This window comes from Polypterus senegalus, chromosome 1 (genome assembly GCF_016835505.1).
Source record: "Polypterus senegalus isolate Bchr_013 chromosome 1, ASM1683550v1, whole genome shotgun sequence".
Taxonomy (NCBI): Eukaryota; Metazoa; Chordata; class Cladistia; order Polypteriformes; family Polypteridae; genus Polypterus; species Polypterus senegalus.
Genome location: NC_053154.1, coordinates 216167695 through 216456052, shown reverse-complemented (window position 1 = coordinate 216456052; position 288358 = coordinate 216167695). Strand labels below are relative to the sequence as shown.

The window sequence follows — 288358 nt, the reverse complement described above, 5'->3', positions numbered from 1 at the left end:
TTTGCAATAGTTGTGTAGTAGTAGCTTCAGCTACAGACAGAAAATTCTTTATTTTTTCCAGATTTATTTTTACTTATTTGTAATTTTGTTTTATATTACACTTGTTTGATTCATAGAACCTGTGTTTGTCTTATTACAGTGCAAGCAGTGTGTTGTGCAGGATTAAGTTCTGGTTGCTGTAATCTGTTGCTTAAGCACTCCCAGAAAATTTTGTTGTGAATTATAAATAACATGGACTGTATTTGTATTACAATAATGCATCAATCTACTGAGCAAATCCAATGGCACTTGCTAAATTGGCCCTGGTACTGATCTTGGTTTGTGGTCAGATTTTTTTTTATGTATTAGCATTTTCACAGACACCAGTAGATGAAGAGCAGATGTCAAGAATCCTGCAAGCAATTAACTTAATAATATTAATGTAATTCAAATTTGTATACTTTTCTGCACTAATTCAGATAATAAGGTTTTCAAATAACATAGTATACTGAACTCTGATTAAATGTCAGTAGGCAAACACAGTGGTGAAACTACACCTCTTAAAATTTTACTGTACTTGTATAAATAAATAATGAGGAAGTTTCCAGTAATGCACTAAGTTCATTAGATTTGATCTGAAACTTGATATGAAATCATGAAAAAAATTACAATAGGCATACTATTTCCAGTACAAATGTATTTTTAACTACATAATTATCTGTAAGTGTATATATAAACTATTAATAATTGCTATGAATATTTGAATTTGAACATGGACAATACTCACTAGTTCTTGCCATAATTTCGAAAGCTCAAAGTACACAAATTGCTTGCTTTAATTCTCTTCATACTTCAGTGCATACATCTGTTTACAATTGTGCAGATATAATTAATGTAATCAATCTGAAAGTAAACAGTAAAGAATTGTTTGAAGTATTAAAATAGGTAGTTTAATCAGACAGGATAGCTGAAAAAAAAACAAGAGTTCATTCCACTAAAACAAAATTTATTAGGACCACAACTCTTAAGCACATATGCAATTTATAACAAATTCTGAGAAAGACAAACCCAAAGACAGATATAGATACATAAATCCAGTCCTAGCGGTTTTTCGTCACAAGTCACAGGGGTGGAATCAGTACTACGTTCATGAGAACTGGGACTTATGATCTTATTCTGGTTGAACCAGTTTATTGTAAGAAATAACAGGTTTTTAAATTGCTATAACATGATCAGCCAGATCTGAGACATAACTTATTTCAAGGAAAACAAAAAGAGGAATCAGTATCTAAGGGTTAGAGACTAGTACAGGTATATCGTGAAATTGCTGCCACTGATCCGAGACCTGGAATCTTATCCTTTACAGAATCATTGGATTAACTATTACTACCCGGCAAGACAGGACTAGTATTTCAGTTAGTTAAAATTTAAATAATGAAAAAATCATTGTTCTCCTCTGGTACATGATTTTTAAATCCTAAAAAGTTACAAAAAAGTGTTTTCCAAATACAATACCCAAAGCATTGCTATTTGCATAGGTCTACTATGTTTAATCTGGTATAACTGTAGCTAGATACAAGTGAAGCTCAGCTTTAGAAAACGATTTGTGTTGGGACAGATGTGCTTCTATGCTACTGTAAATAGTGAAATCACTCATCAGGATCTATGATAATAGGTCCCCCTGTAAGGACGTGTTGATCAAGGTGGCCAGTATCTTCTTGCTCCCACAGAGACCGCCTCATGCGTCTTTTGCAGCCCTGAGAACAGCGCGAATGTTCATCAAGAGAGCCACATACAAGGACACTGCAATGTAGGAACACCTCCTAAAATGGAACGCACACAAAAAATTATGAGTATTCCAGCTAGAGTTGAGGAAAAATAGAAGAAGAGAGAGGCTAAAACTGGCAAACCAAACTTTGAAATTGACAAACGGAAACAAATGTTAATGGGGTTAGGAAATAATCACGATTACTCAGGAGCCTCAAAAGAAGTAGGATTTCTAAATCTATGAGTTAGAAAGCAAACACATTACAGCATTAATGTTTCCTATTTATTTCCTACCTTGTTGTCTTTCCCTACAAATTTAAAAACTGGAACTTGGTAGTGTTTGGCAAGGTGATCGTCGGTTGTAAATTGCTTTACAGTCTCATCAGAAATACACCTGGGGAAGAAAGCAGAAACAGGCAGTTTAGATGGAGTTGGAACTGTACACCTAGGGAATCAATTTGTCTTGATGTCTGATGGCTTAATTTCCAGCATCGAGCTAGAAGGCCTTACTACTGTGGTGTTCTCAGATTTCTTTTTTTTTTATTGATTTTATTGTAATCAATCCATACAAATAGATCAATTTTTACAAAAAAAATAGCGTTGAAAACAAATCAACCCCCACCCCTGAGAAAGAGAGCATGGCCAACAGACTAAAACTTAAAAATAGTAAAAATGAATAAATTGATGAGTTTAATAGGCGAATAAAGATACATGGAGTAGAAAAAGAAATGGGGAGAGAATCTACTTCCCTCAGTGCTTTAAGAGCTTATTATAAAATATTATTGATTAGATCCTGCCAGGTTTTGAAAAATTTCTGCACAGATCCTCTGAGAATTTGATTTTTTCCAATTTCAAATAATATAAAACATCAGCTACCCACTGACTTAAAAGAGGAGAGTTAGGATTCTTCCAGTTTAGCAAAATAAGTCTGCGTGCCAGTAGTGCAGTGAAGGCAATCACAGTTTGTTTGTCCTTCTCCACTTTAAACCCATCTGGAAGAACACCAAACACAGCTCTTAATGGGTTAGAAGGGATTGTGACACCAAGGCGGTCTGAAAGGCACTTAAAAAGTTTTGTCCAGAATAATGTTAATTTGGTGCAGGACAAAACATGTGACCCAGTGAGGCTGGAGCTTGATTGCAGCATTCACAGGTTGGATCTTGCCCTGGAAACATTTTGGACAATTTCAAGTGAGACAGATGTACTTGATATATAATTTTCAGTTGAATAATTGTATGTTTTGTGCATATGGAGCTTGAATGAATTTCTACATTGCTACCTTCCACTCCTTTTCTGATATGTTGAGTGAGAGATACTTTTCCCATTGTCCTCTTATATCATTGAAAGGGAGGGACAGTAAAATATTTTTATATATTGCAGAAATGCTGTCTGAGTCCTCGAGACAGAGCAATATTTTTTTCAGCATAGAGGAAGGTGGGAGATGGGGAAAATCGGGCAGGTTCTGTTTGACAAAGTTTCTGATTTGACGATAGTGAAATAAATGTGTTGCAGGAAAGTTAAATTTGGAGTGTAATTGTTCATAGAACGCAAAGATGTTGTCTATATAAAGATCCCTAAACAATTTAATCCCAAATGTTTTCCAGATAATAAAAACTGCATATGTTTATGAGGGTTGAAAAAGGTGGTTCTCATGCAGAGGTGCCACAGATAAAAGATTCTCCATCTTAAAATGCTTTCTACATTGGTTCCATATTCTGAGTGAGTGAAGCACAATTGGGTTGTTAGTAGACTGGCGATGACTTGCATTTATTGGGGCACAAAGCAGGGAATATAGAGAAGTGCTGCAGGATTTTATTTATATTGCGGACCAGGCCTGTGTATGTTCATCTATTTGTGTCCAGGTTTTTATAGCTTGTATGTTTTCTGTTCAGTAATAAAACTGAAAGTTTGGTAGAGCCATGCTACCTTCTATCTTAGGTCTTTGTAGAGTCACTCTTTGGATACGTGGATGTTTTATGTTCCAAATAAATGAGGTTATGGTTGAATCTAATTGCTTAAAGAGTGATTTATTGATGTATATTGGAATGTTTTGAAATAAAAAAGAAGCTTAGGAAGGATATTCATCTTAACAACGTTAATTCTTCCAGCTAGTGTGAGATGGAGGATTGAACATCTACGCAAGTCTTGCTTAATTTTTTCCATACAGATGGCAACATTTTGTTGATAAAGAGCTTTATGTTTACTTGTGATATTTACCCCTAGGTATTTAAACTGATCTGCAATAATCTCCAATCTCATATTGTATACTTGAGAATTCACTGGAAAGAGCACACTTTTATTCACATTAATCCTGAGACCAGAGATCTTTTGAAATTCTGTAAGTGCTGTTAAGACTGCAGGCACAGTATTTTGTGGGTCTGATATATACATCCTTGTCTCGTACCACGTTCTAGTTTAAAGTAGTCTGAGCAAATGTTGTTAATACAAACTGAAGCTTCTGGATTGGTATACAGTAGTTTAATCCATGCACAAATATTCGGACCAAACCCAAATTTATCTAATGTAGTGAAAAGGTAGTTCCATTCAATTATATCAAATGTTTTTTCTGCATCCAACGATAATAATAACTCCGAGGTGTTTGACTTTACAGGTGAATATATTACAGTAAACAGGCATCAGAGATTGGAAGCCAAGTGTCAGCCTTTAATAAATTCAGTTTTATCTTTGATATTACCGAAGGCAGCACTTTCTCCATCCTTCTAGCTAAGACCTTTGGAGAGTATCTGAACATCATTATTCAGAAGTGAAATTTGTCTGTAAGATGCACATTGTAATAAGTCCTTATTTTGTTTAGGAAAGACGGTGATTATTGCTTGGAGAAGAGCTTGAGGTAGGATTTGGTTGTCTCTAGCTTCTGTAAATGTTGCTAATAAGAGGGGAGCAAGTCGAGTGGGGAATGTTCTCAGATTTCTATATATTTATAAACATAGTAAGGCAACAAACACAGTCACTAAGAAGCTTTGAAAGTTCTGGTTCATATGTGAAATATTTGGGATTTAGAATACCCAACTTCCAGTTATTTATTTATTTTTTTAAATGTTTTCTTTCTTTTTAGTATACAATGCTAAAATGATCATTGTCCAAAACAACAAACAATAAACACACTACTTACAAGGTGGTTCATATTAAAAACTTTCACATAGCATGTATTTTCTTTTTTAATATATACTGCAGTTGCTATGAAAAATAATAATAGGCTCAGTTATATAAAATTCAAGAGCAGATTTTATAATCAGTATTGTGCAAAAACAAAATTTGCATAAAATGAATTTACAATAAATTCAATACATTCACTACATTTAATGACCTCTTTACTAGTAATTAGCATATTAATGCAATTAAACTACTGTACTCCAAAAATGGTTTGTATAAGCATTTAACATAGAGGCCATAAAACTACTATATATAAAACGTTTTCTTTAGTATAGTAAAACAAAACATTTGTTACTATTATTTAAACAAAAGTTAACTATTTTGTTCCTTGAAGGCTGTCTTTTATGAAATGTTATAGATGTATCCATCTTCCTAACCTTCTCATCCAGTGCAGGGTAGTGGGTTATACAACTTTATTTTAATTTAGAATTATATCTTATGTATGGTAGAGACTATACTGTTCTTATCAGTTAACTACCATTTAAAAAGTAAATAATTGCAATGTTATTCGCAGCATAACATAACAGTTTTTTTTCTGAATTTAAATTTTTTATGAACTCAAATAATTTCCATTTGTGCCAGTTTCCATTTGTTTGCTTCATCACGGCAGGATGGAAAGTTTGTTAATTTTTACTTGTAAAAACAACACTTTCTCTCACGGAGTCCAGAAACTAGAATTAAGGGCATTGTACTTTAAAATATGAAAATCTCAACAGCTGTATTAGAAAAGTGGGACAATAGGAAGTGACGTGACCAGCAGTGCTAAAAATTACACAGGCATATGTGGTGTAGATATGCAGAATGAACTCATATGTGACATTTAGCTGAAACTTCAGCAGCCAGCAGCGCATCTGACAGAAGAGAAAGAAAGAGAGTAGTGTAACAGAGGGTTCTGAGCCCAGTCAAGTATACTATATTTATACCTATAGAAGAACTCTGATAAATGTGTATTTGAAACGTCAGACTTATAAAGTGAAAAAGAGTAGCTTAACTTAGTTTGACACTGCATCTTGCTGAATGGGCACAAGACAGCATAATATAGTTAGGCAATGTCCTTGCTGCATCTCTGCTCAATTCTAAATGAAAATGTATACTAGTTTTGATAATATTGTCTTACTAGACATTAAGCCCGTTAACCAATAACGGGCACTAGAACAGTAGTGTATAAACATTAGTAGGAACAGTCTATATTAAATGGCAAGGGAACTTGACCTCATTCTGTTTCTTGTCTTAATTTTTTTTTTGTCAAAAATATTTTTGCAAGAAGCCTAAAGTAAAATAATAATAAAAATAAAATAGAAACGTATATGACAATACAGTAAATATAATTGATATTGCACAATATCTGAAGAAGATATTTAGGTAAAGATTTCTATTTTTTTACCTCATGAAATTTTTCAGTACAATTTCATTATAGACAACATTTCTTGTAAATATTCTGTCCAAGTTTGGCAAAAGTTTGCCTTGTTCAGGAATCTCTATAACCTTGACAACAACATCTGGAAAACTTCTAACTCTTGATAATGCAACATATAACTGACCATGGCTGAATACTGGTTCTGGCAAGTGAATGCCAACTTTTTCTATGGTTTGCTCTTCTGAGTCTTTCTCTTTTAGCATTTTTCTGACGCTCATTTTCATTTTCTTCAATCGATCTATTTGCTCATATTTTTCTTTGTCTTTCAGCCTTTCTTTTGTTGATGTTTACTTGTTGAGCTGACCGTTCTTCCAGGTGATGTTGCTTATATAGGATTTAATTGTTTGTGTCTTTTGTCCTACTTGAAGTGTCCTTTTTTTGGGTGGCATGTTGTTAGTAGATACGTCCGTAATATTTTCTCCTACAGTAATACTGGCTTGTATGTAGCTGTAATATGCATCACTGTATTGTGTGTCCTTAATTTTCTCTTGCAGTAATACTGGTTTGTACTTCCGTAAAATGCCTGTAATTTTCTCTGACAGTAATACTGGCTTTGATGTCCGTAATATGACTTTAATTTTCTGTCACAACAGTGGGCAATCAGCAGAGTGCCCCCAGCAACTGATGTAATGTGTAGAGTGCTGCTTATAATCGTGCCTGTGGCGTCTCCCCAGCAAGTACTGTGCAGTTCCCCAGCAAGTATTTTAATCTGTGGGGGCGTGCAGCTGATTATTGTATGTGTGCCGTCTCCCCAGCAACAGATTTTATGTGCGTGGCAGCGACTACCCAATCAGCACTCTCCCCAGCAATGGTGTCCTTTATATCTTATCATGCGTGGCAAGGCCATTCACTGTGTGCCCAGTTTCCAGTGTGTGTGTGTGTGTGCGTCCACGGTGCCGAGCGCATGGGCAGGGCACGGTACGATGTGCGGTGCGGCCCGCGCATGTACACTTCACCAGAAGACACACACACGGACACCTGGACGCACACAGGGATTTTATTAAAGAGGATACAGCAGTTTGCAGTAAAGATGGTGCCACTTATAAATGAGAAATTAAGCATTATTGTCATGGCTGAAAACAAACAGACCATATATTCTGCCCATTGATTAAACCAACAAATGTTCATGGACATTATTTCAAAATATGTCAGCAGAATAAAAATATTTTTAAATTTACTTTAACAGCTTACTATTGACTCACCAGTCTTGGTGTAAAAAAATAATTACTGGAACAAATAAGGCATCAAATTGCTGCAAGGATGCATGCATTTTTTAAATTTCATATCTCTTGGTTCATATGTATTGGATTATGCAAAAAAACACAATAATCTATCATGAACTAAGAGTTACTGATATCTGCAAAGCTCAATGTGATGTACAGTACATTAAACAGCCTTCAATAATAAAGCATTTTCATTGATTGTTTTAATGTTTGTTTAACCACTACTGCTGTTTTTACTGGAAGGAACAAAAGATGCATCAGATGTTTAACAGCTTTTGCCATAATCTAAGGCAATCTCATTACATCTGCTATCTCTAAGGATGCTTTCTTTTAACTAGCTGAAACCTTTCAGGAGAATGTGGACCAAAGGGGATTCTAGCTGTGAACATCATGCACTTTCTCAGTTAGATGAAGCTCCTGGAATGTATGGGGTAAAAATATTGAAGTGATAGAAAATGTTATCAGTTGACACTTACTAACGTGAATTTCAAATTCAGCAAGATTTTTAATGTAAATAAAAACAACAGTCTGTCAGGCATTCTCCAACCTGCTATATCCTAACACAGGGGCACGGGGGTCTGCTGGAGCCAATCCCAGCCTACACAGGGCGCAAGGCAGGAACAAACCCCGGGCAGGGTGCCAGCCCACCGCAGGGCATACACACACTCAACCACACACGGGACAATTTAGGATCGCCAGTGTACCTAACCTGCAAGTTTTTGGACTGTGGGAGGAAACCCACGCAGACACGGGGAGAACATGTAAACTCCACACAGGGAGGACCCGGGAAGCGAACCCGGGTCATCTTACTGTGAGGCAGCAGCACTACCACTGCGCCACCGTGCTGTCCAAAACAACAGTGAAAAATTTTTATAAAAACTTCTGCAATACCAACAAAATTATCTTATACCGCCTTTCCTTTGCTCATAAATATTACACTCATAAGCTGGTGAACTATATAAACACCCAGGGGGATCAACCAACTTTTGTTTCTTTGCCTTGAATGTATAAATACAGTACCAGTCTCACCATTAATCTTTGAGCTAAGTAAATACATCAAAAAATAAACATTGCAATGTAAGACATAGTTCTGGTACATTTAAACCAACAGATAATTAAAATCAGATTAAGTGAATTGAGGGTGGTAATTTGTGACACTTGCAAGCAGCTGTATCAGAGATGTCTCAGGAAACAGTGCAGAATAAAGTGACCATTCTACTGATAATGTGCAATTAATGATTTCAGTTACCAAGACTGATTCTGTAAGTTACTTAAAATGTAAAGGTAAACAGAAATAAGTACTCTATATATTTTCCCCTGCAGTAAAGATTTTTTCATCAAATTCAATATAATCTGGTCCACTGTGTATTTATTATTTATTATTATCCCCTCACTTCTGCTCACTGTTTGTCAGTACAGTTTTAATTAAAAGTCTTCAACAAGGAATTATTAACACAACAGGATTATATATGGATATTAAGAATAGGAACAACCAAACAATATATGCTACTCAGTTACTGCTATCTAACAAGGCCCTAAGAAATGCTTCAATTGATGTTATTAGTCAATTACTAAGAATTCTGTTTCAAAGAAAAGAAAAAGAGCACAGGAAACTAGAAAAAATGATGGGAGACGTTTTGATACAATTTTTGACTACACATAAAGCAGTGATGCTCACCCGTCTTTGATAAGGTAATATTTAATGGCCTCTTCTGTTTTGGAGTTTGGAGTGGCAAAACAGCTCTCAACCAATGTCTGTAGGCCATCCACATGTACCACAGGTTCAATACCAAAGAAGAGATCATCATGTAGTTTAAGAGTGGGTGGGCTGCCATGGTAGGCTTCATTGAAATCACGGTTTTTAAAGAGCTCTAGGCTGAATGGGAAAACCCCTCGACTCCGGCCTGCAATTTCCAGGAGGCTGTTCTTGAGGTTGGGAATGTACCCATCAGATACCAGGTACTGCCGTGGGAATTCACATGTAACAGGGATCAACAGCTTGCTGGTGCGTACAATTATGTCACCACTACTGCTTGGAGTCTGCCTCGGGAGGCCAGTTACCAAGTTACTGGCAATGATTTTATCATTCACAACCTAAACAACAAAAATAAAAGAACCACAAAACATTCTTTACTGCACATATTATATAGAAAGTCAGGATAATTCATACAACAAGAAATATATTTATATATTAAAACCAGCGTTTTACTTGAATTAAATAGCTCCATTAAGTAAGTAATAAATATTAAGTAATACACAGCAAAAAGTTTAAATACCTCATCAGTTACTTTTCTGCTACTTTGCCTGAAATTATTGAAGGCTTTTTACATCAAACAAAAAATATATCCCAGTAAAACATAAAGCATTGAAAATATTGGATGAAGCATATGACTGGGTAGTACTTATGCAGGGATTAGTTTCATGCACTCATGAAATTCTGTGTTCTGAATACATCTCTGTATTATAAAAAACAATCTTGGAAGGAGACGATACGTGATTTTCTCGGAGACGCTTTAACGTCCCGCGAGACAAGGCAGTGAGACAAATGGGCAGCTGCTGCACAGGCTTTTAAATGATCGACATGCAATGTGTCAAGCAGAACATGCAGTTTGGCAGTAGCAAGCCAACAGCTGATCAGACCACATCTCCTTATCGTGCATTCAGCCCCCCCTTCACAACGTGAGTGGCAGAGACGCGAAGTGGCTGATGCACATTGCGTCCCAGGGTGGGGGGCGGAAGGTGGTGGGCAAGCGATGCAAGCAGGGGGCACAGCCCCTTAGTTAAGATAAAAAAAACACATGCGTAGCAACAAGGCACATGCTAACCAGAACAAGCAACTTACAGTAAGTATACAGTAATCCCTCCTCGATCGCAGGGGTTGCGTTCCAGAACCCCCCGCGATAGATGAAAATCCGTGAAGTAGAAACCATATGTTTGTGTAGTTATTTTTACATATATTTTAAGCCCTTATAAACTCTCCCACACTGTTAACATTATTAGAGCCCTCTAGACATGAAATAACACCCTTTAGTCAAAAGTTTAAACTGTGCTCCATGACAAGACAGAGATGACAGTTCTTTCTCGCAATTAAAAGAATGCAAATAGATCTTCTCTTCAGGAGCAGAGAATTTCAGAGAGAGAGCGCTCGCAAAGAAAAGCAAACAATCAAAAAATCAATATGTGTGCTTTTGAGTTTGCCGCATTTTAGAGGAGCGTCAGTATCTTCTAAGCAAACAGCCTCTGTGCAAACAGCCCCTCTACTCACATCTCCTCTGTCAGGCGCAGAGAACGTCAGAGAGAGAGAGAGAGAGCGAGATTAAAGCAAACAATCAAAAAATCAATAAGTGTGCTTTTGGAAGAACCGCGATAAAGCGGCATTTCTTAGAGGTGCGTCCGTATCCACTAGGCAAACAGCTTCTGTGCAAACAGCACCTCTGCTCACCGCCCATCCGTCAGGCGCAGAGAATGTCAGAGAGGGGGAGATAGAGGCAGAGACAAGCAAACAATCAAGCATATCTTATAGCATTGAGGAGTTCTGTTAATATATAATACGTGCTCTGATTGGGTAGCTTCTAAGCCATCCGCCAGTAGCGTCCCTTGTATGAAATCAACTGGGCAAACAAACTGAGGAAGCATGTACCATAAATGAAAAGACCCAATGTCCGCAGAAGTCCACGAACCAGCGAAAAATCCGTGATATATATTTAGATGTGCTTACATTTAAAATCCGCGATAGAGTGAAGCCGTGAAAGTCGAAGCGCAATATATATAATATATATATTACTGTATAGAAATATAAAAATGCAATCGCATTTGTTAGCATTGCTACCTCACAACTCTAACAGCTCATATTGGATGCAGAGGCTGTGATGTATATTATTCCTGTGTCTGCACAGGTTATTGGCAATCTTAAATTTACCCAGTTTGAGTAAATGTTTTGTAAGTGTGCCCCGTAACAGACAGGCAACCAATCACTAGTTGATTTCTTTATTGTGTCCTGCACAACTTTTTGCTCCATGACCCCCTCTGAACACTTTATACTGGAACAAGAAATCTATAACAGGATTAATCTATTTTTAGGTTATGGTTATGTATTCAGTTTTAGTTTACTAAAAGACAAACCTAATTATCAAATAAAAAACACCCTACTGTCATCTCTTTGATACATTAAGGTTAATGATCACCTTTTTTATGAATAATGTTTGGAGTCTCTTATTACTTTGGTAAGATATACAGTAGTAATATATCAGATCTGTATTTTCACTTCTTAACTGTAATAAATGAATAAGCAAAACTTTTACCAGCTAGTAGCATCATAGGATTGTTACTGATATACACACATAAATACATTCTCACGTCTGCCTAATCAGTTCAGCTTCTGAGTTGCCTTAAGCCTATACCTGCAGCACTGGGTGCAAAGGTGGAAAAAAAATCCTGAAAAGAGCACTAGTCAATTGCAGGGTGCACTAATGCTCATACCCACACTCTCACAGAGTTCATATGGAACTCCCAATTAACCTAACCTTCATGTCTCAAGGGGTGTCAAAATAAAACTGTTTTACCAGGAGAAAAACCCAGGAAGATAGTGACTTGGTCTGGCTTTCAAATTTTAGATGATTGATCCATACAACAACAGTGCTAACCACTATTCTACCGTACATACCCATAATTACTATCAATTTTCTAACATTTAGATGAACCTCATATATCTGCAGAAAGCTGTGTTGTAAAATGTAATGTTGAAAAATGTACAGTAGTGGCCAAACATTTTGGCAGTGACACAAATGTTATGTTTTGCAAAATTTCAGTTTTTGTGGTGGCAATTCACATTGTTCTTATATTACTGTGCAGAGTGATCAGATGCATATTAATTCATCAGAAAGAGCTTTATTAGCATAAAAAGTGAACTTTATCACTAAAACACATTTTCACTTATTTTAACCCTAGCACAAAATGATCAGATAAAAAAGTGTCCAGCAAGCGTCAGGATCGTCTCCTGCTGAGGAGTCAGCTTCAGAATCGTGTTGCCACCAGTGCAGAGTTTGCTCACTATTGGCAGCAGGAGGGTGTGAGTGCATCTGCACGCACAGCAAGGTGAAGACTTTTGGACAACGGCCCTGTGTCAAGAAGAGCAGCAAAGAAGCCACTTATTTCCAAGAAAAACATTAAGGACAGACTGAAATTCTGCAGGAAGTACAAGGATTAGACAGCAGAAGACTGGTGCAAAGTTATTTTTTCAGATGAATCCGACTGTTTGGGATATCTGGAAAATTGATAGTTTTGAGAAGGTAAAGGTAAATGCTACCAGAAGTGCTGTGTCATACCAGCATTAAAGCATGCTGAGACAATCCAACTTGAATGGCAACTTGAACGGTTGTATAAAAACAACTCGACTCTTTGTTCACAAAACCACACACTTTATTACAAAGACTGTATTGCCCAAACTAAATCTGACTATTATACTCACACTAGACATTAAGCCCGTTACAATAACGGGCGCTAGAACAGTAGTGCATAAACATTAGTAGGAACAGTCTATATTAAATGGCAAGGGACGTTGTATGTGGCTGTAATATGCGTCACTGTATTGTGTGCCTTTAATTTTCTCTCTAGGTAATACTGGTTTGTATTTCCGTAAAATGCCTGTAATTTTGTCGGACAGTAATACAGTGGAACCTCGGTGGAACCGAAGTAATTTCCCCCATAGGATTGTATGTAAATACAATTAATCCGTTCCAGACCGTATGAACTGTATGTAAATATATATTTTTTTAAGATTTTAAGCACAAATATAGTTAATTATACCATTGAATGCACAGCGTAAACTAAATGTAAAAACATTGAATAACACTAAGAAAACCTTGAACAACAGAGAAAACTAACACTGCAAGAGTTCGCGCTATAGCCTTACGACCCGTTCGCTAAAAACACCTTTTTTAATGAGTTTTAAGCACATTTGAAAAATCTGTAATCTAATAAACAACCAAGAAAAGTAACATTGCAACAATGCACGCGTGCGCCTGTGTGTGTGCGTGTGTGCGTGCGTGTCTGTCCCCCTTGCGGGCCTGCCTGTGTGTGTGTGTGTATATATGTGTCGCGTTGCGTCCGTCCGTCCGGCGCGTGTGTGCGCGTCTGTCTCTCGTGTGTGTGTGTGTCTGTGTCTGTCTCTCGCACTGGTGGGCGAGCGGTTGTGCGTGCGTGTCTGTCTCTCGGGAGGGCCTGCGTGTCTGTCTGTCGCGCCCGCACCTGTGTGTGTGTGTGTGTCTCTCTCTCTCTCTCTGCACACACAGGGAATGCACAGGAGGAGACTGAACATGTGCCGTGTGGCCCCGCGCATGCGCACTTCACCAGAAGACAAACACACTGACACCTGGACGCACACAGGGGTTTTATTAAAGAGGATTATTTCTTCAAATGAAGGCAACACCAAGTCATTGTTTTCACTGTTTAATTAATAACATCACACAACCCCCAGATTCTTTACCTTCTCACCTTTACTCAAATGATTTTTGCAATTCCCTTAGGTCCTTTTTTAATGAAAAAAATCCAGAAGACTCATCAGTCTTACTGTACGGAATCCTCCAGTACTTCATTTGAATTTCACCCACCAACTCACTCATTTTCCTCTTTTTAGCTTCCTACTTTCTCAGAAATCTCAGATCTTATCTGTAAGTCTAAGCCATCCACCTGTCAACTGGTCCCCATCTCTACAGTTCTGGTCAAAGCCTGCCTCCCCTCTCTGGTCCCCCTTATCTATGCCATAATCCACTCTTCTCTCACTACTGGTACTGTTCCTTCATCTTTTAAAACTGCTGCAATAACCCCAATACTGAAAAAACCTGGTGCCAATTCGACTAATTTCAGTAATTTTCCTCCTATTTATAATCTACTCTTCATTTCCAAAATCCTTGAAAAAATAGCGGCTATTCAACTTCATTCTCATTTACCTCAAAATAATCTGTATGAACAGTTCCAGTCTGGTTTTCGTCCCCTCCACAGTACAGAAACAGCACTTATAAAAATTACTGATGACCTCCTTATGGCAACTGATTCTAGTTTAATTACTATTCTCATCTTCCTTGATCTGAGTGCAGCCTTTGACACTATTTGTCACACTACTCTTCTCAATAGATTATCTTCAATTGGCATTATCCACACTCCACTAGATTGGTTCAGATCCTACCTCTCAGGCCACACTCAGTTTGTTCATCTTAAAATGTTCACATCCCAACCCACCACTGTTACTTCAGGTGTGCCCCAGGGCTCTGTCCTGGGGCCCCTCCTTTTCATTATTTACCTCCTTCCCCTTGGAAATATCTTTCATAAATATAACATTAGCTTCCACTGTTATGCTGATGACACCCAGCTCTATCTCACTAGCAAACCTTCTGTTTCCTTTCCAACCTCCTCGCTTATTGATTGCATAGCAGAAATCAAATCCTGGTTTTCTTCAAATTTTCTTAAATTAAAAAAGTGACAAAACTGAGGCTCTCCTCATTGGAAAATCAACATTATCCAAAACTGATAATTTTTCATTTGTTATTGATAATTCCTCTGTCTCCCCTTCCCCACAGGTTAAGAGTCTGGGTGTCATCCTTGATAGTACTTTATCCTTTCAGTCCCACATCAATAACATCTCCCGGTCTGCATATTTCCACTTGCGTAACATTAATCGTATTCGCCCCTCCTTCACTCCCCACACCACTGCTATCCTTCTTCATAGCTTTGCCACTTCTTGTCTTATTATTCTAATTCCATTTTCTTTGGTCTTTCTTGCAAATCTCTTCATAAGCTTCAACTGGTCCAGAATTCAGCTGCCCGCATCATTACTAGAACCCCCTCTATTCACCATATCACTCCTGTTTTACAGCAGCTTCACTGGCTTGCAGTTAAGTCCTGCATTCAATTCAAAATTCATTTGTTAACTTTTAAGGATATCCACAACCTTGCCCCTCCATATCTGTCTGACCTCCTCCATGTTGCCATTCCCTCCCGTACCCTTAGATCCTCTTCCTCCATCCACTTGACTGAGCCCTTTGTCCATCCTACCACAATGGGGAACAGCAGATTTTTGCTCTGCTCCCCATCTCTGGAACTCACTACCACCTGAGCTTAGAAATATTGAATCATTTTCACTTTTCAAATCTAAACTTAAAACTCATTTGTTTAAGACTGCTCTTTCTCTTTGATTACAATTTTCTCTGTCTGATTTTAATTTTTGTATTTTAGTTTTGTTTATAATTTGTGTTTTATCTATTGTTCAGTGTCCTAGAGTGTTTAGAAAGGCGCCTACAAATAAATAATATGTATTATTATTAATCCAGGTGTGGGGTTGCTCCTCATTTAAGGGAGTGGGCCCACTCACAATTCTTTCAAGAACACTGCCACAAATAAAAAATGATATCAAAACGTCCTCCAAGAGCAACCTCTCCCAACAATCCAGGCATAATTTGGTGATGATCTATGTATTTTCCAGTATGATGGCGCACCATGTCACAAGGCAAAAGTGATAATGAAGTATCTTGGAGATCATATCATTGAAAGTTTGGACCTGGGACCAGGAAACTCCCCAGATCTTAATCCCATTGAGAACCTGTGGTCAGTTCTCAAAAAGTGGGTGGTCAAGGAGAAGCCCACAAACTGTGATCAACTCCAAGCACTAAAAAGGCAAGAATGGATCACCATTAGTCAGGATTTGGCCCAGAAGCTGATATCCAGCATGCCAAAGCGAATTGTAAAAGTTATGAAGAAGACGGGTCAACACTGTAAATATTGACTCTTTACATAAATGTGGTGTATTTTCCAATAAATGCCTTTGAAACTTCTGAAAAGTTTATAATTGTGCTTCAGTATACCAAAGAAACATGTAAAAAATAATCTGAAAATGCTGAGGCAACATGGTTTGCAAAATACATTTGTGTCTCTGCCAAAACTTGTGGCCACTACTGTATCTTAATCTTATTAAGGACAAGAAAGGTTGTGCATTACACCATAGAGTGTGTATTTATATAATCTGTTGTTATCAGGTTATTAAATATACTGCAGTTTTCATAAAAATGAAATATTCTTCATTTGAGTCTAGTATCTAATGATATTATTATTATGCAGATTTTTGCTGCGGCACTCTTTTGAATTATACTGTACAGTAATAATGTTCTGCACAAATCTGAAAGCAATTAATTTAGGACTTTTATTACTTATGTGTTATTGCCTGCTGAATCTCTTTTAAGCTATTCCCAAATGTAAGACGTTCATATGTTTGATGCTGCTGGCTGGCAGCAAGTATGTAAGAATGTCTTGTATTTCAAAACAATGCAAAAAAGGGAAACACTATTTTAGTGAAAAATATAGTAATCTTTATGAAATGATACAATAAATTTGTAATATATGAAATAAAAAATGATATATATTGTCACAGACATGCACTTGGGAGACAACTTGATGGCTCATCAAATGGTAATTGCACTATGTGCCAAGGGTTGGCGCTGTCGTCTAACACTTTTAATCTCCTCTCTTCAGCAGATCTGACAACTAGCAGCGGAACAACAACTGAAATCATTTCCAGGTTTCAGTCCCCTGAGCCTGTCCCTTCTGCCTTGGCTTCCTTTCAAGGGGTTCCTCCACCACCTTGCATCAGTCTGATTTGGGACTTGCATCTGGAAAGACATCTCAGCCAAGAAACTGCCCATGAAATTCTAGATGCACATAAAGTATATACATACAAATTTTTCAGTTCATGCATCATTTAATGAGCAAAAACAATGAACATTTTATTAGAACTTGTATCAATAATGTACACTGTCTTGTTTTGGATACTTTAAAAAAAAAAAAAAGTCCAGTGGGACTCAAAAATAGTTTTTGTAAATTAACATTTCTAGTTTTTATCAACCTTTGTGAAATTGTGGTAATAATTTTACTTTCTGCATGTCAACTTTATATTTATCTATGTAAAGCTTTCTTTTCAACATTTCTGCACATGACTGAACTTTGCCCACTTCAATGTGTAGATATTTTGCTGATTCTAGAAAATGTACCAGCTTATTTAAGGTAGTGTGTTATTTGCATCTTATAATTTTAAAATAGCTGGGTACTAAGCCGTGATCTCAGATTTAGCCGAGGTATCCAAGTGAAAAACATTTTGACATCATAACACATGATAGACCATTCTGTATCCATCTGCATATATTGTATTGCATCCATGCAGCTTGCAGTTTAATGACTATGTACCTTATTAACAATTGAGGCAGATAAGATAATGCTCAATACCACCGTCAAATGTCTTTGACAGCAGGCTATAGAAGAGTAAAGGCTCACACCCTTAGAGAGGGCAAATGTTAGGTTAAAAAAAAATAATAAACAAAGCTTTCAACTAGTCTTTTCACCAGAAAGACTTTACATTTAGCATAAAGGGGCTTACTATTTCAATGAAGCTGCAGCTAAAGAAAAAAAGGACACTTTACCTAGAGTCCTGGTTTTAGTACAGGCCACAAAAACACGGTACTGCGCCCTGAATGCCATCTTTTATACATTCTGTTTCTGATTAGGGTGCCAGTAGTCTACATTTAGTGTGCAACTGTAACTTGCTATAGACTAAAATATTCACCATGCACACAGCAAGAGAATTATCTCAAAAAGTAACACTTTATTAAATTTAGGCACCTTTTTCTCAGTATAGACTACCATTGCCTGCACCTTAAGTGCTGAATCTTAGAACATGATGCATATAATAAAAGGCTTGTAACTGTACTCTAATGATTCTCCAAGTGTACCTAGTGTAAAACTATCACCTCACCTCTACCACAGTGCCACAGGTCTTCAGACTGAAGTTGATCTTGACATGAGTGCCATTCGAGATTCCTTTACAGGAGCTGTTTGAAAGAAAGAGCTCCAGACCTCCGACAAGTGTTTTAGGAACAACCACCTCAATGCCACTTGATTTACACTGTACTGGCACTATAAAGACACAAACATAATGTGTAAAAGAAAAAATAAAGTGCAATGTTAAGATAGAGTTGAAAGAATTCAAAGTTGTTTTAAGGACCATTCACACCTGTGTGTTTGCAGAGATGTACATTAACACAAGTGCATTTTCCATGTGTTTTCTTGTTTGTAAACACACACTTTTAGCTTACATTAATATACGTAGATTTATGTCTTTTGATGTGCTAATTCTGTATGTATCTGCCTGCCACTTGATGTTTAAATAAAGTTCTCTGATGGGGAAAAAAAACAATCACAGCAGTCATTTCCTATCAGGTGCAGATCTTTTGTTGACCTATGTGGTGTGTTAGAGAATGTTCTTTTGATGCGATTCCTGCTTTGTGGGCTTGTGATATAGTGGGTCCACAGATCATGTCAAAGGGCCATTTTTAAAATTAATAATCGCCGTGTGGTTGAACCGGTTCCTAGGGTATGATTTGTGGTGCAGGCGAGTCTCACTTAAGTGCACAGGTGAGGAGTCGTCCGCATCCGTAATTGTTCCTGGGAGCCGCTGATTGCCACAGATGAATCACATCCCTGTTATAAAGAGTAGCACGAGGCAGCTGGGAGGAGAAGGTAAAAGAGAGAAAAAAAAAACGGCAGTTAAGGAAGTGAGGAATAAGGCAGGAAGCTGAAGGAGAAAGCTGGTGCAAGCGAGCGAGCACTTGCAGGTAGCTGGATTGAAGAGCCCCTCACGAGCAGCGTTTGGCCGACACTAGAGGAGGGGCAGTTGGAAGTGGTCACTCCAGCTGAAGGATTTCTAGGAGCTGGAGTGACTGGTAGTATGGATGACTCCCCGCGGAAGGCAATGGGAGTCATGGAGTCTTGGGAAGGTGAACCTCAGCGTGAGTGACCTGGCCATTGAGGAACCCAAGTCTCGGTCCGGTAAGGTAGCCGTATGGAGCCAGGGAACAGAAGGCAACCGGACAGTAGTAAGGTCAACTGCAGGAAGGGCGACTCCCCTGTTGAGGAGCCTGTATGGGGTAAGCAGGGGAGCAGTCAGATAAAGGAAGACACCGGGCTTTGGATTTTAAAGGGACTGCTTCCAGCATTGTTTTAACCTCATTTTAAAGGATTGTTTTTTTCTATTGGATTTTAACCTCCACTTCACTTCTGTTTTTATGGATTATTTATTTAAAAGATTTGAAACGCTGCACTATTTATTTGAACACTGTTTCTTTTTGTTGCACTTTTGCACCATCCCCTTGCTCCATTTGTTGTGCCTCACTGCCGTGCTCATCGGTAACATTACAGATGGTGTTGGGTTCAGGGCTCCCAGAAGCGAGATGGGAGTATGCAGCGAACCTGCATCGTCACAGAGCTATGATGGCATTTGCAGTCCAAAAGATGTATCAGAGACACTGAGTACAGTATGTTGGGTGCATTCCTCCATAGCACACATGGAGCACACATGTGGCCAAATTCATCTGTAGGATACATGAAAGGATGGTTGCTACAGAATGACTTAGGATGACCTTCCTTTGTTTCTAAGGAACAAACGCACTGATGGTGCATTTTTGTGCAGAAATATGTTACTTTTTAAATAAAAAAAAAACAAACTGCGCCCCTCTGTGCTGATGTGAACATAGGCAATTGAATATAATTAATTTTACTAGTATGCTGCAGATTACCTGCCTGCCTTAATAATCATACACAACAAACCTGGCCTCAATCTTGTGTAAAATAATTCAACAAAAATAAACTTGCAGACTATCTGTACAACAACATTGTAGTAACTCATAGCCAGCAAGACTTTAAAAGAAGTAGACATTTCAAAATGAGTGTTAGAATTTTTTCAACAGGCAAATGCACTAGATGAAGTAACCAAAAGCAAAGCACATTATATTATTTACTTACACTTTCAAAAGTAATTCGAAACATTTTCACATCTAAGACTAATCCTAAAGGCAGAAGGCAACAAACAGCATTGGAAGAAATATACAGAACTAGATTGTTTGCCAAGTAATGGACAACAGTAAGATAAAAAGAGAATGATCTACTGTACACACAAAGAGATGAGCAATACAATTCCTCTGTGAACTGCACTACTACTTTTATTTGTTTAACCTTACATCACTGAAACAGATTCAAATACAGTATGATGATATATCTTGTGAAATGTATAAATGACAACAAAGACTTGGACAATATACAAAACTGTGCAAGCACAGAAAATCATTTTAATGCAGACAAGTGCAAAATGCAACATGCAGAAATACAAAGTATAATATGCTATCTTTATACTGTACTGTATATAATACGCTACCGTGGCCGTTCATTTGTCTGTCCAGGATTTTAAATCACATGTAGCTCACAAACCGTTTCACCTATTGACCTGAAATTTGGTACACACCTACTAGGTGATGTCTACTATTTGCTTTCGGGGTGATGATTGACCTCCAAGGTTATTCCTCTTTTTATTTTTTATTTTATTGTAGAATCAACTCTCGGCAGCGGCCAGCAGAGCAGCCATGCGGCACATGTGTATGGGCACCGTTCCCATCCATACCACCATCACTGTCATTTCCCCTACCTCTTCATATCTCAAATCATTCTTGAGGCAGATTGAAGACTTAAGTGAAAAATTAAAGAAAACGTACTAAGTAATTGCAGCACAAACACTGACTTAATCACTTTTAATGTGAAAAGATGCCAATGAAAGAAGAGAAAAAATGGGCTGCTAGGGTGGAGAAGAGAAGAACTGCTCAGGAAGCAGCAAGTGCATCAACCTCTGAGCAAACGAATGCTAAACAGAGACAGAGAAAGAGTATGAAAACTAGGAATGCTCAAGTCAAGTGTATTCGCTGCACGTTATCATGCAGTGCGCTGTTAATGGTAAATATATAATAGGTTATATTGACATACAAGAAGTTTAGGGTTTATGTATACACAGTATTCAACAGGTAATATGCAGAAGTAATTAAAAAGACAAATGAAGCATTACATTGTAAAAACTGCTGAGTTAAGACATGTTATGCTCAAACTACATACTGCAGAAACCAGTTTACTAGTGTAAAGAAGAAAGCAAATGGCAGGAAGATCAATCTAATCTGTATATAGCACTCCACATTCTTCCTTTTAGAGGACAGTTTGGACACCTAAACAAGGAGTCTTGATAATGCAATTTATAAATGCCAGGTAGCTGCAGTACAGAACTTTTGTTTCTAAAAGAAGTAATTGAGTTGAGGTGCAATGGTGTACATTGGTAGAAAAGGTCAGCAAAGCAATTCCTATCCAGAGACAGAAATGCAATATTGGTCAGAATCTGACATATTTGTTTATTATGTTTTACTTTAGACATTTTGAGTGGCCCTCTGCTTCTGTGACCCACATACATAAAAAAGATATAAATACAGTAGCTGTTATCATTATCCCATAAAATAAAATAGTCTATGAAATAAAAGATATAACAGATAGAAATGAGAATTGTCATTCAGAATGTATAAAATGTGTACAATGAAGAATTAATAGTGAGATAAGCAGGTTTATTGTGTCAAGTGAAAAATATGCCTTTGAGTAATCATACCTTGGCATGTGTGCCTGTCTTCTGACAGAGTTAGTCCACGTGGGCACTGGCACTGGTAGGTATTTTCCAACATCACACAGCTATGACTACATCCTCCATTATTGTTGTGACAGCCCTCAATCTCTGTGAACAAACAGGAAGAATGATTGCCATTCAATGGCCATGCAAGAAGGTCCTAGTGAGGCCAGGAAATGTATAAATAAAATAAAATATAAATATGTAAATATGTATGTATGCTTAGACATAAAATGTCTAAGCACCTTGACTTGAGAAACACTAATAAAACACAAATAATGAATTATATTTTAAAGTGAATAATTTAAAGGCATGATTAAAGGAGTGTTATTGATAATACTGTGTGTATTACTCAGTTATGAACAATTTAAAGGCAAACAGACAAATACAATACAGCATAACATTCTCAAAGAGGCAGGAAACAGACAGGGTGCAAGTGCATTGCAGGGTCTGATTGTGATTTTGTATTCAGAATTGTCATTTAACATAATATGCACATTTTTGGGGAAATGGGATAAACACTAGAGTATCCATAGAAGAGGTGAGAACATTCAAACTATAGTAGGCAATGACTGTGCACAACATTTGAAAAGAAGATGCCAGATCTGTGAGGTAGTGGCACTAACCACTGAGTCACACTATTTGTTGTTATTTTACCAGTATAAGCTTCTGTCTTTATAGTCAAAGGCATCTTATTTGCATATGATAACAATGGTCTAACAAAGAAAATACTGTATCAAAATTTATATTGATTTTCCTTTTACAAGGCATAAAAACAATACATTTAAAAAAGTAAATTATTAAATCAACACTCTTTCCCAGACCATTTCATAGATGGTTCCATTATCAAACTTCACATCTAAGGCATGACATTCAAGATACCCATCACAAATGCTATTCTAGCCCTTAATCAGCCATTTACCATTGCAGGACTTGCCATCTGGTCCGAGAACCCGTCCAACCCCACATTCACAGCGATGAGAGCCTTTCAGGTTGACACAAATTTCTGCACATCCACCATTGTCCTTTTCACACTCATTCACATCTATAAACAGAAAGAAATAAAAGACTGGTTTATCAGAGGATTTCAGCTTTTTCTCATAGTTGCATGCATGTTTTTTTTTTAATGGGAATTGTGAAATAAGGTGCACTTTCATATCTTAATTTGAGGAACAATTTACAAAAACAGACCAGCAGCTTATTTTGCACACCTTAGTTTACCATGCAAAACTTACAGCATAAGTCATGTGCTTTGTCAAGAGAACAACTTCCCACTTCATATGGAAATGCATTGCTTAGTTCTTCTTCAGCACAGCTTTCAAAAGACACTGTGCATAGTTTTGGCTAAACTGGAACTACAAATGTAATGGTTTCTGATTTTAAGTAGCTGCTACCAAATGTGATTTCAGTCATTAGAATAGCTCTTTTTTCTGAAAACTGTTAGAAATTGTATGTTTAATTAATATTTATTAGCAATCCTTCTGGTGTACTGTAAACTCTGGTTGACTATTATTATAATATGTGGTTCTGTAAGCATTCCAGAATCCTCTTCATTCTAAAAAAAACACTGCTAGCCCAGCAGCTAAATCTTTAGCTTAAAACTGCTCATACTACATGACTGTGTAACAAGGATTACAAACTATACTCAGCCGTAGTCTGTGATTGGTGCCAATTTATGTAGGATGGCTACCTAATCATCTGTCATCATCAAGTCCTTCCATGAGAACTGATCATTTATGTTAGGTAGAATGCCTAGAGGGGGCTGGGTGGTCTCATGGCCTGGAACCCCTGCAGATTGTATTTTTTTCTCCAGCTGTCTGGAGTTTTTTTTTTGTTTTTTCTGTGCGTTACATTTATTCTTTGTTAATTAGTGTTCCCTTATTTTAATTCTTACTTTGTCTTTTTTTCTCTTTCTTCATCAAGTAAAGCACTTTGAGCTACATTATTTGTATGAAAATATGCTATATAAATAAATGTTGTTCTTATATAATTATGACATCATTGATATAATGATTGGCTATAACTTAAGAGTATTCAATTTGCATATGCAATTAATATTATGCCTATATAAAAAAGACCAGGATTGCCCAGGCTAGAACAGTATATATTAATATCCCGCTGTTCAGTGATACCCAGTGCAAGACAAAACATACAGTTAATACTTCCCATTTTCATGAACATTTAATGAAATATACTTCATCTGAGTAAAATATTTTCCTAGAGTGCATCTTTTCTTCACTCATGTTTGTAAATTGTGTTTGTAAAACACAGATTACTATACTATATGGAGAGCTGAGGGTTGTATCAATGCACTTTTCAGCTAGTATTGTCCAAATGTTTTCTGGCTATTTTAGGTCAAGTGTTGCACATTCAGATGATTTGAATATAGGTAGGAATCCATAGGGACGAATCCTGGAAGAAATGTTCTAGGAACACATCACTAAGATTAGGTCTGGTTACGCCAGGAAATCTGCAAGTAAAAATTAAAGAATGTTGCCGGAGAAAGTGTAGTCTGGTCTACATTGCTTAGTTTGTGTTACTAGCGAAAAAAGCAAGTATGGAAAATTAATGAATGAAGGACACTGTGATCATTTTGACTCGATGCAGAAAATACAGCAGCAAGATGGCAAATTAAGGTTAAATAATGAATGCAAACCAGTATACATATTCAGTTGCGACAGCCAGGACTGGAAGACCTTAATAACCTGTCAAACATTTATTATTCAAGAATTTCATAATGCTCACCCAAGCAGGTCTGCCCATCCAGTCCCAAAGTAGTTCCCGTCATACAGTGGCACTCTCCGGTCTCTAGACAGGTGCCCTTGCAATCTGACTCATCACAAATTTCATAAAAATCTAAAATAATGAAAAACAGTATTCTTATGAAAGCAGCAATTTTTGGAGAGACCTAAATATTTTGAGTATGAATGCGACTTTCATTTTAACCTTAACGTCAAAGACAAGAGTTTAAGATGGGAACCACGAACATGTCTTATATCTGGTGTATTTAATGGTAATGCTGGTGTGACAGTCTACAATCTACAAACATAAACAGAAAAAATGGGTTTAGTAAATTAATAAATAGTATACTTTGTAAATATCCATAGTTTATAAGCTGAAAAATGACCAATATGTTTTGAATTTTATCAAAATACTGTATATTGAAATATATACAGAATTTTATATACAGCACATATTACTAGTACTTTAGAAAAATATCAACAAATTATAACATAGAATCAAGAATAAAATGCAAACTTACTAAAACATAATAGTGCACTTATTGTGATGCTAAATATAATAAACAACTAAAAAAATGCATATTGCAGCATTTAATACAGATATGAAGAGTTTTATGGTAAAATGTAATGGGCAGCATATTTAAATATTCAATCAAGAGTACCATGCATTCATATTTTAGAAAAGCAGGAAATATCATACTGTCAATCATGTTTAGATGTATGCTTTCATTTCATAATGTGATAAATAGCATTTTCCGTTTACTATAAATTGCTGTATATACTATACTCCCAGCCAGTCAGTACTTTCTGAACATCCAACATGGCAGTGTGAGGTGTTCCTGTTGATAGCATAAACTGAGCGCTCAGTCACTTTTACTGCGTCACTGCATTTGTTTATTTATTGTACTCCATTAGCTCTTTCCTATTGCTCCCTGTGTTTACATTTTTGATCCCATAATGTTTGGGAGCCCAGTGAGCTACACAGCCCCTACCTTTAAAACTTGTACTTTGCAGTAAGACAGTGTGTGTCTTCCTCTGTTGTTGGACACTGGGGCAGCCGGGTCTCTGTTTAACTGGACCACTGTCAAACAGTTTTTTTCTCTCTCTACTTCTGTGCTCTTCTATGCAGTTATTGCAGTACTAAAAGGGGACTCTGACCACTGTTTGCTTCATCGTCTCTCGACTTACAGGCAGAACCTGAGATCTGCAAAGCCTGTGGTCAAAACAGTGAAGAGATGGACCAACAAGGCAAAGCTGGAACTACAAGCCTGCTTTGACTGTACTGACTGGAATGTTTTTGAGTCTGCAGAGACCTTGACGAGCTTACTGACACTGTGACATCCTACGTCAGTTTTTGTGAGGATATGTGTGTGCCCATGAAATCTTTTCGCACATACAACAAACAAACCCTGGTTTACTGCAAAACTTAGGCAGCTTCATCAGGCTAAGGAGAAGGCCTACAGAAGTGGGGACAGAATCCTGTATAATCAGGCCAGAAACACACTGACAAAGGAGATCAGAGTAGCAAAGAGGTGCTACAGTGAAAAGCTGGAAAATAGGTTTTCAGCCAACGACCCTGCATCAGTGTGGAGAGGTCTGAAAGACATCGCCAACTACAGGAAAGCATCCCTCCATACTGAAGAGAACCATCAACTGGCCAACGAGCTGAATTTGTTCTACTAGAAGTTTGATAATCCCTCTTTCACACCTCTCACTGATCACAATACACTCCCAGCACCCACTACCATGCCCCTGCCCCTCCTCCCCACTGACACTATACCTGCATTCAGGATCTGTGAAGGGGATGCGAGTCAGGTCTTCAGGAGACAGAAGATTAGGAAGGTACCAGGTCCAGATGGTGTGTCATCCCTCCTGTCTCAAAGTTTGTGCTGACCAGTTGGCTCCCATATTTACACAGATCTTCAACAGATCCCTGGAGCTATGTGAAGTTCCCTCCTGCCTTAAGCGTTCCACAATTATCCCGGTTCCCAAGAAAACTTCCATCGCAGGGTTAAATGACTACAGGCCTGTCGCCCTGACGTCTGTGGTCATGAAATCCTTTGAAAGATTGGTGTTGACCTACCTGAAGGATATTACTGGCCCCCTGCTTGACCACCTACAGTTTGCTTACTGAGCAAACAGGTCAGTGGATGATGCAATCAACATGGGACTGCACTACATCCTGCAATATCTCGACTCTCCTAGGACATATGCTAGGATCCCGTTTGTGGACTTCAGCTCGGCATTCAATATTATCATTCCAGAAGTCCTCCACACTAAACTCACTAGACTCATTGTACCAGCTCTCATCTGCCACAAACCTCCTGACAGATAAGAAGCAGCAAGCGAGACTGGGAAAAATCATATCCAGCACACAAACAGTCAGCACTGGTGTCCCCCCAGGGATGTGTCCTCTCCCCTCTGCTCTTCTGCCTCTACACAAATGACTGCACCTCAAGAGACCTGTCTGTTAAACTCCTGAAGTTTGCAGATCATATGACAATCATTGGCCTCATCAAGGACAGTGATGAGTCTGTATACAGACGAGAGGTCGAATAGCTGGCCCTCTGGTGCGGTCAAAACAACCTGGAGCTGAACAAGCCTAAAACTGTGGAGATGACAGTGGACTTCAGGAGCCCCCCCCCAGTGTTGCCCCCCTCTCACACTACTCAATATGATTGTGTCTGCTGTGGAAAACCTTAGGTTTCTGGGATCCATAATTTCCTAGGACCTGAAGTGGGTATCAAACATAGAGACAATTGTCAAAAAGGCTCAGCTCAGGAACTTCAACCTGCCTCAGGAGCTGCTCATCTAATTTTACTCTGCAGTAATCCAGCCTGTTCTCTGTTCAGCTATCATAGTCTGGTTTGGTTCAGCCACAAAACAGGACAGGAACAGATTACAACGGACAGTCAAGACTGCAGAAAAAATCATTGGTGCTGATCTGCCCTTCATTCAGGACCTATACAGATCTCGAGTCAGGAAACGGCCACAAAACATCATTGCAGATCCATCACACCCTGGTCACAATGTTTTTCAATTACTTCCCTCTGGTAGGAGCACTGTACGCCAAAACTACCAGACATATCAACAGTTTCTTTCCTTAGGCCATCACTCTCATGAACACTTAAGTCAATATCACAGCATTAGGGACATACTAGATAAAACCGGTGTCCAATTCCTTGTATGTGTATATATACTTGGCCACTAAAGCTGATTCTGATTGATTCTGAACTAGTCGGCAAACTCTTCTGCCTGTACGCTATGGCCAAAAGTACTTGCCCGACTTCACATTTCATGGCGCCCACATTGTTGTCAACTTGTTAGGCCTGGAGCTATTCACAGATCTGGAATTTACATTCTTAGAAACTGAGTGGTCTGCTGTTAACACTATCAGCTCACCATGGCTTCAGCTATGACCAGCTCTTTTCACAGGGGTGGTTTGTCTTTTTGCTTTTAATCACCCACCACTGCTCGATCTGTCCATATGCCCCGTCATCCAACCCCTCCAGGTGGGTGCAATGCCTCATCTTGGCTCTCAAACCTCGTGATAGTGAAGAAAAAAAAAACAGGTGGTTTATGCCTGTGTATTGGCCTCAGGGTCGTGAACAAAGCAGTAATACCAGGTAAATATCCACTGCCACCTACTGAGATACTCACTACCCAGTTCCATTGCTCTAAGGTATTTTCCAAATTGGACATTCACCAGGTGTACCTGAAGATTCCTCTCCACCCTGAAAGCAGAGATGTGACCGCCTTTGTCACTCACAATAGGGTGTTTCGCTACAGTAGGCCTCAGCTCTGCCCCAAGCTGTTTTCAGAAGGTGATATCTAAAGTCTTTGCTGGGATTCCTGGGTTTGTTATCCATTTGGAAGACATTGTTGTGCATGGCCCAGCTCTAGTTGCCCACGATGAATCCCTGCACAGGGTGTTCAAAATATTAGCCACTCATCACCTCACACTGTATGGCGATAAAGGTGTTTTTTCAGTACCTCACATAAAGTTTGTGGGATTTAGTCTGACTGCCGGTGGCACATCCCCACTCCAGTCTCCGGCTTTGTTTAATCAAGTCTTTACCCATTGCTGTATTTCTGGAACTACAGCAACTGTAAAGCATCTGTAAAAGCCCCCAGATATTTTTTGGTAAGTCAATTTTAAAAATTACACAATCTATTGAAAAGCTTACCATGGTATATTCATTATTTATTATACCTACAATATTCCCTGATCATGTATACATTTTAAATTAAACAAATGACTAAGATATGAAACTTACAATGACAGCTATGTAAATGCACACCAACTGAATTTTTGTTTAAATTTTTGAAGATTCGATAATTTTATGAAGGATGTCACAATGCGGTACTCCGAAACACTGGATTTGAGTCCCCAACCAGTCACCATCTCCTCAGTAGTGTTCTTCCCAGCTAATCTGCTTTTCCTTCTACATCATGAAGATGTGTGTTACGCAACTTGGTGACACTAAATTTTGCCTTTTCTGAATGACAGAAAAGAATTCTTCCCTATCTATGGCTGACTCCTACCATGTACATAATGCTGAAGAGTTATAGTGCAGAACCCTGTAACCCTATAAGTGAATTAAGTGGGTTTGAGAATGGATGAATAGATATGCGTATTTTTCCTTATGCTACTTCATTACACGTCATTGCATTCACATGGTTCTTATGTATTTCACTGATTCATTAAATCTGTTAAGAATAAGCATCTAAACATCTGGAAATGTAATTAATAATGACAATGTATACAGCAGGGGTCTCCAACCTTTCTTTTCCCCTGAGAGCTACACATGTTTTCTAATGCTTATTCTCATAGTTTATTTCAACCCAAACAAACTGAATAAGCTTGTTTTGCCTGAACATTTACACAATGTTGGTGCCCACAACTCACACTTTGCATTAAAACACAAAAAATATTTAGTTCAGCTGCAAGTGCATTTCGTATGTCTGTATGCATTTTCTAGTGTATCTCACACTATTGAATTAAAACATGAATGCTGTCAAAATAAAACAATGTAACTACAAATACACAGATATAACTTATTCATTTGTCATTTTGTTACGTCACTGTTTCACTTCACAAGAGTATTCACATGTCCAGCTGCATGTGTGATGTGATGACTGGCACTACATAGAGTCAACAAGAGAGGTGTATGGTGGTGGTGGTGGAATGTAGCAACTTAGGTTCATTCTTATGGAGTCATTTCAATGTTCATCTGTCAATCCTGTTCTGAACATTCATGTCAGAAAAGGCAGACTCACAGAGGTATGTAGACCCAAACAAAGCAGACATTTTTCAGAGCTGCTTGGTGAAGATTCTTATAGTTATCTGGCTCTACTAAGCTCCAGAAATGCTGAGAATGCTGTTGAGACTTTAACTGCCCATTATTTTAAAGGTTTACTAATATATAAAATCCAATGTCTCTCTGTCTGTATGTCTGTCCGCTTTTCACGAGAGAACTACTTAACGGATTTAAATCAGGTTTTTTTCTATACTTTTGCTTGAACATGCCGGTTGATTTTGTGACTTTTTCATTTCACTATGTTTTATAGTTCGCTTGCGGTACCAATTTATTTGTGCAAATCCAAGAAAGACGCAGCGGGGCAAGGGGAGTGGCCTTCCTCACTCACTCGCCAGCTTTGTGGTGTTTTCCTTAACTCCGCTTAGCTAGCAAACGAGAGAACAATTTACTTTAAATATCAAACAAAGTTGAATTCAAGTGTTACTTAGGTCTTGATGAGTTTGAATCCAGATATTCTCTTAAATGTATACCACATTGAAAAGATAGATTACAATTCATTTTGTGGATCGTGATTTTGTGTTAAAAGGATTGTTATATGAATTTTTGAAAAGATCACCCACCCCCCTAATTTGACTAATCAAGTTTTCAAATGTATGTATTGTCGAGCTACTTGGAAAGGGGTTGCAAGCTACCGGTAGCTCGCGAGCGACGTGTTGGACACCCCTGGTATAGAGGCTGATGTGACATTAATTTACGCTCATTAAATTCATGGATGTATAGGGGTTTGCTGTCTTACAGTCCTGTGATTTCATTTTGAGGGTATACTCACGGCCACAGTAGACATGAAAGCACACACTGGGTTTGGGAAGTCTGTACACATAATACCCTCCTTGGCATGCCTTGACTTCCACTGTCGTGTTCCAGAAACAGCAGTTTTCATTGAAGCTGGAACAAGCCTGTACTTGAATGATCCCATCTGATTCCTGTGGGTGGCTGCCATTCATCCAGATAGGTGCATGGGTGCCACAGTGGTTTTCATGAATGCAAAATGTGGGCATGGCATCCCCTGCCATGCCAGTAAACCTATACCACTCCCCATTAATATGGCTGTCACACTTTGGAGAGCCGGCAGAGTCATTTACATGATGCTCAGTGTTTCTCCATGGCTCATTGAGGCTGATATATGCAGAGCATGGGTCCAAGGCTGTAAGAGAGAAAAAGTGAAATGAAATGTTATTATTTGAAAAAGTATACAATAAAATACCTGGAAGGCTGGGGCCTTTATAGCATCTGTAGTTTTAAAGAATATGCATTTGATATTAGGCTTTTATGAATTCCTTCACATGCATATTCTTTTCACAGATAAATATTTGGAGGACAGATAGGTTAATCTGCTTATTTAGTATCACACATTGAACACATGGTGTGGGATGAACATTCTTTCTTGTGGATGCAGGCTAAAGCATTGAAATTAAACCACAGAGCATAATAAAATATAACATGAGCCTTTTTAATTTCAGTCTTAGCCACTATAGCACATGTGAACAGGCATTTATGAAAAAAGGCTTCTGTTAAAGAAAATAAAAAAAGATTCAAATTGCATTAGCATGCCAGATCAATCAATAAGGTTCATGACACAGTAAAGAACAAGCGGCTGCAACGTTAAAAAAGTGATGATGCTCTCTGTAGCATTAAGTGACAGAATGTGATCTGTTGCATAGTTTGGCTTAGAAAGACCTGCAAGTTCAAGGACTCTGAGAAAATTACTCTCTGTTGGATTTGTACTCTTTCTTTTCACAACAGTGTTGATAGGATAGTGGGTTAAGTCTTTCTTTTTTTGTCTAATTAGCTCAGTGGCACAGTGGGTAGTGCTGTTTCATCATAGCTCCAGTCTTAGCCCAGTAGCTCTCTATGTCGTTGGTTATTCCATCCACATCCCAAACACATATGCATTAATTCATGATTGTAAATGGAACTGGCATGAAGGAGAGGGACATAAACGTGTGTTTGCATGAGTGTTGCATGCTACGCACTGGCACCCCATTTGAATAGGACTTCTGTCTAGCTTCCTATTCTGCTATGATAGACTCCTGAGTTCTACAACCTTACAACTGGATTAAGAAGTTTCCTTAAACAGATGGATTCCCGTCACAAATGTATCTGTAACCATAAAAAAGCATATATTAGTAATACAATTCATCCATCTACTGTATACATTTATCCACTTTCAAACGTGCTTAATGCAGTTTAAGGTTATGAGGGGTCACAGCCTATACCATCAACATCAGGCACAATTCAAAATCTACCCCAGAACACCAGCCCACTGAACAGCATATTCATATACAGGTATGTAAATTCAATACTCATATTGAACCAATTTAAATAATTCTATCAAAATAACATGCAAGTCTTAAGACATTAGGCAAACTACTAATTCCAGGCCAGAATTCTAACCTGTAGATGCTGGGGCTGTAATCTTTAAGCATTGTGCCAAAAAGCTGCTATCTTTTCAAGTAAAAGATAAGCAAACACATTTTTAATACAGAACATTTGGAATACACTAGAACAGGTGTTAATGTAGTGCACTGGAATCCACAACCAAGATTCAAAATGCATATCTGAATCAACAATGAAAGAGCAAATAATTCAATCTGCTTGCACATTAAATTAGAAATTGTAATTATGTACTTGGTATTATTCGGTACTCTGTTCTTTTGTAATAGACCTTGGGAGATGCGATTTATAATTACACATACCAAATATATAACATCTTAAACATTACAGACACATCCCTGTTTCTCACCCACATTCCCGCGGGTGGATAAGAATGAGAGTGGGTGTGTGCATGAGTGGTATGGAGGAATGTTTCGGACAAAATTAAATAAATAAATGTGCAAATAAATAAAAGTACTGTGAAATGTGAACATAAATAAATGTGTCATGAAATGAGAGCCTAAATAAATAAATATGTCATAAAATAAGAGCATAAATAAATAAATGTGTCAGGAAATGTTTTTTTGTTGCTTATTTATTTATTTAATTTTGTAATTTCTTCCGATAAATCTTCAATTCTCTCTCTTAAATACGTAACAATTTCATCGGCAGTAGTAAGCATTTTTCTAATTGTTTCTTGTGCTATCGATTCCCCAATCAGTAACTAGAGGGTGTGTTTGAGCCCACCCTCTCAACTCTGACGAGTGAAAGTGACAGTTTTATTTCAAGCCGTATTTCATGATGGTTTGGAGGAATGTCACGGACAAAATTAAATAAGCAACAACCAACATATTTCGTGACACATTTATTTATGCTCTCATTTCATTACAAATTTATTTAGGCTCTCATTTCACAGTACTTTTATTTATTTGAGCATTTATTTATTTAATTTTGTCCGAAATATTCCTCCATAGTGGCTGCCAGATACCCGTCTTCGGGCTTGTTGCTCCTTTACCTCTCTAAACTATCAATACAGCCTCCTGCTAAAAAGTCCCAAGCAGTATTTGAAAACGGATAGATAGATTGCGGTTCTTTATTTTAAACTGTCTCCAGATTGACCCTGAAATTCAGAAAGCAATTTTGTTTTCAATAAAAGGAAGAGACCGGAGATAAATTTAACCTTAAACCAGATGAACATTACCAATAGCTACGCCACGTCTGCTTGCTTTCCCGCTCGACCAATGTACAACCCGCAAATATGAGATTCTCGCAGGCTGATTGGACAGTCTCCACACCGGGAATTCGTAAAACAATTAAATCAATCCAATTAGATGAAGGGTTTTATTTGATAGACGTATCGATCACCAAATTAGCGTCCAATGGTGTTCGGCTGGCGATTGCCACTTTGCAACTGAACATGAGCGCGATTGTAATTGCGATATTGTTATATTGAAAGGCCGAGTTGCGTTATTTGTTGAACCCTTGTTTATTCATCTGTTTTAGGTGAGTTTTTTTGTTTTTTTTTAATTGTCTGTTTGTAAATAGTTCCAAGGAAAAGGTGTCGGTCGTCATTAGCAAACTTCCACGATCTATTCCGTTATAAAGAACTGTGTATTCACGAAATGCCGACTTCAGGTTGCTGTAGCCTAAAAAGGTCTTCAAGTATTGATACTTTGAGAGAAACAAAACCGGGTATTGCGTAGCTGCTTTAATGAATAATAATCAATCCAAGAATTTTTAACATTTACTCTCCAAAACTCAGCTCGAGGTATAGCCGGTCATAATAAAACTAAAGATGCAACCTGTGAAGTGGAACAGTTTTTTTTTTTCTTGTATTGACCCATCTTTCACCAGCATTGATGTTCTTTTGTATCTGTCCCCACTGTTGCCCTCTCATTAAACAAGCTGTGCCAGAACTGGAAGAGCAATTTACTTACCAATGGCAGCTGTGAGGGAGAAGTCCTGGGCAACAAGGAAAATCATTAAGGCAAAGCAAACCATTTTGAATAGCATATGATAAGCGTACAGCTGATTCTTGACTTCTTAGTTTATGATATTTCTGGAGACAAGACTGGGTTTTAATCTCTCCAAATGAAAGTTTGACATCATGGGGGTAGGAAGGCCTTGAAGGGGATGGGGTGTGCTGCAGCAAGACCTTGACCTACCCTTCTGGTCACCTTTCAGAGGACGGCCAGCTCTCTGCATCCTTGTATTGTTCTGTCTGTACCATCCTTATCCAAAACATGTCATGATAGCCACTGACCTTGCCCGATAGGGAGGCAGGATGTTCCCTCTGTTAACATTTACCGTCACTGTCTTCCTTATGAGATTTTATTTTCAAAACAAACTAAAAATACACATTTGCATAAATCAGTGTAAAACACCTCCAAAAAATAATAGTTTCAATAAAATAATTTACTTTTAAGTGCTGATGTATTTTAAAGGCGATATCTAGTAGAGGACTTGAATGAAGAGTAATTAAATTGTTTAAATACAGTAGATTTCCATTGGAACTCATCCACTTTCTAAATAACATGGCTTATTGGAATCATTGGAATGAATTGAGGTAAAATGTAAATGTGACTTTTCCTGAGCACTATTTTCTATTTCAGAGTCAACAGTCAGCTAGAACCTATCCCATCCTGGCAACAATGGGCAAACGACAGAAACTATTGTTGGTCACTCACAAAGTTATCTTTATATGAAACCAAAAATATTGCTCCACATCGTTACAATCCAATAGGTAACCTTGCTACATAATAGTACACAGACACTGATTTGATTCTTGAATGCTGTTTTTTCTTACTAAAATTTCTGAATAAAGTTTTACCAAAAAGATGATGACATTTGACATATATATCCTAATTAAAAAAGTGAGACAAAAAAAAGGATACAAAACAGTAGGTATGTTACTGTATAAAGACATTTAGTATACTGTAGCTGTTTTCAGAACCAGGTTTTGCTTTGCATAAGTACAACTACATACCCAAGTTTACACAGCCTGCCCTTTCTAACTGCACTAGGGCCCTAAAGCTTCTATTATTTTTCCAGATGTGTGGACTATCAAGTTTGTGTAGTCACATAAGTTACAACTCCAAGACAGTTTTGTATCTGCTGCCAGCGTAATGCAAATGAGATATTCGGCCAATTGATTGCATTTTTAATTGTGCACATTGATTGGTTAATGCATAATGTCGCTTAAAAACCAAATACTCAAGTGGTCAGCAGTATTATTGATAATTATCAGCTTTTGTTTTGGATATCTTATAGTTCTTGAATGCAAGCAGGATTATCCTGAAAGTGATTTTCCAGCCTTGAAGTGGAAACGTACTCCCCCATATAACATAATAGATACAGTAGATAGATACTTTATTAACCCCAAGGGGAAATTCACATACTCCAGCAGCAGCATACTGATAAAAAAAAAAAACAATATTAAATTAAAGAGTGATAAAAATGCAGGTATAATAGACAATAACTTTGTATAATGTTAACGTTTACCAACCCGACTGGAATTGAAGAGTCGCATAGTGTGGGGGAGGAACGCTCTCTTCAATCTGTCAGTGGAGCAGGATAGTGACAGCAGTCTGTCGCTGAAGCTGCTCCTCTGTCTGGAGATGATACTGTTCAGTGGATGCAGTGGATTCTCCATGATTGACAGGAGCCTACTCAGCGCCCGATGACCAACTGTCCAGCCTACAATAGAGCCTGCCTGCCTTCCTCACCAGTTTGTCCAGGCGTGAGGCGTCATTCTTCTTTATGCTGCCTCCCCAGCACACCACTGCATAGAAGAGGGCACTCGCCACAACCGTCTGATAGAACATCTGCAGCATCTTATTGCAGATGTTGAAGGACGCCAGTCTTCTAAGGAAGTATAGTCAGCTCTGTCCTCTCTTGCATAGATGGAATATGGTTCTTACCATCTATTATCCTGGCATATTATCAGGGGATAAATGGATCTAGGAAATTGCTGTGCCATTCTAGTGCCCCGAAAGGGGCTGCTACAGCAGTGCTTAGTCTGTGGAAAGGAAGACAGGCTAGAAGCAGGTTTGGCTACCTGGATAGGGTGTTACTGTTTGCCCAGTCTATTGAATGTTGGCCATTATTATTCTTTGGATAAGCTTTACTGTAAAAGAAGGCTGTCACTCCCCAGGAGTATTTAAAGCTTGAAACTGAACAGCTGAGGAAAACAACTTTTTGGCATGGAGACAAATGTGGTTGGAATAAAAAAAATAGAAAAAAAAAAGGAAAGACTGGTCACTTTTCCATTAACATCAAGAAAGCTAAGCTCCCTGTTGGTATAGTTCTAGTTGTTTTTCCATTATAAGCAAGGATATTCAAGGGCATTTGCTTATTAATCACAATCAAATGTCAGCAATTGATAGGCATTTAGCACTTACATATATTGAAGATGTTGAGGAAAGTATTGTGATGTTAATTGTTCTTTTTGTATTGTTATTTTATTTTTCCCTGGTACTATTTTATGCCATGCATGACATATGTCTCTCCCAGCTGCTTTGATTTTCACTTGTTTGCTTTCTCATTATGGGTTAAAATTTCCCATTCACATTTAACAACCTTATTTCATAGGCAATACAATATTTAAAGAGTGTGATCCTATACTATTACATTGTCTTTGTTAAATAACACATTTGATATCATAGGATGCCTAGGTTACCTCAGAGCATATACTACCAATTTAAAGAACATACACATATCTTTATACAGCATCTTAATAAAACGCATTTATCTCACACACAGAACATTTCAAATAGTTATATTTACAGAGCATATAAAAATAATAGTTGCCTTAAAACTGTCACCAGCACAAACTGCAAAAAGTGGTTGCATTTCCTTTCCTTTATATCTCTTTCACAGTCTAGCAGACATTTTTAAACAGTAATAAGTTTAAAGATGATTTGAAGGACACTTGGTACTATGCAGCTTCAGGAGAGAATGCAACATTCTTGCTTTAATTTACGTTGTGTTATTTGCTCTTGAAAGTAAATAAGCCAAATAACATTTGGCCTACGATCTAAACTGCTTGCAACAGAGCCTAATAATCATATTCTAGCTGTATATGAAATCTTCATATTCTCCCAGTGTTTGTGTGACTTTTCATCACATACTTCAGTTTCCAAGCAAGTACTGCAGTTTCCTGTCACACTTCACATCCCAAAAACATTCATGTTATTTAGTAAACATGAGGGAGAGGAGAAAAATCGGCATGTGCTCAAAACTGCAATATTTTCTAACCCTATGCGTCCACATGCCATTCAGTGATTTGCAGAGAAATTGATTGTGTCTGCAATAAATTATTTCACATAATATATCCATGTCCAAAAACCTAAAAGCATACAGTATATGAAAAGGCAGTCTTCTGTGTTCTTGGCAGGATGCAGGAATCTTTTGAAAGACTGATCTGGACCATGAAATGTTGTGAAACCCTGTTCTGAAGTCAGTGGGGTGTGTGAAAAACTAACATCCTGTGCAGAACGGGTTCCTTCTTTGCTATTAAATCTAAATGGGAAGGCATCAGATTCAAGAAGAGATTTTAACTGTAATTTTTAAGAATTTACAAAACTGAGATTGTCAAGAGGAGTCTTGATCAATGCAATATTTGTAACATGTTTTAAAAGGTAAAAGATTTCTGCATTATCCTTGTTTCATTGACTTTGACAAATTACATTTTTTGAAAATTAATCTAGCATCTAAGTGTAACGTTCTGGTAATCAACAAAAGAATATTTGAGATTGTCAGCAGTTAATCGGGTGAAACTTGCTGCAAGATTAAAAAAAAACAAAAATCCAGTCTTTGCCTAGGAAGTGATCCCTATGTATTAATGATAATATTTTCACATCAGTAAACATGTCCCTGCCTTTCTTAATTTGGAAATCTGAGGAATAGTGACTTTTACTTTTGATTCCGGCTAAGTTCACAGCTGAAAGATAACAGACTACACTGCTGATAGGCAGCTTGTTTATGTAACAGAGAAATCACTGACCATTTACTTGAGCTGATTAGAGTCAGTCTTACTTGACAGACAATATTAATTATACTTTTCTATAGCTGTCAGATTTTCAAAAGGCTGTTTATACAATTAGTAAGCAAATCAAATTATTTGTGAACCAGGTGAAGACAAAAATTAAACCTTTGATGATGAAAATAGACACATGTACAGTAAAATGAATAGGGGCCTTATATTCTTAGATGATGACAGCACAAACATCTGATTTGTTTCAATAAAAGATGTAAAATTACACTGAAGTTTTGAAAGAAAACAGGTATATAAAAAAAAAAAAACAAGGAACACTGGGATTTGTCCTGTTAAAATGCCTCTTTGACTTACTTTACAGCCTAACAAAGGGCTTACGTGTTAGTTTTAGATTAGATTTATACCAGTAACGGTGCACTGCACGTTACACTTGCCTTGAGCATTTACAGTTGTGATCCTTTTTCTCTGTACGTTTAGCATTTGTTTGCTCAGAGGTTGATGCACTTACTGCTTCCTAAGCAGCTCTTCTTTTCTCCACCCTAACGGCCCACTTCTTCTCTTCTTTCGTCTGCATCTTTTCGCATTAAAACTGATTGGGTCAGTGTTTGTGTTGCAATTACTTAGTACGTTTTTCTTAATTTTTCACTTAAGTCTTCAATCTGCCTCAAGAATGATTTAAGATATGAAGGGGTAGGTGAAGTGATGGTGAAGGTGGTAGGGATTAGAACGGCGCCCGTACACATGCGCCACACGGCCACAGAGAGTTGATTCTACAATAAAATAAAATAAAAAGAGGAATAACCTTGAAGGCCAATCATCACCCCAAAAGCGGATAGTAGAGGTGACATAGTATATGTGTACCAAATTTCAGGTCAATGGGTCAAATGGTTTGTGAGTTACAGGTGATTTAAAATCCTAGACAGACAAATGAACAGCCATGGTAGTATATTATATATAAAGATACTTCCATCCATTATCCAACCCTCTATATCCTAACTACAGGGTCACAGGGAGTCTGCTGAAGCCAATCCCAGCCAACATAGGGTGTAAGGCAGGAAACAAATCCTGGGCAGGGCGCACACACAGACACACACACTAGGGACAATTTAGAATCGCCAATGCACCTAACCTGCACGTCTTTGGACTGTGAGGAAACCGGAAACATGCAGACATGGGGAGAACATGCCAACTCCACGCAGGGAGGACCCAGGAAGCGAACCCAGGTCTCCTTACTGCGAGGCAGCAGCCTACCACTGCGCCACCATGCAGCTCAATAAAGATACTTTTTAACCATATATGAACCTAATTGAAATCCTCTCTTTTACATATTCAATTTTCTTAATATTAATTATAAATCCAAAGGTCTGAACCAAGGTTATTATAGTTTTGCCTTTTTATATTAGTTTTTATTTCTATATTTTTTCTGACCTTACTTGGAAATTCAGTTTAGTTTTAGTTTTCCTTCATAGTGTATTTTTAGTTTAGTTTTTATTTCACAAATTTCCATTTTTTATACATATATTAGTTTCAATTTTAGTTTTAGTAATTATGGCATGGAGCGCCTACGGAGTTAGTTTTGTGTTACAATCAGGCAGAACTGTACACTTAACAGATTTGGATATGAGTTTAATGTTAGTGGAAGCTTACTATACTGCCTGGTTTACTATCTGGCTTTGTTTTTGTCTGATAAAAACAAGCATAATCAAAACTAGACACTGAATATGAACGATTTTACACAATTTTATAATTTTTAAAATATTTTTTCTTGAAAATCACAGGGACTTAGGAAGAACAGGGCTCTTAGACTTGAATCAGTGTGCAGACCCCACTTAGCTGTATTGAGGGAAACAAAGAACAACAAGCATGTACTGTCAAGGTTAGGGGTGGTGAGTCTTGAATAGCCCACCATAAGAACAGTAAACCCATAAGGAGCAGGGCAAGAGCAGGTAATAAGGGTATGGACAGGCACAAAACAGCAGAGACAGCGTCTGAGATTAACAACAACATATACATTATCTAAACCTGTTTATCCAGAGTAGGATTTCCCTGCGCAAACCAAAACCAATGTACATACTTATTTCGGTGGTATGACGCCACTGTCAGCCGCCATATTGAACTTACCAACGTCACTAATTCTCCAACTTCCCGTGTAGGTAGAAGGCTGAAAGTTGGCATGCTCATTCCTTACAGCTTACTTACAAAAGTTAAGCAGGTTTCATTTCGAAATTGTACACGTAACGGTCATAACAGTCAACAATGTCCGCCATGTTGAACTTTCTTATTTATGGCCCCATCTTCACGAAATTTGGTAGGCGGCTTCCCTGCGCTTACCGAAACCAATGTACGTACTTATTTCGGTGGTATGATGCCACTGTCTGCCGCCATATTGAACTTTCCAACGGTCTTTGTTACTTATGGGCCCATCTTCAAGAAATTTGGTATGCGGGTTCCCAACGCTAACTGAATCCTACTTACATACATATATAGCCTGCAGCTCGGTCACCGTGTGAGGCGGCGTTGGGTCCCCCATCCCAACGCCTCCCACGTTGTTGGCTGCCTGCCTATATAAGGCCAACCGTCACTCCGGTCTCTACATTCCCTTCCTTGCTTCGCCACGGGATTCACGTCTCCCTGCTGATAACTACAGCCTTTTTCTTTAATCCACGGCTTCTCCGCTGTTTTATTGTTCGTTTATTGTGATTATAGTTATTGTGTAGGTATTTTAGACTTACTTTATATTGTTCAGGTACCCATTTCCTTTATCGTTCCAACCGTACCCCCATTAACATGTCTATCGAGGTGATCACCATCGATCAAAGAACTGTCACTTACCGAGGGGTCTCAAGAAACAGGAACATTGTGTCTTATGTATTGAATGACTGGGACAGGTTCAAGGTGTGGACTGATGACGGTACAGGAGATAATTATACTACACAGGAGCACTAGAAGAGTGAAATGCTTAAGCCCTTCACCTATGGTTCTGCATGTGAGTTGATGTCGCTTTCAAGTGCACCGAAATGACCAAATATTTTACACCTTTCGACAACCGCCAATGCCTCTTAAACATCTTAGATTGACAGGTGACAATTTCAGTAGTGGACACTTTGATGTTTATGAATGTTTAAATTCTCAAAAGCTGGATGTGAAGTTATCGATGAAACCGGTTGTATGCTTTCAACGCTTGACAGATGCCGAATGTCTCTTCAACACAAGTCCTGCAAATACTGTCGTAATTGAAACAAACCATGAAACTCAAACCGATTATGACAGCAGCGATCCAAGCTGTGAAATTTGAAACAAGATTACTGTTCACATGGCCAACTGTACGTTGCATGCTCAAGAGTAAGCTCAGCGCACAGCTTGGTCATATTACAACCGGAGGGCCGAACTCACAATGTGGTATACAAAGAGATCCTTAATAATAATAAATAATTATTGTTATATTTTCCCTCAGTTTAAAAAGGTTTAATTTTGTTCTTAATAAAAACTTTTAAGGCAGTACTTCGCCGCTGCGAAGCGCGGGTATTTTGCTAGTATGGAATAAATACAAAAACCCATTAGTTTTTCATCACTTGTCAGACTCTCTACCTTTGTTTGTATCGCTTTGTTGTTAAATGATTGTTTTTAAAGCAAAAGTGATTGGTCAGCAACACCTAGTCAGTCTCTCGATCAGTGCCATTTTAGTTTCAAAAACTGGGAGTGGTCTCCCCTCGACTTTCTTGTATACTCAGATCTGGGAATGGATATTTGAGAAGTAAACTGCAAGACAATGATTATATTTTTATATTATGTAAATTAAGGAGTCATCAACAACAAATCAAAGTAATAATATATTGAACAATTATTATAAAAGTAAAGTTGAATAATTCAGACTCTGCAGCTGTATAAATAAATAAAAAAAAATCGAGTATGTGTTCAGGTAAAGTACTACTTCCGGGTGATCGATTTGGCCCAAAAGTTAATACAGATATACAATTGTGGTGTAACAACCATATGCCGAATTTCATCCATCTATCTAGTTGCATTTTTGAGTTATCGTGTTTACACACACACAGACACGCACACGCGTACACACACAATATCAAAAAACAGTATTGTTGGACACTGGTTAGTCTGTAATGTCAAGATTCATCAAAATATCAAGGCCAAATTTTTTCACGATTACTATACTTTCTCTATACACTGTACTTCGTATATGAGAAAGTAAAAACAATTTCTCCTGTGCGAAGTGGCAGGTGAATTGGTGTCAACAAAAAGCAGACACCTGAGAAAAAAACTGAAGCGTTACTCACTTGTGATTTTTCTGTCCATATGGTAAACGTTTTGTTGACCAGCACATTCTGATTTCGGCCGTTTGAATTACAAATTGATATACAACAAGCACATAGAAAAGCGGCACGTAAATCGCTTTCTATTTCTCACGCTTTACGCACCCACACTCAGCTTGCTCTGTCACCACAAATGCTGTGTGAACAATCGCCCTCCGTCACCAGCCGCCGTTCACTGGATGAATATATGCGGGCGGCTCATGGTGGATGACTTTCTGTTTTAGAGTTAAAACTTACAAGGGTTAAAGACTAACGGCAAGAATATTCATTCAAAAACAAAAACTAAAAATATTTTAGTAAATTATTATTTTATTTCAGTTGGTCTTTCCAGCTACTTTAATGGTTTCGTTTAGTTTTAGTTTTTCATACCGATTTTGTTAATTATTTTATTTCAGTTTATGAAAATGTTTTTTTTAATAATAGTTTCAGTTTTGATTTTAGTTTTCTTTAACTATAATAACCTTGGGCTTAACTCTTTAAAGTAGCCTTTCTTGCCATCTGTCTGATGACACAGGACCACTCGTCCGATTCCTTTTTCTCAGCATGTTATTCCACTTTCTTTAACATATAAACTAATATTTCCAGTCTTCTCTGGCTCTCTTGCAAAACAAACCTTGACTTGCTTTGTTTAGACTAGTGGTTCCCAAAGTATGGGTCCCAAGCCTCTGGGGGAGTTGCAATAAAGAGCTGAAGGATCGTGACAGGATTTTTAAAATAAATCAAAAAATGCCTTATTAAGGTGTTTATTGATGCCTTATTATAAAAGCAGCATTGCGTTCAAGTATGAACTGGTGGTGACATGTTTATTTACTATATGCTTACAGCTTACTAAGCCATGCCTAGGGAGCTCCATTCTCTTCCAATACATTTCTAGACAAATTAAGTGACTTTTTCTTTTCCTTGCATGCACTTTTTACCTCTGCAGTTATAAACATCATTAAACATACTTAGTACAAGTTAAGCAATAGAAGGAACTGTGGTAGTATTGCCGAGATTTGTGCTAGCTGCTGAAACAACGGTGACTTCCCGGACGCACAATCTGCTTTGCTGCCATTTCAATAGATTGCATTTCATGACTGTTTTACCATCAGAAGTGGCTATCTAGCAGTTAATATAAGAAAGCATACACAATGGAAAAACCTTTCTCAAGCTAAATTTGAAACAGTAAATTAACTGGTATGGTGAAGTCACAAATAATGTTTCTCTGTTTTAAGATAAGAGATTGAAAATTTGCCAGTGCTTTTTAAATGGGAGTTTTTCAAATTACAGAGATGGTGTACAGCATGTTCTATTCAGTAAATTTCAATGAAAACTGAAATTTCCTGAAATATTTTCTGGAAGAATAAGATTACCAAATTTCAACATACAAAATGCCGCCATCTTCCAGCACCATGATTAGTGATTTTACCATCTGTAACTTGAAAGTTCTGTTTCCCTTACCTGAAAAATCTCAAAACATACTTGTCATTAACTAACAGAATAAGGACACTTTCATTATACATATTAGGGAGTACTTGTTTTGTATCCTTGCTCATTGCAAAAATTAATTCTCCATGCACTCACCCATTTCCAAAACCAATTATTCCACAATGTGTAGTTATGGTTTAAAATGTTCTTGCATTGTTGGAAAAATTACTTCAATTATGAACAAATCACATTTTTATGCACATGAAAAGGCAATAACTTGAACCAATAAATTCAAGGTGAAATTCACTTTTTAAAAGAAAGAATAAAAAACGCTAAGTAAGTGCAGCCCCCAGAAAAATATATTTATCTATGATACACAGTAAATTTATGAGACAATATTTATAGGATGAATGCAGAATGGGAACAGTGTTTCATAAATAAAGTAGTCACACCTCCTCCCAAATATTTCTTGTGGAGAATTAATTATCAGCTTACCTTCACTGATTAAAAAGGCCAAGAGTTAAAACAAATTTAAAATGTAAGTGAGCCAGAATGGATATTTAGTTACTTTAATTAACTATTTGACTTTATTAAATAGAATGCTATAAAAATCTAGCTAATCTAGTGAAGATGGCAAAGACTTGGCTTCAGTAAGCAATTTTTGAAATGCTATGCTGACATGCCCCTAGCCGTATGGTGACTATAAAATGAAGCCATTAATCAATTAAAAATTTATATCAAAAGACAAGCTTGGAGTTCTTGATTTGAATCCCGTGCACAGCCACTGTGAGGACTTTACGTGTTCTCATAAAGTCTCTTTAGGTTTTTTTGTCCACATACTAAATACATGCATGACAGTGTTAATTTTCTTGATAAAAACTAAGAACAAAAATACTCCTCAACAACATTTTTCTGTGAAAAAAGTAACAAAAACTAAATAAAAATGTACCTTTATTGACAAAAACTAAGACGAATGTTTTTAAAATCATAGTTGACCAAAAATAAACAAAACGAAAATGTTATAGACAACGCAGGGGTATTCTCCATACTTTGCTTAAATCATCCAAGATCAGAAGCCTTATTTTGGACCAGCTAATGGCAGTTAAACTCATCTGGTTATGTCAGTTCTCCAAATGAACCTGAGTATTAGATTAGTGTAGTTGGATTCAATCATACTGCTTGAAAAGCCCATATATAAATCATAACCTAGAACATAAAAACACAACTAAGCCACGGAAAAAGGAAAAGGACATAAATATACTGTACTATACACTGTACTGTAGTAACAGAAAAAAATGACAAAAACAAGTATAAAAAAAAATCCTTACCTTTATTCCTTCTGATCTCTTTACAATGTCTAATTTCACTTCCATCGTGATGGCTTTTCCTTTTCATCGAAGCACTACCATCTGAAGACTCCGACTTTCATTTAGGAGCCATGATAAAGGCCAAAATGTCGGCAAACAAAGCAACACAAACGGAACACTTGTGCCGCACACAACCAAACTAGTTCAGCAACTCCCTCACTTAAATGCAGAGTACTTCCGCTGTGCGCAACCAAACTAGTTCACCCACGTAGTCTGTAAGTACGATGCTAATGATGTAAGCCGAAATACTCAGGTCTCAATTGAGCGTTGAGCGTTTGAGTGAGCGTTGTAAACTGAAAACATCATATGTCAAGATGTCGTAACCCGACGACCTCCTGTGTGTGTGTAAATAAATATATATATATATATATATTACAGACAGACCGACACCAGGATGTACAAAACACGCTCCTTTATTTATTTTTCTTTACTGCACCACAATGCCTTCTCTCACCAACTCTTTCCTTTCTTCTTCTTTCACCAACTCTTTCCTTTCTTCTTCTTTCTCTTCTTCTTTCCCTCTTTCTTTCTCTTTGACCTCCTCCTCCTCCTCACAAGCTTTGTCTCCTTCCTCCCAACTCTGGCTTATTGTCTGGAAGGAGGCGGCCCCTTTTATCAGGACCCGGATGAGCCCCAGGTGCTCCCCTTGACGTCACTTCCTGGTGTGGCGGAAGTGTCAGGAAAGCCCCTGGAAGCACTCCGGTCTTCTTGAACTGTTTCCGGGAGCACTTCCTGGTGTGGCGGAAATGCTGCCATCCAGGACTCCCCAACTGACCTGGCTCCCCCTGGCGGTGGCCACGTCCTCTCACGGGCATCCCAGCTCCGTCTCTGTGGCCCCCAAATAGACCCGGGCGGCTGCCCTCTCGTGGCCGAGGAGAAGTATTGTCCCGTTGGGGACTGTCCAGGCGTCCGGCCGGGCAGTGTCCCCGTACATCTGTGACACTATATATATATATATATATATATATATATATATATATATATATACACTCACCTAAAGGATTATTAGGAACACCTGTTCAATTTCTCATTAATGCAATTATCAAATCAACCAATCACATGGCAGTTGTGGGCGAAAATGCCTTGTTGATGCTAGAGGTCAGAGGAGAATGGGCCGACTGATTCAAGCTGATAGAAGAGCAACTTTGACTGAAATAACCACTCGTTACAACCGAGGTATGCAGCAAAGCATTTGTGAAGCCACAACACGCACAACCTTGAGGCGGATGGGCTACAACAGCAGAAGACCCCACCGGGTACCACTCATCTCCACTACAAATAGGAAAAAGAGGCTACAGTTTGCACAAGCTCACCAAAATTGGAAAGTTGAAGACTGGAAAAATGTTGCCTAGTCTGATGAGTCTCGATTTCTGTTGAGACATTCAAATGATAGAGTCAGAATTTGGCGTAAACAGAATGAGAACATGGCTCCATCATGCCTTGTTACCACTGTGCAGGCTGGTGGTGGTGGTGTAATGGTGTGGGGGATGTTTTCTTGGCACATTTTAGGCCCCTTAGTGCCAATTGGGCATCGTTTAAATGCCACGGGCTACCTGAGCATTGTTTCTGACCATGTCCATCCCTTCATGACCACCATGTACCCATCCTCTGATGGCTACTTCCAGCAGGATAATGCACCATGTCACAAAGCTCGAATTATTTCAAATTGGTTTCTTGAACATGACAATGAGTTCACTGGACTAAAATGGCCCCCACAGTCACCAGATCTCAACCAAATAGAGCATCTTTGGGATGTGGTGGAACGGAGCTGTGCCCTGGATGTGCATCCCACAAATCTCCATCAACTGCAAGATGCTATCCTATCAATATGGGCCAGCATTTCTAAAGAATGCTTTCAGCACCTTGTTGAATCAATGCCACGTAGAATTAAGGCAGTTCTGAAGGCGAAAAGGGGTCAAACACCGTATTAGTATGGTGTTCCTAATAATCCTTTAGGCGAGTGTATATATATAGTGGTAAGCAGCCCGGACACAGACAATCAGCCATCATAAATAACACCACCAAACATTTATTTACAGAATATTTACACTGATGAACACGCACAAACCCAGTGCCGCAGCACCAATGATGAACACGCACAAACCCAGTGCCGAAGCACCAATCACCCACAAGTCCAGGCCCTTACACAATGCCTTTCTTTGCGCGCCTCCACTCCTCTCCTCCAGGCTCCGTCCTCTTCCACCCAACTCCAGCCATCGAACGGAGGGAGGCGGTCCCTTTTATAAATACCGGGATGTGCTCCAGGTGCCTCCCGACAATCTTCCACCGGCACTCCCCAGTGTGGCGGAAGAACCAGCTCTGCACCTGGCAGCACTCCGGGTGTCCCTGATCCTCTGCCCCCCAGCACTTCTGGGTGTGGCGTTGAATAGAACACAGTGTCTGACCACTCATCTGGAGAGGAGGTAAGTATGTAAATACTTAATATTTAATAATGTATGAACTCTACATTAAAGCATTCCTGTATTGATAGATTAAACTGTTGTGCAGTAGCCTATTGCCAGCACACATGCCCCTTCTGGTACACAGTCCACATCGAAAATGGGAGATGAGGAGGTTAGTTGTGATGTTCTCATGAATCTCCATGAACAATTTGCTGTATTTTGTGAACATGTGACATGGTAAAAAAGGGTTCAAAGTGCTATACTGTGAGCCTTTCCCTGACACCACCAGAGGATTAGCACGCATTACTACAAAGACAAGAGGCATAATGCAGACAAAAATCCTACGGCATTTGTATTTCATTTTTATATACATAAAAATGTGCATGCTTTGTATAAGAATATCTTTGAAAAAAATTACATACAGAAAATTAAAAATGAGAAAAATACATATAGCAAGGACATGGATTATGATGAACTGAGTAAAATCAAAATCTAGTTGCAGATACAACTACATCAGAAACAAATGGTAAAGAATTAATCTGTCTCTTACATTGTGTATATGTTGTAATCATTCTCTCCCCCATGCAGTCTGAAAGTAAGTCAAGAATCTTGAGTATTAAAAATAATATTTGTGTTGAACAATTGTGTCATCATTATTGAAAATACTGGGCCTATTTGGCTATTTTCAGCTGTAATGTTATAGGTTACACTACCTGTACATTAACACTGTGAAAGCCTTTTCTATTCATGTAATCCCCTCCATTTGCACCTGATGGGGGCTTAATTTGGATCTGAGTACAAACCTTTGCTGCAATCACATTAGAGAATCCTGGGAAATGAGAATATTAGCCTGATTTTAAAGTTCTTTAAAGAAATGTAGGCTTTTGCCTATATACTACCTTCAATGGCAAAAAAAGCCTCTTTAATTGTTTGCACATGCAGGTGTCCAGGAAAAAAAAAACACAAAAACTCTCAGGAAGAGTTTCAGGGCCAAGCAGACTTTCCGAATTGCCTGACAAACAGCGCTCTTTGACAGATTTTCCGCATCACCTACTATACACAAAAAAAGTGCCGCTTGCAAAAAATCTCAGAGCAATGCATACAGTCTTGCGTGGTTGTGGCAACAGTACAATTTCTCCAACTCCTAATACAAGGAGATAATAAATTTCTAATATATAAAATTCCCTCTTGGCTGAAGTTATATCTCTCAAAAAGATGATCATCCTGACAGCCTAAAGGATCTTGACGATGCGCAAAACTCCCTCAACTTGACATTGTCTTCTTATTATCTGCTTACAGAATCGGTCACTTATCTATGAATGGTGAGGCCATGGCTGAATAGATTTCCATGCATGGAAACTAGCTAAGTTTCTGAACTAATCTTGTTTACATGGAACTGAGGTTTATGACTTGTTGCTATGACGATACATCGAATATGAGTTTTGAAGAACCGACAAGATCTAGGAACATGCCAAAACGTCAACAATTAAATCCTGCTAAACTGGTAATCCATCTATGGAGAACACCCCTGTGGACAATGAGACATGTGAAGCCTCACTAACCAATAACGAGCATAAATGCAGTGGTGCAATTTATATATCTCTATTTTAAAAAAAAATCTTGGAAGGAGAAGATTTTCTCAGAGACACTTTAATGTCCCGCGAGACAAGGCAGTGAGACAAAAGGACAGCTGCTGCACAGGCTTTTACATGATTGACACGCAGCTCGGCGGCAGCAGCAGAAAGACAGCAGCTGATCCGACCGCATCTCCTTAGCATGTGTTCAGCCCCCCCTTCACAAAGTGAGCGGAAGAGACGCGAAGTGGCTGGTGTGCCCCAGGGTCAGTGGGCAAGCGAAGCAAACAGGGGACTTAGCCCCCAAGTGTGTGTGTGTGTATATATACATATATATATATATATATATATATATATATATATATATATATATATAGCCAGCCTGGGAGTATACCGATATTGTCTCGCTAGCCGAGACAATAGATCACCTTAAGGCGGAAACCGGCTTGGGAGTGTCAGAACGGGACTCATGTGAACCCGGGCGTGCTTGCATCCCTAATACAACTATAATGCGAAGCATGTTCGAGTGGACCCTGGGATGCACCGGCAGGCCCTGCGAAGCAACGAAGGGGTCTGCGGGGTGATGTGGGAAGAGTTAAGGTGCGCTCTCGCTAATCCACTGGCCTGTTCGCATTGTGTGCTAGTCAATGGAATTAAAGTAATCACTTTATTTGATTCTGGCAGTAACATTTCTATTGTTGCTTTCCATCTAATGTTACCGTGACAATGGTGTAAAAATAAGACCCGCATTACCTGTATTCACGGGGATGTCCGGTATTATCAATCCGCCAACTGCTATATACTGTATGTCAGGATGGCATAATGAAAAGCTTGACAGTGGCAGTGACAAATAATCTTCCCTTTCCTGTGATACTAGGAAGAGATTGGGCCGACATAAATAGTGGTAATACAGTCACTTCTTCTCCTCAATCACTAGGTCTAGTCACGGATGCGGATTCAGCACCCTCAACTTCCTCCACGCCGTGTATACAGCCGGCTGAGGAGCGACTTCGGCCTCTTGTGATGACGAAGAAACACCCTGGACATCACAACCTGAGACATTATCAGCAAGCGCTCAGACGGCTCGAGACGAAACCCCACCCCTTGAGGTTGAATCTGATCGTCTCTCACACCTCCAGTTTCAATTCAGGCAGACGCCGGCCTCACTTAAAAGGGAGCAATGGAATGACGACTCCCTTAAATTTGCAAAGAATGCAGTCGTTCTGATAGATGGCCAGCGCGCCTCACATCTAATGCCACAGGGTCCTCACTTTGTGCTAAATAATTATCTGTTATACTGGGTGGCAGAGCATGAGTGACAGATGAGGTTGCTGTTGTTAGTACCACGAACTTACCGGTGACAGGTCTGTGAACTAGCACATACCCATCTGCTGGGAGCCCATTTGGGCCCCGAAAAAACACTTCAGAGAATTAAGCTTCGATTATTTTGGCCCGGGATTAACGAGGAGGATCGCCGCTTTTGCAAATCTTGTCCAGAATGTCAATTGAGGCAAATTCCTAGGAGGGACCGTGCTCCCCTAGTCCCCTTACCCTTAATGGATATCCCTTTTGAATGTATCGGGGTCAACCTGGTTGGACCCCTAGAGCCCTCAGCCAGAGGTCATAAATATATAATGATCCTGGTAGATTGTTACCTGGATTCCAGAGGCTGTTCTACCTCAAAAGCTATCACGTGGGAATTAGTAGGGGTATTTGCGCATGTCAGAATCCCTAAAGAAATCCTGATGGATCAAGGGATGTTCAGGGAGACTGCCGAGTTACTTCAAATAAAGCATTTGAAGACCTCGGTATATCATCCTTAAACCGACAGTCTTGTAGAGAGGTTTAATCAAACTCTCAAACAGATGGTGCGAAAGGTATTCAATGAGGAAGGAAGGAACTGGGATCAGCTCCTCCCCCTCGTCCTTTTTGCATATCGGGAAGTCTCGCAAGCCTCCACGGGGTTCTCACCTTTTGAATTGCTATATGGATGACAACCCCGGGGCATATTAGACGTTTTAAAAGAAGGATGGGAGGAAGAGGCCCTCCCGTCAACAAATATATTACAGTACATCATGCAGCTATGCGATAGATTTGAGAAAATTAGACCCATATTGAAAATGCACATGGAAAAGGCGCAAGCAGCTCAGGCCCAATGCTATAACAGTGGTACGTCTCTGCGGGAGTTCCGCCTGGGAGACCGTGTCATGGTTTTAGTTCCTACCTCTCATTCCAAATTATTGGCAAGGCCCTTATGAAATTAAGGAGAGGAAGGGGCTGGTCTATTATTTGGTGAAACAACCGAATCGTCGACCCAGCGAGCAGATTTATATCAATCTGCTGAAACCGTGGAAGGACAGGGATTCCGAACCCTCCTCCGGACAGCTCCGCTCTCTCTTCGCTCATCAATTATATCTTAATTTTGGAGACAATTTGACTCGCCAGCAACGTCAGGAGCTCGAGGCAGTTATCCTGTCTGTCCCTGAGGTAGTCAGTGAAAATCCAGGTTGGACCTCCCTGGTTGCGCATGACATTGTGACAAAACCTGGGGTTATAGTCTGAGAACGCCTGTACAGAATTCCTGAAGCAAAAGGCTGAAGTGGATTTGGAGATCAGACGATTACTGGAACTAGGTGTGATTAAGGAAAGTTATAGTCCCTGGTCCAGTCCTATTGTTAGGGTCAGTAAGCCCGATGGAAGTTGGAGATTCTGCAATGACTTCCGTCGGCTTAACCAAGTCTCCCAATTTGACCCCTATCCGATGCCGCAAATGGACGACCTCCTTGAGTGGCTAGGACATGCCAAACTTTTGACTACTTTAGATATGACTAAGGGGTACTGGCAGGTTTCCTTAACGGACTCCGCTAAGGAAAAGACAGTGTTCAGCACCCCTAGCGGTCACTGGCAGTATCGTGTCCTCCCATTTGGATTACATGGGGTACCTGCGACGTTCCAACGTCTGTTGGATAAAGTGCTACATCCCCATAATTCATATACGTTGTCATCTATTCCAGCACCTGGGAGGAACACATACAGCAGGTTGGAGCTGTATTGCAGACACTGGCACAAGCTGGGCTTCGTATCAACCCAAAAAAGTGTTATCTTGGGTTGGTTGAGGCCAAATATTTAGTGGGCCGGGGTATGGTGACACAACAGTGTTCTAAAATAGATGCCATTGTGAATTGGCCACGTCCAATAAACATGAGGCAGGTTCAGGCCTTTCTCGGCTTAGCGGGTTACTATTGCCGGTTTGTACCCCGGTTTTCCGAGAGAGCTGCATCCTTGACAAACCTCACAAAGAAGTGTCGACCTAATCAAGTGGTATGGGATGATATATCAGAGGCTGCATTCAGTGACTTGAAAATGACCCTTACGCCAGTCAGCTCCTATATTAAAGGCGCCGGACTTTTCCTTACCTTTCATTCTCTAGATTGACGCTTCGGACACAGGTCTTGGAGCCGTGCTGAGCCAAAGCGTTGATGGAGTTGAACACCCATTATGTACCTGAGCCGGAAACTGTTGGATCGGGAAACTAGGTATGCAGCAGAGGAGCAGGAGGCTTTGGCTATTAAATGGGTGATTACTTAGCTGAGATTTTACCTCTTGAGGTGTGAATTCTTGTGACAGACCATGTGCCCTTCCAGTGGATGGCCTTGCACAGGGAGTCCAATCCACGTATCACAAGGTGGTTTTTGGATCTACAGCAATATAAGTATTCTTTCGTTTATCACCGCGGTGTTCTGCAAGCCAATGCCGATGCCCTTTCTAGATACCACGACTTCTCGGATTGGTACGCCCGAACCAACGGGTCTGGGCTGGGGGGTGGGACATGTCACACACGTGTGAGTAGGGGGACGTTCTGTGGGCCAAGTAAAGGTAATTCCACGCCAGGCCAGGGGAGGGCGGGGTGCACTAAACCTTCTCCGGTTATCTCTACAGACCAGCCGCAGGAAAACCTATCTGAACCAAGAACGTCACTTCCAGTTCTGGCGCCCAGAAGGACACCACTTCCGGTTCTGGTACCCAGAAGAACGTTACTTCCTGCTCCGGCGCCCAGGCTGATGCCAGAAAAACATCACTTTCGGTCAACCAACATCACTTCCAGTGACCCTACATTACTTCCTGTCTGACCACTTAAAACCGCCATCTTTTCCAACCTTCATCAGTTCTGTCTTGGACTCTGTACTATCAACAACTCTGTTGAAATTCAAAGGAAACCTTTGCAGCTAGGAATATTATACGGGTGGCTGCCCCAATCCTTTTTTATGTGTGTCGAGTCTGTTCCTTTTTATATATATAAGCCATGTGGAATGAAGTTCACTGGAACGAACATCACAATCCTGAGAGACACACCATCCTGAAATTTATGCCAAGGTATGTAAAATTTATCTAGGTGGCGACTTACTTGAAGCCAATACCGTTACCGTTGGCTCTCATTCACCCTGATAGTACTAAGGCATCAAATGCGATTGGGGAAAACATGTTTATTAATGGGAAACAAAAACAAGCCAGCACACAGGCCACATACAGGATTTTGTTATTGCCAGTTGTATCCTTTTACTAGGTGCTTAAGAAATAGATGTGTGTTGCTTTGAAAGTGCAATCAGATGTGAGTTGTAACTATTTAGCTTGTAGTGTCACACATTTGTTACAGCAGATGAAATGATAGTGGTATTAATTGCTTTTAATACAGTGTCCTACACACTCCCAATAATGGAACAGAAGCTTTGCATTGTTCTTTGATTGTAATGAGCATATCTACATATGTTCGCCTACACATCCATCCATTTTGTATCTAGTGGATACAGTTCAGTGCTGCGGGTAACACCACCTTGTCCACATCCACATACACATACGGGCACAGAGGCAGTGACGACAACAGTTGTAGCAATTAAAAATCGAGGCAAGTTTCAAAACGAAGTGGATATTTGACTTTTCTGCATTACTGATGAATGGTACATTAGTGAATGTAATGCGTCGTCTCTCAGTTAGGATTAACGGACTACGAGTTACTTTTGTAATTGCAGATTTGCACAATGGCTAAGCAATAGCAAAGTCTGATCACTCATGTGACACACTTTTGGAAATAGCACAGCAAAGGCTCTTTTACAAGAGTTCTGAAATATTGGATTAATGTAAAAAACTGACCCATCCGTTACATGCTACACTTTAGTTTAATGAGTTAATGATATAAATATAAATCTTACAATACCAAATATTGCAAACCTAACAGAGGGATTCTCGGACAAACCAGATTTTAAAAGTATTTTGTTACAAAAACAGCTTTTAAGGGTTTGTTTAAATGTAGATTACCTACATTATTTTGGAATTCACCAATTTAACAATACAGATATAGCAATGTTTGAATTTTTATTTTAGCCGTTATTTTAAATCTGTCTCCGTAATGATCTCATTCTTTCTAAGCCCTATGCTGAAATTTAAATGTGTGCCGCTTTGTCCAGCCTTTTTTGGTGAAATCTCATAGCAACAAAACTAAAGCATGTTGAAGGCCAGAAAACTGTGATGACAGACCTGAAATGTCATTATCTGACCGAGATCTTTTGGAGTAAATTTCTACATCTACTCTGTATTTTATGTTCAATAATCATTGCATGTGGTTTGGCTAATTAGTGTAAAAGTTAGTATAACAGTTTCGAGGTCCAGTATATTCTGTGCATATTCAAAAAAAATATCCATCTGATTTTGACTGACTAATTTACTTTTACTCGACTAAAACCAATTTACTTTTCCTCAACTAAATTTATTTTTTGTTGACTAAAACACAATTTAGTTAGAAGACTAAAACTGATCTAGAACTATAAAACTGATCATTTCCATTTATTTATATGCAGTATTTGCATACTTGACTAATTATGAACCGAAATTTTTTTGGGATATTCAAATATGTATCATTTAACTGGCAAAAAGCTATAAAATTATTAATCATTTTAAAAAGGCATCCGAGTTGTACAAGTATGCTCCTTTAATAACTGCTTCATAAATGAAGTACCTATTTTGTAATGAAGCATTTTTCTGTAAACCAAGACAACAGTAATAATAATAATTGATTATGACAATGTGAAAAATTGGCTAAGAAAATACATAAATGAAAAAAGTGAAGTGTTAAAAAATCTGCTGGAAAAAATAGCTTTGTGCCAAGAGTGTAGTGGCCTGGGGAACGAGGGTGAAAAAATACACATAATTACAAAGAGGATGTGTTTACTAGATAAGGTAGCATAGTCAGGATCTGACCAGAAGAAGGTCAAGGCCATTGTGTTCAGTGGAGCTATTACAGATGTCATAAACAGCAACATTGTTTGCGTGTTTTCATTGTGCATTTCCGTTTTAACATAGGTTGTGGATATCTGTTGGGTCTCAAATGCCCCAAAAACTGAGCTTCCAGTATATATGATTAAAACAGCAAGTGGTTTAATTCAGGCTCAGTCTGAAACAATGCATCTACTGGTTCAGTTAGTGATACAATCACCATTTAATTTATGTTGTCCTTGCCAGCAACAAGAAATGCTGCACAAGAGGACTTCTTTCACGTAGACAGACCAAAAAAAAAATATAAAATAAAGCTAATGTTATGGTATTTTTGAAATTCAGGTAAACAGTTTCATTACTTTTCAAATATACAATCTATCTGTGAATAATAAACCTTTTCAGTTGATTCTCATTAAGTATCCATAGATCATTCCCACTCTTGTTGTCAAGTATCAAGAATAACACTGGAAAGCAAAGTCCAAAAACTGGATAAGCGTTTATTGATATCTGAATTACATTTCTCTTTTATACATATTTCATAAATGATACAGGATTTTACATTGGTTTTAAACTCCCATTTTTTTAAACATTTCTGCATCCGATGGCAACAAAAAAGAAAATGAAAATTTTGACATTACCATTCTTTTTAATTTTGCTTATATATATAATATATATATAATATATATAAGTTTTGTTTACTTTTGTGCACACAACCAAGTTAAAATTTTTAAAAATAATGCACACATTCAAATTTAATAAAAAAGAGAGAAAAAGATAGAAATAAAAAAAAACTCCTAACAAACGTGCATTTCTTCAATTTGCCCAGCATGCCATTATTAAAGAAAATGGCTTCCCTGTTCGCCGCTAGACTGGATGTCAGCAAGGCACCCAGTTACTCATAAGGAAACTATAGAAACATGTCAACAATCTTGTGTCTGAGGAGTACATGAGTGTGTGGAGAAAGGAGCTGAAGTGAGACTTGACACTAGCTATAATGTTTTGAGAAAATAATTTGCTCTTACTGACTGAAGTGTTGCAAACATTTCTTTCCCATCCGCGGATGCAGCACATGCTTATGATTTTTTTGGTGTCATTTGTTGCCACCCATTTGAGAAAGAGAGATTATGTTCCATCGCTTCACCAGAAAAACACCAAAACAGAGGGCAGCAAATATTGAAACAAGATCCAAGCAGAAATTTCCAAAGGACAGAGCATTTAAGTCCTCACGTAGAACAAAAAAAAGGTTGCTTTGAATGGCTTTGCTTCACAGTTACGTTTGTTGCATTTTGCCAAAATTAAGGCATTTCGACAGATTTACGAGTTTTGGCAAAGAGTTTTTCCTTCACGGTCTCCCTCCCGAGGATAACTGCTGGGGATTCAAATACATTCTTATTCCCCCCACCCTAAAAAAGACAAGGCCTTTAATCTACTTTGATACAGCAATCCTCACAATATTTTTTTTTTTTATAAAACCTATTTCAGTTTTTCTAAAATTACACAAATAATATATTTTTTTCCATTATGAGGAAACCTAACAAATAATGTTACTTGAACTAAAAGAATAGCCAGTCAGTTATATTGAGAAGACGTGAAAGAACACACTTTTAATGTCTGTTATCCTATTTTGTGTTTCTTCACTACTGCACCTTGGGGTTGTGAAGCAGCTGTTTGAAATTCAGTTATCAGTCAAGTCAGTGATATAAGAAAAGGTACTTTATATATATATATATATATATATATATATATATATATATATATATATATATATATATAGCATGTCTACTAGAATTTTGCTGACTCAATGACTCAAATGGCCTCTGTGGATAAAGAGCACATTGGCACCCCAGCAGTTGAAGTTGGCTTTTCAAAAGAAGCCGCCTCCTTATCATTTCCTTTATATTTAGAGCAAGCAGGTCTTCAGTCCAGCAGATATTAAAGATCACAACTGGGCATTAAATGTCAACATTATAGGACAGAGACACACTGATAATGATAAAAATAGCAAACATGACAAGGAATGACAGGAAGCAGGAGAGGCATTTGGGAGAAGGAGATGCAAGTCTGAAAGGCACAGTTACTGGAAGCATCTTGTATTTTATGTGTCACTACAAACACAAGTTTTTGGGACACAGTTTCTTCATGAAAAGCTTGCGTCAACTGCACTCACACATTAGAACTAAGGAAAAATATCGAATGGAAGAAAGCAAGATCATCTAGACAGAGAAACTAAGAAAATTCTCACCACCACCACAATAATATTGCAGTATTTAGAAAAATTGCCTTACAGCTCCCACAAGTATCATGGCAAAAAAGACTAAATGAATTACAATTAAAATGTAAAATCCAGGGACCCTATTAATTTGCTTAATTTACAAAACTACCTCTCTCTCTCTCTCTCTCCGCAGCATACAGTAAATAGAAACTACAGCTGAAGTTTGCATCCAAAAAAGCACAAAGCAGCAATTTTTCATAAACAGCCTCTTCAAGTAGTTACCAAATGCACACAGACGTTTCCCTTCTTGAACACAGCATGGAAAAAAAAATAGTAAGTTCACGAAAATTTTAGAACACTTAAACTGCTCTACAACACTAACTTTGAAATAGCTAAGGGAAAAAAAGATCCTGAGTATAAGGCAGTAATAATAGTTGCAAACTGCCTTTGAAAACAATGTGCCATGACTTAAAAGTGACTGAGAAATCATAGGGGGTTTGGGTGGGGAAATGACTTTTCTGTTATCAAAATCTAACCAGAAAATGCTTCATAAAGCATTCTGAGAAATGACACATCACCATCTTCTTTGGCATCTTATAGTTTTAGTACTATGAAAGTACAATAACTTTTTTCTCTATCCTACTTTAAGTTATGCATCATTCATCCTTACATCTGTACTTTAAACAAAAGATTAGACAGCAATGCAATATCAGTAATGACCTAGTTTGCCAAGATACAACATTAACGGTTGTAACTGGGCTTGTGCGCACTGCAGCACTTATTTTAGGCTCTAACCACAAATGAGAAAATGTATGTGATTCAGTATATGTCCCTGGGATATCCTTACTCTGACTCAAAGCTCTGATACTCCACTTTAGGTTGGAGCTTTATGATAGATTTTTATCCCACCTTATATTTGGCATTTTGGCTTTCCTTTATTAAGAAAAATACAGAACGAATAATGAACCCATTATGTTACTAAAAACACCAAATGATCTTAGTTATGGTCTAGTGATGTGAATTAAAAGCTTTGGGGTCCCATAGAGCACCATCTTTACTCAGAAAACACTGCTGTACAAGTGAGTAGGACTCCAGATCTTCCATGTCAACAACAATAAATAAAGATTTTAAATGACTGAACAGTAGTGTTTAAAAACACAGGGTTAATGTCCAAGCCATTCCTTAAGACATTGACAAACTGTTAAATCAAAGAGGATAATAAATTAAAAAGGATGTTTAGTTAGTCAGTCTAGAACAGGGCACAGAGAATACATTCTGTTTTGAGGCTTGCACCACAAAACCTTTATGGGAAGCAACACATACTCCCAGTAATTAAAAGGAAATGTATTAAGATTTACTTCTAATTGTAATTAAAGGCAACTATAACTCACCATAGTCCCTTTCCCTGTATTTGGCTGTGCCATGTGGTACGATTTGATATGCAGAGATCTGGTGTTTATGGATGATGCGGAACTCAACACTGTGCTTGCTACACAGAAGCAGCCTTTTAACCTGTTAAAGATCCAGATCTGCTCAGTACAGGGGCGAGTACTGAACAGCTCAACAGAGGAACGGGGAATTATGGAATCTTAATCATTTAAGTACTATAAAGATAATACTACTTGGACTGTACTAACAAAAACAAGTGAAAAACAGCTCATATCAATTGACTTGCAATTCATAAATGGATGACTTAAATATGATAGGCACTTAGCATGAATTGTGTGTCTAGGTCTCATTTTTTATGAGTTTTTTGTATCAGTAGGGTCATTTGGGGTATAAAATGAGATGAACAAAAGAAATCTGCCAGCTTTATAACAGGCTACTTATGTTGTGCCTATCAGTGATTGAACAATGGCCTTTTATTATTAACTACTTTTTAAATGGTTAATTTGGATGCTTTAAAGTTTAAATATCCTGCCTAGTTACTGTGTCAGGCTTATTTGATAGTAATGTGGAGGCTATTTGTTTTGGTCAGCTGGACAAAGTAAGTCAATCGAGGTGTGTGTAGACGTGTGGTTGAGTGTATGTGAGAACGCTTACTTTGAGTGTATTTAACATGTGATTTTAGGCAGATGTGCAGGTGTCTTTAAGGGAGTAGGCTCAAATTAATTACTGCCATCCAGCAGGCCATTTGGTAAAGATTACATCATGCTTTTTTGTGAACATACAGCCATGCACAAATATCTTCTAAAATAAAATACCCCAGCTTCTGAATACATAGATGTTAAAAAATAAAGACAGGCTATGGAAGGGACAGGCAGACAAAAAGGTAACATAGATTCTGCACAACAACATTTAATTGAATCATATGGCTTTATGAACCTATCGATCTTTTGTTTGTTTTTGCAACCGGGCAGGGGTATTTTAGCTAGTTAAAAGTATTCTGGTCAGTCTTTAATGAAACTCCTAGTTCTTCAGATATCAATTCGAAGCAGACCTCAGCTTTACCAACACTCAACATCTTAGGATGCTCTTGTGGGCCCACATCTATGACCAAAGGTCGTCAAGTCCAGGTGTTATGACTTTGGAGGTTTCATTTGTTGTCTTTTGCTAATCCTAATTTCATTTGTTGGACTTATTAAAAATGTCCTTTTCAGGTGTAACTTTTATTGCAGTTAGAAGGTAAAAATCTGCATCTCTGACCATGTTTTCATTTGAAAGGCAGGATAGAGAAAGAAAGATTCGGGAGAGGGGGTCTCTGAAAAGAGAAAAAATAACTCATCCATCAATCTTTAATTTGTTGAATAGGTAGATGTAGCTGCAGAGGATCCCGTAGTCGCTTTAGATCAAGTTCAGCCTAGAGCAAAACACAACAGAAAGAAGTAAACATTTTAAAACAATCACCAGTTAGAAAAATCTATGCATATATGTTCTTTCTTTTAGAAAAAGCTATTTAAAAAGCTTGTGATCAAAGACATTTTAAAAAATGGGAAGCAAAGAAAAACTGAAGAAAATTATCTTTAGCATATGCTCGAAATACAGTGTAAACATTTATCTTGAAAGTGAAAGAGCGTTATCTTTCTATCATTTTATGACATAAACAACTAGAAATCTGTAGTGAAGACATCAGTGAAGTTCATGATTATTTGCTTCTGTTATTTATATCTTCTGTTTTTGCTGTGAGGTGACTGTGAATGAGTGTGTTACACCAATTCAAATTTACATTGTGGTGAATTAGTGAAGAACAAAAGATGTATTAACAGGTTAAGAAGCAACACAATTCATGGCACAGTTAACTTTCATTATAATAAATATGATAAAAGGAAAAAAAATCCAACCTGTTGTTGCTGCTGCCTTGTGCCAGCAGTTTACAGGGCTGCCTTACTGCTTTGATTTTACAGTGAAAGCAGTAGCACCCCCAATATGAGCCAAGACTTTGAAAAACATTTCTGCTACATTTAATGCAAGACCATTTTTGGAAGTTTTGTTTTCTATAGTACACCTTGGTATAATCGTATTAAGTTATTTATTTCTATTCATGGCCTGTCAAGATACATTTTCCCCACCTGAGCAACTAATACACTTACTTTCAATGTAACTTGAACTGCTTTTAATTCTGTACTATCTGGAATTACAGTTTAGAATCACAAAAAAATCGATTTGTACTTTTATACTGTGCTTACACAATGTATAGATTTTATTACCTGAGCAATTGCATCCTTCAGCTGGTTGTACTTATCTACATCAAATCGGGTCTTTTTAACTCCTTTGTGAAAAAAGTGTAGAAACTGTCGGTCCCTGGCATCTGGATATATGTACTCCTTTGAGGGGTGAAAAAGGTAAAGTAAGTGGTAGAATGGACATGGCGTGACAAAGCATAAAAAACCCTTCTGCAAGTATATTTATTACCTGTCTTGTTAGGACGAAATATGCATACATCGCCATGGCGCTACCATATGTAATGAAGTACGTCACAGGCTCCATAATATCCCATGAGTATTCCCACCAAGTTAGGCGAGCCAGAATCCCAAACTGAGTGGCCATATAAGCCATTCCTCCCCAAAGGACCCAAGTGGTTCGTTTAGCTGCCTTCCGACTAAGCTCTTCCTTTACCTGTGTTAAAACATACAACAGAATTGTTATGGACAGGAATACTCTTTGTTCAGTAAAACCACTTGATTTTAAAGAGCATCTGTAACAGTTAAGGCTATTACAAATTTTACAATACAGTAAATAAGAAACATTGCAATGGTAAAGATATATACACTGAATATAAAGAATCTTTAGTCTATATTTAAAAAGTTCAAAGTGTTCTAGTGATTGTATGCCATAATTGTCTCAAATGTATCCTAGGTTTATAAGATACAAGAAATTATCTAGGCTAACTTAAGAAAATGTTTAAAAAACAATGACATTTTGAGATGAATGCAGGCCCCATAGAGTTCCCCATATTGTGGATATTTCTACTCTTTGGTGAAAGAGCAGTCACTATGAAACAAAGCATGCAATAGAATAAAATTAAGCATTACAGAAATAGCAGTGGTATTGCTGGTTCAGTCTTCACCATTGGTAAACTGTGCTACAGTTGTAGAAACATTGTTCGTTTTTAAATATAATGCCTATGTTTTATTAGTAACATTTCTGAAACATTAGTTGCATAGTTGTGTAATTCTTGATGTAAGTGAAGAAACTGCAAAGTATGTTGACATAGACATTTTTGCAAATTTAGTGAGTTTCTGTAATTTGAAATGTAACTAATTGATTTAAATTCACTGACTACACAAAAAGTGTAATGACAATTCTCTGAACAAGTTTGAAAACCAGCATGTGCTATTCTGAATAAGCAAGTCACCCTACTTATTGCGCTTTTCTACTGAGAGAAATAGGAAGGGTTCAATTTTCACTGTTTAACCTTGCCTCGTCAGAACTGAGACTTCCCATGACTTGTGTTTTGTTGGTGTGTGTATAATACATAGATTTACTTTAAAAAAAATCAGCTATTTAAATAATAAGTGTACATTTTAACATTACAAAATTGGTGTTCTTTCGTGTTCCAAAGAAAGCATTTGGTAATTTTGAAGTGAAAAGTTATCCTTTTACACTTGAGGCACACCTTTTCTTGCCTCTGAAACTAACACTGTTAAATAATACTGCATTTATAATTAAAAAGGGAAGAAAGAAAAGAAAAAAGTGTCTCTACCAACAGTGTGATACCAGAAGAAATATGAAACAGTGGCCTTAAAACTTTTCAAACATAACCTCTTCAAAGCCGAGAATGTTCCTGCATAATAATTCACATCTGAGGACTGCATGTGCATCTAACAGAAAAGTGTATATCCATATAGTCTAATCAAAACTATATTTTATTTTTGTAAGACTGCAATGTTTTTAAAGAAGTGAGGTTTAACTTTGGTTGTTTTCCTGACTGAATGTTTTTTTCTGCATGACAATCTTTCATGTCTAAGGATGCGAGTTTCTGGTAGCTAGGTCATGAATGATGCCGCTGCAACCGATTTACATGTCTATTTAAAAGTACAGGTTATAACTTTTTTTGCAAGTGAAATCATTTTTTTTTCCAAACAAACCCCTGTTTTATACCATAGATATGTCAAGAAGGTAAAGATGACAAAACTATTTTATTACTGAAATTTACCTGTATGAGCTGATAAGGAGATGAGCTTGAGGAAAAAAAAAAAAGACAGAATAATAGACTGATTTACAGACCTTAGGTATGGCGTGGCTCTAAATAAAAATGTAACATACTGCCTATTGAGGATGAATGCCTTTGCTGCAGAAAATTGAACTTACTGTACAGCTGATGGAAAACTTGGATATATTTGGACATACATTTGTGCTTAAAAGTTTGTGAACCCTTTAGAATTTTCTATATTTCTGCATAAATATGACCTAAAACATCATCAGATTTTCACTCAAGTCCTAAAAGTAGATAAAGAGAAACCAGTTAAACAAATGAGACAAAAATATTATACTTGGTCACTTATTTATTAAGGAAAATAATTGAATATTACATATTTGTGAGTGGCAAAAGTATGTGAAACTTTGCTTTCAGTATCTGGTGTGACCCCCCTTTGCAGCAATAACTGCAACTAAACGTTTCCGGTAACTTTTGATCATTCCTGCACACCGGCTTGGAGGAATTTTAGCCCATTCATCCGTACAGAACATCTTCATCTCTGGGATGTTGGTGGGTTTCCACACATTAACTGCTCGTTTCAGGTCCTTGCACAACATTTCGATTGGATTAAGGTCAGGACTTTGACTTGGCCATTCTAAAACATTAACTTTATTCTTCTTTAACCATTCTTTGGTAAAATGACTTGTGTGCTTAGGGTCGTTGTCTTGCTGCATGACCCACCTTCTCTTGAGATTCAGTTCATGGACAGATGTCCTGACATTTTCCTTTACAATTCTCTGATATAATTCAGAATTCATTGGTTCATCAATGAAGGCAGGCCGTCCTGGCCCAGACGCAGCAAAACAGGCCCAAACCATGATACTACCATCACCATGTTTCACAGATGGGATAAGGTTCTTATGCTGGAATGCAGCGTTTTCCTTTCTCCAAACATAACGCTTTTCATTTAAACCAAAAAGTTCTATTTTGGTCTCATCCGTCCACAAAACATTTTCCCCAATAGCCTTCTGGTTTGTCCACATGATCTTTAGCAAACTGCAGACGAGCAGCAATGTTTTTTTTGGAGAGCAGTGGCTTTTTCCTTGCAACCCTGCCATGCACACCATTGTTGTTCAGTGTTCTCCTGATGGTGGACTCATGAACATGAACATTAACCAATGTGAGAGAGGCCTTCAGTTGCTTAGAAGTGACCTCGCTGACTATTACATGCCTTGCTCTTGGAGTGATCTTTGTTGGTTGACCACTCGTGGAGCGGGTAACAATGATCTTGAATTTTCTCCATTTGTACACAATCTGTCTGACTGTGGATTGGTGGAGTCCAAACTTTTTAGAGATGGTTTTGTAACCTTTTCCAGCCTGATGAGCATCAACAACTCTTTTTCTGAGGTCTTCAGAAATCTCTTTTGTTCATGCCATGATACACTTCCACAAACATGTGTTGAGAAGAGCAGACTTTGATAGATCCCTGTTCTTTAAATAACACAGGGTGCCCACTCACACCTGATTGTCATCCCATTGATTGAAAACACCTGACTCTAATTTCACCTTCAAACTAACTGCTAATCCTAGAGGTTCATATACTTTTGCCACTCACAAATATGTAATATTCGATCATTTTCCTCAATAAATAAATGACCAAGTATAATATTTTTGTCTCATTTGTTTAACTGGTTTCTCTTTATCTATTTTTAGGACTTGAGTGAAAATCTGATTATTTTTTTCGGTCATATTTATACAGAAATATAGACAATTCTAAAGGGTTCACAAACTTTCAAGCACAACCGTACAGTATCTGGTAATATGCTTGCTTTGTCATGCAGTACTGCCCATTTATGTTACAGATGGGAATGATTGTTCAAGGAGCATCAACCATGACCTTCTAGACACAAATATACATGTATCCACAATTAAAAAAATAAGGAACTGAAGGCAAAGAGATGCAATTAAATGAACAAAGAAAAAACTTTCTTTAGAGTAAGTTTATTTATTGATCTTGTTAGCTTCTGTGCTGTTTAGTGCTTAAGCATCATATTTTTCACCTGAATAACACAAAAAATCATGGCTAGTGTTCTAGAAACACTGAAAGCACTGCAAAGAACCCCATAGAAATACTGTTTTTCATTTTATTTTACCATGTTAGGTATGTGTATTTCTTGCTAAACATCTACAGACATGTTTTTCTTCTGCCAGTGATATTTTCTCCACAATGCTTCTAACTGGCACCATAGAATCCTTTGCAAATTTGGAATTTACAAAAAAAAAAAAAAACAGCACCTACAGCAGTCACTCTGATGAAAGATAGAACAAGGATTTTTTTTTTTTTATTAATACAGCTTCATCCAAAAGTGCAAATTTACAGGGCAATAGGAAAAATTCCATGACTGTGTAAAAATAACTGAATTAAAAAATACCAAACATACCCTTCTTTAATGGGATTACGTTTGTTATTTACATGGTAATTTTAAAGAATATACAGTATTTGGTATCTTTAAAGCTAAGGTTATTTATTTTAGAATGGTGGCATGTTGTCACTAGCAAGAAACAATAGCTTTTTTTTATTTAATATGTATATAGAAATTTTTAAAAATCTCACAGAACTGCTTACAATTGCAGAAAATGTATCACAAGTTGGTATGTCAAATTAAAGCCCTAAACTTGCTGAATGCATCTCTACTTGAAAGTAAAGAATGTTTTTGGGTACAATTCATGTTCTAAGATTATATGTATATTAAAAAACTAAACACCTAATATGCTTTTTTGAAAATATCAGTTTTTTAGAAGCTCTATTGTCATTGAAAGTACAGTAGTCCAGATTTCGTCATCGATTGTCAGCTTCTGTACTTGTGAGACTCCCATTTTCTTCAGGTATGCAGTTACTACTCCTGTTAATTCCATTAAAACTCAATCCAAATCAGTCATTTTGAAGAAAGAAAATGAAAACAGTAAAAAATAGTTTGTGTTTTAATTATTGTATATCAGAGAGTTGTTTTATATTTTGTTAAAACAGAAGCTTTGCTGCTTCAAAGTGAATCTATTCAATACAATTTCAAGTTATGTGTTAGGTTTACACTTCTGCCCCACTGGTCACAATTATACGCCACATGGACAGACAAAAATTATAAATAAATTTCACTTTACAATGGGTCAATATATTAGTTATTGCTTAAGATTTTATGTTTTTAAATAAAAGCAAAAGAAAAATGTTATTTTGAATATTTTGTAAATATATATATATTTATATTTTTGTTTGCAAACTATCCCTGGATTTCATTTGATGGGTAAAAAATTACTCATAAATATAAAATTTCCTACTCTGTATTTTCCCTAAATAAAAAGGTGTACGCATTTGAAACAAGAAAGACAATAAAGACTTTTAAAGAGAGCTACTTGCTTTGCAAAACATACAAATGGAAGTCAGATTTGACTGGCTGTGAGACATCCTAGTTTGTTCTTTACTGCATGATGCTCCTTACCTTTTCAAGAGGAAGAAGCTGCGAATTAAGGTTCTCCAAACGGCCAATAAGTTCTCGCTCTTTTTGTAGCTGGTGTTCCTCAATATGGAGTGTTGTGTAGAGCTGTTGAACCAGCCTCTTGACATCATTCATTGTCTCAGTATCTTCATTGCTCATGAGATCTGAGAATTAAAACATAAGCCAGCCTTAACTAAATAAACAAACTTTCAGATTTAGAAATCTACACTGCCTCCAGCTTCATAAAGGACAGGGATGACTAAAGATGCAGAAATGTTGCAATTTGAGGCAAAAGCCTTTCTCTGCGTGAAGTTAAAACATTAAAGGAAAAATTATGAATATTCTTAAGGAAGAATTCTGCAATGACACTTTTGGAAATCTAGTTGATACATTAATTTGATAAATAGCTTACAAATTTAAATATATATATATTTAAATTATTAATTAATTAAATGTAAAAACAAAAGTTCAGTGGACAAATACTGCATTTACAAATGCTTTACAATAGCAATACTAATTATAAGTCACTTCTGAAGAAGAAAAATGTACAAGATGAACTTTTCTTTTATGTATAGGATGCAATTTTCCCCCATCCCTATATATTGTAAAGAAACAAGCCACCATGATCCACTACCCAAAGCTCCCCCTAAGAACAAATTTAGGTAAGAAATGGTCTGGCGACATGAAAAGCAAACGTTTAATATATGAATTTCTAACAATTCAATTAGACAATTCGGAAATCACCCAAGAGATCTCAACTGAAAAAGATTGAGGAAATTCTAATGGATCGTTAGACAAAGTCTGTGTAACTATAGTCATCAGACTCTCTTTTATGGGCTGTAATTTAAATGGCCATTTTAACTAAGCTGTGTCATTAACTGAAACTCTGTGCTCCCAAATGTTTAATCAAACCATAAAGTAATTACACAAAAAGCTTGTGACTTTTAGTTAATTATAACTAAAATTAGGATAAGAAATGAGAGAATGCAATTAAATAGGTCTGCCATATAAGGATGTACCATGCATCCAAACATTGACTCTACATAGATCTAAACCAGAAGATGGCATTACACTACCTTTCAATTCTATTACCTGGCAACAAATATAGGCACAATAAGATCTTGGAAATTGGCAGAAATTTGTGAATTTACATCGGCCTGGCTTCCAGTAGAAAATAAATCCCATTGTAAATCTTTTTTATTTGCCCTGCTCTGTACTCCAGTTGATACTATCATCAATTTAACAGCAATCCAGTTGTCAACCAATTGCTTAAAATATGCATCCAATGCAGGACACTTTTTAAGGTATAACAGCTCTTAGCTGGCGCTCCTTTACACAATAATAACCTTTTTCCTCTTTCTCACATTTACCCGGTATTTAACCTATGGAAAACAACAGGGATTAAGACACTTAAGGATATGTCCAAAACTGTTTTAAAACCTGGGAAGAATTCAAAAATATAATTTTAGAATAATGATGCTGGGCTGGTAATTAACTCTCTTATCCTATTAATTATTCTATTGTATTAAAATACTCTGGTATGTGTTACCAGTACGCATACTTTAACTGCCAGAACAGAGTAGCACAAACCAATCATCACATGATGGTGGCTGCACACCAGGTCCATGTACGAAGTGTTACTCAACCACTAGATCATGCAGCCGGTGGGTCGTGGGTTGCACTCATTCTTCCATGAGTGCAGGACGATAAAGGTTGAGAAATAATGGTGTAAGGAAGGCGGTGCGGGCCAAATACATAAGAATTAGCCACATAAAGCAGCACTGATCAACACAAATCTTAAATTGCCCTTAAAGAGTCCCTGTGAAATAGTAATAAGAGACGATTTATTACTGTGGCAGGTTTTGGCAATTTTTAGAACATCACCAGCCTATTACTTTCCTGTAGCTCTTGATCATAAGTATAAATCGCCTCAACTTGGTCGATGCATAAATCAGCACATGACTGTATTTAACAACTTACGCATGAGGTGTCCTGGTGGCAGAACACAGCCATATATTATTTTTACAAACCCAAGGGTGTCTTCTTTCAAATAAATTAAAAGTGTTGTCTGCTCACTTTCATTATAAAAATATGTGATTTGCACACGTATACCCAGAGACTAGTAGCTGACCACGACTGAATCAATCTGCTTTTATCAAAGATCTCTCCTAGTTTAAGCCATATTCAATGAAAGGCTCATTAACACTGGATAGGTGAGTTTCACCCCATTCTAATCATGTATGTTTGTCTAGGACTGGTCATTCATATTATAAATCACAGCTGTGCACAAAAGACAAGAAGTAATTTGCTTCTACAACATCTCAACTTTATTCATTTTTACGCACAAATCTTGAGTCAGATTCTGATAGTGACTCTGTTGAGAACGACACATTTGATGAAGGACTCAATGCTACGCTTGATTTGTAAGTACTGATTTTAGTATAAATTTGAAGTGTGATGACGCGCAGTTTTACAGTTCAATCGTCATGGGTTCAATTACCACACCTGGGATGTGACAGATTCAACTACTGTCTACAAAAAATATAGGCCACGTGCTGTTGTAAATTATTTCCAATTGCAATACTAACTCTAGCATTTTGTGTGATTTATCACATACTGGTGGATTTAAAAAAATATTCAGACCTCCTCACTTTTTCACATTTTGCTATGTTGCAGCCTTGTGCTAAAATCATTTAATAATGAATTTGCTAAAATTTCTAAAATGTTGTTTTCACTTTGTTATTTTTAACAACTAGGTGTTTTAACAAACTAAGAATAGCTTGATGTGGAGAAAAATCTATTTAAATGATTTTATCATAAGACTGAAAGCACTTGATTATATGTACTATCTAGTACACTTATTATAAATGAACACTTTACAATAAACAGTAGATTGATGAATTTCTATCATTGTTTTTGCTATAGATCATTTAAATATTATATAATGAAGCAATATTTGTCTTTGTTGAAAACACTGCCAGCTTGGTCTGACACCACCCCATCCCTTGCTAAACTGGGGGTTAATTCTTTTCTCAAAAGAGCCCTATAAAAATGAAGCAACACTCTGTGCATGGCTAGGGAAAAATGAACGTCAAGTTTGTGTTATTTAACAAAATATTATGCACTAATCAAAATAATAAAATCTGCACAGAGATAACATATTGAAAACAAGAGAAACTGCACAACAGGGAGCTTAAATTGTAAGGCATGGACAAAAACATGAATAAAAAGTGTCTGATAAAACAGAAATGAGGGAAAGATAAATAATGTGGAATATTAAATTGCTCAATTGCTTAGATAGCTTGAAAACAAAATTGTCAGTTAAAAGCATTAATGAATTCACTCGCCTTCTTTCTTGGATTTTGAAAGAGACCTAGTTGATATGTTGTTGCATATTTTCTTTTGATCAGTATGCTATCGGGATGTCAGTATTAGCACATTATAATTTCTCACTTCAGCGTTTGCATTACTTAAGTGTCAGTCACTAAAGTTTTACTTTTCATCCTTCCTTCAACGATACAGTAATTCATTAATCCTTTTCTTACAGTAACACCAAAAATACTTAATACATATTAAATTATTGCTGTCATTTTTATTATTTGGAGTTTGAACTGCTTCTCAGAGATCTGCTAAATGTTTCACAAGGCAACTTTCAATTATGTTTTAAATACATATCTGGGGTTTTTCCATTTGCATAACTCATTTTTTCTTTCCTCACATGAAAATCTCAGTTAGGTGACTGTTTTCAAAGTGTGTTAATATTGGCTTGTTTAAAAATTCAAATACACTATAAAGATTTATATGCATTTTCTGTAATGCTACCAACTAAAACAAAAAGGATACATTCATTTTACTACAGTGGTACAGAAGTAAAGAAGTATAAGGCACATTTTTAACATTAACAAAAATAATCATCCATCTAATTAATCCATCCATACTTTTGGTACAATTATGGTCGCTTTTATAACCTCAAATTTGTAGTTAGTAGTTTAAAAAAAATATATTTTTTACAATACATAATTAAGACATTTATGCATATAAAAATTCTAAACTTGAAAAAAGAAGAGGACACAGGCCACACTAAGCAACTCTAAGGACATAAACATCAACTGGTGGTATAGCTTTGCACAGTCTGAAAATAATCTAGATTTCTTCCATCTTTGAGAGAGCAACAAACTTTTAATAGATATGTCAGCAAATGAAGATGCATTACAAAAAACTTTCTGAGAAGCACTGGATTAAAAACATGATCAGGAATTCAATGAAAAATAAGGAAAGGACATGAACAAAGTGAAAGAAAAAGTACAAGCTACATGAAGATATATGCAGTATATGGAGTGAAGCTCAATAGAGGATTAAACTGATCCCTAAAAGAAGTTTGAGTGATTATATTTAAAAAAAGAAAAAAAAAAAAACTGAAAAATTTCATTTAAAGAACTTGTAACTAAATGACTGAAAAAAGGAGCAGTGAGAAAAATAATATGGCACCAAATAATTGCAACAGCATCAGGCTCACCTCTTTTTGGAGGCCTCACAAGATATGTTGTATCGTTGATAACCAAGTTGAAATCATCCAGGAGAAGGATGTCAATTCCTGTTGATGAGGCTACACGGGTTCCATCTGAGACAATAAGAGAAATCAGTAATTTCTTTATAATACAAGAAAAAAAAAATTGCGCTACACGTCACCACAGTGAAAGCTGTACTATAATTATGTTTTACTTTAACAATAAAAAAATGCAACTTAAATGTAACTAATTAAATTCAGAAATATAAAATTCAGTTTCTTGCAATAGGAGATTCAGCAAATTAAGTAATGGATTTTAATTTTCAAACTTTTTAACCACTTTACAAATGAATGAACATCAAAACGTAATTAGTTTCAGCTTGTTAATCCAATCATTTTCTAGGTGGTTATAAATGCCCTAGCATTTTGAAAGTTGCATGTTAGATAAAAGTACTTGTCTCACCTTTTGACTACTATAAATACTAATTCATAGACTAAACACAGCTTCAGGGTAATTAGATTCAATAATAAAAAGTGCGCGCTCAACATGTTAATTGAAAATCTAAAGCTTACAGGAATATTGTTCTTTACCTTCAAGGCAACGGGCAAGATTTACAGTTGAAGTTATAACTTAGTATATACAAAGCGGCTTCTCCTAAATCAACATACATTTGTTCTTATTATCAACAAGATGCAATAAGAGGCTGCATTCATAACTGTTAATTGTGACACTCAGGATTTGCTGAATTGCCCTGTCATGTTTTGGAACTGTTCTTACCAAACTAAATTTTAAAGGCAAGCCACAATTAACATGACTGAGTTAACAGCTTTAGCATAGTAGTAGGATTCTTATATGTAGAGAGTAAAATGAAATGTTTATTTGCATACTTAACCAACATGCAACATATTGCCTCTTCCTGACACCTGATAAATGTAATATAACCAGTTTGTGTCATGGATGTACTTGTAGTTACAGAGAAGTTATTGCAATATCACCACATTTTACCTGTTGAATAGATGGCAACTCTGTCAATTCCTCGGTCCTCAGCCTTTAGCTGCTCTAGAAAGACACCCACCGAATCAGAGATAGGCTTTAGGGTAAATTGGCATCGCTCTCGTCTGGAGGGCAAATTCACGGAAATAACTGGTAGGCCATTATGGTAAGCCACATTCACATCTGTTGAGCAAGAACAATAAATTAAAGAGTTAGACCAGTGTGTCACCATGAATACATAAGTCTTCACATGTGTGCACAAGGACATACTCTGCTCTGTCAACTCGTAATATTTGATTTCAATTGCACATACAGTGACAAACAAATGATCTGTATAAGCTCTCATCTTGATAGTTTCTCCTTCAAATATAAATATGAAATGATAGGGGCTACCCATGAAAACTCTTCTAAAGAGAGTGCCAGACAAAGAACAATTCAATAGTGACTGACCATCATGATAATCTCAAATAAACCAAAGAAAACCTTGCCTGAAACACGGTTCTGGAATCACTCCTCAAGACCGGTTTGGAAGTGTTTATTGGTGCCTGGGTGAACCATGCAGCTTGGTTGAGCTCAGTCTGAAAAAGCTTTGTGCAATGACCATTAGGGCTCACCACTGGCAAAATAAAGGATGAGCACTAGATATAGTGGCAGTTAGGCAATAGGAAAGAATGAGAAAGAGCCAGGCCTAATAGATTATCACAAATTATACTTTTAGATTAACCCAGTTAACAATGATAGCAAAATGATAGTATGATATCTGTCAATAAAAAGATTACATTTAAGATGCTTAGGAATGTCACCTTGTTGTCAAATGTGATTGCCCAGAATTTATATTGAACTGCTATGACTGATTATTCTGTCTACAGAGTTGTCATTTATGCTTTAAGAGTCATCTCAATATGCAATGAAGTGATGCACTATAGACTTATCCTTTGTGGCAAAAAACATTTTTATGTTTTGACTGATTTAAAAGAGAGAAAAACAAACCAATAATGTTGCTGAACAGATTATCTAATAACCTATTTAACCTACTTAGACACCCTTGTTTATGTAAAATCCACTACCTTATTAGACAAAATAATTGAAAAAGCAACTGGTTATATTCGTAAAAGGCACAGAAGAAGGGCAATTAAGGTACCTTCCTTGTACAGGTCAATTAACAGCATTACTGTGCTTTAGGGAATTTAAAGTTCACATGAGGAGGCATTTTGGCAAATGAAGTCAGTCAGGGATTAAATAAATAAATAACTCCCTATCATCTTAGTCACATGAGCTGCTAAGATACCCCTTGAGACCCTCTTACTAGGGCTGAAAACAGAAATGGTATGTGATAGCAAAGGGTTTAGTGCCTGACCAGTGCAGTCTGAAGATAGAAATGCAAAGATCAGCATAATTTTTGATGAGAACTGTCACTCTGACGGATCTCCTTTGCATCCTGTGCATATTGATTGTGCTTAAGGCCTTTGCATGTCGAAGCTTGTGTGATACAGGGAAGCAACAGCAAGAGTAGCAAAGCAGGCACTGGCAGTTAATTAAGAATTTTAAAAAATAAATACATAAATAAATAAGATTAAATAAATAAAAATGCATTTTAAACAAAACTTCAAGAAAGAATGGAAAAATGTCCAATAAAATGACAAATTTGTAAATGAATGTTTACACTTTTAAAAAAGAAACAAACAAACAAAAAAAAAAACAACTAAAAATGCATTTTTAGAAAATGCACAAAAAGGAATCAAAGAAGAAAACTGGACAGTGGTTGTGATAATTTGCATAATATTAACTTTCTCATTTTTATATTGTATACTGCTTTCCCATCCCACCCCTGTTCCTCCAGGCAGCAGATTTAAATTTGTTACAACTTAAACTATTACATTAGATACTGCAACTTTTTATTCAACTAACCTGTCCATTTTCAAATTTTAGGAAAAGTAGTTGAATAATTGGTACTTAACTGACAGGAACATCATAACAGAGTAAGCAGAGACTAATGTGTGATACTTTAAATCAATTTCAACAAATTAGTAATAGTCAATGATTTTTCTTACTAGGCATACTCAACACCTTTTTTTCATAATACGGATCTGAATTATAATTTATACTTAATAAGAAAATGAGAATTGAATGGAAAGTAACCTGCAGAAAATAAATGGATACCTGTATCCAATGTCTCAACTGCTTATCATGTTCAGAGTGCTGGAGCAAATCCCAGCAGCATTTGGCACGAGGCAGGGTTAGTCTCAGACAGAGTTCCTGTCAATCAGAATGTGTAATCATAGTCACACCCAGACAAGGTCAATTTAGATTTACCAGTTAAACTAGCAAAGACAACTTTGAAATGGGGAAGGACATGGTAATAAATAATTCTGTACTGCAATATATAGATTGTGGTTTTACTCTTACATGCACATGAAATTATTTCAAAAGCTTAATTTATTATTTAAAATGAATTGTAATAAACCACATAAAGCTGTGTCTTTTGTATTTGCTTCTTTGAAACAAACTTAGAAATCATACGAGCAACAGTGTTTAACTTTAGTTTAATGAGAAATCAATGTCAACCTACAACTGAGCAAATGTCACAACTTCTGAAAGCAAATAGGGTAGTTTAAGTCTGTACTTCTGCTTGTTCAGTGATACTTCAATTGGCAACAAATAGTTCAGCATTCACATAACTATAAAATTGGCTTTACAGAAATTTGCTTCTGGTTGAGCCATTCAGTCTAAATACATGCATATATCATAAATCCATAATGTATTAAAATCAGGGTACTCATGATGTTAAATGAGAAAAATGACATTCAGTGAAGATTTTCTGAATCCATTTTCTTTGATGTTTCTGTGTTCCACAACAAAGAGTGGATGAATAAAGCATGAAGCAGACATATATAAAATTAATATTGTTTTCTTTTTATTGATTAGTAACAAAAACTTAAATCATAACCCTGGTAGCATAAGAAGCCATTGTTGTCCAAGAAGTTTTAATATTATATGAAACAGTGTTGTGAACAGATGCCTTTTTATTATGAAAATATTTACAAAGGAAGACTGCATACAATTCAAAGTACTTGCTCTCTTTTGGAAAAGGTAGAAGGTCTACATAACATAAACAATAATATTTAGCCAGATTTCTAAGTAGAGATTGTTGTGAGGACAGTTGGGGGAATAACAAAAGGGGAGAACTATGATTTATTTATGGACTTTTTATTTATTTTCAACAAAATGCACTAATGGCAAAAATAATTTTAAGACATAAACACTATAAACTTACTATGGATTTGACCATGAAAAACAGCAAAGCCAAATACAAACAGCATTTTAGGTTATTACATTTCTACTGTTTAAGAAGGTTGCACAAAGCACAATTGCTACCGGATGGGTGCCGAGTGAAAACCAGATATGTTATATCTACTGAAAGATAACGCATTAGAGGCCTGTAGCCCCACATTACTTTGTTTAACTTTTCTGAGGTGCAATACATAATTTTACTGACACAGACAGGAGTACATTGTTGCGCAAGTATAAAAACATTGCTTTAAGCTACACCATGCTATTTTAGGCAGTGAGCCAACAGCGTTCATCTACAAATGAAAACTAAACATATGGCAGTTATTTTCCATTGTGTTTGACGTGAAAAGGGAGTACCTGCCATTTCTTAGCTGCGGTAACATTTTAAAAGCTCTATGGCATACAATATTTCTAGGTCAAACATTTCTTGACAAAGACATTGCTTATGTATGGTTATCAAAAGGCAGACTGCAGTGTGTGTGTGTATATATATATATATATATATATATATATATACACTAGTAAAATACCCTCGCATGAGAGAAGTAGTGTGTTAAAGAAGTAATGAAAAGAAAAGGAAACATTTTGAAAATAACGTAACATGATTGTCAATGTAATTGTTTTGTCACTGTTATGAGTGTTTCTGTCATATATATATATATATATATATATATATACATACATATATATATATATATACGCATACATATATATATATATATATATATGCATACACACACACACATATAAATATATATATACATATCTATACATATAAACATATATATATATATATATATATATACACATATACACAAACACACATATAAACATATATATACATACATATAAACATATACACACACACACACACATAAACATATATATACATATCCCTACATTTATACATACACACACACACACACACATAAACATATATATATACATACATATCTACATTTATACATACACACACACACACATTAATATATATATATATATATATAATATATATACACACACATATATACAGTCTTTGGGGTGCGAGCAACTGTTGCTGGGGGTGCCAGAATCCATGAAGGAAGAAAAATGAAAAACATTATTTGTACAAAATCTTAATTTATTCATCCATTCCTAAATAATTAAATGGGCAGGCTATTTCGTATCAGTGCAATACACTGCTTGTTAAAACGGATGACTCCCGCTCTTACGCAAGTCTGCGTGGATATTATGAACTATCGTTTCTGTTCAAGTTCTATTTAAATTTTAAATAGAAGGAATTTTTATTTAGTCGACATAATATTATTCCGGAATAAATCAACTCAAACCTTAAATAACATAATATTTTGCTCTCCATAAAAATATATCCTGTCTAAATTATACAAGTTAGAAATAAAGTAAACGTTAAAAGAACAAACATTCAAATTTCATTACTCTTATGTAATTTTATAAAAAAAACTTAAAATTTTAAATATCCCAAAAGATTTTGCTCTCCATAAATATATATCCTGTCAAAATTAAAATATGAACATGGTGCATAACAAAACCTGGAAAACCTGGAAATATAAATAAAATTTGTTCTTTTTAGCAATAACAAATCAAATCATTCAGTTGTCTTTGCTCATATGTCATTTTATCAGAGCTGGACGCCTGGCATCTTTTTTTGGCAACAAGTTCGTTTATGTTTGGTGTGAGGTTCTGTGTTGGGGAGATTCTCAGGATGGACTGCAGGTGCTCATCAGTGAGGTGACTCCTGTGTGCTGTTTTGTTAGTCTTCATGACTGAGAAGAGCTTCTCACACAGATATGTGCTACCAAACATGCACAAGGTTCGAGCCGCATGTAGACGGAGCTGGAGCATTTCTGCGGGAATGGAGTGAATAAACTATGAGGGCCGTGCAGTATCGTACTTTGCCTTCAGTGTGTTATTACACTGCAGCTCAATCACCTCCATCTGAATCTGCACAGGTGCAGTTTCCACATCGATGGCAAATTGGTTGTGAAACAACTCAAAATTCTTTTTTTGTTCACCAAAGCGCAGTGCACTCAGTTTATCAGCAAAGTGCGTATTTGGGAATACCGTTGTGCCGACTTGGTTCAACATTACTTGGCAAAAAGGAAAGTGGGCCCCATCTTCACGAAATTTGGTAGGCGGCTTCCCTGCATTAACCGAAACCAATGTACATACTTATTTTGGTGGTATGACGCCACTGTCGGCCGCCATATTGAACTTCCAACGGTCTTTGTTACCTATGGGCCCATCTTCAAGAAATTTGGTACGCGTGTTCCCAACGCTAACTGAATCCTACTTATGTACATATATATACGTCCATAGCCTGCAGCTCTGTCGCCGTATGAGGCGGCGTAGGCTCCCCCATACCCACGCCAATGTTCCCTCTAAGCTGAGTGCATGAGCAATCGCTCACACGAATTCAGAGCGTCGCTCATACTTCCCGCACGATCGCTCATTCCAACGGCATCACTCGTACTTATCGCGAAAATTGGTGCTCATAAATTTTTGGCTTAAACAAAATGTCGCTCATAAACATTGTTTTTTGCTCAATATATGCTACTTACTTAGAGGGAACCTCCGGTCTCTTCATTCCTTTCCTTGCTTCGCCACGGTATTTACGTCTCCCTGCTGATAACCACAGCCTTTTTATTTAATCCACAGCTTCTCCGCTGTTTTATTGTTCGTTTATTACGATTATAGTTATTGTATAGGTATTTTAGACTTAGTTTACATTGTTCAGGTACCCATTACCTTTATCGTTCCTATCGTATCCCAATTAACATGTCTATCGAGGCGATCACCATCGATCAAAGAACTGTCACTTTACGAGTGGTTTCCATGCCTGGAGATGGCGCCTGCCTTTTCCATTCTCTGTGTTACATATTGCACGGCCATATCAGGCTCACTCTTGATATCCGGAGGAACATTGTGTCTTATGTATTGAATGACTGGGACAGGTTCAAGGTGTGGACTGATGACGGTACAGGAGATAATTATACTACACAGGAGCAATATAAGAGTGAAATGCTTAAGCCTTTCACCTATGGTTCTGCATGTGAGTTGATGGCTGCTGCTGAATTGTTTGGTTGTCGCTTTCAATTGTACCGAAATGGACAAATATTTTACACCTTTGGACAACCGCCAATGCCTCTTAAACATCTTAGATTGACAGTTGACGATTTCAGTAGTGGACACTTTGATGTTTATGAATGTTTAAACTCTCAAAAGCTGGATGCGAAGTTATCGATGAAACCGGTTGTATGCTTACAACGCTTGACAGATGCCGATTGTCACTTCAACACAACAAGTCCAGCAAATACTAACCGATTATGACAGCAGCAATCCAAGCTGTGAGATTTGAGGCAAGATTGCTTTTCACATGGCCAACTGTACGTTGCATGGTCAAGAGTAAGCTCAGCACACAGCTTGGTCATGTTACAACCGGAGGGCCGAACTGACAACGTGGCAAACAAAGAGATCCTTAACAAATAATTATTGGTATATTTTCCATCAGTTTAAAAAGGTTTACTTTTCTTCTTAATAAAAATTTTAAGGCAGTACTTCGCCGCTGTGAGGCGCGGGTTTTTTGCCAGTGTATATTTATGTATGTGTATATATATACACTGCTGAAAAAAAATTAAAGGAGCACTTTTTAATCAGAGTATAGCATCAAGTCAATTAAACTTCTGTGCTATTGATCTGATCAGTTAAGTAGCAGACGGGGTTGTTAATCAGTTTCAGCTGCTTTGGTGTTAATGCAATTAACAACAAGTGCACCAGAGGGGCAACAATGAGACGACCCCCAAAACAGGAATGGTTTAAGAGGTGGGGGCCACGGACATTTTTTCCTCCACATCTTTTCTGACTGTTTTTTCACTAGTTTTGCATTTGGCTATGGTCAGTGTCACTACTAGTAGCATGATGTGATACCTGGACCCTACAGAGGTTGCACAGTTGCAACTTTTCCAGGATGGCACATCAATATGTGCCATTGCCAGAATGTTTGCTGTGTCTCCCAGCACAGTCTCAAGGGCACGGAGGAGATTCCAGGAGACAGGCAGTTACTCTAGGAGAGCTGGACAGGGCTATAGAAAGTCCTTAACCCATTAGCAGGACCAGTATCTACTGCTTTGGGCAAGGAGGAACAGGATGAGCACTCCCAGAGCCCTACAAAATGACTTCCAGCAGGCCACGGGTGTGAATGTCTTTAACCAAACAATCAGAAACAGACTTCATGAGGATGACCTGAGGGCCTGACGTCCACTAGTGGGCCCTGTGTTCACTGCCTGGCGCCGTGGAGCTCGATTGGTATTTGCCATAGAATACCAGAATTGGCAGGTCCACCACTGGCGCCCTGTGCTTTTCACAGATGAGAGTAGGTTCACCCTGAGCACATGTGACAGACATGAAAGGGTCTGGAGAAGCCATAGAGAATGTTATGCTGCCTGTAACATCGTTCAACATGACTGGTTTGGTGGGTGGGTCAGTGATGGTCTGGGAAGGCATATCCATGAAGGGACGCACAGACCTCTACAGGCTAGGCAATGGCACCTTGACTGCCATTAGGTATCGAGATGAAATCCTTGGACCCATTGTCAGACCCTACACTGGTGCATTGGGTCCTGGGTTCCTCCTGGTGCAAGACAATGCACAATGTGGTGAGAGTATGTAAGCAGTTCCTAGAGGATGAAGGAATTGATACCATAGATTGGCTCCCACTTGCCTGACCTAAATCCAACAGAAAACCTCTGGGACATTATGTTTGGGTCCATTCGACCCCGCCAGGTTGCACCTCAGACTGTCCAGGAGCTCAGTGATACCCTGGTCCAGATCTAGGAGGAGATTTCCCAGGACACCATTCGTTGTCTCATTAGGAGCATGCCCTGATGTTGTCAGGCAGGCATACAAGCACGTGACCTTCAGTAATACTGATGGTTTTCCTCTTTGTGATCATATAACATTATTTCTATTTATTATCTATCTTATTTTATGTTCATATATTTTATTACTATTAATGTTTTATTGTTTTTGTTTTTTTTATTTTTTTTATTTTTCTTTTATTCTATTATTGTAAAGCACTTTGGCCGCAGCATTACTATGTTGTTTTAAATGTGCTATATAAATAAATTGACATTGACACGTGGGGGCCATACAAACTACCGAGTACATTTTTGAGGTGCTGCAATGAAATTTCAGCAAAATGGACTAGCTTGCTGCATCATTTTTTCACTTTGATTTTCATGGTGTCTTTGAATTCAGCCCTCTGTAGGTTGATAATTTTTATTTCCATCAAACAATGTGGCATCCTTTCATTCCTAACACATTACCCAAAATCTAGCAGGATTTTTTTCCCATTGAGATCTGATGTGTTTTTAAAGTGTTTCTTTAATTTTTTTGAGCAATATATATATATATATATATATATATATATATATATATACACACACACACACCAATTTGCCTGTCTGGTGAAAGTTTGATGGAATTTTTGCAGCACTTGAGCACTTGATTTACTCAGCAGCCAAAACTAGGAAATCTGAGGTCAATGTAACAAAATCAAAGCATGTAAGTTAGAGAACACAGAACCTAAGAGTGGCAGTTGTGGATTTAATCACATCAACATGATAGGAAAGTACGGTGCACAATGACAACAGAGATTTTAGTCCAGAGCTATTGCAAACTTTCTTTTTATCTACAGCTATTTACTGCACTAGCGAAAAATATGATCTTGTCTTTAGAATCTGTTTTGCTACATCATTTAAATCCAATACCTCAAAAAAGGTGAAAACATTTGAACTTTGCTGTGTAAGAAAAAAAAATGTTCTCAAAAATAATATTCCACTCTTTGGCACCTAAATAATTTTCTTCGATGACCACAAATCAAATCTTGCCAGTGCCTTGCAGGGGATTCCAAGATGTTTACTGCAGTGCCCACAAATACAATTCTCTCAAGCACCTTCTCTGCAGCAGTAATGGATGTGAACAAATTCAACTGCCATTAAAGAATTTGTCATTATTTCAAAACACTTTAAGGTTAATCTACTGAGCCCAAACATCCTGTAAGAAATTTAGCATGAATATGCACAGGGGGACAAAACGTATCAAATATTTAACAGCAGGATGATACTTTTAATGTGCAGGTACAAAAAGGACAAAACCTCTGCTGCAGGCAGGAGAAGGTGGGATTCAATTTGGTTCTCTGCGAAAGCAGAACAAAACCTCTTAGAAAGTGCGCAGAAGTGGTCCTCCCATACCACCATAAAGTGCTTTTTAATCCTGGATGCTTTCACCAGTGTGACAATTCTAACAATTAGTGTTGTTTGCTCCTCACGGCTCTACAAATTGTTCTGCAAATTAGGTGAACAATGCAAAATAATGGAGTAATATTTGGACTGCTTGATCTTACTATATGCTCAATTACCTTCTTACTATATGGAATTAATTAACTCATTTTAAATTGTTTTGCCAAGGTATTTTGTGTGGGTGATGTTGCCATTCTCAGCGTGTTCCATATGCTATTTCACAAATGTTTTTCCCAATGATAATCTGATGGCGAACATGAAAATATCTATTGGCAGCTGCTAACTATTATTAATCTAGCCCCACTCTCCTAAGCATGTGTGCTTTATATTTTATCATAGTGTCTTTTCTCAGATTAGCAGCGCCCCTAGCTGTAAATCAAGTGTGAAAACCCACCTGCCAACCCATAATTAACAGATAAACTACCTAAAAAAATATCACTATATAAGAGTAGGCCAATTAAACAATGGCAACCAGACAGATAACCACTTTCATTGTTCTGCCCTCCTGTGGCACCTTGCTGCCAAAACACAAGAACGTGGCGTATGGGAGGGGAAAAAAAAGCTTTCCTTTGCCAATTAAACAGCACAGAGTCTTTTCCGATAAAATCTTATATGGTTGAGGAATACAGATCCATGGTTTCTGAGATCATTCCTCCTTACAGAATCTCTCCAGATTATCCAGGGTCTTGAGTCTTCGCTTGTGCCCTCTATGACTCTTGGGACTGGGAACTGAGATGGCCATGGCAGAAGTTTGATTTTTGTGTTTCTTGTAACGATTTGTGTGTAGTTTTAGATTATAGTCCAGTTTTAAAATTTTTCGCAGAGGCAGCAGATTTAAATTTAAAATCTGTTGGTTTTCAATGGAGTCTATTATGCCATGTATCGTAACAAGGTTCCCTGGTTCTTTGGTGGAAAATAGCCCCATAACATCACAGAACATCCACCATACTTGACAGAGGGGATCAGGTTCTTTTTTGTATGTCCATCTTTCTTTTTATGAGAAACACACCTCGAGTGTTTGTTGCCATAAAGCTCAATTTTCAGTTCATTAAACCATTAAATGGTGTTCATATGTATACCCTAGAGAAACAGGAAATCACAGATTACTTCTGTAAAGTTCCTAAACAATCTGATTTACTTAAACATGTCAAAAATGCTTCAGTTACACATTGTTCATAAGAAATTCAAGGGGTGTCAATAATCATGGTAAATGTGGTTTTATTTAAAATAATTATTTTCTTTTTCTCAGAAAAAATACTTTAGTTAAAGGTTGGATTTCTCTCTTTTTTCAGTATGAGATTAATGTTAATCATCAAAAGGTAAATTTTTTATAACTTCTGGTGATGCCACCACTACATGGAATTATCTTATGTACACTTTTACACTGTAATGCAGTCAAAACTATTTTAATAGGCAAATGAACATAAACAAGCACCTGCATCCCAATTACCTCCAAAATATTGATGAAGAATACCAATCCACCTCTCTGATCTAACTCACAATTGCAGGGAGCTAAAGTCCATGCTAGCAGCAGGGCACAAAGCAGGGATCAAACTGAGAAGTTGCTATTCTACTAATGAGCACACGTATTTGTATAACTAACACACTAACACACACACACACACAGAGGTAGGAAAACCAGAGTATTCGGAGAATCCATACTGACACTGGAAGTAAATACAATGTCTACACAATTACTGGGCAGGGATTTGAATCCAGCTTCTTGGAGTTGTAAGGTACTGTAGCAGCATTGACAACTGTGTTAACCATGGGAATCAATCCTGTGTAATTAATTATTTTCTCTTAACTTTTGTCAATCCTAGGATTTATTAGTTCTTGAGGCATATCTTAAACTAACTGATTTCCCTTTCTAAATGTCTCTGGATTTACATCACGCTCTCAAGCTCTGAAAATAGGCTACCATTGTTTGAATGACTGTTCCTTTAACCTTTCTTAGCATGAAATTACTTGAGAAGCTGATTAACAAGGAGCTGCTACACAAAACACAGGCATATTTAATCCCTTACAATTACAGCATAAAAACTGGAATGGAAGATGCTATATCCACACTTCATTATATGCTGTGTAAGCACTCGGAAGGTGACAAAACTCACACCAGATTGCTATTTATTGATTTTACCTCTACTTTGAATATATTCTAGCCACACATTTTGGTTGAGAAAGTTATTAATAATGTATGTTTGGATTCTTCATTCGTAACTATGAGAACATTCTTTATAGAGTGAAGAGCTTCTGGACTGATGCACTCCTTTTCTCAAGAGCTGTTATTCCTTCTAGTTTTCCTTTTTTTCTTACACATACAGAAAATGATTACTAGAGTCCATAAAAGATGTAGAAGAGACATGAAACTACTGAGGATGATTTGGTGAAAAATTAAAATAGAAGATTTGCTTTTTATAACTAGAGAACATTAAAACTAAGGGTATAGGTGTGGATTTTAGATCCCATCCCACCCCTCTTCTCCCACAATAAAAGAGTACACTGTGTTAATAGCTGAGCACTATGAACACTATGCATTTTCAAGGAATAGTATTGACAACAGATTGAACCTCAGTTCTTTCTAAGAGAAATTAATTATTTATTGTAAATGATAATGGGTTTATTGAATCTGTTTTTACATTAGCTTTCATACATTGGTTTGGGAATCTTGGAATTAAGAGACAAAAAAATTTTAAAAAATGACAGTAAAATTATTGACAGGCAATAGCCCTCTCTCACTGAACTTTATCACAAACAGGTTAGAAAGAAGGCCCACTCTGTCTTGTCGGACAGGATTTAAAATTTTGCCATTATGCCAAACATATATAGGTTTCTAAGACTTAATGTATTTAAGAACTGTTGTATTCCCATAAAACTGGGGCTGGACCATGACAAACTCTAAATGATACAGTGCAATGTATCAGAATTTAATATTTTTATCTGTCAGTATCCTAGGCATGTGATCAAATTATGGGAATTTATATTATTTATTTCTGTCTGTGGAGTAAAGATATTGTTTATATATGCCTGGAGCAAACTTTGTTCCACACTAGATATGATAAACTCTGCCTAAGCCAAATGAATCTGCCATACATTCATATATCTAGGTAAGAATAATATGATAAAATGAGAGTAAAAGTATTAGTGAGAGCAAAAATGTATTGTCACTGGTATCTTAAAAACAGTAAAATGGCAATAGCTACATAACAGAGAAAAGACCTACTTGTGCACAGAATGGTGTCTGTGTAGTCTATTTTGCTAACTGATGTAGTGACTAGAAGGTATATTTGTACTCTCTGTCATTGATAGTAAGAACTCATTCTAAGTCTCATTCCCAGTGCTTCTGGAACAGGCTCTGGCACCTAATAACCCTGAAATGGATTAACCAGTTTGTGTATACTGAGAGTACTTCTTAGATATTTGCTGTAATATCTCAATAAGTAATTTTTTAAAATCTGGATAATTAGCTACATATACAGATTCTGAAGAATTATGAAAGGCTGTTATTTTATATATTTTAATTGTTGAAATTTCACAGATGTTTATTTTAAAAAACACATAACTGCAATGATCTGGCAGTTGTTGTTTTCATTAAATTCCTCTTTAATGTTTAATATAATGGTTAATATAACCTTGAAGGTTAAAATTCTTCTTTTGGCAGCATTAGCTGCTGTTATTATTAAAAGAAAACAAAGAAAAAAGATGAATGGAATACCATTTACCCAAATGCTGTAAGACTGTACTGTTTAGCCAAGTGGACGAGTGCCAAACAGTTTTGTGCTTGAGGTTTAAAAAAAAATGAAATGGGCTGGTAGAGCTGATACATTACAACCTTCTGGAAACAACGTAATCTGGAATTGGAGGTTATCCAGGCATCATCAGCTCAAGGCAGCATCTAACATCTACTGGGTGCTACTCCAGCACAGGGTCAACTCACACCCCCAGTGGAACTGGGCCAATTCAGAATCAGGAAAAATTGAGATATGAAAGTAAAACGTAGATGAACATGGGAAGAATGTGTCAGATTTCACACAAACAACCATCAGGTTTGGGATATAAACCTAGGACATCAGGTTGACAAAAGTTATCAAATTATATAGAGAAGTACTAATTATTACACTGTTAAAATTGTTTCAGTACTCATTTTTAATGGTATCGCTTCTACGGCCAATATTAAAAATGCACTTCCAGTTCACTCTGGCTTTTTGACAATTAAGTCTTTTATGCTAACAATGGGCATGGATAGAGTTATAGCCCCGTTTCCACTCTACTTACTGGTGTTAATAAGATGGTAGCATCATCAGGTTGAGAGCCTTCACCATCACACTGAATGGACAAAGCGGGCAGCCAGAGTGGTGTTTGAAAATATTTTACCTTTGTGCCAAATATAGACATAAAACCACAAGATACACGCAAGCAAGCCTCTATGCAAGACTTACTAATGCAAAACACCAACTAAAGGAGCAAACACAACCAATTTAGTCACACACTTCAAGGGCTGACATGCATGTCAATGTGAAGAATTTTGAGAGGTAGCAATTTAATTTCTAGATTGTGGAAACATTAAACAGTATATCGGTCTGTAAACTGTTACATTTAATGCAAGGATGTTTGTTTTTTGTAGTCAGTTAAATGTTTAAGAGCAACACTCTTTAACATTAGGGTTCCATTGCTCCCATGATTTTTTAAAATACATATTTCAGTTTCTGGTAACCTTTTTTTTTTTTAAGCCTCTGACAAATTTTATGTTATTCACTGTATTTGAACAGCTTAAATGTCAATAAAAGAATGTGGGGTACATGTGAAGCATCAAATGCCACTAACCAACAATATACAATTGACAAACTTCGTCCCCAACGAAGCGACATGATAATATCTGCATTCAAAAGTGTTCTGCTCAAATGTTAAAATTGCAGACAACTTGAGTGTTAATGGAATGTCACGGCTTAAAGTTAACAAAAGCAGCTTCATTCTCACTAGCTGCCCTTATTGCAATATCAGTTCAGTAAATTGCTCTGATTATGTTAGGAAAACCAGACCCTGCTGCAAATTACCTACTTTTATATATGTACATTTGAACCATGTGAAAAATGAATGTAGCAACTACATTGGTTAACACTAGAATCCCTGAAGCCTACAAAAAAACTCCTAAGCCCAGGGCACCTTAAATTCCTTCGCACCTCTACTTTAGCATCTTTTGTGTTGCAAATGCATCAATCAGCACAAGCAGCAAGGAGCCTGCTATCTCAACAACCGACATATCTCAAGTTGAAAAGAAGAGCTCAAGTCTGTTTATCAGGGTGTGAGGTGCCTGAAATTGTAGATGGTAAATAATATATTGGAATACATACGTTTCATGTGTGTTCTGTGTCTACAACGATCTATGTAAATGTAGGATGACAGAAAATGCGAAGCAGGAATTGTTGAACACATAACTAAAACAGAAACGTTTTTCATGTTTTAGTAATAATTGACAAAATGTAGACATGAATGTGTGAATACTAAAGTACAAATTTCAAATAAACACTCTCACAAAAGGTACAAGTATAACAAAATAAGTGCGCTTTTATTCAAGAATATAACTGAAGAAAAAGAAGTTGGCTTAGGGTACAAAGTAGATATGTTTGCTTAGTTGGTGCATTGGTAACAACCGCTGTATTACAATCAAGAGGTTGTGGGGTTTGATCCCCAGGTTCTCCTGTATTTACCATTTTATTACTACTGTATAATAAAAACAAACATTTGATTTGAATCTGTAACAGCCGGTGTAAATTGGTACTTGTAAAAGTTAGCGGGTTTTTTTTAATTAATCAGTTTTATTCTCTCAGTCATGTTCCCCCTGATCTGACATTCCTAGTTTTCAAATAAAGACGTGCTATAACAGAGGTGAACTCAGACTCAGAGAAAAAGAACAGAAGCCCTCCCTGCAAGAAACTTTCAGTCACATATAAGAACAATGCAGCTGCACAAGGCATAAGCGAAAGATGGCATCATTTGGATGCAGCAACAGGTTGGGCGTCATCTTGCCAGTGAATCTGACATGCGCATGTCCTTCAATGAAACAGCAGGGCATACCGAGCTTGCTAAAGTATTGTGCAAAGTTCTGTTTGTGATGGTCTTTATATATAAAAAAAAATGTATATATAAAAGCCAGATCAAATGTTATTTACCTTGATTTATTTACTTATCTTCCTACGGCGTAAAGTCACAAGAGCTTCCTGTGTTTGATCGACACGGGCATGCTCACAAAGTACATGTGCAATGCTACTTCATTTCATTTCCTGGCGCGCACAAATGCAGGGGCGTGCCTGACCTTACAGGATATGCATGGCCTTGCACGGCGCTGTGCTACACAAGACTAGTATGGTTTATTGATCACACTGCTGGTCTGAAGTCCTTCGCATGGCTGGGAGAGACACGGTAGCGTGCTGGTCCTCACAAGATATGCACGGCCGCGTGCCACGGAGTTACTTCAGATATACTTGTCACAATAAGTACCACAGACTGAACACACCACCTGTCTGACACAAACACGATCCCTTAATTACATGTGTGATTCAGAGCGTCAGTGTTTTAAGCCTTTGACACGACATATATGCCCCCACACAGCACTGAGAAGCAAAACCAGTGCACACCATCCTAGATTGCTGACACATCAGTACTGTCATCATGGTTCTTAGGAACCTCAAAGTCAAAAAAGGCATTGTCAGTGGCAACAGATGTGTGGTCACACATCTCCTATAAACCAAGATTTAGGTGGAGGTCATCATGAGCTTTTTTTTGTTCTTCTTTGCATGAATCTCTGCACAGAAGACATCTCAAAATTCATTGCAGACAACTTTCTATTCCACCAACCTTTGTTAATGGCCATCAATAAAGCCCAACGACAAATCTTCAACAAACTTGACCTGTTCCAAAAATCACCAGTTTTCTCTCATTGACAACTAATCGTTGCTTTTTCATGAGTCTCTGTATATTAGGGCATAAAAATCACAATTTGACACACTTCTCTTCAGAGCAAATTGGGTGAACATTTTTCTAGTACTAATCTAGTCTACAAAGAATTCTTGTAAGCCTTTCTATCTGGTTTTCCTTACCTCCTATTTAGGTTTACTGTTGCTCTTTTCATTTTTTCTATACATTTCTTTGGTTTTAAAATTTCACATGAATGTCCTTCACTTCATGGATGGCAAAAATTATTTTGCTTAGTTCTTTAAAAAAATTAAATTCAGGATTTCAATGTGAGTAAGAGATTCTGAACCCTTCCATTGCCTTACATTATGTCATTAGCATTATAAAGCTTTACTAACCTTCCAAGTGTTCTTTTTGGTCCAAGCATATTCAGTATTTTACAAAGTGTATTTTGTACAAAGCAGTAACAGCACATATTGTTTTATATAACACATTTTTAAATGATAAAGGGCATCTATTTTCAGTACTCTGGTCGTTTTAGAATTAGATAGGATGCCGTCGCTGCACTGCAATCCTCTTTCCCCAAAAGGATTAAGACAACTCTCCGATCAATACTATAGGTCAACCTGATCATGCAGGTAATTCAGAACTTAGATTGTGAAAGAAACCAGAGTACAACAGAATACAGTTGATTACATCACCAAGGACAGATACACTACCTTTGTGAAAAATGTGCCAGAATAAACGGAATGTCTTATCTGTGATCTGTAAGTCTAAGAATTTGGGAAAAACAAGTAGTATTGAAAGTTTGACAGCAACATTATTAAAAATGTTTTCAGGATCAAGAACAGAAACCTTATCGTGTGTCATCTCTAAAATGAATACAGCAATGTTGGCCACTGTTCTTGGTTAAGCAAACATTTATTACATTATATATATATATATATATATATATATATATATATATATATATATATATATATATATATATACACACACATTTCCACACACCTAAAACAGCTGATTTATAAAGTTGCATTGTCCTTTTAACTACGCGAATACTTCATAATGTCAGGGGAATCGAGTTTGGGATCAAGAGAATCTGTGACTGACTTAAAAGATATATATGTACAGTATTTCTACAATAACTTGAGTTTCTGTATTACATCTTGCCTGAAGAAGGGGCCGGAGTTGCCTCGAAAGCTTGCATATTGTAATCTTTTTAGTTAGCCAATAAAAGGTGTCATTTTGCTTGGCTTTTCTCTACTATAACTAATAAGTGCTAGGGACAAGAGTTTTCAGACATGCTTGTATTGCTATTAAAAACTGTATATAATCAGAATAAATGTACAGTATATAACAATCTCTGGAAATGCACATATACCGATTCATGTGCAGATATCTCCAGAGAAATTAGAAAGACCAACAAATTGGTTTGTGTGTGTGAGACGTGGTTGAAATTTCAATCAAGCAGGCAGAGTGCTGCAGCAGTCTCTTATGAAACTGCACATCATTGTAGAGCTCTCGTTATAGGCAAAAAACCATAATGGGGGCTTCCTTTAATTGTCAGAGGGGATTTTAATAGAACTTAAAGTGAGCCACAGGACTATCATTGCTGTCGTGGCCCATGCAACTACTGTGACACACTGCCAGATGTGAGAACAGGAATGCTTCATGTATTTGCAACATATACGTATTCCCAAAAAAAGACAGATACATCAGAATGATCAGTGGACTTTCTTTTGATGGTAGCCCTCTGTTTATAAATAGCTGATGTAAAATCAGTCAGACTGTAATATACCTGAAGCAGTCATATTTTTTATACTCTGATGATGTCATCTTGATTCTCATCTTTAACTGCTGCATAATCAACCTTCCAGATGTTTTCCGACTTACCACTGGAGGGTGTTACTTCAGAAGAGCACAGTAGTCTCTGACTCTGAAAGATGGGTCCATTCGGCCACACCTGGGGATAAAAAGAGAAGCAGTTTGATATCAAATCCAAGCTAACAAGGAGCATTGCACCCCTGTGGGAAATACAGCTTTCATGCTCCAATGCCATCATTTTAGTTACATAATCACAAGAATGCAGACAAGGCCAGTTCTTTAAAGTCTTTTGGATCCTTGGCTTTAATAGACTGAGAAATATTTGTAACTAATGTGATTAAACATGTTTATCCTTTTTAGTCATTGGTAAGATGAACCACTAAGAGCCTATTTAACTCTGTAAAAACCTGCAGCCATTAAACTTTAAAGGAAGCAACAAAACAATGTTATTTTATTTAATAAAATATTAAAAAGTATATGTTCAGAAACACCGCACAAGACTATTTACTGTTTTTATAGTATATTTCAATGGCAACAATTATCTACAACAAATTAAAAATACCCATACATAAGAATATTAATATTCTGACATTTCAACTGAAAAGATTACCCTCAGTATTACAGTATATAGTGTACTAGCACTGCTACCTGGCTTTGCCCATTACGTTTCCTATGACAATAGGCCTCAGTTATAGTGGAGTTGGCTAATTGGACATATCAGAAGTAAAACTGCAATTGAACACTTTTCTGTATGCAATATTTGTTACTATTGCTATTTATTTATTTTTTCACCAGGGGCTATTATTAATTCACTGGAGCTCCTTACTCTGAAATATGCTAGACACAATTGGTGGTAAGTGAAACATTGCTGCAGTAGATTGATTCTTACTTTTCCTACTGACTGATCTTGGCTATTGTTGATGGTCATTGGAAAAAAAAAAATCACAAGAAACTGCATTCATTTGATTTAAAACAAGTAATTAGTAGGAATAATGGGAATTCTGAATATAAATATAATTTCACCCCTAGCATACTTTATAAAAAGGTAACTTCTATCATATTTGAATGTAATGACTTGCACATTTACATAGCTTATAAAATGTTTTAAGCATAATATAGAAATTAAATAATATTGTGAATTATGTCCACTCCCTCTATGTTCCTTCTGTGTGGGACCCATTTACTGAGCTGTGCATGTGTTGAACCTGTCCAAAGCATGCCATTTGTCCTGGCTTGTGTTGTACTGTACATTGGGCTTGAATGTGGCTGACACACTGTAATGGCATTTCATTGTTGGTGCTTTGCAAACCAGAATGTGGCCTTAAAAGACACCCTAGTTTTCCGCAATATCACATATATGCCAGGTATTCCTGCACTGGTATGAAAAACTATTTTAGTGTTATGCATAGTATTGCAGTATTATTATTATTATTTACTTATTTACTTATTTGGCAGGCACCACTATTTAAGGTGACATACTAAGTTTGAGATACAAATGGTTGCATTTCTTTTAGTTTTCCAGTTGAAGCACAGGCAAGTGAAGTGATTTGCTCATGGTCGCTGAGTGTTAGCTGCAGGTTTTGCACCCACCACCTCAGAGTTTGTTGCATTCATGGTACAATAGTAATCTTGTCACTGCAGGCACAGATTTGGACAGTGAAGCCTTGCCAATGCATCACCAACTGTCTACAGGAATCCACCAGCAGTGTAGGAGCAGAGAGCTGTCAGAAGTTGCACAGTAGGACTGAAAGCAAAATTCCAGTGTGTTCCTCTTTCCATTTAATCCTGTACCAGACCAAGAAGGGTTACTATTTCACCACTGAGCAGTCTGTATTTCTCGCTTAATTATTGATTTCTGAGGTGGTCCAGGGGGTTCAGGTCCGCCTAAGGAAACAGCATTTAGAACAGCGACTTGGTTTCTTGAATGGTGTGGTCTCAAATGGCACCTCCAGTCTGGAAGGTTGACACTGTCATTACTGTTACTGAGGGTTGATTCAACTTCCTTTAAACAATGTAACTGATTCTATAGCGAGTTTGATTGGTTATCTCATTACATACTGTACAGGTGGTTAAAGCTACAAAGAGTCCTTTTGCACTAATCAATAGTCTCTGTTATAGTTTTATAAATACAGTCATATGGAAAAGCCTGCATAATAATTTACTTTACTTTCAACAAAAAAGATAACAGTAGTATGTCTTTCATTTCCTTGGAACATCTGAGTACTGGGATGTTTTCTGAACAAAGATTTTTAGTGAAGCAGTATTTAGTTGTATGAAATTAAATCAAATGTGAAAAACTGTGTAAAAATGTGGGTCCCCTTGTAATTTTGCTGACTTGAATGCATGTAACTGCTCAATACTGATTACCTGCAACACCAAATTAGTTGGATTAGCTCGTTAAGCCTTGAACTTCATAAGACAGTTGTGTCCAATCATGAGAAAAGGTATTTAAGGTGGTCAATTGCAAGTTGTGCTTCCCTTTGACTCTCCTCTGAAGAGTAACAGCATGGGATCCTAAAACCAACACTCAAAAGATCTGAAAACAAAGATAGTTCAGTATCATGGTTTAGGGGAAGGCTACAAAAAGCTATCTCAGAGGTTTAAACTGCCAGTTTCAACTGTAAGGAATGTAATCAGGACATGGAAGGCCACAGGCACAGTTGCTGTTGAGCCCAGGTGTGGCAGGCCAAGAAAAATACAGGAGCGGCAAATACGCAGGATTGTGAGAATGCTTACTGACAACCCACAGATCACCTACGCAGGGGTTGGATATTCCAACAAGACAATGACCCAAAACACAGTTGGAAATCTACAAAGGCATTCATGCGGAGGGAGAAGTACAATGTTCTGGAATGGCCATCACAATCCCCCAACTTGAATATCATCGAAAAGCTATGGGATGATTTGAAGTAGGCAGTCTATGCTCAGCAGCCATCAAATTTAACTGAACAGGAGAGATTTTGTATGGAAGAATGGTCAAAAATACCTCCATCCAGAATCCAGACACTCATCAAAAGCTATAGGAGGTGTCTAGAGGCTGTTATATTTGCAAAAGGAGGCTCAACTACAGTAAGTATTGATGTAATATCTCTGTTGGGGTGCCCAAATGTATGCACCTGTCTAATTTTGTTATGATGCATATTGCATATTTTCTGTTACACCTATAAACTTAATGTCACTGCTGAAATACTACAGTTTCCATAAGGCATGTCATATATTAAAAGGAAGTTGCTACTTTGAAAGCTCAGCCAATGATAAACAAAAATCCATATATGACTGCATATTGCAACATCGACCTCTTGTTTTTATTAATATTATAATCGTTGTTATTATTTTTACTTTTGTTATTGCATTGTAAAAATAAGAGTGTCGGTATTTTTTGTGATTTAGTTAGGACAACCTTTGTCTCTACAGAAAAAAGTCAAATAATGAACAATGTGAAAAATAATGAGGGGGTTGCTCCACTTGTTAATTTCTAAACTAAATTAAGAACCACTTTAGTTAGGAAGGGTTTCCGGAAATATTTGCCAAGTAATGAATGATCTTAAGCATGAGATAACAAAGTGCATAGCATTATGAAGCTTTCAAAAAATGCACTCCTGAACATTGGCCTGATTAAGATTTATTTATGTTTCACATCTACTATTACATTAAAATATTCTTAAAAATTGATAGTCAATCCCATTAAGTAGTCATGTGAAATTACCTGCATGTGCAAGTATGTTTCAATCTTTAAAAAAAGATCCTAAAATGCAATAGTTTTACATCAGGCAAAAACTGAGCACGGTTTACAATACATTTTTCAAAATACAGTACATGAGAACATTCTTGCCACGTAGCAAGCACACACCTTTCCTGCCCAGGTACGCATAGAATTACCTCTCATTCTAAATTCATGTTTGTGCTTGTTTTTCTCCTGCAAGCAATCTCTGCAAATAGCACACAACTTCACAAAGATCAGGGAAGCTCATGAACTAAGACACGATTTATCAGTGCATGACAACTGCTGTTTTCAAGTGATATAACAACACGACAGGAGAAAATTAAATTACTATGGTGTACTGACCAGTCATTAAGTTTCATAATCGGAAGGCCTACTACTTTATAAGTAAAACACTCATAAATATTTCCTTAATTGTCATGTTTTTTGGATTATCTTTCATTGGTGTTTACTGGCAATAAGTTAATTAAACCTTTTTTTTGTATGCAGGTGAGGGAAACCCAACATGGATTAATTTAATTGAATCGTTGATAAGACTATTTATTATTTTAATCATTTCTGCACTTTTCTTTTAATCAATTGATTAGGCACATTCAACATGAAAAGAGAGCAAAATCAATTAATTTCACTCATTACAATTGAGAATATGGAGAATAGCAAGACAGCTTTAATAAAGTTTGGCTGAAATATATACATAAAGTAGAAAGGACAGATAGCAGAAATGCATTAAAAGTTTATTTTAAATGAGGATATGAATGTGGCATAAGAAAAGTCTTTTAATTAATCTAAGGGTGGGTTACTAAAGAAGAGATTGTTGACTGCAATGCGATACTGAAATTGCTACATTGTTATGTTATACAACAGACATATCAATCTAAGGAGCATCTACATTTTAATTGCATAGTACTTATAGTAATGTATATAGCATGTGCATTCTAGTTACCTTCATCGATAAATTCATAGGCATAATATGAAAGACAGAATATAAATAAATACAGTTAGGTCCATAAATATTTGGACAGAGACAACTTTTTTCTAATTTTGGTTCTGTACATTACCACAATGAATTTTAAATGAAACAACTCAGATGCAGTTGAAGTGCAGACTTTCAGCTTTAATTCAGTGGGGTGAACAAAACGATTGCATAAAATGTGAGGCAACTAAAGCATTTTTTAACACAATCCCTTCATTTCAGGGGCTCAAAAGTAATTGGACAATTGACTCAAAGGCTATTTCATGGGCAGGTGTGTTCAAGTCCATCGTTATGTCATTATCAATTAAGCAGATAAAAGGCCTGGAGTTGATTTGAGGTGTGGGGCTTGCATGTGGAAGATTTTGCTGTGAACAGACAACATGCGGTCAAAGGAGCTCTCCATGCAGGTGAAAGAAGCCATCCTTAAGCTGCGAAAACAGAAAAAACCCATCCGAGAAATTGCTACAATATTACGAGTGGCAAAATCTACAGTTTGGCACATCATGAGAAAGAAAGCAAGCAAGCACTGGTGATCTCAGCAACGCAAAAATACCTGGACATCCATGGAAGACAACAGTGGTGGATGATCACAGAATCATTTCCATGGTGAAGAGAAACCCCTTCACAACAGCCAACCAAGTGAACAACACTCACCAGGGGGATGCGTATCGATATCCTTGTCGAAGTCTACCATAAAGAGAAAGACTGCATGAAACTAAATACAGAGGGTGCACTGCAAAGTGCAAGCCACTCATAAGCCTCAAGAATAGAAAGGCTAGATTGGACTTTGCTAAAGAACATCTAAAAAGCCAGCACAGTTCTGGAAAAACATTCTTTGGACAGATGAAACCAAGATCAACCTCTACCAGAAGGATGGCAAGAAAAAAGTATGGAGAAGGCGTGGAACAGTTCATTATCCAAAACATACCACATCATCTGTAAAACACGGTGGAGGCAGTGTGATGGCATGGGCGTCTATGGCTGCCAGTGGCACTGGGACACTAGTGTCTATTGATGATGTGACACAGGACAGAAGCAGCCAAATGAATTCTGAGGTGTTCAGAGACATACTGTCTGCTCAAATCCAGCTAAATGCAGTCAAATTGATTGGGCGTTTCATGATACAGATGGACAATGACCCAAAACATACAGCCAAAGCAACCCAGGAGTTTATTAAAGCAAAGAAGTGGAAAATTCTTGAATGGCCAAGTCAGTCACCTGATCTTAACCCAATTGAGCATGCATTTCACTTGTTGAAGACTAAACTTCGGACAGAAAGGCCCACAAACAAACAGCAACTGAAAGCCGCTGCAGTAAAGGCCTGGCAGAGCATTAAAAAGGAGGAAACCCAGCATCTGGTGATGTCCATGAGTTCAAGACTTCAGGCTGTCATTGCCAGCAAAGGGTTTTTAACCAAGTATTAGAAATGAACATTTTATTTCCAGTTATTTAATTTTTCCAAGTACTTTTGAGCCCCTGAAATGAAGCGATTGTGTTGAAAAATGCTTTAGTTGCCTCACATTTTTAAGCAATCTTTTTGTTCAGCCCACTGAATTAAAGCTGAAAGTCTGCACTTCAACTGCATCTGAGTTGTTTTATTTAAAATTCACTGTGGTAATGTACAGAACCAAAATTAGTAAAAAGTTGTGTCTGTCCAGATATTTATGGACTTAACTGTATGTGACAGTGCAGGTTAGCTCCATGCTCCTGCACTGAACCACCATCGATAGTCATAACTGAGATGAGCTGGGCAAATGAAGACATGCGCTTACAACAAGGAGTAGTGTGAACATGTTCAGTGTTTTTATAAAAACAATTCCAAAAAACAAACAGTGTGCCAACAGTGCAGTGCATCCAAAGTCAATAAATAAACCATAAAATGGTACAATGTGGAGGTTAATAATCCATACTAAATAAATCCATAAAAATAAGTTTAAAATCCTATGACAAAAGGCAATTTTTATAACTCAGTCACAAGTGTGTCTTTTCTAAAAACATCTCCTCTGCTTATTCCGCACAGGATCTTGCTGCAAGGGAGATGCCCAACCAACCTTCTTCCACAGCCTTGGGTCCTTGTTGTCCATGTCCCCCAGCAGGGCACTGCACTGAGCCTCCACTCCTCGGCCTTACACAAGTGAGCCCTCTTCACCATCCGAGCGTCTGCCTTACGCTCCTCCTAGGGTCCCTCCTCTCCGCACCCTGGTGTATCCTGTTCCTGCTGCGTCTCTCTCTCTCTCCATCTTTTAACCTCCAACTTTCTCTGTTTTTTCCCGTCCATCCTCCCCCCATCTGTCATGCAGGCTTTTCTCATGACCTGCCTAATTCCTCCAAAGCAACAGGTACCTGACTGACGCACGCATTCACACAAGCGCAAGTGTGCGAGATCAACCAGACACCCCAGCCATCCCCGGAGCACAATGCATTCACGCACACTCGTACCTGATTGGAGTCTGCACATTACCAGGACCTGATTATTTATTTAAAATTTGCCTGATGCCATGGACCACTTAGCACAAACAAAACACAATGAATTATAAAATAACTTGTGTCAAAATTATAGAAACAAATGCAACTTAAAATCAAGGCAAATAGTTAAAAGTCGGAATAGTGATGGAGCACGTGAATAAAATTGTATACATATAGGTAATATTAATTATATAATATTGAAGAAAACCACCTACTTAACGTGTTCAGAATTAGTGAAATTAGTGGCTCCTTTTGAAGGTCTCCATTCAGTTAACATGCAGGGAATCTGTTCATTTTCAAGCAAGAACATCACTGCTTATAGTTTTTGAGAGTCCCCCATCTTCCACCACTCCAGCAAAGAAAAATAAAACAAGGAGCTTTTGAAAATAACTCTTTTCCAACTACATTCAAATGTGAAAGGATATGAAACCTATAATATTGTTCTAAATTCATCATATATTTTGCTTAACAGAAAATATTTTCTCACCTATACAGCAAAGTCACTGTCTTCATTACTGGAGAAATTTGAAACAGCATCAGTGGCCATGTCAGCATCGCATACTGACAACTTAAAAAGTTTCTTCTTTCTTGATTATTTAGATTTTACAGACATTTTCCATTTTGACAACCTTTTAACACTTCCCCAACAAAAAAATGGCATTAGATAATTCGAAGATGGTGCATTCAATGTCGGTTTAGCTGTTAAGTGTTAGGGAATACCGTGCTGTGCTTGAAATTAGGACCTACAATATGTCTTATTATTGGATCATTGTTGTCAAGTGTACACAATAAAGTGAAATTTCTATTTTAATGTAATTAACAACATGGAACATGTCCAAACTCTCTGGTACCATGATTAGTGAGTATAAATACCTTACCTTGAAACTTCTGTCTCGATTATTAAATCTCAGAACATATATGTAATTAATAGAAAAAAACAAACAAGGAAATGTATATTACATATATAAGGGTGTACTTCTCATATGATTTAAGATATTATAACTTAATTTCCGCATTTATTTGAAATAATGTTTAACACGTATTCTGTGTTAAAACTACATAGTCAAATACAGCATATTAACTGCTGAACTAAAACAAATGAAATGCCTTATTTGGTCTTGTCTTCATGTGCCTATTGCCTAAACAGGAGCTGTACCAAAAAGAGCAGAAACTCGTTAGGTTTCCACTATCACTATTGTGCAAGGTGTGGATTATGGCCAGCAACTTATCCCTACCAATACCCCCAAGCCGCCAGAGGGAGCCCTCCCTGCGACATGCCCCGAATTCCAGCAGGGCATCATGGACTTTGGAGTTTTAAGGCACAGCACTGCTGGATAACGTCAGGGCCGCCAGGGGACGCTGCAGGGAGGCCCAGAGACGTATATTTTCCAAACAGCCCGGAAGTACACCCCAGTCATGGGGACAGAAGAAAGGAGTTTTCACCTGACCCGGAAGTGTTACAAAGTCACATGGACAGAGAGAGAGAGAGAAACACTTCCAGGTCAAGAAGTATAAAAGGACTGTGGGAGATCCCAGCAGTGGGCTGAGTTGGGAGGAAGGGTGACTGAGCTGCTGGGAGGTGTGCAGGATTATTGTGTATTGGATTATTATTGGATTATTGAGAATAGTGGAGGTGCTTTGTGCACTTTATTATTATAATAAATTAATTATTGGGACTTTTTATCTGGTGTCTGGCATCTGGTCTGAGGGTTCAAGGGAACGACAGCGCCCCTTATCTGTCACAAAGGCAAATATTTTAAAACATCTCCAGTCACTATCAGCGCAAGTTTTAAAAAGTTGAAAAGCTGCTGTGCCTCTGAAATTTCATGAACACTTTATGAACAGAACAAATGAGGATGTGAAGGCGGGAAAGAGTGCACAGAGAGCACTCTCTGTCACAGACATGCAAAATACAAATTTCCATTCCCAAACTGGGTTTGCTCCCAGTAATTTTATTACAAACACTAAATGAATACAAAGGACAGTTTTACAACTGAGACAAAGAAAGAGATTCAGAGTAGAAATAATATGCATTATAACAGAAAGCCACAGCCACACTTGCCTGGCTGCTGTCAAGTTTCCTCTAGCTTAACAACAGTTCAGACAAACTGCAAATCACAAGATCATGCAGTTACTAAGAGCAAGCCAGTCATCCAGCAGAGTGCGCTGGTGCACAGAGTGTAAGCTGTAGTGTTGTCACCTTTCAGTGAGATGTTTCTGGGGTCTTCTTTTTCAATTTTCCTAGTGCTGGGTTTGGTTTTCTGCACAACACTGCACCAGGATGTTGCTTAATACAGATGTTGATTTATTTGTCTTTATGCAGAACAACCCTACCAAATGTTCTGCATTTGTAGAGACATTAAATAATTATTTTATTTTAATTGTATCTACCTGTAAACTCACTGGATCACACAAGGAGACACCAAGTTAAAAGGAAAGATATCTAAAGAAATGAACAAGGTAAATACATATTATACCATTACCACATTCTCTAGGGATGATCTAAAAAGTAGTTCATAATTGTCTTCATGATGGTCTGAGGCTAGGATGAACACAACACACAAATGCAGCAATGGCCACCTAACTTGACAACGACAGTTTTAATAAAGGAACGTTTGTCTACACAGAAAGATAAGATCAATGCAACTGACTCTCTAAAGTGCAGATTCATAGTGGACACAATGAGTGATTTAACAGTTTTATTTCTTTTCAGCCCGGACAAAGTAATAGATGGATTATGCAATTCACTTATAAGCTAGGCAAGAATTAATTCTTTTCAAAGTCACATTCAACACATCAGCAGCAGCTCTGCACACCCACGCAAAGCAGAGACATTACGATCTGCTGTCTCAGTGTAGTAAATGCTAAATGCAATGTACACACTGTCACATATTTCAGTATTTTTAGAAAGACATTCAAGTCAAGAGACTGAAGATTTTACAAGCTTCTACACAGCAAGGTTATGTCACAAAGAAATGTTTAAGAGCTGTAGGTGGAGAATTAATTCTAAAAGTGCAGTGAAGAGGATTGTAAACACAAAACAGATTTTCTGCATCAGCTGTCAGTTTTCATCATAAACAAAAAGGGAAACCTACCAGCCTAGGGAGATGAGCACAGTCTGGAGTCTTGCCAAAAATAAAATATAGACAGGTGACTGCCCCATAGCATATGTCTGGTTAATACTGGTTTAATATACTCTACTACAAACTGCAAATATAATTATTTATTTCTATATATTCAACTTGTTTCTAATCAAATAATGCCAAGCCAAAAACTACATACTAAATGTATTTCCCCTCAGAAGAGGTATTGCGTGTAAAAGCAGATTTTCCGATGACACAGGCTGCCAATAAAACAAAGCTATCCTTTATAGAAGAAAAAAAGTTCTGACGAGAAAAATGTTCCTGGTGAGAGAGACCTGTAATTTAAAGAAACGCAGAATACCATTTCTATCCTCATTGTCCCACAGCCTAAAAACCTTACATTTCCAAACATCTGTATTTATTGAAATACCTTCTTGAAGACAGCAGCCAAAATCTGCTGTGTCACACTTAAAAGTTGCCACATATTTAAATCTGGGTGTGTTTTTTTTTGTCATGGATTTCAAAATTATCTTACATTCTGATTAAAAATACTAATTTTTATTAGTAAAGAAAAATAAAAAACTGAAAATCCAATTTGGAAAGCATTTACTTCTCTTTAGGGTTTTGTTTTTCAGGTTTAACATTTGCCCATTCTTCCTACAAAAAAATGTTCCATCTGTGGCATGTTACTTGGGAACTGATAGAAGAAAGTTTCACTTTCTTTGACAGCCATTCAAACACAGTTTTGATTTGTATTTAGGATCATTGTCTTGTTGTCCTCATTTATGTTGCTGTAGAAGGTTTTGTTCCAGCATTGTCTCTGTATCTTGCGTCTTCAGTTTCTATTTTGATAAGCTTACCAGTGCTTGCTGATGAAAACCAAATACATAGCATACGTCTGCCACTGCTATGGTATTTGGAAAGTAATTAATTTTCATCTGGCCAGATAACTCAGTTTTTTTATCAGACCACAGAACTCCTATCCACATTCAGTCAGAGGCCACCATACACTTTTTACTGAGATTTTTCAAATGTGAATTGCTCTTCACCATGCAGCCCAGAAGGCTGGAGAACGTGAGCAGCTGCGGACTGACTCAATTTCTCTCATCTCTTTTTTGTCATTGTGACGCATTGAAACCCTTAAGTGGTGGTTTTTTTTTTTGGGGTTTTCTGGCTTTCTTCGACTGACTTTATTTTTAGCTGGTGAATTTTTGGACACTTGCTTGTTTTTCGAAGATTCCGGATAGTTCTGTGGCATTTCAATTTCCTGATAATTGATTTGACAGTGCTACTTTGGATTCTCAACACGTGTGAAAACCTTTTATATCCTTCAGCCAACTAGGTTCCTCAGGAACCTGCTCTGATTTCTTACTGCTTTTGCATGCAAGGTGCTCTCCCCAAGCAAAGGTATTTTTAAAACCTTACAAAGACATGTGAATGTGGTTCAAAAAGTTACACGTGCAAAGGTGAGTGCTAATCAACTGTTCAAATTCTGATAACAACTGGTTAAGTGCTTCTTAATGTTAGTAAATGCAATGGAGTGAACATTTTCCAAAATTGTACTTTACAGTTTTATATTTTTTATTTACTCCTCCTAATAAAAGAAACTATGAACCACTGAAATGTTATGTCTGTTACCCACATGGAAATGTGTTACACCAAACTGAAGCAATGGTTGTGCAGGGGGGCAAAATACTTTTAGTTCTATAGTATATGGTAATATGATAAAGCAATAGGTTACAGAGACAAAAATTCCAATAAGCATCACTGTGAAAAAGTAAACACTAGGAATGTATTTTTCTTATTTATTTTATAGTTGGTGACGAAGGTAAGTAGAATGACTAAGTAATGGGTCATCTTGTGAAGCAGAGGAAGGAAGTGAACCAGAAACCCACCGTGTGGTTGAAGTCCAATGTCCTAGCCACTATGTCACATTTACAAGAATAAATGCTGCCACAAGTAAATCATACTTTATACTAAACAGTGCAACTTCAATTACTACGCCATGCCTGAAACTAAACTCAAATAAAATAATTCTACATACATGTATTTTTGTATGTTAAATATTTGCTAAATTGGAGTATTGGGCTTCAGAGATTCAAGATAAGAGCAGATAGCTCATTATCAGGACAGATTGTACGGGCAAAGAGAAGGAAACATAACATTAAAATTGAGGGGTCTTTCAAAACAAGCACAGAAAAGATCACAGTTCACCACTCTGAGAACACCAAAATCTATGTGTGAAACATAGCGAGGCAGCTTCAGTTACCAACAAAACAACCTACTTGTCAAGAGCTGAAAGAAATGCACTTACAGGCTTTGTTTAAATTATTGATAAGAGGATAGCAACAAGCACTGCTTTCTGCTAGGGGAATAGTGCAGTAAAAATAAATCAACCACTCACTTTTACATGGTAAAAACTGTACACCTGCCCTTGAACAAAGCTGATGTAATGCATTTGCCTACTGCCTTTTTCTTTCAGAAAAAAATAAAAAATAAACCCTGTACTGAAAGAAGTGTTTTTGTAAAATTACATAATAACAAAAGCAAAGTAAACACACATATATCATTTATGTGCCCTTCAGTTACTCACAAGCTTAAACTACCTGGTAAAAGAAAGAAAAATGCTATTATACCAGACAGATAAATAAGACACCCAGCCAGTCATAAAGACAAATCAGTTGTTCAGTAAAGGATTTAACAGGACGGAATTGTGCAAGTCAGTAGAAAGAAACATGATGCTGATCAGGAAAGGAGACGCTTGGCTGGGCAAAGGCCACAGAATGACTATTACATTTCGGGGTGGGGATGAATTATCAGAATTAATAAAGATCTATAAACAAAAGTCGGCAGGCCAAAAGCCACATACACAGTGGGTTTGATCAGTTTCATATTTCCTTACACAAAAAGAAGGAATTCGCTGAAGATTAGATGGTGCACATATAAATTCCAAAAAGTTTAGGAAAATGCTTCATAGACTTAATTCAAAGGAAACACTAATCTCATTATTGAAAAAGTTTTGAACCTTTTGAAACTTAAAGAGATATTTTATGGTACTGATTTTGTAAGTGGCCACAAATGAGCTCATATATATTAAAATATGTATGTTTCACAATTCTAGCATTTATGGTTTATATGTTTCTTGGTTCAAAACCACATCAATGCAGATGCCAAAAACTTCTAAATCAAATACGCTTTCATTGAATTTGTACTGCTAGTGGACAATATTCTTTTGGATACTTATTCTTGCCTAGTGAACATGTTCACATGTTACACTAAAGAGATGGGCTACAAAATTAAATTTGTGGCAAAACATTTCTTAAAAATGACTAATGATCCAGCCGGCACTGATGACAGGATAAATTGTTGCCACCATGAAGCAAATCTCAATGAAGAATATTTAAGAGTGGTTGGTGGTGCCCAAGATAGCAGACATTGTAGGGATTAGTTTTGGTCACATGAAGTCAGATTCAAATTTGAATATATTACTATAACACAGTGCTTAAATTTAAGACTGACGGTTCTACAACACCAAAGAACTTCAGGGTTCAAGGCACTGCTGGTAGAATGATAGTTTTTATAATATTGCTTGTGTGGTCCACACTAATTACAGGCACATACAGGGTGAGCCAAAAAGAAGTACCACATTTCAAATGTTTATTCTACAAAAACTCTACATGATAAAGTACATTTCATTATGACACAAGAACGGGAATACAAATTAGATTTTTTTGACTTTATTTTAAAAATTATGTCTATCATTAGATTTCTGAATACATGCATGACTCATTCGTCCATTTCAAGGTGAAATGCAGTGATTTTGTGGTAAATGGCATTCTTGAGAGTTTCAAGGTTTTGAGGTTGGTGTGTGTATACCTTCAACTTGAGATAGCCTCACAGGAGGAATCGCATGAAGCGAAATCAAGCTAATGCAAAGGCCACCTGACAGGCCGTGTAGGGAGATCAGCTTCCCAGGAAACATCTCCTGCAAAACTTGCATGGATCTACGCATTGTATGAGCTGTTGCTCCATCCTGTTCAAACCACATTCTTTTCTTCTACTTGGGCATTTCAACGTAACATTTTGAAGTGACAGAGACCATTGCTCTCTCCTCTTCAAAAAAGTAAAGGCTTACAATGCCAAATTCTGCAACGGCACACCAAACTGTAACACGCTCACTGTACAGAGGTCTCTGATGAAGTTCACAAGGGTTGGTTTCAGCCCAATATAGAAAGTTTTGCTTATTTACACAACCATTCAAATGGAAATGTGCCTAGTCGTTGCACATGACGATGGCATCTCGATGAACGGTTTACAGAATGTTCGCGCACAACTCTCTACCGCCCTCCCAGTCTCTCTCAATGAGTTCCTGCAATACCATCATGTTGTATGGATGGAAATTAAGCTCCTCAAGCAAATTCCTCCTCAAAGACATCATGGAAATTCCTAAGGCAGAAGCATGTCTAGGAGACTACAAAATTGATGCTCTTACAGCTTCGATGTTTTCAGGCGTTCTTACAGTCCTCGGACGTCCTAGAGATTTTCTGTTCAATGTTGGACTCGTCTGTCTAAATTTAGCCACTCACTGAAGAATTGTTTTCCGATTTGGGACATCACCATTAGAAGGAATGCTAAAGTGTGTTCGGAAGGTTCGTTGTGTAGCGATGATGGATTCGTTGTTTTTGAAGAACACTTTGACAGCGAAAACACGGTGCGCCCTGGACCAAGGCATGTTGCCAACTGAAAACTACAAGGGATCTCCTATCAAAGGACCCCCAACCCACTTGACTGCCTCTACCTCGCGCAATGACATTGAGACTTCATTTTAGTTCACCCTGTATAACCAGTAAAAATTATGCTGACTTGTTTTAGAGTCTCAATCAAGGAGAAGTGGCTACAAAAGTTGTAAAGTATTCCTCTTCAGCCTCATGAAAATGTACCCTTTCCCACTGCCTGATTTGCAAAAGGTGTACTGGGAAACTCTGAATTCACCCTACTGTCCAGACCTGGCACCAAGAAATATTATGCCAATGATGAAGACATCAAATCAGCTAGAGAATAGTGGTTGCACATTTAAGATAAAAAGAAGTACAGAGAAACTTGCTGAACTTTACAACACGTGTACCAGTGTTCTCACGGATTACGTTGAAAAATGAAACTAAATGCTTGGTTTTACTCATGTTCCTTTTAAAAGGTCAGTCTCAAAACATTTTAATTAACCTTCTTCTACACAAAAGTGTCACCTGATCTTGGGTAACGGCATATGCATAAGCTTTATGTATACAAGTAATGTGGTTGAAACACTGTTGAACAGTACCTTAAATCTCTCTGGATAAATAACTACAACCTAGCATTAAAATACTGTATAAATACTTCATTAAATAAATCTCTCTATTATAAAAAAAACCCTGGGAGAGAAAGACGGGAGACGAGACGTGATCTTCACGTTAAGATCATGGAAGACACTTAAAAGACCCACGAAACGAAAGAGATTGGTCGCGGAGCGTCTCACGGCGACCTTAAACATGAGACTTTGTTCCAAGAGATTGACCTAAGACCGTCTTGCGATGACGAAGAACATGAGATTCTTGCAAGACACGCCCTACTTACAACCAATATCAAATAAGACCACGGGCAGCAAAACACTCAGTTGTGTAAAGGCGCATAGCACACACAGATCCTGTGCTCTCAGCGCATATAAAGCGTATTACAATACATTATAAATGAAACGTCGACGACTAAGCGAGGAAGAAAGCAGCATGGAGAAAAGAGACTCAAAAGCATTGGAGAGAAAAAAGAGCAAAAAATAAAAAGAATAATTTAGGTGCAAGTTCAGAAAATAAGGAAAGTAATTATCAGCCTGGAACAAGTGGAATTGAAAAAAAAGCACGTCCAATTGGGCACAGAATTAAAGGACAGAGAGTAAAAGGCAAAGTAGGACTTCACTAAAGACGTTCACAAACATTGGCGCTATACACATGCAGAGCTGGCTACAGATTATGAAAACTGGAATTCAAAAGACTCAAAAAAACGTAGGCACGAAACACATGCAGAGCAAGATACAGAATATGAAAGCAGAAAAAAATGACGGGTCAAAACAAAGAAAGTAAACATCGCATTACCGCAAAAAAAGAGAAATTATTACTTGGAGAAATAATGAAAAGGCAAATAGAGAGCATATATATGGACATACCTGTAGGTGATATGTCACAAGTATGTAAATATTGTAAGGCTTTGAAGTTTTTTAAGTCAGAGAATTTCAAAAAACGTGGTTTACCTCACATGCATTTATTGGTTACTTTGCAAAACAAATGATTAACTGCTGATGATGTGGATCGTTTTGTCTGTGCTGAAATTCCAAACAGAGAAACCTATCCTGAATTATGGTACAAAGTCATTAAACACATCTCACTGACCTCATTTAAAAGATTCAGCATATTGGGACTAGAAAGATTCCAAATATTGTTTTTACAGAAGTTCTGAAATAAAAGTGAAACTGATGAAATAGCAACAATTCAAAGACAAAAAAAAAAAAAAAATCTTAAGTGTATTTAGAAAACCAAACACGGGGGTTGTTGAGCGAAGCCCCCTAGTTATTTAAATAACATTTATTTTATACATTTTTTTTCACTAGAATAATCAGGCATGTATTGTATTTGTACATTTCATTTATTTTCTCTCAGAAAAAAACATCTTTACAACAATAACTTGTCAAAGGTACAATGAAAAACTCACATTGCAATTAAAATCAGGCTTTACATTTCATGAAAAACTAATAAGGATTTTTAAATATAAGATCATTCTAGAAGATAAGTGATAGAAAATGAATTATTTTAGATTAAAGTGGTACCTTGGTATATGTCCGCTTTACAATAAGTCCAACTTGTTTGGACGCAAAAAATTTTGCTTGGTATACGACCTTTGTTTGGAATACGACTCGCGTGCTAGAATACTGCGCGCTACCCATGTTTACCTCTCTCGAGACAAAGCCGCGACTGCCCACGAGCATCAGTATGCCAGTTGCTAGCATTCAGTGAACAACCCGTGCTATAACTCTCTGAATTTTCACGTGATTTTGTGTTTTTTTGCGTAAATATGAATTGATTGTTGAAAAGTATGAAAGCGGCATGGGTATCTATTTAATGGCTGCTGCATACCGTATGCCAAGAACAACAGTATCTACGATTGTGAAAAACAAAGACGTTATTAAAAAGTAAAGTGAGGTTAAATTTTCATTTATTTCATCTAATTGCTTTTGTATTTATGTATTTTAGTATTAAGCAGTGTTTAAATTATTTTATGCAACCCCATCAATGTATAATATGCCAATAACAATAGGATTTTTTTTCATGGGAACAGATTGATCATTTTCCCTTTATTTCTTATGGGAAAAATTTGTTTGGTATACATCCTGTTTGGTATAAGTCCAAGGATCTGGAACGGATTAATGACGTATGCTGAGATACCACTGTATACCGATTTAAAAATATTCTATAAAAGAGATAACACTCCCAATTCAATTAGTATGAAAAACAAATTCTACAGGTTTAAAGACTTAATTAATAAAAGATGGTTACCATTTTCAAGTGTGAGCTATACCACCATTGTCAACAGAACAAACATAACAATGGTTCTTCCAAGAGCAGAATAACATCTCCTGATAGCTCTCTCTCTCATATTTCTCTAGCTATATCTATATCTCTCTATCTATCTCTCTCTCTCTCTCTATATATATATATATATATATATATATATATATATATATATATATATATATATATCTCAGAATAAAGGCTTGTCAAAGCAACTTCACCATAGGGAGCAGAATTTACCCAGAGGTCACTTGAATGCGTGTACAATGTCAAAAGGTGTGGCCCTGAGGCATGTTTGCACAATTAATGAGTATTTTAGCCAGTGGAAAAAACCCAGACATGCTTTGTTCCTTGATAATACACTGTTAACAGCAGCTAGACTATGTCAGGAAAAGACAGTCACAGTGACATTGCATGACCCTAGAATTTACCCAACTAAACGATGAAAATGCTGATCAAATATGCAAAATGATGTCACATGGAAAGGACAATATTTTTTTTTATGTACACCCACCCAACAAGTTTTCACATGGAGATAATGTTTTAATTCTCTGGAATCAGAGCAGGAGCAGTATCGGCAGCCTTGATAAATATACATGAACTACTGCAGTACAGAACTCTATAAGCCTCAGAATCAGGCACAGGCTTCTTTCTGCAGCACTATATTTGAACAGCTAACAAGACACTGTGCAAGAGCTGTTGCTTGCTGAAGAGATACAAGCTCCAGACAGTTAGCAAGACACTCTTTGAGCTGACATATGAGAAATTAAAAAAGAGAGTGCTTAAATCAGACAGCTCAAGTGACGCCCTCATCAGTGATCAAATCAGAGCTACTAGAATCCAAATAAAAATGTGGAAAAATCCTGACAAGTCCTTTTTTTTCCTCGTCCTATTTATCCATGACAGAAGCTCATAGCTGTTTTAGTACAAACTGTCAAAGGAACTTGCACCCAAAGCCTGACATTAGCTCTTTTTTCATATTGATAAACAGTTGCAAAAATGTATCAAATCAAATCATATAAAAAAAAAAAATCAGTCCTGTCAAAGTAAACTGATAGACTCATATAGAATTAGACACCAGCTCATTATGAATTCTAATGGGCACCCAACTAGTGTATCGGCTATTGTAAAAGTCAAACTTTGACTGCCAACGCTTCAGAACAATAAGCAAAAGTAAACCAAAAAATTTAAAAGGGATTTTTTTTAGTTAGAAAAGATTGTATCAATAGACATCTATCAGAAAAGCAAAAACATTAGACTGTACTGCAAACTGAAATATAAAATTATGGCAAGGTATGTTCATGCGCTTGTTCTACAAAGCACCAGAATGGTTCACATTTCAAAAAAGACTAAGTTTTAAGATTAGACAAATTAGTGGAGAGTAACCTGGGTGATCTAAAACCTAAAGGCTACTGGGCAAAGTAAATCCAAGGGTGCAAGTACACAAAAACTGCACTAAATTCTGAAAATTAGGAGGTTGATCTTTATAGAGAGGAAGATTGGGTTTGTAAAGTAACATGGAGATTAGTGACTCCATGGTAATCCTCTCTAGCTGTGAAGATTTGTTTTTTTTTTTTATCAAAACAGTGCAAATCAATACAAGTCACCTATCAGTTTTATTTATTTATGCTTACTCAAACATGGCTGAGAAGAATGATAGAATCTGTAAAAATCCATGTATTTTCAGTGTCCAAATTCTTTATAAAGGTCACAAAAGTAACAGCTCTTCAAAAAGGACAAGTCACATATCACTCTACAGAATATCCATAACCACTCACATGGCAGGATTATTTGGACACCAACAATGTAAAAAAAAAAAAAATGGGACTGAATTGTATGTTTTCATTCTGATGTGAATTATTACAGGCTAGTCTGACATTACATTTAATGGAAAAAAAGGAATTTAGGCTGTAGCTAGAACTTAAGGTACAAGAAAAATAGACTTGTTTTTTTTCCTTCATAAATAAAGAAGATTTCAGTAAATTGTCTTTTGTATCATCATACTAAATTCTCAATCCAATGTTAAAAGTAAGTTCAGGACATTGCCACGGCAGTTAAGTTTTAACCAGTGAGAGTTGCCCAGGCCAAGAAAAGAACACAGTCGGATTTTAATTCTAATGCACCTTCAGATCACACTTGATAGACAATTCACAAGCGTATCTGATCATCCAGTTGAGTGTTTATGAGGAAGCTTGTGCAGAGACATGTTTAAGGATCCTCCATTTCAATGTGACTAAGAGATCTTTTTAAGGCAAACATGGTGGTTTTTCCTATTGCACTACTTTTGCTTTAAGTCTAAATTTAAAAGTGGCCTGAGCTGCCTCAAAAGCCTGCATATTGCAATCTGTTTAGTAAGCCAATAAAATGTGTCACTTTACTTCACTCCTCCACAATGGTGAACATGGTACACTACCCTATTATTGCCCAAATCAAAAAATTCTAAACAACATTAAAATTTAACTGAGGAGTACAAATAAAAAAAAAAATGGCAAAAATGGTAAGCACATCTAAAACTACACTATGTTTCATTTGCCACGACTATAAAGTGGACTGCACTAATGCGCTTATATGGCTACTGGTACAAAATGTTGCTACCAGAATAGTAAACCATAACAGACATTATAACCTTTTGTCCACTTGTTTGACAGAAAGCACAAATTTCTTTTCTGTGTAAACAACTTTTTTTGTCAGTATAGACCCACAACCATATAAACCTACAAGAAAATTTGCCATCTCAGTTCGAAAGGTCAGCTGCAAAACATTAATATTTTTTTTGTTTTGTTTTGTTTTTACACAGATTTTGCCACTGACCTTCTTCAGATAAAGATGCATGTTCTCCTTCCTGTAAATAGGGAGCTTGAAACCTGCCTTAACCACATTAAGATGGTTGTGGGAACACAGTCTATCCCACCAGGTTCATAAACAACTAAAGAATCAACCCCGGACAAAGCAACGAGACTTTGGCCCTGAGATTTTTTTTAAGTCATGCCCTCCTCTCATCCATATTCAACCACGCACACGGTACTCTCACCTCTCATTCGTGTGAATGCTTTTGACAGACACTGTTCTAGCTCTCTCACCTCTTATAATTTTTAACATTTTCCTCACTTTAAGTTCCCAAATAAAGAAGATGTATTATGTCCAAATCTTATTGAAGAATTTCATCACAAAGGGTTATCAACAGTAAAAATGAGTACACGGGCAATCCTAGCACAGAGAAACGATGAAGTCAAACAAATTGACGGCAAAAATGTTGATCGGTTACACAGCAAATTGGTTAAATGCGTATCAATAGACTATGCTGAAACATAGTGATCATGCCGAAGATGAAAACATCAACTTACAATATCCCGAAGAATATCTACTACCGTTAACACCGCACAAATTACTGTAGAAAGAAGAATGTATCCAAGAAAGGTATTGTAGTACATCTTCCACGGATAACATGAAACAACGGAGATCTTCATATGCCATTCGTATTAAAATGTTAACAGTTTCCTGTTAGAATAGCTTTGGCAAAGACAATTAACAAATCTCAGAGACAAACATTCAAAAAAGTCATTTTATTTATTAGAGAGAAAGAAACGAAATTCAATCATGGGCAGTTATATGTGGCATTGTCACGATGAAAGTCCAAACACAGAATCAAAATTCAATGCGATGTTGACGAAAATTTTATTCAAAAAATTGTTTTTACATAAGTTTTACAGTAAAAGTGTACAGTGTACAGTTTAAAAAGTATTTGTGTGCTCCATATGCGAGCGGCAGAACCGCAAAGAGGCTAGCACATAGCACAGGCCCCAGGGTTGGCGAGCAAAGCTAGTGCTGTAAGTACCGTAGTACTGTAAGATGCACATCTTAGGTTTGTGGGAAGCAAAGTGGAGAACTTAGAACCTGTGAAAACTCCAACATTAACAAATGGGGATCATGGAAACTCAGCACAAGCACAGTTAGGCATCAGTGCTAAGCAATGTGGCACTGCAGCTAAAATGTTAAATTAAGTCCATTAATGACAGCTGTGGATTTAATTCTTCAACCTTCAACTGTTTTTTCCAGCTGTGGATTTAATTCTTCAACCTTCAATTGTTTTTTCCAGTTTAACATCACAAAACAAGAACAAGATAAAACTAACTGCATGACAAATTGGGCTTATCGCCACACATGTATTGTGATTTTTCCAGGAGATTTTCAGTTGTAGCCTTTGTTTACATAATCTTAGTGTACTAGGCTGTTGTACCGTGTTAGCCATTATGAATGTAGAGAAAAGCCAAGCAAAATGACACCTTTTATTGGCTAACTAAAAAGATTACAATATGCAAGCTTTCGAGGCAACTCAGGCCCCTTCTTCAGGAGTTAGAGGCGGTTAGCAGCACACTCCCGTGAAGCCAGTCACATAATGCAACATACCCAGAGACTCATTCCAACCAGTCTGTGGCTTGCTCTGATAAAATCAAAAAGGTTTGATTTTGTCTTTAATCATAGTGGTGAGCTCAGTGTACATTAGAGAAGACATTGCAAAGACAAGGAATAGGGTATGAAGATGTTTTGAACCTCACAAACAAAGAAAACGTTTCTGTCTGAAATTGTGTGTTTTATGTAACACAACAGAATGGAAAAAGAAAAAAGGGTTAGGCCTGCAGCTGAACAGGTCGTACCTGTTTACCCTTCATAGAGCAACGGCTCCGTCAGGCAGCATGTTATTGGTTGTTTTGAAATAGGAGCAAGAATGACATGTTGGAACACAGTCAGTAAATTAACATGCCCAGCGATTTACAGTCATTTAAAGTGACACTGTCTGGCAATGAGACCAGCAACTGCCGTCAGCATATCAGACATACTCCACGACTAGATGTCACGTAATGCGATATTGTCTGAAGGTTTTTCATTTGTTGTAGCATAAAGCCCCACTGTTTGAATCAAAAGGTAATTGTACTAGGTAGAAATAATTTAACATTTTAAACATATCCCAAGTCTTGCTGTAGCTAGAGGCTGTAAATTTACCTCTCCCTGTAACTCAACTGTTTATATTTTCTGTGGTCTTACATTTTTGCACCTCCTTATTGGTGCTTTCTGACTTATACAGGTAGGGTTAAGCAACAAGGCTGCACGTTTTGTCACTTGCGGAGTAAAATTAGAATAAAAAAATCTCAAAGTATGACTGCAACTTCAGTATTTGTCGTGCCCTGCGGGAAAAAGGTTTTCATGTAAGGACAGGAGGTGTTAAATGAAGAGAGAATTAAAAAAAAAAAAAGTACTTTAGACAATTCACTTTTCTTAATATGACTCAAAATGTGTATCAATATGCAGAAACATTCATGATTTTAAAAGGGACATGCAGTTCTTAAGTTTTTTCACATTTCTTCTGGTGCTTGTTTGGCAATAACTGCAGACCTCTGAGGTAGGCTTGCTTTTGTAAATTATAAATGCAGCTTGATTTAGTAATGCTAGTTTACAGGACAAATGTAAAGGCAGTACAAAAATGTGAAAAAAAGAATCTGATCTCAAAAATACTGCACTTACCCTTTAATTTTCATATCAACACAGGCAGATCTTTAATTTCAATTTATAGTCTCTCCGTAATTTTGTCTTTTGTATTTGGCCTTGAACATTCATGCTAGCTGGCTCTAATGTGCAGCACTTATTTACCTGTTGTGAAAAATTCAATATGTATTTCTGTTTCCTTTTGAACTACTTCCTTCAAATTTCCTTAATAATGAGATTTAAAATATCTATCCATCAGTTCTCACCTATTAAAGTGCTGCACAATCTAAAAAAGCACAGAGTGATTATTAGCATATTTATTAATAATAGTTTAATAGTAAACTTGCTTTTCACACAACAGAAATAACAAGAAAACTACAGTAAGCTCCACTAAATAACAAAAGACCCAGGATCTGATTAAAGCAGAGATGGTTCCTAATGAGCAATATCTATCCATATACTCACGAGCAGAAATTGGCATGAGAACAGGCGACAACCAATACCATCTTTCTGTAACGCATGTAATAAATGGATCAAGTTTCATGCAGGCGCTTCTGTGTACAGCAGTAAAAGAAGTATTAGCAGAATCGGCATGGCACTGTCATTACTAGGTGCCCATCTGCTTTTGACACAAGGCTGCTCCTTCTAACATTATTTTAACTTGTAAACATGATTCACTAGTTCTGTTACGATAAAAGTCTTATTAATATACCACATTGCACTGTGACACTTTTGTACTCAATATGAGAAAATACTTGCCCCACAATTTGCTATGAAACACAATAAAAAGTATTCAGATACCTTATATGGTAAATCCATTCAGACAGAAAAATGTATTTTCCACCAGGGGAATTGGTGATATACATTCACTAGACAAGGTTTTCATTTAGAAAATGCTAGTGGCAACTTAACCTTGAGTATAACTTCACATAATGAGCTGACACAGACACCTGAGAGACAGAACTGCATGGCAACAGGAGCACAGCAAGTAATTATAGGGATGCATTCTCCCCAAAAGGCAGGGGTGCACAAAGGATGTTAAAACTCACACCAATTTAACACAAGAATTAATAACACCAAGAGGGACATATCACAGATGCCAACGTGAGCCAAGAATGCTAACACCCATGTGGTTAACAAGGTGCATGAAAATAATAACAGCACCATGGCCTATTGTTGTATGTGTGAATGAAGCAGGTGGTGCATACAATTATTCATTTTCAGAGCCAATCAAATATTTTGAACAAGAATCTTAGTCTCATTTGTGTTTTTAAGCACACCTTCTCAGAAACAAAAAATCATCTTTGCACACCCTTGTACATCATCATTATCAGACTTTTGACACTGCAAGAAGAAAGCTCTGCTTAAAGGATGGCCACTTGTAATCTCAGTCAGTACTTGTTAAATAGGCTATATAATACAATCTTTTTTCTTTTGCGGTTTTATGCGTGCAGCTTCTGTCTTTTTCAAATTGGATATCTTCAAATGTCTAAAATAATAAATGAAACACATCTTAAAAAAACACCTCCCCTATCCCCTAAACCCATGCTTCATTTTAGGAAAGAAGACACACACATCAAGAAACAATCTTTTCTGTCTTCACTCATACTGTTCTGCAGCATAAGTAGACTATGAGAGAGAGCAATGCAAGAACCTCAAAATAGTTCTAAGGCAGATCTTTGAATTACGTTTGAAAACACTGAGGTAAACAGTGAGGTAATGTATAATTTTAGGTGCATCTTAAAATTATGTTTTAATATATACATCTGTCACCTAGGGCGGGGGTCCTCAATCACGGTCCTGGAGGGCCGCAGTGGCTGCAGGCTTTTGCTCCAACCCAATTGGTTAATAAGAAGCACTTATTGCTCAAGTAACGCTTCTACTTCACTTTAGTTGCCTTGCTCGTTAAGATTTTGAACCTTGTTGCTTATTTTAGTCTTAAACAGCTGTATTCTTGGTTTTTAATTGCTCCTTATTAGCAATAAGATGCAAATGACAAAAGAGACCAGCATTTCTCCATTTAGCTTGTTACCATTTACACATTTGTGTATTTATCATGCACTATTGGGTTTAATTAAATACTTGGAAGGAAAATAAAGAGAAAAAAAGTGAAGGACTGAGAATTACTCTTCCAATTTAGACTTCAAATCATTTGGATGATATCCTTAGAAAGGGGAAGAAAATCTAGGATATGAGAATTACTTGACATAGCAGAGTTAAAGCACTAACAAGCCATGAAATTAAATTATTGGCAAGAATTGCTTTCTAATTAAGCAACCGGGCTAGAACAAAAACCTGCAGCCACTGCAATCTTCCAGGACTGTGACTGAGGACCTCTGACCTAGGGGGTACATTTTAAATGATGCCAATAATACAAGGCCCATAGCTTTACTTACCTATTTATGAGCTGCATAAACAACCACAGCACATAAACATCTAAAAACTAAAAAAAAAAAACCGAGAGGGAGAGGCATACAGCTGAACTTCAGATGAGAACAGCCATTACAGTGATGAAGTGTAAGATGACGAGAGGGCATTTCCAGAGTGTCCTCCAACATCATAAAACAAAATGGATTCAGTTAAAGGTTTGATTTCTTTTTCCTCCACTTAAAAAATAAGGTTTATGTTCTACAAGGAGAACCTGATTCAGTAGCATCCATCTATGCAGTCACTTCAACAGGGCACTATTTCCTCGATTATACAAAGTAAAAGCTTCAATTTTATTACACCTAAAATAAAACGAGTAAACTTAACAAAAACAAACAAACAAAAAAAAAAGCCCTTCGCTACAGATGCACTGCTGATCATCTAAGCAGTCAAACCCAGGAACACTGTCTCAATATCCAAGCGTATAGCTCAGAAAATCAGTCTAACAGAAACTGCTGTTTGAACTGCATGCATATATGTAACAGAGTAACAGTAAACACTAAAGGTAGTTAATGAAAAAACATTTTTAATAACAAAATATTAAGAAAGCTGTAACTGGAAAAATTGTATGAGCTATTACATGCACAAATGATACGGATATATCTATTGAATAGTATAATTGTACATTTATGTACATTTTCCACATGTGTGTATGGATTTTCCAGGGATACTCTGCATAAGTCTCCCTTCCTAAAGGCAAGAAATTCAGTGACAATAAATCACCAGGCATTTAGGGAGAAAAAAAACTGAAACAGAACAGTATTGCACAATCTTTCAAGGTGGTAGATCACTGATACACTGATGAGAAGTGTCAGGATTTTTTTTCAAATACATTATGCACTGTATGTATGATGATATAGTAATTGTTGTGCTGCAGCATATGTTGCAATGAGAGAAAAAAAAACACATTATTATTAGTATGTTTGTTACAGAATTCCACTCAACAAGATGGCATTCTGCAAATGTTAGCAGTGCTGCAGAGGCTCCATTACCAAGTGCTCTGTCCAGATTTAGGTTCATTTTGGTTTTCACAATGAGGAAAGGGCCTAATATGAAACATACACTTTGCAAACACTGTCAAATTAAAATGAAAGATTCCAGAAAACAAAAGACTAGGACTTGAATACTGATTTACACTGAATTTGCAAGCCACAAATTGATATAACCAAAGAGATAGTTGGGAAGAAAGACATTTCAGCTGAAATCAATCATCATAGCTGAAGTTTGTGGTGCTTTGCTTGTTTCAATCCAAATTAGCCAACGTTCACCTTGCCCTGAGCCGCAACATAGCTCCATGCACAGAAGAAAATTAAGTGGGTGCAAAGCATCACAAGATTCCTTTCCCCATGATCAGTTAACACAGAGTTTTTATCAGAATAGGAGTCCAGACCAGTGTGGAAATGGAATGCACCTAATTTTAATGTACATGTATGTAGCTCCATACATTTTAAATGAACATTTGCATATACTCTACTCAGACAATATAAATCATTCTAAGCTTTATTACTGCTTCACAGTCCTACTACAATCATAAGAGCTCATCTCAAAAGGAATCCCCTGGAGCAAAAGTCAGATTATGTACCAACGCACATGTGTGTAAAGTACTGTAACTGAATATCTCCAATCATACTGTGAAGAATGTTGACACTTAAAATTTTAAATTAAGTAAGATGATGAGGTGGCATAGTGTTAAGTGCTGCTGTCTTAAAAGCCTAACATGCTTGGTTCAAAAAGGTATTCAGTGGTTTTCCTTGCACATCCCCAACAACAGCCATATTAACTGGCAATTACAAACTGGCCCAGTATGAGTGTGAGTGTTAATTGTTAGTGTGGGCATGAGTGTACAAGTCCTGTGATGGAATGTTGCCTTCTCCAGAGCATTTTTTGTCTTGAGCCCAGCCCAGTACTGCCAAGATTGACTACAGTTCACCATCATCCTCTGACGGACTTGATGAAGGTAGGGATATATTGCATTAAAGGCTTCCCTGATTGACATCGTGTTGACATTGTTGCCTGTTTAAAGGATAAGTTTGGTATTTTTCTAGCCAAAGTTATTTGTTCATAGTCATGGTTTATATTAATTTGCCATGTGAAGTTTTTTTTTATTTTATAAATTGTAAACAACACCATGCATCTTCTTGCACTTTAAAATGGATTTCAAGGGACACAAGTCTAAATGTAAAAAGAAAGCATGAAAACTTAAAAGATTTTCAATTCAAGAGCATTATCGTATTGATCCCGTTTCATAAATTTGCCCTCATATTAAAAAACAGTGTCCTTTTACAAAGGGAAAAAATGGGGGAAACATTTTTGTGAAATTCAGTGGAGACCAGCTGTGTGCTTCATCTTACTGCTTATCGCCCTCTGCAGCAACCTTTCAGCATCAGCTTCGTTTCTTCTAACATCTCCTTTCACCTTGAAAAATCATCTCCAAGCGCTGTTATTGACATTACTGAATTTTGATTCCCAGATGAAAATTGCCGTCTCTGTTCTGTATGAAACTAGTCAATAATCAACAAAAATGTCACATTCATAATAATTCACAGTCTTTGTAACTACATGTGATAAACCATCATAGACAAATCTGAAAAATGGTTGGCGATCCACTTAGTTCAGTCATGGACTATGGAAAGCAACTATGGTATGGGAGCAAAAGTGGATACATAGATATTTATAGATGGTTCCATATTAACATGGGACAGTACCAGTTGAGGTGTTCAGTAATGTTACAATGATTACTTAAAATAATTCAAAGTTGATTTAAAAGTGCTACAAATCACACATCAGTACTACCGATCATATTATTGTAAACTAGGGGGCTCCGCCCCCTGCTCTCTTTGCTCGCCCACCCCCAGGTTTGGTTAACTGGACATACTGTACAATTTAAAGAGATTGTTATTTTCATTTCATTCATTTTCTTTCATTTTTTATTTCTTGATATTTAACAGTAATAAAGCTGTAGCTGCATATACTGCAGTTGATTTTTTGCATTTTGTAGCATATCATTCATTAATTCTTATTTTATATAGCGTACTATATTTTTAAATGTATATGAAAGAGAAAAATACAAATGAATTATAATTTGCATTATAGTAATCAACTGTTACACAAATTGGTCCAAACTGCTTATAAAGCCCAAAGTCTGATCTTGTAAAATGAGAGCTTTATAAAATATTGTGATTTTTCTGTTACAGACAATACATAGTTTGACTCAAAATATTTTAGGATAAGACTAGATGACAGACTCCCACACTGAGACCACATTACAATCCAATTATGTACCATGTGACATAATGCAGCTTCACCATCCAGGTTTTAAAGTGTCTTGTCAGTGATTTTGATGCTGGTGTAGTCTTAGGCAGATAATTATCCCTCTGCATTAAGGTCACATCATTCATACTGCACAAATATAACACACAAGAAGCAGCCTCCTCTCTGGATTAGCAGTGGGTTTTAAGTAAAAGTAGTAGAATTCACCCATGATGATTTAAGACCAATCATTAAGGTTAATGATCTAGAAATCTCCTAGTAATTTACTTACTGGCATGCTCAGGCACACATCACAAAGCACAAAAAGTATTCCTCACACCTGAAGCAGAGCAGCCAAATATTCTATTGACAAACTTTGATATTTACAATTTTTAAAATGTCAACCTTTATCATGAAATCAGTGCTGCCATTGGAAATCATTTATTTGAACTAATCTGAGATCACATTAAGAACAATAAAGACCAAGATCTGATGTAAAAAAGGAGGGCAGACCCACATGATGTTTAAGACTGTAATCAAACTAGGTACAGTTAACAGGGATATTAGAAAGCAGAAGAAGGAAAAAGGCATAAGGTGAAGACAAAGGTTGCGAAAGCTACAGGTAAGATGTATCATGACTTGTATGAGAGGTTGGGCACTAAGGAGTAAAAATGGGAAAAATGAGCAGCACGTTAAGGTGATAAAAGACAATGATGGAAACGTACTCACAAGCGAGGAGAGTGCATTGAATAGATAGATGTAAAGAGTACTTGGAGAGGCTGATGAATGAAGAGAGAGAGAGAGAAAAAGAGAGATGGATGGATGATGTGGAGATAGTGCAACAGATTAGCAAGGAGGAAGTAAGGACAGCCTGTGGAAGCATGGAGGTGTTTAAGAGAGAGGACAGTGGAGTTTTTAAACGGATTGATTAATGCAATCTTGGAAAGTGAGAGGTTGCCTAAGGAGTGGAGATGAAATGTACTGGTATTGATTTTTAAGAACAAGGGTGATGTGCAGAACTGTAGTAACTACAGAAGGATACAAGTGATCTACCATTGTATGAAGTTATGTGAAAGAGTAGTGGAAGCTAGGTTAAGGGGGGTGGGGTGATGATTGGTAGGCAGCAGTATGGTTTCATGCCAGAAAACAGCACTGCAGATGCAATGTGTGCTCTGGGGGTGTTGAGAGAGAAGTAAAGAGAAGGCCAAAAGGAGTTGCACTGTGTTTTTGTGGACCTAGAGAAAGCATATAACAGGGTGTCTAAAGAGGAGTTGTGGTATTCTATGAGGAAGTCATGAGTAGCAGAGAAGTATGCAAGAGTGGTACAGGACATGTACGAGGGAGGTGAGGCAGTGGTGAGGTCTACGGTAGGAGAGGTGGTTGTTTTAAGGTTGAGGTGGGGTTACATCAGGGATCGGCCCCGAGTCCTCGTATTTGCAAAGGTGATGGGACAGGTTGACAGAGGAGACAGGACAGGAGTCCCTGTGAACTATGATGTTTGTGGATGTAGGGAGCAGGTTCAGAAGACCCCGGAGAGGTAGAGATATTCTATAGAGAGGAGAGGAATGAAGCTTAGCTTAGTAGGACCAAGAAAGAATACACGTGGAGAGAGGTCAGAGGAATGATGAGGATACAGGGAGTTGGCAAAGGTGTATGTGTTTAAGTAGGTTGAGGAGACCCTGGAGAGGTGGAGATATGCTCTAGAGAGGTCAGGAATGAAGGTCAGTAGGAAGAAGACAGCATACATGTGTGTAAATGAGACGGAGGTCAGTGGAATGGTGAGGATGCAGGGAGTAGATTTGGTGAAGGTGGATGAGTTTAAATACTTGGGATCAAAAGTACAGAGTAATAGGGGGTGTGTAAGAGAGGTGAATTAGAGTGTGCAGGCAGGGTGGAGTGGGTGGATAAAAGTGTCAGGAGTTATTTGTGACAGGCGGGTACCAGCAAGAGTGAAAGAGAAGGTCTACAAGACAGTAGTGAGATCAGCTCTGTTACATGAGTTGGAGACAGTGGCACTGACAAAAAGACAGCAGACAGAGCTGAAGGTGGCAGAGTTAAAATGTTAAGATTTGCATTGGGTGTGATGAGGGTGGACAGGATTAGGACCAAGTACATTAGAGGGTCAGCTCAGTTTGGACAGTTTGGAGACAAAGCTAGAGAGGTAAGATTGCATTGGTTTGGGCATGTGCAGAGGAGAGATGCTGGGTATATTGGAAGCTGTCAGGCGAGAGTTAAAGGGGAAGGCCTAAGAGGAGGTTTATGCATGTGGTGAGAGAGGACACACAGGTGGTGGGTGTGAGAGAGCAAGATGATGAAGACAGGATGATATGAAAAAAGATGATCCACTGTGGAGAACCCTAACGGGAGGACCCAAAAGAAGAAGGAAAAAGGGAGAGATTAAAAACACTATTCTAAAATAAACCTAAAATTATGGGCCATTGAGCACCAAAGAAGTGAATAGCAAGATCTTATATATATATATATATATATATATATATATATATATATATATATATATATATATATATATATATATATATAAAAACACTTGTAAAACCCCAACACATTGCTTCCTCATCAAACTCATTGCTCAACCTGGCCATAACTTCTACTGTATTGCAGGGACCCCAGTGCTTATAGGGTGGCTGTAGCAAAGTTGTAGAAAACTCTTCTACTCCAAAAGGGGTAACTGGGGCTGGACTGGAAAAAACAGAATAGCATTCGTAACAAGAGTTGGAACAGAGGTGGCATTTGACCAAATTTTGCTAAGACAGCAAATGCCCAGGCAGAGGAAGACTGTATATTAGACGTCACACCTTTGTCTTGCTAACAATGCTAACTGACCGGTTACCAGCCTGAGGACACTGTGTGTATAAAAACTTTGAAGAGAAACTGCAGCACTGCCCACAATCAGAAGGTGTGACCAAAGGCGAAAAAAGAGACAAGCTCCTAAATGAAGAAAGAAAGTGCAATGAAATTCCTCTACGTGTCTCAAGAAGGTCAACCAGGAGAGGAACAAGGCTTTGCTTACACCAGAACTATAAGTACCCCTACTCTGATTCCAGAACTATTAATTGTAATTTAATAGGACAAAGTAAGCTAATGTATTATGATATGGGTGTCACTATAATTGAAAGTTGTTAACCTTGTGAAAGGTAAGTTCTGATTGTTATGAGTTTCTCACCCAAATCTAGTAAGAAAGTACAGAGCAGCATCGCTCATATGTAAGCATAGCAATTTTGTGTTGTGTAAATTGCCATGGTCTGGTGTCAAGATCAGCAAATGCAATAGGCAAGTCTGACATATCCAACGTCTAGAAATCATGTCATATAACATTGGCTTTAGTCAGTTTTCTGTGTATTCTATAATGTCTTGAACATCACCAAAAGCAAAGGAGGCAGCCATTAGCATGGCACAAGCAAGCATATTAATGCCAGTCACTATAAATTAAGTCACACCAACAAGTACAGTCTGCAGGCAAGGTATCGTAGAAGAACTGCAAGATGACTGTTAATTGTTCACACACTTTAGTTTTTTCCTGTTTCTCTTGTTGTTGTATTGTTTTGCTTTCCTATTTTTCTCATTCGTTTGTTACTATATCAACAGTAAAGGTTGAACATTTAGTCTAACAAGTGTTACACTGATGGAACAAACACATGTATGTACTGTAAGGTATGGGAAACATGCTGAAGCATACACTTAAAAGGGGAAAAAAATCACAGATACACATTTTTATATAAGAGGAATGCAGGGCAGAAAAATTGATGTTGAAAGAACCTAAAGGTAGAATGTAATGATTCAGCGTCATCTATAGAGGCACCAAGCCAATACGGTAAAAAAAAAAAAAATAGGAATTCCCGTGTCACTGTGAAATGAAAGCACACTGAACAGCAACAGAGCAAAGAAGCAATTGCATCTGAGCCATTGTTAAACAGCAGCTTTCAGGAGATTAAATGCTTTCAATTGAGAGCAGTTATGAACAGAAAAGCTCTGCACAATCACTAGACCAAAACAAACACTGCCCTCCTGGTTTTAACAAAGGGGAAAGGCCTTATTATCTACATGAAAGGACATTAAAGCTAAATAAATACTGGCTAACTGGTACTGAATTTAGGAAATCTGAACAGTTTAACCATTTAATTCACTCGTATTATCTGCTGTTCTTTCTTTAACCTGCTGTATTTAATCCGGCTTCTTTCCACTTCACAGGTCATATAGTATTTAAGGCAGAAACCTTTGACACTAGTACTAGTCATTCTACTTGAGGGGGAAAAAAAGTAGTTAATAAGACACACATTTATCTGATTGTTGTAGGGGTTCTATAGTTAAGTGAAGTTGATTTTGCTGCTTCAAATGTTGGCGGATTACCATGATAAGGCCGGTAAAGTGTAAGCATATTGCTCTTAAAAATGATTAGTAAACATTATTTCACCTGAGAGACACTTAATAAAATCCAGATGCCAAGTCACAGCCAATTCCATTTTACGCATGTATACAGAAATCTAAATGCAACATTATTCATTTTCTTTCTAGCCTTTCACCCAGTGCAGCTAAGACAGGCACCAAATTGTCTATGACACAGAGATTGGAATGTAAAGGCTATGAACTGGACAGAGGAAGCGTACATACCATTTCTCTTGTTTCTCTCCTTTCAATGGAGCACAGCCAGGCCCACATGTCTTTTGCTTCTGGCTACTGTTACAAAATGTACAGGGCACAAGAGTTCTTCTCTTGCCCAAATTATTTGCGTTTTATAACAGCATAACGTAAAACATCACCAAGTTAATCACAATGTGTAGCAAAACACTTTTTTTTTTTTATTACATAAAGCCATTCTAAAAACGGTAGGCTTGATTACTTGTCACCTTAAAGAACAGTTTAATGATATTCTACACAAAATGTTTTAAACAAAACTTTTTTTTTTTAAGTTGCTAGAAAACCTAGAGCTAAATTTGCAATCATTTACTCATTTTCTCAAACTAAGTATGTATAACTAAGTAAGTAAGTAAGTATAACTAAGTAAATACCTTCCATCTTTGTTACCTGTGTACATTTATTTCCCTTTCCTTGATTTTACCAATCATGAATAACACTCTCTGCTGTGGGCTGGTGCCCTGCCCGGGGTTTGTTTCCTGCCTTGCGCCCTGTGTTGGCTGGAATTGGCTCCAGCAGACCCAATCCCCCGCCCCGTGACCCTGTAGTTAGGATATAGCGGGTTGGATAATGGATGGATAATAATGTTCTATATTATTATTAATCACGTACTCACATACATACATATATATTTTTTTTATATATAATCTGTGTATACTATGTTTGTGTGTGATGGACCAATGTGCATCAGTCATACTTTTTTGTTTATTCATTCCACAAAAGCACACATTTTCTGGCCAGGGTACACACATCTTGCCCCTGCATGGACTATAGCAACGTTCCACAGCACTGGCCCATTCTTTGTACATTACATAGGAAATATCTCGCTGATTTGATGGTTGAGTCAGGCCTGCTTCCCAGTGTTCATTACATTTTTAATATAAAGCTTCACTAGATTTGAGAACTTGTATTAAAAATATTGTTTGGCACACTACTTTTCAATGATAGACTTTCAAGCTAGGAGACTGATGGAGGAATGCCATTTTGGCACTTTCCCACCATCTCATTCTCCACAATTGACTTCCAGAAAACAAAGAACCCATCTGACCACCACCCCAAAATTACACATTTTTTCATTAAATACCTTCAGCCAACATGAGCATGCCCTAAAAACAGGGGAGTGCACGGCAATCTTGTGGTGCCCGAGATGCCATTTAAATTAACGTTATTACTCTTTGGCTGTACAAATTATTCAGAGTAGAGGTGAGGTGCATTTTGAGCATGGCACAAACCACTTGTCATGATTGCAGGTTTGTTCTTAAGTAATAATATACTGGAAAGAGGCACAAGGATGAAGAATAGTCGTCAACCTTTAAAAGGAGCATAGCTGCAGAAGCAGCAGCATCAGCAGATCTTAACACATTCTAAAATGTTTCCATACTATTATGACAGAGTGAAAAAAGGCCTGCAGATGAGCAATTAAGATAACTGTCAACCCAGTTGCAAATACCCAGACTGAGAGTCAGGCAACATACAGTCTATTGAGGGTGATATGTTCATTGGCCAAAGTAGCAAATTCTATTGCTAATAGTGAACAAGTTGTCACAAAATCCAACTTTCTTTATAGTTTCTTTTGCTAGAGGCTTGCTCTGTCGCTGGAGAATTTCAAGGTCATTTTTCAAAGCTGTGGACTGAGTAAAAAAAAAAATAGAGCTTAACTGATGGATTCAAAGACCCTATGCTAACTGTCAGGCTGTTGTAAATGCTAGAAAAGCAGAGTGTTTACTCTAAAATAAATGGTATATTAAAATATAAAAATGTAGAAAGGAGCAACCCCAGAGAAAAGGAAAATTGTCATAGAGCAGGAGGGAGTCCTAATGCAACAGCATTTTGGCTGAGCTGGCTTTCGGGAACACTGACCAGCTGGCTCTGTATCATGGAAAACACAGTGTTGATCAGTGTGAGATTTCACACTCTACTCAAGTGCAGAATGTCGGTAGGCAGATAAAGTACTCCACCATTTCCTCAAGCACACCATCAAACACAGCCGCAAAATTTAAAAGAATATCTTTTAAGAAAACTGCTAAAACTGCTGTAGCAAGATGTTATTTCTGTAATTCAAAGAAACATGTATCCTTTATTCTTTTTTTGTGAAAATTTCTCATTAAACTAATCGATTTGTAAACATTGGGATACATGATCATAAATGATAGAATTTGTAATTACCTTTTGAGCATGAGAATAAATTAATAAGTGAAAGTCACCTAAACAACATATTTGTAAAAGGATGACTAGCTTTCTGTGCATTCTCATTAAATTATGTATAAATAGTGACAGACAGACAACCACCCAGGAGAAAAGCCAGTTGGAGGATTATACATGGATATTAAAGAAAGGCTCACTCAGCCAGCTCTGTAAATAGCCCGAGTAAAATAAGTGCGAATAAAATCTTGTATCTCAATTGGATGTGGGACAAGCCATGTACGTGGGTGCCTATGGATATAAATAACCATGAAAAAAAGTTACATTCTATACCAATTCAGAAAGAAAGTCTTTTTATAGTAAAATATATCAAAACTGCTTTCTTTACTAAAGTGCAGGTTCAACAGGAGATCTAATCAGCATTATAAATGAAATACTGTACATAGAGAATGAGCCTTCCATATCTGGTATTATTTTTTTTTTATATAAATGTTCAATTACACATCCATCCTACGGTCATTATCAGCTCATTTCATAATAAAAATGCAACATCTGACATAACAAATTTTTGAGTTTTGGCAGTTAACATTTTAGAGACTTGTGATTTAGGGCTTCAAATGTTACTGTTAGCCTGTGTACACTTTACACTGTGAACAGGGCAAGCACCATTTTTTTCATAACAAATATAAAAATGACAAGACAATCAACATCTATAACATTAACCCACATGTAGGACTTTCTTCTAAAGGATAAAAAAGTGCAGTACTATTAATGCACCCCATTATTTGAAACTTTTACAAACCAAGGATGAAGTACGAAGGGCAGCCTTTTATTCCACAGCATCAAACAACAATGTTAATAATCTATGTATAGTTGTGCACCAACACCTAAAGAGGACTAAAGCAAATCATGGATTAAAAACATCACCACCATACAGTTTTATATGCAGTGTATTCATACTTGGATGAAATGAAGCCAGGCCTTTTCTGTTGAACAGCTATTATCCTTGACTTATAATACGAGGACGGAAATGGGACAACTGACAGCAGCCGAAAATATGGGGACAACAAAAATCATGTAAAACATGGGCAAACAATTGGAAGACACATAAACGGGACATGCTTATTCTGAGTCTGCAATTTAGAATTAAACTTGGCCGAAACATCTTGGCATGATGATACCACACACATTAATATCAAACGGAACACAACACCCTAGAGATCCCTGAGGAGGTTCTAATCATTTAGCACCTAATCTGGAATACCAGATTCTAACTTTATGGATCTGAAGTGGTGATAAATGTAGGGGTGTATTTGCTTTTTCCATGTGACAAATCTGCATTTTTGGTATTTCTTTATAGGTTTAGGTTTCAAAAACCTTCATTCTCCTAAGACATCTGTAAGTGGCCCCTTTATAAAATTCTGTATGTCACTTCAGTGTATGTAAAAAAGTTCTTGTTAGGGATCTGATGGTCATGAACCTCAGTAATGGTTCTAGTAACAATTATTTCTATAACAGTCTGGTGCTCAGTAAACAGCTCAAATATGTAAAAATTGCTATCAACAGACAAAAAGTTAACATGTTCATATTGCTGTGCAATGTGCAAAGAAGGTCAGAATTGCCATTGTGGCAAATGCTAATGGTATTGCGATACCTTCTTTGCTTATGTCTTTTACAATAAATCAACCTTGTACATGTTCTTTATGTCAGCAAACCTCCAATGATTAGTTGGAGATAACAATTTTCTTGTATCCACTGTATTATTTTCTAAATTTGTTCTCAACCAGCTCCCATCCTGGTGTAGTTGGGCTCCACAAACTTTTAGCATGGATCTGATGGCCTATGATATATTGAATGAGGAACATGCCTCCAGTTCTAAATAAGGTATCTACTCTCTCACAAAACCTATATATTTTAACTTATGTTTAAAAAAAAATCTGTTTTTTTGTTGCTTTAATACAATATTTAAAAATGTGTATATTTATATTTTTATGTATGCATGAAGTATTTTTAGGGATACAGGGCTTGCTTGTATGCTAGTATTAGGACCAGTCACACTACCACTTGCCAACCAATTTCAGATGACCAAGATAAGGGTTACTATCCTAAAGTATGAAACAGGCCATAAGGTTCCATTGTTTAAATAAGTCGTTCAAATCTGTGTGTATTTAAATATCTTATGTTGCAACTCAGCATTAATAGACAGAATATCACTTTGATGGAGACAATGTATTGAACTGAAGGATTGCAATCTGCATAAAAGACCTGACAAGTGTTACTATACAAAAACAAAAAAGGCGTCAATTTTACTTACACACATAAGCTGACTAAATTGGCTTACAGGATGTACCACTCTCATATGGAAAAAAAAAAAAAATCTATGCACCTTTATTTTTTTTTTGTTATGGTAAACACATTGTTCTTTCCACTAAATCCATGTTTAAACATTATAGTTCCGCATAAATTGTATGCATTTATAATTTACTATCATTCAGACTAAAAACACCAGATGAATCTGTGATGCATCTGAAGATCCAAATGGCAAACATATAAAAGGGAAAGATGGCTGTACATTTCATCAATAATTAGACAAACAGAGCAATAGAACTGATTACATTAAGGATGCTAATCATATAATTATTTATTATACAGTAAACTAATTTCAAACATCTACAGAATAGGAAGAAAAACATTTACTATTTTCCACAAGTGTCTATAGAAACATCTTCAAAATGTTGACTCAGAACAAAAGTGGTACTCCGTAATTTCAACCTTCATTTATCTACCTACAGAATGAGTGGTTACTCATGCTTTATTTAGCAGTATATTGATTAATATCTTTATCTGTCGAGTGCTGGTTAAGAAATTGATTATAAGTTAAATAGGCTACAAACAAATCAATATAGCTTTCCATGTGCTACAAATTGAAATTTAATATTAGAAATACCTTTAAAAAAGGCCAATACAGGCCAAAAGCAATCATAAGACACAAAAATACATTCTAGAAATTACATAATAATACAGCAATACTATACTCAAGTCAAAGCCATCACTTGTTGCTACAGTATGTACAAAACTAAAGGTTCTAATAAAGGAATGAATTAATAAATGGGAAGACTGACAGGAATACAACAAAGAAATTCAGGCCAGCGTACCATGCAGTGCCTTTAAACATGTGTCTTAAAAATATTGGGACCAAAAAAAAAACCAATAAATAAAAAGGTCAGTTTTAGTTGATCACTCTTTATATCCTTATAATATTAAACATTACATCTAAAAATAAAATTAGAAAACAAAGCTTTTTTAACAGAACAAAACCAAGAGATGAATTTTGACTAAATACAGCTTTAGGCTGAAATACGTAAGTAAGAACCTAATAATTAATTTGACAGGTAATCTGGGTTCAAATTCCAAATTGCTTGTATAGCATTTTGCACAAAGCAGGAACAAATAAAGTCTGAATTAACGAACACACCCAAACTCACTCACATGGCCAGTTTAGAGTCAGTGGTCAACCTAACACAAACATCTTTGAAAGGACGCAGAAAGCTGGAGAATCTGCAGTAAAACAATGCAGATACAAGGAGAATGTTTAAATGCCACACATTGATCAACATAGAGTTTGAACACAATCCCCAGAAAGGTAATGGCAGCTTCACTCACCGTTGTTCTATCCAACAAGGTTTCATGAATGTGAAAATAAAATTATATGCAGTTTTGCTTTATGAAAATTCACAATCTTAATACAGCTTTTATCTTATGAACCACAGTGAAGCTAAATGTTTATGTAAGGGAAGACTGATAAGTCAGGACTGATTGTCAAATGCATACCTCTGGCTCTAACATCCAATCATGTTTGCAGCCTTTCCTAGTACATTCTCTGCAGCTTGTGGAGCCGAAGGTGGCTGGATGTTTAAGGCATAGATGTGCTTTCAGAAATTACCCTCACAGCAGTCTGTTGAACAGGGCAGAGCTGATCCACAGGCTGCACCAAAGTGTACCTGTGCATTCATGTGTTACAGGTCACTTTACTTCAGGTATGTTGCTCACATGTTTTCTCCCTCTGTCCTTAACACTATGGCTCCAAAAAATGACAATAGTAGGAAAAGTCCAGAAAAGAATGAAAAGGTCATTCCTTTGAAGGTTAACAGCCTTATTAAACAGTATTCAACGAAGGCAAAATATTTTATCATGGTTTCCTTTTATTATTATTATTATTATTAAACTAACCCTGACAATTTTCATGTATTTTTATGTTATTCGTACAAAAATGGGGAAACTTGTGAAAAATGGTTTCCATTTAAACTATTAGATTTGTAATTAGGTGCTTACAAAAATTCACCTTACGAAGGGATTTTCAGGAATGGATTATAGTCATAAAGCTGAAGAAGCTTGTTTGCTATTCAACAGTATACTACACATTTTTTTCCTCTACTTAAATGTTTAAGTGTAATGTTGTTTTATATTGTTATAAATAATCAACAGTGAGGTATAAAAATAATGATTGCATTAAAAATAATATTTAAATAGCTTTATAATTATGATGACCTTTTTCATCTGACAATTCTTTGCATTTTTGGTTCACAACTGATTTAGTCTACATATTCTAATGAAAAATGCTGCCTGAGATCATCAGTGCAAATCAACAGACTGTGGGATAGTTAATTATTTGTCTCAGGTTCACTCAACATTCTATTTGTATTTTGCTATAATAGCTTGGTTCTTATTTGTCCACAGAGGCAAAAATTTGAGAGAAAGAAATCACCCCACTATAAGAACTGACTAAAAATGCATAGATTGCTTTTGATTTCTGAAAGTCACAACCCAGCCTAGAGATGCAAACAGCAGTAGTCCGACTTCACATCTAGTGACAGAAGTGACCAGCATCTCTGGACTTAGTTCTGTGTCAATGCTGACCTGAGCTTATTATAAACCAGTGAATAATACACATTTGTGACTGTTATGAACTATGCTTTGTGTGTTACAACGACATATATACATTACATGTGTGCACAGCTGCGGTGGGCTGTTGCCCTGCCCAGGGTTTGTTTCCTGCCCTGCGCCCTGTGTTGGCTGGGATTAGCTCCAGCAGACCCCTGTGACCCTGTAGTTAGGATATAGCGGGTTGGATAATAGATGGATGAATGTTTGCACAGCTTATTTTCCATTCCATTTCCTTTTTATTAAGTCAATTTTTTTTAAAACAAGGAGAAAATTTCAATAAATCTACAAATGATCAGTCTTGCGATACCGAGGCTATACTAGTATGTCAAATAAAAACTTTGAAATGCATACCATGCGGCACAGCATGATAACTTGTTTTAATATATCGGATGATTAGATCCCAAAGATCATAATCAATTAATACTTTCCTTGACCACCACCTTGCAGGTGTGCTGTATACAAAAAAATGAAGTGTGAAAGCATTTGGAAGATTTGCCAATTTATAACCTACAATTTCTCCACACGGTATAAATAATTAGTCTTGCAAATAGTTATTCCGAACGTGTAATATTCTTTGAGCTATACAGAGTTGTATATAATTGATCTAAAAAATGGAAATAGTATAAGAATAAAAAAAAATAGTAAAACTACAGTGACTCAGATCTGAAACAATACTAGAATGATGTCACTTAAATTCCTCTGGCTTTTCCAGAACACGTGATCCTGTCTTATACAGGGATGTCCATTAATAATTAAAAATACCTATTCCTCAAACTATAAAAACAAGTATTTTCCACATATGGCTGCTTCATACAGACAGCAGACTTACTCATGCAAATCAACTAAGGATGATAAGGGGAGGTTTATTCATAGAATGGGAAAAAGATTCATTAATGATCCTTCTAAAAGTAACAAGCTGGTGCACTGAAGGCTGGAAGGGGTCATTTATTGAATTTGGCAGGCGTACGTATAATTGATGCTGGGGCTTTAATGAGTTTATACCACTGATTGTGCATTTCTTTAATCTGCACAGCTTTTTGTTGTTGCTGTAAAAATAATTTTGTTTCACACACACATTAACATTCATAACCATTCAACCTGTAACCAGAAAAGTCCAAGAGTGTTATGACCGAAAGGAAGACAGCAGAGGCTTCTGATCTGCAGTGCAGTACCTAATAAATTACAACATCACTATACAGTTCCAAAACGTAGCAGTCATGGAATTAAATTAGTACTCTTTTAGTACTAGGGTCACATTACACAACACATATATGCATATACTGTACATGGACACACAGTTCAGGCAAGCTACTTTATTTTTTTATGGCATGGATCATCACAGTTATCATGATAGCTCAAACTTAAAGGACACAAAATGCATACTTATGAAGTATAGTAATAAGTTTAAACACCCACTTACATATCTATCTATTATAAAAAAAAATCCTGGAGAGAAACAATAGGGCTTTGAGACGTGATCAGACACTTAAAAGAAACCGCAAGATAAAAGAGATTGGCCACAGAGTGTCTTGTGGGGACCTTAAACATGAGACTTTGTGCCAAGAGATTGACCCAGGCCCGTCTCACGATGACGTGGAACACGAAATTCTAGCAAGACAAGCCCTACTTACAATCATTATCAAATAAGCCCAGAGGCAGCAAAACACTCAGTCATGCAAAGGAGGCTTTGAGCACACACAGATCCAGGGCTCTCAGCGTATATAAAGCGTATAAGGACAATACGTCATAAATGAAAAGTGAAGAAGAAAGCAGCGCAGAGAAAAGAGACTCAAAAGCGTTGGAGAGAAAACAAAGTAAAAGAAGAATCTAGGTGCAAATTCAGACAATAAGGAAAGTAATTATCAGCCCGGAACAAGTGGAATTGGAAAAAAAAGCAAGTCCAATCCGGCTCAGAATTAAAAGACAGAGAATAAAAGACAAAGCAGAACTTCATAAAGACGTTCACAAACGTTGGCGCTATACACATGCAGAGCAGGTTAGAGGTTATGAAAGCAATGGATTTCGAAAGGCTCAAAAAAAAAAAAAATGGCACGATACACATGTGGAGAAAGTTAAAGAATATGAAAGCAGGAAAATTAGAAAGTATAAAAAAAAGAACGTAAAGATCGCAGTAGCACAAACAAACAGAAATTATTACTCGAAAAAGGGAAAATATAGGCAGGTGTGAATATAGGCAGTCAAATAAAAAAAAAAAAAGATCTCAAAAAAACAGAAGAATTTCCAGTTAGGCTAGTGAATACTACACAAATATATCCAGGGACAGCTGAAGTAGAAAGTTACTGTATTTGAACAGAGAGAAGTCAATAATGCAATCAGCCACTAAACTACTGCACTCCACCAGGCAACTTTAGAAACTGCAATACTTGAAAAGGCAGTGTTTTGTACAAGAACGTAAAAAACCTATCATAAACTTCTCATATTATACAGCATATTAATTAAAGTGTAATTCAATTCATTTTCTATTTGAAAGAATAAAACAACAATACTGTTGTTTAAGTAAGTATATAAACAGCATTTCTTTCAGGACATGACAGTATAGAAGCAGGAGTCAGAAGTACTTTAGGTAAGCCAATTTGTTTTATTAAATACATTTTAATTCATTCTTGTTCATGAGGATACAACAGTAGTGTCGTGGTGCATGTTGTTCAGACATGAAAGTATGAATGTCACTGTACTCTGTACACATGACGATACTACAACTACTACTACTAAAGGGAAACAAAGCATATTACCGTAAAAATAGAACTGTGGTGCAAGGTAGTGAGTTTAAGAAATTATAAAACAGAGACCATTAGGAAAAGGACGAATGGTCTTTTGTTCTTTTTCTTACCAAGCAATAGAGAATCAATGTGCATTAGATTGAATTCTATTTGTCCTTTAATAATAATTGGAATTGCTGCTCAAAATGTGAAAAATTTTGGTGAGCTTTACTAAGGCGAGAATCATTAGTCCTGATCTACGTCTGAGCACTTGTAAATCACAACATACTCCAGATTTAAAAAAAGAAAATTTTACACCAGCTTGTAAAGCAAAGCAGAGAACAGAATTAATTTATCTGCAACAGCCGGCACTCTGCGGATCTGCTGATCCTGTCAATAACTCTGCAGCAGTAGATGGACAGTGATACTATAGCGTTTTCTAAATATGTATGCCCAAATGGATCAGAATTACACAAACTGACTAAAGTCTGCCACAGTGTATCTCTGTAATTAAACAGAAAAATAGGGGAATGCTATTTATCCCACATTCTGTTTTACCTCCTTTGAATTGTAATATTTTTGCCTCCTCATCCTACTAAGCTATTATTCATATTACCCATAATATTACTCAATAAACTGCTTTTTTTATTAACTAGACACCTTTATTAAAGCCTTACAGAAAAAAAATCGTAACACATACTTTTTATCAATGTATTTGAGTGATTCAAAACAACATAGAAAAGCAACTGAGAACAAAATATAAAGTAGAGTACATGTAGTTTTATAATACACTTATCTCAAAGGCTCAACAAAAACTGGTGGTCAAATAAATACTTTCAAGAATATATCTGAAACACACTGGACAACTTTAATACATCTGGAAAGAGGACAACATATAGGCCTGCCAAATTCCTGTAGCCATCTCAAGCCAATCTTGCAATTTTCCATGCCAGTCAGTCATCCTTGCAGCAGTCAGGACATTTTACATTATTTTACATCAGACTTTAACCATACTGCACTTCAGGTGATGCAGACATACTTGGTTATACCTTCATTACCTCCATATGGTTTTCCTATAATTCACTGTCAGTGGTCTTCCAGCTATAAGTATCAAGAAATTGACAGCAAGTTTAAAATTGTTATGACTAAATTCTAAAATGAGCTACACACAACAATCTATGAACAAAAATCACTATATGCCATTGCTATTATCTGTTCTAGCCCTACTGATACAAAGTGGCAGAAAAGCAACAGCGTCCACTGTGCTTCTCTGATCAAAGGATTCCACGTGCTGCAATTCATTCTGATATGTCAGGCGAAATCCATACGTAGATTATTATCTCTTTGCATAGTCTCTCTCTCTCTGCAGAAATCACACACGCGTGTCAATGAATGCAGCAGACTTTTGACCAAGTGGACTATGAGCTATGAGGGGGCAATAAATTGTGCTTATTTTTTTTTATTTTTATTTTTTTTTTTTTAGAGAAGAGGGTGCGTGTGTGTATAGATAAGATAAAGGGTACAATGAGGGTGGGAGTACACTCATGGTATAAAACAAAAGCAGAAAAAAATACTTGAGCCAATCATATAACTGGGTCCCATAAAAAGATAATTGTGTTTATAAATGGCTTCTGCTTACAAATTACTTTCCAGCCCATCTGGAAGATACAATATATTAATGTGTAAAAAGTATTAACTGCAAGTCTGCAGAGACGGTTCTTAAACTATTCACAAAGGCATGTCAGAAATAATACATTCTACAACAAATTCAGTATATGTATTTTATTTGTAGTGCAAACCCTGATAAAACAAAAACTTCAGCAATAATCAAACAACAACAAAGCATTGACAACAGTAATTAAGACTGATGAAAAGATAAAGTGTATAAAGTGATGATGCAGTGTAGGTTAATAATCATCAGGACACAAGTACAGGCGACAATTGAAGGAACATCAAGTTGTAAAAGAACTCTTTTACATTGGATGGTGCTGTAATTCTTGGCTCTTTTTGGCTCCTGGATGGCTGAACACAGCATGTGTCCTCAGAACTTATTTTATATAGACCTGCATACCCTTTCAGTGGTCTACTGTTTCTGGCAATATACAGTATGTTACCCTCATTTTATTCACATTTACTTAGTAAAGAGGAATATCTTACTACCTTATTTGAATGAGATATTTGTAGGGATGTACATTAAGGTGGGGCTCATTTTCTATTTACTGAATGTATTAGGGTGTTCTTGCTGTCCCATTACATTGAGCTCAGTGTCATCTTGTCTTTAGTAACCCATTCTAAAAACTAAGAAGGTGGTATCAGGAAATTCACAGTATTGACAGTTATTTGACCTGGACTAGCTAACATACAGTCCTTATCAGGTCTGGCAGCACAAGCCTGGACAACTGCAGTTAATACACCAATAACAACATTCAGCCATAACTTTGATTCAGTTAGCCTACAGAATAAAGCAAAAAAGGAATTATTCCAGACAAAGTGAGACAAATATCAAACATTCAACATTACAAACATCCCCGCTCTTTCCAACAGCTCAACAAAATAATAATGTAAACAATTCATATTTTATTTGCAGACATTCTAAAACTCCATTATCAGATTAGTTATTTAGTTCAGTTTACTTTGATGCTGCATTATATGATATAGAGGAGCAAATGGATCGAGTTAGGCAGTGCTGGCTCACTAAAACAAAACAATAACTCAACAGAGCTCTGATCCCATTCTATTCAACCCTGGCCAAGCAGCACACATATGAAATGAAGGCACTAGTCTGAAACCCAACTTCTTCCTTGGAACAACCACCCCCAATGACAGTGTGGCACACGGCTGGGGTTGGTACCCAGCTGGGACGCCGAGGAGAACCGGAGGAGGGCTTGCACCTCCTCCAGACCGAGGGGGCAACCGCCCTGGTTGCACTGGGGACCACGGGTGCAGAGCTTGGAAGCTCAACCCTGTCGGGGTCCATGGCCATCGCCAGGGGGCGCCCCGGTGCCTGAAGCACCCTGGACCTCAGAACTTCCGCCACACCAGTAAGTGCTGGGGGGAAGAAGACTGGGGACACCCAGTGGGCTTCCAGGTGCGCAGCTGGCACTTCTGCCACACGGGGGAGTGTCCGCGGAGGAGTGCTGGGAAGCAGCTGGTATAAAAGGGGCCGTCTCCCTTCATTCGGAGTCAACAGTCGGGTGGAAGTGGACTGGAGTCCGGAGAGAGAGGAGTGGAGGTGGCCAGAAGGAAGGCACTGAAGAGTGAGGCCTAGAGACTTTGGGGGAATCGGTGCTGGAGGCACTGGGTTTGTGCATGGACTTATATAAGACTTGTAAATATTTACAAGTATATAATAAATATGTGTGTGCTGGGTGACAAACCGTTGTCCGTCTGTCTGTGTCCGGGCCACGTTCCACAACAACTTTGAACAGAACCCTAATTTTATTGATCGTTAATACACAACTTCTTAAAAGCCATAGTTTGCTGAAAGCGTTGACAACCCAACATAACCAGCCAGATAGTTTTTCTCCCCTTGACCTTTTTTATTTTTTTTTGACTCCTTCAAAGGCAATCAGTGCTACAACAGAATTCTGATTCAAACCTGCACCCACAGTTAAGGGTCAGGGGAGGGAACAAAATATGGTATACAGTTTTGTGCTTTATATGTAAGTGTGTGACACTCTTCCTCAATCCATAATTGGCTTCTCCTTTCAATATAGCAAGTAGCTGTTTCACATTGCAACCAACTTTGTAAGATCCAGAGAGGACCACTGTGTCCCAGGGTGCCTATCGTCCTTCACTGCCAAATGCATGGTCCAGAGAGGCAATTGTTAGAAAGCACAAGAAAAATTCTCACAGACACACCTTTCTCTTGGACCACGGCCATTATTGCATTCAAAAGAGTAAAATTCTGCAAGTCGGCTTTCTCCACAACCAAATCAATAAATAGCTGATCACAGAAGAGCAGAGAAAAGGGCTGATGAGATACACTTATCGTTTATTGCAGGCCATAAATCACAAAAGAAAAAACAAACAACAGCAAAACAGCAAAATGCAATCACAGATGGGTTCCATGTCTTTAAGGATAGTTTCTTGCACTTTGAAAGCCATGTGGAGATTAAATTTTTACAGCCATGGACACAAACACTTGTCCTAAAGGATGCACTTGCACACAGTCAGTGTGCTAACCAAATATCTGTTACATACAGCAAGAGTTTCTTCTATTCTGGAGCTGAGACATGCAGTGAAGAACACAAGATGCCAATAAAATCATTCACAGACACAGATGTTCAAACAAGATATAAACGGGAAAATGTAATTATTTCATACAGGCAAAGAAAATTTTGTGATTTGTTTAAATGTAACAAAAGAAAAGCTTGCTGTCAGGTTCCACATAATATTACATTTTGAGTGGTTTGGGTTGATACAAATTTTGAAAACAACAATTTTAAACAAACATGTATACTCTTATTTATACACACACACACACTCACTTTATATATAAATGAATATGGGTGTAATGATATACAGTACTTAACCCTTAACATGGTACATATCTTATAAGTCATTGAAGTATTTGTTCCAGTGTTCCAATGTTGAATAATTGGAATGACACATCTGGCTGTTTCACTATCCTCAACCCTGACTAGCCATAATTCACATCTGGCTAAACTGTTAACCTGGTCTGCGATCCATGAGCAAAAAGATGTCTCCTTTACGCAGTCAGTTAAAGTTAAGCTTTACAAGATATTTAAGAACTAAAGTATTTGAAACTTTTGCTTTCTCAAGATCATGTTTCACAACCTGACATGCTTCATAAACAGCTGACACATACCTCATCCATGTATGTAGTTCCAGAATTTTTAACCTACATTCAATTCCATATCTTAACCTGTGAAACACTATAATTTCAAACATTAGTCGCCAGCCAGAGGTAAATCTAGATAATGTACTAATGTATGTGTTATATACTCATAATTGAGTATTCTGAGTGTTACTATGGAGACTATTAAGTTACAGGAATAAAATTTCCACTGTTTTAACAAAAAGATAAAAATCAAGATGCTTCTATGGTAATGATTTCAACTTTAACTTTTATTATTAAAAAGGGGAAAAAATAGTATTTCAGAACTGAATCTTAGTACTTACTTTATTCCTAATCAATTAAATTGTACACATATAATTTTTTTTTTTTTGCTTTTGTATGTCTACCTAGATAAAAACTTCCTACTAGATGAATAAAAGTATTACAATGATTACATCAACAGATACTAAGGTGGGCACTGGGGTGCACTAGGACCTAGGCTGAGAAATCTTTAATCAGACAAAAAATGTAAATCAAGACTAAGAAGATGGGAAAACAAGACAAGCTCCAAACAAAATGGGAGACCATACAATATACATAAAGTACAAGACCAGCATGCTAACTGCTCAAAAAAATTAAAGGAACACTTTGAAAACACATCAGATCTCAATGGGAAAAAGAAATCCTCCTGGATATCTATACTGATATAGACTGGGTAATGTGTTAGGAACGAAAGGATGCCACATCGTTTGATGGAAATGAAAATGATCAACCTACAGAGCCCTGAATTCAAAGACGCCCCAAAAATCAGAGTGAAAAAATTATGTGGCAGGCTAGTCCATTTTGCCAAAATTTAATTGCAGCAACTCAAAATTGTACGCAGCACTTTGTATGGCCCCTGTGTTCTTGTACACATGCCTGACAACATCGGTGCATGCTTCTAATGAGATGACAGATGGTGTTGTGGGGGATCTCCTCCCAGATCTGGACCAGGGCATCACTGAGCTCCTGGACAGTCTGAGGTGCAACCTGGTGGCATTGGATGGACCAAAACATAATGTCCCAGAGGTGTTCTATTGGATTTAGGTCAGGAAAGTGTGGTGGCCAGTCAATGGTATCAATTCCTTCATCCTCCAGGAACTGCCTGCATACTCTCACCACATGAGGCCAGGAATTGTTGTGCACCAGGAGCCACTGTACCAGCATAGGGTCTGACAATGGGTCCAAGGATTTCATCCTGATACCTAATGGCAGCCAAGGTGCCTTTGTCAAGCCTGTAGCGGTCTGTGTGACCCTCCATGGATATGCCTTCCCAGACAATCATTAACCCACCACCAAACTGCTCATGCTGAATGATGTTACAGGCAGCATAATGTTCTCCATGGCTTCTCCAGACCCTTTCACTTCTGTCACGTGCTCAGGGTGAACCTGCTTTCATCTGTAAAAAGCACAGGGCACCAGTGGTGCATCTGCCAATTCTGGTATTCTATGGCGAATGCCAATCGAGCTGCATGCTGCTGGGCAGTGAGCTCAGGGCCCATTAGAGGACATGGGGCTCTTGGGTCACCCTCATGAAGTCTTTCTGGTTGTTTGGTCAGAGACATTCACACCAGTGGCCTGCTGGAGGTCATTTTGTAGGGCTCTGGCAGTGCTCATCCTGTTCCTCCTTGCCCAAAGGAGCAGATACTGGTCCTGCTGATGGGATATGGACCTTCTATGGCCCTCTCCAGCTCTCCTAGAGTAACTGCTTGTCTCCTAGAATCTCCTCCATGCCCTTGAGACTGTGCAGGGAGACACAGCAAACCTTCTGGCTAAGACACGTATTGATTTGCCATCCTGGAGACGTTGGGCTACCTGTGCAACCTCTGTAGGGTCCAGGTATCGCCTCATGCTACCAGTAGTGACACTGACTGTAGCCAAAAACTAGTGAAGAAACAGTCAGAAAAGATGAGGAGGGAAAAATGTCAGTGGCCTCCACCTGTTAAACCATTCCTGTTTTGGGGTCATCTCATTGTTGCCCCTCTAGTGCATCTGTTGTTAATTTCATTAACACCACAGCAGCTGAAACTGATTAACAACCCCTCTGCTACTTAACTGACCAGATTAATATCCCATAAGTTTCATTGACTTTATGCTATACTCTGATTAAAAGTGTTCCTTTAATTCTTTTGAGCAGTATATATATATATATATATATATATATATATATATATATATATATATATATATATATACACACAGTGGGTATAGAAAAGAATCAACCCCTTCAAAATATTCCCAATTTTTTTTTTTTTTGCTTTACAGCCTTAAATAAAAATACACATAAAAAATATTTCTTCCTAGCTTTACTTACTCAATGCAACCTATAACATCCAAGTGAAAGATATCACAGCTACAGTTCAGAAGAATTATAAAAAATCAAAACAAGACATTAATAAAGGATCACCCCCCAATGTCAATATTTTGTTGAACCACCCTTTGCTTTAATGACACCCTTGAGTCTGTTGGAATTCTGCTCTATTAGCTTTGCACTTCTAGATTAAGCAATATTTGCCCCCCAGTCTTATTTACAGGACTGTTCCAAGTTCAGTCAAACTGGATGGTGAGCGTTGGTTGACTGCTATTTTCAAATATTTCCACAGATTTTCAATGGGATTTAGGTCTGGGCTCTGACTGGGCCACACGAGGACATTCACCTTTTTCTCCTTCAGCCACTGTATGGTCAATTTTGCTGTGTGCCTCGGGTCGTTGTGTTGAAATGTGAACATTCTCCCCATCTTCAACTTTCTGGCAAAGGGTAACGGGTTTTCCTCAAGAATTTGACTGTATTTTGCCCCATCCATTTTTCCTTCTACCCTAATGAGAGCCCCAGGCCTTGAGGCAGAGAAACACCCCCACAACAGGATGCTGCCACCTCCATGCTTTACTGTACATATGGTGTGTTGTGGATGGTGAGCTGCATTGGATTTCTGCCAGGTGTACCATTTGGAATTGAGGCCAAATAGTTTGATTTTGGTTTCATCTGATCATAAGACCTTTTTCCACTTGGCATCAGAATCTTCAAGGTGCATTCTGGCAAAGCTCAAACGAGCCTCAATGTGGCATTTCTTGAAAAGTGGCTTTTTCCTTGTGACCCTCCCGAACAAGCCACAATTATGGAGCGCTTGTGAAATTGTTGTCACATGAACACAATGACCACTCTTTGCCATAAAATCCTGTAACTCCTTCAAAGTGGCCATTGGCCTCTTGGTAGCCTCTCTTACCAGTTTCCTCCTTGCTCTTCCATCAAGTTTGGAGGGATGGCCGGATTCAGGGAGGTTCTAGTAGTACCAAACACTTGCCACTTCTTTATTATGGACTTTACTGTGCTACTTGGGATTGATAAAGCCTTTGAGGTTTTTTTGTATCCATCTCTTGCCTTATGTCTGTCCAGAACTCTATCCCTTAGATCTTTTGAAAGTGGCTTGCCACCCATAGTCAGTTGTACTACCAAGCAAGGAAATACTTTTTATGCTTTACTAACCACACTGATTACAATTGATCACAGGCAGAAGCCAGTAACCATGGGCTGCAACGGAAATGGTGGTTACTTACACCTGATTGAGGTTACAAATATTGTTGTTTTTTTTTGGGGGTGATCCTTTATTAATCTCAGTATTTCTTGTTTTTTATTTTTTAAAATTCTTCTGAACTTTAAGCTGTGATATCTTTCACTTGGATGTTATAGATTGCATTAAGTAAGTAAAGCAGGAAAAACATTGGCTTGTGTGCTTTCATTTAAGACTATAAAGCAAAAAAATGGGAATATTTCAAAGGGGGTGATTCTTTTCTATACCCACTGTATATAAAATCCAACATCTGTCTGTCTGTCTGTCCCCTTTTCACGAGAGAACTACTTGACGGATTTAGATCATGTTTTTTTTCAATAATTTGATTAAACATTCCAGTTGATTTTGCAAAATATTATAGTTCAGTAGTAGCACCGATTTATTGGAGGGAATCTGAGAAGCAGGCTGCAAGCCGATGGGAGGGGAAGGCGGGACCTCAGGAGTAGGGAGCCAGGCAGGGCCCTTCTCACTCACACGCAAGCCTCCATTCGTGTCGCTCTACCTCTCGCCACATGTGGGAGCATACCTTGTCTCCGATTAGCTAGCAATACTTGTTTGTACAGCAGACATTATTATCTAGAGACTGTTAAAAAGTAACTTTTTGACGTTTTTGAGAGATCATAGCTACGTGTGTTTTAGAGGATACCTGCTCACGTTGGAGTGTACCTAACTTCCACTTGGCAGAGATACCTTGCCAACTTTTTATATTTTTGGCAAAGAGATCACAGCTACATTCTTGCCCCTGATATCAAAACCAAAAATACTGTATATATCAAGAGGCCCTTGGATACAAAAGCTATCAATATAAATTCTTCTCAATACAAATGATTAAATTTTTTTTATTGCTTTTTAAAGTTTGTCCTGTTCTTCTAGTATATAGGGCAGAGCCATGGGGGACAGTTAGTAGTATATAAACAACAACAGCTGTAATTCACACTCTGAACTCTATATGATGAGCATCCAAATGTCAGTCAGTCATTCTCCAACCCACTATATCCTAACACAGGGTCACAGGGGTCTGCTCGAGCCCATCTCAGCCAGCACAGGGAGCACTGCAGGAACAAACCCCAGGCAGGGTGCCAGTCCACCACAGGGAAAACACACACACACCAAACACACACTAGAGAAAATTTAGGATCGGCAATACACCTAACCTGCATGTCTTTGGACTGTGGGAGGAAACTGGAGCACCCGGGGAAAACCTATGCAGACATGGGTAGAACATGCAAACTCCACGCAGGGCTGACCCGGGAAGCGAACCCAGGTCTCTTAACTGCGAGGCAGCAGCGCCCAGCATCCATATGTTTCAAGGTAATTTCAAATTAACAATAGTTTATCAATTTAAAAAAAAAAGGTGTCCCTTGGTTTCAAGTCGTTTTATGAATGACGACTGTTGTATTCATTTACAAAGATACCAATAAAGTGTCACACGTACAGTAGCACTCTGTTCTAACCACATTAACCTCTTTTACACAGTGGTACAAGTCAGTCAAATGAAATAGTAAAAAAAAAAAAAAATCAATGATAGTTGTTTATCAGGTGGCAGCAGAGCATGAATTCTCCATGTGGCTTAGTTGTCAATAAAGAGCTATGCAGGGATTTTTTTTATTTATGAACACTGTATTACACACAGTCACAAAGGGGCTGACAGAAAATAGAACAGAATTATGAAGCCATCCCAAGTTAACCAATAGTGAGTGTGCAGTTTTATTTTTATAGGTCTCACGTTGGTCCATCTGCAACACATACAATAAATGAAACCATGCAGACAGAGTAGGACAGATCGTACTTTTTGACTCAATCTGACTTTTGCTTATCCCTGTGCTTTTTATAGTTAATATGGCCAGCCACTTTAAAAATGCTTCTCTGCAGCATAATGGAGTAAGTAGATAGAGACATGAATTATATAATGTCATATTAATTCAAGGCTGGAATTCTAATGCCCCAAGAACATCTTAAGCCATGAAGGAGGAGGCCTTGAATAACTATAGAAGGAGGCCTTGAATAACTATTGCATCTTACCCGAAAGTGAGATGCGGAGCGGGAGATTAGAGTCGATCTGCTATGAAGTCGCCTGACAGAATGATGAACAAAGGCATCAGCAGAACTGTCCTGAATGATGAGAGAAAGAAAAAAAAAAGATGTTAAAGCTAAATACGAACATAGAACGACCTACACAATACAAAAGCATTAATAGAAACACAGTCATGGTTCCTGTCTAGTGGGGAGAAACAAAACAGGATTTCTTTCCTTAGGTAAGGAGTAAACAGTTATGTCTACCTGGAAATACAGATATCCTAAAGCACTGGAAGAATCATACATACATACATACATACATAATACATACTAAATGGGTTTGTCCAACTGACAGCTGGTGGATGAAAAGGAGAAACCCGCGAAGAGAAAATACCCATCAGTCCAAGGTCTGGAGGGATCATTATTTATTTTCTAATACATGGCAATGAATACACCAAGAGGACACAGAATATACTGGATGCAGCCAGCCACAAATCCAAATATGAATTACAAAAGGCCCTTAGAAGCAGCTCCTTTTTACTCCATGAGCTAACAGTAGTTCTATTCCATGCCATTTTGGCATGGCATTGCGAACAGAAATAGAGCTTCACATACTTTCAAAGCAGTTCTGTAATAATTTACTATTTCCCCATCCCCAAACTAGACACAAATTATCTTGTGATTTTAGGTTGTGGCCTTGATTTACATAATCATAGAGAGTTTTGGACAACTGCATCACACCTGTGGCCATCAGATGTGTAGTTGAGACATTCCCAGGAACTCAGCCATAGTGCTCTGAAACTAGCTACAACAAATTCAAACAGGCTTAATTATGCCACAAATCACAGTAGCAGGCCTTAGTGCATATGTGAGCTTTTCCTACAAGAAATATAACAAGACATGGCCTGAAGAAACAACAGAAAATGGGAGATCTGGAAATTACAAACAGAAGACAGGCTCATGAAACTCTGGAGCCACCACACGTCTTTTTGACATTTCATCTTTGTGGTATCTTAAAAAAAGTGAAGACCACAAAAAGATTGATCCATTTCGATTGGCTCTTAAAATGTGACGACCTCACAGTAATTTTGCAGTGCAATAGATAATCTGAAACTGTTCTCAGGTGTGAGGCAGGAGACAAGCTGTCAGTTCCTTTGATTCTCAGTCACGTAATCAGACTTCCTCAAGGCAATGAGATCCAGTAACTGAAGTCGTCAAGTGTGACGTGCTTTTCGAAGTGAAGTCGTGTAGTGTTGACACCTACCTTATTTTGTGACACTTTTTGCACTTCATATACATTCCTTTATTTATCTCTCAAAATGTACATGTTCCAGCATGTCAAGAAAAAAAGGCAGTAAGTTTCATGAGAAGAACATTGCTTATCCAAAAGAAAAAACTTGACAGTGATGGAAATGATGCCTAATCCTATTACAAATTCACAATAAGAATAGTGAAGGTTAAAGATTCTAATTACTGCCAAGAGGAAACAATTACTTTGTTAATCACTGACAGAGAAGACAAATAGAAATGAACTGTTCTCCTTTGGGAATAAAAATCAAACTTGAAGGTAAAGGTAGATAAAGCTAAATGTATCACTTGACATTATAACTTGTTACTCGATTGAGAATGAGGCAAAATGAAATATGTAAATGATATATAAATGGGACCTATATCAAGAGTGACAAACAATTGTCCCTGTGTTAATTCTTTTAAATGGTAATGAGCTAAAGACAGCACTCAAGCAAAAAAGCAGTTTTGCTACACAACTTAAATGAAGATGAGATTCATTACTGTACATTGGCAGAAAGAACCATGTAAATCTGCACACAGCATGGAAGGACATTTACAAAACTTGACAGTGGAATTCTAATGCCGTATTAGCCTACTACAATACACAGCACTTTTAGAAATACAACCCCCTTTAACCCTCACTATTGCAACAAGTCCTTAATCCACTGTCAAACAAAGTGAGGTTCATTATTATGAAGTACTGTCCCACACCAGCTGTAACAGTCCAACTCTCTGTTCTGCCAATTTTATAGTAAAAGAAAAGACTTTAAACTGGAGAATAATAGACTGTCCAAAAGCTGAGGAAGAGCCTCTAATAAGATGCCTTCCAACAAATGCTAATGAAGTTTATCAAAGAGAAAGGAAACATAAACACATGCAGCTAGCTCAGAGTCAAAGACTAGACTGCAGAAATCGTCCAATTTACATTTTAGGCTACAGATCAGTTATCTTGCCCATACTGTAAAGCAATGTAAGCACATAATGAAAGCTACAAACAGTCTAAAAGTTTTGCCACATACTGCAACAATACTGGCCTTGTAATTCCACAAGAATACAAAAACTGGCACTGCATCTTCATGATCTTCATTCATTGAACCCCAAATAACAATTTAAATTATAAACTAAAGCAGTACAATTTCCTGATAAAATATATATTGTACAGACACAGCACAAGGTCTATATACTGTAGAATGATGGAAAACTAGTTTCCTTTACAGTGCACTCTTATGGAACATATATTTTAAAACACATCAAACCAGATTAGAAAAAAATATATACAAATACTTGACTTTACTGCTTATAGAATAAAAACCTGGGAGATGCACATGACCACTGCCTGTTGGTAAAGGTCTTTTAGTACAGATAATTAGAACCAGACTGAGAGCTTTAAATTCTATTGCCATATGCAGATCTCTTTGTCCTGATCTTCCATCCATCCATCATCCAACCTGTTATATCCTAACTACAGGGTCCTGATCTTCTGATGTATTAGTTTGCAGATTGTTTACTACACTCTAATGTAAAACACTTGCAACATATTTTTACCTAGTACGGCAATCTTATTTGCTTTGTAAAGTTTTCTGTGATTATGAATAACTAAGTAAAGCTCTTTACGTTAAAAAAAAGAGTAAATGCTGACCACAAACTAAAATAACATTAGTTTAATTCATTCACTGTTTTTAAATTCTATCTACTTGGATTGCCTACACTGCCTACATTCCTAAAAGCAATTTTGTATTGCGATGTACATTTAATGGTTAATATATCTTTATTTTTATTTTACCAAGTGATAAATTGAACATTTGTAAACATAAACAAGTACACACAGTGTTAATTTAGTAGTTAATATATTTTTTAATGCAACTCATGATTCCAAGAAAGGGCTTTTTTCCACTTTGTATTTAAGACCCAGTCTGACTCATTTGTTTCCATAAACATCAGGATAACTGACAGTGTTACAAGCCTTTTGGATCTATGAGAAAATGTGAGGGGGGAATCCATGTCTTTATTTAATTCAAGACCAAGCCTTTTAATCTGTATCCAGTTATTGTCTCAGTTAGGATTTTTTGGTCACAATCATGAGTTGACCATAATAATGCTCCTCACATAACTGCAAGACGAAAATGAAAGTAAAGGAACACGCATCACGGTGTGGCGTAAAAGAAGAGAGATGTGAAATTAATACACATTACAGTATATATATATACACACACACATATATACATATACATATATATATATACATATATATATGTACATATATATATATACATATATACATATATATATACATATATATATATATATATATACATATATACACATATATACATATATATATACATATACACTCACCTAAAGGATTATTAGGAACACCATACTAATACGGTGTTTGACCCCCTTTTGCCTTCAGAACTGCCTTAATTCTACGTGGCATTGATTCAACAAGGTGCTGAAAGCATTCTTTAGAAATGTTGGCCCATATTGATAGGATAGCATCTTGCAGTTGATGGAGATTTGTGGGATGCACATCCAGGGCACGCTCCGCTCCACCACATCCCAAAGATGCTCTATTGGGTTGAGATCTGGTGACTGTGGGGCCATTTTAGTACAGTGAACTCATTGTCATGTTCAAGAAACCAATTTGAAATGATTCGAGCTTTGTGACATGGTGCATTATCCTGCTGGAAGTAGCCATCAGAGGATGGGTACATGGTGGTCATGAAGGGATGGACATGGTCAGAAACAATGCTCAGGTAGCCCGTGGCATTTAAACGATGCCCAATTGGCACTAAGGGGCCTAAAGTGTGCCAAGAAAACATCCCCACACCATTACACCACCACCACCAGCCTGCACAGTGGTAACAAGGCATGATGGATCCATGTTCTCATTCTGTTTACGCCAAATTCTGACTCTACCATTTGAATGTCTCAACAGAAATCGAGACTCATCAGACCAGGCAACATTTTTCCAGTCTTCAACTGTCCAATTTTGGTGAGCTCGTGCAAATTGTAGCCTCTTTTTCCTATTTGTAGTGGAGATGAGTGGTACCCGGTGGGGTCTTCTGCTGTTGTAGCCCATCCGCCTCAAGGTTGTGCGTGTTGTGGCTTCACAAATACTTTGCTGCATACCTCGGTTGTAACGAGTGGTTATTTCAGTCAAAGTTGCTCTTCTATCAGCTTGAATCAGTCGCCCATTCTCCTCTGACCTCTAGCATCAACAAGGCATTTTACCCACAGGACTGCCGCATACTGGATGTTTTTCCCTTTTCACACCATTCTTTGTAAACCCTAGAAATGGTTGTGCGTGAAAATCCCAGTAACTGAGCAGATTGTGAAATACTCAGACCGCCCGTCTGGCACCAACAACCATGCCACGCTCAAAATTGCTTAAATCACCTTTCTTTCCCATTCTGACATTCAGTTTGGAGTTCAGGAGATTGTCTTGACCAGGACCACACCCTAAATGCATTGAAGCAACTGCCATGTGATTGGTTGATTAGATAATTGCATTAATGAGAAATTGAACAGGTGTTCCTAATAATCCTTTAGGTGAGTGTATATATATATATATATATATATATATACACATATATATATATATATATATATATATACACATATATATATATACACATATATATATATACATATATATATATATATATACATATACATATACATATATATATATATATATATGAAGAAAACCTAAATTATTGCCCTGTCATAAAAGGTAGGACTTTTTGTAAAGAGAACATAAAGAAATCATCACTTGATTCATTTCTTATGATCAGTCCAAAACCAAAAGTTAAAGCTGGAATGGGCCACAATATTTTTTCCACTGTAACCAGAATGTCTAAATACAACAATTATAATAAAACCTTAAAACACAGATACAAATGATTGTTAAGAGTTTCCATTCAGTTTTGCTGTTGCTTGTACTGTGATTACAAATTCCGCCAATGTACAAATATTTTCCTGCATTAGGCATAAACCTGTGTTAATGAAATTTGCGGAGTATAACTGGATTTGCATCTCTTGTCTAGTTTGTGGATAAATTATTCGGCAAACCTTTTTTGTGCAAGTGAAAAGGCAACATCATGTAGTGTTTTATATTTTATTCCCACAACACTCTCTCTTAGCTTGCTAGTTTTTAATTGGTATTTTTCTTCTATTCACTGCCTTGAGTCTGTGATCAGGACATAACTCCGGACATTAAATTTTACCACTGTTAACAACAAGTGCTCTAGAATGTTGTTTTTAGGCATTTTATCACTTACTTCTTTGCTCGTCAGCTGTCTTGATGTCATATGTTATTAATAAAGATTATAATTTCAGGAGGCTGCACCCAGTTATATCTACATTTCAGTCATTCCATATGCATAACAACTGTTATACTTTTAACTTTTACTATTCCTTAGGGTTTGTTTTTAGCAAGCACGCAATCAAGGTCATAAGCCCAGGGTAAATTCACATGGCATACCGGTCTATCTAATGCCTGCTGTATACTGTAAATTTATTTCTGTGTTACATTATTTCTGTACCTATTTTTTGATGTGCATTAGCCATTCCGATGAATAACTATTTAACAGCTAGTGCTTGATAATGGCCAAAATATTCCATAAGAGGTTTTACACTAATGAAATACAATGCCACGTGCTAGCTAAGATTCTGTACTAGTATAATAATACAGCCAAAAAACACGGTCAAAAAATGTGTGTGTTTATAAAATCTGATATAAGAAAAAGCACATTAAATATAACATTAATACAGTATATTCTAAACTGCAAGACATCAATTGTAGTCAAACACACACTGTAATTTGTCATGCTCTCTATACAAGGTTCTTCTGACAGAAGTCTACTGCAAAAGAAATACACACATTCAACAACTGCACATTGCAAACACGATTAAAAAAAAATATTCAGCAGATTTAGTCCAATTATGCCCTATAGCTCTGAGCAGTATATGTGCATTTAAGATCACAGTCACATTCTCTCTCTGGGTAGGAATGGTTCCTACCTTGTGCTCACCAAGTTAATGAGGGCACAGAAATGGATTAATGGCGTTACTTGTGCCCATCACTTATTTTTTAGACTGGGAAATTAAAGATCAGAGAAAACAAAATCAAGCTGTTTCAGCTGTGTTCACCTCAAAGAGAAATGGCGACACTGGCTTGTTATCACATTACATACACACTGCAGCTTGAAAAACCATCTAAATGAAAGCCTAAACTAGAAAGCCATTTTCCACATGCACTGTATGTGTAAGGAATTCCTCACAAGTCCACAAAATGATGACTCACAGCACTTTAGGGAAACCTTCTTTAGGATGAACGATGTTGGCAGGGTATTGCTTTACTCACTGCTCCTTTGAGAGCACAGGAGGGGAAAGGCAAAGCTAGCAGGATATCACTTTACTCACTGTTCCTTAGGAAAGCTCCACAGAGGAAGGCTCTGTTCACAGTATGGGGAACATCCTAGGGAGAAGCTTTTCTAACATATTACTTTATTTATTAAATGACTAATATCACAAATGATGAACTGATAGTAGACCCAGGTGCTTTTATCTTTCAGTTTACTTCAATTTCCTCTTTTCCTATCTAACAGACCGTAATGCTGTATTCTACCAGTGACTCATCATTGCCTAACAGTGGGGAACACTACATATGTTTAACCTTTGACCCAGGCTAGTGTTTTTCAGATATAAATAAGATCTTTATGTCAACACAGCACTCATTCAATTAAAAACAAGTAATATGTACCGGCAAATGATTAATGGATTGTCATACAGATACAGAGTCAAAGAAGTGTAACAATTTCAGCCTCTGGAACGCCACCACAGAAACATTTTTCACTATACGATAAAATCCCAAAAATCTTCATCATTTGAACCCTATATTTCCATTACTTCATTCTGCAAACTACAACATCAACAATAAGCACAAGACAGAAATCAGAGTCCACCAAATGACACCCATACCCTTGTTCACTCAATTCAGGCCATTTTAACTGGGAGGAAACCAGAGAGGCTGGTACAAATTCACGAAAAGCGGGGACATGCAAAATGAAAACTGACTGTGACAGACATAAGGATTAAATCCAAATCACCACCACAAAAGAATAAACCTTTACATTAATAGGAAAGTGAATCATTTAATGCTACAAAAAATATCAGTTGCATGGTATCAGATTTGGAGAAGTTCATGAAATAAAATATTCTCACAAATACACAGCCATGAAGACAAAAATCATCATCACAGTGCAAAAATGACAAAAACTAATCACAAACACACTAGGGCAGTAAAATCTGTAGCCTATGGGAATTTGTAGATGATCATTCTGATTGCTCCTTATATATTACATCCAGTTTAAAAGTGGCTGCACTGCTGGCAATCTACAAGCCTACAGATCTTTTCTGAAATCAATCTTTTCATTAAGACAAAACTTTCATTTAGAAAGGCATGCACTTGTGGCTTTTGTTAAATTTCATTCCCCCTCTTTTAATTGTTCATTTTGTTTTAAGGTTTCTCAGTTATGGACTTCAGACATTTCAATTAAATGTGCCCAGGAAGGCTCTTATAGCACTTTGGATGTCATTTTATTTAGTTATTTTTTTCACTGTCTACAGCAGTTGCTCCATGCCACATAAAGCTAAACTCTATCCTTATTAAAACCTAAGGATTAACTATTTTGCATATATAAATAAAAAAAAAGATGATTTTTTTTTTGTTTTAATTTAAAAAGTACTATAAGTGGGAGCATTACTCAGTGGAACATTATTTTTAATTTAAGTGCTACCCATTGGTTTTATCTTTACTGAGCAGTAAACTGCACAAAATACATTACTGCAAAATCGCTTAAAGCACGCAAAAGCCTTACCACTCCCCAGAGCTGGGATTTGTTTATATATATATATATATATATATATATATATATATATATATATATATATCTATCTATCAAGTATATCTGGTTTGTACTTATTTGATCTACAGAATACCTACAAGTTCAGACATGAAAGAAAATATGCAGTGAACAAGACTATATATAAAAACATCAGTTTAAATGTTGGGGGCATAAAAAGCATACAAGAATTGCCTTTTTTTCATTTATACAAACTATAAAATTTATCATAATCAGTCAAGGTTACCAGCAAAATATTTGTAGATTACAGTTAATAGTGTAGTGCCACATTTTTCATCCTTTTTTTCCTGTGGTGGCACACTTTCTGTAACCAAAAACATCCCAATGCACACCACCATTTTACTAACCACAAACTTGTATCTCATTCACATGCTCAACTGTCCAAAGGGACACAACTAAGGGAGAAGCTGGTGAAAAAGCAAGATTAGCATTCAGAGACACAGCACTTAGTGAGCACGGTCATGGCATTTTCCCAGGTGTTTTGTCCCTTTGCCTGCCACTCTCTGCTACAGTGGCAACTTGCACAGTATGCCCACTATCCACAGACCCTGAGAGACTTGCTGGAGATCACACACCCAGGCAGATGGATTCTAGCAGCCAAAAGACATGTCCGAAGTACTCAAAGTGCTGTGTTTGTATCATAGCGATTGAGGAGCTGCTCATATGCCAGCTTCTCCAGGTAGTCATGTCATCCTCAGACAGGTCTTGACCTCCTGTGTAGCTTATGCCTCTCAGGTTCAGACCCAAGTGTGCTATACTATTATTTCCATGGCACACCGCTGTCCAATAGCACATTGGTTGACAACAATGGTGTAGTGTAATACTGTAAAACAAAAACATTGTCTTTAAATCCCAACCAAGTTTTTCTCAATGTTAACTTATAGTTTCTTGGTGTATGAGGTGATTTTTTTTTCTACAGGTACAAGAGTTTTCTTCTAAAATCCCAAAGATGAGTGTGTTAGGTTGACTAGAGACCCCTGGCTTCTGTTATGACTTCATGTGATGATGCCCTGTGACTGACACGTACTCTAATTATGGTGGGTTGCTTGCTTGCATCTGAATTACAAGTATGGACATAGAAAATTAATGGATTGTTTTCTTTAGTAATCAAGGTGGAAAAATGATTCAATATCCAACTTCAATAATATAACTAATGGATTTGTGAAGCATCCTTATAAAGAATGAGCGATTAACCAGGTAGAAATTTTGTGTTACTAGATTTTTGATGGCATCTCTGATGAGTGGTCTCATTACTTGATCAAATATTGTGGCAGTTAACAATTTAATTTGATATTATAAGATGGTGGTGCAACACACTTCCCCCTTCTGAATGATATCCTTTAAAAGGATTCTTCTATTAGACATACTAGAACATAAATTAAATTAAATGAAAATGTCAAAAATCAATCTGATATTCTAACAAGTTTCAATATTGAAAACAAAACGTAAAGCAAAAAAAAAGTATTAAGCATTGACAGTTTCAGATTTTCCTGTTGACCTTTTTATAAAAACAAGGCTTGTACACAGAAACATCTGCACCCTCTTTTTCAGAGAATTAAATGCCTCAAACAATATTGCACTACATTATGATATTAAGTTAATCCCATTGTTGCCGTATTTTAATGTAAATACAGGTTTACTTTCATTTAAACTGCAAGGAATAAACTTATATACTCTGCCGTCCACAATTCAAGTCTGTTAACATAAATTATACCCAACTAAAAACCACAGGCATGACTTAATTTGTGGGTTTCTTTCACCAGATTATGATGCAACTGACATATTAAATAGATAAATAGATTCGTTCTACAGTACTTTCAGATAATGTCTTTAACACAAGACACTTAATTCCATTCTTACAGCAACATTCTATAAAAATAAATATACAAGTTAAAATTAAGCATAAAGAGAAGAAGGAATATTCAGGCTGGATGGAAACTGCCAATATGTATACTGGAAAAGAACAGACTACAATTATCCTATCTAAAACATTAATATTTAAAAATCTTTATATTCCTGTACTTAATGGCATGCCTACTTCAAGAAGAAGATGTCATCCATTGTACATAGAAATACATACACTATAATGGCCAAAATTATGGGGGCAATGACATCCTTCCAAGTTACTGAGTTCAGATGCACCTATTATTAACAGGTGCATAAAATCACATTGCCATGAAATCTGTATTCACAAACACCGACAGTAAAATGGGTCGTAACAAAGATCTCAATGACTTTAAATGTGGCACTGTCATAGAATACCACCTTTACTATCAAACAGTATGTTAACATTCTGCTCTGCTATGTCAGCTACAAGTGCTATTGTTGTGGGGCGGAAGCATTTAGTCATCAACGAAACTCAAGAGTGGAGCTGTTGAATGCTGAAGCCTATTTGCCTTTTCAGAATTGACTAAAATCCTACTAATGGCATATAAAGCCTTAAATGATCTTGTTCCTTCCTACATTCTGGAGTGCATCTCCCCCTACAGTCCAAGTCATAAACTTAGCTCTTGGAATAATAAGCAGACCACCATTACAAGATCTAAGTGTAAAAGTGATGAGGTGGCTTTTTGCTATTATGCACTAAACATCTGGAATGTCTTACCGACACTGATATGGCAGAGAACACCATGGATCAATTTTAAAAACTTGCAAGAACTCACTTTTTGTAGTTTAACTATAATGTAATTCTTAACAGTCTACACAGGCATGGAATTATCATATTCTTCAGGTGTATGCAGTCTTTACTAATCTCTACTGTTCTCTGCTTTCATTTCCGGTTCTTATGTGGTGTTATTTTATGCCACTTCCAACCGATCAAGGCACTGTGCAGTCGCCTGTGATGCTGGAATGAAGGTTGGTATATCAGGTGTCCATGAGACCGACTTCACCGAATCCTCATAAATGAAGCCTGGAAACAACGAGGAATGATTTCAGTGCATTTATGTTCAGTACAGTGCAAAGTGGTTACCTTCGAACCCCTGCAGATTTTGTTTTTCCTCCTCCAGCTTAACTGGAAATTCTTTTGTTTTTTTTGTCCTCCTGGCCAGAATTTATTTATTTTTCTTTGTTACTTATTCATCATTTCATTTCTTGCATCTATTGCCGCTACATTTAAAGTACGTCCGCCCATTATTTGTTATAAATATTACCTTAACCAGAAATTTCAAACATTTTAAGTGAAAATAGTTAACATGGTTGCCTCACATAATATTTAAAGTATGAGCTCCCATTTTATTTGTTATAAATAATAACATATTAACTTAACCAAAAACTTGAACCATTTTAAGTTAAATTGTTATCATGGTTGCCTCGCATTAAGGAGGTTTTTCATTTTTAATCTTCTGTCATTACAAAGTAGTCACTGTATCACTTCAAAACAGTTCAAAAATTCAGGATCACAAATAACCTTTCTGTCATCTGCTGAAGTATCAGTGGATATATGTCCGCATGAAACCTTAAAAAAGTTTTTTCAAGGAGTTTTACATTTATAGAATAACATTTCACACTTCGTTATATTTTCTTTACTAATTACAGTAGTGTGAGCTGGAAACATTGAAAAAATATTCCTTTGATTCATCTGGTTATATATCTTTGAACTAGACATGTCCTAAGAAATTCCTTTAAACAGCATAAAGCTTGCAAGATTCATCTTTGACATTATTTGATTAGGTATGTCTGGCCCATTTTGCCCAAACTTTGCACTACACTACAAATTAGAGAGATTCATCTGATATCTTTAGTAGTTTCTGAACTATTCTTACTAGGGATACATATACTTTTATTTGTAAGATTAATTCCACCTCTATACAGGGACAAAAATATCTTGTTAGGATGTGTAAATGTAACCGCATACACCAGATCGAATTTCAAAATATCTATTATTAAAGGCTGTATAAGTATACCTAAACCATTTTCAATTTTCTGTTAAAACACTTACAGATTTGCTCTTTTCATTTTATTTGCTATGCTACATTTTATAAATGCTGATCATTTAAAATATATGACCAAGTGTGTTATTTCCAAGCTGTCAGGTCAAACAATGTGTGGACTATTTCTGAAGGCTGTATATCTATTTACTTTTTATTAACACATCTAAAAAATTAGACTGCTAACTTGAAATAACATCCCCAGAAAAACTGTCATCAAAGAAGGGAGTAACTGATTTGCCGTAGCATCTAATCATTCCTGGCAAATTATCCCTACAAATTAGGTTAATTAAGACAGCAGAATCATCATTTCAGACTACAGCAAAGTTTGTAGACTGTTCATTTGAAGAATTTTAATCAGTTAAGCTTCACAACTAAATTGTGCTGTACTAAGTAGTATATGAGAGAGAGCTTGAGAGAGCAAAGGTTAACACTGGGAATGCATATACAAATGCACATGCAGGCATATACTGTAGGTATTCAGCTTCCTTCACCAAAATGCAAATTCACTAATAAGACACACACATACTGTATATACACACGCCAGTGTTGGCATTTTCATAACATGCAGCTACCAAGGGAGGCTGTATAGAAGATCACATTCCAGGCTTCAACCAAGAGGTTGTAACCTGACAGCATCAAGCTTCAGGCCTGAACCTGTCCACCAAAGAACACACCCATACACAACTCTAAACACAAATAGGCCTAACTAGGATTTGCTAAGTAACCAAACACACAAATGGGAAAAATGCTCCAGAGAAAAACTCCACACCAACAACAAATCTTTGTGACATTTCTATAAAAAAAAAAATAAACAAGGAAAGACAGAGTTAAGTCAAACTTTAAAGAAAAGCAAAAATGAAAAATTAGTTCAGAAATTACAATACCATAATCTTCTAAAACTTACTGAAACCAATCAAGAGTCTAGGAAGACATGGCATATGGCAGCAGCATTAGCCATTAATGCAGCTATGGAGAAGACACTGGTGCATTACTAACAACACCTACGCCCTCACTAGCATTGCACATTAATTTAACCAGTGTGTCTTTGGGGAAGCAGACAAAGATGCAGAGTTCCAGGAGGAAAACACATCCAGAAATCAGAGAAATCTGTTACCATATGTTCTTGGACACTGCAAAATTAAACAAGGAGAATTTCCCTGGTCCATGCACAGGATTCAAATGGATGGCCCTGGATCCGTTAGAAAGCAGAGCCAGCTGCCACAAAGCTAAATGTTCCACTACCAGTGTGTGCGTGTGTGTGTGTGTGAGTAACCTGGATTGCAGTCTCTTCCAAGGTTTGTTTCTTTATTGTAGCTGATAGGCACCAGTTTCCTATGAGCCAATAATGGAATATACGGGTTAAAAAGTGGAGACGTAGATGGACAGTTATTGGCAATGATACACATGATTACACCTCATTTTTATCTTTGAACCCAAATGTATCATTTGACTTTCTAATTTTCTGCCTTAAAAAAAAACAAAACAAGAAAACTGTTTAATTTGAGCTTAATTATATCAGATTGGAAAAAAACATCAAAACAAACCCTGCAACAATTGTGTCTGGATAGGCAAGCTTTTTATTATTTAACAGCAACAAATATTATTATGGACAGCCCTGACCACCATGGTTAGTACATTGTCTCTTTCAGGCTGTGATTATTTGGATAAAGCTGAACAGATAGCAAGATTCTTGAAATGAGGCATGTCTTTAATCAGAAAAATGTGCATGTTGTAGAAGTATTTCACAAATTTGGGGCAGTTATAAATCACACTGTAGGAATTCCAACATTCATCTGGCCAGACTGCAGGCATCATATTGCCAAGCTGTAATGGAAACTCAGAAGGCAGTTCATGCACTCATTTGAAAGCCATTGTTGTAGCACCAGTCTGACCAGGTGCTAATTAGAGAAGAGCCAGACAGAATCTTTCTGAAAAAAAAAAAAAAATGCTCTTGGCACTGATGACGTGTGCTGAAAATGAAATAAAGCAGAAGAGAGAAATCTGTTACCATATGTTCTTGGACACTGAAAAATTAAGTAAGGATAATTTCCTTAAAAAACTCTATTACAATGTTCTTTAAAATAAATAAATAAATACTGACCCGATAGCCTGAAATACCCACCAACATTAATCTGGCTTCTGTCAAATGTATTAAGGCTGGAATATTTTGCTTACAACCACACTACCATCTTTGTTTTATTCTCCCCAAGTCGCCAAGTTTTCCTTTAGTATTCTCCACAGACAGATATGCCACAAAGCACATATATTAACTGAACAATTAGGAAGTGCACACAAAATAAAAGCCTTTAACTAAATCAGATGTTCAGATTTCCTGTTTCTAAACATACTCACAAAAATTTCAAAAGACAAATAAAAAATAAAAAACACTGCAATTAGCAAAAAAGTGCCATATTTTATTCAGGCCAGCTGTTAATTATTCATCAAGATGGAATGAAGTCCTCCTTAAAGAGTGCAGCTTATTCTACACATAACTTGTAATGCAAGCTGCTAGAAAACCCCAAGTGCAAATGTGAAGCATGTGAACTCTGACATCACATCCTCGCCCATTTATTATTAGACTGCTGTACCCTCAAGCTCAAAAACCGAACCACAAGAAATTATTACTCTTCTGAGTCAGGACATTCCTCTTACTATATTTACTCATTTTCCAGAACTGTGGTGTTGCATTCAAGGACAAACTGATGCCAAAGTGTTACAATGCAGTATTATGTGCAATTTGAAAGTAATGAATATTCAACAGTAATGAATAATATAATAGCACAAATAACAAAATGTACACAAATATTCTGTTGATATCACAAACTAAGCAAATGTAAAACAAACTGAAGACATGGTGGAAAGTGTATGGGAACACCTTGGGTGGGAGACCCAACCATTGTAGGATGCAGTCACACATGTTAGCATTTCTTTGGGATGTGTGAGAAAAACCCACCCAGACACAAAAACATTGGGCCTTCTGCACAGTGACGGTAGCCAGGCTCAGGTCTCAGACTACAATCCGGGAGTTTACAACAGAAATATATTACATCACTAAGATACTAAGTGCTGATCATCACATACCCACAAAAGCAATTCTGGTAAGATCAATATAAACAACAACACAAATGCAGATGACTTTGTTGTGCAACTTGATCAGGCACCTCAAAGAATTTAGGTGTTTATCAAAGAATTTAGGTGTTTAGACTAAAAAAGAAACCGAATGTCCAATGAAAGTTCCTTTGGGTATGTAGTTATGCCAAGCCTGCAGAAACATCAATACGCCATCTAAGATGCTGTATTATGTTTAACTCATGTAGGTGTGCAATCAGGACATTTGCACTAAAATAACATAAAAGTATTTGAATAAAAAACTACCCAAGGCCACTGTTTATACAGTTAACATTATCACATGTACATGGTGCAGTGAAATAATTACTTGCATCTTACATTGAAACATCCATCTTCCTTACCTGAAATTACTACCTTACCCTTAAGAACTATCTTTTTATGTAACATGCTACCGTGGCTGTGCATTTGTTTGTCCAGGATTTTAAGTCACCTGTAGCTCGCAATCGTTTGACCTATTGACCTGAAATTCACATATACTACGTAACCTCCACTGTCCGCTTTCAGTTTAATGATTTTTATTACTCTTTTTATTTTTATTTTATTGTAGAATCAACTATCAGCAGTGGCCAGCAGTGTGGCCATGAGGCGCATGCGTATGGGCGCTGTTCTCATCCCTACCACCTTCGCCACTTCCCCTACCTTTTCATATCTTAAATCATTCTTCAGGCAGATTGAAGACTTAAGTGCCATCTTAAGTGAAAATTAAGAAAAACATACTATGTAATTGCAACTCAAACACTGACTTAATCAGTTTTAGCGCGAAAAAATGCAGACAAAAGAAGGGATGAAGCAGGCCGCTCTGAGCAAACGAATGCTAAATGTACAAAGAAAGAGGATGGAAACTATGAATGCTCAAGTCAAGTGTATTCACTGCACGTTATCATGCAGTATGCCATTACTGGTACAATTATAATTTGAGAAGTACCATTCCAATTCAAATGCTGGCTACATTTTTGTGAATAAACCCTAAGCTCTGTCTTCCAGGATGTTGAACTGAACTAAGCATACGACAAGCTAAATTAACAATAGAATTACCGAGTCTCCGAAAAAACTTCACCAGCCCACCTTAAATCGCTTCTTAAATCCGTTTGCACCTCTCCTCCAGCATCTTTTGTCTTCTAAATGTGCCAATAAAGATAAGCAGCAAGCAGCCGGCTATGCCACCGCCCCACCGACTTAGAACGTGCACGAACTTCTCCCAGCTCATGCCTTGATTGATTATCTGGGGGTTAAGTGGAGTTTTAGAGTGGAAATAATAGATCGTTATTTGGGACACACGCATTTCATGTGTGTTCTGTTTCTACAGTAATCTGTGTAAATACATTGTTAAAACAAACTTTTTCATATTTTAGTAATAAATCTTACAAAATGTAGGCACAAACTATAAAATGTCTGAAGCCTGAAGTCCAAAGATCAAATAAACACTTTCACAAAAGGTTTAAGAATGATACAACAGTTTCCGTGGCGTACTGGTAGATTTGCTGACTCAGAGTGCAGCAGGCTTGCCGTGCCTCAGAGACTCGAGTTCGATTCCCTGCTGGGGAGAAAATGTTTTTTTTTTCTTTTTAACCTTCGCCGCTCTGCCTGCCTACCTAAACTCCCTATCTATATAGTAATAACAGTAATTTTATTATTATATAGTAGCTTCCCTGTCTGCCTAGCATATAGTGCCTTTCCTTCCTATCTATCTATATATCTATCCCCTTAGCTGTTTTTTTTATATATCTATTATACAGTGCCTTCCCAGTTTATATATCTAGTGACTTCTCTGCCTGTCTGTCTGTCTGATTGCATATAGCGCTGAACTTACTGCTCTGTACTACAGTATTCTGTCCTCTGCATGTTCTGGAGTACAAAAGAAACACCACCATACAGCAACATGTGGGGACTGGCAAGATCGGGGAAGAAAGACGGGTCACCGATTACAAACCGCAAGATGAAAAAAAGAGACAAGATATGTGAAAACATCATCGCACTAATGCAATATTATTTGAAAACGAACAGCGTCAGATCGGGTTTGAATATATTGACGATGTTCGTTTTCAAATAATATTGCATGTATTTTGCCTTGAAACTGCTGCACTGAATAAGCTCACACCTTCTTTAACAGTGCCAGAGTGTATTCAAACCCGATCTGACGCTGTTTGTTTTCAAATAATATTGCATCTACTGTACTATTTTAGAATAAAAACATACATTTGATTTCAGTCAGTCTGTAACAGCCAGTGTAAATGTACGATAATTGTAAAGGTTAGCTTTTTTTTTTTTTTATTAATTCAGTTTCATTCTCTCAGTCGAGTTCAGGATTCACATGACACTGCTGTTTTCACATAAAGACGCCCTATAGCTTGAATGTTATTTATTTGGATCACATAAAGACGCGCTATAGCGATGGATACGAAGAAGGCAGATTCCCCAGCAATTGTATGTCAGATCCCTGAGTGGAGGCGGTAGTATGTATCGTGATACACTGCAGAGCTATAGCGCGTCTTTATGTAAAAACAGCAGTGTCAGATGGGGGTTGGCTGGGGGTTTTAAGGAAGGATCCTGAACACGACCGAGACAATGAAAAGTGAATAGAAAGACAAAAAAAAAAAAAAACTAAACTAACTTTTACAAGTATCATAAATTATACCGGCTTTTACAGACTGAAACCAAATGTATGTTTTTATTCTAAAATAGTAAGAATAAGAGCAGTTCACTTCTAAAAACGGAGTCGTGTGGCATCAAACTCTTAACCTTTTGATTACCAGTCAGCAGCTGATACCATTATGTCATCGAGGCAGTTGTAGTAAATGTGTGTCAATGTGGCATGCCAACGTGGCTTTTTTCCTGCAGTTATATTTTTGAATAAAAGCACACTTGTTCTGTTATATTTATACCTTTTGTCAAAGTGTTTCTTTGATATTTGGACTTCAGGCTTCATCTATACTAATAAAAGGCAAAGCCCTCACTCACTCACTGACTCATCACTAATTCTCCAACTTCCCGTGTGGGTGGAAGGCTGAAATTTGGCAGGTTCATTCCTTACAGCTTCCTTACAAAAGTTGGGCAGGTTTTATATCGAAATTCTACGCGTAATGGTCATAACTGGAAGCAGTTTTTCTCCATTTACTGTAATGGAGATGAGCTTCAACGCCGTGGGGGCGGAGTTTCGTGTGACATCATCACGCCTCCCACGTAATCACTCAGTACATAGAAAACCAGGAAGAGCTCAAAAAAGCGCTTAAGAAAACATGCATTATATAATTGAGAAGGCAGCGAAACAATAAGAAGCGAGCGAGTGACATATACAACCATATTCATGAGTTCTGCTACTTCGGAAACAAAGCACGATGTAAACCTACACTTTAAATTAAGTTCATAGACAGGCTGCGCTGGCGTTTGTAATTTAGTGCCTGCCCATATAAGGCCGTCCGTCAGCGGCAATCCAATAGCAAACTGCCACGGGTAAATATTCACGGGTGAAGGACTGTGCTTATGGAGAGGAAGATGAGATGGTCAGGGTGGTGTTTGACACAAACTCAGCGAAACTGCGAGAGAAAGTTTTAAGTGCCAGGACTAAGGTAACATTAAATACAGCCACGGACATAGCACAGCTGGGAACCTTCGATGCATGTACACCGAGCGGCTCACGTGAACTGACGCAGTGCACAGATAAAAGGCAACAGTTCCAAAGAGCTGAACAAAACCGAATTACACAATTGAAAAGGCAGCAAAAATATGAAGCGTCTGATAAGCATATTCATAAATCCAGCTACTGCGGAAACAAAGCACACGGTGGAAAAAGTCAATGTCCCGCTAAAGGAAGACAGTGTAAAAAACCCGTGCATGCAGTGTGTCAGGTCTCAGATAAAGAAGAAGACGAGCTGTTTATTGATGCAGTAAGAAACGAATCGATGAATGAAACCTGTCATCTTTACAATGATTGACAAACACGGAATGTAACTTGAACACAACACATCCTACAAATACGAACCTGATTGAAAGAAATAATGATAATCAAATCCTTGATGACAGCAACACTCAGTAACACTCACAAAACAAATACTGTATATTGACAGTCATGTTACGTTATTTTTAAAATGTTCCCTTTTCTTTTCTACCTTTTTAACACACTACTTCTCGCTGCGATCTGCGCTGGTATATATATATATGTATATATATATATCCCGCTCTACATACTCGAATAATGGATACTTTATTAGCCATCAATGATTGTTTTGGTAAAGCCATACTCAGTGTATTCATTAGATGAGCGGTAAAAAAGTAAGAGCGAGGGGAGGATGACTCATTGAGGCATGCAGGCTGTAGTCTTGCGTCAACTCTATCTGAATTGCGATCACATTTGAAAAACATATCTTTTCAAGTTCTATTTAGTCCATATGTGTCAAACTCAAGGGCGCGGCCACATCCGCCCGGCGTAATTATATCCGCCCGAGATCATTTTATATACTGTATTATTGTTATTAAAGTCCGGGTATATGAAGCGCTGGTAACACAATAAACTACAGATCCCATAATGCAGCGCTTCAGCTGCCTTGCATCAGGGTAACCTGAATGCAATTCAGAAGATACAGAAAACAGCATAATTAAATAAGAATCTGACACTTCAGCGGACGTTTTAACCCGTGCACAATCACAAAGTGATTTCAAGTGAAGCTGCTTTTATGGGAGACACAAATGCACCAGTTCACCTTGCCCCACTTTCCCTGTTGCCAAGTACTGTTAAACCAAGTCGTCACTACGGTGTTCCCAAATCGCACTTTGCTGATAAACTGGCGCACTGCGCACTGAGTTTGCACGGCGCTTTGGTGACTTTGATGAAAAAAAGTCCGTCTACATGCGGCTCGAACCTTGTGCATGTTTGGTAGCACATATCTGTGTGAGAAGCTCTTCTTAGTGATAAAGACTAACAAAACAGCACACAGGAGTCGCCTCACTGATGAGCACCTGCAATCCATCCTGAGAATCTCCACAACACAGAACCTCACACCAAACAGAAACGAACCTGTGGCCAAAAAGATGCCAGGCGTCCAGCTCTAAAATGACATATGAGCAAAGACAACTGAATGATTTGATTTGTTATTGCACGTAAGAGCGGGAGTCAACCGTTTTAACAAACAGCGTATTGCACTGATACGAAATAGCTGTGTGTGTATATGTGTAGATATGTATGTATATGTATACAGTATATATGTTTATATATGTGTATGTGTATATATGTATATATATATATGTATTTGTGTGTATATATGTGTGTGTATGTATGTATATGTGTGTATATATGTGTGTGTATATATGTAGATATATATGTATATATATATGTGTATATGTATAGATATGTATATATATATGTTTATGTGTGTGTGTGTAAATATATTTATATATATATGACAACAACACTCATCACTCACAACAGTGACAAAACAATTACATTGACAATCAGGTTACGTTATTTTCAAAATGTTTCCTTTTCTTTTCATTGCTTCTTTAACACACTACTTCTCCGATGCGAAGCGCGGGTATTTTGCTAGTACATTATATAGTTTATGCCTACATTTTGTCATTTACTACTAGAATATGAAAAACGTTTCTGTTTTAAAAATGTGTTTACACAGATTACTATAGAAACGGAACAGACATGAAATGCGTGTTCCAAATAATCTATTATTTCCACTCCAAAACTCCCCTTCACTCCCAGATAATCAATCAAGGCATGAGCTGGTAGAAGTTTGTGCACGTTCTAAGTCGGTGGGGGGATGGAATAGCCGACTGCTTGCAGCTTGTCTTTATTGGCACATTTAGAAGACAAGAGACGCTGGAGGAGAGGTGCGAACGGATTTAAGAAGCGATTTAAGGTGGGATGGATCTACGAGTTTTTTCGTAGGCTCTGGTAATTCTAGTGTTAAGGGATATCTCAAAAAAGTTTCAGGTATTTTAGAAGTGCAGTCCACTTTTTCAGAAATTTTAAACTCATTACAATATATATTGAAAATAAAGTCCTCCATACTTTAAGGTATCTGCAGTAATGTAAAAAGATGCATCAAATGCATTTCAAGATATCTTAAAAATCTTCAAACGCATCTCAAAATAACTTCCTGTGTGGTTCAAAATCCCTCACACTGCCATCCTTCGATTTCAAGATATCTTAAGACGAAGTTTAAATAGAGCTGAGCCATATATCCAATTTTTTAAGTACAATTCGATATATAATAAAAAAAAACAATATGCAAAGTCAACATTGCAGTGTTCAGCGATTTTGATTTTTCACAACTTCTTCTGAATGTTTAGTAAAATCCACAAGCATCTCCAGTATTCTTTTTCAATGTGGTTACAACTCTACCCACGTTGCCTGGGCATGATTAGTTGAGGGAGCGAGGATCAGAAGTGCAAGAGTTTAGAACAGGTAGGATTAGTGCTGCTGTTTTCAAATGGTTTGGCTTTCCAAGGATGACAGTTCAAGAAGTACAGAATCTACAGATAAAACATGTTACTGTACATGAAAAGGGCATCCTTAGTGAAACAACCCCCCAGCTGTTCTGTTGCATAGCATATGGGGGTAGGTTGGTGGTTGTGGGGATAGTGGGAGTAGTAGGGGTGGTGGGGGAATGGGGATGGTTGTGAGTAAGAGTGTCTTACTGTATTACAAAACACACAGTTTAACCTATAAAAACCTCAATTTGTCAGTGGTCAAATAACTGCACCAATAATTCACATCATAGCAGAAGAGGAATGCATGAACAGTGTGTAAGCCCTCTGCTGCTGAAAAGCTACAAGTTTTTATGGCCTAAACTGCATTACCGGCAATTTTATTGTGAGGTTGTTTAAAAGTGTATTGACCTTCCTAAAGACTGTGAGAAAGTCTGCCCTGAATGATTTAAAGTTATGATGTTGTGTTGCGTCATCCTATTTAGTGGTCTATTTTGTCCTTGTATACTTATCATAGTTTGCATCAAGAAAAAGCAGTTTTCCACCTTGCAACATTTAACTTGTAATGCTTCCCAGGTTGTGTGTGTTAGTGATGAGATGCTAAGTAAAGAGATTTGGTGTTTCATAAGTATTGCATGTCCTTACGGATTAAATATAATTATTTTACTACAGGTCCTGTTAATTGTTACATTTGGTTTGTACGTCTTTTTTAAGAACTGGCTGATAACGTTTTCAAAACTGTTTTAACTTGAGTTGCCAAAAGCATTGTATTTTTGTCATCAATTGGTGTAGTTTAACTGTTCTGCTGCATTATTTATTTTTGACTACATATACAAATAAATGTTGTCAGACTAAAAACTGGATTTCTTTATACCTGTATTTAGAAAATATACAATAAAAGGATTAGATACAGTATATTGTATCCCTCTGTGTTCTATTCTATGACTCTCTGACAGGAGAACCATTAAATTATGTAAATCATTAAAGAAAATATATATAGCATATATGCAAATACATGTATTATATATATATATATATATATATATATATATATATATATATATATATATATATAGCATATATGCAAACACATGTATTATGATCTAGGAGTTACACAGGAATGAATAAAGAGTTTCATCTTTTCTTATATAAAACAGTCAATTGAGAGACAGGGAGAGAGAGACCCATGATTACAGACTGGCAAACCCCAGTCATACAATGGAAATTCAAGAATAAGTAGAGGAGATATAAAACAAAAATGGTAGGAAAAAACATGTTATTTGAGAGCTCTCCTTGAGGCACGGCTATTCCTGAAGGTGTTAATTAAAAAAATTATTTTAAAATGCTTTGCTAATATACAGTCATATGAAAAGTTTGGGAACCACTCTTAATTCTTTGGATTTTTGTTTATCATTGGCTGAGCATTCAAAGTAGCAACTTCCTTTTAATATATGACATGCCTTATGGAAACAGTAGTATTTCAGCAGTGACATTAAGTTTATTGGATTAACAGAAAATAAGCAATATGCATCATAACAAAATTAGACAAGTGCATAAATGTAGGTCCCCCAACAGAGATATTACATCAATACTTAGTTGAGCCTCCTTTTGCAAATATAACAGCCTCTAGATGCCTCCTATAGCCTTTGATGAGTGTCTGGATTCTGGATGGAGGTATTTTTGACCATTCTTCCATACAAAAACTCTTCAGTTCAGTTAAATTTGATGGCTGCCAAGCATGGACAGCCTGCTTCAAATCATCCCATAGATTTTTGATGATATTCATATCAGGGGACTGTGACGGCCATTCCAGAACATTGTACTTCTCTCTCTGCATGAATGCCGTTGTAGATTTCGAACTGTATTTTGGGTCGTTGTCTTGTTGGAATATCCAAACCCTGAGTAACTTCAACTTTGTGACTGATGCTTGAACATTATCCTGAAGAATTTGTTGATACTGGGCTGAATTCATCCGAATTAACAAGGGCCCCAGTACCTAAACTAACAACACAACCCCAACGGCATGATGGAACCTCCACCAAATTTGACAAAAGGTAGCTGGTGTTTTTCTTGGAATGCTGTGTTCTTCTTCCGCCATGCAAAGAGCTTTTTATTATGACCAAATGACTCAATTTTTGTCTCATCAGTCCAAAGCACTTTGTTCCAAAATGAATCTGGCTTGTCTAAATGAGCATTTGCATACAACAAGCGACTTTGTTTGTGGCATGAGTGCAGAAAGGGCTTCTTTCTCATCACCCTGCCATACAGATATTCTTTGTGCAAATTGCACTGAATTGTACAACGATGTACAGATACACCATCTGCAGCAAGATGTTCTTGCAGCTCACTGGAGGTGATCTGTGGGTTGTCTGTAAGCATTCTCACAATCCTGCGCATATGCTGCTCCTGTATTTTTCTTGGCCTGCCACACCTGGGTTTAACAGCAACTGTGCCTGTGGCCTTCCATTTCCTGATTACATTCCTTACAGTTGAAACTGACAGTTTAAACCTCTGAGATAACTTTTTGTGGCCTTCCCCTGAACCATGATACTGAACAATCTTTGTTTTCAGATCTTTTAAGTGTTGTTTTGAGGATCCCATGCTGTCATTCTTTAGAGGAGAGTCAAAGGGAAGTACAACTTGCAATTGACCACCTAAAATACCTTTTCTCATGATTGGACACAACTGTTTATGAAGTTCAAGGCTTAACAAGCTAATCCAACCAATCTGGTGTTGCAAGTAATCAGTATTGAACAGTCCATGCATTCAAATCAGCAAAATTACAAGGGGACCCAAATTTTTGCACAGCCAGATTTTCACATTTGATTTAATTTCATACAACTAAATACTGCTTCACTAAAAATCTTTGTCTGGAAAACACCCCAGTACTCAGATATTCCTAGGAAATGAAAGACATACCACTTTTATCTTTTTTGTTGAAAGTAAATTATTACGCTTTTTTTTTTTTTTAATTTAACACTTTCATTAATAGCCATGCCTCAAGAAGAGCTCTCAAATAACATGTTTTTTCCTACCATTTTTGTTATTGTGGGAAAATATACCAGGTTTTGGAATATATATATATATATATATATATATATATATATATATATATATATATATATATATATATATATAAAAATGTGTATATACTTATCTATATGGTTCTGATCTCCAATCTTAAAGGCATTTTGAGAACATATTTGAGATATACTGAATATCACATTTTGGTTTAAAGTAATCGCAATATTAATTTAAGCCTGTATAAAGATTTTTCAGCTGAACCTCCTATCTATTTTATGGAGTTCCACAGTGTACTTGAGAAATCTTAAAATAACAAGACAGACATTTTGAGAGATTTTGAAATACATTTCTCAAAAACTGTTATGAGATGTACCAAAACGCAACTTAAGATATTACATTTTACTTATGTGAAAATATTATCCTAAAAGAATGTGTTTTCAATGATATCTTAAAATGTTCATAATGTTTAAACATCGTAAATCATTAAAATACAAAACTCAAAGGAGAAATCTATATTAAGGTATCAGGTTTGACATATTCAAAAATGACACTTAGATATTTAAAATAAGATATCTTGCTTAAATTTTAAGATATTGTGAAATAGAAACCATATATATCGCAAATGTACTTGGAGAAATCTGCTTTCAATATGTTTTCTTGAACATACAATGAGATTATCTAAAACTACCTCCTGTCCAATTCAAAATATCTCAAATTCTTTTTAAAACATCATAAAATAACATGACATTGTTTTGAAAATATAGGAAATTTTATAGGAAGTAATTTTAAAACGTATCAAAGTGCACAGTATAAGCTGTTTTAGGATCCTGAAATGCATTTTAGTATTTCAAGATGACAAGTATATAATTTGAAGATATATATCAATGCATTTAAGTTATGATAGAACACATTTAAGAAACATTTAAAAAACACATATAATTAAAGTTGTCCAATAATATAATGCAATATGTTAAGACATCTTTAAATGCATTTCAGGTTATGTTCCCTAAAGCTGGAATGGGTCTGCTAGCCTAATTCTAATGTGTCTACAAGAAACGCAGAGTACAGGTGCACATTTATATTCAGAAAATGAAAATGAACCTACTAGACAATGGGCAACACATTTGCCTTTGCAAGGTCAAATAACCAAATTATCAGCTGAAATCCTTAGCAGGTTACATTGACTACTATATTTTTTCATGATTTAAGGCGAAAAAAGATCAACCATTTCTCACAAATATTTATATATATTGTGGACCAGCAGGGGGCATATAGCTCCCCAAATCCTGGACACAAAAGATGCAGAGCCTAGTCTTATCACCCTGATCATCTTTATTTTAAGTGGGGAAGCATTTTCATTCACCAAAAATATAAATAAGCACAGTCCTTCCTTCTACCTTGTCTCTTCCTTTCTCTTTCTCTGCCTCCACTCCTCCTCCAGACTCTGGCTCTTCGACTGAAGTGAGGCAGCTACTTTTATAGTGCACCCGGAAGTGCTCCATGTGTTCCTTGACCTTACCTTATTCCTGCAGCACTTCTGGATGTGGGGGACGGGGTACCACAAAGGGCTCAGCTGTACCTGCAGCACCTTCTGGCGGCGCCCACAGAATCCAACAGGGCTGCTCCAAACTACAACCCCTGGCATGCCCTGTGGGGAGCCGAGGTGCTGTGGCAACCCAGTGAGGCTGCCCTCTAGTATCTCGGGGGAGATAATGTTCCAACCATTGTTTCCCCCTCGGCCTTTCCACCTGGTTGACATCCCTACCGGGTAATGGTCCTGATATATATATATATATATATATATATATAGTGACGGATGGCTGGGGGTAGTACCCAGCCGGGATGCCCAGGAAGACCGGAGGAGGGCTTGTGCCTCCTCCAGACCACGAGGGGGCGACCGCCCTGGTTGCACTGGGGACCATGGGTGCAGAACTTGGAAGCTCAATCCTGTAGGAGCCTGTGGTCACCGCCAGGGGGCGCCCCGGTGCCTGGAGAGCCCTGGACCTCAGTACTTCCACCACACCAGGAAGTGCTGAGGGGAAGAAGACTGGGGACACCCGGAGGGCTTCCAGGTGCGCAGCCGGCACTTCCGCCATACAGGGGAGTGTCCGTGGAGAAGTGTCGGGAAGCACCTGGAGCCCATCCGGGCTTGTATAAAAGGGGCCACCTCCCTTCATTCGATGACTGGAGTCGGGTGAGGAGTGGACGAAGTCTTGCTGGAGAAAAGTGGAGGGGGCCCGAAGAAGGCAGGCACTGGAGAGAGAGGCCTGGACTTTGAGGGATTGGTGCTGGAGGCACTGGGTTGTGTACGGACTTAACTTGTAAATATTGTAAATAAATATGTGTGTGTTGGGTAAGAAAACGTTGTTTGTCTGTCTGTGTCCGGGGCTCGTGCCACAATATACACACACACACACACATTATATTTATATATATATATGACTGACTGTTTTTTGATGGATGTGCTCTAATACGGTATCTATTGTAAGTAGGGTGTGTCTTGCAAGAATCTCATGTTCCACGTCCCCGCGAGATGGCCCTGGGACAGTCTCTTGGCACCAAGTCTCATGATTACGGTCCCCGCGAGACACTCCATGGCAAGTCTTTCGAGATCTTCTGAGAAGATCACATATCATCTCCTTGCTGAGCTTGTGTCCCACACACACACACACACACACACACACATAAATAAAAATACCATCACCTTAAAAGAAACAAACTCTCAAAATAAAAAAGCATTATAGGTCAGTGCTCATTACTTATTTACATAAATGAAAAACTTCAATTTGCATTTTCAAAGTTATCCAAACAACAGAAGAGGCTCTGTGTTGTTGAAAGACAAGCAGTTGTTAAGCAATTGTTAAAAATGTATTACTGTAGATCACAACTACCATGTACACAGCATTTCAAAATAATCTATATTACAAGTTCCCTATATTCAGTATCAGGACAAAAACTCATGTGTTTCTTGGGTACAAACACAACACAACCTTTAGAACATAACCTAAAAATGTTAGATCTTCTAATCACTTTTTAAAAGGCACTTTAAAAGATGTTAGAGTATAAGAATAAGCAGCAGGATAGCACAGAAATTAGTGCTCGTTCCTTACAGCTCCATAGAATTAAGTTCAAATCCCATACCATGCACTGCATTTGTACAATCTTCAAGGTCTCCCAATGTGGGTTTTTTCCTTGTACTCTGGTTTGCCACTTCATGTCCATATGTGAAGGTGAACTTCAAGTTGTCTTAAAATGTTTTTGAGGTGTCTTAAAATGTATTTTAAATTTCATAAGATGACCAGGATGTCAGTTTAAGATATAATTAAATGGATTTGCATTGTGTGAAAATAGATCTGATATAGGTATATTGCCAAAGATATCTTACAATGAGTCACCACTTAACCAAGCAACACCTGGAATCACAACTTTTCAGATCAGATTAGACCCCCTGAATCTTTCATTTTCTATTTATAATCAAAAGTTGATGAATTCACAGATATACTGCAGCATTAAGAACCAGAGCAGCAACCATGCTGTTCATATTCCAATTAGGTCAAATATGTCTAGCAAATTGTTTTTTTTATTAATTTTGAGCATGCAGGGTACGTTCCTATTCCTTGTATCAGATTTTGATCACTCACAAAGTTTATTTAAACAGTTAAAAAAACAAAAAACAAAATCAACGGAGTTCCATTAAGTTGTAGTTTGAACACAATTAGTGTGGTGTAAGGTTAGATCTGTAAGCAGAGCACCAGCAAAGCTTGGACACAGTAAGACTGTCACCAGCACACAGTGACTGGCACAACAGACAGACAGAGGCCTGTTTTATGAACAGAACTATTTCACCAAGACCTTTTCTAATAATAGTAACAAAATAACAAAATTCTTCAAATGTAAGATAAAATTTGTTTTTATTTATTACTAGCATTTTTTTTACATTGCCACTATTCTTTGCATCACTCTGTTTAAAAAAAAAATATCTGGGTAGCCCCTTGGTGCAGTTTTAGTTATGTTTCCACATACCTTACATATTTTAAGATAGATTAGCTGGTGACCCTAAATTAGTCTCGTGCAACAGTATAAGTTGTTTTAATCATACCAGCCACAAAAAAAACAGCATTTTCATTCTTCTGCTAGCTCACTGCAGTGCAGAGAGAGTATCAAAGAAATGTGACCGACTTCTTACTTTAATGCTGTCTTTCTTTATAAAATATACAAAGCCACACAAGACATAAAAATATCATTTATAAACAGAACATTTGTACAAAGCAACAGGGATGCCTTTTTTCAAAGTTGAAGCCCTATAATTACAGTCTACAGCTGAACTCAGCCTATTGCTCACTGACATCTTGTGATGTGACTTCACAAGAAAGCAAGTACCCCCACCACACTTTCCATGGTATGATGGCTATTTACACATTTTTTAAAAAAGTTTTTAAACAAAATCACTCCTTTCAACACCACTAAATGTTTTACTAGATACAAGTTTTCTTTTTACCTTTCAACCCCTTAAATGACATCTCCCCTCCACTCGGTACGAGACGTTCCTCCCCATATCCTTGCTCAAGCTTCTCTCTGCCACGCTCTTCTCTTAATATCTACAGTAACACTGATTACTGAATACTCCTCACTTACTAAAGTGCATAAATGTGTGGAGGGACTTGCACCTTGAACAAATTTAACTCCTGTCTTCTTTTCAGTGATGCACCTCCCATGACTGCATAATGAGATTAAGGCGACTTGATAATTTAGGGATGAATGGACGAACAAGCACATAAATAAGAAACACTTTTTGACATTTAAAAGCTGAATATAAATTAAATTCATTACAATTTAAACAGCTTGGAAGTTATCTGGCAATCCAATACACTACAATGACAGATGACACAAAGGTGCACAGTATGATCTGATCAACCAACTCCCTCCTTTCTTTACAACCCCATCCAAATTTAAGTGACATTTACAACAGTTAGCTGACCTGCCCACATATAAACTCTAAAAATGTATTCTAATTAATTTATGATTAACATAAAAACCAAACAGGAAAAATGCAGTAAGCAAGGTGTCAGACAACTACAAATCCTAGATATAGAAATTATTACTGGCTTAACTGCAAAAACGCTACAAATGTGTGCTGCATGTAAGGCAATAATATAATATTCTGCACAGAAATGTAGACATTTACCAATTATGAAAGAGATATAATAGAAAGTGTTATAAAATAATAATACATTTAATCAGAAAATAAGCAAGAAGTAAACACATACTTATCTCCTAAGAAGAAAAATCCACAAATATCAAAAGAATTCTGATTTGTTCTATTTCTTTCCATGAAAACAGCAAGCTTGGATGTCATACATAGAAATTCCAGCATATTTCAGAGAGGTTGCAAATGCAGAAGAAATGTGCTTATTTTTTATTGTGTATTCAAAACTGGAAGAGCTACACATACATTACTTATTCAGTAACTCCTAGAAACAAATGTAGTAGAATAAAATGAAAAACTCAAAAAGCCTCAAACACTTAACTCACAGAAAAGTATCACGCAGTTATTCCAAATCACATTTTTCAGTCACTGGAAGTGAGGGGGGTGGTGGGGGGGGGCTTTGGTTTCACTTCTTAAAAGCTGACTTCATCAGGAGATAAATGACACCAATGCCCCAGCAGAAAAGAGTTCCCTGCAGAGCATGGCCCAAAAGTTCAATATCATTGCAACAAATCTGAGCCAGGAACACCACCGAAATGAATTTCAGAAAGGGACTCTTGGGATCCCCACTGTTCATCTGTGATAACATCACTTTTTCTAAATGAGATAGCATTTTACCAGATGCAGCCATACAATCTGCTATTCTCTAGGGAGCCCAGTGCAATCTAATTTAGCCTACACAACGCATTTCAAAAAGTTAGCAAGCAAATTCAAGAGAAATATAGCCAGTTCAGTAGACACTAAATTGAATATAATCCAAACTAATTCAGTGCAGTGACTGAAGGGATACTAAATTTAATTCACCTTAAAGAGGTTTCTGAGCTGAACTGAAAAACAGCAAACACAAAACCACTACCCAGAGTTATATGCTTGACTAAAACTACACAAAAATACCAGAGAGTTGGAATAAAAATAACAAAAACAAAGCATATGTTTTAAAGATGTTACACATCAGAATAGACCCATCTGTATTTATCACAAAATCATAAAGAAAATGGGCAATAAATAAGACATACAATCATTTGAAAAAAACAAAAATTATCAAGTAGACTGAACTAGAACTTGACAGAATCGAATTTATGTCTTTAAAGACTAAATTAGCTCTACACAAGATATTACAATGCAAATTTACATACATATCACCACCCACCGAGCTATAAACGTATACTTTTAAAATCAAATAAATCACAGAACAAAAACAACAAATGCAGAACCGTGTAATTTCCAGAAAAATAAAAGGAACCCCTTTGTTCAGTAATTAAATAACTGATACTGAACCAGGAGGCCTCCAACATTTACTGGATGATTTCCAAACAGTCACTTCAACAATCTGTCCTCTCTGCTTGATTTAGAGATAGTAAAGACATATCCATCCATTTCCAAACCCACTTAATTCACTTCAGGGTTGCAGGGTCATGCAGAAACCATCTTGTAAAAATGAATAGAAGGTCTAACAGCCTTAGGCATTTATCTTTTGTAGCATAAGCCCAAAGAATGAAGATAACATTTTTTGCTTTGTGTTCATTCCAGCTCTTTTTACTTCCTACATTCCACAACTTGGTACATTTTGTATGGCAAAAGGAGCAAAATAATTAAATACAGTCTTTGAAGGTGAGAATGACAAAAGACCAAAATAGAAAACTATTCTAAAGCAGTAACAAGTAGGTAATCTTAGGGTTGGAAACACATGTCTGCAATTTTGGGCCCTGGACTGCAAAAAAAAAAAAAAAAAAACAAGGTTCAAAGCCATTAATTAAAAATAAAGGAAAACAGGTTTAGATAAGCAAATACACATCTGTAACCAAAAGCTATTGGGAAAGTAGAAAAGCTCCATATTTATGTTGATGAAGGAGCTACCATCCTGTTTTAATATATTTACCCACTGGGGAGATACTTCAGTCACTTGCAGATTATTTAAACAGATGAATAAAGCCTTAAAAAAAGCAATCTCATCTCCTTCACTTAAATATACAGCTACATAAGTTATTATAGCAAATTTTACACTGACCATGCCTATAGTAACAAAGGCAAGGTGCAGTGTCTTTCTAGACTCTAGTATAACAATGAATGCCCCATTACTGATAAAAATGCATATTTTCTTATATAATACACTACCATGGCTGTTTGTTTGTCTGTCCAGGATTTTAAATTACCTGTAGCTCACAGACCTGAAATTTGGTACACATATACTACGTGACATCTACTATCTGCTTTTGGGGTGATGATGGACCTCCAAAGTTATTCCTCTTTTTATTTTATTGTAGAATCAACTCTCGGCAGCCGTTCTCATTCCCTACCACCTTCACCGTAACTTCCCCTACCTCTTCATATCTTGAATCATTCTTGAGGCAGACTGAAGACTTAAGTGCCAGCTTAAGTGAAACATTAAAGAAAACGTACTAAGTAATTGCAACACAAACATTGACTTAATCAGTTTTAATGTGAAAAGATGCCGATGAAAGAAAAGAAGAAGCGGGACGCTAGGATGGAGAAAAGAAAAGTGCATCAACCTCCAGGCAAACGAATATTAAACATACAGAGAAAGAGTATCAAAACTATAAGCCAAGTGTATTCAGTGCACGTTATCGTGCAGTACGCTGTTACTGGTACTGCATATTTTCAATAACCATCACCAACAGATTTTCAGTGACAGATGGTAACAATGGGCAGTTCTGGAAAAACAGGGATTTCAAACCCATGACACAGTTAAACAGAGAGAGAAAAACACCTAACAGAGCATATCTTAGGGCAGAAGGGGGAATGACATCTGATAAAAAGGAAAGTCTGTTATACTACATATATAATAAAATATTAAATGATAAACCATTCTCTAACCAGTTTATTTTAGTTTAGGGTTGTGGGGTAGCCAGAACCTATCCCAACATCAAATAAATAATTTATACAAGGAATATGTGCTAGAAGCATGTCAAACTAGGAAGCAATATGCACATAAACAGGAGACACAATAACAAACAAGACAGATATGCAATATGCAAAGCATCACAAGACCTTACTGTCAAGTCTTGTAATTAAAGGGCATAGTATTATACCCCAAGATGCTCTGCACCAAAACTCAAGACAAAATCAGCCCCCAAACAATCACGTATTGCTTATTTGGCAGAGTACGTAGCATCCTATTCCAATTCGTAGTGAATGCAGCTCTCAGCTTTTATAGATCACTGTTTGTGCAATGGCTTCCCAATGCACATTGACAATATTTCTTATTCTGTGGTATACCAAGGAAAAAAAATCAATACTTTTAATTTGCCACTATCAGACTTAAGGAGATCAATGATGGATGTCAGCGAAATGTCCTAGATTGGTAAAAAGGCCTTCCCAATACATGGAGAGTACAGAATAACACCATTTTCCAGAGATGACATTCTATAAATCCTTTTACACCAGGTATCCAAATAAATGCTTTTTGAGGAAGGAGGAAGCAGCACAGGGTGGATTTCAAGATCCAATCCCAAATAAAATGACAGTCTATTGGAAGGGCACCCAAACACATAAATCCGTATCAATGTACACCTGACCATTAAAACTACAGACTGGTTGAGTCTGCAGATGATGCCAAATTAGGTGGAAAGGATAATAATGCAGAAAAAACTACACTGTTACAGAGGAAGCAGGATGGAATACAGGCTTGGGCACATTGGAAGCAGATGAAATTTAATGGAAGCAGATTTAAAGCATTACACATATGTCCAAAAACTGTTATATTTTAAAATACCATGGGAGGTTTCAAACCTGAAAGTACCCTTTATGAGACGGACGTAAGAGTCACAGTGGACTCATCACTCTATACATGAAGACATTGGACAGAGGCGATTATGTATCGCGATATGTGGAGTACAATTCAATGGAGGTTATGATTTAGCCACAAATCACTAATGAAATCTCACCCGGAGCACTTTGTACAGTTTTGGTCTCCATATTACAAAAAACAGTGCTAAAGAATGTCCAAAGAAGAACAATTAGACTGATTCCAGGACCAAGAGGTATGAGCTATGAGATAAGAGATGAACCCTTTGAGTTTAAAATGCAACAAAATAATGAAGGAAATCAATACAGTGGATCCCTGCCTGCTTTGTTGAACAAGAAAACAGATTCAAGGTTGGAAACAAAAGTGTTCCTTTACACATGGACCTTAGGGATGCTCAGATCTTTACATGATGCCATTTTATTGAATCTGGGGGAATAGGAATGACAAGCTTGTTGTACTTTTAAGGCTTAAAAAAAATAAAAAGAAGGAATACATCCATAGGTAGAGAGAGAACATGCAAGACCCAGGTCTCTGCAACTAAGATAAAACTGCAAATAGGTCAGAAACTCACTAAATGTGGCACTGAGTCAGCAAGGGCACAGTATGGCTTATAATGGCAAGAAGAAAATGTGGTCACAAAGGGCAAAAGATAACCTTACCTTATGTAATTTTAAAATACTAATAGCTTACAAGGCATTAGCCCATTATCTTGGGTTTTTGCATTAATCTGAGAACTGCAGAGACTAACATAATTCTGAGAGTATACTGTACTTGTTTTAAAAAAAGAAATTAATAATAATCTTGACTTGCTAAAAAGAGAATATCCCAAAGATGATAAATTTGTTTTCTGAGAAATAAACCTTCAAGCAAAACTAGAGGTGTGCATAATTTATATACATACTGAGGGCATCACCCTTATCTTCCAAAACAGCAACCAGCTGTGAGTTTAATGCACGAGGCAATAAATCTCTTGTGGCCAACATGCATTTCCAGAATTACTGGCAACATAAGCATAAGCAATGTGGAGTTGAGAGTGCTGCAATGCCCTCATAGTTGACTAAGAAGAGTGTGAATGCCCTGCTGGTGAAATGTAATTGCAAGAATGGAGAGCAATGGAAAGCAAACGACAGTCTGTCAATCTGCAAAAAAAATTTCCCACAAGAAAAAATTAGCATTTTTATGTTGAGCGTAGTTTGGCTTTATAATATTGTCTTATTTAACAAAAAGAAATGATGCATGCCCTATAGTCACACATTTCCCTGATTTTCTTGATTCTAGTTTGTCTGGTTATTTAGGCATCTTTTATTATCTAATTTAATTGAACAAACAACATACGAACTGGGAAGAAACTCAACAAGATCCAAATAAGGGGTTGCTTTTGAACATAAAAATGCTTAAAATATTAAATTACTCAGCAAAATACATAAATCATGCATCGCAAACTAAACAAAACCAGTTCATAAGATTACTTGTAGTTAACTTGGCATAGTAATGGCTACCAGTTACCTCTACCTTAGCACTACTCCAGGGAACTGAGCAAGTCTGGCAATTCAGTCATTATATACATGGGGGTCTTCTCCATGACTAGAATTTCATCCTACTGTACATCCCAATATTACTCATGTCAGGATTCATGATGACTCTAGTGGTGCCTAGTAACAGCTTTGCAATAGACTGGCAAAGTGTCAGTTTGGGTTAAAGATGTGCAAGGATCTGGCTCCCTATGACACTAAAGAAAAGGCAGATGTAGAAGATGGATGGAGATAGATGGTGTGGACTGGGACCCGGACACAGGCAGACGGACAACATAGTTCCAACACACACTGTTTATTTTACAACTATTATATACAAATTTGTGCACTCACACACCCCAGTGCCTTCAGCACCGATTCCCCCAATGTCCAGGCCTCACTCTTTCAGTGCCTTTCTCTTGGCCGCCTCCCATTCCCCTTACATGGGAACCCAGATGGGCTCCAGCTGCTTCCCGGCAATCAGTTGTAGCCACACCCCAGTGTGGCGGAAGTGCCGGCTGCGCACCCGGAAGCCGTCCGGGTGTCCCCTGTTCTTCCCCCCAGCACTTCCTGGTGTGGTGGAAGTGCTGGGCTCCAGGGTCCCATACAGGGTTGGGCTTCCAGGGTCCTCCTGGGCATCCCGGCCGGGCTCCAGCCCCGACTGGGTCCCACACGGGATACTCCGGCATCGGGGCGCCACCTGGCGGTGGACACAGGTCCCTACAGGGCTGGGCTTCCAAGCCCTGTACCCAAGGCCCCCAACACAACCAGGACGGACGCCCCCTCGCGGTCTGGAGGAGGCACAAGCCCTCCTCTGGTCCTCCTGGGTGTCCCGGCCGGGGACCACAATGGATGGAAGGAAGGAAGGAAGGAAGGATGGATGGATCAATGAATGGATGGAAGCAGTTCAAGTTGTGCCCATAATGATAATTCAATAGCACAGAAAAAAAAACTGCTGTTCTTTGAACTTTGAGGAACTTGGAGGTTTTTAGGTCTGTAATTGGCATGCATAAAAAACAAGGAGACATAAATGTATGCATGTATTTTTTTTGGGTGACTACCCATATTACTCCTATTTTTACACCCATGATTGAATTTAAATAAGGACACTTGCCTTCAGAAAATGTTAATGTCTCTGGCTTCCTTAGTTGCTTACATAAAAAGAAGAAAAAAGGTGAATATGTAAAATAGATGGATGAATATTAGATTGAAAGAAAACTGAAAGCTGTTGAAGTTATTGCTTTATTTCATAGGTTGTTTACATAAATTCTGCCAGAACTCACTGTTTCCAGGGAAAAATGTGCCTCTGTTTATTCTTCATTTCTATGACATATATTCAACAAGCACTTGATGGCAATGATTATTAAAACAACTGAATTTACTTTTGTATTTTACTTTTATATTTTAAGATATCTGACATTATAAATTGCTATCTATAGATATTTTAGACATAAATGTTCATATTTCAACCATGTCCGAGGTCAAGTATTGCAAAAAAATAAAATATTAAATCAGCTCCTCACTATAAGTCAAATATTGCTAGAAGTATTGCTTGATTTTATTCAGGTTTTCTTTTTGACATCTAAAGTTAAAAAAAGTGAGGGCATGCTTTGATATGATGTCTGCCGAGCAATGGACTCCCGATATTTGTAAAATGTACCCATACATCATGTGATGCTATTAGCAGGAAATGTGGTGTAGTGGCTCAGGCTTTGGACTTCAAACCCTGAGGTTGTGGGTTCAAATCCTACTATTGACACTGTGTGAACAAGAGCAAGTCACTGCATCTGCTTGTGCTCCATGTGAAAAAACAAAAGAACTGGAACCAAATGTATTTTAAACATTGTAAGTTGCTTTGGATAAAGGTCTATAAGTCAAAAACTAATAATAATTACTTGCCATAATTCTTTATTGAAAATATTTCTTTAAAACTGCCTTCATTTAAGCCAATGTGTTGCAATATATGTAAGCTAATTTCAGAACAGATAATAGAAAGAATTTAGTTTTACACAGAAACAAAAAAAATATTGATATGGAATGGTTTGTACAGTACTTCCATGTACAAAAAACGTTGATGTTACCCCAGAAAATCATGAAAATACAATAGAATTTACTGTAAAATACACAGTTAAGAACATTAACCTATATACTGTAATATGTATTATGTAAACAAATACATTTCAAGTAAAATGAACTATAAATTAAATCAAGTTAACATTAATATTTCATTCAAAACTAAACACGTTAGGTCAAATGAAGTAAACAAGCTACATAGATAGACAGATTGGTACAGGGGTGGCTAAATGCCACTGTCCAAATCATCCTTTACAGATCATGGGGTAGGTGTGTGTGTGTGTTTTGTCATTCATTTCTTTTCTCTTCATCATGCTCAGGTAGGCAAACAAGCTGTCAGCTGTGTTCACTTATAAATTACTTTCAGTGTGTTTGTGTATGCGTGTGTACATGCATGAGCTTGTGTGTGCCTCCATGTATAAATACATCTATATTTAAATAGATCATATATCTCAAACCCTACTCATGCAAATGTTTGCAAATCAATAGGCCAGTCTGCTCCATTTAGTCCTATGACTAAATAAAGCAAATTGCAAAAAAAACTTGGTTAAATGAAACAGTTTCTATGGCAGTTATCATTGGACATGCAAGAGCACACCGTGGTAAAAAGAGAAAAGCATCCCAAAGTTAACAAAAGAACACATGCTTCACATCTGAATTTTAGAGGCACAGTGCAGTCCATGTGACTCTATAGTGCTCAACAGAATATGCCAAAACTATGACAAAAATTAAATCGGCCAATTTTGAGTTGTTGTAATTTTCCATTGAGTTCACATTTCTCTGTAAAGATTTACAAGATTCTGATTATTTACATAAAACATTTACCAAATTTCATAAAATTAAACATCCCTGTCACTTATAATCTCTATAGATTTATAAGGTTATTATTGCTTTTTACATATACATTCATATATGTGACGTGCACACAGCCATGCCGCACTACACGTCAGGATTCAACAGCGCCTTCGTGGCCCCATCACACAGTAGAGCATCCGTCGGCCATAGAAAACTCATCACTACGACAACAAGTTTGCTCACAGCTCTCTGTGCAGAGCATTTGTCGGGAGGATATTTTAATTCGGCCAATGACCTGACCCAGTTTCTCTTTGTCCCCTTCTCCTCCAGGACGATCTGATCCCAATCAAGGATCTGCAGCCGCGGGTCCAACCTGAGGAGGAGGATTATCAGTGCCTGGTCTGAAGGAGAGAGCCAAGGCAGAATGACTAATAAAGTCACTAGTCACTGCTTGCTTGCTGTGTTTGTGTGTTATAGAGTGGTAGCTCCCATCTCAATATAAATGCTTGCTGCTTCTGTTTGAGGTTGTTAATAAAGCTGATCGTTCTAAAGATTGTGACTCAGCCTCATGTTTTTAGGGTGTGAGGCAGTAACTCATGCATCACAATATATATTCAGACATCCATATATAAACAAAAGACCTGTATGTGTGTTTGGAGCAGTGCACTCTGCTCATGCTCAACCACGAATTCTACAGAAGATGTAGAAGCTTTAACAAGTGTAACTTGTACTTGGTGAGATGGTGCTTGCATGCATCTAACTTCTCATACATCCCAAGCTGACAAACTCAGCTTTGTGGCACATGCACATTGTATGTTCACACAACAAGCTACCATACATTTGCCTAAGACAAGCGACAGCCTGTCCCGTTCCATCTCAGACAAGATATGACCTGTCCCAGCCCACTTAGCTGATTATGTTTTGATTTTGTTTCTTCTGAGTCACTATTGTAAAGAAAATTAAACAGCATACTTTGTATATGAGCTTAAATGATTGACTGCTGCAAAGCAAAGAGGACACATTTTCATACACCATCAATTTTCAATTTAGTCCATCTTTTATTACTCAACTCATTCCTCACCTTGCTCATAGGTTAATACAAAACACTTGCAAAGGATCACTATTACTATGTGAGAAAATGTAGAAGAAATATGCTTCATTCAACCTTCCACAATCACACAAAATACATTGTTACAGAAGCTTCCAACAGAATTTCTTTATTGCTGATCATGCATTACTAATACACAGCTTCGTTATACATAAATCAACACCTTAAATTTTTTTTACTGTTGTTTCATACTTTGTAAATATTGCTTAGTAATATAAACAAAAATAAATAAAACTGGTTAGAAAAAGTACTTTAGCAAGTTTTTATACAGCATATATATTAGCATCAAACTGTTAAGCATGAAGATATTTGAGGGTGCACTTACAAATGAAAACATTTGCCTTCTCAGCCCGAGACTGTATTCAGAAGGATATGCTTCCTGACATCCTTCACGCTGCTGTTCTCTTTCCATTTCAATTTTTCTCCCCATTACAGCATTTCTCGTCTTCAAAGCCTGCAGCACTAATTACTCCCTGCTGGCTCGCTCAGTCATCATTTCAAAACTGCAGGAAGCACTGGTCTTCCCTCTGGAGTCCCTCTGGACAGATCACAACAGAGAGAGGAAAAATCCCCTGATTCTCATCTTTCAACATATGAATCTCCTTGTACCTGACAGCTTTGGGGCTCTCCTTTGTCACTATGTCAGAAATCAAAGTGAAAATTCCAGTGTAGAGCCAAGAGATTACAACCTGTTTTATCATTCCTAATGACGGGTCACCCCAGGACATGCTTATTTATTACATGGAATCATACAGCATGCAAGCAAAGCTATCATCTTAATTGTTGTAGAAATGAAAACTACGGTGATGCACCAAAATTAATTCCTTATAATAGTGACTTCTTACCATTACTTTTCCACTAATTTTTACATAAGAAATGAATGGATATAAGTATGTAAGGAAAAAAATCTGAAAAAATTACTTTTGCAATGTATTAAGAAGATATGTCTAATAACTTGTTAATTGTATTTTGCCTGTAACCATGCTAAAGCACGGGGAGCCTCAGTGAAAAACATCAGATCACGATGAACATAATATTCAAGTAGAAAATCTTTACCAAGTAATACTGTGCAATTCATTGAGAACAAAATGATGTAATCAATGGAAACCAAAATCACCAACCCATTGATTGACTGATGGATTCAACATCACACTAAAAATCTAAGTCAGAAATTGAAATAATCTAACTTGTGTGAATGTCACTGTGGCATCTCATAGTGTGACTCAGTAGATCATATAGTCTCCACGTGTCTGTATGCACTCCTGGCAATATCTGGGCTTGCTCCTAATGAGATGGCAGATGGTGTCCTGGGGATCTCCTCCCTGACCTGAATCAGCGCATCAGTGAGCTCCTTGACAATCTGTGGTGCTACTTGGCAGCATTGGATGCACCAAGGTCCTCAATTGAATTCTGGTCTGGGGATTGACTGGCCCAGGCAATGGCACCAATGCCTTCATCATCCCAGAACTGCCTAGACACTCTGGCCAAATAAGGCCAGGCATTACCTTGAACCAGGAAGAACCCAGGGCCCACTGCACCAGTATAAGGTCTGACAATGACTCTGAGGATTGCATCCCAGTACCTAACAGCAGACAGACCTAGCACGTGGAGGTCTGTTCAACCGTCCAAGGATATGCCTCCTTAGACCATCCCTGACCCTCTACTAAACCGGTCATGCTGGATGATATTCACCATGGTGTTTCCAGACTCTTTTCACTTCTGTCACATGTGTTCAGTGTGAACCTGCTCTCAACTGTGAAGAGAACGGTGCACCAATGGTGGAGCTGCCAATTGTGGTATTCTTTGGTAAATACAGATCGAGCTGCACGGTGAAGGGTTGTGCACACAGATCCCAATAGAGAATGTTGGGCCCTCATCCAGTCTGTTGCTGATAGTCTGGTCAGAAACATGCATACCAGTAGCCAGCTGGAGGTCATTTTGTAGGGCTCTGGCAGTGTTCCTCCCGTTCCTTTTCGCAAAAAGGATCCAATACAGATCCTACTGCAGGGTTGCTGCCCTTCTATGGACCTGTTCGGCTCTCCTTGTGTAACGGCCTACTCTACTACTACTCTAAATTTGCCAGTGATGGTGTGAACCCCAAAAATATTATACTATGCTCTTTTATGACTGGCCATTTCAAAGACACACAGTGATATCTGTTTGCTAGTGCTTATTTTACAATACTATAAAATAAAAATTTGAACAGAAAATGTGTTCTACATATTGGGACAGAACAGACAGATAGATAGATAGATAGATAGATAGATAGATAGATAGATAGATAGATAGATAGATAGATAGATAGATAGATAGATAGATAGATAGATAGATAGATAGATAGATAGATAGATAGATAGATAGACAGACAGACAGACAGACAGACAGACAGACAGACAGACAGACAGACAGACAGACAGACAGACAGACAGACAGACAGATACTTTATTAATCCCAAGGGGAAATTCACACAATATATAATTTTATATATAGTATTTAATTACAGGAATTTTAAAGGTCAATTAGATTGGCCAAATTTCAAAATTGTCAACTTGCTCCATTCATCCGGGAAGCTGCTCATTTAAACTGTCTAAATATATTTAAATTGCCTATCCAGGATGAGATCTGTCAAAAGATTTCCACCTCACTTGGTCATGTGTTCTGGAAATGCTCAAAATTATTGGGATAACATCTTTTCACTGGAAAGAAAATCATAACCTTTAAAAAGCAATATCTGGAACAACAACAAATGGGATAATATACTATAAAAATATGTTTACTACATTGCTCGCAAAACGACTTTCTCAACATGGAAGAATCCTAACCCACATTCCATAACTTAATAGAAAAGTTATTATGTTTTATATCATCTTAAATAGGAAAACATCAAATTCTCTCTTTCCGTGAAACAAATCAAGAGTGGTCCAGAAATCTTGGAAAGAATTCATTAATTTCCAGGTCTTCCCCTAATCTTTGCTGATGCTTAATACATGAGAAACTACACTGGACTAACTCATCATATACCTCTCTCTGATTTAAGTAGGGGAAGGATACTTACATTGTTCATTATGACAGATTTTTTTTTTGTTTATTTTGGAACCTCTGACTGAACTGTGTTGTTGTATGTATTTTGTTCTCTTAAATGAAAGCACTACAAACATAGCATGGTATGAAAACAAATGATTTGGGACTGGGGGGAGGGGGTTGGTACATCAAAATCCAGGTCAGCTTTATAAATGGGAAGACTAAAGACAAATTGAATTTTCCATTAAAGAAGAGTCATCGATCAATTTTATAGAATGTGTCCACCACCAGGCAGCACTTTCATCATAAAATGGGAATAGAGCAAAATTAATCTTGCAAACATAAACCAGAAAAGGCAGAGGGACTGGTGAATCCCTGCATATTTCTTATAGTATTTATTCAGAGAGGAATATATACAAGAAGCAGCCAATCAGAATCAAAAGGTGGACACAATATGGTAATACATTATAAATGCCATTCTCTGACACTTTGCAGGAAATTAGCCACTAATCTGAGCTAATGCTGCATTTTACCAAAGGATTTTTCAAATTTAGTTGGCTGTTGTGATACCACAGTGTGTAGCAATGCACTGCTGCTTTATAGCTCTAGAAATCTAGATTGATCTCCCAGTCTGCCCACTGTACGCGCAAAGTTTACACATTCCCCTAAAACCGCTAAAAACATCTTAAACACTCCAAAGCTCCCCGGCATCCCACTAGAAACTCTTAATTGGACCCATATAAGTAAGTATACATATGTAAACCAATGTACTCCGCAAAAGACTGGTGTCCCATTTAGACATCGTTTCCAGCTTTTCACGCAAAATTGCCAGCGCAAACCCTGTCTTTTCACAAATCTGTATTAAAGAAAAAAGTGGGCTGAGAAAATTAATGGATGTACAGGCAATCAGTACTATGTTCTCTCAAAGGTTCAATCAGCCGGAACTACATGGGTTTACTGCACCATTGTGTACACAGGATATGGATTTAAACTTGGCACAGTCACTTATGATACTTCCTCTTCTGCCTTTAGTCAAAATGAGACCAGACCAGAAATAAGAATGGTGACCTTGCCTATATTACAGTAAGTCACTGTCTTCTAAATGAAGACAAAGACATAAGATAGTACATTGGTGTCATCTGATTCTGTAAATCTCTTTCTATTTTTTTGCCATCATCAAGCTTGAGAGACTATTAAACAGGGTTGCCACTTAGTACCCTAACTCTCAATAATTTCCTTTCCAAAGTACATAATTCAGAGAAATCAGCATACGGGTGGAGGGAAATCATAAATAACCATTTATGCTTTGTGGGCCACATTTATACAAGCTTGCACTAATAAAAAATAAGTAGGTTAATACTAAACACACTCTAAATAAAATAATCAGTGGCATTGTAAAACTAATTTATCTTACAAAATAAGCTTATTTTTGTTCAAAAAGTAAAAAAAAAAAAACTTTATACTCCTAGACCTTTCATGCCCCATGAGCCAGCATAAATTCTTATGTTTGGGCAAAGTAATGGCTAAACTTAGCTTTTAGATGAAATACGCTAGACCTGATTACACATGGATACTATGCTGGCTGTCCTCTTTCTATAATCTAATTCTTTTGGGGCTGTCTACATCACAAATCAGTGGATAATACTGCTTCAGATCTTCAGTTGTTTTTTGTTTGTCAGAAATTTTTGATGGAGTCGCCCAATTGGTTGGGTGCACAAGTATGCCGATTGGCACTGTTGTGGTTCCTGGTGGTATAGTGCAGGACATGGGAGGGTTGGTGAATGATTTAGAATTTGCATCCTTCTCATTCTGGCATGTGGATTCCCCTTTGATTTTACTTATATATATATAAAAAAAAAAAACATAATCTGTAGAAACATCTTTAATAGAACAGTTAATGAATATGATCATTAGTGCACATCTCTCTATTATAATAAAAAAAATCCTGGGACAAGACAAGACTTTTTAGCCTGGGACGAGACACGACTTTTTAAGAGAGATACTTTCAAGTCCCGTGAGAGATTTAACCACGCTTGGGGCCAGAAATTAAATATAAAGAGTAAATGACAAAGTAAAATATTGTAAATAATTCAAAAAACGTTGGTCTGATGCACATGCAGATCAGGTTAGAGATAGTGAAAGTACTAAAATTCAAATGTCTCAAAAAAATGATAGTAAAGATCTCATTAGCACAAGCAAACGGAAATTATTACTCTGTGAAATAATGGAACAGCAAAAAAGATATCAAATATATTGTTCAGATTTAAAGTTTAAGTTGGAGACTTGTAGATCGTCTTAATTCGTGTTGCCGTCAGGGAAAAGTAGTGTTTCTTCCCAATGAAGAGGCGTATCTATGAGAATTAAAAGACTTGTTGTTTGGTGAAAGTGAAATCCACATACGCGAGCGGCAGAGACGTGAAGTGGCTGGCACGTAGCACAGGCTGGATAGGTTGGCGAGCGAAGCAAGCAGCGGGCAAAGCACCCTAGCTAGGCAAAAACACAAGGATTATAATGGGTGCTGTATGTAATAATGTTAAAGAAATATATGTTTTAAATGTTCTAGAAACACTACATTGGGGAAGCAATTGTCCCCTACAAGATATCCTTTGTATTTTGACTTTAACTGGGGTAATACGATTAAATAAAATTAATTAAATCTGCAATTTTGGTATTCACATTCAGCATGAACGTGTATATACAGTACATTCATTTAGACTGGGAGGAAGGTGGGAAGTTTTTCATTGAGTAAGGCTGAAAAAGACACCACGTCCCATTTAGTAAGCATGCGTTGATAGTATATGCACTCAAAATTGTTCTTTATATGGTAACATTTAACCATTATAGCTGCAGGGAATTAAATACCCAGCAGCTGAAATAAAATATACTGTATGATTCCTAGGAATATTTGAGCTTTAAATGAACAGAAGAGAGACGTATTTTATGCTCACTGGCTAGTTCAGATGGTTTGTTTTGAATGTATAAGTGTTATGGATATGCAGGTAGTCTTCCCTTTAATAAGCTTAATACATTCCTAGTCACCGTTAATTTCAACAGACAAAAAAAAACATATGCTTTCCTAAGTCCCAAAATTGACACATTTACAGCTTTCAAGTTACTTGTATTTCCCAGCAAACCAAACGCATTATACTCATAGTTTAGATTCTGAATATTAGTTTATTAATAAAAGAAAATTAAAAAGGTCATCAATATCATATTCAACAAACCAACTGAAAATGAAGACAACAAGCAGGCGTGGTGGCAACATCAATGCTGTGGGCTGGTTTGAGTGAGAGGGCATCATGGAAGAAAATGATGACGTGTAACACACAGAATTCTTTGAATACCAGAGCTGGATCATTTATGTCTTTTTCCTGTTCTTGTATCTGTTCCATTGCAACAGAAGGCAGACAGACCAGAAGCTGAAAATGATGACGCAGACGCAGCAGCAGGAATGGCATCAACAAGTAAATTAGATGCATAAAAAACCCATAATATGCTGGTCTGCTTGGCTGCTTGTACCTTTCTTTCATATAGCTTTTAATACCACTCAGTAGAAGATGTAACATTGATTCTTATAACTAAAGAAGAAGCCTCATACCTTGCAAAACTCACAACTCATGTACTTGTATCGCGGGGGATACCTGGTTTTGTTTTTGTACTTCCCTTTGGGTCTCACTGATAAAACTGGCATTTCAAATCAAATGCATAAATGATGCAAAGCAGTGTAAGTAAATCTGAGAAGCACATATATGAATTTTAAGGAGTTCTCTTGGTTTTCTCTGAGAAGTCCAAAACAGGTTAGCTTTTACCATTTTCCCAGTGGACACAAAGGATACTTCTGACCAAAGCAAAGAGTTAAATTACATAATCTTTCTGAGATGGAGACACATAATAGAAAAATTCAAAAATAAATACTACTTTGGTCAAAATTATTAAATTATATATAATAAAGTATTAGCCGTCCAATTGAATAAACTGCCGGACATCCTCCTGCACAATGCTGGCTTTGTTTGCTCTTTCTGATTATTTCAGTTCCACCAACAGTGTGTCTCAGCAGGATGCATAGTTTCACATGAGAGGAGAATCTCAAGTTTGGAGAGCCCCAGCTGGCAAAAACCACAGGAGTATGCATGTCTACATTACGTAATTACACTTTCAGACATTCACAAACACAGAAACCCTCGCACAAGGCATTGGCACTAAATCTATCCATTGTATATTTGCCACATGCTCTTTGCAATCTTTAAATAAAAATTAGCTTTACTAATAAAAAAAATAACTTTTTTCTTCTAGTTGGTCATTAATGCTTTTATAGCCATTTTGCTACTCTGTCAGCTTCAATAACATTTGGGAAGAACAACCTACAAATAAAAAAGGTAAAACAGAAAACGTTCCATTTTCAGTGACTCGGAAAAAGTTATGAAATTAGGTTCAAACAACGTGACTTGCAGAGCTTTAATGTTTTCTTCTTTTTTGGTTTGTAATTGATCAATCGGATTGTGTATGTCTTGTTAAAAATGTACAAAATTGGGAGGTCTTTACGTAGAGTGCACCATTGGGTAGTATTGGGGCAAAGCAGATTTTATCTTCAGCAGGGATTACATCTTTTATTTTCTCTGCTGATTCAACATATCACTATCATATTATTTGAACACAGTAAATGGGTAAGGTGAAAAAAGCAAAACCATCATCACAATGAGGTACTGTTACAGTAAAACGTTTTTAAAAAAAAAACTGCACACATAAACATAAAAGAATGTCACAAATAAAGAGTCAAATAACAAACAGCAGCAATGAGAACGCTGTCTTAAAAATGATTATAAGTACAAGCCATCTGCCTGTCTTAGCCCATTTACTTAAACAATACCAAGGGAGCAGCAAACATATGAAAAAAAGAATTACTTTAGAAAATAAAAAAAACTCACACAGGAAGGGATAAATAAGGAAAACAAAAAATGTTCCAGCTGCTGTGGTCTACTTTACAAGTCACAGTAAAGTCATTTATTTCACCTCCCAATTACTACTCTAAAACACTTCCCTCTACTGCCCCATCTCTTGCTCAAACACTGTTTCTTCATCCTGCGATCAAGCCTTACAAGGCTGAATCTATTTCCTTAAAGGAACATTACAGTCCCAGCACTCACTTTCATATTATACATTGCCCACTCTTAGAATTTCATTGTAAATTCCGGACTGATTGTTCACTAGCATCCTGAGGCAACATTGCATATTTTCACCTCTATTACAACTCGGCCTCTCTAGGTCCCCTGTACATTTCATTTTCAGAACACCACACACAGCAGCGGCTACAGCTCCCTGGCAGTCCATGTTTCCCATACTGGTAGGAGTTCAATTACTTTTAACTTTCTTTCCTCTTTTAATAGATTTTCAAAGGGACTTTGCCTTGGCCATGTTGTTGATGCTCTTGTCCCTGGCAACCTTGGGCCCTTCACACACACACATAATCACCGGATTTACATCCTTCCAAATGACTTTCAGTAAGATAAACAAGCTAGTTGAGAAAAAAGGCATACTTTAATATATTGTACAGTAATTTCTATTTATTTATAAAGAAATAAAATGTGCCTGGTGTTTGCATAATAATATCCCAGTATATGAACAACTTTGTGTTCTTTCTAATGTTCTGCCCATGAATGTGCTCTAACCAGCACTGGGTTCATGCTTTGTAATATCTGCAGCTCAACCCTTACTTGGAATCAAACCCTGGCCAACATGCTTTCAGATTACATATGGAGCGTGGTAAAATTTAAAAATTAAAATAGCATCCATGTAATCTGAAAGGACAAAGACACTGGGGTAGAAAAACGTGAGGGCTTGCACACTCAATACTAAAGCAATGTTTAAAACAAGGCTAAGAATAGCAATATATTTAGGTATCTAAGAGATTATATGGTGATCACGCCAAACAATAATCCAAAATATAGCAGAATCACAGAACGGGGTAGAAATGAACACTGTAATGTAGCTGTCACAGTGCAGTGTTAGCATTGCTGCCAACAGACTTAGAGCCCGGTCACATTACACAACTGTCCAGCAATTTTGAAAAATTCAATCTTGGCAAGTCTGAGACGGTTATGGTGCTCTTGTGACTATCAGTCTTGTAGTATAATGTACCCAGTGACTGACTCAGTCCAAGCTGTCTACTACTTGTGCCGACAAAGTCATAAAGGTTTGATTTTGGTCTTAAATCCTAGGGACAGGCTCTATGAGTCTAAGAGGCGAGAAGTATACAATACATACAAGGCAGCAATGTGGTTAACATCTTTCAACATCACACTCCATTCGATCTCAGATTGTTCCCAACAATTTCAAAATTGGCAATTTCTGCACTGGACTAGTTTTTAATGTAACACATTTTAGAAAAGAAAACACTTTAATAGCTTTTTTAATAGTTTTTTTTTTTTTAATTGATTCCCTTGATTAGTTAAAGGACTCAATATCACCTTAAGTGCAATATCTTATCATTGCTTAAGATATTGACTTTTTTCTATGCACATCAAAAAAATCCATTTCAGTGAAAATAATTCAAACTTTTTTGCTTTTAAATTATGTCTGCTTAAAGCGAGTAATGAAAGAAATGAAGTTTCATCTTTACAAAATGACAGTTGCATACAAAATTAAACCTATGCATCACCATAAGCATGCATCTTCCAACTGTGTATAGGTTTGATCACAACATACTGTATATCAGCATTTCTCAGCCTTTAAGTATTTGCGACCTGAGTTTTCATAATAGTTTTAAACGCGCCCCCCTAACGTTTTTTTGAAAGGAGCCCACTAATACCAATTTGTTCTTTTTTAATTAATGATATATCATAGATGCATATTTTATTATACCTACCTACCTTTTATCGACATTTATCTAACTCTATATTTATTTTTCTAGTATCAGAATGTAGTTTAAGTTAATTTGTTTTGGTTTCAAGAGATGTACTTTCATATTTTTGATCTTCATGCCCCCCTTTTTGTTACTTCACGCCCCCCTAGGGGGGCCCGCCCCACAGATTGAGAACCAATGCTGTATATCAAGCCAAAAATAAATGACAGTATAAAAGTGTTTCTGACCTACATTAATATGTTGATATTAATATTTAAAAAAGTGTCTCCATATTTAAAGAAATCTAGGCCTAAAACCTGCAAATGGTTGCTATCATATGGTGAATCACCCAGTCCCCTCTGTTTGATCTGCAATCTTGTGGATGCTTGTTGAGCAGCAAGCTGCTGAGGTTGCATTTTCATTTCAGTAAAAGAAGCCTGTTCTTTCCTTTTCTTCATGATGATGTGACCTGAATCTTTATTAGTCTGTTCTATATTTGTCATTGTAAGTGGAGGTAAATTCTTTAACATCCACAAGTCAAATAAGGAAATTACACCTTTAATTCAAATATTATAGGAACGTTTGCTGGACTCTCAAAGGGTGCACTCTGCAGACATTATACACATATCAGATAGATGGATTTTTTTGCCTTTTGTTTCAATGGCACAAGGAGGTAATTACAACTTGTGTTCTTGCAAAATGTGTAAAATTAAAAAAAATATATATTTTCAAATCATCTGTAAACAGCAAGGTAAAAAGTGCTGCTACAGTAAGCTTTACAAACTTCTTCAAAAATCTTCCTTAAAAGAAGAGAAGTACATGTGTAATATGCATGGGTGTGGGCCATCCCATATTCGGTCTGAAGCCAAATTGTAGGCTTCACAGTAAGTGAATACAGACTGCCTGCCTTATAAGGCATCAAACATTCCCCACTCATTTTGAAACTTTATTAAAAAAAACAAGTACTGCACAATTTTTCTATGGGGGCAGCAGGCAAATACTTAAATAGCAGGAGTTAATAAAAGGGCTCTTTCAGAACCATGTCTCAAAAGAAAACAAGCATAGGCTACAGTCTGTTTTTAAACACTCGTGCGCCTGAGAAAGCAAAGGCAGTAAATGGAAACTTCTCTCTCTCCACCCTCCTATTTTCCTCTTTCCAGACTAAGCTGGCAAAGCAAACAGTACAAGTACACTGTTTAAAATAGCCCACAATACTCACAATACACATTACTAGAGCTCCAGACTTTCTCCACTTGTACAAAGAGACAAAATTGTATCATAATTCTTTGCAATATAACATTGCTTGTACACAACAAATTCAATAAACTGATCACAAGTCACAAAACATTTTGCTGTGCTTGAAAGAATAAAAGACTTTTTTTAAAACAATTTAATTTGAAATTAGTGATCCCAAGTAACCAACCAAAAACACTATGTGCTCTCCATGAATAAACATCTACCACACATTGGGACTAAATCCCAAATTAATGCATCCCAGAAGTCTCAAGGGATATCGTTAGTCACATAATTATTCATTTATTTATTTTATTAACACCTCCTATCTGTAACTTATGATTATAAGTTACAGATAGGAGACAACAGTAATAGTGCAAATGACTAAAAAATACACATTATATTAACTGGAATACATCTGAATTTGGCTTCAACCTATTTTAGTCCATGAACAAGATTTTTTTTTTTTTTTATTCACACTACTGCTACAAACGTAAATCACACTGAATCATAAGTTCAGTTTTAAGATTCTGATAAAAAGCAGTCGTACAACAATTTTAAACAGGAAGAACCCCAAACAACTTCCCACCACTGATGAATTCTTATGTATACACTATGGCAAAGGACATTTGGTGTGAGGTGACTTGCATATCAGTAGACAAATAAAAATATATAATAATTCAATAGTTTGTTCTTCAACCATGTAGTAATTATAATTACCATTTTCTACAAAGCCACCTTTAACTAATTATACACTGATGAGTGAAAACATCATAAGTACTCCCATATGAAGAATTACGTCAACTATCTCATAACTGTAGCGCATGTCCATGTCAGAGTACAGGCTGACATTACATGTCGATGTCTTGAATGCAGAAGATATGAGCAGATGTAAAGATCCAAGTGACTTTTACAAAAGCTAAACTCTTATGCCCAAATGGCTGTATATGAGCATTCCTGAAATGGCAAGGCTTGTGGGGTGCTCCAGCCAGCTGAGTACCTACTGACAGTGGTCCGACAAGGGGAAAAAATAACAAACCACAAACAGTGTGTTATGTATCTAAGACTCAATGTAAAATGTCTTGTACAAACCAACTGAAGGGCTATTGTAGCACAAATAGTAGATAATGTTAATTATGGTTATGGAAGTAATGTGTCACAATACACAGCGCATCAAACCCTGTTACACAAGAGATTGCATATCCCCAGATCAGTCAGAGTGCCCATGCAAGCAAGCATCAAAACTGAACCTTGCAACAATAGTAGGACATTGCCTGGCATGTTGAATCTTGTTTTCAGTTGTGTCATGTGCCTCATTTACACTGTGGGAAGAAAGACAGCTGGTGTGGAGAGTGTGATGCTTTGGGTGAAGTTCTGCTAGAAATCCCTGTATCTGGACAAGCACGTGGGCATTCATTTCATATACATCACTGTTGCAGACCAGTTACACCATTCCTAGCAAAGGCATTCCCCGGCTGAATGATTTGAGGAACATGATGAAAAGAAAATGTTGACCTGGCCTCCAAATTCCCCATTTTTCAATACAAAGAAGGATCTGTGGGATGTGTGGGAAGTCTGATCCATGACGACTACACCTTGCAACTTACTGGACTAAGAGAATCTGCTGCTAACATTCTGGTACCAGATACCACTAGACACCTTTAGGTGTCTTGTAGAGTCTATGCCTTGGTGGGTCAGAGCTGTTGTGGCAGCAAAGAATGAGCAAAAGCATATTAGGCAGGGGGTCATATATGTTTCAATATATATGTTTCCATAATGTGATACGTGCTTAAAAATGTTCCTCAAATAACAATGGGGTCAATTTAAAGATCCAGGGGTTGATTATGATCCAGTTTCTTGACCCAAAGATGAGTTGATGTCACTGGTGTGAATGCTGTCAATATTTCCAAATAGAACAGACAGGGACACAAGCTTTCACGTGGAGTAACATAAACATAATATTAAAAACAAAACATATTAAATAAATATTCAGTTGACTTTTACTTTCTAATATTGCATCTGTAGGCCAGAGAAAAAACAACATTATCTCACTGTCCAAATCCAAACTGTCAATGAACATATGCTTGGTGAAAGTGCAAAAAAGTCACTCATTTAGTAGTTTTGTTTTTTTTGTTAGACTAAGGGCCTTCGCCCCTTGCTCACTTTGCTCGCCAACTTTGTGTCTCTGCCGCTTGCGTATGTGGATTTCAGTTTCATCGAACAACAAATGTTTTCATTCTCGTGGCTATGACTCTTCATTGGGAAGAAACACTACTTTTCCCTGATGGCAACACAAATTAGGCGATCTACAAGTCTCCAACTTAAAGATCAAATCCACACAAAATATTCTCTCTCTTTTCACTGTTCCATTATTTCACCGAGTAATAATTTCCGTATGCTTGTGCTAATGAGATCTTTACTATCATTTTTTTGAGACATTTGAATTTTAGTACTTTCATTATCTCTAACCTGATCTGCATGTGTATCGCACCAACGTTTTTGAATTCTTTATGACGTTCTACTTTTCATTTACTCTTGGTCTTTTATCTCCGGCCCCAGGCATGATTACATTTCTTGGCACAAAGTCTCGTCTCACGGGATGTGAAAGCATCTCTCTGAAAAAGTCTTGTCTCGTCCCAGGATTTTTTTATTACAATAGACATTTTTTTGGGTTAGGAGCACAAGCAGCTTACCCATCATAAATGCAGAACAATTTTACCAGTAAAACAGCAAGATGTATGAATAAACTTGTACTCCATTTGTTATAACTGTGATGTTCACAAGTGTTTGGTGACTGAAAATCACTATACCACAACTGTCAAAGGTGGACTAAATCTCATATGAATGCATACATAATTATGCAAAGTGCAGTCTTATTTTTTCTTAGATGTGGTTAAATTGTTTACGCACATTATATATATATATATATATATATATATATATATATATATATATAGAATAAAAAAGCAAAAAGTTGTAAGCCTTACAAATGAAGATTCCTGGTTTTGAACTACATTCATCGCCCATAACATGACTTTTTTCTCTGGGTATTTTGGTTCTTCTATCCCATGCCCAAGATGTACAAATTTAATTTACTGACAACTTCAAAATGTCTCCATGCTAGAGTGAATGTGAGTGCTTAATGGGCCTTGCAATGGACGGAGCCCATTTAGGGTTGGTGCCTATCTTGCATTTGATGCTGCCAAGATAGGATTGACCATCCATAAACCTTAATTGGATTAAGCAGGTTGCATTACATTTTTAATTACAATGATAAATCCATCCATCCATTTTCTAACCCGCTGAATCCAAATACAGGGTCACGGGGGTCTGCCGGAGCCAATCCCAGCCAACACAGGGCACAAGGCAGGAACCAATCCTGGGCAGGGCGCCAACCCACTGCAGTACAATGATAAATAAAATCTTAATTAAACAAATTTAAGACTATACTGAAAAGAAACGAGTTAAAATTATATATAGCCAGGTAATCAAATGAACACATTCACATTGAATTCTACAAAGACAATCCCTTGGTCATAATGCTGAGTGATAATATGATAATGGTAACTATTGAATATTTCAAACTAAGTTTTTTAGTCTGGAAGGGGTGCATGCAACTGATTTTGTTTTTAATTTTTAACCCACTCCCACCTACACTACAATGCTTTCACCCCCCCACTCCTCCCTCGCTTAAACACTTAAGTTCTACCCGCAGTACCGAAATTGCATCTCACTCCATGAAGTATTAAGGCAGTTTGTGCAAGGCCCAAGGGATTTCAGCTGAGATGCATGCATCTAAATGTCAATCAAGTGCTGGATCGAGCAAAATGGTTTCTCAGAAAGAGTTATAGTATGATCAAATATCTTGACAAATTTATACCCATACATTTTTCATTTTTTAATTAGATGTTTAATTCACCTCTCATTTTTTTTTAATTTATTTTGAAAAATCAGCCTATAACGGTGTATTGTTTTATACATGCTAATACGTAAACAAATCATAGTTTAAATGGCAGCTGTTTTTATCATGTCACTATTTTAAATTAAAAAGTCATTAATGTACTATACAATAGAAAGATACTATATATTGCAATAATTTTCCCTATCATTCGAAATATTTTTTCTCATTATAACTATTTTTGATTATATCATCCACAAAAAATTATACATGATCTGCAAATCATCACTTACCAACCAGAGTGAATCTTCTAGCTAAACAGTGCCTGTGCATCCCTGCCTTAACTCCTCCTCAGATAGCGTTTTTTAGCACAGGCAACATTGTATCCTGGCAAAGAGAATCTTAAAGCTAGAGATAGTGGACATACACGTATTCCTAACAAAAAACTTGCAAATGAAAAATTTTACTTCATTGTTCACTATGTGATGTTAATATGCTGTACCAATTTTATTGTTTCCATTAAATTTTAATAATTTTCTTTTATTATTGTTTTAGTTGATTAAGATAAAGTGTTGTCCTAAAGTTTGATAAATATCTTGTAACATGACAGTTGTTATGGCAATGGCCAAAAGTAACTTCAAAATCTAGATTTATTTCATTTATGACAATATTTCTAATTACATATTACACCATAACCATAGAATAAAAGTAGTATTAAAGGAGCTACTCCTCTCAGGCTTTTCTTAAGAACCTATTCATACTTTCCACATAGACCCTCACTTACAGCAGGCAGCCAAACTCTTCTGGAGTGCTGTCTGTGTACCTTCATACATATGCTGCAAATAACAAAAACAGAGGATTCTGCCCAAGTTTAAGTGACTGTTAATCAACCAAAGTTTCCTTGCATGCTTTTGCTGTTTGCATTGATGTCATCTTCAATGTCAGTCATTTGCATTTGGTCATGTCCAGAAAGCACATACCAATCACTAATTCCTTACCAAATAAAATCTGCAGTCTCAGCTTAAATCCAATATTTTACAGATAGTATTTCACATCAGGGGGGTAATCACTCATAAGTCTTCTGCTATATGATGCATTTTGTGCTCACAGGGGCTAACCTACTTCAGAAAGGGCCCATTCCTGTCTTTTGAGGAGTCAGTTGACAGAAGTAAGCTCATCCATAGGGCTGTCACTTTATTTTCCTTTTGCAAGTTAGTGAGCAGAACTGAACGATTTCACACCATGAGCAGTTTTCCTGTGTCGTCATCTGTCACATTTTTGGGAACATTTGGCAGCAAGTCCTGTGATTCCAACACGTTTTTTTGTATATGCAGGCAACAGAGTGTGCACTTTATGTCTACTTAAATATGTGGGAGCCCTGGCAGCTAACAGGTTGGACATGTGACTGAATCCCAACCATACCAATATGCCTCTATTTTTAAACACAAACATATAAAACGGCTTTCAGTAACATAAAGACACAATTTAAGTGACACAGTTTCACCTATTTTTTCTCATATACATAAATGCATAAATAAAAACCCTTACATAATTTTCTCTCTCTATTTAGGCAAGGATTGGTCTTTTAATCAGCAACATTTATTAATTGATCAAGGAGAGTCTACTATCGTTTATTAAATTTGATCCAAGTTTAAATCCCATGAACATCAAAAGAGAGTGCTCTTGATGAATTGTGTGCAAAGTTCTATTTTAGGTTAGGCACAGAAGCAAACTAGCCCAATATGATAAAGATGGTATTTTCTAATCAAAGGTAGATAACATCACTGCTACTTCAAGCACAATGATAGAATTAGAGTACCTTAATGCATTCCATTTTTGTTTTATGCTAGAATGCTTTACAAATCTACTTTTTCCTAAGGACTGAAATATTCAGACAAGATTTGCAAATTAATTTTGATATTTTCAAGAAAACTGAACAATAATGACTGAAAAGAACAATGAAAACGTTTAGCAGATATAGTCAGGTATCTATGGCTGTGATGTTGCCATTAGGCCATTAAATCAACACGATTAAACAAGTGAAACTGGCAAAAATTCAGACTTAGTCTAACAAGATGAGAAGCTCTGATTCAATGCATTATCAAGGAAAAACACACCAGCATTTGCAGCTTATATGTCAAAGACAACTTTATTCAGAAGAAAAAGGCAAATGATTCAATGATCAATTATTAGAATTAAAAGCAAATGTAAAGAGAATTTTGACTTTGATAGGGTTAACATTTATGGAACAGGAGATGATGAAAAAAATGTTAAAGTGAAATAATTGGTGGTAGCACTATAAAATGAAAAAAAATTACAGCACAATGCACAAAGCTTTAAGAGCTCAACAATGAACAGGTGTATTCCCTGCCTTATTTTCTCTCAAAGGAGAGTAGCAAGCAGAACAGACAAGATTTCATTGCCCAAGAGGCTAAGCTGATGGCTGGGACTGCAAGAAGGATTCTGTGCCGCAGTGATTTCCTAGGCAATATTCAGAAATTGGCTTCTGCAACACACCATCAGTCTGTGCAGAGAGACACTCGCAGCACTTAAAATGCAAAACAGGTTGCCTACTGACAAAAAATATAGAACATTGAATGTAATACTGCAGAGACTTCTTACTCATAAAGCTGAAGAAAACATGCAGTTACATACTACGATTATATACATCAGTTACAGACATGTGAACATGCTTGGTTTTAAAAGTAAAATTGAGACTAAACAAGAAAAAGGATGGTTCAATGCTAAAATCTGAAGTGTAGCCACCACTTAAGGTCCAGTAATCAAGATGTATAATCATGAAATTGATAAACAAAAAAGAAAATATCAACACATAACAATGTAGCCACTCTAAAAATGAAATAAAATTATATATAAAGATAGCACTTTAGATGTAACATTCACCAGTGAAAATACAAGCTATTTACAGGAAAATTTAAGTTAAATGCTGCCAAGACTTAAGCTCTAAGGATATGGACATTGCCGAACTTGTATTTATTCATGTGTGTTTATTACCACTTATTTGTTTAAAATAAAAAGTAAGCAATAGTGGAACCTTAAAACTTCATTGCATTTTAATTGAAAAACATCAAAACATTTATGTACTGTATATGACACTATCATCTAATAATCATGACAATCATATTTGGCCATTTGGCATACTCTGAAAGAGACACAGCCAAACTTAAAGGACCAACAAAAAATCCATAATCAACATACCACTTGGCATAACATTCTCAAACCAGCTTAATTCAAATTAGGATCATCGGAGATTATCTGGGCATCACTGAGCAAAAGGCTAGAAACAGCCCTGGAACAGGGATCCAGTCCATCACAGCGATCACATACGCGCACGCCCACACTCACACACACTCTCACAATGGGGCGGTATGGAATCACCATTCAATCTAACCAGCAATTTTTGGGGGAGTACCTACAGGAAAACCCATACACGTGCCCCCAGGGAAAACATGCCAACACCCTTTGGACAACAACCAGGCACAGGATTCAAACCCAGCATCCTTGTTTCATAAGGTAGCAGGGCTACCCACTGTGTCGTTGTTCACCTCATTAATCATATTGGTTACAATTATTTTTAAAAAAAAATTATCAAATAGACCTTTTAGCATGCAAAAACGCTTTATAAAATCTGGATGCAAGCTGTTAGGCCCAAATAAACGCTATGAGGGAAATAATGTTGTGAGGACTTCAAGTTAATCTCTCAATTAACATAAGTGAAGGTTACATATTCTTATTCACATTTTTTTAATATGTGCTTCCCATCATCTAGAGTTAATTAATTACCAACATTCTTAAGTCATGATTAAATGTATAATAGTAAAGTATAAGGCGTTTCTGTGGCCTGCGGAAGCTGTCATTATTTCTAATTAGACTATTATTCACAACATAGTCATAATAAAAAAAAAAGAATTGCCAACACAGAGGTTGAGTTTTTACACCTCTGATTTATATTACACAGAACTTGGTGATACAGAATGCAGTACAGCTAAATTATGTTTTAGCTAATCATAATTAACTCACTATTTTCTCTGAAATAAGTTGAAACTGACAAAAATATTTGGTATTCAAACCCTATTCACTTTTGTAAATATATTTTGGGGTTGTTCCTCAGTATTTACATTCTGGTCTTCAATTTCAAATTTCAGTTAGAATTACATCTATTTCCCTATTTTCTCCTATATACTCCTACTTTTATTAGACCTCTCTTCATTATCTTGTAATCTATTCATTAGGAGATTGCTCTATTTAGGCACAATTACAGCAAAGCAACCATTCACCCGCCAAAGGAAATCCGCTTGCACAATACCCTTTAAACTTTGAAAGTCCTTTTCTTATTTGTGTCTATGTATCCAGTGCCTCAGAATTACTCTTAGGAATTGCACTAAAATACACAATAGTATTAACAATTTGTCCTAGCTCACCTCCCAGTGCCCTGATCATCTTTCACTATGCTGTGCCGTGTCTATCTGAAGAATGTAAAGTTCAGCATAGTTGTGTGACATTTTGGTGTCACTAACCCATCCAGCCCTCTCTGCCTTCAGGGTAATATGCAGGCTACTCAAGTACAGTTTGCACCCATGAACTACCTTTGTGTTGATAATGTGATGTCATTTGTGATTTACATATGTCTGCTCATCCACACTTGGGGCAATGATCTTTATGTATGTGCCAATTTGCATGAATGCAGCTTGTTTTAACATTACCTTACGTGGAGTAGTGGAGAAAATTACAAAATCTGTGTTATTATTTCGCACATTGTAAGGCTGTTTAAAGTTTGACGCAAAAATCTAAAATTCCTTGGTTTTGACATACACATATCAATAGTTGAACTTTACAACGTAACACTTTCATTTTAACTCTCAGAGCATGGCTTCTCCATGTAGATGTACGATCATGTAACTTATAAAATTTGTGATGAATATTATTTCATCTTTTCCAAATCAATCTCTTTTCATGAGATCATTGTTATCCAGCATTTCAAAACTAATCAGTCCTTCCTAAGATGTGTGTGCTGATCTCTGACTGAACACCATCTTATAAAGGCTCGTAGCAGGTCAAGAAAATTCCAATGTTTTCCTAAATTCCGGTGGAGATAGGAGTAGTTTCCTAAATTTGGAAAAGTGAAAAAAAAAAGCTATTACTTCCATTCCTAAGAGTAGAACATCCAAAACTGCCCTCACTCTAAATTTTTTGAGCCAGTTAGGATTGTTTTTGTTCTTTGAGACATCTGATAATTTCAGACATTGGTCCATGCTTGTGCAGGTTAATGTGCAGTACGTATCTCCCTCTGTCCAGGTCACCTCAAAGTCAATCCAGTGACACTTTCAGGTTTGAATAGGGTTGGTGATGTGGGAAGAAAATGAGTAGCTTATTTTTATAAATATAAAGGTCTGTATTATTTCTGCTTTCATCTGTTTAAAAAATTTGTTTGAAACCTAAGTGATTATGAATTTCTATGACTTTCTCTCTATTTTTTTTTTTAATTAACGTATTATTGATCAGTAAAGGAAATAAAAAAGCAACCATACTATATTGTGTTGAGATAACTTACCTGATTTAACTTTAAACAAAAATTCAAAGATTGAGATTTTGTTCTAACTTTAGTAAAGAAGAATGTTTAACCTGGGCATTTGTATATACAATTCAATGGCAACAAATTCAGATGAGTAAAAAGTTAGTGTATGATAATGCTCCACTGCAATACTAGCTCAAAAGACAAATATAAATCAAAGCACACTGATTTTATATTTACTGTAGAAGAAAGCCTGTTGACTGCTGTAAGCATACATGTGCCATGTCAACTCCAATGTTTGTACATAAGCGGTCTTGAAGAAACATGCCAGCATATTCTTAACACAATATAACTACCTCAAACTTATGCCTTGATTCATTTTAAAAAGTGTGCACTTTAAAAGCAGGCTCAGATATTTAAGTATCAAATCTACAGCACATTTAAGGTCAAAGAAAGCAAAGGGTTCCAGAAATGTGTATGGCCACAACTAAATTACTAAAATGTTGTTGTATCATAAACCATATAAAGGAATACTTTAATGTCACATTAACATGTTGCAATGTTATTTACATCTACTGTATAAGCAAGCTTTGCAGTCAAATGGTCCATTCCACAGTATATATAATTTGCATTACTGATGATTTAACACTATACTTGATAAGGAAGTTAAAGTTCTATCTATCTATAAATCTACATATTTGTTTGCAATGTAGGAAGAAAACTAGAGTACCTGGAGAACAACCCACTCAGACATAGGAAGAATCTCAAACTCCATTGATCTGGGTAACCTAGTGTCCCAGGGCTGTGCTAACCAGCCTAAGCTACTACATAACCCAAATCACAAATAACAATAAATAAAAAAAGATAAAAAGCAATAATACATGTGTTGTTTTTCACTGAACCACTAACAATTCACATCTTCAAACTTCCCCTTTAAAGTTAATTATACAAGTTGATCTTCAGGCCTCCACAGAAAAACAATATCCTAATACTTAGGACACAATAAATTTGGATTTTTGAATGTTTAAAATGTTTAAGTATTGTAATTCAATTTTGTAATATACTGCAATTTATTATTCATTTTTTATCTTTCGAAAGTTAAAGCTGAAATCATATCCCTATATCGTATCCCTATAGACAAATAAAATGACAATTGAATGTAACTTTACTCTGCACAAACTACAGAATGTTGCAGTATTTTAAAGATCTGTTTTTGCACACCATTTCTAGTATTTACTCTGCCTTAGACTATTTGTATTTTTGAATGGTTGTTATTAAGACAGACAGACAAGTATCTGCTTCTTAATCATACCTCTTTACTATGTATTTTGGACAAATTTTACTACCTCTGCTCCAGAGTCTAAATTTGTGCTTAAAACAAACTTATAAATACTTTTCGGTACCCTAAAAATATTGCCATGCTCCCGATCTAACTCTATTTTATTCTTCCACCTGAGATCCCTGCCATACTGTTGTTCCACTTCTAAGATAGATCATTAGTGCTTAGCATTAACCTTAGGAAGCAAAACCTGCATTTCTTTCTCATTAAAGAAAATGTAAAATAATCAACACATTTCTGATATTACTTTTGTTGCTATATTGGCTTCAAAAATTACAATTATAAGCAGTCTGTTAAAATGTCAGCAATGACCATTTTAGCTAACTATGCCAACTTATCTTTTTTATACAGTCTGCATCATAGGTTGCTGCTAACTTGACATATAATGTGCATAAATAATACAGAGTAATATTAGGTAAAGTGACCTGTATTTGGTTTTTGCTATAACTGTAAAACAGACATTTGAGTGTAATCATGTATGCTACTATTTGACTGTACGTTGCAGCCCACAGCAGTTACCTGGCACCCAAAACTGTGAAGGAACAAGTCAGACCCATCTATTACACACAAAAAAGGCTTAACCATTGTAACTGTACATTGCACCCCAAATAATTTCTATTTTTGATACAAGAATCTATATTTTTGACTAATATGACATCTCTACACTTAAGAAAAATCCTTGACTCAGTTTATCTCATTTAAATCTTTTCATTGTTAAGTAAACAGTAACACTTGGAATACTCCGCTATTTGCATAAAACAAAGTGATAGATTCTCTAAATTCAGCTCTGAGTAAGTCCATGTGAAAGGTGCACCTCATTCATTTGGCTTGCAAATCTTTGTAACAACTTCCATGAATTTTGGCCAATCAGCAAAGAAGCAAATAAAAACATCTGCAGGGGACTGAATGATGCAGGCTAATACAACTGAGGATTTTTTGTTTCCCTGTTTACTCTTCAATTTCATCAGTTTTTGCACACAGAAAATTCTAAATTCTGTATGAATTTGCTTTTTAGGGCTCACTGGAGCTGAAGAGTGCATCCTACTTTGTAGTGTGCAAAAGTTCTAATATATGAAAATGTTTGCAACATTACAATGAAGTCTGTAAATACTAAAATAAACCAACGAGATCCACATAAATATGAACAAAGTGAATACAAATACTTGTGGTACACTGTTTACTCCCAACAAGGAATACATTCTGCTATGAAAACACAAAACCTATTGCTCCACTTTGTCACTGATATGGTACAACAAATATTAACTCTGTTGTATAAATTCCTACAATAAACTGACATATTTGTTCTCATTGTATCAAAATATAAAATGTTGTAATACTGAAAAGGATGGCCAGTTTGTGCCCTGTTATTGATAGAATTCACAATGTAAATCTCAGATTAGGACACTGTCAATGGGATTTGGGCTTTCCAAGTACTTTTATACAGTAATCCCTCGCTATATCGCGCTTTGACTTTCGCAGCTTCACTCTATCGCTGATTTTAAATGTAAGCACATCTAAATATATATCACGGATTTTTCGCTGGTTCACCGCTTTCTGCGGACAATGGGTCTTTTAATTTATGGTACATACTTCCTCAGTTTGTTTGCCCAGTTGATTTCATACAAGGGACGCTATTGGCGGATGGCTTAGAAGCTACCCAATCAGAGCATGTATGACATATTAACTAAAAAGCCACCCAATCAGAGCATGTATCACATATTAACTAAAACTCCTCAATGATATAAGATATGCTTCCCACACGGTGCTTGATTGTTTGCTTCTCTATCTTTCTCACTCTCTCTGCCTGACGGAGGGGGTGTGAGCAGAGGGGCTGTTTGCACAGAGGACATGGACGCTCCTCTACAAAATGCCGCTTTATCGCGGTGCTTCTGTATACTTAAAAGCACGTATCGATTTTTTGATTGTTTGCTTTTCTTAGCGAGCACTCTCCCTGACATTCTCTGCTCCTGACGGCGCTCCTTTGAAGATAAGATAGGTTTTACATTCTTTTAATTGTGAGAAAGAACTGTCATCTTTGTCTTGTAATGGAGCACAGTTTAAACGTTTGACTAAAGGGTGTTATTTCATTTCTAGAGGGCTCTAATAATGTTAACAGGGTGGGAGAGTTTATAAGGGCTTAAAATATATAAAAATAACCATACAAACATGTGGTTTCTACTTCGCGGATTTTAACCTATCGCGGGGGGGTCTGGAACGCAACCCCCGCGATTGAGGAGGGATTACTGTATACCTATACAAGACAATAACCACCTTATTACAGAGATAGTTTAATACCAATATTTTTTCTAAATACATATTAAACAATCTTTTTTTTACGATCAAATACCTACAGACAAAGATCCCAGCATTCTCCTTCAGAATATTTTGGTATTACACTGAACTCAAAGCTCTTTAAATGATGGTGATTTGTGACTCATCCAACTCTATAGATAGAAAAAGCAGCATCAAGCCATAACATTCCCACAGCAATTCTAGGCTCTATCTGGAGAGCATTCTTTCAAAATCTACAGGATCACCAGATATTTCTTTGCAATATTAATATATGTAGAGATGTTTTTATTTCAGCAATTGTTTTCTCTTGAATGTTAACACACGGACACTGTGTTTATTTTTCTTACAACATAAGCTTAAGCAAGTACATAGTTCACCAATATGGTGTCCATTTTAAGGCATCCTCCTTCTTTCGACAAAACTCCATTCACTCTCAAATTTCAAAACGACCTCCATCCTGCGACAGTTTGTCCATACTCTCTGAAAAAAAAATCAATCCTCCTTCCGACATTTTTTCAAATGGCATTCGTCCTATAACCTCTAACAAAAAAATGCATCCACATTACACTGTTCAAAAAGTACCATCCTCCTTCCTACCCCGGACACGAAAATGAAAAAAATGCAAGCTGGGCACTCCAGAAGAGTGTGTGGCGCCTGTCAATCATTTTACACAGGTTTATAAAACAGCATAAAACACACAGGTCACAATGTAGAAGAAATTTTTAATTTGTATAAGAAAATGCTAAATAAATAAATACATCCATATCCATAAGTAAATAAGTCAATCCATCCATCTTCTAACTTGCTTGTCAATAAAATCATCAATATCCAATAAATCAATCCATCCATCTTCTAACTTGCTTGTCTAATTTATTCCCAAATCATAAACGCAATAAATCCATATATATTCAATAAGTCAATCATGCCATCTTCTAACTTGCTTGTCTAATAGATTCCCAAATCATAAATTCTACATTGTATGATTGTAAGCCGCATTCCGCTTGGCCTGTCGGTACCTATTAGCTGCCTCCAGAGTCCCACAGGATGAAAGGGTCCGGTAGGACTCCTTCTTCAGCTTGACGGCATCCCTCACCGCCGGTGTCCACCATCAGGTTTGGGGATTGTTGCCACGGCAGACACCGACCACCTTACGGCCACAGCTCCGGTCAGCTGCCTCAATAGAGGCACGGAACATGGCCCATTCGGACTCAATGTCCCCCACCTCCCTCGGGACGTGGTTGAAGTTCTGCCGGAGGTGGGAGTTGAAGCTACTTCTGACAGAGGAGTCTGCCAGACGTTCCCAGCAGACCCTCACAACACGTTTGGGTCTACCAGGCGTAACCGGCATTCTCCCCCACCATCGAAGCCAACTCACCACCAGGTGGTGATCGGTTGACAGCTCCGCCCCTCTCTTCACCCGAGTGTCCAATACATGTGGCCGCAATTTCGATGACACGACAACAAAGTCGATCATTGAACTGAGGCCTAGGGTGTCCTGGTGCCAAGTGCACATATGAACAACCCTATGCTTGAACATGGTGTTCGTTATGGACAATCAGTGACGAGCACAGAATTCCAATAACAAAACACCACTCTGGTTCAGATCGGGGGTGCCATTCCTCCCAATCACGCCCTCCCAGATCTCACTGTCATTGCCCATGTGAGCATCGAAGTCTCTCTGCAGTACGAGGGAGTTCCCAGAAGGTATACCCTCTAGCACCTCCTCCAGTGACTCCAAAAAGGGTGGGTACTCCAAACTGCCGTTCGGCACATACACACAAACAACAGTCATGACCCGTCCCCCTACCCGAAGGCAATGGGAGGCTACCCTCTCGTCCACCGGGGTAAACCCCAATGTACAGGCTCCAAGTTGGGGGGCAATAAGTATGCCCACACCCGCTCGGTGCCTCTCACCGGTGGCAACTCCAGAGTGGTAGAGAGTCCAGCCCCGCTCAAGGAGACTGGTTCCAGAGTCCAAGCTGTGCGTTGAGGTGAGCCCGACTATATCTAGCCGGAACCTCTCGACCTCACGCACTAGCTCAGGCTCCTTCCCCTTCAGAGAGGTGGCATTCCATGTCCCAAGAGCCAGCTTCTGTAGCCGAGGATTGGACCGCCAAGGTCCCCGCCTTCGGCCACCACCCAACTCACACTGCACCCGACCTCCTTGGGCCCTCCCATAGGTGGTGAGCCCATGAGAAGGGGGACCCATGTTGCCTCTTCCGAGCCCCATGGGTGCAGGCCCAGCCACCAGGCGCTCGCCATCGAGCCCCACCTCCAGGCCTGGCTCCAGAGGGGGGCCCCGGTGACCCGCGTCCGGGCAAGGGAAACCGCCGTCCACATTTTTTCTTCGTCATAAGAGGTCTATTGAACCACTCTTGGTCTCATCCCTCACCTAGGACCAGTTTGCCTTGGGTGACCCTACCAGGGGCATAAAGCCCCAGACAACAGAGCTCCTAGGATCATTGGGCATGCAAACCCCTCCACCACGATAAGGTGGTGGTTCAAGAAGAGCTTTGGTGGTTGCTGAGGCAAAAACTCTGGCATGGGGGAAGTTTGGGGAGGCCATGGAGAATGACTTTCGGACGGCTTCGAGGAGATTCTGGTCCACCGTCCGGCGACTCAGGAAGGGGATGCAGTGCAGTGTCAACACTGTATATAGTGGGGATGGTGTGCTGCTGACCTCGACTCAGGACGTTGTGGGTAGGTGGGGGGAGTACTTCGAAGACCTCCTCAATCCCACTAACATCCCTTCCAATGAGGAAGCAGAGCCTGGGGACTCGGAGGTGGGCTCCCCCATCTCTGGGGCTGAGGTCACTTAGGTGGTCAAAAAACTCCTTGGTGGCAGGGCCCCGGGGGTGAATGAGATACGCCCGGAGTTCCTCAAGGCTCTGGATGTTGTAGGACTGTCTTGGTTGACACGTCTCTGCAACACTGCATGGACATTGAGGACAGTGCCTCTGGATTGGCAGACCAGGGTGGTGGTCCCCTTCTTTAAAAAGGAGGACCAGAGGGTGTGTTCCAACTACAGAGGGATCACACTCCTCAGCCTCCCTGGAAAAGTCTATTCGGGGGTCCTGGAGAGGAGGGTCCGTCGGATAGTCGAACCTCGGATTCAGGAGGAACAGTGTGGTTTTCGTCCTGGTCGCAGAACAGTGGACCAGCTCTACACTCTTAGCAGAATCCTGGAGGGTGCATGGGAATTTGCCCAACCAGTCTACATGTGTTTTGTGGACTTGGAAAAGGCGTTCGACCGTGTCTCTCGGGGAATCCTGTGGGTGGTGCTCAGGGAGTATGGGGTACCGGACCCCCTGATAAGAGCTGTTCGGTCCCTGTACAACCAGTGTCAGAGCTTGGTCCGCATTGCCAGCAGTAAGTCGAGCCCATTTCCAGTGAGAGTTGGACTCCGCCAGGGCTGCCCTTTGTCACCGATTCTGTTCATAACTTTTATGGACAGAATTTCTAGCGCAGCCAGGGTGTTGAGGGGGTCTGGTTTGGTGGACTCAGGATTGGGTCACTGCTTTTTGCAGATGATGTTGTCCTGTTTGCTTCATCAAGCTGTGATCTTGAGCTCTCTCTGAATCGGTTCGCAACTGAGTTTGAAGCGTCTGGGATGAGAATCAGCACCTTCAAATCCGAGACCATGGTCCTCAGCTGGAAAAGAGTGGAGTGCCCTCTCAGGGTTGGGGGAGAAATCCTGCCCCAAGTGCAGGAGTTCAAGTATCTTGGGGTCTTGTTCACGAGTGAGGTAAGAATGGAGCACGAGATTGACAGGCGGATCGGTGCGGCGTCCGCAGTGATGTGGGCTCTGCATCGGTCTGTCGTGGTGAAAAGGGAGCTGAGCCGAACGGCAAAGCTCTCAATTTACCAGTCGATCTACGTTCCTACCCTCACCTATGGTCATGAGCTAGGGGGAATGACCAAAAGAATGAGATTGCAAATACAAGCGGCTGAAATGAGTTTCCTCCGCAGGGTGTCCGGGCTTTCCCTTAAAGATAGGGTGAGGAGCTCAGTCATCCGGGAGGGGCTCAGAGTAGAGCCGCTGCTCCTCCGCATCAAGAGGAGTCAGATGAGGTGGCTCGGGCATCTGATCAGCATGTCTTCTGGATGTCTCCCTGGTGAGGTGTTCCGGGCATGTCTAACCGGGAAAAGATCCCAGGGAAGACCCAGGACACGCTGGAGGAACTATATGTCCCGGCTGACCTGGGAACGCCTTGGGATTCTCTCGGAAGAGCTAAAAGAAGTGGCCGGGGAGAGGTAAGTCTAGGCCTCTTTACTCAAGCTGCTGCCCCCGCAACCTGACCTCGGATAAGCGGAAGAGGATGGATGGATGATTGTAAGCGTTTGTGCATTTGGGCTTTGTGAAGGACAGGCACCCTGTCCAAGCTTGTGCCTAAGGCTAGTACAGCTACCCCAAGATGCCATGATTTACTGATGTATTAGAATATTGTTTTTCTAAAATGATTCAAAAAGTTGAAAAAATGTATCACCACCCGAAAATGTGCAATGAGCTACTTCAATTTCAAATAATAAAGTAAAACAAAAAATGCTTTAAAAAACAAGGAAGTAAATGTCATCATTTTATATTTTAAATCATTTATGATGTGCAAAACTGAGATTATAAAAATGGATAGTACAAATAACATTATACAAGCAAACCTCCATAAGGCGTAATTAAGCTGCAAAGTGAAGGAGTTTTAAAGATGAAATCTTTAAAAGGAATGATGGCAATTGGCTTTCTAAAATGTATTCTAGCCCACATAAAAATGATTGCTGGATACCCAGCTTGTGTTTTCTCGTATTTTATGTTTGAAGTAGTAGACGGAGGAGAGTGGTTTAACCTCTACCTTATGACTCGTATACATAGCTTCAGTTCAACAAACTTTGGAACAAGTACTAGTTCTCAACCTTTGCAGCTTCCTGACCAACACTTCTGGAATTCTGACTCTTGCTTTCAGTCAGTGAATTTACATACACACATAAAAAATGGATTTGTGTAACCCAGTTCATGCAGAAACCCGGTTTCTTGAAAACCTCTGTTTACATGTACAAGTATGCTTTTGGAGTTCTCTTTTGGCAATGATAAAACATCATTAAACGTCAATATCAGCTGCTGTGAATCCAAACACCTTCATTAAGCTTGTGATGATTTTCTTGTTCTTAATACATTGTATCCTTCATGTGCATTGAAATAAATAACATTCAAGCCCCTTTTATATTTTCAACCAGAGTCATGAATGATTAGCAGTATGAAAACCAACCACTGCCTCACCCAATCACACTGTATCAACATATCTATAGCAAAAGGCTGGATTAAAACTAAACTGACACTTTATTGATATGTTTGTGTTAGTCAAATTGCACACTGCTCACTCTTTTGTTTGGCTGTGTAATTGAGCCCTGCAAAGGATGTGTGCTTTTAGACTTGCACTCCATGTTGCTGGGATAATTATAAAAAAGGTATTTTTACTTCAGTAAAGTAAGTAATCTGTTAGGTTACTTGTTTCTTTAAAAAGTAACTGTACTAGGTAATGCAAGTTACTTTTAACGTTACCCCAAATACTGCTTGAGATTTTTATGCTGAGCTTAGCGCTGTACATTCAGCTCACCAACATACATTTTGTCATTTCTAAAAAATATAGACACATTATTTCAGCCAGGAGAAAAAATGCTGCACTCACCTGAGCATCTGCCTCAAGAAATGTATCTTTGTGGAAATTTTCAATGTCTTCTACCTATGGATGCTGAAAGTGCAAGCGAAGCAGCCATATGTGTATGCTGACAGAATTTAGTAGAATTAACTTAGTTAAGAGTATACATGGCCAGATAACTGGGTTACTCGCAGGTAATTCCGTATGTTTTAACCTGGTTTCTCTAAACGGAAAAAGGGCTTACAAGGCATTTTAGAAACCAGGTTTCAGTGAATAACTGGATTATTAAAGTTGATTTAAACACACGGATTGATATAAAAGGAAAAAAACTGAATCAGGTTACTTACCAGTAAATTCTTAAGGTATCCCATATGTGTGAATCAAAAATATAGCAAGCAGTATTGAAAACTAAGGGTCCCATGAGTTAAGGTGATTGTATGCATGGTGGCACACTAGAAACTAATGAGATGGTGGTAGATTTACTGGAGGAGCAACTGTATTACAACTATTCAATCTTCCTGTAAAACTACTGTTCTCTCTAAGACAGCAGTGAACCACATGTGCAATCACAATGCCACACACTATTAGGAAGCTTATCTGTCTCAAAATCAGAGGTAGCTGGATGAACAAAATACATTTTCTCAGGAAAAGAAAGTTTTCAGTGAAGGGTATCCCAAACATTCATAGCCAGATATAATCTTAATGGTTAGAACTGCTGTCTTAATTAAGTAAAGAACAATGACGTATGTGATTTTATAAATCCTGTTACCTACATTTTTTAACTACAATTCGTACATACAGAGAGACAAACAGATACAGCTTTATTTGTTCCCAGGAGGAAAACTGGCTTTTTACAGAAGCTCTTTAAATAAATAAATATATCAATGTGTAGATAAGCAACTAAATAAATATATAATGCACATATATATATACAATTTGGTCTGAACACACACCAAAATAACTATAAAGCAAGAAAAAAGTAAGAAAAGTTCTGTTTTGGTTGTCACAGTCAAAGTGAGGCACTATGCAGACATATTGCTATTGGTATAAAGGAGCCCCAGTAGCTTTTTTTTGCAAGCATTACAATCTCCAAAACCCCTAATTGCAGTCTACACTTAATATGAAATTCAGAAACTGATAAAAGTGATACATTGATTTTTTACCATCATATAGTTCATTTAATCTCGTTAACCTGACAATGACAGCATTTTAATCTGTGATAGCGCTGGTGTTTTTCATCTTTCACAATGACTTGTCCAGGATTAAAAGTCACAAATTTTAATAAACTAAAACAAAGAAATATGTTGATTATGGAATTAAACCTTAACATAACGGAGGTTAGTTAAAACAGATTTTTTTTTTGTTAAAAATTGACAAAAAAAGCAGAAAAAATTAGGGGTCATTTAAAAGTGAGTGCAAGACACTATAAACAACAAGTGCGCCAAGAGTTTCAAAATTATTTGTATCAGTTGGACTCATCTTCAATTTATTAATGATGTTTCTTTCACAGCTCCAAAAATGTCATTGTTCAAAGCAAAAAAAACTAACATTTTAGTAGCACTACTAACAGTCCAAACATGATTTCTGAAAATGTCCTTTTATATTTCTGACTTAAAATACACCATGGTGAAGGAAAGGGCTAAGAAATTCTGATACATGTTGACACTAACACGTGTTTTATAATTTGGCAAACATTTATGTTTGTGAATAATACTGCTGAGCAAATTTACATGAGCCATACGCATTGGATTTAGCTTATTTAAAAAATACAAAAAAAGTATGTATAGGTTTCTCACAAAAAGATTGCTCCATTTATGTGAACACTTGCTCAAGACCAAACTTACCCATGTTAGATACACTATGTAATACCTATATATCGATTTTATAATGAGAACTCTTGAAGAACAGCATGGTTGTTTTTCCAGTGGTTTCCTTCTGGCAGACACATTGCAAAACTGAGAGAACTGCCTTTTTAATTCAATTATTAACTTAAATTAACTTTTTTAAAATATTCTCAAGATCTATCAAAAACTTAATGAATGCATTGTGATGGATGTACCTAACTATTTATTATCTGCTTGACCTGGTATGCAGCATAAGAGACACAATATACTTAATACTCTGGTAGGTGAGTAACATTCTGTTTACAAAATTATTAAAGAGACTCATCCATTTTGCAAATTTGCCACTTTGCCAATTAATATATTGTTACTATTCAATACAAAAGCCAACAAGAAAGAAATCAAAGCATCAAACATTTTTGCAACCCGACTCATGGAAATGTGGAAATCAGTTCAGGAGGAATGTTGCCACATATAAGGGCACCATGATCAACTAATACCAAACAGATGGTGGTCCTGCACAATGATGACTGCAGTTGACCAGGCGAAACCAATTAAATAGCCTGAATGCAGTTTAACACATTGATTTTAAAATTGCTTCTCCTTTTGGTGTCTTAAAAGGTTTTTGCTCTGTCAATTAATTTTTTTTGCAGGAAAAATTATTTAAGATGTTTATATAACAGAACTGGAGTTATGAGCAGCTGCATCTTCTGCATTAGGAAGGAATTATCTTGCCCAGTATCCCAGTACACATGCAGACTGGTATCTTTGGTCACCCTGAACAATATTCGTGATTAGAAGAAGCAATGCCATATGAGTGAGCCAAAATGAAATTACTAACATATACAATGCTTGTTTTAAAATTTTTAAACATTCAAAATAGCAAATACTTCCACTGTTCTAGCAGAAGAATTGTCTCTTTCCTTTTCCAATAGCACCACTGTTCTCCCATCACACAGTAATAGATGATAACCAAGTAACTGATAAGAACAATATATTGACTACACAAGTGAATATATCATCTTAGTGGTATTCAATTTTCAAACATCACAGTTAAAACAATGATTATATAATCAACTTTATTGACAAACAATAATACAATACTAATACTGTTGCTAAGCATCATTATGCTATAGTAACAGCACGAGGAATACTAAAAAGCCACAGTAGCGATTAGCTGACCCGGAGAGCAGGGCACCACGTAACTTATTCAACTAGATTGAGAACTGAGCTGAAAGTCAATATCAAACTGTTAGCATGCCAACACATTAAGATTTATTAGCCAGCTATGAACCAGCAGAAAAGAAATTTGACACTGCTGACAGTATGTGGACACAGAATTGGGAAACACTCCAAAGACTGAGGTAAATTAGCATATGACATGCCTGACTGATGATTGCTATGTCTTTACACATATGCAGAGTGAAGGCCACGGAAATATCACAGGTGTAAACAGCTACAGGAACCAATCAAAACTCTCTTAACACAGTTTCCCAAATGTCCCTGTTCTTAAAGCCAAGATTTCCTCAATGGGTGCACGGGGGAGGAGCCCTTTACTGCCACTGCACCAAAATAATATAAAGCCCTGCCTCTAAAACTACAGGCAATGCCACTTGTAAATCTATACCCATGACTTACATACACTGTCACTCAAGTGCATTCCTTTTTTTCCTCTGATCACTGTTATGAATGGGTTTGTTTGTTACGTGATTTTTCAGAGAGACATCTGCTTAAAAAAGAATTAGTATATTTATACTCATAAGTCCTTCTCTTAACTTGTAAAGCCACCTGCTACACTTACTTTCTCTAAAGGAGGGTAAAAGAACTAACATACTCACACAAGTACTGTCCAAGAGTATTTTTTTTTTTTGCCCCAGCACTTTTTGATCTGCTTAGCTTAACCTTTTAAGTATGCCTACAACATCGAAACAAGCCCGTATATATCCTTCAAATGTGGATGTGTGCATATTTGTAATGCCAATTTCCCAAGCACTTATGACACATTTTAATTTACCGTGAGCCTAAACAATCCGTCTCTTACACATTTCCAGTGTGCACAATTTTCCTGTGCAACTGCCAAGGGTGCACTTTAATCTCTTATAGGTCCTGCTTGCTATCTCAATTCTCGAGTCTCACTTTCTTCCCTGAACGTAATTCTCAACTCTACGTCTCGCAAGCTCATGTCATCTCTCACTTCCTTCAACGTTGTATTGATCCTTCGGTGTCTTTTACATTCACATGTCACTCATGAAATCATCAGAATTGTCAGTGTGATCCTGAAGACTCACTCCCTCCAGATCGGCCGTTCAGCATGCCGTCCGAGGATTTTTCCGTTGGCTTAATATCAGTCTCTTCTACCGCAGCATTCCTTCTTGGTGTTTTTGGGTCCCAGTTTTTCAGCACGGTTAAATGGGACCTTTAATATCCTTTACCACCACCCACTCTAACACATCCCCCCCCGCTGGGTATTCCTTGAGCAACCACCCCGTCTCCCTTCTTCCTGATACGATCTCCTCGCTCACACTCTCACACACCCACCCTTCCCCTCCCATACCGTTCTCCGCGGCAACCTTGTTGACTCCTAACCCGTCCGAAGAACTCACCGGCCTGTGATGCGAATGATGTCGATGCCTGGCGATCCCCAAGCTGCTTAAGCCAGGTGTAAGCACTCTGCTACAGGGGGCAACAAAAATGTAAGACCTGCTCGCCGCCGCCGCCATCTCTCTACTGGGGAATCCGGACAGCTGCAGGGAAACCGAATGAGTGGGCGTGGTCAAGCAAGCGAGTCTCAACGGTAGAAACCAATAGAAACGCAGAAACTGTATCCATTCCCCAATCACATTTGAAGAGACTGCCGCTAGAGTAGCTGCTTACCTCTAGCCACCATTATGGTTCTGCCTTCTCTACAAAGTCAACGCGAGAGATGACTTTAGTTTGAGCCGCAATGGCGGTTGTTTCCTGTCATTTGCGGAGTGCTTACTTGGGGTGCGGAGGGTGTCAGTCAGAGGAGGACCAAAACTTATATTTTTGTTGTTTAACCAGTTTTATGAGCAAGGAAGGAAGCTAAAAGCAACACAAATGTTGCAGAGCGTTGAAATGAGAAGATTGTCCCATAAATACAAAGGTTTAATTATTTACTTGAAAAGATGCACATGGTTATATGTATTAATTTGAACAAGATACTGATAAAGATAAAACTGAGAAGCTGCAACGTAAAAAAAGAATACATATAACATGTTTAAATATTATTTGTTATCATCAATGGTAAATTATGTTACAGTTGTGTTTCTGGAGTGAAGAGTTTAAAGAATATAGTGGATAATTTACAAATACTTTTAACCATGTTCATTATAAGGCTTGTAACTAAAGCAGTCTAGTCAACTACAGTGTGGAGTTTTTCTTTAGAATACTTCATTTTTTAATACTTAATTTTTTTAAATTTACTTTAATTTCCATTCTTACCCTAAATACATGTCTTATGTTAACTTGCAGTTCAGAATTGGCCGTATTTCTGAGTGGGCACGTTTATGTGTGTATGCTAGTGTTCACATAATGGGGTTGTCTATCATTGATATTAGAATTGTCTCAGGTTTGCTATATATCTATACTAGAAAAAACGTTTAGGGAAAATAAATGAATTAATCAAATATTGTTTACAATATAATTAAAGCAATACATCACCCAAAAAGATAAATTTAAATCTCATACTTTTTACAAAGAACAAAGACAACATAATTCCAGGCACAATAAGATGAATCTTCAATTTGAACAAATGCTGAACAAACGGCAAACTATATCAGACCATCCATAAGAAAAATTGCTTTTGTAGCATAATCCAGGTCTGCTATGTCGTATATTCACAATATCCCAAACATGTATTTTTTGGCTTACATATTGTTAAATAAACCTCTTCCAGAAAATTTTCTTGTGAATGAATGGAGAGTGTGTTCAAACAAAAATGATCTGTTCAACTGTTAATTGTTTTGTCAGAGAGGCACTGCTTCTGAACTTTGAAGGACACTTTGTAATTTTAGGTAAAAGTAGTGTGTTTTTTTCTTAAATTAGCTTTAAACTTGATTTACCATTATTGCCAGGTATTACAGCTAAGGAGATTATTGTTATGTTGGCACTTATGGCAGTTGCGTGGGTAAAAGGATAAATAAGAAGTAACTTTCTCTCTTTCTCCCCCATCCAAGAAAGGCTAGGACACACTTCACAGAGTCCTAGTCCTCTGACATGTCAAGCAGCAGGGCCTGTCCAAAACAAAACAAACCCCTGTCAGTGGCATGCTAAGGATTAAAACTGAGATATCTTATGGATAGTACAGTCCAGATACAATAAACCTAGGGTATGATGTTAAACAGTCTCCTGGAAAAAAGAACATTTTTAAGTCTAGTGATACTTTCAGTTACTACAGTTACTTGCATATATTTAATAGAATAAATTTCAATACAGTAACTAAAAAAGTGACCAAAAAGGAAATAGAATGTATGTCCTGAGATTGGCAAGTTGCATTACCAAGACAAGATATTATATGATTTATGTTTATATGTTAAAGGATGTCTTGGTCAGTCTTTTTAGCTTTTTTTCTGCCTCTTCAATAAAACTGAAGATGGAGAACTGGCCATCAACACTTACTTTCAGTTTAGCTGAAAACAAGAGGCTATATCTGATTTCAGCTTTGCATGAGCACTGTTTAATGTTGTAGAGTGCAGCTCATTTGGCAGCTGTTGGAAGAGAGAAATCTGGAAAAATACAAATACGGTTGTATTCAAATATAATCTCCTCTTTCTGTCTGAGAATCAACATCAAATTTTCTTTAACCCACAGTTGCCGAATTGGATGATCAGATTTCAAGACTTTGAGGCCTTTGATCCACATATACGATAAGCTACTGAGATCCCTGTGTCCTCTCCTGTTATTTTTTAAAGTAATTAAGCTATCAGTTTAACTGGATTTGGAGTTTCATGGTTTTCATAAGGTCCTTCAATTCTGATGTTGTTCCTTCTATATCTATCTTCAAACACTGGTAATTTATCACAACGTACTTTGCAGTGTTTGCTTTTTTGTCAGAGATAGATGTCAATTGTTCTGCTTCTTTAATACGAGTCTTAAATGATTGCTTAACTTCTTCCAGGTGTGCAAGTACTCTGATTTTATCTTCAATTTTGCAATTTTGCTTTTCCTCTGAATGTTCATCAATTTTTGTTAGATTTTTTTTATTAGGCTTACATCAAAGTTATTGCTTAAACATACCTCGTGGTCTGTTATAGCCAGCAGGTCTATTCCTGTGCATGTTCCAGCTATATACTTCTTTATATCCTTTATGATGTATGGCCGGCCGTTCATCCCAGCCAATACTCTCACAATGCCAGGTGGAGCTCTCCCTGCAGTAAGGAGATGCTGGATATCATGGGGGCCACTAGGAGACACTGAAGGGAGGAATGATGTTTATTTGCCTTACGCCCTGGAAGTACGTCCAAGTCACATGGACAAGGGGAATGACGTGTTCCGGGATGAAGAAAAGGACTTTTGATCTGACCCGGAAGTGATAGGAAATCACATGAACTGAGGATTGGAACACTTCCGGGTCAGGGATTATAAAAGGATTACGGGAGCTCCCAGACAGCGAGCTGAGCTGGGTGGAAGGGTGGCAACGTGTCTGGGAGTGGAGGATTGTATATTAATGAGTATTGTGGAGAGTAGGGTGCTTTGTGCACTGTTGTGTATAAATAAAGTCTACTTTTGGACTTTTATCTGGTGTCTGGGGTCTTGGACAAGGGTTCAAGGGAGCGATAGCGGCCCCAATCTGTCACACCTTCTTTATATCCTCCTGTATAATATTTATTTTCACCCCAAGTCCAGTATACCTTCAGCTTAGATAGCTTAGCTTGTTTCCATCTTCTCCATGCTCCAAAGGTAGAGTTTCATATCCTGTTGGAGTTGATTCTGTCGACTCAAAGAGGGCATTGGTAGTTGTTGAGAGAGGGGACAAATAGGCCATGTTTGATTCAGGTATGCCTCCTGAGATTGGCAAATTGTCATTGCCCACCTCACTTGCAGTATTGCTCCCACATTCACTGTCGGCTAGAGAAGATGCAGCATTGTGCGCTCCTGGCTGATCCATTCCTTCATCTGTCTTTTCCAGTTCCTTCTGTGGTAGGTCATATTGTGAACTTATGACCAGCTTAGACTTTGAATACACTTTAGCTACCTTTTCCTTCTCTTGCTGACTCTTTGGTCTCCGGCTCATGTTTTTAATATACTAGTAGCTGACTCCTCTAAAGCTGATTAAATTAAAATACCAAATAACACAGCTGTCAGCTGAGCACCCTCTCAGATGTCCATATCTTGCAATGGATGAGACCAAGGTGATCTATTCAATTGAAGCTCATCTCTCCCTTCTTTCATTGGTCAAGAGTCCTACCTAGTAGTAGCTCATTCATTGGCTAGTGTGGCTCTTTATGCCATATCAATATTGTAGAGCATGGTCTGAGAGAGGTGAATGTTTAGGAAAGAAAGGTGGGTGAAAACATTATCAGGTGGAAGGTTTGCCTCGTATTTTTGCATATCTTGGGTGCTTCAACAAGAAGAATGTAAATTCACTAATGTATTTTTCACAAACTGCTGTTGAAAAACCCAGAAATACAGTGATGTGACTTAATAACAGGGAGGATGCAGATTTTCAGTTCAAAAACCTGATACCGTTTCACTGTATTCCCCAGCCATTTATTAAAGAATTTTCTGGTAATGGTTTATTGAATAATATTTTAGCAAAAATACATTTGGGACCCTTGTATGCATATGATTGGATATCTGATATTTGTATTATGCAACACAATCAAATTAAAACCTTTTTTCATGCATGGTTTGATATTGTTTGCTCATTTTTAGTGTTGCTCCTTATTGAAGTCTGTTGTGCCAGGAACTTTGTTATCTTCATTCTCCATATAAACATTAGATTACATTTTTTTCTTGGATCTTAATACAAAGAGCATGGGTTAAACAGTAAAAAATATTTTTTGGTGTAGTTTCACTTTAACTGCTTTCATCATAAAGAGAATCTTCCAGGTGTTTTGCCCAGTTCAGTTATTGTCTTTAGAGCATTTAGATGATTTTTCTGTGTCCAAATGGGTTTTCTCCTGGTATGTGGTACCTAAAATGTGATTGATAGATGTAAATTAATTGTTACCTTAAAAGCTGTGTAGTATGAGTATGTGTGTGATTGTACATACAATGAGCTACCATCTCATCTTGGCTTGTTTCCTGCCTTGCATATGATGCTAACAGAATAAGTAAAATTTGCACTGTCAGATTAACAATAGAAGGTACATATGGCCCTTCTGTATTTATTAACAATATGCACTGTCAATGTGAATAATGCCTGCCTAGGGTCCAGGCCTATGCAACTCACAATTGATGTATTATCATGTACATAATATTATGCTATCTGTTCTAGTTTTCCTAATGCTAATGCAATGGATAATTTCCCAACACTTACAGCTTTATCATAAGGTGTGGAAAATGTACTGTACTGCTGGCAAGCATTAATTCAGTGACTAATCTGTATATGCTTGATATTATTTGAAAACATAAATGTTATTTAAAAGGCTGATTGGTGGGCTAGGCTCAATATGCTGGTCACTTTTGGTTTTGAACTTAGTTTTATAAATTTTTTGTTTTATATTTTTTCTTAAGTCATATTTGAAACATAAGTCTTTGATTACAGATGAAGAATTTACCAACACATTAAGTTAATTCAGCATAGCAGCAGGTCCATTAATTTCTAGTTTTTGTCTTTCTTGTATAGTTCCAGGTTTTACCCTTAGGCTCTGTATTATTAGACTGTAGACCCCTTGTCAGTAGATGTAACTACATAAATGTTGACATTATCTATTCAAATGATGGTCATTTATTTGTTATGAAATGATTCATTATTAATTTTTGTAAGTTTGTCTGTAATGTTTTTCATTGATGTTTTCTTCTCATGCAGGATTTTCATGTATAAAGAATTTAGATGTGACAACAGTTTTGAAATCCAATAAGTAATCAAAGTTATTAAAATTATTTTGCACACTTTGTGACACCATTTAGGGCCATTTTATGAGTCTCATTGTTTGGATGCACTCCCAGTTGCCAGGGGCATGGCTTCAAAGGTCACAATATGTAATGTCATTGACACAATGGGTTAAAAGGTCATCTGTAATGACCTTTCCTCATTCGAGATTGTGGCTGTTGTGGACTTTTGCAAGCAAAATTCTTGTTAAAAGTCTTTGTGGTGTATAATCTTTTTGCACTGAAATTCGGACCACCATTTTGTCTTTACATTTTTGCTTAGACAAGCATATTTTGCGTTTTGTCTGGTTTAGAAACTAGCTTGCTTTGTTGTGTCTCTTCCTGTGATCTTACTCCTTTTAAAATTACTAGGAATCTATTTGTAGCATAGCAGTTTCATTTTTTAGCACTTACAAATACAGCATTTAATTGAAGCATATCACCAAAACAGAAGGAATGCATGCAGCCATGACAGACAAGAACACAACAACAAAAAAAAAAACACTTTCACCTGATATTTATCTTAAACTAGCAAAATACCCGCGCTTTGCAGCGGAGAAGTAGTGTGTTAAAGAAGCAATGAAAAAGAAAAGGAAACATTTTGAAAATAACGTAACATGATTGTCAATGTTATTGTTTTGTCACTGTTGTGAGTGATGAGTGTTGTTGTCATATATATATATATATATATATATATATATATAAATATATATATATATAAATATAAATATATATATATATTTACACACACACACAAAACATATATATATACATATCTATACATATACACATACATATACATACACACACATATATACACACAAATACATATATATATATATACATACACACACATATATAAACATATCTACATATATACACACACAGCTATTTTGTATCAGTGCAATACGCTGTTTGTTAAAACGGATGACACCCGCTCTTACGTGCAAGTCTGCGTGGATATTATGAACTATCGTATTTGTTCAAGTTCTATTTAAATTTTAAATAGAAGGAATTTTTATTTAGTCGACAGAAATATCTTTGGTAGGAATGGTAAAAACAGACAGGAATATTATTCCTGAATAAATCAACTCAAACCTTAAACAACTTATAATATTTTGCTCTCCATAAAAATATATCCTGTCTAAATTATACAAGTTAGAAATAAAGTAAACATTAAAAGAACAAACATTCAAATTTCTTTACTCTTATGTAATTTTATATTTTATAAAAAATAAACTTAGATTTTAAATATCCCAAAAGATTTTGCTCTCCATAAAAATATATCCTGTCAAAATTATACAAATTCAAATATGAACATGCTGCATAACAAAACCTAGAAATATAAATAAAATGTGTTCCTTTCAGCAATAACAAATCAAATCATTCAGTTGTCTTTGCTCATATGTCATTTTAGAGCTGGACGCCTGGCATCTTTTTTTGGCCACAGGTTCGTTTCTGTTTGGTGTGAGGTTCTGTGTTGTGGAGATTCTCAGGATGGATTGCAGGTGCTCATCAGTGAGGCGACTCCTGTGTGCTGTTTTGTTAGTCTTTATCACTGAGAAGAGCTTCTCACACAGATATGTGCTACCAAACATGCACAAGGTTCGAGCCGCATGTAGACGGACTTTTTTTGTTCTTCAAAGTCACCAAAGCGCCATGCAAACTCAGTGCGCTCAGTTTATCAGCAAAGTGCGTATTTGGGAACACCGTAGTGACGACTTGGTTTAACATTACTTGGTAATAGGGAAAGTGGGGCAAGTGGTTGTGTCTCCCATAAAAGCAGCCTCAATTGAAATCACTTTGTGATTGTGCACGGGTAAAACGTCCGCTGAAGTGTCAGATTCTTATTTAATTCTTCTGCTTTCTGTATCTTCTGCATTGCATTCAGGTCTTTCAGGTTACCCTGATGTTTTGTTTTATAGTGCCGTCTTAGATTAAATTCTGTAATTACAGCCACATTAGCTCCACAAATGAGACACACGGGTTCAGTAAACATATACTCAGCCTCCCATCGGTTTTAAAGGCTCTATTTTCAGAATCAACTTTTCTCTTCAGCATCGTGTGAGCTAGCTTCGCAATAACTTGCAGCATCTTAAGGTAGACTTGATTAACGCGGTAACTGTTGGCAAGGCAGCTGAAGCGCTGCATTATGGGATCTGTAGTTTATTGTGTTACCAGCGCTTCATATACCGGGCTTTAATAACAATAATACAGTATATAAAATGATCTCGGGCGGATATAATTACACGCCGGGCGGATGTGGCCCGCCCCTTGAGTTTGACACATATGGACTAAATAGAACTTGAAAAGATATATTTTTTCAAATGTGATCGCGCAATTCAGATAGAGTTGACGCAAGACTACAGCCTGCATGCCTCAATAAGTCATCCTCCCTTGCCCTTACTTTTTACCGCTCATCTAATGAATACACTGAGTATGGCTTTACCAAAACAATCACTGATGGCTAATAAAGTATCCATTATTCGAGTATGTAGATCGGGTTATATATATATATACATATATATATATATATACCGCGTATCGCAGAGAAGTAGTGTGTTAAAAAGCTAGAAAAGAAAAGGGAACATTTTAAAAATAACGTAACATGACTGTCAATATACAGTATTTGTTTTGTGAGTGTTACTGAGTGTTGCTGTCATCAAGGATTTGATTATCATTATTTCTTTCAATCAGGTTCGTATTTGTAGGATGTGTTGTGTTCAAGTTACATTCCGTGTTTGTCAATCGCTGTAAAGATGACAGGTTTCATTCATCGATTCGTTTCTTACTGCATCAATAAACAGCTCGTCTTCTTCTTTATCTGAGACCTGACACACTGCATGCACGGGTTTTTTACACTGTCTTCCTTTAGCGGACATTGACTTTTTCCAACGTGTGCTTTGTTTCCGCAGTAGTTGGATTTATGAATATGCTTGTATGTATGAGACGCTTCATATTTTTGCTGCCTTTTCAATTGTGTAATTCGGTTTTGTTCAGCGCTTTTGGAACTGTTGCCTTTTATCTGTGCACTGCGCCAGTTCACGTGAGCCACTCGGTGTACATGCATCGAAGGTTCCCAGCTGTGCTGGTGCCATCTCGTGCTATGTCCATGGCTGTATTTAATGTTACCTTAGTCCTGGCACTTAAAACTTTCTCTCGCAGTTTCGCTGAGTTTGTGTCAAACACCACCCTGACCATCTCATCTTCCTCTCCATAAGCACAGTCCTTCACCCGTGAAAATTTACCCGTGGCAGTTTGCTATTGGATTGCCGCTGACGGACGGCCTTATATGGGCAGGCACTAAATTACAAACGCCAGCGGCAGCCTGTCTATGAACTTAATTTAAAGTGTAGGTTTACATCGTGCTTTGTTTCCGAAGTAGCAGAACTCATGAATAGGGTTGTATATGTCACTTCGCCGCTTCTTATTGTTTAGCTGCCTTCTCAATTATATAATGCATGTTTTTTTCAGCGCTTTTTGAGGTCTTCCTGGTTTTCTATGTACTGCGTGATTACGTGGGAGGCGTGATGATGTCACACGAAACTCCCCCCACGGCGTTGAAGCTCATCTCCATTACAGTAAATGGAGAAAACTGCTTCCAGTTATGACCATTACGCGTAGAATTTCGATATAAAACCTGCCCAACTTTTGTATGGAAGATGTAAGGAATGAACCCGCCAAATTTCAGCCTTCCACCCACACGGGAAATTGGAGAATTAGTGATGAGTGAGTGAGTGAGTGAGTGAGTGAGTGAGTGAGGGCTTTGCCTTTTATTAGTATAGATACATCTCAAATTTAGGGTATTCAGCTTTGTAGAATTAGTATTATTATATTGTACCTATTTGTTCATTGTATACATTTAATTATTTTTTAATGTATATTTGTTATTTTTGCCTCACCATTTTAGGTATTTTTTTCTTGATGACATAAATGGCATATTTTTGGTAAACGTGCGTCATTGACTTCATATCATGACAGGACGTTGCATCATGTGATTTCAACCCTTTGACACTATTTAAGATGGAGGCGAACAAGTAATTCTCCCATCCAAGCATGTGGATTTTGATTGTCAGTTTTAGGTTATTATATTATCATTTTTTCAGATTGTTATTTCACTTTATATTTTCGGAGTCACTGAACCCAATTCTGATGTTAGTTGTTTTCGCTGAAAAAATGGTGCCATCCTTCAGAAGAGACGTAAAACTGAGGCCCTGACTCTCTGTGGTCATTAAAGATGTCTAGGCATCTTTCAAAATTAGCAGGGACTACCCCAATGTCCTGTCCTCACCAATTTTAGCCCACTAATTGCCCTTTGCCTCTAACTGGCTATCTCTCTCATCTCTTCACTACCAGCATATGATTCAAAATGCAGCGGTGCATCTGGTGTTCAGACAGCCGAGGCAAGAACATCACTCCTCTCTTCAGATCACTACACTGCCTCACTGTATTGGCATGTATTAACTCTTTGAGGGCTGAATGTTTTTTGCTGGCAACTCACTTTTCTGAAAAGCACGCAAGGCAAAGGTTTCATACATTGCTGTAGCTGCTGTCGGCGCCTGTTCAGGGTCTCTGGTTGCTGTGTAGGGGGCCACTCGATGGCCGGTAGGAATGCATGGTGGGTGGCTGCCTGATTGTCTTTGTATGGCAGTGTGACACAATCTGGTTTGTACCTCTTGTCCTCGTAAGTGGTGATCCTCCCAGGCGAACGTTGCCATAGGCGCATCAGCTACACAAGCGTGTTCAGCACCACTATCAGCTGGGGAATGACCGATCAGCTGAAGCTGGTTCCTCACTTTTATTTTTGATCTCCATCTTCAGATCACTTGCCTCAAAATCGGAGTCTGACAAGTCAGAGTCCGAGTCGGCAATAATACGCAAAACGTCATCCACCGAATATTTTGCTTTGTGCATTCGCTTTGGTCTCTCGCCAGACGTCAATGCCATTTTAGCTGCTCACGCATGCGCAGGTAATTGAGGTCAAATTAACGAAGCTGACTTTCCTTCTAGCAAAGAGAGCCAAACTAAAACAAAGCAGCAAGTTTTATGGCTGATTACCTTCCTCTACCCCTGAATTTCGACAAACCTCAACATCCACCCTGAAAGAGTTAAGTTCAAATCCTTGATGCTTACCTACAGAGAAGTAAGTGGGTTAGCACCTATATTTATGTAGACGCATCTGTGATCCTGTGGTACTCAGGTCTGCTGTTAAAGAGCATCTGGTGATGCCACCTCTGCATGGTATCAAATCTTAGTCCACACTTTTTTCATGTGTACCTTCTGGAGGTTCACCGACAAAAGCGCGATAGACATATGAGCGGCAACAAAACCGCAACGGACAAATGAGCGCCAACAAACCCGCATCAAAAAATTGCCACGACAAAATCGCGAGAGAGGCCAAGAGAGTGGGACGCGTACATGCGCATTATGTACACATTCTGTGCTAGGTTATAACTGTTATAATTGCTGATGGCATGCTGCAAACAAATAATTCATCGTCATATACAAAGCGGAATTACCAGCAGTCAGGCAGCCAGCAAGTCTAAATACGCTCAACTATCAAGACGTCTTGCTGCAATTCTTCCTACATATGCAGGGTGTGATCTTAAGGACTATCTGCGTGCCGTGCTGATGGCATGCCACGTCTCATAATATTGGCTTCTAAAATAAACATTGTTATATATGCTTTAAACTAGTAATTCATACTTAATGAAACTTTCGCGATTTTGTCGGCGCGATTTTGTCGGTGCGATTTTGACGCCGCGTTTTAATTGGCGCTATTTTGTCGGCGCTCATATCTCTATCACACAAATGTCCGGTCACACCTTCTGGCTGGTAGAATGAGCTGCCCATCTCCATTTGAACTGCTGACTCCCTTACAGTGTTTAAGAAGCATTTTGAATACACTCTTGTTTGGTGAATTTCTTTCTAACGTGATACTAGCTGTTGGGTTTTTTAACCTAAGAATTGCATCTACTGTAGGTTTTATTTTGTTTTCTGAGCTCTTAACTTGTGATGGTCATTTTTGTACCATTTTAATGTAACACTTGTTCTCCAAACAGTGCCCAGACTGATGTTTCTTCAATTATGTTTACCTCCTTTGTAAGTTGCTTTGGATAAAAGCATCTGCAAAGCAAAAAATATAAATGCTGGCATTGAAACTGATTTTTGTAGGACACAATTCAGGATATATGATCAATACTGATATGATTCAAGATAAGGCCATTATGGAAATATCCAAAACATACTCGCGTACCAGATGTCCACAGAATCATGATCATTAACGAATCTGTATAATGTAGCATAATCCTTCCAAACACCAATAACCTTCCTTTCAGAAAAGAAAGACTGAACCTAGGGAATAGGCCAAAGCAAGCTTGTTAATGCCTTTGGAAGATCAGTCAGTCAGTCATCATCCAACCCGCTATATCCTAACACAGGGTCATGGGGGTCTGCTGGAACCAATTTCTGCCAACACAGGGCACAAGGCAGGAACAAATCCCTGAGCAGCCCACTACAGGGCACACACACGCCAAGCACACAATTTAGGATCACCAATGCACCTAACCTGCATGTCTTTGGACTACACGCCGAAACAGGGGGAACATGCAAACTCCATACAGGGAGGACCTGGGAAGCAAACCCAGGTCTCCTTACTGTGAGGCAGCAGCATTACCACTGTGCCACCCTCCTTTGGTAGATCTGAGTCAAAAGTTTTCCAGTACTGACAAATGCTTGTCCTTACAGCACTGGATTATTGTTGTTTCACAATACAAAGGCAGAGTGGAAATAGATGTCTTCATCTCCAGAGGACTAACTGAGGCAGGATGGAATGGGGCCTCCAGGTATGCAGAGGCCTCATGTATTTCTGCATAGCTAAGCTTCAGTGTTTATTTTAAGGACCAGGTACCAATTATAGTTTGATCCTGCAGTCAACTCCCACCTGTTTCATGTGAAACCTATTTGCCACCACCTTTTAACCTAATGATTTCCTCTTGTATCTTATGACCTCCCCAGATAACCTGTCTCTCTCTCTTTCTCTCTTTCCAACAACCTAAAAAATAAGAAGCACAATTTGACAAAAAAAAAACTTCTTTCACCTCTTGTTGGACTTTGTTAACTCAAACTGGTACTAGGAATGCCACGGCATCACCAGTGTGGGCATTATGACCCAAGTGACAAATGTTATTCCTTTGCTCTTTGTAGCAAACTTTTGCTAGGAACAGCCTACCACATTGATTCAAACATTTTATGATCAGTAAAATATGTATTTCTGGGAAAATATAAATACAGATTGCTAAGAAACATTACACAAGGCTTTTTCATCACTACTTACCCCAGATATAAATACCTTAGTTATATGAAATAAAATAATATTGAGAGAACCATGTTTGCTGTATACAGCAGTAAATATTAATTAATAAAACTGTTATAACTCTTATTTCAATGTATATAAAATTTAATAAAAACAAACTGATCATTATACAAAGGCCATTGACAAGCATCAGATACTCTGTACTCTCTGACAGAATGCCCAACCATTATTTTAATCTGTCTTTATTGCACTTACTTTAGTAAGTCACTCAAAGGCCACTGACCACAGATAAAACCTTAGTGTTTCCATGTAGAGCTAAAGCAACCTTAGATAGGGATGTGAAACAATCAAGTGGGTATTACAGTTTCAAATTAATTAAATGTTGTATTGAAATAGTTTTACCTATGTATTATTTTAATTCCTCTAATAGTAAGGGGTAGATTGCCTTTCAAAAATGTTGGGCATGAGACTTTACAGGAATAAACTCAAACATTAATTGCAAGTAATCTGACACATACAGTATTACACATTTACATCAAGTGACATAAACACACAGATTTACCCTCATTATGACATCTCCCGTTACAAGTAAAGACTCTTTTTGCTGTTAAAATCAGTTGGACTGAAAATGCATTTGATTAGTTCTCACTCTCTCTCTCTTTCTACTGGCATCTGATTAATGCAACACAGCATGGTCCATGTTATCCAGCATTATCAACAACCAGGTAAGGTGGATAAATGTGTATGACCAGAGGAATGTCAGAATGGAATGTGCACCATTGTTAAGTCTTGAACAGCCTGCAGAATAATTTGCTGTAACTACGACCAAACTCATTATGAACATCAATACAAGTCCAATAATTGTTAAACTACACACCAAAAACAAGAAACAGAGTACTGTATGTGAAGTATGCATTTATTCTGGAAAAATTATGACACCCTTTATTAGATCATCAAAAAGAATGCTTTACATTTCATCATGGTTTACTTCCCTTACTTAAGCTTATGGATACATGGGGAAGGATTTTATTGTAACAATCTTCAGGCAGTCCCTGGCCTAGATCACTGCCATGGATGTCACATTCAGATATCTCCGAGTACCAATGTATATTATAACTATGCAAATTAAAATGATAATATCTAGTTTTAATACAAGTATTTGTTTATTCTTTTCCAATAAATATTAACTTTTATTGTAATGCATCATTTTTACATTCATTGTTACAATAATATTATTTCTATCTGAGTTATGCTGGGAATCTGTAATATTGCAATAAGTTGCATAATAAAGGAATGATAAACTAAAACCTTTTCTGTGTTGTCAGATGCTTCTACATCCCTTGATGTAGCTGTTCAATTTTTTGCATTTTCTTAGTGCATCAAATGGTTGGAAATTTGGATCAGTTTACTGAGGCCTCCCACTCCTGGGACGACTGGAAATTGACTTCAAAGATGTCATTTTGTAAATAATTTATTTCATCTGTCTGTAGGATGTTGGACTATTTGAAAATAGCTTTATAAATTGTTTTATAATTTTTTTGCAAAGTTTTTATTTTTTAAAGGTGATTGAACTTGCTGATCACCAGCTAATCAAATGGATATGGTTAGCAACTCTTGGCTCTCATTATCGTCTCCTGATACAGTATTTTTTCTGTGTGTTGGCATGGTGAAAACTATATGATTATTAGTTTATGTTATTTATGCATTATACTTACTTTTTCAGTCACTTTATCAGTATACCTTCACCTTCATATTGAACCCGTAATCTCCAAAACTATTATATTCAATAATGCTGGAAATATTTTACATTATCAATTTGTTCACAGAAATGTTACCAAGCTTTTCTTTATTAATTCATCAATTAAAAGACAATACCAGTGAAATCTTCCTTAAAAGTCTCAGATGAGTCTGTTTACATTGGTTTATTATATTTAGTATTTAGGTGTGTTGATTTAAACCAACCAGAAATGCAGCCCTCGTATTCTAAGAAAAGAAAGCCTGGTGTGGAAAAGTCTTCAGGGCAGGTTAGAAACTAGACATTACACACTATATAAAAAGAAGACTGATTGTGTCAGTGTAGCAAAATATTCAGTTTTCAGTAAAAGTGTTTGTAAAATTACATATTGCATAACCTAATAAAGCCTGATAGATATGTTCATACACAGATGCAAAGACACCTTAATATTAGCTGCCCAAACTAGTTACAGGTAGTGAATGGCCTCATCTCATTTATAATGGTCTTTTGTTCCTATCTAATGGTCTTTTGTTCCTAGTTCTGTGCAGAAGGTGTTTAGTTTCAGCAGTAAGAGCCAGTTTTGAAAAGTGCTTTCAAATGAAACATGAAAAGTACTATGATTGTTGTTAGATATTCTAATTTTAAGATTGACCTTTCTTGTTTACACTTGTTGGTAATATCAGAGATTCAATAGTTGCATAGTGTATTTCAGTATTTTAATCTGCAAACTACAGCAATTTTACTTGCACAGAAATCAGCTGCATGGGTTGAAGATGCACCATCTCACATTAAATAATGACTGTATTATTAATGTAGTCTAGCATCCAATTTACATATACAGTATTGTTATTTTATTTTTTATATTTTATTATAGTGCTGTAATCTGGGCATGTGTAATAAAACGGCAGGCCACAAATACGTTTTTATTGATAAAATCATGACCTTACTTCTTTATTTATGTCTCTCAACTTTTAGGGCACATAATGGTGTGACATTTAGTGGCCCTTCCTCACATCTTCAATGACATGCAGTAGGTTTGATTCCAGACTAGATGGCTGACTGTGTGAAGTTTGAACATTCTTATTTCTATGTGAGTTTTCTACGTTTTTTCACATCACAAATATATGCATGTATCTCAGTTGTTCCAGCCTCAGCGAGTGTTAGTATGTATATAAGTTTCCGTGATGTGTTCAGAGTGATGGACATCCATTCGAGGGTTGAACTCTGCCTTTGCTGACACAAGATATATTTTCCAGGATAATAACACACTTCTTCAAAAAGTATGTGTGACCACTCTGGAAGAAACAAGCTTTAGTTTTTTTGTATCAATAGAGAGAAAAAGATCTTTTAATTCGCAAAGAAAGAAAGAAAGAAGAAAAAGAAAGGAACTCGCTACCAAGGAGAATTGAATATGTAATATTCAAGTCTGATTATTGTTTTTTATAGCCATAATAATAAGTAAGTACAATAAATGTGCCAATCAAACTGTGGGGAATACTAAATCTCGAAACATTCTAATTACTTCATACTGCAAAATCTCCAATATGCACTTTTCCATTCAGTTAGTAACACACTATGCTAGGCAGAGCCAGGGTTAATTGCAGTTCATAACCCTTATATAATCATTAGCATACATTTTGTACAAGGCAAGATTAAAAGTTTCCTAACTAAACAAAACAATAGAGTAAGTATCTTTTTATTGTATGTACAGTATCTACTTCTGCTATTCAGTGCTGTGTTAGGGGTGGGGGGTGTTGTCTGGAGTGGAGGTTCCTTTTTATTATTATGGATGCTTATCTAATTTCATAATAATTTCATCTTCAACATCATTCTTAACCAACAATGTATTAGACTGAGAAGCTTTTAGTTTTTTTCCCCAGGTTTTTTATGTTCTTCTAATGCAAATAGCTAAAAAACATATGTTAAAACCAATCATTTGCAATGTCATCCATTTTGTGAAATAATTGGTAAATTAAATAAAACTGCTGCAACAGTGCCTATATTGTTGGCCACAGCTGCCAGCCAGACAAGAAATTCAGCAGTAGTTCTAAAAACCTTAGCAGAAAAGTGTTAATAAATTAAAAATCTGGCTTTGCCCTGTTCCTCATGGTAGTGAAAAAGCAGTGCAAGTGTCCCCTACAATAAACTGGTGTCACATCCAGGGCTGTTTCCTGGCTTTACCTTATTCTGCTGTGAGGGTCACCAGCTCTGGGTTCTAGCCTATTGAATAGCCAAAGTTGTGCCTACTGATCTTCCAGGACAGTATGACTACTGTTGTAGAGCCATAAGCAAGTCAGTTACCAGATATAATCAATAGCTAGTATGTCACTGTAACTTATGCTTTAAATGGATATGGAAGTGCTATCTTTTATTATATTTACTTAATTATGCATAGACTTAGCTTGGAATGATACAAATTTATAAAAGAACTTCATATTTGCTGGGAATAATAAGCACATTATGACCTACTGAACACTGAAATGTAAACAAAGAGAAACTGCAAAACATAATCTGAGCTGAAGACCTGGAGGCCTGGTTATAGTGAGGTAGAGTGGGAAGAAAGGATTTGTAAACAATTAAATAATTTATTGGGCAAATGTTGTAAATAATATCTGAACAAGATGATAAAATGGCAAATGTAAATCTCTCTATTATAATAAAACGATGAGGTTTGTGTGTCCAGTTCCAAAGAACAATCTGATTGGTCAGTCTGGCTTTGTTGACACGAAGAAAGAGAAAGTGTGAGTGCGAGACACATATGGAGAGAGTGAAGGCGCAGGCTAAGAGAGTTGCCTTTAAAGATGGATAGTATAAAAGCAGACAGGTGGTGAGCAAGGCACCTTGAAAATAATCTGAGAAGCAGATTTCATAGGGAGAAAGGGACCAGTGAAGAGAGGTTCAGACAAATTTATTCTGAAGAAAGGCGCTGAAGGTACACATAGTAGGGCAAGAGACAGCAAATTTTTAAAAACTATTCTATTACCTGCCTTCAATAGGTACCGTGACTAGTAATATTTAATCAAGTGATACAAGGGGTCAGTTAACACACACCATACTGTTATTGTTTATTTGATTTAATATCTGAATGCTGTCATGTTGGAGGTCAGTTAGCCATTTGCCTTTGGATCTTTTCTGTCAACTAAACCTCTGGGGCACAGCTGCAGAGTCAAAGCTTGAGCCTCACACAAGAAAAGTGCCCTGGAAACTTTATTTGTTTATTGTTTTTACCAGAGGATCTGATGAAGATCTTGTGCCTACCTCACACCTGCTTGTTTTAAGAAGTTAAATTGTCATAAGATGTTAAGCTAAGTGCAGTTTATTTCTAATGTTTGAATGTTTTGTCCTCTGCCATCTATTTGATGTTTTTTGGCCTATCATTACCTATTTTTCATGGAGCACGTGCCCCCTTTAAAATATAGGCCTCCACGTCTTCCTCCTCTTGCTCAATCTCTGTGATTCTGGCTCAGTGGTCACATTCACAATCGGGATAGCAGGAATGGAAAGTTAGAGTCTAAGTCCAGTTTGTCATTCCACGCATTATGTATAAGTTATGCTTGCATGACTTTGTTTGCTTATAATTAGGCCGCTCAGTAATGTTATGGCTGGTCAAAATCTGTGACGTTTGTATGCTTGAAATTTCAGGGACACTTGCTTTATTCAGTCACGCATGTCACAATAATATTTTTACTCTCTTCCTCACTGCCTTTTAACATGTGCTGTATTTTTCTTACTGTACATTATTAGGTGATAGGTATGGGCCTATGTAGTACTCTGGGCTGGAAGTCTCGGAAGTGCACTCTATAAAAATAGATTGTTGTTAAAGAGCACATTGGAATATTACTTTCCCCTTGTTGCTTTTTACACAATACCGACAGAAGAAAGAGACGGCTTTGGATCACCTAGAATATTGATTGCCTAATACAATGTATTATGGATATAGGTAATCCTTGGATATTTCGGTGAATGTTTCTGTACATTAACCACTGAACTCTGTTATACTGGATTAACCTTTGCTAAAGAATATAGTTTTGCATCTGACTGATTAGATTCTAACTAAAATGTAAGCAGCATTTGTTACATCCTATAAAGACTAGAACCAGCAATGGCAGTGAGTCAAGAAATGATTAAATATTACATTAATATTGCTTGGAAAAAAAATGAATTGAATTCAGCATTTAGTATTTTACTTTGAATTAAGAATGAAATAAAAGATGTGAATCCAATAAAGTCAAGGATATTGCCATTGTTTTTCATATATAGTTGCTTTGAGCACTGGGTAGCTCGGTAATGTGGAATTTAAGATTTGAAAGGGAGTTAGTAAAGCTCAGCTGTTTGAATGCAGTTGTAGCACTTTGCACCAGTGGAAAATATATGTCAAGTCACTGGAATAGAAAATGTTTCCTGAATTATTAAAATTTAGAAACAGAAGCTTTCAGCTGGAAACGGGCCTTGTTTAATTATTTGATAATTTTTTTTTGTTTTTCAATGCATGATTGCTGTTGGTTTCCATGTCATAAATATTGTCTTTGACAGCATCTCTTGCAAATGCTATCCTCATTACAGTACATTTTAAATTGCTAATGCTATAATTTTGTCTTTCCGTTTGTCTTCAAAATTCTGTAGCAGAGTTCAGTATTTTTGTCTATTATTATATAGTTACAGCATCTGCAGATATTGGTAAGATTTTTTATTTGATCAGCCAGTTACATCTTTTTTATTTAATGTCCTGAAGTTGACGATATGTATGAAAACAATGGGTAAGATTCAATATTAAAATGGAATGAGCTACAGCAACCAAAAACAGGGGTCCTTAATTTTGCTGAACTATCACTAGGAGTAGAAAATGAACTGTATAGAGGCATGAAGAAGAGTAATGCTAAAAGGAACAACAGTACTAAGCACAGCTCTGTTAAATAAATACTAGAGGTGGGAATATTACATTGCTTTGTATTTGGATATATTCTCGGTAGTACAGTGTCTGGTGCTATTGCTGTATAGAGTTTAAAAATCTTCCTGATGTAAAATATACTTTTGCTGAGTGGTGAGGTGTCTTGGGCTGTTGGTAGGCCGATTTGTTATTTCACAGAGGAATGTTTTTCAGTGCATAAATATTGCTTCAGTTTCTTGTATAGTGCCACACCCATGTTTTTCCTTTGCCTCTGCTATGGCTTAGAATTTAGACACCCTCCTTGGTCTTTTCAAAGCAAAGGACAACAATATGTTGCTTGTGGGCAATGCAGTTTTTCAGAAAGGTAGGTGCAGATATCTGTCACTGTGTTGGACTGTTTGACTTCTTATCAGGAGGAAAGAACACATTGCCTTTAGAAAATATAAATTAAAATCTTATTTTGTTTCATTTGGATTGCCTCAGGGGTTAGTTTTGGGCTAAACTATTTTCCTGATTTACAAGCTGTTCCTGGTTAAAATGTTACACTCACACAATGTGTCTTTTCACTATTGACACACACATTTATTTTTATACCTCTCCTAATAATCAGTTTGGATTGTCTTAGGCCGCCAAATGCCTGGATGTTATCCAGTGCAGGATAAGTGAAAACAATTTACAAATAAACAATAGTAAATCAGAAGCTATTGTTATTGATACCCCATGGCAGATCAAAAAATTGGGGTTTGTTCATCTTACCCTAAATTGTCAGATGATCCCCCTGTCCTCTCTAGTTACCAATTTATGTGTGAAGTTCAACCCTACTCTCACTCTCCAAAACCTTTATATAAGATTTTTTTTTATCATCTGAGGAACATATCAAGAGTCAGACCACCTCTGTTGATACAAGATGCTGAAAGCCGAGTCATGCTTTTATACTGTCCCGCTGTTATGAATCGTGTTCCTTTTTAATGCCATGTAGTCATGTATTTCATGCAGATTTTGACTTGCAGAGTCTGTTGCTGTAAATTCTGTTTGCATGATTTCTTTTTCCCTTCAATGAATTTATTGCATTTTATTTTATACTGACATCTAATTGCCTCTTTTCCTCATTGTCGTTTTTTAAATGCCTCTACCGCATTCATAATTTGCCATGACATCAAGTTACTTCGGATTCCTTTTGGCAAAATTACATTCTTTATTAGTGACAGTAAGCTTCTTTTAATGTAGGTTTAGTTATCAGGTTATTTTGGTTTTGACTTTTCTTCATTATTCACTTTGTTTCATTTTGTCCTTTAATTAATGCTGCTTTGATCCTTTTTTGATTCATTGGTTGTGACTTGAGCCTGACATTGACTTTGTTCCTCCTCTTATGTGATGATCACCTGGTCACCTTTCTTCTGAAAGCTTAAAATAATCCTTAGGCTTTTTCTATTAACAAGCAACTGGTTTACTGCAGCTACTTGTTTGCCATGTTTCCCACAGAAGGCCACCCAGAAGTTTCAAAATGATGCTACACATGTACTAACCAATACACAGAAGTAGTCCCACATACCTCTGGTTGTCTTTTATGTACAATTTGCTTGTCAAGACGTAGATCCGGTGCAAGATTTTGCTGCTCATATACAAATCTCTCACTGTCACTACCCCCATATACAGGTATCTTTGGGATTTACTTACTCTGCTTATGTCCATAAGATCTCTCCAGTCTGTGTCATATTCTGTGGCTGTCCCATGGACAAAACCCTCCACAATGGGCAAGTAGCCCTTCTGATCTGATGGTTTGCATCTGTGGAACAAATTTCCATACTCTTTTTAGGCCTTCACTGTTTATAAATTAAGGTTGATGATGTATCTTTTTAAATGTGTTTTTAGTTATTTTATAATGGATACTTATCCTGTTTCTATAAACTTTGTGATGCTTATTTTAGTGTTTCCTTTGTATAAATTATAACAATATAAAAAACTTAGATACAACATTGTTTATATAGTGTGCTATATGAATAAAATGCATCATCATTATTATTATTTTTATTCATTACAGTATTTGCATATTGCTTCAATTATTTAGTTTCAATTATTTCCTCAAGATTTTCTTTATAGCTGAGCTTTCAATATCTTGTTTCCATGCACATTCCATATTCTTCTTGTCACCACCTTGAACACTTTGACATTACTACAGAAGCTTGCTTATACTGTAATGACTCACCACTAATTGTAAGAGAAAGATTTAACAAAAAATCGAGAATTATGAATGCATTTGTTGTACTGATCTGAATATATATTGTTCCTAATAAGTTACTGTAAGTTAAAATTTATAAAATACTAGGGGGCTCCGTCCCCTGCTCACTTCACTTGCCCACCCCCGGGTTTGGTTTACTGGATATACAATTTAAAGAGATTCTTATTTTCATGGGAATTGTTACATATGCATTATTTTCACTTTTACTTTAAAACTATTGTAAAAACAATACTGTACTTGTCCTTTATTTCTGGCCCCAAGCATGGTTAAATCTCTTTTTTTCGCAGGATGTATAACGTTGCTAGCGTTGTGAAGGGGCGGCTGAATGCAAGCTAAGGAGAAGCGGTTGGATCATCTGCTGGCTTGTTGCTGCTGCTGCTGACGAGCTGCGCATTTTGCTTGCTGTACTGCACGTCAATCATTTAAAAGCCTGTACAGCAGCTGTCCTTTTGCCACTTCGCATCTCTGCCGCTCGCGTTGTGAAGGGGGTTTGGCTGAACGCATGCTAAGGAGAAGCAGTCGGATCATCTGCAGGCTTGCTGCTGCGTCTTCTGCTTGTCGTTTGTTGTTTTAAGAGCTGGGAGCACATGAAACATGTTTGCCAAAAGCATTCCAACAACTGCTAGGTTAGATGTCCATAAACTTGTTTTAAATGTTGTCTCACTGCCTTGTCTCGCGTGACGTTAAAGTGTCTCTTGCGGGATGTCAAATTGTCTTCCGAGAAGATCACGTCTCATCTCCCTAGTCTCCCTAGTCTCCCTTCCAAGATTTTTATTTATAATAGAGAGACAAAATTTGTTCAATCTAAGAATGTTTTTTGTGTCATCTGTCACTTTGTTTACTTGTAGATACTTTTTTTGAAGAAACAAGGTTAAGATTTGTTTTGCCTAGGAAGGGGTGCTGCATGAACTCTGATCAGTAGCACAGACCCACCCATGTAAAATGTCCATTTACTTAATGCCTTTATCATAAGCCGTTCCCCTTAAGGTTTGCTGTACTGTTACAATATGACTATCCTGGACTCTAATGTACTGCAGTAGAACAGGTTTTTAAGTTTAAAAACAATTTAGATATTGACTACCACTGTGATTTGTAATACTGTATATATATATATATTACTATATATATATATACAGTATATACAGTATATATATATATATTATATATATATATAAATATACACACCACTTATCCCAGAACCTGTTCCCATGTCATGTTTTAGAATTCTGTTTTAGCGAGCATGTGTGTCTGCAGCATCCCACTTATAAATACAGCCCAACATTGCCTTTGTTAAGGCAGGTGAAAAACCTCAGGTGGAGCTCAGAGATCAACTTGGCTGCTACCCTCGGTGTGTGAAGGCAACTGAAGGCTGACCTAGGGAAGCATTGGAAGTTAGTGGAACACATTGTGAGGAAAACCCCCAGGATGGATTTGGTCTTAACATCTGACTGTTCAAAGCAAGCGATTATTCTGGACTCGCTGTCCCCTGGGAGGATCGGATAGACGAGGACCATGAGCATAAGTAGGATAAATATCTTAAACTGGTAAAAGAATTTTGAAGGTATGGGTGGAAGTCCCACCGTGAGCCCATTGAGGTGGGCTGCAGGAGGTTTGCAGGGCAGTCTCTCCATCAGGCACAAAGTCTCCTTGGCATTAGAGGATCACAGGAAAGAAGAGGCATCAAAAACATGGAAGCCGTAGAGAAAGCGTCAAGATGGTTGTGGATCAAGACGGGTGATCCACGGTGTAGCATGCTACTTGGACACAAGCTTGAGACTAATCACCTCTAATGACTAATCACCGGGTCACCAAGGTGAGGGTGTCTGATGATCTAAGACTCGTAACACCCTATGATCCTGGGTTCATCACTGGTGATGGGTCCAAGTTGCACCATCTGGTGTATTAAGAAGCTGTCCTCCTTTGCACAAAATCAGTTGATTTAGTTATCTGATTTGCATTGTAAAGCTGTTTGTCATAAATATCAATATTAAAGACACCGTATAAAAAAGAAAATAACTGACTGGATTTATCAAAACACTCTCATCTCATCCCTGCCTTTAACTTGCTGCTTTAAAGTTTTGTCCATTTACGATAATGTTTCCTAGAGAAATGAAGCACAAGCAAGACAGCGTGGAAATATTCAGCACAGCTCAGCATATGTGTCATATCCATTGAAGATCAGATGGACTTTATTTTTGTTTTCTGGAAAGCTTCCAAATATACATACTTTTCTGGCATATAAGTGATATAATCTATTATTCAAAGTATTGCTATTCGCCACAATTAGTATTATGTTACCAGTGCTCTTTAGTCCTGCACACAATGCCAAGTAGAATATGGAATACTATACGTGTAGTTATATGTCTCATTTTACATTTCTTTTACAAAGCATCACTATTCTTCCATTTTCTGCACCTGTTTTTTTCAAACACAAGCCAGGAACCACCCCAGAGCAAGATGTCATGCCACCATGTAACATACTCACATGCAGAACAAACCAACTTTATATGTGCACCTTTTGTTTGTTTGTTTTTCTTTAGGAGCTGTTTGATTGATTCATACCCAATGGCACAGGGTCTGACTGCCAAAAACAAAATTAGTTTCTCTTCAGCTTTCGGACCCAGATTTGGTTCTTTCTATGTGGAATTTACAAAGTATTCTTAAATCCATGTGTGTTTTCTTCAGGTATTCCAGTTTCCATCTACCATCCTAAGATGTCTGTGTTAATTGATTTGTTTCTGTAATTTTTCCCAGAATGAGTAAATGTGGATTTGTGTAAGTTTGTGCTGTGATGGATTGGTGTCCCATCCAGAATTTGTTCCTTCCTTGTATATAATGCTGTATAAATAGTTTCCGATTCTCCTTGACTCATTATTGGAAAAAGCAGGCTCTGAGAAAAGATGGGTGGAAGGCTGTTTTGTAATTTCTTTACAGGGGTCGGTCAGCATGATTAGATTAAATCAGTGATTTGTAAGATCCCTGTAATTAACTACCATCCCTTTTCTTAAATCATTTATTCCATGTTTCGGGTTGCAGGGGACCAGAGCTTATCCTACCTTTTTTATATAAACAAAATAAATAATTCTTGCCTACAGTGGTCTCCTTAGTTAAATGAAAAAGACATTATATTCTCCGCCTAGTTTTCCAATCTGATCAGCTTCACTGTGGAATGGGATGTTCTGTAGAAAATCTTTAGATGTAGAAAGACCATCAATACTAATTATCTTCCAATTAAGATCCTTTTCTTTCTTTCACAATCATGGGGACAGTTGTCACAGTCCCTTGAGAGAAGTGAGTACAATCATGAAAAACTGGCTGTAGGTATAATAATAAAAATCCAAATATTTATTGAAGGGTTAAAATAGTGTTTCCACCTCACAATGCTTGGATCTAATGGTCATTTCCTGGCCAGGGTTCCGTCTCTGTGGAGTTTGCATATGCTTCCTGTGTTTGTTTGACTTTCTTTTGGGACTTTACTCACAAAGTTTAAAGACATGTTCTCAGGTTAAATGGCCAATTTGAATTGTCCCAGTACAAGTGTATGCTTTGCTGTGCATGCTAATAACTTATGATGGACTAGCATCCTATCCACACATGGTTCTGTTTTACTCCATTTAATTTTGTTCCGTCCCTCAGGCATTACAACCTTAATAGGTTGTAAGAGTGTTTCAATTAGCCCTGTACCTATAATAGGTTTGAATTATAAGATTACACATCTATTGACTTACTTTTGCATACTCTGTCAAGCACCCGACGGCTACATTTCCATTGCAATTTCTCTATTTTCAGCCTTAAACAGCAATGTGGAGCTACTTTATGGGTGCAGCATCCACAAGGCGATGTCAGATACATCACCACAAGTAGGAAAGGGTGGGATAGATATGAGCAACTTGGACTTTGATGTTGAATATTGTCTACTAGTGTTGATTGGCAAAATTCGCTAAAATGTTTTTTGCAGCAAATATGTTACGCTCACCAGTGACCTGTATGTCTTGTCCAGTGAATATTTTCCTGTAATTTTGCCATGTTGTCTGCTTAGATAAATTTTATTAACATCACAAAGCTATAACAGCCAATGTTGAATGAGATAGCCTCCCAAATATATAATTTTGATCCTAGCAGTGGGCTAAAAATTAGGGGAAAACTTGCAAATACATTTAAACTCAAAATGCACACAGAACAAAGCAGAAAATGTTTCTGTATGTTTGTATCTTAAAAGTAATGTCTTTTTGTGTGGACTTGAATGTGACCTGTGTGTAACACTCAAGCCTTTAATACTATTACCCAGAGATCTGTGCAGTTTATGCAACCAGGAAGGAGACCACGTGCTTTAGTGTTATGTGTATAAGGTAGCAGTGGCAGGCAAAAAAATGTATGTTTTGGTTCAAAAGGTGTGAATATTTTTTATGGAATCTGGGTTGGATAAGCCTTAGTGAATTCATGTTTACTGTCTGCCAGTAATTGTACTGTTTTGATATTTAATTTTATCGCTGGGAGTCACAATTAGTACTGTTCCCTCACAGCTGAGGTCACATTTTGGCCCGAACATTTGCTCCAGCATAGTTGGCAGATGTTTCCCTAGCCATCATGGCCACTTATAAGGTCATTACACCATAAACATCCACTCAAAACTAGTTCAGTTTATTCTGCCCTATTGACTTAAAAGCATTTTCCTGAGTTTGGCGAAGTTCCAAAATAATTTCACGATTTTGTAAACCTTGAGGCTTAAACAAATTCAGCAGGGTTCGCGTATCACTATTGGCAGTGAATCAATGATTTTTTTATCATAGAAGAAAAGAAACACAACTTTGCACAAGATATAAAAAGGTTCCAGCCAGATATGGACTTGTATGTTTGCACAGTGTGACATTTGTCATTCACTGGTGTACTCTTATATAAAATCGAGTTAACCATTGGGGAAGGCTCAGAACAGATATACATATCAAAACACTGGTTGATTGCCACACTCTTGATGTTTGTATCAAGGGGGGATGAGATAAAGTATATGAGTCAGGGGTAGAACTTCATTTCTTGGTGTAGAAAGAATTGTCTACAACTTAACATCAGCAAAGCCAAAGAACTGGTTATTGAATGTAGCCGCACCAAACAGCCTCTGTGTATGGTCACTATTCAAAGAGTGAGTGTAGAGGTGGTGTACTCTTACAGGTACTTGGGGGGTCCAAACCAATGAGAGGTTGGACTGGTCTCATAACACAGAGGAACTATATTAGGGCAGACTATGGAATGCACTCTCAGCTCTCTGGAGGTAGAAGTGGAGGAGAGAATGAGGACAAAACTGATGGCCATTATGAACAATGCTGCACATCCTCTCTCTTACAAACTAACACTGAGTGCTTTAGCCAACTTAAGTTTTCAGCAAAATTGTTTCAAGTAATGCTACTGGAACTCCTTTATACCAGCAGCAATACACCTGTACAATACCACATTGAGACTGTAACTGCCAAGTCGGAAGTTTTCTTTCATTTTATGTTTATCTCTATAAATCATTCTGGTGTATATCTGACAGCAGTTTGTTGTTTGTCATAATATGATAATATTATTTATTAATTTATTGAACTGCTGTAAAAAATACAAATTTCCCACTGGGGACAAATAAGGTTCAAACTAATTGTATATCAGCCAGAACACACCTTTTTACCTTTTGTGATTTGAAAAGACGCACACAGGTTTACATATTTTTGGAACCAACGAGGTTATTCACTTTTAAATGAAAAATCAACAAAAAAGATTAACACAAGTATTGACTGCTGCCGTTAACAATAAATTATTCAGGAGTGATTCTCCAACTACATGTCTCTTCATGTCAATAAGCATGCAGGACCAGGAGTCTGGCCTTTGTGTTCGGCCACCTGGTAAAGCAGATCAAGTTCAAAATCGAAATGTGGCCCTTAACCAAATTGATGGTATTTCTAGTGTGATAGACGGCTGCACAGTTGGGATGCCTGGGACGTGGAAGGACCGGGAGAGTGCCAATACCTTCCCTGGGACACGAGAGGGCTACTGCCCTGGGGTGCAGGGGAGCCACAAGATCGGAGGTGGGAGGCTTCACCCTGTTGGGGCACGTGGCCACTGCCAGGGGACACACAAACGTTCCAGGCAACATAGACTGAAGCACTTCCACCACAAAAGGAAGTGCTGCAGGAATCTCGTCAGGAAGCACCTGGGGCACATCCAGGTACTGGATAAAAGGGGCCGTCTCACTCCATTCCGGGAGCCGGAGTTGGGAGGTAGCATGACAGAGTTTGATGAAGAGAAGTGGTGGTGGCAAGAAAAGAAAATAATAAGGACTGAGAGTATTTTGGGCATTGTGCTGTACTGGCTGAAGGAAAACACAATAAAAAAAGTGTGTTTCGGACATAGCTGTCTTGGAGTCTGTTCATGGTCGAGGCCAATCTTCACACTAGCAAACATCAGCAAGTCATCATTCCACTTTTCCTTTCTGAAGGAGGCAAGGAGTAGTCTGAAGTAACCATTCAGAGTTAACAGCGTCTCCGGCATAGCTTCCAACAGCAGAGCTGGCATAGCAGGGGATGTTTTGGACATTTCTCACCTTCTCTGTGAAAGTCAGCCTCATTGTACTTTGTCGCAATGTCCTTACCTGCCTTGGGACAGAGAGACACCATCTACAGCCATCCTCTTGTCTTATTCGAACACCAACCTGCAGCTTCCCATGGTTGATTTGTTTTTGGGGCCAGTCCCTTACCAGTATCACAGCATATGAAAGCACTGGAATGACCATCATTTTTAAGGTATGGGAAACAACCTGAGAGGACATTAAGGAAGTGGCACTCGGATATCAGCATGTCTCCCCTTGAATGCTGGTAAGACTGGCCCTTTTTTCAATGTATTGTTGTAACTGCATGAAATAGCACCTAACAAGAGTCAAACAACACAATGTCGAGTTGTTCATTGATTTGAGCTGTGCCTGAAAAGGAAAAGGCAGAGGGTTAGCAGGTGGCCACATCACAGAACCATTTTCCTGCAACCCATCCACAGTCCATGGGTTCCACCAGTTGTAGGCTGGTGGAAATAACATGCCAAACTTGTCTCATCTGTAGCAGAGATTTTGGAGAGTTTTCTCTTCACCACGCATCAAGATCCTGCTCCTTTGACTCAGCGTTCAGTTTTAGGGTCTTAAACAGGAGGAGCCTCTTTTTTTTTGCACTGGTACTGCCAGCTGCACTGTTTGCCTCAGAGGCTGAAGGCCTGCACCTTTGACAGCTTTTTTGGATCAATGCTGTGCCTGGCATCCTTTTGTTAACCTGTGTTGGGCCAAGACTGCAGCGATGTGCAACCTTGGAGTGTTTGGTTTCGAGACAAGCATGAGTAGGGAGGTTGGCAGTTAAGAAAAAGGGAGAAAGATAAATCAAGAGAAAAATGGCTTTGGAAGGATATTGGATAAAGGGGTTGGTTTGCTGGCTTGTAGGCATGGCAGTTGAGATTTTGCCCCTTGTGGAGTGATCAAATGAAGTGAATGAAGCTCCCAAATGCTCAGCAGGAGTGACCTAAAGGGCTCAGAAGATCATCCTGTGGGTGCCTGAGTGAGAAAGTGGTAGGTACAGTACAGCCAGGTTTGGATCACCCCATCGGTGACCAGCTGAGTTGGCTGAGGTGCAAGCCATTTAAATGGGTGCCCAGCCAGCACATTCCTCATTGCCCAGTCCATCAGTGTTTCCTGACTATCAATGTCCCAGGCTTAAGTATGAATATGCCAGCTGTAGGCAACCCAGGCATCACAGAGTAATTCTTATGACGGACTGGAATCCCATCCTGGGTTGGCTTCATAAATTGTAATCAGTACTCACAGGATAGGCTTTAACAGTAATAACACTGAATTGGGTTAAGTGGGCAAGAGAATATTATTTTATGTCATGTTATGTGTTTTTTTAACAGTGTTGGTCTTAAATAGAGATAAAAAGCTTTTTATAGGTGTTATCACATGTATCATGAGCAAAACATTAATGATAATGACAACATTTTAAAAAATAGCATGGAATTGAGCTATTGTAAATGTAATACATTTTCAGAAATGCTTATGTTGTGGAGCTAATTAAACTCTATGCTAAAATTATTAGATCACAAAAGCAGAGGGTGTCAGTTTTGCATTTGCCTCAGCATGCATAAACACATGAATGCCAAACTGTAATGTCAAATTCAGTACTAATGAACTGAATGATTTGCTGCCCATTTCACATGAGGCCACATTATTATAAGCTTGACATCAAGATGATGGTATTCTAATCCCAACAGTGGCAGAAAATAACCTGAATCAAACTCCTCATACAGTACCTATTAATCCGACTTGATAAACTGGAACCAAACACTGAGTTAGACTTGATGTTCTGCACTATATTGAAGATCCCATGAATAGTTTTATTTATATTTTGTGTGTTGATGTTATGGTACTGACCACATTCCTTATTTAATATTGTATTGTAATGTTTTCTCTTCAAAGTTTATGCTGTTAATGGCTCTACATAAAAATTGATTAAATGAATTGTTAATGACATGGTGGTGGTACTTCTACTGTGCTACATTTCCAGAAACTTTGAATCCCAGCCTTGTCAGAGCAAACTGTGAATAATCTATTTTTATATTTTATTTTCTCAGATTATAAATATAAAATACAGTATATTAATAGAAGAATTTTTCCAGCTGACCCACCAAACAGTGTACATCAAGGTTGCCCAACTCCAATCCTAGAGGGCCAGGGTGGCTACAATATTTGATTCTAACCATTTTCCTAATTGGTGTCTAGTTTTTGCTTCTAATTAACTTTATTTAATTGATTTGCTATATAAGACTCAGACTCTTATCAAGGCTGCAGGTTTTTGTTCCAACCCAATTACTTAATGAGAAATCATTTATTGCTGATGGAGCATTTATTGCTCAAGTGACATTTTTCTGTTTCGTTTTAGTTGTCTCACTTGTTAAGATTTTGAACCCTTAATTGTTGCTTTTAGTCTTAAATAACTGAATTCACTGGTTTTAATCAGTTTTTATTACCAATAAGATGCAAATGACAAAGGAACCCACAGTTCTCCATTTAACATTTTCCCATTTACTCTTGTGTGATTTTGATCACGCACTATTTAGTTTAATAAAATTCTCAGAAGGAAACTGTAGAGAAAGTGAAGAACTGAAAATTACTCATCTGTTTCAAGTTTTAAATCATTTGGATGATATCATTATAAAGGAAAAAAAAACATTGATTTAAGATTAATTTGACATTGCAGAGTTAAAACACCAACAAGTCATGATATTAAATATGATCTATTATTGACAAGTATTTTTTTCTAATTAAACAGCTTGGCTGGATCAAAAACTTGCAGTCACTGCGGTCCTTCAGGACCAATGCTGATAACCCTTGGTGTACATCATGGCAGAAGACAGAAGAGTAGTCAAGGTAAGTCAGGAATGTAATTATATAAACACGGACCTGGACAAAGGTACATGACCATCTCAAAGGCATGGAACATACCTCAAAACTCAAAAAATACAAAACTGCAGCCAGGTCAGAACGCCCGTTGAAACCTAATCACCAAACATGAAGGCACTTGTGAAACAGGTTACTGTTATTCTACATGTCACTCTAACTGAGTTGCAGAGTCAGTGGCTGTGAGTAGAGAGGATTTTCATGGCTTAACAATCTCTAAGGCATTGCCCAAAAGGTATCTTTATGGAAGAATGGCATGTAAGAAGTATTAAAAAAGTAGAAAAAACATTGCATTGGCCCTAAATGATTTCCAAACTGTTACTTGAAAGATACTGCAAAGATATACCAAAAGGTCTTGTGATCTGATTAGACTAAAGCCAAACTTTTAAGTTTGAAATATATGCGGTATGTGTGGTGTAAATCTAAAACTACACATCAGTTATGGTAACACCATCAATACTGTAAAAGGCACCATCAAGAGTCTGGGTGTCATCCTCGACAGTACTCTATCTTTCCAATGTCACATTAATAACATCACCCGGTCTGCTTACTTCCACTTACGTAATATTAATCGCATTCGTCCCTCCCTCACTCCTCATACTACTGCCATTCTTGTTCATAGTCTTGTCACTTCTCGGCTGGACTACTGCAATTCACTCCTCTTTGGTCTCCCTAATAAATCTCTTCACAAGCTTCAGTTAGTCCAGAATTCTGCAGCACGTATCATCACTGGAAACCCATCTTTTCACCATATTACTCCGGTCTTGCAGCAGCTTCATTGGCTCCCGATCAAGTTTCGTATTGATTTTAAGATTCTGCTACTAACTTTTAAGGCCATCCATAACCTCGCACCTCCATATGTGTCTGACCTTCTACATGTTGCCATTCCATCCCGTAACCTTAGATCCTCTTCCTCCACCCATCTGACCATTCCTCCCTCCCGTCTAACCACCATGGGGAGCAGAGCTTTCAGCCGTTCTGCTCCCAAGCACTGGAACTCACTACCTGCGGATCTCCGAAATATCAAATCATATTCATCTTTCAAATGTAAACTTAAAACACATTTGTTTAAAATGGCTTTTTCTTCTTCCTCTTAATTATAGTGGTTTTGTTTGGTTTTAATTTTTAGATTTTCTGATGTTTTAAGTTGTTTATAATTGTGTTTTGTATTTATTTATTTATTTATTTGTTTGTTCGGTGTCCTTGAGTTCTCTGAAAGGCGCCTTGTATAAATAAAATGTATTATCATTATTATTTTTATCATGTTATGGGAATGCTTTTCAGTAGCAGAGACTATAAAAATCTGGTCTGGGCTGATAGAAAGATAATGCTCCAGAATGTAGACAGATCATGGAACAAAACCTTCACCCAAAGCACACTACCAGAACAAGATTGGCTTAAAAATGGCTTTAAATGGCTCAGTCAGAGTCCTTTTCTTTCTATTGGGAGATCTAAAACTTGCTGTCCACGTTGGCTCCTCAACTAACCTTGAAGTCTTTGCTCCAGTATGTTATCCAGAGGCTTATCCGAAAAGATCATTTACTGTAATAGCTGTGAGAGGTGGTTCAACCAGCTACTGTACAGGAGATGAAACCGTTGACAATTCAGTTTTATGGAAGTTAAATTTTCAAGGGCATAGAATTTTCTTTCTGTGACTGATTTAATAATAAAAATGATCAAATTTCCTGAAGGAGGCTTCTCCCCTAGAGTGGAGGGTAAGAATACACACAACATACATGTCTAGAGGTTCCAGCCCTTCTGGTCAGTCCCCTATATTAGAAAATGGACAACCAGTCAGAGATCATTTTGGACTGTGCTCCCAATGCGGACTGACCCTGTGTAGAGAAATTGAACTGAAACAGATCTTTGTCTTAACAGTGGATGGTCCTTCCATTTTTTTTTTGTTATTTCCTTTTGCTTATTCATTTAAGAAACTGCTACTCATTAAATGTGGGAACCCTTTGATTCTGCCCCTCCTTTTTCTTACAGTGTTCAGCGCTAGTCTACCAGACTGGTAACTCAGGAGAACTGGAAGCCTTATGCTCACATTTCTGACTGTTGACCCCAACACCTTACCTTTGTACACAGTCTATTTGTTGCTAGGTGAAGTTTCATTTGTTTAAAGGGCGTTTCTCTATACACGCCACTAAAACTGACAATATCTATTCTTTGTTAATTTCAAGTTACGCTCAGTTTGTCTCTCAGAGGCCTAATAGCCAACTCTCAACAAGCCACTAAACCTTCATTAACAGTTTGATTAGTGACTGATTTTAATCTAAAATCTTGGTCATTCAATGCTGTTTTATAGGCACACTTTTATTTATCTTTTAGTCACCAAGGAAAGTGAACACCAGATTAATTGTTCTTATTAAATCTCAGTCCTCTGAGAGCGTTACGGCAGGATGTCAGTTGCAATTTACAATATTTTAATTTTACAATATGAAAGAATATTTTCCTTTCATCCTGACTGCTCTCTGGAAAATGGGTAATTTTAATCTTGTATGAGGAATGCACAAGTCTCAACAGTTATGCAATGAAGCCAGCGTCTTAGGAACAGGTTGCTTTATCAGTGCTTACACATGTATATTCAAGTTACACCTTAGTAACCAGTGGGTTTGTTCACACATACCAAGCAGAAGTAAAATAAGGGTGTTGCCTGTCTAATACTAATACTAAGAATTAATCCAACTAGAGAGCAGAAAATGTTTTTTTTTGGAGAATTGTGTAATGAGTATTCCCATTTGAAAAACCTTAGTTCATCTATTAATATTATTCATACCGTGCATGCTTCAACTATGCCCTTCATGCATGATTTAGATTTTATTAGCATTACATTAGACTGTTTATCTGTAGTATAACCAAGTTACTCATATCCTGTTCAGGTCTCACAAGAGATAACAGTAATATGCAGATTGCACAAGCACCTAGGCCACAACTGTGTTGCACTGCTTTTCTTCCCTCACTTTATTCCCCTTTACTTCACTTATCTATTCAGCTACCATTAAGGGCTTGTGCCATCAAAATCTTTAAGGTGGAGTCTTGGAAGGTAGGTAGATTAGGTAGATTAGGTAGATTAGGTAGATTAGGTAGGTAGGTAGATAGATAGATAGATAGATAGATAGATAGATAGATAGATAGATAGATAGATAGATAGATAGATAGATAGATAGATAGATAGATAGATAGATAGATAGATAGATAGATAGATAGATAGATAGATAGAACTTTATATGTCCTCTGACATCTGACTTCATCAGATGTATGTCTAGACTTTAACATACAGTGAAGGAGTAGTTGGAAGGGTGCGGAAAATGCAGGAAAGTTTAAAAAGGGTGAAAGGTCAGAGTTGATGTGAAAAGTGGCTATCTGAGAAGATAAAGCGAACTTAAAAGATGTTATTTTTTTAATTCTGGAGGTTTGGGAGAATTAACAATATCATCTTCTACAATCAGCCATATTCCATCTCTGTATATATTTCATTATCACATGGGTATTATGCATCTAGTATGTAAACACCAGGGGCCTCATGTATAAACGGTGCATACGCACAGAAATGTTGCGTAAGAATGTTTCCACATTCAAATCGCGATGTATAAAACCTACACTTGGCGTAAAGCCACGCACTTTTCCACGGTACCTCATATCTTGTCGTACGCAAGTTCTCTGCTCGGTTTTGCAGACTGGCGGTACCCAACGTCAAAGCAGTGCTACTGTTCCTGTGTGGTTATCCTTTCCTTTCCTGACGCGACTTTATAAACACACTGAAATTAATATATATAATAATAAAAAAAATATATAATAATATTAGTGTAATGCCTCTGATTGTAATTAACCTGTAACAATATAATGGTCCAGGAAATAGCCATAGTATTCCAAATACCATAACTGCTTTAGCCTTCTTTCAGCTGCTCCCGTTAGGAGTTGCTACAGCGGATCATCTTTTTCCATATTATTCTCACTGCACCACTTGGATTATTTATATCACTGTATCTGAGTGTGAATCACAGCAGCAGATGATCGGAAAGAGAATTATCGGTATACAGCATCAAGCAAAGCGTTTCAAAGCCTTTCCTGTACAGACCTCGCGGTTCAGAAACAGTTTCATCCCAAGAATTATAAACGCACTCAATCAATTGCTCCTTGTAGAACGGTTTGTACTTATAAGTACAATCACCCCACTGTAAACTTGCACTTATAATATTGCACAACTTGAGCCACTTTATAAAGCGCGTATTTACATATGATGACGATATCATTTTTAAGATGAAATGCAGCAAAATATGTTTATTATATTATACAGATAAAACTTTAACTTCATTTAAATCTATACTAATAAAAGGCAAAGCCCTCACTGACTGACTGACTCACTCATTACTAATTCTCCAACTTCCCGTGTAGGTAGAAGGCTGAAATTTGGCAGGCTCATTCCTTACAGCTTCCTTACAAAAAGTTAGGCAGGTTTCATTTCGAAATTCTACGCGTAATTGTAATACTACATGTTTCTTTATGTCACTGTATCTGGACAGTACTGTTATGAGTTTTATTCACATGTGCATGTTAACTGTGGCACACAGAGGCTCAGCAGTTAGAATTGCTGACCAAGCATTGGATTAGATAGCCAAAGACAACTGGAGGCTTGTATAGTCAGCTTAAACACAGGTTAGGGTATTTCTGTCCTCTATCAGCACAAACCTTCTTTCCTTCTTGGGAGAATGAGAATCGACATGTAAGCACTATGATATTTCTGTATTTTGTGGGAGAGGAATTCAGCCCTTGTTCGGAGACGGAGAAGACCAGCAGATGAAGCAAGAACCATATAAAAGGTCTGGACAGTGGCCAGACCCTTCGAGGCTGTGCCAACAATAGGTGTTGGAAACCCTCCCAGCGTAGGGACGGAAAAAATGGCTGACTGTGTTGATCCAGATTCCCACCTGGATAAAGTCTGTCCATATGCCTCCCCGTCTGTAACTGCGTAAAACGTCAGTAAATGTAAGCTAAAAGATATTTTGTCTCATGTGATTCTTGTACCGCCGTAATCACGATGGGAGGGATATCGCCTTTTCTGGTATATTATGATATTGTTTAATTATTTAATAAGCCACAATATTAAAAGAACACATTTCCAAGAGAGCTAATGCCTCTGCAGGAAACAGTAATGGTCATAACTGGAACCTATTTTTCTCCATATACTGTAATGGACGTTAGCTCGATGGCTGTGGGGGGCGGAGCTGTGTGTGACATCATCACGCCTCCCACATAATCATGTGAACTGACTGTGACCACAGTACGTAGAAAAGAAGGAAGAGCTCCTAAAGAGTGCTGAAGAAAAACGGCAAATACTTTATTCGCAAGATACAAGTTTAATGAGAAGACACGAGGTATAAACAAGACTTTGGATCACTTTGTAACAGAGTTAAAATTGCTGTAGCGAGAAACTTTTAAGTGCCGGGTCTTCGCTAACATTAAATAAAGCCGTGGACATCGCAACATCACACAAGAGAGCAGCTCACGTGAACTGACTGAACACAGTCCGAGTGATCACTTCCATGCATCAAACCTGTTCAAAAAATGCATTACACAATTGAAAAGGGGGGAAAAGAATATGCTCCAAGCTGAGCTCCACAGCTAACGCGGTCTTGCGGAAGCAACTTCGTCACACTGCCACCAAATACTCAAAGAAAAATCCACATGTTACTACACGCGCTGTCTCTAGAGTTTCTCCACACTCAATGTATTCCTCGCATCCCTGTTATACCCTCTGATCTCCCATTTTAATTTAGATGCCTCCAATATCCAGTAAGACTCTGCTTCGCGATGAGAAGTAAGACGTCTCAGGGACAGACCCAACAAAAGGTTGCCATTGATTTCAGGCAAGATTGCTTTTCTCCTGGACAACTATACGTTGCATTCTCAAGGGTAAGCTCACGCAGCTTCGTCATATTACAACCAGAGTGCTGAACTGACAATGTGATAAATAAAGAGAACAATAACAATCGTAATAAACAAACAATAAAACAGCGGAGAACCCGTGGATTAAATAAAAAGGCAGCTTCCTTGGCAAAGCATGGAAAAAGGATAGCTTTATATGTCGTTCATTTATAAAACAGCGGAGAAGCTGTGTAAAGGCTGCTTCACAAAAAACCAGTGGAGCACCTTATATGAGCAGGCAGTCAGCTAAAGAAGGGAATCAATAAATATCTATAATCGTAATAAACAAACAAAAAATAGCGTACAAGCCGCGGATTAAATAAAGGAAATGGGTACCTGAACAGTAAAGTAAGTCTCGAATAGCTACACAATAACTATATGAATCGTAATAAATGAACAATAAAACAGTACAGAACTGCGAAGCAAAGAGAAACGACGGCCTTATATGGCGTTCATTTATAAAGCAGCGGAGAAGCTGTGCGAAGGCAGCTACACAAAAAAACAGCAGAGCGCCACACTCTGAATGTATTCCTTGCATCACCATTATACCCTCTGATCTCCCATTTCAATTGAAATGCCTCAAATTTCCAGTAAGGCTCTGCTTCGTGATGACAATTATGTCTCAGGGACACACCCTACAAAAGGTTGCCATTGATTTGAGGCAACATTGCTTTCCTCCTGGACAAACCTATATGTTGGCATTCTCAAAAGTAATCTCAGTGCACAGCGTGGTCATATTACAACCGGAGTGCTGAACTGACAACGTAGTATACAAAGAGATCCTTAACAGATAGTTATTGGTATATTTTCCCTCAGTTTAAAAAGGTTTTCTTTTCTTCTTAATAAAAATTTAAAAGCAGTTCTTCGTCGCTGCGAAGCGTGGGATTTTGCTATATACAGTATATATATATGTATATATATATGTATATAGATATGTATATATATATATGTAGATCTGGATATATACAGTAATCCCTCGCTATAACGCTCTTTGACTTTCGCGGTTTCACTCTATTGCGGATTTTAAATGTAAGCACATCTAAATATATATCACAGATTTTTCGCTGGTTCGCGGATTTCTGCAGACAGTGGGTCTTTTAATTTATGCTACACGCTTCCTCAGTTTGTTTGCCCTGTTGATTTCATACAAGGGACGCTATTGGCGGATGGCTTAGAAGCTACCCAATCAGAGCATGTATTACATATTAACTAAAACTCCTCAATGCTATAAGATATGCATCCCGCGAGCTTGATTGTTTGCTTGTCTCTGCCTCTCTCTCACCCTCTCTGACATTCTCTGCCTGGCGGAGGGTGTGAGCAGAGGTGCTGTTTGCTTAAAAGATACTGACGCTCCTCTAAAAAATGCTGCTTTATTGCGGTGCTTGGCATATTTAAAAGCACAAAAGTACACGTATTGATTTTTTGATTGTTGCTTTAATCTTGCTCTCTCCCTCTGACGTTCTCTGCGCCTGATGGAGGAGATGTGAGCAGAGGAGCTGTTTGCACAGAGGCTGTTTGCTTAGAAGATACTAACGCTCCTCTAAAAATGCCGCGGCAAACTTAAAAGCACAAGTATTGATTTTTTGATTGTTTGCTTTTCTTTGCGCGAGCTCTCTCTCTCTCTCCCTCTGAAATTCTCTGCTCCTGAAGAGAAGAAGATCTATTTGCATTCTTTTAATTGTGAGAAAGAACTGTCATCTCTGTCTTGTCATAGAGGACAGTTTAAACTTTGACTAAAGGGTGTTATTTCATGTCTAGAGGGCTCTAATAATGTTAACAGTGTGGGAGAGTTTATAAGGGCTTAAAATATATAAAAATAACTACACAAACATATGGTTTCTACTTGGATTTTAGTCTATGGGGGTTCTGGAGCATAACCCCGCGATCGAGGAGGGATTACTGTATGTATATATGTGTCTGTGTATATATATATATATATATATATATATATGTGTATATACTGTATATATATATATATATATATGTATGTATGTAAGTGTATGTGTGTATATATATGTATATTTATCTGTATGTATGTATGTATGTATATATGTATATGTGTGTGTGTATATATGTATATATATGTAGATGTGTATATGTATATATTGTGGACTTGAACCCGGACACAGAGAGACGGACATAGTTGGATCCACCACACACTGTTTATTTACAAATATTTACAATCACGTGCACCTCAAACCCCAGTGCCTCCAGCACCGTTTCCCCAATGTCCAGGCCTCGCAGTCTCAATGCCTCTCTCTCCTGGCCGCCTCCAGTCCTCTCTCCAGCTCCGTCTCTCTTCCACCCGACTTCCGCTATCGACTGAAGGCGGCCCCTTAAATAGGAACTCGGATGGGCTCCAGCTGCTTCCCGGGAATCCTCCGCAGACACGCCCCAGTGTGGTGGAAGTGCCGGCTGCGCACCCGGAAGCCGTCTGGGTGTCCTCTGTCGTCTTCCCCCCAGCACTTCCTGGTGTGGCGGAAGTGCTGGGCTCCAGGGATATTCAGGCACCGGGGCGCCGCCTGGCGGTGGCCACGGGTCCCTACAGGTGCTGGGCTTCCAAGCCCTTTACCCGAGGCCCCCGACATAACCAGGGCGGACGCCCCCTCGCGGTCTGGAGAGTCCTCCTGGGCGTCCCGGCCGGATGCCACAATATATATATAGATATGTGTAGATATGTATATATGTAGATATGTTTATATGTATATATGTATATGTATATATGTTTATATGTATGTGTGTCTGTGTGTGTGTGTGTGTGTGTGTGTGTGTGTGTGTATATATATATGACAGAAACACTCATAACAGTGACAAAACAATTACATTGACAATTATGTTACGTTATTTTTAAAATGTTTCCTTTTCTTTTTCATAACTTCTTTAACACACTACTTCTCCTCTGCGAAGCGCGGGTATTTTGCTAGTAATCTATATTCTTCACTGGGACTGGCGTGAACGATAGAATAATTAAACATGTACTACGAAGATATTTCAATGTTCCTTAAGCGTTTTGAAGAATCGGTGCTCTAAGCTTACAGATGGCTTAACATCTAATACAGAGCTGATTGTGTGGCGATCGGTTACTTGGAGAAAGAAAAGCAAGGACTGCAGGGACGGCCACGGCAATATATATTGAATATAAAACAGAAAGAGAAAATAACGACACAGCTAAAAATGCAGCGGCAAATTTCGACAAAAGTTAAATGCCTGTGTCATGAGCACGAGGCGACTATGCAGTGTTAGCAATGGACGTGGCCATCCACCGTGCATAAGATACCATATTGACATTGGCGGCGAAGGAGCCACCGATTCTTTCTCTGCCCAGGGCCACCACAAGCCTAGAGCCGCCTATGAGTACTGCTGCAATAAATAATTTCATCAATGGTCACTCACAATTGCTGCGCTGTGTAACCCATGTTTAATAACGTGCTTTAACTCTTATCATCATGAAAATAATATCATGTATACATCTCAGTATTTTAGTTATTCAGAGAGCTGTATTATCACAAATGTAATGGATTATGTGTCCAGTCGGAGGAAGAGAGCCGGTTTAAGAAGCATGTAGTGATTCACACACATAGAGTACATAGAAGATCACATACAAAACAAAGCATTAACGTGCTACTTTAATTACGATGTGATTTGAGAACTGGTTAATAAACAATTTTAAGATGAAGTTTATGATGTTCTACTTTAATGACAATATAAACTACATGATTAAAGTGGAAATTTCGAGATTGAAGTTGACATTTTGTGCTTTTTCCCCACTGTGTGCCTATTTTTTTTTCTCTGTACCCTAATAAGCTTTCATATGACACTCAGAAGGTGGGCTAAGACTCGCCTTTTCACAGCGACTTTGATATCTGACAAACTCTTTTTTATTTCCGGCACTGTCTGACTTTGTGAACTTGAGCTTTCAAGTTTCTCCAACATGCTATGTCACTCGATCAACTTCCTTTTGTTGATTATACCACGGTTTAAATCAACAAATAGTATGTTTTTCCTTTGCCTCCACTTGGAATTCGCTGAAATTCTTATATTTTCTCCCGTGCTTTTCCCATTGTCTTTTCACAGAAGGCTGAGCTTAAAGGCTATTTATATTGATCTGCATATTCAAAGAGCCATACTTCTAGGAGGAGTTGGGGCAGGACAGAAGGCGCGTGCACGAGCGTTACTTTTCACGCTGACCGGGATTTATGTAGCGGAAGAATGCGGAAGTTGGAGTACGTACAGATTCCTGCATCTGGATTTTTCTATGCATAAGCACATTTCGGCTTTTATGCTTACGTCATGTTATAGTGCAAATTCTACACACGCCGTTATGCAGAAGGCCCCAGGACAGCAACAGAGAACTAATTCAAGTAAGCATCATTAAATGGGAAATGTACAGAAGATGTGGAACAGAATCCTGTAGTCATTACTAGCCACCCAAAATGAAATGGAAAAAAAAAACTTTCCACAAAGTGTGATTGGCAATAATGAGCTAACACAAGAATTGGACACTTTTTAATGTTTCTCTAGATTTGTTTTACATATTTTGTTGTTCTTGTCTTTCCTATGTCTTGATGCTTTCTTTGTTTTTCTGTTTACTTTAAAAGGATGATCATTATTTTTGTTTACTTTCAGTCGCTGTCATTTTATGTCACGTTAACCATTTCATCTCTAGGAAATAGCTGAAGTTAGAGTTCAAGAATCAAGTCAAGGAGTACAAGTCAACAATTCAAGTCAAGTCTTGATAGATTTCAAGAATCACAAGTCAGCAGTACAAGTGGTCAATTTAATAATGTTGGGGGAAAAAATACACAAGCAAAGGTCAGAAAAAAAATTAAACAAAATAAATTATTTGCCATGGCAAGAAAAGCATCTTCCACCTGGATAAAAAGTATGCTGTGCCCTCCAGCCTCCTTAAATACTTGCACCATTCCAATGAAGTTCTTGTTGTACATATTAAGCTGCTCAGTAACCAAATCAGATAGGAGGAGTCAGGAGAAGAACACGTCCTCACTTGATACTTAAACTTTCACTTGAGCCTCAGGTCATGCTAGAGCCAGTTTTTCAAAAAGTCATGGCTGGAACAAGCTAAGATTGATATTCAATAAGTACAAACTCATTTGTATGCATCAAACGTGCAGGATAAAAAATTCTTGTACTAATTCACTATGTGAATTCTTATAACTCAGTAACGAAAGGAGGTGTGAATTGTGTATTAAACCCTACATTATACAGGTCAGGAATAGCCCCTGCTACAATATAAAACTGTGCCAATAGTGTTACTTTTTATAAGGATTGCAATCTAACAGCCTAATGGATGTTTCTCCACTGTGTAACGGCTGGCAGGCATGGGCTGGTGTCCTGTCTGGGCAACAATACAAATTTCCAAACCGGATCAGTTGAGCCCTGGGTTAACAACAACTGCCACCAGTAACTGTTAGCCAACAGGGTGCTGGCGGAAATTGGACTACTGTTGGTCAAAGGAGAAGAAGAGCGGGGAGACATGTCCGGAGGCAGAAGGAGAGGAGGAAAGTAAAGAGAGTGGAACTGAGGGTAGGAACTTTGAATGTTAGCAGTATGAATGGTAAGGGGAGAGAGTTAGCAGGTATGATTGAAAGAAGGAAGGTTGATATATTGTGCATGCAAGAAACTAAATGGAAGGGGAGTAAGGCCAGGTGGATTGGAGGTGGATTTAAATTGTTCTTTCATGGTGTCGATGGAACGAGAAATGGGATAGGAGTTATTCTGAAGGAACAGTATGTCAAGAGTGTTTTGGAGGTGAAAAGTGTGTCAGACAGAGTAATGATTATGAAGCTTAAAATTGGAGGTATGATAATGAATGTTGTTAGTGCATATGCACCGCAATTTGCATGTGCGATGGATAAGAAAGAAGATTTTTGGAGTGAGTTGAATGAAGTGATGAACAGTGTACCCAAGGGACACAAAGTGGTGATTGGAGCAGATTTCAATGGGCATGTTGGTGAAGGGAACAGTGGAGACGAGGAGGTGATGGGCAGGTATGGTGTCAAGGAGAGGAATGAAGAAGGTCAGAGGATAGTGGATTTTGCCAAAAGGATAACACATGGCTGTGGTAAATACATATTTTAAGAAGAGGGAGGAACATAGGGTTACATACAAGAGTGGAGGAAGATGCACACAGGTAGATTTCATCCTATGCAGAAGAGTTGATCTGAAAGAGATTGAAGACTGCAAAGTGGTGGGAGGGGAAAGTGTAGTTAAGCAGCATAGGATGGTGGTCTGTAGGATGACGCTGGAGATCAAGAAGAGGAAGAGAGTGAGGGCAGCACCAAGGATCAAACGGTGGTAGTTGAATAAGGAAGGCTGCAAGGTTGAGTTTAGGGAGGAGATGAGACAGGCACTGGGTGGCAGTGAAGAGTTACCAGACAGCTGGCAAACTACAGCAGATGTAGTAAGGGTGATAGCAAGAAGGGTGCTTGGTGTGTCATCTGGAAAGAGGAAGGAGGAAAAGGAAACCTTGTGTTGGAATGAGGAAATACAGGAGAGTATACAGAAGAAAAGGATGGCAAAGAAGAAGCGGGATAGTCAGAGAGATGGAGAAAGGAGACAAGAGTACAAGGAGATAAGGCACAAGGTGAAGAGAGAGGTGGCGAAGGCTAAAGAAAAGGCATATGATGAGTTGTATGAGAGGTTGGACATTAAGGAGGGAGAAAAGGACCTGTACTGATTGACTAGACAGAGGGACCGAGCTGGAAAAGATGTGCAGCAGGTTAGGGTAATAAAGGATAAAGATGGAACATACTCACAAGCAAGGAGAGTGTGTTGAGCAGATGGAAAGAGTACTTTGAGAGGATAATGAATGAAGAGAACGAGAGAGAGGAGAAGGTGGATGATGTGGAGATAGTGAATCAGGAAGTGCAACGGATTACCAAGGAGGAAGTAAGGACAGCTATGAAGAGGATGAAAAATGGAAAGGCCGTTGGTCTAGATGACATACCTATGGAAGCATGGAAGTGTTTAGGAAAGATAGAAGTGGAGTTTTTTTTTTAAGTTTTATTAATTTTATTGCAATCCATACAAATCAATCAATTTTTTACAAAAAGAAAAATTGAGTTAAGGACAAATCGATCCCCACCCCTGAGAGAGAGAGCAAGGAAAACGGCATGAAATTTAAGGCTTGTAAACATACCTAAATTAATAAATTTGATAAGCCAATAGGGATGAATGCAGAAGACAAAGAAATATGGAAATAATTGCTTCCTCTGTGCTTTAAGAGCTTATTTAAAAATATTACTGATTAGATCCTGCCATGTTTTGAAAAAAGTCCTCTAACTGAGTATTTGATTTTTTCCAATTTCAAATAGTATAACATATTGGTTTCCCAATGACTTAAAAGAGGAGAGTTTGGGTTCTTCTAGTCTAGCAGAATAAGTCTGTGGGCCAAATGTGTAGTGAATGCAATCACAGTTTGTTTGTCTTAGAAGTGGATTTTTTAACCAGATTGTTTAATGGGATCTTGGAAAGTGAGAGGATCTCTGAGGAGTGGAGAAGAAGTGTACTGGTGCCGATATTTAAGAATAAGGGGGATGTGCAGGACTGCAGTAACTACAGGGGAATAAAATTGACGAGCCACAGCATGAAGTTATGGGAAAGAGCAGTGGAACCTAGGTTAAGAAGTGAGGTGATGATTAGTGAGCAGCAGTATGGTTTCATGCCAAGAAAGAGCGCCACAGATGCAATGTTTGCTCTGAGGATGTTGATGGAGAAGTTTAGAGAAAGCCAAAAGGAGTTGCATTGCGTCTTTGTGGACCTTGAGAAAGCATATGACAGGGTGCCTTGAGAGGAGCTCTGGTATTGTATAAGGAAGTCGGGAGTGGCAGAGAAGTACATAAGAGTTGTACAGGATATGCACAAGGGAAGTGTGACAGTGGTGAGGTCTGCGGTTGGAGCGGCGGATGCATTCAACGTGGAGTTGGGATTACATCAGGGATCAGCTCTGAGCCCTTTCTTATTTGCAATGGTGATGGACAGGTTGACAGACGAGTTTAGACAGGAGTCCCCATGGACTATGATGTTTGCTGATGACATTGTGATCTGTAGTGATAGTAGGGATCAGGTTGATGAGGCCCTGGAGAGGTGGAGATATGCTCTAGAGAGGAGAGGAATGAAGGTCAGTAGGAACAAGACAGAATACATGTGTGTAAATGAGAGGGAGGTCAGTGGAATGGTGAGGATGCAGGGAGTAGAGTTGGTGAAGGTGGATGAGTTTAAATACTTGGAATCAACTGTACAGAGTAACGGGGATTATGGAAGAGCGGTGAAAAAGAGAGTGCAGGCACAGTGGAATGGGTAGAGAAGAGTGTCAGGAGTAATTTGTGACAGATGGGTATCAGCAAGAGTGAAAGCGAAGGTCTACAGGACGATAGTGAGACCAGCTATGTTATAAGGGTTGGAGACGGTGGCACTGACCAGAAAACAGGAGACAGAGCTGGAGGTGGCAGAGTTAAGATGCTAAGATTTGCATTGGGCATGACGAGGATGAAAAGGATTAGAAATGAATACATTAGAGGGTCAGCTCAAGTTGGACAGTTGGGAGACAAAGTCAGAGAGGCGAGTTCGCATTGGTTTGGACATGTGCAGAGGAGAGATGCTGGGTATATTGGGAGAAGGATGCTAAGGATAGAGCTGCCAGGGAAGAGGAAAAGAGGAAGGCCTAAGAGAAGATTTATGGATGTGTTGAGAGATGACATGCAGGTGATGGGTGTAACAGAACAAGATGCAGAGGACAGAAAGATATGGATGAAGATGATCCACTGTGGCAACACCTAACGGGAGCAGCCGAAAGAAGAAGTTGCCAGTGAATCATATCAATTGCTTTATTAATGATAAATTATTGCCCTCTCTTACATTGTTCAGCTACAAGACCATTGTTATCTCTGACTACCCTTCTCTTAAAAGTCATACATTCCCTTTGATAATTCCCTCGATGGAATGCTAAACCATCCATTAATCCTCTAAACTTCAGCCGCCCATGAATTAAATCCACTTTGCTTGTGAACCTTATTCTTTTCATCTGCTGTTTGTCTCCACAAGCCAGTAGACGGAATTAATTTGTCTTGAACTTGATATTAAGGGTATTGGTGCAAACTTTAGTTAAACTACTGTTGTAGAATGTTAAAAGAATATAGAGTTTGACAGACAGGCACAATATAATATGAGCATTTCATATTACTATGAAAGATACCATTTATGATTTACCTAATATTTCTGGTGAAACCTTGTATGTGATAATTAAGGTTCCAGAAATGTGCTCAAATTAAATCAAATATATACACTCAGTTTTTTTATTGTAAATCAATGGGAACTTGTTTTTATATTAGAATTTGGTAAATTGTGTATAATTTCTTTTTACTGGCTGTTAGAGAGAGAGAGAAAAAGAAAGAGTGAGAGCTTCATCACTGTGTTGCTACTGTGATCAGCAGTGAAATTAAGGTCACTATCCGTCTTGCATGTCGTAAAACACAACTAAAGGAGGCTGGTGTCAGGCCATAAAAATACTGCTCCATTACCCCCACATTTTGAGAGGTAACTAGTCAATCTGAATGAACACAGAAAATGGTTGTTAAACTGACAGAGAGAGAGGAAAGTGTCCAATGCTATAGATAGATAGATAGATAGATAGATAGATAGATAGATAGATAGATAGATAGATAGATAGATAGATAGATAGATAGATAGATAGATAGATAGATAGAGTGCATCCGGAAAGTATTCACAGTGCATCACTTTTTCTACATTTTGTTATGTTACAGCCTTATTCCAAAATGGATTAAATTCATTCATTTCCTCAGAATTCTACACACAACACCCCATAATGACAACGTGAAAAAAGTTTTACTTGAGGTTTTTGCAAATTTAATAAAAATAAAAAAACTGAGAAAGCACATGTACATAAGTATTCACAGTCTTTGCCATGAAGCTCAAAATTGAGCTCAAGTGCATCCTGTTTCCCCTGATCATCCTGATGTTTCTGCAGCTTAATTGGAGTCCACCTGTGGTAAATTCAGTTGATTGGACATGATTTGGAAAGGCACACACCTGCCTATATAAAGCCCCACAGTTGACAGTTCATGTCAGAGCACAAACCAAGCATGAAGTCAAAGGAATTGTCTGTAGAATCGAGGCACAAATCTGGGGAAGGTTACAGAAAAATTTCTGCTGCTTTGAAGGTCCCAATGAGCACAGTGGCCTCCATCATCTGTAAGTGAAAGAAGTTCGAAACCACCAGGACTCTTCCTAAAGCTGGCCAGCCATCTAAACTGAGCGATCGGGGGAGAAGGGCCTTAGTCAGGGAGGTGACCAAGAACCCGATGGTTCTCTGTGGAGAGAGGAGAACCTTCCAGAAGAACAACCATCTATGCAGCAATTCACCAATCAGGCCTATATGTTAGAGTGGCCAGATGGAAGCCACTCCTTAGTAAAAGGCACATGGCAGCTCACCTGGAGTTTGCCAAAAGGCACCTGAAGGACTCTCAGACCATGAGAAACAAAATTCTCTGGTCTGATGAGACAAAGATTGAACTCTTTGGTGTGAATGCCAGGCGTCACGTATGGAGGAAACCAGGCACCGCTCATCACCAGGCCAATACCATCCCTACAGTGAAGCATGGTGGTGGCAGCATCATGCTGTAGGGATGTTTTTCAGCGCCAGGAACTGGGAAACTACTTCCATTTTTAGTGGAGTTTTTGTATAGTTTCTAATCCCATTCCTACCATGTGCCAACATACTGTATATGACCTATCTGATGGTAGTAACGACAGTGTCATGTACTTCCCATTGGTTCAAGATTCTGGATACAAAATAGCAAAAATGCTCAACTGTATATACATGCACACACAAACACACATACAAGTGCTTCATCTATGTATGAAGTAATAGCCAGACTCAGAATTGTGTTTTTTTGATAATTACAAATGCGACAAAGTAAAACGTGGTGGAGTGTCTGTCAGGCGGAGTGCTCATTGTGACTTTTTAGTGTTCTTGTGAAGATTTGTATCTATAAAGAGTATAAGTAGGTTTTGTTTTTCAGAATTATTATTTACTAGCCACAGTTCCAGTCTAAATCAGATAATACAATAATTGAAAAATATTTGCTATGTCTTGCCCAACATGTACTTTACATGCCTTTTCTCTGTGTATCTTAACCTCTCTCCAGCATGTTGCCATAAAGACACATCATTATTTTTGAGTCGCCTTTCTTGCCTCTGGTCCGGTTTTATACTTTGTATTACTGAAGGTGAATCTCTCAGTGTGCGCATTTACTCCTCCTTGTGCGTCTCATACTCGCACTTTCCACTTTTGTCACGTCACCAAAGCCAAACCGACCAATTAGATTGCTATGTGGACTGGACAAACAGACCTTAGTGTTTTATTGTATTGTAGATGTGCATCAGCTGACTAACTACTTCAACTTCAAGCAGATGGAAAATTGGAGGACGCTACCATTTACAAGGGGCCAGGGGTGAAAATTTAAATATGGAACTTCTCCAGCCAATGGGGCTGCTTCTTTCTGGAATTTTATTGGCCCTTCAGTTTTCTATAAACATTGTTTGTACAAAATGTTTAAGTTTACTGAAAAAGGAAACTACAAAACAGACCTATATTTTAATTTTGTATTATATATTGAACATAATGAAGAACCTGCACCTACAAAATGAACGTTTTACCCACCCAAAAAAGTAGTGACAAAACTGACCATAGTATTAGATTAGTGATACTTTTTATTTTATTTTAAATGTCGTAGCAATGACAATCGGGCAACCCAGCCACAGGGGATGCACAGACCAGTGTATTTCTTTGTGGAGGGTTACGTCAGGAAGGGCATCCGGTGTAGAATTTTGACAAATCAATATGCGGACTACAATGCAAAAAGATGATCCACTGTGGCAACCCCTAACGGGAGTAGCCGAAAGTAGAAGAAGAAGAAGGTGTGATTTGATTTGAAGGCTAAAATGACATTAACTTGATTTTTGATTTGTATATTAGGCTTTGTAAACTTTAACTAAGACAATGCCCCTTGCTAGTGTTTTTGATTCAATTTTCCTCTTGTCCTTTTATTTGTCCAATATAGTCATCTGTCTCTCTGTCATATATCTACATCTAGAAGCATCTTGTAATATCAACCAAATATAAGATTAAAATGCTGTTCAGCTTCTTCTATGTTGAATAATGATTAGGTGACATTAATAATCAATATGAACATGTTAATAGGCTGACAGAGAGAAGAGAAAAAACATGTCAAGTCACATCTGCTGTTTGCTTAGAGATTAGTGCCAGCTGCTGGGTACTTTCCCATTTTTCTGATATTTGGTCAGGATGTGTAACCACTGCTGAACACCTGAAAATCATTTTATATTGTATCTGATGCAACTTGTTTTGCTCTGTTTTTTGTGATTATTATTTTTGTGTGACCTCTGTATGTGTTTTTGGGGGTGTTACTACACATGTCAACACTCTCTCCGTTTACATGTTAAGCTTCACCCCATGATGGTTGCCTGAGTTCAAGGATTCTATTACAGAACATCATGTACGTCTGCCACCTGCCAGAAGAACAAAGAAGTGTGGCTCTTGTGTTTGCCTTAAGCATATTATACACCAGCCTGCACATTTAATTTGAAGGACATAGATCCATTACCAGCAGGAGCAAGTTACTGATGATGTCTGGCTGAGAGGGTCACCAAAAGGTCACTCTGGATCAGATTTTCGAGAATTCACCTTTACATTTTTTGGAAAGTATTGCATTTAAAATGTTAAGAAGTAAAATAATCCTTTTAATTTATTGTATATACTGTATTTTTTGTTAAAGCATTTTCTATACCAAATTTTCATGCAAAGAATTAGCTCAAAGTGCTTTACAAGATGTCAAAAACAAGTTGTGGCAAAAGAACAAATTAGAAATAGATAAGAATATGAATGAATACAAGCAATAACAAAACCGTAAATAAGAAATCAATACTCACTTACATAACACAGATATCCATCCATCCATCATCTAACCCGCTCTATCCTAACACAGGGTCACGGGGGTCTGCTGGAGCCAATCCCAGGCAACACTGGGCACAAGGCAGGAACAAACCCCGGGCAGGGCGCCAGCCCACCACAGTAACACAGTGACACAGAAGTCATAAATGAAGTAGAGCCCTTTTGTATAGATTTGTTTTTAAGTGTTTAATGATATGACCGGTACAGTCAGATGTCCAGGAATTACAAAATAACAAAATACACTCCACAGGTGAGAATAACAAGCAAACCAACATTAGAAGATCTAAGGTTCCAACTGGGAATTTAAGGGGATAGATACTCCAAATATAATAAGGAGCAAGACTATTTAGAGAATTTTATACCATTAATAGTATTTTAAAATAAATTCTAAAAGACATAGGTAACGGATGTATGATTCTAAAACTGTAGATGAGCACAGAATTTTATTTTGCTGAAGTGTTTGGGTGCCAGCTAGGTTGCCCTGTTTAATCCTAACTTAAAATATTATTAAAGACTAGGGGGCTCTGCCCCTGCTCGTTTCGCTCGCCCACCCCCGTGTTTGGTTTACCAGATAAAAAATTTAAAGAGATTGTTATTTTCATTGGAGTTGTTACATATGCATTATTTTCACTTTTACTTTACAAACTTTTGTAAAAACAAGACTTGTCCTTTATTTCCGGTGCCAGGCATGGTTACATCTCTTTCTCACAGGACGTATAATGCTGCTCGCATTGTGAAGGAGGGGGTGGCTGAACGCACGCTAAGGAGATGTCGTCGGATCATCTGCTGTCTTTTTGCTGCTTGCAAGCTGCCTGTTATGCTTGTCACATGTCGTTGTTTTAAGAGCTGGGAGCATATGATGTGTGTCTGCCAAAAGCAATCCAACAACTGCTAGGTTAGATGATCCATGGACTTGTTTTAAATGATGGCTCCCTGCCTTGTCTCGTGTGACATTGTAAAAACAATACTTGTCCTATATTTCCGGCCCCGGGCATGGTTCAATCTCTTTCTCGCAGGATGTATAACGCTGCTCACATTGTGAAGGGGGGTAGCTGTTGTCGCGCTGCCCTTCGATCATTTTAAAGCCTGTACAGCCGCTGTCGTTTTTGCTACTTCGTGTCTCTGCTGCTCGTGTTGTGAAGAGGGGGGGTTAGGGTGGCTGAATGCACGCAAGGAGAAGTGGTCGGATCATCTGCTGTGAGCTGCGTGTTTTGCTTGTCGCTTGTCATTGTTTTAAGAGCTGGGAGCTGGTTAAAATGTCTCTCGCAGGACTTCAAATTGTCTTCTGAGAAGATCACGTCTCATCTCCCTAGTCTGCCTCCCCAAGATTTTTTTTTATAATAGAGAGAAAGCAGGCACTCGAAAGGGCATGAAAGGCAAACAAAACAGCAATAATAAGAAGCAGTCTTCATGACTCTCGGTAAAGCAGGTCTTCTTGGGTAGCTGTGTTCTGGTTGCAGTCTAGGTCCAGATTGAAACGACTCTCTCTGAGGTAGTCTTCTCAGTGCTGTAGGTAAAACAAACAGGCAATGCCATTAGTGATAGCGCCCACACTCACCCACGGGTGGTATTGCTTACCTCAGATAAGACCGGAAGGTGATCTTTTCACCTGCATACCTCTAGCTGTTGCATTCTGAACTAACTGCAACTGAATAATATCTTTCTTATGTAGTCCAGTTAGGAATTTATTACTGTAATGTAATAAAAACAAAAACGTGAATTAATTTTTTTAGCATCTTGCAGTGTTTTAAGAGGTCCAACTTTTGCAGTGTTCCTTAAGTGGAAAAATGCAGTCTTAGCAATTTAATGAGGAATTTAAAGTTTAGGTCAGAGTCCATGATAACACCTACATTCTTTAGTCCGGACACGCCTTTTAATACAAAGGATTCAAGTTTAATTCTAAGAATCTCACTATTTCAATTTTTGCTAATAACTCATTTCTGATTTTTCCTTATTTACCTCAAGGAAGTTACTACTCATCCATTCAGAAAAACAATATACAAATTTGATCAGAGGGAGCATAGCTACAGGGTCATCTGGTGCTATATAAGTAAATGTGAATGTCACTTGCATAGATATGGTAGTTCATCTTGTGTTTTGGGATAATCTGAACTAACAAGAGCATGTAGATTGAAAATAACTGAGACCAGAACAGATCTAATATCATGAATCCCTAAACTAAAGTCACCACAACTAATAAATAATTTATTAAATAAGATTTAAAATAATCTTAAAACACTACCAGAGAGACCCAGCCTTTGATTAAGATGATTTATGATCTATAGCAGTATTTATTAAACTTTTTGAGACTGCAGAGCTCTATACAAAAAAATTCACAGAATCCATATGAAAATAAAAAGAAAGAGTGGCTATACAAAAAATATGTATAGATATATACATATAAAGTATATATTTATGAAAAAAGACAAAATAGTAAAAACTGTTTCTGGTCGATGCACCTTTGGCAGCAATTACAGCCTCAAGTCTTTTTGAATATGATGCCACAAGCTTGGCACACCTATCCTTGGCCAGTTTCGCCCATTCTTCTTTGCAGCACCTCTCAAGCTCCATCAGGTTGGATGGGTCGGTGCACAACCATTTTAAGATCTCTCCAGAGATGTTAAATCGGATTCAAGTCTGGGCTCTGGCTGGGCCACTCAAGGACATTCACAGAGTTGTTCTGAAGCCACTCCTTTGATATCTTGACTGTGTGCTTAGGGTCGTTGTCCTGTTGAAAGATGAACCATCACCCCAGTCTGAGGTCAAGAGCGCTCTGGAGCACGTTTTCATCCAGGATGTCTCTGTACGTTGCTGCAGTCATCTTTCCCTTTATCCTGACTTGTATGTGTGTTTGTGTGTGAATGTATATACAGTTGAGCATTTTTGCTATTTTGTATCCAGAATCTTGAACCAATGGGAAGTACATGACACTGTCGTTACTACCATCAGATAGGTCATATACAGTATGTTGGCACATGGTAGGAATTGGATTAGAAACTATACAAAAACTCCACTAAAAATTGAAGCAGTCTCCCAGTTTCTGCCACTGAAAAACATCCCCACAGCATGATGCTGCCACCACCATGCTTCACTGTATGGATGATATTGGCCTGGTGATGAGCGGTGCCTGGTTTCCTCCAAACGTGACACCTGGCAGTCACACCAAAGAGTTCAATCATTGTCTCATCAGACCAGAGAATTTTGTTTCTCATGGTCTGAGAGTCCTTCAGGTGCCTTTTGGCAAACTCCAAGCGGGCTGCCATGGGCCTTTTACTAAGGAGTGTCTTCCGTCTGGCCACTCTACCATACACGCCTGATTGGTGGATTGCTCCAGAGATGGTTGTCCTTCTGCAAGTTTCTCCTCTCTCCACAGAGGACCTCTGGAGCTCTGACAGAGTGACCATCGGGTTCTTGGTCACCTCCCTGACTAAGGCCCTTCTCCCCCGATCGTTCAGTTTAGATGGCCGGCCAGCTCTAGGAAGAGTCCTGGTGGTTTCAAACTTCTTCCACTTATGGATGATGGAGGCCACTGTGCTCATTGGGACCTTCAAACCAGCAGAATGTGGAAAAAATGATGCGCTGTGAATACTTTCCGGATGCACTGTATATGGTTTAAAGATTTTTAAAGATAGTCTTAATATACAGTAGGTGGTATACAACATTTAATATTTTGTTTTAAGTGCAGACACAATTGAAAATCTATTTTCACATAAGCATGCAGAGTAGGATCTTAAATGCTTATTGACTTAAAGTCCACTATGAATTCAAATTTTTTAATGTAATGCCTGTTGATAAATCATCCAATGTATCTTTTTCATTCATCGATAGATCATTCTTTACTTGTTCATTGAGATTAAATGGATCCAGAATCCACAAAAAACACTTCTCTTGAGTTCTTTCAGGAAAATAGTTTTTAAATTTAATGAATGACATTTTGTAAATGATTGATCACCATAAGGTTTAGTTGGTAATAAATTGTAATATTCATCTCTCTTTTCTTCCTCATTTATTTAAGTTTTGAAGTAATCAAAGAAATTATTTTCAATTCTTTGTATCCAAGGTTTAATTTTATTCTTTGGGCCTTCTGTTTTATCACTTTATTGTTTTATATGTTTCCTGAAGTGAATGCCATACATATGTCTGTCTGCAAGGTGACATAACTTCATGTTCCAGTCTTTATCTTTGAAGGACTGAGGAAAACTGTACAAGGTCACAGTTTTTGTTTGATAGGAATATATTTATTTCTGCTCTCAGATCATCACAAAGTCTTTTTAAAAATCTGAGCTTGAAAGAACAAGAGAATATCCATCCATCCATTATCCAACCCTCTATATCCCAACCACAGGGTCACGTGGGTCTGCTGGAGCCAATCCCAGCCAACACAGGGCGCAAGGCAGGAAACAAACCCCAGGCAGGGCACCCACACACACAAAGCACACACTAGGGACAATTTAGGATCACCAATGTACCTAACCTGCATGTCTTTGGACTGTGGGAGGAAACCAATGCAGACACGGGGAGAACATGCAAAATCCACACAGGGAGGACCCAGGAAGCGAACCCAGGTCTCCTAACTGCGAGGCAGTAGCGCCACCGTGCCGCCCCCAAGAGAATATCTACCGGTAATAATCATTAAAAAAAAAAGAAATCTAACTTGAGTTGTTTACTCGTATTGGTCAAATGCTCTAATAGTATGCTCTGATATGCAGTACTTCTACTTGTATCAACATGACTTGTTCTAAACCGATTGTAATCTGCCAGTTACTAATGGCTTATTTGTGATCACTGCACCAACATTTAGTGATGTATTATGGGTGGCATTTTCTTCCAGGGAACATGTGAAAACAATGCAATTGCTTCTTTCTGCTCCTGATGCACTCAGGTCCACATATCTGGCATGCACTGCCTTCCAGCATTTAAAGTCACTTAAAACATTTAGTTATCACTTGGCCATGGAGTACATTCTTACTAAGCCAATGTTTTTAAACCCTCTGTCTCAATGAAATATGATCCCTCCCCATGTTCACTGTTCACATAGTAACAGTGCTTTAACAGAGTTATGTGTTACTGTATTGGTTACTGCTTTGTGTATGGTATGGTTTTTATGACAATAAAGTGTCTAGCTACTGCTAGTTTTAGCTACAATATTCAGAAATCCTTATGCATTTTCCCTAGTTACAAGTTTAGAATCTGTCATTTTCTAAGCCTGCTAAAGCCATACCAGGGTCGTGAGGGAGCATATCCCAGGTAGCATTGGGCATAAGGCAGGAACAAACCGTGGACAGGGATATCAGTCCTTCACCAATTCGCCTAACCTACATGTCTTTGGATATTGAGAGGAAACTGGAACACCCACGCAGACATGGGGAGAACATGAAAAATCTAGGCAGGGAAGACCCAGGACCCAAACCTTGGCCTCCTTACTGCTCAAAAGTTCCAAACCCAAAACCGGGCTGGGGGACTGTCAAAAAACAGAGCCTGTTAAAGCCCATCGAGGCAAGAAATAAATTGATGTTGTTGTTGTGTAGAGTTTTCACATACTTCTCTTGTCTGTTTTTTTCAGGTTTTCCAAATTCCTACTCAAATCCCAGATTAAATATGCCTTTAGATTAGTTGGAGACTCTCTTAGCCCAATGTGAGACAGTGTAGCTTCTGAAAGACTGGTTTCCTGTGTATATTGTGTCCAGTGTTGTCTGAATAAACTCCAGCCTCTGCAACCTGTGGTCAAAATAAGGCACTGCAGGTTCCCACAGTTAGTATTGAGGCACCAACCCTGTCGTCCCTGTTTAATAAGGTCCAAGAAATGAAAAATAAAAGGTCCTCTCTGCACGCCTCTGCAACTAATGATTACCAGATTAAGTAAGACAATCTTTTCTGGTAATTGTTGATCAGGTTTTTTGGCGCTTGGTCCTTTGGTTCAGTTACATTAGAACTGACCGCCTCCCTCTGGCAGCAGTGAGCTCTTTAAAGGTGGGAGACCAGAAGGGGTGGAGTCAATTGCTCTCACTAGGCATTTTCTCGCCATTGTGGATGGAAAAGAAGAGGAGAAGGTTAGTGCGAGTGCCCCCTCTTGGTCCGGGGGTGGTATTACTTCCCGAAAGGTGATCAATAGATGCACATGCATGACAAACCCCAAACTTCATTAATAAATTTATGTGTTTAGGTATATACTTTTTAAAGGATTCTTGCTATTTATACTTGAACATTTCCATTTGGAAACCTATGTTTTGTATTGATGATAGTTTGCTGTAACAGACACAATTTGTTAAGGTTGTTTCAGTCTTCTATCACGGTTTAAATAGTAAGAAACAAATGGGTGGTGTTAGCTATGTTCAGCTTTTTCAATTTTATAATAATGAACTTAACAGCATGACCACACTGCAGGGTTATCATTCACATCTACCCTCCAGTCTTTACTATCATTCCATTTGTAATATGATTTTATGTTTCTGTAGGCATCTGTGGCATTTAAGTGTTGGACTAATCTTGTGCTTTGGAATGATGTTCAAGGGATTTCTTTAGACTGAAAGTCCTGCTGAAGCAGTTGAACAGGTTTGGTTGAAAGGCAGGGTGTGATTCTCAGAACTATAATTTTCCATGTAGCAGATGCAAGGCTCAGGTGAAAATATCAATAGTGACCCTTGTGTTTATTGGGATGTGACAATGGTTGAGCACTTTATGTAGTCAGAGTTCATTTCCCATTAATCATTGATGTGAAGTGCTTCTAATGTGTCTGATTCCTAAATTGCCTCTCATGTATCTTTTGTTGTGTGTTTTTTCAGAGTTATTACTGAGTCATTCACCTACTTTTGCATTATAATGGATTAATCACACCCTCAGAATGTTGGCTCTGTGACCTGTACAGGCTTGACTGGGTTGTGGCTAGATTGCTTTTAATTTATTACCTAAATCCAGATGGGTGAAGTGAAGTTTTCTGGAGTATATTAAGTACATGCTTAGCTTCAGAGTTAAACGAATGAGCACAAGGAGGAAGAGAGCCTGGCTGAGCCTGATAACGCCTTTTTGCTAATTTGTAAGCCTTGGACTTCCTGATCATGTTGTTCATGAGTTAACAATTTCATTACTATGCAAACTAAAAGAAGTGGGAGCTCAGGCTGGTATGTGTATATGGGTGCAAAATTGGCTCAGACACAGGAAACAGGTGGTGATGGTGCAAGGAACCTTATCAGTATTGCCTAATGTTAAGAGTGGTGTGTTCCATAGTAGGCAGTGCTAGGGCTATGTTTAATATACAGTATATAAGTGATTTGGATAGGAATATAAGTAACAAGCTGGTTAAGATCACAGATGATACCAAGCTAGGTGGATTGGTAAACAATCTAGACTCCACTGGATCATTATAGAGGGTCTTGGACAGCATACAGGCTTGGGCAGATTTTTGGCAGATGAAATTTAAGTTAATGTAAAGTATTACATGTACAAAGTAAAAATGTTAGGTTTAAATACACAATGGGAGGTCTAAAACATGAAAGTACACTTTATGAGAAGGATTTAGAAGTCATAGTGGACTTGACTTTATGAACTGCCAGACCGTGTTCAGAAGCCATTAAGAAGGCTAACAGAATGTTACGTTATATAGCACCATGATGTGTAGAGTTCAAGTCCAAGGACTTTTTGCTCATGCTTTATAACACACTGGTGAGGCCTCATATGGAGTACTGTGTCTACAGTAGTTTTGGACTCCAACCTATAATAAGGACATAGCAGCACTAGAAAAATTCCAGAGAAGAGCGACCAGGCTGATTCCAGGTCTACAGGGGATGAGTTATGAAGAAATTATTAAAAGAGCCGAGTCTCTTCAGTTTTAGCAAAAGACGATTAAGAGGTGACATGACTGAAGTGTTCAAAATTATGAAGGGAATTAATACAGTGGATTTAAACTATTATTTTAAAATGAGTTCATCAAGAACACAGGGTAAATTTTGCATAAGCATTAGGAATTTTTTCTTCACACGAAGAACCATAGATACGTGGAATAAGTTAACTAGTAGTGTGGTAGAGAGTACAACTTTAAGGACCTTAGAAAAATAGACTTGATGTTATTTTGAAAGAAATAAATGAATAGGACTAGCGAGCTTTGTTGGGCAGAACGGTATGTTCTCATCTGGATTGTTCTAATGTTCTATTATCCTAATGCAGGAACAGCAAATGTAAATCTCATGAAACATCTGTAACCCATAATTGCAAAGGACAGCTAATCATATTTGCCTTTCATTATCTTACCTACATGCTGCCAAGTGTTGCCCAAGGTGTACGGCATTATTAATGTATGAAGGACCATTGAGAAATTCTCCTGAATAGGTAGAGAGAGAAAGAGAGAGACAGAGAGAAAGAGGATCTCTGCATGCCAGTATGGACAGTTGATCCAGTCTATTGAAGTGATCCCCTAGAAGTAAAACCTCCAGGGCCACCACAAAAAGAGGGAGCTTATAGATAGCTTAGAAGAGATCGTAAGAACTTCAGGCTGATGCGTGGCGGCATGTCATCTCTAGTAGGGAAAGCTTGAAACTTGTTTCCGACAAAGTCAGTACATTTTTTCAGTCCATTAGGTGATTGGACAGAATGTAGACCTTTAAAGGATCTCAGCTTTAAGTCAGCCTGAGCGATCCTGTTCTTTAAGGGTTATGTAAGGTTTGGGGTGTAGGTATACTAAGGACCACTAGAGGAATAGCAAGGCAGGTGTCTCTGTAGCCAGAGATGTCCAACCTGTTTTCTTGGAGATGGGTATAAATGATGCTTTGAAATATTGAGCTTAGAGCCAGAAGGATAGTTGGAGTGAGGGCTCATGGAGGAGATATAGAGAAGCCAGGCTTTGGAGGAAGAGGACCTTTGGAAATTGAGAGAAAGCATACTTTATGGCACTTGAGAGGTGGGTAAATAAGAGTAACTCCATCAGGTAAAAAGTATCACAACCTGTGAGATATGGTCAATAAACTTGTCAATGAATGGGCCCCATTACTTTAGCTGTTTATTTATATATCTCTGTCTCTTCTATGTGCTTTATTTATTTATTCTTTTGGTAATACATACTACTATTCTATAATTTTGTAAAAGAAAATGCAGAAGGAAGGTTAACCCCTTGTTAACTCTAATACTTCACTTTATGTATTACTGTATACTTTCTAGATACTTTTATTTTGGTGGAATTGCTTCATTCTTTTTTCAGGGTTTCTTGAATGCTTCATTAAAAACTATATATAGATATTTAAAATGTCAATTTCAACTCATCACTTAGTAAATCCAATAACATATTGTAAAATGCAATGACGAAGTGACCTAATGTAAAAAAAACGTTTAGCAAATGAAATTTCATGTCAGCCAAAAAGTCAAATTCTCATAACTGGAAAGGTAAGTCATATGTTTGCAACTCTGGGTTTATTGTCCATTGGTATCCATTTGCCTAGCAACTCAGTCAAAGGACAGCAATAACCCTAAGTCACTTTCACATGGGTTCAAACCCCAGTTTGGTCACCATGAAGAGTTTGCATGTCCCTTCGTGTCTGTGTTACATTTTTTTGGATACTCCAGCCTCCTCCGCCTCTAAATGATGTGAATGTTATTATTTAAGGCTTTATAAACCATTAGTAGTATTTTAAAATCAGTTCTAAATGACATGGGTAACCAATGTAACAATGCTAAAACTGGTGAGATATATTCAAATTTTCTTTGCTTACTTAAGATTCTTGCTGCTGCATTCTGCACTAATTGCAAACGATTGATGTCTTTCTTAGGTAGTCCTTTTAGGAGTGCATTACAGTAATCTAGTTGACTAAAACAAAAGCGTGAACTAATTTTTCAGCATCCTAACTTTTGGTATATGCCTTAGTGAAATATGAAGTCCTAGTAGTCTAGTTAATATCAGTCTTCTACTTCTTCTTTTGTCTGCTCCCGTTAGGGGTCGCCACAGCGAATCATCTTCTTCCATATCTTTCTGTCCTCTGCATCTTATTCTGTTACACCGATCACCTGCATGTCCTCTCTCACCACATCCATAAACCTTCGCTTAGGCCTTCCTCTTTTCCTCTTCCCTGGCAGCTCTATCCTTAGCATCCTTCTCCCAATATGCCCAGCATCTCTCCTCTGCACATGTCCAAACCAATGCAATCTCGCCTCTCTGACTTTGTCTCCCAACTGTCCAACTTGAGCTGACCCTCTAATGTATTCATTTCCAATCCTTTTCATCCTCGTCATGCCCAATGCAAATCTTAGCATCTTAACTCTGCCACCTCCAGCTCTGTCTCCTGCTTTCTGGTCAGTGCCACGATCTCCAACCCATATAACATAGCTAGTCTCACTATCGTCCTGTAGACCTTGCCTTTCACTCTTGCTGATACCCGTCTGTCACAAATTATTCCTGACACTCTTTTCCACCCATTCCACCCTGCCTGCACTCTCTTTTTCACCTCTCTTCCACAATCCCCATTACTCTGTACTGTTGATCCCAAGTGTTTAAACTCATCCACCTTCGCCAACTCTACTCCCTACATCCTTACCATTCCACTGACCTTCCTCTCATTTACACACATGTATTCTGTCTTGTTCCTACTGACCTTCATTCCTCTCCTCTCTAGAACATATCTCTACCTCTCCAGGGTCTCCTCAATCTGCTCCCTACTATCGCTACAGATCACAATGTCATCAGCAAACCACGGGGTCTCCTGTCTAATCTCGTCTGTCAACCTGTCCATCACCATTGCAAATAAGAAAGGGCTCAGAGCCGATCCCTGATGTAATCCACCTCCAACTTGAATGCATCCGTCAGTCCTACCGCAGTCCTCACCACTGTTACACTTACCTCATGCATATCCTGTACAACCCTTACGTACTTCTCTGCCACTCCCGACTTCCTCATACAATACCACAGTTCCTCTCGAGGCATCCTGCCATATGCTTTCTCCAGGTCCACAAAGATGCAATGCAACTCCTTCTGGCCTTCTCTAAACTTCTCCATCAACATCCTCAGGGCAAACATTGCATCTGTGGTGCTCTTTCTTGGCATGAAACCATACTGCTGCTCACTAATCATCAGCACACTTCTTAACCTAGCTTCCACTACTCTTTCCCATAACTTCATGCTGTGGCTCATCAGTTTTATTCCCCTGTAGTTACTGCAGTTCTGCACATCCCCCTTATTCCTAAATATCGGCACCAGTACACTTCTTATCCACTCCTCAGGCATCCTCTCACTTTCCAAGATTCCATTAAACAATCTGGTTAAAAACGCCACTGCCATCTCTTCTTAACACCTCCATCCTTCCATGGGTATGTCATCTGGACCAACGACTTTTCCATTTTTCATTCTTTTCATAGCTGTCCTTACTTCCTCCTTGCTAATCCGTTGCACTTCCTGATTCACTATCTCCACATCTTCCAACCTCTTCTCTCTCTCGTTCTCTTCATTCATCAGCCTCTCTCTTTCCATCTGCTCAACACATTCTCCATAGCTTGGTGCACTCAAGTCTAAGAGAACAACACACATACAGCCTCTGTCCGTATTAACCCACATTCACTACATTTAACCAGTGCAGTTTCTGTACTATGATTTGTTCAAAAACCTGACTGAAACTTTTCAAGAATAGAATGTTTAATCAAATAATCATTTAGCTGCTTAATAACTGCCTTTTCTAGAATTTTATTTAAGAAAGGCAGGATAGAAATTTGGTCTAAAGTTGTCAGAGACAGAGGAATCAAGATTATTGATTAAGAGAAGGGGATTAACAACTACAGTCTTAAGAGAATCAAGGAAGACCCCCGTATCCAATGATGAGTTAACTATGTCAAGCACACTATCAATTAGCACATCAGAGACTTCTTTGAAAAAGCCTTTTGGTACTGGGTCAAGGACGCAGGTGGAGAGTTTCAGTTGAGAAATTATTCTTTGTAGTTCGAGTAGATCTATTCCAGTGAAAGAATTTAACTCACTTATGTTTAGGGGGAAGTACTATATCATTTCAAATAACATTTATTTTGTGTTTAAAAAATATTGATAAAGCATCACGTTTCACTAAAAGTTTTAGGAGGCATTCCATTGAACAACCTTACTTCTTGACCCACGGCAGGACATGTGAACAGGCTAACCTTGGCTGCAATTAAATTGATCAAGATGTATGAAAAAATATTTATTTGTTTTTTGAAAAAATATTGTTTCTGCTAGACTGTCATTTGAGTTCTCTCTAAAGTTAGTATTGAGATAACTCTTCCACTGTTAACTGCACACAACCCGTCATCCCAGAGTTTCCTTGCTTCCAATGAATTGTAGATAGTGAGTGAGAGTAGCATTTGCTGGAGCACTGAAAATGGGCTGTTGAGCGTAAAGTGTGTGAAGAAGAAGGCAATTTTTCATTTTCTATATGAAAATGACAGTGATAGCATGACAGATTCTAATTCTAGTGATAGCGAAAAATATGTGAAGGTGATTATTTGGAAAAAACAGTAAACTATAATGACACTTCTGAATGAGTGTTATTTAACAAGAGTGCTGGACAACTTTTAAAGATGCCATTCACTGATCTCCGGGATGCAAAACATATGTTATAATGTAGAGATGTGCCCTTACAGAGTTTTGATCTGTTCATAAATGACGGTATGTAAGATGTAATTGTGACTGAGCCCAAAAGAATCGCATAGCAACACACAAACTGAACCCAAACTCCAGGGTGCACATGTGGCCTGATGTCAGTTAGGACATGTTGTTGGCTTTCTTTGCATTTAATGTATAAGAAGGCTTAATTTAAAAGAATGTTTCAGCTCAGGTATCAGGTGTTTGCATTTTGTTACATCACTCAGTAATGAGGAGTTAAATTTGAAACTAAAACTGTTCTTTGAAGCAATGATAAAGAGATTGCCTACAGTCTACATATCTATACAAAATGTTGTTGTTAACAAATTACTTATGGCTTGGAAAGGTCATTAAAAATTACATTTTAAAATGACTCAGTTGGCAGTGTCCCTACTGAACCACAAATAAAGTTTATTGGTAGCTTGATGAAAGTGCCAAGAGTCTGCAAACCACTGAAAAACTAAACCTGCTGATGTGTTTTTTTTTTTCAGTTTTACCGTATCAGCTTAAAATACCAGATATTATGAAAAACTAGTTGCTATAATAAATATTTTCCCTCCCTCCCTCTCTCCCTCAAAATAGATACAGCAGTTGAAGTATCAGACTCTTTTAGTTTTTAATATTTGCCATGGCAAACTGTGTTCTGATGGCTATCAAATTTATTTCTAAGCTTCGACATTTCTTTTATCTATCTATTGACACGTTCGTGTGTCTGAGGAGAATCTCCTGGCTCATCTAAGGTAGGCAGTACCCTGGCAGAATGACAGGTAACATCTCTTCTATTCCCACTGCACCTAGAAGATGCCCAGTGAGGGCAACTAAATCTGCCCCTTTTGGTCAGAGACCTATAAGAACTGGACGTCCCTAGATGGAGGCAGTTTATTTGGTCCTAACCTTGCTAAAGAACAATGTTCAGTGGAGGCTTTTGATTTTGTGTTATCTAATATTTTACTGTTTTGTTTTTGCAACCTTGTGTGTCTGTTTCTTCGATCCCAACTCTCTCTTCTGTGGTGCGCCACCACCACCTACTCAAAGCATCATGATGCTCCAACATTGATGGACTGAAAGCCAGAAGTCTACATGACCATCATCATCAAGCCGTCTGGAGTTTTTTTTTTTGTTTGTTTTTTTTTTTCTGTCCACCCTGGCCATCGGACCTTACTTATTGTATGTTAATTAATGTTGACTTATTTTTATTTTTTATTGTGTCTTCTATCTATCTATCTATCTATCTATCTATCTATCTATCTATCTATCTATCTATCTATCTATCTATCTATCTTCTTTTATTTATTTTTATTATTTATTTTTTTGTGGCTGTCTATACTCACATACTCTAGCGTTCCTTGCTGTTTTGTATATAGTACCTACTGAATTTAACAGTGTTGACATTACATACTAGTTTTTCTGTGTTTCCAATAAAATCAATCTGGCAAAACAATCCCACTCCCAGTTGGAAACATGTACAGTATGTACTTCACCTAAAAATCACAATCTATAACATACCTAATTTCAAATTGTCCACTGTCCCTATCATACACCCCAAAAACACCTACATTATGGGACTGATCTCATAATCATAATGCCCTAATGATCTATCAAACCTCTTGGCACCTTAATTTCTATGTTTTGGGAATGCTCACCCATTCTCTTTGGTTGTCCATCACTGATTTACAGTTTTTTACAATTGCACTTCCACATTACTCTGTTACCTGTGCATAACAATGTTATTTCTCATTGTCTCCTACAAATTTCAATATGTTGTGGCCTGCAGAGGGTGCTCCTGCCGCCCAAACCCGACACAGACAGATGAAGGACACAAGTTCAGCACACACACTTTTATTTTATTTTGTTTCACGTGGGAAACGCCTTGTAGCATTGCTACATGATTAATGTTGTAAATGTATTTTGTGCCAAGTCCTGTCTTTTATCGTATTATCCTGTTTACATGGTCTGTGTGTATGTAAATATGCTCCCCTGAAAACAAAAGGGGAAGGATAACACTGTGGAACCATGGTCCCTCCTGATAATTGGTCCCGTCAACCCCATCACCTGCACCCGGACAATCGTTATTTAAATGGCACGACAGAAAGGAAAAAAACAGCCCCTTCTACTCACTACAGAGCCAAGAGAAAGCTTTGTCTATCTGCCACTTTCAACACCTGACAACAACATCTTTGTACCGCAAAACCCCGGGGTTCTGGATTACACCACTTTCCAAGGATAAGCATGGTGAGAGCAAGCCATCATTTTTATCCGTGTAATTTCCGTAGGACAATTTTTCCAGCTGAACCAGGTTCACAAACATTATTCATTTCTGTTGAATCTTCTGGACTTTTATGTGCGTGTTGTGCTTTCTGTGTGTCTTATTGAGTTTATGTTCAGTCTGGGGACAAGGGAGGGTTTGTATTGTATATTAACTTTGTGCTGCACTTTTTCTTTTTGTGGTTGAATGTTATGTTGGGGTTGGTTGGGGTATAATATATATATTGTTTGGAGTTTGTTCATTTTCTTTTTATCAATGTTATTATTATTTTACATACTGTTTGTTTTTTCGCTTATTTTTGATCATCGATTGGGGGAAGTTTATTTCGAAGAAGTGCAGCTTGTTGTGTCTAAAGTCCTCAACTTGCCAGGCCATGGGCGGCCATTACAACCTTCCCCCGTTTCCCACATTCACAGCACAGTTTAAGCACAAGCACAACACTGTACACTTTATTTTCATCTTCTTTCCTTTTCTTATCTCTCACCTCCACTCCTCCATCCAACAAGCTTTGTCCACCTCTTTCTGACTGGCTCCTTTTATAGGGCACCCGGAAATGCTCCAGGTGTCCAACGACCTTCATCCTGCAGCACTTCCAGGTGTGGCAGAAGTGCTGCCACAAAGGGGTCAACAGTACCTGCAGCGCCCCCTGGCGGTGCCCACAGAATCCATCAGGCCTGCTCCAAACTCTATTTCCCAAGGAGCCCTGTGGGAGTCCAAGCTACCACTGCAACTCAGTGGGACTGCCACCTAGTGTTCCAGGGGAGGTAAAGCCCTGAATAAGCTCTCTCCCCCAGCCCTTCCAGTAAAGAGGCGTCTGACATTACAACAATGTGCCTAATCATTCTGTTTGTTGTGATTTGACACCATTGACCATTCTATTTTACTGCACAGGCTAGAAAACGATGTTGGGCTTACAGGCCCCGTGCTCGCTTGGTTCAATTCTTATTTATCAAATCGATTCCAGTAAGTACAGAAATGTGCAGACAGTACTCCATCATTATACACAGAAGTTCAATATGGTGTCCCGCAGGGCTCAGTACTGGGACCTTTACTGTTTTCACTTTACATGCTTCCACTGGGATCCCTCATTAGGAAACATAATGTTAATTTTCACTCGTATGCAGATGACACCCAGTTATACCTTTCATTTAAATCAAATGAAGTTTCTCCGATGTTGTCTTTAATTAGTTGTGTTAGTGAATTAAAGGAATGGATGAATGAGAACTACTTGTCTTTAAATACAGATAAAACAGAGATGTTAATTGTTGGAGGGAATGACGCTGATCACAGCAATATTTTGTCGTCATTTAACTCAGTTGGAATCCCAATTAATTTTACTGAATCAGCCCGCAATCTAGGTGTTATCTTTGACTCTAGCATGTCATTTAAAGCGCATATTACAAAGTCGTCCAAAACATTTTTTTTCCATCTTAAAAATGTTAGGAAATTAAGGCGCTTTCTAAATAAACAGGATTGTGAGAAATTAATTCATGCATTTATCTCTAGTAGGATTGACTACTGCAATGTTCACTGGCTGTTCAAACTGTTCTCTATACAGCCTCCAGTTAATCCAAAATGCCGCTGCAAGAATTATTACAAGAACAAGAAAATATGAACACATAACTCCAGTTCTTAAATCTTTACACTGGCTCCCAGTTAAGTTTAGGGCAGATTTCAAAATCCTCCTTTTAACATATAAAGCATTAAATGGCCAAGGTCCGGCTTACTTGTCTGAACTTATCATTACTTACAAACCTGAGCGCACATTAAGATCTCAAGATGCCGGTCTGCTTAGGATTCCAAGGATTAATAAAATAACAGTGGAAGGTCGAGCTTTTAGTTACAGGGCCCCTAAACTGTGGAATGGTCTGCCTGCTTCCATAAGAGATGCCCCTTCAGTCTCAGCCTTTAAATCCCGGCTGAAGACTCACTACTTCAGTTTAGCATATCCTGACTAGAGCTGCTGATTAACTGTACAGACTGCATCTCTGTTGTTAGTCATTAGCACTATAACATAAGTAACATGATAATTATATTTGAATACTAACCCTCACCTATTCTGTTTCTTTTCTCGGTACCCAAATGTGGCCATTGGTGCCACGGCCCACCTGCCAAGTTGTTTGCCTGCCTATGGTAAAGTCATCCCTGATGGAGGATCACAGGAATCATGGGAAAGAGGGGTCCTTTCATCGCAGCAACGTTTCAGCCGTGGCATGGCCAAATGGGGAGGCAGCTAGATGGATGAGGTCTCCAGGACTCTAAAAATATCCAAACCTAATTATGTCATATCATCTACTGTTAAGCCGTACTTCTAAAATTTTTATTATTATGCTGTCTTAAGGAATTGTTCTGTTGTGTATATTGTATTGTATTGACCCCCTACTTTTGACACCCACTGCACGCCCAACCTACCTGGAAAGGGTCTCTTTGAACTGCCTTTCCCGAGGTTTCTTCCATTTTTCCCTACAAGGTTTTATTGGGAGTTTTTCCTTGTCTTCTCAGAGAGTCAAGGCTGGGGGGCTGTCAAAAGGCAGGGCCTGTTAAAGCCCATTGCGGCACTTCCTGTGTGATTTTGGGCTATACAAAAATAAACTGTATTGTATTTGTGTAATGCCAAATGTACTTTTTGCTTTGGTGGCACTGACTATTTTACTGGAGGAATTATTTGCTTTTGTAATACAACTTAAATGTTTTGTGTGACTGCCAGATTTTTGTTGATTAATTATTGTGGTCTGCCTGTTGTATGAACTGTTGTGTAAAATTCACTTAAAACAGTAAGAATGTTAAGAACGTTTCATGAAATGTGCCAAAGCAATTGTAAAAAAATGTAAGGTCACGGATTATTCCATATATTCCAATTTCTCTCTTAAATCTGTCTCTTACTGCACCTCTCAAATTTATCGGTAAACTGTATTAAATGAAGAAGATTTTCCTTAGATACTTTAGCAGCAAAAAGAATTTTATCCTCCTGTCGGCATCTTTACACCCTACTTCCTTTGCCTGCTAGGAAATGTAGTTTTTTTCATTTGCTTTATTTGCAGGTTTTGGCTGCAGACATAAATGGTGACTCTGACCCAAGCATCTACTAATGATAACATTTGATACTGTTAACAGAGTAATATATGCAACAAATTTCATCATGTCTCACGGACTTTGACTGGCTGTGAGGAGACATGTCAACTTTCAGTGGTCAATTTCTAATCAATAATGATTTTCTGTTATTTAAAAATGCAAGCAAATGTGCATTGGCAAATGATATATGCAGATATAAACAGACCATGTGCTAAAAAACACATTTGATCTCATCTTGGAAATGCATTGATTTTTTCATCTATCCCCTGTAAATCTAACCATCTGTCAATCCATCTGTCCTTCTATCTGTCCATGCCCCCAGAAATCACCTGAATCTACGTGATCTGTTAAACAATTAAAACAGTTCAGGATTTTGTTATAACACATATCTGAATCATACTTCATGCATAATTCCCATGCATCTCTTTTCTCTTACAGAAAATCATTCTAAAGTAACCTGCTGTAAAAGGCAGATAACCAACATGCATTAATAAAATATTGTATTACATTTCCTGCTGAAAGATAACAATTTTGCTCCCATGCTGCTCAGTTGAATGGGAACAGTATAGCGATGCCAGTTCACAGCTGTACAGTTACTGGTTTACTTCTCTATACATGGAGTTTTAACATTTCCCCATCCATACTGTTTTTTTCCAGAATACTTTGGTTATCACTCACATTCTCAAAGATAAGAGTGTTTGATGATTTAACAGCTCGAATTTGGCTCAGGCTTCTCCAACAGCCACAAATTCTGCACTGCCTTCGTCTGCTGAGTCCCCCTCCCCCAACCTTCTTTCTAAAGCTACCAACTCAAAGTCATATGACAGAAAGAGCCCAACCCAGGGGACCGAAGAGTCAGTCTGGCAGCTCTGCTGCTTCTTGATTTCTTGGCAGCTCTACAACAGTTTACTTTTTCAGACATGAAAGCCATATTGAGGAGGAACTCTAAAAGAATGAGTGCATTATCTTATACCAAGCAGACCTAAGACCCTCTGCATGTATTCAGAGTACAAGTTATCGTTTGCACAGCTGATGGTCCAGAATAAGTTTCTCTTGAGGGCAGCATATCTTTCTTTTAACAGAATCTTTATATAGCACCCCCTGAAGTAAACTCTATAATGCCTCTGTGACCCAGTCCTTATTTATTGCAGGCTGATAAATCCCTATGGCAGTTTTACAGTGTGTTTGGCAAGGTAAATCTGAGATGTGCTGGTAATATATGAGAAATCATGGCTTTCCTTATTTTTATGTAGATGTGTGTGCTTGTGTAAGGAAGGAAAGAGAATGTGAAATGTGTTCTGAAGCAACCCGGTAAGGTTAGCACCACAAAAGGATATTATAACAGCATAACAAGGAGGCCTGTTTTATTCTGCACCTTCATATTACCCTGAAGAATGCAGTACCCTTATTCAATACAATAAAATTGCTTTTGTACTGATTTCAAGATCATTTGTTTCATTTACTGATACTGCTGCTCTTGTATCCCGTGATTTTTACTGTCTCAAGTTAGAGTACTGTAACAAGTACTGGCTTCTCCATAAAAATATTTATTATTCCCTGTCTTGCTGCCTCACTGCTAAACTAGCTACATAAAAGATAATTCTTAAACATGTATAAGCTTTTCCATTGTTCCCAATTATTATCTTCTTAGAGCTCTGCCTCACTTAATTGGACACACTTAAAAGTTTCAAAAGAATTCATTAAAATACACTTTATGTAACATTCTCAAGCTGGTTTAATCCAATTCTGGGTTTTTGAGGGCTACAGCCTATCTTGGTAGTATTGAGCATAAGGCACGATAAAGGTACAAAATTATTACATTTCCTGAACTAGGCTTTAGTCCATCTCAGTACTCAGTACAAACAAACCACCATTCACACTCACATGAGGTGATTAGCAATTACCATTCAACCTAAGCAACACATCTTTGGGGAATCCGGAAAGAAAATCGTAGTACCTAGAGAAACACCCTCATGGACCTCTGGAGAATATGCAAAAACCATATAGGCATAGGGCCTGATCACAGGTAACTGGATCTAGGAGTTGGCAGCAGTATCCACTGCCCTAACCTTTCTAAAAATATAATAAAAGAATTTAAATTAAAGAACAAAATTT

At 37.6% G+C, this 288358-nt stretch overlaps 2 protein-coding genes and 1 long non-coding RNA gene across 3 annotated transcripts; 1 reads left to right on the top strand and 2 right to left on the bottom strand.

Moving 5' to 3' along the window:
* Positions 1–968: 968 nt before the first annotated feature.
* Positions 969–34599, bottom strand: oit3 (oncoprotein induced transcript 3). The gene is made up of 9 exons (XM_039768927.1): positions 34454–34599; positions 30913–31287; positions 24827–24937; positions 23004–23126; positions 22067–22189; positions 18353–18513; positions 9239–9654; positions 2041–2140; positions 969–1802 (listed from the first exon to the last, which is right to left on the bottom strand). The coding sequence occupies exons 1-9, from the start codon at positions 34527–34529 to the stop codon at positions 1629–1631; spliced, it is 1659 nt and encodes a 552-aa protein (XP_039624861.1). The 5' UTR covers positions 34530–34599; the 3' UTR covers positions 969–1628.
* A 22193-nt stretch (positions 34600–56792) lies between these two features.
* Positions 56793–218446, bottom strand: mcu (mitochondrial calcium uniporter). The gene is made up of 9 exons (XM_039768915.1): positions 218300–218446; positions 144865–144954; positions 91052–91121; positions 72651–72821; positions 71654–71758; positions 67141–67301; positions 61921–62124; positions 61716–61832; positions 56793–60868 (listed from the first exon to the last, which is right to left on the bottom strand). The coding sequence occupies exons 1-9, from the start codon at positions 218414–218416 to the stop codon at positions 60797–60799; spliced, it is 1107 nt and encodes a 368-aa protein (XP_039624849.1). The 5' UTR covers positions 218417–218446; the 3' UTR covers positions 56793–60796.
* A 19550-nt stretch (positions 218447–237996) lies between these two features.
* On the top strand, positions 237997–259422 carry LOC120518949. The gene is made up of 3 exons (XR_005631346.1): positions 237997–238053; positions 249258–249355; positions 259388–259422. It is a non-coding gene; the product is annotated as an uncharacterized LOC120518949 (long non-coding RNA).
* Positions 259423–288358: the final 28936 nt, after the last annotated feature.

Bases quoted from the DNA above. Each gene is read 5' to 3' on its own strand.
- oit3 (XM_039768927.1), bottom strand. From the start codon at position 34,529: ATGCTATTCAAAATGGTTTGCTTTGCCTTAATGATTTTCCTTGTTGCC. The intron at 31,288-34,453 runs GTAAGTAAATTG...TCTCTCTTACAG, and splicing joins CTCCCTCACAGCTGCCATTG to CCTTGGACCCATGCTCTGCA. The intron at 22,190-23,003 runs GTAAATGGCTGA...GTTTGTTCACAG, and splicing joins AGATGGCAAGTCCTGCAATG to AGATTGAGGGCTGTCACAAC.
- mcu (XM_039768915.1), bottom strand. From the start codon at position 218,416: ATGGCGGCGGCGGCGAGCAGGTCTTACATTTTTGTTGCCCCCTGTAGC. The intron at 144,955-218,299 runs GTGAGTTCTTCG...CTCATCATTCAG, and splicing joins ATCATTCGCATCACAGGCCG to GACAGTTCTGCTGATGCCTT. The intron at 72,822-91,051 runs GTAAGTCGGAAA...CTTGCTCAACAG, and splicing joins TGAAGTAACACCCTCCAGTG to ATGTGAATGTGGCTTACCAT.